The sequence below is a fragment of the Stegodyphus dumicola genome, chromosome 7 (genome assembly GCF_044657685.1).
Source record: "Stegodyphus dumicola isolate Sdum_Otavi_A_Nest chromosome 7, ASM4465768v1".
Classification (NCBI taxonomy): domain Eukaryota; kingdom Metazoa; phylum Arthropoda; class Arachnida; order Araneae; family Eresidae; genus Stegodyphus; species Stegodyphus dumicola.
The window spans coordinates 115898088-116186445 of record NC_140774.1 but is presented as its reverse complement, the minus strand read 5'-3'; the positions used below and the strand labels follow the sequence as shown (position 1 = coordinate 116186445).

The 288358-nt window shown below is 33.9% G+C and overlaps 1 protein-coding gene and 2 long non-coding RNA genes across 4 annotated transcripts; 1 reads left to right on the top strand and 2 right to left on the bottom strand.

The window, feature by feature from the left end:
• Window positions 1-66262: 66262 nt before the first annotated feature.
• Window positions 66263-123927, bottom strand: LOC146996320 (uncharacterized). The gene is made up of 3 exons (XR_015042184.1): window positions 123625-123927; window positions 67172-67234; window positions 66263-66795 (listed from the first exon to the last, which is right to left on the bottom strand). It is a non-coding gene; the product is annotated as an uncharacterized LOC146996320 (long non-coding RNA).
• LOC118186703 (phospholipid-transporting ATPase ABCA3-like) lies at window positions 71103-240770 on the top strand. Of its 2 annotated transcripts, XM_085820732.1 has the most exons (23): window positions 71103-71421; window positions 80250-80661; window positions 88140-88364; window positions 115926-116017; window positions 122307-122474; window positions 139140-139377; window positions 145686-145880; window positions 162172-162350; window positions 162446-162580; window positions 163772-163901; window positions 173729-173883; window positions 176490-176645; window positions 180529-180739; window positions 184275-184524; window positions 191009-191088; window positions 193589-194440; window positions 197387-197512; window positions 204913-205164; window positions 212547-213046; window positions 223075-223259; window positions 223355-223528; window positions 237583-237805; window positions 240347-240770. In XM_085820732.1, exons 2-23 carry the CDS (start codon window positions 80286-80288, stop codon window positions 240512-240514), a joined length of 5070 nt encoding a protein of 1689 aa, XP_085676858.1. In that variant the 5' UTR covers window positions 71103-71421; window positions 80250-80285; the 3' UTR covers window positions 240515-240770. The 2 variants fall into 2 exon arrangements, with proteins under 2 accessions (XP_085676858.1, XP_085676859.1); XM_085820733.1 differs by lacking the exons at window positions 71103-71421; window positions 80250-80661; window positions 115926-116017 and having other exon boundaries at window positions 88153-88364.
• LOC146996321 (uncharacterized) lies at window positions 98395-104636 on the bottom strand. Its single transcript, XR_015042183.1, has 2 exons — window positions 101540-104636; window positions 98395-98532 (listed from the first exon to the last, which is right to left on the bottom strand). It is a non-coding gene; the product is annotated as an uncharacterized LOC146996321 (long non-coding RNA).
• Window positions 240771-288358: the final 47588 nt, after the last annotated feature.

The following is a 288358-nucleotide window of genomic DNA, read 5'->3' as shown; positions in this document are numbered from 1 at the left end:
CATGTTTAAGATTTACTTCGTAATTTTTAATATAGATATTTATAGTTTTTATGTATTTTTGCCTTGGGAAGTGAGAACTGAATTAATTGAATGAGAAATACTGAATCGTCTGTGAAAAACTGTTCCTTTTTTGTTTTATTTGCCTAATTTCTTTTATACATCGTTTTATATTTATTATAGAATTTGAATAGAACATGTGGCAACGATTAGATAATTCTTCAAATGATATAAATTTATATGCATTCTGAGTTATAATATGAACGAAATGTAACGCTGTTAAGTGAACCTAGCACCAGAGTATCGCTATGGTAAACAAATATAGTGAGTTTTAAAGAGTGATTTATTCTATTGTGGTTTATGTGCTATCGACGAAGTAGATTTAATTCCATCTAATAAGTTTAAATGAAATGCAAGAAAAAATGCATATAATCTAATATTCCGTGCAACGAAGTCATGTGGTGTACACATCAGATTTTTTTGGTTGAGTCTATTTCAATGGTCGATTTTTGATAGTTCACAAATCCTCCAATAGGGAAGTCGACTTCTTCCTTGGAATCAAGCATTGTCACTACTAGTTTTACCCAACAGTTACCAGTTTCGCTAAGAGTAGTTGTTGACAATAACATGGCTTTCAAGGATGTAAGGCTAACAACTTCTAACGCTTTGTACAGTATGGCGGAATCAGCTAATTCCATTGGCTGCCTTGTCTGTTGGCTTTTGTGGAATTTGAGAAATTTTCCGAAATAATTTGCAGATTTTCTTTTAGTTCGTATATTGAGGAACAACTGCTTTAGAGAGATTATTTAGCACAGATTCTGTGATGATGAGTTTTGCATGCAGTTCCTGATCATCTCTGCATCAACTGAACTCCGTGAACAATTCCGTGAACATTACGCCACCATAGACTGCCACTTTTCGTATCGGATACGATTTGGCACAATCTGGGATATCAGGAGTTGAGTCATTCTGAGCTGTCTTATCACTCTGAAATAAAATAAATGAAAGCAGGTATTAGCAATTTAACTTTTCGACATCAGGGATCTAAATACTTTATCTTACATACAAATGATGCGGTCTTTAAAAATGCTATTAACCATATTTATTATCGAGTAATTTTGCACATGTTTTCTAACTTATATGTATATATATATATATATACAGAAGGTGTTTGCATATTTTTAGAACAATTTAATTAAATGTTTAAAATGTATAAGGATTATGTTAATTATATTAACAGTTAAATTTTGAGTTAAACTTCCTTTCCTATCGATTCTTAATTTCAACTTACCACTTCCAGCCAGAACGTAGTTTTAGAATCACGTCTGAATGCTAATGAGGAAGAGCGGTATTTAACCGCGAAGTTCTACTATCTTAGTAATAGAGATATCAGATATTCTGGCTGCACGCGTCCGCCTTTTTAGGCTACTCTCTCGTAAGCTATTATTACGCTCGGGTTTACTTTAGGCGCTCGATAGCTTCGAAGTCATTTAGCATTAAGGAGCCAACTCTGTTAGAATTTTGATAGCTTCGGCTATATCTCTTTAGTTAAAATTAGTTTAGTTTGATTCTTAGTCTCTTAAGTTAAAGCCAAAGTGTCGGCTTTATTGTACAACTTCAAGACGGAGTTCTGTTAAAACTTGATTGGAATAATAAAATGTTATTTTACCCTTCTATCTTGTTGTTTCCTGTCACACGAACTCAAGCGATTATTCGCTTATCAGTTCTTAAGATTCTTCACTTTCAACGATAACTTAGAATCACACGCTGGAGAATCATACAAATGTAAAGATTACTTTTTTACATTTTCCAGCTCATACATGATAGACTCTTTTCTGGATTATCTGCATCGTTATTTCCATGACAGAAAGACTTTTGATAAACTCTCAGGTGTATTGATTGCTCTTCCTCTTCCACTACTTTCCAGAATCGACCGATCGCAGTGGGTTTGCACTTAGAAAGAGCTCTTTTCAAGGGACTAAAGGCACAATAGTTTAAAGGCGAAACTTCAAGGAATACAGCGGTACTTTTTGAAATGTGTTTTGTTGCTCTGTCTTGATGAAGTTTCGCTCTTTGAAAGTCATTGGGCTAACAAAATTAAATTTCTTTTTAAAGTATTGCACGTAAAACTTTGTGTTGATAATACGTTGAGTTGGTTTTTAACATTTATTTCCACTCTTCGTATTTTTTAATTCCGATTGTAAGAGTAATCATTCTGCGAAATTCACAAGTCTCTTAACGAAACTCTCTTTGCATTCACGAAACCAGGTTTGTATATTTTTTTTTCGATAATAAATATACCTTCCTTTATTGGATTCATTTAGCTAAATCAATGCTTCATCAAGGTCATTATGCATTTAAATTATCTCCTGCTAAATAGTTCTTATTCAGGTTCTACAAATTTTTCTGTATTAAGCCACATGCTTAGGCAAAAGTTCGTGAATATTATGTCTTTTAGTGTTTTTAAGTTCTAATCTTGGTTTATTATTTTATTAATTGTTACTACAGGTGTATTCAAAGACGCAATTGATTTCTGCGTCGGCGGATTTTTCTCTTGCCAACGATAAAAATTTAGAAAGATTGGAAATAGAACATGTTTCCATGTAAAAGTAATAACTGACGATTTTTCTCTTTTCAATTAATATTTTGTTGCTTATTTTGCACTAAGAAATTTAATACTGTGCATTTCACAACGATTTGAATTATACAAGAGATATATTTCTCTTCAGAAAGGGCAAAAACATATCCTTCAATCCATAGCTTGTTTACATGCGACATTTCGAAAGAAGAATAAATTAAAAAGTAGTAGATGATATTTCTCATTTCAAATAATACGCTGTTGCCATGCATGCATTTCAAATAATACGCTGTAGCCATGCATGTATGTTCCAAAACATATGCTTTTTAAAATGTTTTATAGAAATCGTTGTAAAAATGTGTAAAAGGTTTTTGCACATATGTGTATGTATATGTGTGTATGTATAAAATATAAATTTTTATATATACGTAGGTAATAGAATCTGTAAATATCTCGATGATTAGGAGACAGCTACGTCGATACTTTACTTGTAAGTGTTTATTTACATCCTAAATAATCATCCTTGGATTTCTCCTTTGTTGTCTAGCATCGAATTTCAATCGATGCTCCTTCACTCTCTAATATGGGTAATTCCGTTTCCTTAGACACTTATATCAGTATCCGACCTTTTGGAATAGGTCTAAAAGTCTTTGTTCCGATTCTAGTAGAGCGGAAGCTTTTTAAAATTTGTCTTTTTGTTTTTTCCGAATCTGTATCAGTCAGATAAATGTAACGAACTTTTTTTTTTTATTTTGACGTTTCTCCTTCAGTTTTTATGGGCTTTTTAACTTTTTAAAAATAGGTATCTTATTTTTGCCGTTGAAATATGCAATCATATTTCGCTGTCATTTTTTGTTCAAGATGCTCAGTGTGTATTTGAACGTCTTTTATATTCGTGCCTATTTTGGTGGTAAACGCATTGGCAATAACTATTATCTGGATATTTGCATCCGACCAGGAACCTTAGGATTCTCACTCAACGGATGTAGTAGTGATTAACCACTGAGCTTTTGACCCTCAGACGAAGGAGCCTCGAACCTTGCCAAGACATTTAGATGTAATGGGGAATTAGAGAAATGACAATTATATTTGCAAAAATTACTTCAACACTAATTCTTGTTCTGCTCATTTATCACAATCGCATTTCTCTTTAATCCCCATTCTTCCCTCGGATGTTATTACGTATAACAGAAGATCAGGTGAACTGAATCGCCAACATACATTTAGACCACTACAAGATACGCTGTCGAAATTCTGGATCTCGTTTTGCTACGATTCCTGAATGATATGTAAAGTACATCACATCAGCAAGATAACGCCTTTGTACATAACCTCTGGGGTCTCCAATTAACATACCGCTAGGATATTCAAATAATGAAGTTTGACGACGTTTTGTATTTACTGTGCGCGTTGTTGAGTAGATATCACTATTTGGATACGTTCAGAGAGAATTACGAGCCTGTGAAAGGGGGGGGGGTAATTGCGTGAAACCGGAAAACGCATAGTACAAAAATGCACGAAAGGTTGCATATCGAACATAACCCATTTTTAGATGATATTTCTATGAATAATTTGGTATGCGAAATGCTCTCTCTTATAAGTTGTAATGTTAATTTAATGTATCTGACTCCAAATGGAGCGACTCTTAATAAACAGATGATTTATTTTATTCAGAATGAACAACTTTTATCCTCTACAGTAGCACTGTACACCTGGCGAGGGAAATATAGGCAATAACAGAATTAATAACTGCTGTCACTCAGTAGCTAGTCATCACCTTCAATAGCTCCGTCAGCAGACAGACAGCAAGCACAGGAACTTTAAGCAATTTTAAATTTTTAAGCTGTGCCTAAAGTGTAGGCTCCCGCTCTGCCAACCCAGCAATGATATTTACATAATTATTTTATTACACAAGTTGCTACAAGGGTAATATTAATCCTTCCCAAGCACATTCCGAAATCCCAAAGAATCGTATGAAAATTTCTGAAACTGTTAACATCAGTAGTCAAATGCTATGAATTTATCAATTTATTGGTGATAAAAATATATATTTGCACTATATATGTACACATGCGTCATTGAGAAATTCAAGTTTCCAGAAGTTGCCCAAACTGGTTATCTTCTTTTAGATGGTTTTGAAGTAATGCATAACGTTTTTATTAAACAGATCTCTCGCTTCGTTCATCTCAGCTTGATAGGGGTGGCACACCTTGGTTCTTTTTTTCACCTCTTCCAAAAGGATTTTATGGGTGCATATGGCATAGATCTTTGTCTTCTCATTCTCCTAACTAAAAACAAATTCCATCTGAGTATCTTTACGTTCTTTTGAAAAGGTTCCAGATCACTTTTTAATAATATAATTATCCAGAAACATTCTTATTTACCTATTTCTCCGTTACTTGTCTTTGCTTATGTGTAGATTCATTTTCTGAATTTATTCCTGACTAAATAGAAATTTACTCGAATTCCTCGTTTCCTCGTTGAACGTGTCAGTAATATGTGACGATATTTGTGAATAATTCGTAATGTAAGGTCGTTTCATTATGCGGACAGTTCGTTCTTTTTGCACAGTCGTTATGCAGGAAATTCTTCAAGGGAGATTTCCGTTATGCGTTCTCTATTTTGCTTGCATTTTCAAACGCTGCTGTAATCAATATGCACGTTCAATTATTGGTATAAACCTCAACAATTGCAGGTACCATAAGATGTCTGCAATCGCCACAGCCAGAAGAATCAGTGAATTTTATGAGAAAAGCTCAACCATGCTTAGCAGAAGTTCTTCAAGAATATATGTGTGCATTGTATGACACATTACCGCTACATTTTGCTACCGGTGTTATCGTCTGAAATAATTTAGCATTTAGTGAAATGTTGCATTTCAGTAAGCTAGCTCATTTTATAAATACTATGCATCGTTGAATATAAAAACAAGGTTAAATTCTACATATTCCTACCTTTACTCCTTTTTACTTTAAATTCATCAGTGTTTCTAGGTAAGGCAATTCCCCTCTTTAGCACTGTATATTATTTCCCTCAGGATTCGATATTTTGTCAAAAATCTAAAATTTCTATTTTAACACCTAAACTTCGATTTCGCTTGCTTAACACCGATTCCTTAATTGATGTGAATTTATTTCGAGCGAGTTATTGCTCCAAGTCTTATCAGTTATAATAAACAATTACACAGATATGAAACATGTCTGAAATGTTCTTCATTCCTTATTTGATGTAGGATCATTATAATGTTATTTTAAAACTTTCCAAACTTCGTATTTGCTTATAAACACATAACAGGTCGATTATTTATATAATAGGTCAGTTTCTAAATAGTTATAAATAAAATAACTCACGTTAAAAAAAGTTTCCAATGAATTTCACTTAAGCTGAATATCCATTCTTAAATTCTGACGTATACGTTTCGAGTAATCACCACTAGAGTTAATAATTTTGAAAGAGATTCTAAGCTTAGCTGATCATTAGAGAGAGAAATGAATGAGGCCTAGTAGAAACATCATTATGCATCATTATTGTTAGTGAGGGTAGTAATTTGCAGCAATGCAAGTCAAGTAGGTTTTGTTTATTTTTTATTAAAAGATAACTGCGCATTTTTAGACATAATAAGTGATCTAAAGCTAAAGAACTGATAGGAAGTTGAATAATCTATAAACGTAGTTGTCAGGGAATTATAAATCTGTGCAACTTAAATATTTCTCTTATTTCACATTTTTTAAAGCTCATGAGCAATTTTTATAGTTCAGTTATTTAAAAAAGGTTGCACAATGTGTACTTAATAAACTGTGAGGTCCCACCCTTTTATCTAACATCTAAACGTGTAGGAACCTAATGAACGGCCAAGCGAATAATCGCTTTAGTTCAGAAACAGAGACGTAAACACAAGAAGGGTTAATTACTCTTTATTTCTCAAAATAAGGGTTAAATAGTTGGCCCCTTTCTCAGGGCGTACAGCAAAGCCTCTACTTCGAGCTCGAACTCAAAATAATAACTTTAACTAATGCTTAACTAAAACGATATAGCTGAAGCTATCGAAATTCTAGGGAGTTAGCCCCTAAATATCGAATAAGCTAGCAAGGCATCAAGGCCCTGAAATATAGCCGCGCATAGTAACAGCTTAGAGAGAAACGTCAAGAGGCGAACTCGCCGCTAGGCAGAAACTCTGAGGCTCTCTCTCGAAGTCAATGGAACTTCGACTTAAATACCACTCTTACTCCTTTGCATTAAACTCGATTCTAAAAACACATTCTGGTAGGAAATTGTAAGCTGATATTAGGAATGACAGGAAAGTAGCTTTAACTAAAATTAACTGTTAGAAAAACTTAGGATAAACCTTACAAAACGTTTCGTATTTAATACCTTAATTACTTCATTTAGACCTTTTCGAAGTTCTCGAATATTATAATTATTTAATTTAAAGAAATTTATTGTCGCTTTAACATAAAACAAATTCCACAATTTTTCTCAAGCACATTTCACATTTCTTAAAAAACTTGATTCCTGGTTAAATATACGTTTGTGAGTAAGTATTTGACGGCTGACTGACTTACAGCCGTCTTACAGCCGTGACTTCGAGACTTACAGCCATGACTTCGAGACAGGTGTGTTAAGCATGTTTATACTTTTAGAAACCTTAATTGTCTTTGTCCATTAACATGGAAGAGTTCAGTTATATTATCCACTTACCTACGATAGGCAACGGTGGTTCTTTTCCAGCCCTCTTCCCCACAAAAATGCTACAAAATATCTGAAAAAAAAAACTGAATTAAGAAATTGCGATTAGTTATATGCTTTCGAATTTTTCAAAATAGTCTACTGCTTATAATGAAAAAGAATTTTGGAAAAAAAGGGAGCAATAGTGAAATTTTTAAAAGATTCACCAAAGATATTTGAATTTAAAAAATAACTAATTTTGTCTGGCCCTTTAAGAAATTGTGGATGTTAGAATTAGCTAATTTAGAGATGTGCTGCATAATTATAACCAAAGAATATATTGAAGAAAGTGTTGTTTATCAAAAAGTGGAAGAAAGAAGAAAGTGTTGTTTATCAGTTTTTTAAAACGTTCCTCGAAAATAATTGTTAATAAAGTGACTTCAACAAAAATTAGTCAATACTTTCTTTCAATCATTTCAGAATTACTTACTGCCAAATCTAAAAAGAAATCCCGAAAGTTTAAAAATGTATACTGGTATCTGAATGTAAAAAACAACTAAAAAAAAATTTGGGTACTAACCCCCCCCCCTTTTTTGTGTCAGAATTAATAAAAAAAGATTTTGTAAGCCTTTAATTTGGTTTAATTTTCGCAGTGCACTGTAAATTCTTTATGCACATAACAGCACTCATATTATGTACATTAAAAAATAAAAGGACAGAAAACAGTTGGGATTAATAACTCAGTAACACACAGACTCCTTTGAGTATAGCGATGCTAACAGCATCAGCGGATAAATATTACAATCTGCTCTAGGGAAACAGAAGGAAAATAAGAAACTATAATTGCGAAAATGGAAAACTCGTGTAGTCTTTGCGTGCAAATGGGAAATCCGCTTCCAAAAATAGCATATTCCCTAGAAAAATGTGTATTGTTCGTATGGTCGAGAGGAAAAGCATTTGCCGAAGTTCAAGCCCTGGCAGCAATATAGTATATTATCTTTGGTATATTTTGCTTTTTCGAGTGGAATGGAATATATTAAATTCGCTTTATAAATCATGTATAAGATGTGGAAATATATTTGCTCATTTAATTTTTCTGGTATGTTCACTTCACCAAAATAATTTTTTTAAGACTTCCTTTTTCAATAAAAAGTTAAAGGAACACATGAGTTATTTATTGCTAATAACCATTTTGTCAAAAACAATGAATTTATTTTATATTGGCCAATGTGCATTTCTCACTCACGTAAAATAACCTAATATGTATCTAGTTTCAAATGATATTTATAATTTATTATAACGGCACTTTTGTTAAATCCCAGCTGACCCTTAAATTACCTTCATATTATCTAGAGATGCAGAAAATTCAATTTCTTTAAAATTTAAGTTATCTTTCAGTTTTGCATAGTTTGATACTCTGTTTGGTTGAACTTTTGGGGATAAAAAGCTAACAAAATAGACAACATAAAACATTTATTAATCATTAGTTTTTACACTTATAATTGCTTGTTTTCTATTAATTATTTCTGGTAAATCATAATTTAACCTTCCTTTGAGACAGTGACGGGAGGCGGAGATACCACCATTTACCAAAATGTTAGGCGGTTGTCTAGCATCCTCCTATGTCTAGCATTAGGTTAAGGTATTTTTCCCGTCTGCTTGACATGCCTTCGTGGTAGTCTGCACGCTCAGCACGTAATTGAGAGGTCGGTGGTTCGATTCCCAGCGAGGGCGTTGTATACTTTTCATCTTACCTGGTTCCAAAAAAATACCTAATGCCTCTACAAGGTGATATGTCAAATAACATTGTAAGATATTATTACCGTTGTGGCCCAGCGCATATTTACATTGTTTGCACAATTTCAGATACTCAAAATACTTTATAGCAGATACACCCTTTAGGATTGTACACATTAGTAAATACACTTTAGAAAGACAACACTTTAGAAAATTTACAAAGTTTCACAAATATACCTTGCGAGACATCTAATTGAATTAGTGACAGAGTAGATTGAACTTCTAGAAATAAACTGTGTTAATATAAAATTCTGACTCTAGATACTGTTCCTATTTTTAAAAGAAAATGAGAAAAAACATTATTTAATGAGGCATAGGTCTACATTGAGTTTTGCAAGCTTCTTGGTAATCTGGGTCATCCTTTTTACCGGAACCTGTTCTTTTATCATTAATTTGCGAAAGGCTTGTATATTATTACTGGGGAATTTGAAGGTGAAATTAATTGAAAAAGGAATTACAATTTTGGTGTTCTCTGGTAAAATAATGATCTAGAGTACCAATATCCTCACACAAACAGAGGTGTTCCTGAAGCCGCGTCCATTAAAATACTCGGAACCGTGCATTGAAATAAATCTTACTAATTGTGAAGAAGTGATATTATCATTTGGAGTGCGTGATGCAGTAGTATGTGGGCGGCCTTGCTCATATTCATCCCACCTTAAACTTACCTATTATTATAATTTGGATCTAGTCTTCACCTTTCCGTATACTTCACCAGAATACAAATTAGATAGCCAGTATTTAAACTGAGGATTTTGGAGATAAAACAGAGCGTGTATCTGGCTTCGCGTGCACGCTACGTTTAGTTCCTGCCAGCTGATTATTGTAATTATTCGGCTTTATGTTGGATCGCTGCCGACACTTTGAGTTTGACGCTCATGTAGAATTACTGATCAAATTTTCAGAAATATTTAATTGTGTAGTCTTTGACTACTGTTCCATGTTTAACTTCAATTTGACTGTTCTTTTAGTTGTTTTTGACTGTTCTTTTAGTAGTCATAGAAAAAGATAAAGTAATTAAATCAAAGGCTCGAGTCATCCCTTTATTTAAATGCATGAAGAATTAAATATTTTTACATTGAAATTAAGTCATAGAGATATTTCAGATCAGTTTTCATTCACTTTCTTAGTAGCTGGGAGATTTTCCACTTGATTTCTAATTAGTGTCGGTATTTCTTTCCTAAGGTTCAGTATTCCACTGATGTGACGCCTTATTAAAAGATCATCACTGTCGAAAGGATCCTTAAGAACTTTGCACAGGATTACAATTATTAATGAACTGAACTAAGCCAACAGGGCCGGTTTAAGGCTTTTAAGAGGCTCTAAGCTCTTAAAAGATTTTTGTTCGCTCTGTTTTCTGCCATTTCTTCTTTCTAGGGCCCATTTCTTAGCTGCTGTGATAAAAACGGTAATGGAAATTTTTGGAGATGCTCCCTTCTTTGAATTCCTAACAATCTTTGTGTACTAACCACTTTCCTTAATTCCTAAGCACGTGCTTATTTTGCTTAATGGTTAATCTAGCTCTGAACACAAGGAATTACATAACTCTTAATTTTAAGTTATAATTGCTAAAGGTCCATATATTCTATTAACAATTTGGATAACGAAGGGAAAATTAGCGCAAATAATGAAAAAAAGGATTAACAGAGGATTTTTAAAACGCAAGAATGGTATTCTCTTAAACTAAAAAAATTAAAGACTTTATACATTAAAATTACGACTTACACACATATACTTAAACTAGCGTTCAGAAGTATTTTTGCATACATTACGCCGATTTCTCAACAAAAGTTGAAACCAAGTTGAAGGAATGTATTTCGGGTGATGCATATCCTAAATTGTGAGCGTAAAGTGAGAAATTGACAACAATGAACCTGAAACACTTGCATCTAGACAGCGATACTTTAAAAATACCTTAATATTTGTAATCAGTTAGGAGTTCGGTTTCAGACAGAGAAGGTGGAAAAGGTATTCATTTGTGGCCTCTAGCACATCAAAGACAGTGACGTTACGATAAGGAGATAGTGCAGTATGTAAATGTTCAAGAGCTTCAACCAGTTTGTGAACTGGTGCATTTATCAGCTTGACAGCCTTGAACAGTTGGATGCATCATGATAGTGCATGAATCGATTGTTGAAAAAATTAGTTCACAAAAAAAAATTCCTCATACTGCTGTCCAGACCTTTACCAATCAAACCATGAAGTTTACCATCTTCACTCTGGAGAAGAAAGATTTCGAACCCCGTGACTTTGAAGAAACTGTCTGCACTAAACTCGACCAGAAGAGAAAATACAGTGAAGGTGAATTCATTGCTGAACAATGCGCATTTTGAAATCTATACTATGTTTTGCACTGCTGATACCACTGAAAACAGTGTTTGTTATAAATACTAATTATGACTAGCTTTGCTATACCTGCATGACTGCGAATATTAACCATATCAATTTCAAAACAGCAGGTTTTTGTAGAAAGGGGTGAAGTATACGAGAATATTGAGTTCTGGCATAGTTTGAGTAATTGTTGTTTTATGTTTTTTAGCTTAATTTTTTTAACAGTTTCGTACCCTTTTCAAGTGATTTTCTCTTACATTTGCAACTGCTTTGATTCGACGAGCAGAGCTTCTTTGTTTTTCTAGCTGTACAAACATGAAACTGGATATTGCGCTCTTCAGTACTTAAAAAAGATCTTTTGTCTTGGAAACAGATAGTAACAGATACCACACCCAGATGAGAACTAAAAATTTTTTCTCTTTTGAACTCTGATATATTATTAATTTACATATCATAATTATAACCGTTTAAAGTCAATACTTTCAATGCCTCTGAATATTAAATCTTCACACTGTCTTGCTGTTAATATTTATGCTATATCCGCCAATTGTTTCAGTTTCATTGTCCATTTCCTATATGATTGTTGCTATGCAGAGATTTTAATACAAAACAGATAAAATGAAATAATATTTGCCAGTGAAATTTTAGGAAACAATTAATACCTTAAAAAACGTTTCACGTTACGAAGAATGTGATCTCTCATATCTCATATACATATATGAAAGTAATTTTTCAGTGCTCAGTATGACTATCGATACCACTTTGGCAGGGTTAAATTCTACGTTATAACAACATGGTTATTTAGGAAGAGGTATTGCATTGAAATAAAGCATTGAGATCTCTAGGAAGATAATTTTATAATTCAATAGTTCTTCCTAGGCTTTCATTTCAAATTATGAGATTTGGTGTAATCAGTTTCTCGTGTCAACGCCTCGGTTTTGAGAAATTTACCGACAAGGTTTGCTAGATATGAATAGCTAGATATTAAATAAAATCCATAAAATGACTATTTTCTTTTAGTCCATAAATTTGTGTTTTATTCCTTATTCAATAAACATTAAGATGATATCAGTTATAATTAGCGAAAAACTGAATTCTGTGAAATTGACTTATTGCGTGAGAAACTGATTGTGTGAATTAGTAACATAAGACACTAAATTTATTAATATTTGGATATGTTATAAAGCAGTGGTGCGCAAACAAGGGGTCGCGACCCCTGTGGGGGTCGCCAGAAGTTTTTTGGGGGTCGCCAAATTTTTATGAAATGCATTATGCCTGCATGCTGTATACCATACAGTGTACATATAAAGAGTGAAGCGCCGTCACTCTCTGTTTAATTGCAATCTCATGCTGTCCGCTCTTTCTTTGACCGTAATGCGTAATATATGTAAAGTGTGAAGACGCAAGTTTTTCACTCCGGTAGATCGTGAAGTGTTCGCATGAAGTTGTAGCATGTAGCAGTTTTATCCTCGAGTTTTATCATGTGACGTTGTGTAATTATGATCTTTTATATTTTTATCGGGCTTTGCTACTCTTTGTTATCAGGTATGTACTATCATTAGAGAAAGATCTCTGTTAATTTTATTGAATTTCTCGAAAAAAATGATAAAATTTTATACATTATTTTAGTTTAAATAATTTAACCCATCTTCATAATGGATAAATGGGTAATACGTACACCAGGTAACAAACGAACAAATACTGATGAGGAGTCGCAAAATACTGAACTAAATGCCCGATCTAAAAAAAATAAGAAAATACAATGAGGAATTTATTAAGTATGGTTTTACATTTTGTGTTGTTGATGATGAAGAACGCCTGATATGTCCCATTTGCAACGAAAAATTAGCAAATGAGAGCATGAAACCAGCTAAATTAAAAAGGCACCTGGAAACTAAACATAAAGAACTTCAAAATAAACATGCCGATTTTTTTCAAAGACGAGCTGAAAATCTGAAAATCCAAAGTGCACATTTAAAGAAATTTACAATACCTCAGAAAGCATTACGAGCTTCTTTAGAAGTTTCTTATCTAATAAGAAATACAACAGGAGAATCCCTTATCCTTCCTGCAGCAACTAAGACGACATCAATTATGAATGGCGATAAATATGGAAATGAACTAAAAACAATACCATTATTAAGAGATACCGTGTCTCGGCGGATTTCCGAAATGTCACGAAATATCGAGTCAGAAGTCATAAAACGCATACAAAATTCATCTGTATTTGCTTTACAACTGGACGAGACTACCGATATTACTAAAATGTCACAACTAATTATTTACGTCAGGTTTATTTTTAATGAAGATATAACAGAAACGTTTTTATGTTGCAAAAGTTTGGAAGGAAAAACAACTGGAGAAAAAATATTCGAAATAATAAATGAATATTTTGAAACAAAGTCCCTTACCTAGGCAAACTGTGTTGCGGTTTGTACTGATGGTGCTGCAGCATTAAAAGGTTCGAATAAAGGGCTCAGAGGCTTAATTCAGAAGGTGGCGCCTCATATGGTATTTAATCACTGTGTGATTCATCGGCAAGCTCTTGTTGCAAAAGATATGGATAAAGAGTTGCACAACATATTACAAGACGCTGTGAATTCAATTAACTACATTAAATGCAACAGCCACAACAGCCGTCTCTTTTCAATACTTTGCAATGAGATGGGCTCAACGTATGAGAGATTACTGTTACACAATGAAGTCAGATGGCTTTCATGTGAGAAAATACTACGACGGATATTTGATTTGAGAAATGAAGTGTACATGTTTTTAATCGAAACGAAACATAGATTGGCAAGTTATTATATCAATGAAGTTTGGCTAGGGAAGCTGAGCTATTTAGTTGATATTTTCGAAAAACTTAACGACTTAAATTTGAGCTTGCAGGGTGAGAATTCAACTATCATAACTTCAGCCAGTAAAATTCAAGCTTTTAAGAATAAGCTTAGTCTCTGGCAAACTGAACTGAATAAAAACAACACCGACATGTTCCCTTGCTTTAACGATTTTATCAAGGAAAATAATATAGATATATTTACATTTAAAAACATCATTTCCAATCACATTGAAAAGGAAAATTTTTCTAGAAGATTCGAGGATTTTCCAGTAAACGATCTTGGTTGGATTCGTGATCCATTTTCCTTTGACATATGTAGTTCAACTCTTCAAATTAGTGAGAAAGAGCAATTGATAGATCTAATTAGTGATTATATTCTTCGAAATCAATTAAAGACTCAGCCTTGCCAAAACTTTTGGCTATCCGTGGAAAAACAATATCACGTTTTATGCAAGAATGTCATCAGAGTGTTAATACAATTTGCATCAACGTATTTATGTGAAACTGGATTTAGCAAACTAGTTTCAATAAAAACTAAATACCGCTCGCGTTTAGACCCTGAAGATGATATGCGAATTGCAATTAGCAACATACAATCTAAACATCGATAGATAATTAGAAACTTGCAGCCACATACATCTCATTAAAGGACAAAAGAAATGCGCGAAATATACATAGTATTTGTGAACATTTATCTCTAGGGGTCGCCAAAAATTTTCTCTCTACAAAAGGGGTCGCAGTCGAAAAACGTTTCCGCACCACTGTTCTAGATAATCGAATATTGTCAAACTGCGGATGTAGAAAATTGACTTTAAAATAAATTTTGCATTGAGTCAGACAATTAGAAAGTCTGAATAGACAAAAATCGAGAACCATGTATTTAATGATTTGTATTTCGTCGTAGCTTTCATGAATGAAATTTTTCAGTTTGATAAGGAATTTATTAGTAGAAGAGTGTAACCAGTTGAGAAGTTTTTGGGGGAAGTTTTCCGAGTCAAAAAAACATTTCAATTGTTTCTTCAATGCAAGTGTATCCAAAGTGGGTAAAAATCTCGTATTATTTTTTAATTTGCTTCCTCTTTTTCCTCTTTGCGTTTTGTTGCTGTAAAAAGCTTAAATTGATTGAAAATGGATTTTTTAGAAGTATCTTTGTGACTATAATTATGTATATAAGTGTTAACACCATAGGGATAAAGTGAGCGTTGTTTTAGTATATAGAGTGATTCCTGAAAAATTCGTGCTTTGTGATTGGGTATTATATCTAAGATCTGAAGTTGAATAGAGTTGAAGTCATGGTATTTGAAGTGCTCTAATTTTGCGGTGTTGATTTGTGATGGTGTACTTCAGAGTCGTAGGTAGGGTTTTCAGCACCCAGGGACAACTGAAGAATGCGCGCCCCCTATTGCTTGCCAAGGATGGAAAACATTTAATTCTAAAATGTCGTAACACCAGTTTGGCGCCACTTGGATTCTGCGCCCGGGTACAGATGCCCCCTCTTGCCCCCCTCTTGGCCCCCTCTAGCTACGCCGCTGGTGTACTTATTTTAGTGCTTATTTTTTTTTTTTTTTTTTTTTTTTTTTTTTTTTTTTTGTGCGTTGAATTTTTTTAATGTGAGCTCTATGCTTATTGATTCGAAAGTTAAGATTGTTTTTAGTCTGTCCTATATAATGAATATGTCAGGTGCTGCAGGTAATCATGTAAATACAGTTAAATTTTTTTCATAGAAACTGTTTTTTGGGGTTGCCTGTAGTAGGCATGGCGTTAAATTTGCAAGTTTGTCATCTATTGGAATGATATTTAATGATTTCAATTTATCTTTTACCTAATGCACTCACTATATATATTGTTGCGTGCGTACGGGTTCGTTATGAAGTGAATGCACAAGTCCGATGAAAAATGAACAAAACTTTTTATTATCACAACAAAAATGCTTAAATTTTCTCAAATTATCATGCAGTATTACAATATCTCACAGTAGTTACCTTTTAACTACTCAAATGTACAATAGAACGTAATTCAAAACAGCTAAAGAACGCTAATCCGCGAATTCGCTATAATCAACAACAGCAGTTTTCTAAACAACAACAAACTAAGCAACTACTACAAACTGAGATGTTTTCCTCCTTTTATAAGATTTTAAAATCACGCGCTAGAATTTTCCAGTACTTTCTCTAAATCAAAAAGAGATATTTATTTATTTAATGCACGCGCTCTTGTATTTTCAATTTTCCGGCTTAACTTTCTTTTAATATTCGTCACGCGCTGCACTGCGCGAGAAATAAAACCATTTAATTTATAATTGAACTAACATTAGCTTTTTAAATACCAAATTCGTAACACTGCCCCCTTCCCAAGGACTGCACGTCCCGGGCAGTACAATCCTTGGACAGGAAGCTAAACTTACAACTGTGGCATAAATGCAACTGAGGCATAAACATTACATTACAATATCAAACAACAAGAACAATAAATGCAATAACTAACTTAAACAAATCAAATGCTATCAAATACAAATCAAATACTAAATGCAAATCAAATACTAAATGCAAATCAAATACTAAATACAAATCAGATCAAATACACATTTAAAAACAAAATGGACCATGGTCTTATACTATTTACAATTATTTACATTACGTACTATGGCCATTGTAATGAGCTAACCTGTCGTAATATCAGGTTTAGACTTTAGGTTTAGAGTTCGAAGACTTACGAATCCGAACCACGACGTCATTCGTGTTCAGCACTGTATATGGATCATCCGAAGGTGACTGTAATTCAGGCCTGACTCCTTTTCGTCGAATCGGGTTCCACAACCACACCTTGTCTCCTTTGTTGAATCTATGTCCAGTAGCTCTCGCGTTGTATCTGGTCTTGACTTTCTCCGTCGCCAAGTTCACTCGCTTTCGTGCGAAACGGGGGATCACTTCAAAACGGGCCTGGACATCTTGGATGTGTTCCTCAGGCGATGAAGGCGCATCCCTACGGTGGTCACAAGGCAGACGAAGGTCTCGACCGAAGAGCATCTGGGCTGGAGAAGAGCTGGTAGTCTTGCGTTTCTTTTCGACCCTGGTATGATTTCGGCAGCTTCCCGAGCTCGATCTTTCAGACAAGGCGTCGACATTTCCAGGCGAGGATCCCTTTTGAGGATGGATAGTCATACCATCAGATGCTGAAAGCAGCTTATTGTTTTCGAAATCTAAGGAAAAATTGTATTTTCTTAAAAAGTCCAATCCGAGTATGCATGGATCTGTAATATCCGCCACATATGCCGTGTGATGGTAGGCGGCACTTCCAAACGTGATGTTTACGTTTAACTTCCCAGTTATGTCGATCTTCTCACCAGACGCAGTCTGAAGGGTAACACAGGATGGCGTCCAAATAAGTTTATCTTTAAACTGTTCAGCTAAATCTTTCCTAATGATGGTAACATTAGCTCCTGTGTCAATGATCATATTGCAAGGAACTCCATCGATATTCCCATTGATGGACAGTCCGTTATTGTTGCCACTCACTATAGAGATCTTAAGCGCTTTAAAACAGGGTTTTTCATTATCTGGCAACCTCCGTTCCTTGATATGGTCATTAATTTGTTTCCTGCGTCGTTGCTCAGAAATTGTCTCAATTTTCGTACCCTGGGGTGTTCTGCAATTCTTTCGTACGTGGCCTTCAGCTCCACTTTGGTTTTTTGTCAGTCCTTTTCCTTCCCGTGGCATTTAATTGTCTGTTTAAATCGTATGCCTTATTTTCCGTGCTCTCGGGAGTTCTGCAGTTCCTTCGTAGGTGGCCTTCAACACCGCAATTCCAGCACTTTAGGGTCGGTTTTGTTTCACCACTATTCCGTCTTAAAGCATTCACTGGTCTTGTCAACTCATCCGTTTCATTATCCGTGCCCTGGGGTGTTCTGCAATGCCGTCGTAGGTGACTTCAGAACCACATCTCCAACATCTTACAGCCACTTTGTTCTCACTGCTACTCCGTATCAAAGCATCGACTTGTCTGGATAAATCATCTAAACGAGCCATCAATTGGTCCCCTGGGTCGTGGACTCGCACAGCTCTGACTGGGTAGCGATCCCTAAGAGTTGCTTGCTGGGCTGCCTCCAATTTCACGGCGTACAACAGAGCGCTTTTTACATCCTTTACATCTGCCATTCGCAGTGCTTTCTGTATTTCAGGGTCCCGAATGCCATCGATGAAATATTGCAGCGACAGGATTTCCTTCGTTTCTCTCGGGCACTCCGTAAAGGCTAGGTGGGACAGCCTTTCAACATCCGTGGCTAGCTCCTGAAGTGTTTCGGTGGGCTTCTGCTGACGGGATTTTAGTTGAAGCCTGCTGTAGTCTATTAAATACTTCTCTCCAAAGCGCAGCTCCAATGCGCCGGATAGAGCTTCAAAGTCTAGTCTCTGGTTTTCGGGAAGAGTCTGCAGGATAACCGCTGCGTCTGCTCTCAAAGAAGCGGCAAGATGACAGGCCTTAGCTTGAGCATCCCATCCATTCGCATCCGCCACTATAGAAAATTGTGTTTTATACACTTGCCAGGAGGTCTTCCCATCATAAGTGGATAACTTCAGAGAGGGACGAGCAGGCATGGGTAAAAATTTAAAACCATCACAATTGTTCCCTGCCGTCGCTACGAATTTCTTTAAAATATCCACTTCTTTGGCTACTGCAGAAACCCTATCATCAATTTGTTGTTCGATTTGGTGTTGGACGGCACAAACTCTTCCTTCTATGTGTTCTTTTACAGAAGAAACTCTTTCTTCTATTTCTTCTTTCACCGAAGAAACTCTTTCTTCAATTTGATCTTTTACAGAAGAAACTTTTTCTTCAATTTGTCCAACTTTATTTTCAACTGTGTCAATTCTGCCTTCCATAGCTTCAAATTTATTTTCTATTATGCAGGTAATTTCTCTTTTCATTTCTTCTTGACCAGCTTGAACGGCTTTCATTTCGTCCTTAACGGATTCCTGGCCCAATTTCATTTCTTCCTTAACGGATTCCTGGCCCGATTTCATTTCTTCTTTAAATGAGGCAAAGGCTGATATTAAATGCCTTAATTGCTCTTCCATCGCTCTTGTTATTGGCATTCAAATCCCACTTCTGACACCAAAAATTGTTGCGTGCGTACGGGTTCGTTATGAAGTGAATGCACAAGTCCGATGAAAAATGAACAAAACTTTTTATTATCACAACAAAAATGCTTAAATTTTCTCAAATTATCATGCAGTATTACAATATCTCACAGTAGTTACCTTTTAACTACTCAAATGTACAATAGAACGTAATTCAAAACAGCTAAAGAACGCTAATCCGCGAATTCGCTATAATCAACAACAGCAGTTTTCTAAACAACAACAAACTAAGCAACTACTACAAACTGAGATGTTTTCCTCCTTTTATAAGATTTTAAAATCACGCGCTAGAATTTTCCAGTACTTTCTCGAAATCAAAAAGAGATATTTATTTATTTAATGCACGCGCTCTTGTATTTTCAATTTTCCGGCTTAACTTTCTTTTAATATTCGTCACGCGCTGCACTGCGCGAGAAATAAAACCATTTAATTTGTAATTGAACTAACATTAGCTTTTTGAATACCAAATTAGTAACAATATTATCTCCACCACCTATTTTTTTAATTTTTAAGTTGTAGGGTTTATATTTATTTTACCTAACATTTATTTTAAGTTTAAGCTATCTTTCCTGTCAAGCCTTTACTTTCCCCTAGAATTGCCAATGCCAGAGTATGTAAATTTTAGTAGAACGCGCAGAGTATTCAAATTTTAGCAGAAGTAAGTTGAGTTTAAATAGAAGAGAAACGAGATTGTAAGTGTGCTTCTTGAATCGTGAGCGTGAAAGTTGCTAGGTAGAAATTTTAAGAACCGCGCGTTTCGGCCTGTGTGCCTATTTCGGCATTTCGTTGAATCTTCCAACTTCTTAAACAGTAAGTTTGCTGAATCTCAGCTGTATCTTAGAACGCGGTTAAGTTAGTTACGATTATAGAGCCTCGTAGATAGTGACTTGGTTATTTATTCATCCTGTCATTTATTTTTAGTTGTACTTTTCTATTTGGTTTAACCGCCGGGTCGGCGTAGTTTGTGAGCGTCAAGTGAACGCAACTATGATTTCTAAAGTGAAATAAAAAGGGATTTAAACCCTTCTTACGAGTTTGTATAATTTACAGTTCATAACAGTCACTACTACTGTTGCGTACAAGTTGGGGCCACGCAACATCATATTGGCGCCCGAACATCTTACGAACTGAGATGGCCGAAAACTGGATGGAAGCTCCTGTACAACTCCAACAGCAAGAGTTAGAGGGATTTGGATATTTGGTCCAAACGATGAGAGCATTTTTTAAGCCAAACGTCAACTTCGACGGAAAAAATTCGGTGGCTATATTTTTAGAAGGCCTCGAAAATCCTTTCCAGCTATACCCTGTGCCTGAAAGACAAAAAGTTGCCATTGCCACGTCTGCACTAAGAGGACAGGCCTCACTATGGTGCAAGAGTATAGGGAAATTTTTATTGGGAGAATTCGGAGGCCAAACATATACCTTTGAAAATTTCAAAAGATCATTATTAAAGGCCTTCCCCATAGTGAAAGACCGAGCAAAGCTAGAAGCCGAGCTGTATAGTTTTTATCAACGAAATATAGAAGAGTTGACGGACTTTATTCTGCGAAAAGTTATGCTGACGGATATGCTGTATGGAAAGAAACCTGACACGGAGATAATTGAAATAATCTTACCAAGATTGCTACCTGCTGTCCAAGATTACTTCGAAATCCGAAACCCAAGCACCTTGCAGGAACACTTCGAGTTGGCGGTCAAGTTCCAAAACCGCAGAATAGCGGAAAAATCTAGAGAAGCATCGTATTCTCAAGGTCACCGAAGGCAATTCTCAAATCAACAGACCGGAAACACAAATCGCTCTTATGGGGGAAAGAGCTATCAAGCCAACTCATCGAAGCTCGAAGGACAAGGCCCAAAAAGGAAATTTGAAAACAACCGTCAGCGTACCCAGAAGACTGAAGTTGAAAGGAAAGCTCTAAACGAGTTGAAGGGCCTGTGAAAGCGAGGGTCCAGACCCCGGAAGTTTCGAAAAAAACCCTCAAGAAGATACCTAAATACGGTCGTGGTAAAGAATTCACAATTACCGATGACACAAGTCCTGGTTGGCGATGTACCAGTAGAAGCCCTCATTGATACAGGGGCAGAAGGTAATTTTATGAGTGATACATTTTTCGAGAAGAATTTTAATAGGTTACGATTATTTAAAAATAAAAACACAGAAATTATAGCGGCGCAAGGAAAAACCTGTCACAGCATCGGGAAATTATCATTAAAAATACAGATAAAAGATGAAAGCCTCAAAGTATTAATTTTTGTGGTCAAAATTTGCAGAGTCCAGTCATCTTAGGCATGGAGTTTTTAAAGACCGCGAAGGCCAAACTGAATTTTCAGGAGAATTCGATTATGCTGGAAATGGATCGGAGGGTGGTGGAGCCAGTGAAACAACCGCAGGTGGACCTTAGCCATTTGAATGACCATGAAAGCCAAGCCGTCCAGCAAGTGGTGAGTACTTTTTCAAACTTGTTTTCAGAACGCCCTGGTAATTGTCAAATTGTAACGCATAATATACAATTAGCTGCCGATAAACCCTGTAGGACTAAACCTTACCGGTATGATAAACAGAAAGAACAAATAATTGAAGAACACATTCAGGAAATGTTGCAAAACGAGATAATAACGCCCATAAATAGTGAGTACGCGAGTCCAATCGTACTATGTAGGAAAAAGAATGATTTCTCTCCTTCGGATAAAAGGGCTTGGAGGTTTGCTATCGATTACAGAAAGCTTAATAGTGTTACTAAGTTCCCAGTTTACCCTTTGCCGGTTATAGAGGAAATTATTAGAAAGATTAAGTCTACGAGATACATGACTACGTTGGACTTAACGTCTGGCTACTATCAAATAGAGACCGGAAGATATACATAAAACTGCGTTTATCACAAAATCGGGCAATTATGCATTTTTATTTGTGTGGGGCCCCGTCAACATTCCAGAGACCTGTGGACATTGTTCTAAAGCCTGTCCTAGGAAAATCGACTTTAATCTATCTAGATGATGTAATTATAACGAGTAGTACGTTGGAACAACATATTAAAGATTTGGAAGAGGTTTTTAAATTATTAAAAGAGGCCGGTCTTACAATTATCGCATCAAAATGCAAGTTCGCAACAAAAGAACTTAAATATCTGGGTTATAAAATTTCGCAAAAGGGTATAGAAACTCAGGATTCAAAAATAAAAGCCATCAAGAATTTCCCACCTCCCCATACCGCCAAGAAACTTTCTTCTTTCCTTGGGTTATGTTCTTATTATCGGTCGTTCATAAAAGATTTCGCGAACATTGTTGAACCGTTGTTAGCTATTAAAAGAAAGAAAAGCAAGTTTACGTGGACAGCAGAAGCAAATACAGCATTTGAAAGGTTAAAAGAAGCACTCATCAATGCCCCTGTTTTGAAATTCCCGGAAGGGGACGAAAACCTGGAAATTGCAGCAGATGCGTCGGACTATGCCGTAGGTGCGGTTCTCATGCAGAATGGCCATCCTTTGGCATTTTTTAGTAAAACTTTGATTCATACGCAAAGGAATTATACAGCTACAGAGAGAGAAACATTAGCCGTATTAATGGCTGTACACAAATTTCGAGTTTATTTCGACAAAACGCCAGTAACAGTCTTTTCGGATCATGCGGCCGTTGGTAGACTTTACTGGGGGGAAAAACCTAACGCCCAGGTTAATAAGATGGGCTTTAAAACTTCAAGAATATAATCTAATAATTAAATATAAACCGGGTAACGAAAACAATGTTGCTGACGCACTATCTCGAATAAAACTGGACGATGAAGGCAATGAACTCAAATGCGCTGTGTTGACTTCAAAAATTTTAGATTCTAGAGAAACAATTATTGCTGAATTGAAAGCTGATCCTGAATTTGGAAATATCTGTGCGTAATTGAAAGAGCCCGAAAGCTTTGAACACACAGATATCGATGCAATAAGAAGTAGAGCAGAAAACTGTGAAATAATAAATTGTTTTATACGAAAGCAACAAACGAAAATTTCGAATATAGGCCAGTCATCCCAGCCTCGCTTCGATTAAGCATTATGAAGGAATTACACGACGCGAAAACAGCGGGTCATTTAGGGGTCAGAAAGACAGTAAAAAGGGTACGCGAGGCGGTATATTTCCCGCAATTATACAAAATAGTAACTGCGTATGTCAGGTACTGCAATCAATGTCAATTAATAAATGATATTAATTACAGCCCGGCCGGGTACTTAAATAGCATTCGCGCTACATTTCCGAATGAAATTTTAGGCATAGATCTTCTTGGTCCTTTTCCCCCAGAGCGAGTTAAATAAAAATCGTTTTCTTTTAGTAATAGTAGATCATTTTTCAAAATGGACAGAAATTGTTCCACTTAAACGCGCGTTATCCAAAACAGTCGCAGATGCATTCTTACACATATACATTTTAAAATACGGTGCACCGATAAAAGTCATTAGCGATAACGGTAAACAATTCGTTAGCCAAATATATGAAAACATTTGCACTGGACTTGGCATACGCCATATCAAAATGGTTCCGTATAGACCGCAGGCAAACATCGCAGAAAGAGTTAATAAAAATATTGAAAAATAATGCGAAGTAATGTTAGCACACATCACAAGCGCTGGGATGCCTACATAAATGAGTTAGCTTATGCTTTAAGAACAGCAAATCATGATACTACGGGAAAAACTCCAGCAGAATTATTTTTAGGACGGAAGTTAATTACGCCACTAGATAAATTATTCTTTGTGCAACAAAGAGAAGAAGAATTTTAAAAAAAGATATACAGAAACTTATTGATCAGGCGGTTAAAATTTCGGATACGGCAAGAAATAGAGAGAAACTTTACTATGACAGAAAACGCCGTGAAGCATATTTTAAAGTTGGGGATAAAGTGTTAAAGCGAAAATTTTCTTTATCAAGTGCCCCAGATAATTTCACTGTAAAATTGGCTCCAAAATTTGAAGGCCCCTATGTAATACAGGAAATCAAGGAAGTCGTATTGTACCTTAAGAACGAGAGAGGGGAAATCTGTAAAGCAAGCCCCGACCAGGTGAAAAAATATTATAATCAAAATGATTTTGAAATCCTTAAAAGTTTCTTGCAGGACTCAAGCACAAAAGAAGTGGAAGTTCGAGAATTAACGCCACCCGCTCCACCACCCAAGAAGCAGAGAACAGAAGAGGAACCTAGCCCTTCTACAAGTTATTCTAGAGTCCCGAAAAGAAGGAAGGAAAATGGTCAGACTCGAGCATTCAAGAAGTGCAGTAAATCAACGCCGCCGCGTAAAGAATCTTTGGTAAATAGGAAAAGACCAGATACAACTTTCCACAGTAGAAATTCTGAGTCGAGGAAACCACTTCCAGGGCCATATAGTCAGGAGCAAACAAGGCCGCCGTTCACGAGAAGAAAAAGGCAGAAGGAGGAACGAAAAGATTGGCACCAACAGAAGAAATAAACGGAAAAGATAGGAACCCGAAGACTACAACCCCAAGAGGCCGGCGTATAGAGGGCGAAAAAGAAAAGTCACCATGGAGGAAACTCGAAAAATCCAAAAGCGGAGATTGACTTCTATGAATTCTATAACTTGGGATCAATTTTTTCAGAAGAGGATGTCGGAGTTCCAAGCATCGAAAACTCAAAGATAAGTTAAAATCTTCTATAAACTTTTTCTTTTGTTCTGAAATGTTATGCGTAAATACGAAGTTCTATGTTTTGACGGAAGTCAATTTGTCTCGGTTGAGACTTAGTTTTGTTTTACTTTATTTAGCTAAGGCAAAAGTATTATTTTCTTGTAAGTATTATTATTTCTTGTAAGTGTAAAATCTAAGAGCAAGCAGTTCCCGTTGGTCGAAAGACTAATTGTGTTATGTTAAAGCCAAAATTTGGCCGAAAGTAAAATAACTTCGTATTCTTGTATTAATGAAAAATTTAGTTTCAGTGCCGCGAGCTTGGCGAAGAAAGCGTGAAGTAAAATTTTATTTTTATCTTATTCATTTTATGGTAAATTGTAAAAATCATATGTATTAGAATTTTGTAAATGTACGTAAATACTTCAAAGTTATGTAAAAGTAGAATTTAGTCTAGAAACATAACATTTTAGATGCGAAAAGTAAATGCTCAAAAGAAACGAATTCAAATTTAAGTATTAAACTGTAGATAAAATCATGCTTTAGAGCGAAAGCCTGCATGTCAAAAGATGAATGAGGGGGAATTAGAATGAATGTGTTTTGTAGGGTTCTCCACCTACACTTGAATTTTAAGAATATTAAACATAGCTCATCGAGTTTCAGTATGTCGGATTAAGGTGTGTCATATTTGGTCGTTTGTATGCTAACAAATCATTGTGGTTAGGGGAAGTGTTGTAATACAAAAACACGAAGATTCCCGTTTGACAGCACACAAGGTGGAGAACCAGGGTATAAAGTTAAATTCATGTTTGAATATTTGAATGATTGTGAATTAAGCATTTAAATAAGGAAAAGAAAAGGACTGAAAACGAAAACTTTATCCAGTGTTAAGAAAGTGTAAATCATAATGTATTTAGAATATACTGATACTTATTCCTTCCAGATGCTGGAAGGAAGAGAAAAGATTGATTGCTGAAGACCAGAAAAGATCCTGTAAGAAGATATGGTAATTTATTCATCTACACAAATGATTGTAATTTTATAGGAAACAGTTTGTTTTATGTAAACGGAGCTCTTGAGTTTTAGGTTAGAATATGGAAAGCTTTTCAACAGGTCGTTTCTAGGACTCGCTTCCAAGTTTACCAAATTCTGGCAGCGGCAAATGTAAGGTCTATATTTATTTTAACTAACATTTATTTTAAGTTTAAGCTATCTTTCCTGTCAAGCCTTTACTTTTCCCTAGAATTGCCAATGCCAGAGTATGTAAATTTTAGTAGAACGCGCAGAGTATTCAAAATTTAGCTGAAGAAAGTTGAGTTTAAATAGAAGAGAAACGAAATTGTAAGTGTGCTTCTTGAATCGTGAGCGTGAAAGTTGCTAGGTAGAAATTTTAAGAACCGCGCGTTTCGGCCTGTGTGCCTATTTCGGCAGTTCGTTGAATCTTTCAACTTCTTAAACAGTAAGTTTTCTAAATCTCAGCTGTATCTTAGAACGCGGTTAAGTTAGTTACGATTATAGAGCCTCGTAGATAGTGACTTGGTTATTTATTCATCCTGTCATTTATTTTTAGTTGTACTTTTCTATTTGGTTTAACCGCCGGGTCGGCGTAGTTTGTGAGCGTCAAGTGAACGCAACTATGATTTCTAAAGTGAAATAAAAAGGGATTTAAACCCTTCTTACGAGTTTGTATAATTTACAGTTCATAACAGTCACTACTACTGTTGCGGACAAGTTGGGGCCACGCAACATCATAAAGTTTAAACGTTTTTCTACAAAAACTTTATTGTATTGAAGGTTAGCAGCCTCCTTACTTTTAAATCTTGCACGTTTATCTCAAATTGAAATCACTAAATGTCATTCCATTAGATGACAAACTTGCAAATTTAACGCAATGCCTACTACAGGCAACCCCAAGAAAGAGTTTCTATGAAAAACATTTAACTGTATTTACATGATTACCTGCGGCACCTGACATATTAAATATATAGGACAGACTAAAAACAATCTTAACTTTCGAAGCAATAACCATTGAGTTTACATTAAAAAATTCAACACACAAAAAATAGCACTAAAATAAGTACACCATCATAAATCAATACATCAGAATTAGAGCACTTTAAACACCATGACTTCAACTCTATTCAACTTCAGATCTTAGATATAATACCCAATTCCAAAGCACGAATTTTTCAGAAATCACTCTATATACTAAAACAACGTTCACTTTATCCCTATGGACTTAACACTTATACACATATTCACAGAGATACTTCTAAAAAATCCATTTTCAGCCAATTTTAAGCTTTACAGCAACAAAACGCAAAGAAGAAAAAGGGGAAGCAAATTAAAAAATAATACGAGATTTTTACCCTTTTGGATACACTTGCATTGAAAAAAACAATTGAAATGTTTTTTTGACTCGGAAAACTTCCCCCGAAAACTTCTCAACTGGTTACACTCTTCTACTAATAAATTCCTTATCAAACTGAAAAATTTCATTCATGAAAGCTACGACGAAATACAAATCATTAAATACATGGTTCTCGATTTTTGTCTATTCAGACTTTCTAATTGTCTGACTCAATGCAAAATTTATTTTAAAGTCAAATTTCTGCATCCGCAGTTTGACAATATTCGATTATCTAGAATCATCAACGATTGTAAAGTTTACTTCCCAGCTGTAGATACCATACCAATAGTCGCATTTAAATATCAAAGGACCTTAAGAACTTGCTAACTAATCACCATTAAATAGATGAGACAGCAGATTGACACTGCAAGTCACCAGTTTACAATAATTACGTAGATTCTTATCACCAGCACATAATTACTGGCAACCTGATTATCATTAAAAACCATCAACTAAAAACACTAATGAGTTATGGTGCAAAATTTAGACCAGTCAGAAACATAATAAAAATTACTGTTGCAAGACTTTCGAAAACAACATCAACGAATTTATAGTTAAAGCAAGCTATCAACTGATTTTACTTATAGATACCTTTTTAAAATGGAAAGATAAAATTCTCCAACGCATATCCACCGAAATTAATCACCTCCAGTTTAAAAGTACATTGAATTGGTCGCAACTTACATCAGATATTAAAAAAATAAAAAAACTATTTACTATTACAAAAATAGATAAAGCAAATAATAACTTTAGCATTATATGAAAACACTTCTACGCATAAATTATTCATAAAGACAATTTCAACGCAACTCCTTATCAATTAGCCAACCTTACAGAAACATCTATAATAAACATGTAACTAAAATGTAGACTATTATTTTTCAATTCAATTAAAAAAATCTGTAAATTTATTTTCAACGATTGTAACACTAATCATAACTATTGCTGGATCATCCGTAATCACTCCTGTCATTAATGCCATTCAAACAATGAACATACAGAACATTAACTGCTATGACTTTGAAAACTTATATAGCTCACTTCCTCTAGAAGAAATCTGTATAAGTCTACTAGATCTTCCTACACTCTTCCCTGATATGCTCACGATTATGAATCTTAACAAATGGAAAACCTACCTAAAATGCACACTTTTTCATAACTACACCAAATTTCAAAATCAACTCTTTAAACAAGTCAGAAGTCTACGAATGGGCTCATATTCCAGCACCTCGCTCTGTAATATCTTTTTATTTACCAAAGAATTTAACTTCCAAAAAACTCTAGAAGCACAAGAATTAAATTACTACAAGCACACAGATATATTGATGACCTTATTACAATTAATAATTTTAATAAAATTGAACACTCCGAGATTTATCCAAATTGTCTTACAATTAATAAAACTAATAATTCACAAAATAGCATAGACTATCTAAATTTTCAAACTACAAAAAAAAATTACTTTTTGACAAAACAAATTACTTTTTCAATACTAACAAATTAATAAATTGGAATTCCAACATATCCAAAAAAGTAATTAACAATACAATAATAAATCAAATACAACGAATTAAAAATATCTGCACAGATACGATAGATCTACAACGCGAAATTTTGCTCCTTATTGAAATTCTCAAAAATAATCTAATACACGATCAACTTATTAACTACCGCCTTAAAAGAGCAGGCGTTAAATACTCACTCTAAATCATTTAACTGATAGGGATATGATAATTTGTTCCTAAATCTGAAAAGGGGTATATGTTGGATGACTATCAGTTGCAGGATTTGTACATAGCGTAATTACTAATCTGTATATAATGTAAAAATCTAATTGTGTTCAGACTTATGCTGTTACTATGCTGTTATTAAAAAATGGGCCTATTTTATAATCTATAGTCTGTCAAATAGCTCTTTGACAGTGAAAATTCCTTTTTTCCTTTTCTCAATTTCTTAATCGTTACGACACGACAATTAGCCAGAAATTAATTAATTTCCATTCACTAGTATTTTCAAAACATTTTAACTGACGGTTTCACTCAAATAAGAGCTCCACAACATACGTTCCTTAAGAATTCTTAGTCCCTCCCACTACCATAAATTACTTCACACAAGTCTTACCGGCTGATATAATTCAAAGCCCCCGCTACCGATAAGAATTTCTGAAACACAACCCTTCTGAGTCAGACGCGAAGAGAACACTTTGCCCACTCCCCACTAGATAGAACATTAATTAATACTTTTCCTGGCCTTTATATCTTTAGTACATTCACTTTTCTTATTATATATATTTTTTTAATTTTTATTTTTTTATTTATTTTTTGATTTGTTTTTACAAAGATTGCATTATTTTCTTATATTTTGTAACTTTCTAATGTTTATTTCAACTACTTTGAATTTTATTTCATAATGACAATTTCCAATGTTTAATTTTTACAAATAGTTTTGAACTAAAATGCATAAGCACGAGGGTGTCGGGGGACAGTTACTCGAGCGATATCAATTTTACTGCAGAAATTGCTTTTTACTCAAAATTAAATTAGCTAAAATGCTTAATCGGAATGAGTTCTTTGGTTCTCTGCATTGGTTCTTAATCCCTTCTATTCACGGAAATGTTTGGCCGGTTTAGCATCCCCTTATTTCTCGAGTAAAGGACGAAACACCTTCGTATTTAGTTCTTAATTATTGTTCATTGAACAGGGAGTTGGTTTGTTGCCCTTGAAATGTCAACTAATTTCCGATCAATGACAATGATTACTTGCATTTAATTTAATTACTTACTTTTAATGTTCTTCTTTTTACAATTGAAATTTTGTTATTCATGATTTAACTTAAGTCCCTGTTAAACATTTTTAGTAATTTACATTAAGTTTACTTCAAAACATCTTTCGAAATAGAACTTACTAAAATTAATTTTAGGAGATAATATAATCAATATTATTTAGTAAATAAATTATTATTAACTTACTTTGCAGCAATTGCGCAAGTAGTAGAATAACTCGGCTTCGCACTAAGTTAATTTATATATATATATATATATATATATATATATAATAATTTGTCAGTCGGGCACATGAATGAAACTTGGCAGAAATGATGACACAGAAGAAGTTAATTGTTTTAATTCCACGTCTTTATTCAGTTGAAAGGCATATCATCAATTTTAGTAAATAAAATTAAATTCACTTCGTCATAGTATTCTAACAAAGGGAGGCAGATGCGAGCAGCAGCATAGGTCTTAACAGCAGTAAAGGCAGAAGCGGTCTCCCATGCAAAATGGCGCGAGTTCTCTATTTATAGAAGCAGTTAAGTAATAGGCTCGAATGTTCTCGAAAGTAGTGGTCTAGGAAAGTTAATTAGAGGTTGCTTGTTCGCATAGAGCAAAGCCGTCCTATTTTTATATTTTATATATATATATATAATGATAGTAAGTCAAAACGTAAAAGTCTGAAAGAAACTTAAATAAAGATTCTGTTCCAAAAATATGAAGGTCTAACTATTTCTCGCTCCGGGAAAAGGTTACCAAACTGAATAAACGCAAATTAAGGAAACATTCAAAAACGGAATCGTTAAAAGAAAATGAAAATTAACAAATTTAAAAAATACAGAACAAAACAAATTGCGATTAATCTCTCCAGCCGCTTTAATGCACCTGTACAAATTTTGAGCGACTCGAACTCAAGTCTAGAAGCCATTGGCGATACCAGGCGCAGAAACCCACTTGTTTTTGCAATACAAAGCCAACTGCTTCCAATTTCGCCAGACCTAAGGCCCTAGTTGCGCTGGGTTCCAGCGCACACTGACATCATCGGTAACGAAATTGCAGACAAACTTGCTAATGAAGCAGCAATGAATATTTACCTACTAAAACATCTACTATTGTTCCCAAATTCCTACTTCAAGAAAACTACATATACACAATGGCAAACTAGATGGAATGAATCAACCACCGGAAGATGAACTCTTTGTTTCCTACGCAAATGTAGTATCTTCGTTTTCAATAGTGTTAACTACCTTCTTCACTAGCCACAGCCCATTCCGGACGTATCTGCACCGTTTTGGAATTGCTGAAAGTGATACATGCGAGTGTGAATAGCAAGGCAATTTTGACCACTATGCTTTCTCCTGCTAGTTTACAAAGAGAACCCGTCTGTCCAAGCCTTCAGAATCATACTGGAAAGAGTGGACATTGCTTCTAATGAGGCATAAAGTTGCACTTAATAAATTTATCAATATATTTGAGTACTGCAGTACCCATCTCTGTTAATATACACTTGCATGAGCGTATATTCTGTATAGTTCATTCAGTTTCCATCCTGTAATAGTTGTAAATTACTATTGTAAATTTATTATTGCATTTTTGTAAAGTTTTTCATTATACCGTATCTAGTAGTACCGGTAATGCTTAATACATGCAACATCAGTACTTATATTCTGCTTATGTACTGTTTTTATACTACTTATACCGAATGTGTATATCGTTATACTATATACTGCTCTTATACTATGAAGTTATGTTCAAACATGTCTGCATTTAGATACTTAATTTTTTTTTAAGTTTATACTTTAGTTTAAGTCTTCTATTATTTGTTATAACCTAAAGTATTACTGAGGCTACCCATATTAAGTTATTAATAACTGTGGCATGTATCCTCATGGAAGGGCTATTGATAATGCATACAATTTATGCAGAGTAACCATGTTATGTGATAGGTAGTCAATATTTAGATACTTGGTTTATATGTACTGTTTTATACAATGTATACCGAATGCATGTAGTTATACTATAAACTATTCTTAGCGTATGCAATTATGTTCAAGTCTGTATTTAGATATTCACTGTAAGTCTTCTACTATCTGATATAATCTAAAGTATTACTGAGGCTATCTATATTAATTTGTTAATAACTGTAGCATGTATCCCTATGGAAAGGCCATTGATAATGTATATAATCTATGTGCAGAAACAACGTTATGTGATAGGTATGCATAATAGCATAACGGTTTAGTAACGTCTGATCAGTGTGCATTATTCTTAGGAATCATTCCACGGAAATATCCACAAAGGTACGATGGTATTTTTCACTCTCCACTTTTACTATGACTATGAACTCATTTTGTAATTCAAACACGAAAGCATATTATTGTCAAAAGTAATTACCCCCATGAATAATCGTAGCATACCTATGCAAGGTGACTAAGCAACAATAACCTGCCCTGTCTATGAAACTCTTCAGTGACAATGAATAAAGCTACGTCTGTCGGTCCTACCCTGAGATTCTTCCACCAAAGAGGCATCATTCCGCATGATCTTTTAGGATGGAAGCCTGCTCCGTGGCGTACAGTGCTTGATAGCCCAAGAAGGCGCCTTTATGCAGTTCTTTGTTCGTCTATCTAAACTGAGCTCCTCGTTTAACGAGTTCTAACCTCGGTAATATTTGTCATGTGTATACAAATTTAGTAAAATCGTAAAGGTGTCGATCAGCTGCAAATTTTGATGTTTGATTTGTGTTCCTAGGACTTATAATTCCGAAGTTATTGAAATTTTAAGATTTTTGATCCGTTGTCTACTCATGAGCCTTTATTTTGGAGTCAGCTTAAATGTAACAGTTTCTAACTGGTATTCGTAGTCGCAGAGCCATCTTTTTCAATTAGCACATTGTGTATTGAGTGCTTTATTTTAGTATTTGACATGTTATATGAGTGTATGTACAGAAGCCGGTTAAGTGTGTTGTATAATTTGTTCTAGTAGTGTATGGTACAATAGTTAGTTTACTGTTACATAATGGTAAGTGCGATGCCTAACAGTGGTCTTGAAAGAAGAGGTCCTTGGCTGAAGAGCTGTAAATACATGTACTGAAGTATATTGTTAGAATACTATGTTTTGATTTGACTCAGCATCCTAGTTATGCTGAAAAATATTATCCTATCTTACAATTCTTCACTGTCATTGTTCCAAAAAAGGGTATGTGTTGTTTAGTGTTCTGTTGATTGTTTAGTGTTACATTTAAGCATTATATACAAGATTTGTCTAATTTACTGATAAGCGCATTGTCTGTTTTGTGTTCTATTTGTAGCTTTTGCTATACTATAATAGTGTGTTGTACAGTATTCCATTAAGTGTATTACTTGGCTATAGGGCTTTGTAATTACTGCGATATTCTATCTTTATAATTATCACTGGGAGGTTTTCAAGAGTGGATTTCAGTTTGATATTTCATAATAAAGTCTCTGAAAGTTTTCTAGGTTTCTAATAAAATGGTGAGCGTAATACTTTATAATAGAATTAAACTAAACACATAAGCGCCAAATTTTATGTTAAAAAATGTTTGTATAACTTGAACAGAAAACAAAATTTAAAAATAATATTTGAAAGTAATAGTAAGTTTATTCGTAATAGAAAATATATAGAAAAGTATATTATAGAAAGTTTATTCGAAATGCTCGCAATTGTTCTTTTTCGAATTTCAAGTAAAATAGCATTTATAAAAGTCTAGACTTGATGCTATACAAAAGTCTAGACATTGAAAAAAAAAAGCTTATTAAATAAAATGAGACAAATGCACTCAAATAGATTTTTAGCTTTATTTCAAAAGCATGTTTAATGTAATGTACTAACTGGTTATTTTTAAAAAAGTAAAAAATAAGCAAAGATCATAAAATTGTAGTTTGGAAAACTTTTCGTAATTAATTTTCATATTTCCTGAAGTGCTAAAAAATTCTTTTTGCAAAGAATGACGGGAAGACAGGAAGGAAGGAAACCTTTTAAGTATTATCAAGAATTAGAAATGCAATTTTAATTTCCGAAAGCGGAGCAGAAACTAGGTTACCAAGGAGACCTTTAAAAGGATTTCTAATGCAGCAAAATTCTAACACTTTATTAATAACTAAGTTATGAAGCAGGAAGCATTGCTTTTTAACTTAATTATCAAGAAATAATTTTATAGAAAAATGATAAAAATGTCGTACTATTATTAAATCGATTTCTTTACTATTATTAACTGATACTGTCTTTTTATATAAATTTATTCTCTGACATTTATCTGATATGTACCCTCTGTTTTTGATTTTTACAGATATGTTCAGATATTAAAGTTAGCTTTTTTTAATTCTACTATGTAAAGACATTGAAAAAATTTTCAATTCAAGGAAATTTGAAATTTTAAAATATGTAGCATAATTTTAATCAAATCAGAGCCTCAATAATTCATTTCTTCATGGAAAGGAATTTGAATAGATGCTTTCAATATATTTGGGGAAGTAACATACATTATGAAATAAAATATATGGTTTTTGTTATGCGTAATATTTTAGAAAAATGAAACTAAATAATATAAAAACATTTTGAGAAATACTTAAAAAAATCGTTTCTATCCGTACAAGAGTTTTTTTTTCTTCATCGTAATACTGTTGTAATGACACCTGTGTAACCTCACGTTTCCTTTTATTTCGTCTTTTAAATATCCTTGTTTCCTGAATAATTTTATAAATCATTCTTTCGACTTTAAAAAAGTGGATTTTATGAAGTTTTTCAATCCCCTTACTTTTACTGCTATAGATCTGCATTAATTTTTGAAATTTTCACCATTTCTATTAAAAAATCAATTTTTTCGAAACATATATCTTTACCCTCCTCTCCGGTTTTCAAATATTTGACATCAACAAACTTATTTTTTTAAACTTCGGTCCGTCCACAGATATGCTCAAGTTAATGATACGCCGAACTAAGATTTCTGAAAAGTATTGTTATTGCTAACAGATGTAATTACGAATAGAAAACTTATGCACAAAACTATTGATATAAAAAGAAAACGCTAATTAGAAAAAATGCGAATTTGGAAACTACTTAAAAGATACTTCTTACAGATTATTTTATCACGTCTTATATGCTTAGCAACCATAAACGAACTAAACGTTAACAGACCATGTGAGTTTAAATTGCGACAAAGTCCAGAGAAAGGATGTAAAGAGCCCTTTATTAACTGCATATATTCACAGATGGTCCCGATTTGTACTTACAAAAACCAACACCTTAGCTAAACTCAAAAGCTAACAAGTTACTTTAAATAGAATAGAATTAAGTTAGGATAACGGCTTTTTACAGCACACTTAACGTTCAGGAAGGCAGGTAAAAGTCGGTGTAAACAGGCCTAAGTGTAGAAGCGCTCGACGTCAGAAATCTGATCGCTAGCAAATCAAACGTAACAACGTGGCCTTCAGGCAGACAGACAGCGCTCTTTTACTTTCTCTCTAAATTCACTTTACAAAACCTTTCCCTTAAATACTAACTTCTTTCTACTTCATTTGAATATACGTGAAAAGCGTAAGAAAGCGTGGGTTGAAAGCAAGAATAATAGGAAATTTGCTTTAAAATAAAATTAACTCTTAAGTAACTTGAGTAAATCTCCACAATCTGTTTAAAAAAGGTGCGTGTGTGCCTTAATTTACATTTTTTATCTTAATTTGCTAGCATTTGGTTTTTGATACCTACATAAGTTACTTTTGGAATCAGCAATATTTAGTGTTTTTTTTTTTTTTTTTTTTTTAAATAAATGTTAAAAAGTAGATTTTGGATGGTTAATTTGTCCCTACTCGTTTTAAGAAGTGACGATGCATTGTGCAACATTAAATAATTAAATTTCACATCTTTTGCTTTTATTTCATGTCAAATCAATAAATTATTATGGGAAAGTTTCCTTTAAAAGTACATATGTAGCAAATGATCATCGCTTTCGGTCAATTAAAATTTAGTTATAACGTTTGCATGATTCAGAAATAAAATAATATGGTACAGTATCCTACCTTAATAATGCCATGACCTTATACCTTAATGATGCCATGTATAGCTTAATGATGCTTAATGCGACGAATTAAAGATGACGGGGTTAAGTCATTGAGCTTAATTACGGTTACCGTCAGTTTATCTTAGATATCATTAAATCTTTTCTTCCTATGAGTTTAGCATTTTTTACTGCATTAATTCTACAATTATGATTAATGTTTCGTTTTTTTAAACGGTTGGTATCAGGTATCAAAGCAGCGTCAAAGTACCTGATGTTACTGTGATACCTGATACAAGCCCCAGTGGCTCAGGAAATATCCCCAATTCCCGATAGCTCCATCCATCCCTATTCATCCATCACAGATTATGGTTTGTGCTCTGAACGCAAGAAATTTAATCGTCTCGTGATTTCAATAAGTAAATTAATAAAGTTTTTTTTTTAATGGCGAAGAGAAAATTCCATTGGTATGTTTTAAACATGCCAGCCCGAAACCTAGATAAAGAACGCAAATAAAGTATACATGCTTGCAAGAGATATTTTAGTTACTTATCTGTCCTTGCACAAATGCTCGTTAACAAATATATAGCATAAATATTGAATATTGTTACGTGGGTACAGGTTTGTAATGGATTGAATGCACACAGAACACATGATAGCTCGATAAAATTAATTTTCAAAAACAAAAAAAAAAAAAAAAAAGCTTTACATTTCTGAAATTTTTCTAATAAAAATACTCATATACCTCTTCTCATCTTCTCAGTGTGACAGAGCACAGTCAATTGTTACCACTTCAAACTACTAAGTACGTTGAATACAGTGCAAAGTGAATCTAAAAGGGAAGACCACACGTGATCTCTCAATAGAAGAATCCTCGCTTAGTACCCGTTTATTGGTTATTCTAACTTACCGCACTGAGTCCGCACAAAGTGAAACATTATATCTATAGGAAAATTAGTAATTCGTTCATGTCAAAATTTCTTATAACAATATTTAGTATTTGTTTAAAATTAATGGAAAATAATAAATGGGTAAAAAGTACCTTATATAATATAAGGTATTTTCTCTCTGCTTTCGTGATGTCAGTGGAGGCATACGCGATGCGTGTTCGAGAGATCCAGGATTCTAGTCTCGGCGACGGCATTGCGGATTTTTTCAGTCTCCTGATTCTAAAAATTCGAAAAAAGACTCTACAGCGGCACCTGAACTAAACAGTGGTGGAATATAATTCGTCACCACCGGCAATTGGCGATTTGGTCTCCTAATTTCCAGCTGCCCTTTGAAAAGAGGAGTGTATAAGGTATTTTTTTCTCCTCTCCTCACGGCTTTGTGGTGTAATTGGAAACATATTCGACGTGTATTCGAGATTTCCAAGGTTCGAATCCCGGCGAGGGCAGCGCACATTTTTTATGTCTCCTGCTTCAAATAACGTAATGATTTTACAAAGTCTTCTATTGTTCGTTTACAAAATCAAAAAGAAAAAACTTTATTCTTTAACCCGAAAAACAGTCAAAGTTTTTGCACCAATTTCTTTTTTCCTTCGTTCATCATGCGATAACAAAGAACTGCATATTCTAATTGTCGCCTGTTTTCAAACCTCCTTTTTTAACTCCGATCATTTTCTTCAATCAATTCACATGCTCTTTCCACTGACAATGAATAATTCTTTGAGAATATTCAATCTGATCTTTTTCCTTTTTCACATCTTCGTCAATTTCACTTTCTTCTTCCTATGCCTGTTCTTCTTCTGTATTAATGACAGTTTCGTTATCAAGAGATTGAGATTCCATTTGAATATAATCCATGACATTGGCGGCATATGACTCAAAGCCTAAATCATGTCGACTTACTTCTGCTGAGATTGTTATCTATCTGAAAATCCAAACCGCAAAAATCATTGGCGCAATGAGGCGAAACATATTTCCACGCCCTTCTCATATTATTTTCACTCACTTCATTACATGCAAGTCTGGCACTTTCAACAATATTTTGAATATTGCAGTTTTTCCAAAATGTCATCAAAGATGGTTCGTTTTCACCAGAGGTTGCTTTCACTATGTGTGAAAGCGTCCTTCTCAAATAAAACGCCTTAAATGTTTAAATAACCTCTGGATACAGGGGTAGTATTTGAGAAGAAGAAAATTAATTATGACATTATTATAAATATTAGAAAATCAAGTAGGATGCGGTGGCGTTTTATCTAATAAAAATTAAGCTTTAAAGCCTATGTTTTGTTTTTCAATGTAACTTTGAACGAAGAACAAAAATAATCTTTAAATCAACTTTCAAGCATTGCTTTAGTACCCCCAACCTTTCTTATTAGAGCGCCAAAACGCAGGTACTGAGTTTTGAGCACATCGCTTTAAAAGGCGATACACAAGCATGGGCTTCAATTTAAAATCATTAGATGTATTTCCTCCTAAAAATCAGGTTATTCGATTCTTTGATGCTTTATAGCCTGGGTGAGATAGCTTTTTTCTGAAAAATAAGTTCTAGAAAGCAGATTCTTCCAGTGTAACCTAGTTTTGTGTACGTTAAAATATTTTCCATTAGGGTAGCTTTCTTCGTCAATAATTTGCTTTATTTCTTTTAGCAATTTTTCCGCTACTTCTTTATATGCACTTGCGCTTTCAACCATAATGCAAACATTAAGAATGAGCGTTTCTTAAAACGAAAGAACCACCTACGGCTTGTTTGAAAATTTTTATCAGTTTTGACTCTTTTCTGGTTACAGTCCTCATTGAATTAATCGAGTAGAAGAAGTCTTTCCATATTTAACATCAAAGGACTTCTTTGCCTTTTAAATTTCTTATAAGCAAAAGAGTTTGTAGCCCTTCCATACTCCTTATATTTCTCTTTACTTTTCACAATTTTTCTAACTTTCAAAATATTGGCAAATTATGTACCGTCGTCATGAGTTTTAATAATTTCTAGCTTTTCTTGTAAATTCTCATGTTTGGTTTATCACAACTAGTATCAGAGTTTCGTTTCTCATTCGTTATAAATGGATTTAGGAATGAATAATAAATAAAAATAAGAAAAATAAGAAAAAACGAAATCAGGTGACGTCGATCAGATGGTGAGAATGACAAATGATCATGAGATATGGCTATCGTAGGGACTGAAAGTAAGTTCGCCGTGTAAGTTTGCATCGTCTAATACGCCTGACCAATCAGCACTGTTAGTTTTGGCAGCAAGTATTTTTTAGATAGGTTAGGTTAGGTTATTTAATTACGGCAAAGCCTCAAGGGCTATCTGCCTAAGGGGAGGGATGACTTCGTGGAGGACTTTTTAAGGGAAACTGGCTCGTATATACGTTACACATGGGGAAAACCACGAAAACACCCATGCAGCCAGCTCGTTCGCGGGATTCGAACCTCGGACCGAACTACCAGTGTTCAGCGACTTTACCGCTCGGCCGCTGGTGGGCCAGGTATTTTGTAGAATCTTGTTCGTTTAGGGAGCATAAAATGTAGACACTACTGAAGACGATATAGCAAATTCTCGCTACGTCTTGAAAAACAGATGACTGCTGACGAAAGTTATAACAACCTTTGTTATTTTAACTCAACTGAACAGACATACACATACTCGGTGCTCGCAAACTAACCACCACTTGTAACTAAGTAACTTAAAACACAAAATAGTGTGTATAAGCAAAATGAATCAAATTTCAACTACACGATTAGCTCCTAATTCAATCTAAACCAGATTTATTGGCTGCCGAGTCTAAAATATCAAATAATCTAAAAAGTAAGTGATTAGCACAAATTTTCAACTGCAGAGCTACTTTTAACTTCGCGCCATAAATCTTGCTCTTGGCATAAACTCGTTCTCGGCGTAAACAAACTCGTAACTATCTCTTCTTACAATGAACTCTTCAATTGTCCTACTTAAATCTTTTCGATCTCATTGATATTTTCCATATACTTCATTTAAATTTGCGTTCTGGCAGGAAATTGAAATCAGAAGGGAAAGGAAAATTTCTTAAAATAAAAATGATTGATTAGTACTAAATAAGTCTTTACAATTTTACCGGAAACTTAGATATTTTGACGCAAATTCTTTCCGAACCTCACGATAGTGAATCAGACAGTACTGAGTGTGAAATTCTTTACAAAAAGTACTAACCGTACAATATCTAGGTCGTACTAACCGAAGCCGCATTATACGAGGTATTCCTGCGCTCTGTACTCAGCTAAAAACTGCTACTCTCTCCGGTTCTTATGCAGTTTAATTCTATTCGCCGAGAAATTTCCAGTAGCGTCCATTTTTCGAAATTGCTGAAGGACATAGACAGAAAGAGACAGTGCCTTCTTTTACACCCGCTAAATCTTTCGGCCTGCAGGGTGAACTTAACATTTACAGTTGCTAACCAGCAGCCGAGCGGTAAAAGCCGGTGAAGCTAGTAGTTCGATCCGGGGTTCGAATCCAGGTGAACGAGCTGGCTGCATGGGCGTTTCCGTGGTTTTTCCATGTGTAACGTGGATACGAGACAGTTTCCCTTAAAAAGACCTCCACGGGGCATCCCTCCCTTTCCGTGTCGTGCCTAAGGGCGGAGCACGTAATAAGTAAAAAAAATTACAATTACATAAGGTTTATTTAATTACAGGAAAACCTCGAGGGCTATATGTCTAAGGGGAGGGATGCCTTCGTGGAGGACGCTCTGAAGGAAACTGGCTCGTAGCCACACCAACCCGTTCGAGGGATTCGAACCCCTGACCGAACTACCAGTGTTCAGTGACTTAACCGATCGGTCGCTGGTAGGCCACAGTTACAAAAGGACGGTTATACTGTCTGTCTACGAGAAGAACAGATCCCGCCACAGTGTCTGTCTTGCGGTGGTCGCTATAGCAACAGGGCTAGTATATTTAGAGTAGGGGAGGCAACAAGTGTTGCTTTATTGTTATTTTGCTTCTGGTGAGTGTTGGCTAAGGGAAAAAGAGTTTATCCTTCGTCTTCAAGACACCCCTACGTAAAATGAGTCAAGGCTCGTTTCTATGGCAACAGACAGCTGCAGACTAACTGGCGAGAGCTTTTATTGTGATAGACAGACTGTAGTTACAGTTACACGGGTATCGGATTTAAATATTGCGGAATCGCTTGGTTATTTCTCGCTAAATTGGGCTACAAAAGTTAATTTTAAAGTAGCAATCTAAATATAATGTAAGTGATGTAGAATGTGAAGTTTCAAAGGTATTGGACATTTCAAATCGTTCGGTTACTGACTGCTCAGCACAAAAATTTTCAAAAATAAAAGCAGAACACATTTAAATTTAGTGGCACTAGATGGCAGCACTATATGATCTTAAGAATGATTCATGGGGATTCTATTTTAAAAAGTTAGCGGATACTCAGAATGTATTTTAAGAAGCTTTTGCATATTATCCAAAAATCTTTATTGTTTCCTGAGAATCTGAGAACTGTTTACGTAAGAAATACGCATATTAATTAAATAATCACAACGATATTAAGCACCTTTTCTTCAGACAAATATTATGCAGAATATTAGTTTTTATAAACATAGCAGTAAACTAGCCTTGCTTAAAAAAAGAACCTTTTTCAAAACTTAAATTTCTGTACTAAAAATGTAGTTAATTGGACATTTACATAATTTCTTCAAACGCAAAGAATTATAAACAGTATTTTTGTTAGGTTAATTAGCAATATCGTAATTAAAATAAATGTGACAGCAGAAAATACTCTTTCTGCTTCCGCGAGAATATCTGCCAGTGAATAAAAAGTACTTAAAACATACTGAAAGAATTCTAATTTACCTCGAATAACTACAGGTCCTCTCGCCCTCCCACTAAACTAAAATTTTAACGGTCTACGGCGAATGATTTTTGAGATATACGAGATACATACATCATACATATATACGTCCGCACGTATAGATATCAAGAGAAAAATCCCTTTTGAATCCATTTTAAATCCATTTCACGATCCATTTTGGAAAAACGAGACCTTTATTCTGTTCGTACATAGAGGCGGCACGTAGAAAAATCGCCTAATTGGGTTTGGGAACGATGAAAATGGATATTTCCGTCGAAATATTATATCCAAAGTATTTTGCGATTGCAATAATTCCTTTACTTCAAAAAGTAAGTAATAAGCCAAATTATTATATAATAAGGCTGCTTTAAAATCAACAACAAATTAATACTGTGTTTATGAACGCATAAACTGACAGGAATTAAACGGATGCCCCAGTAAAAGTTATGAAAAAATGACTTTTATTAACTGAGAAAATACTATGTCTACATATAGGAAAAAGAAAAATAAAGTTTTATTATTTTAAACGTGTAATCCAGGTTTCTATTATGGTAATGGAAAATATTTACATAATTTCCTGGAAAATCACAAAAATTCCGAGAAACTAAGAAAAATATAATTTTTTTAAGAATCTATTCTGATTCCAGACCTTTCTTTTAAAAATCTATTTAACATTATGCTTATTCTTTATTCTACTTATATTTATCTTTGGTTATGAGTCTACAGTGGAACCTTGGTTCACGAACACCTCGTGTGACGGAAAAATCGTTTTATTCATTAATTTTCCAAATGAAAAATGTCTTAAATGGCGAACGAAATCTGAGATAAGCACCAGTAAGCTGGCAACAAGTGATACTTGAAAATGCAGTTTATGCAGTGAAGGAAACGTCTTCGGAAGAAAACGAAAGAGAATATATTTCTAGTTATTTGTTCCGTACAAATGTTTCAAAATGGGATAAGAAGCAAAGGCTCATAGAACATCATCACCTGATAAAACAGTAGAAAGCAGCAGCTTAAATATTTGCAGTGATAATGCCATGTCTTGCTTCAGGAACATTTTTCAACTTAGAAAGAAACAAATCACAGATTACAAATTTTAAATGACATGAAGGATAATTTATATTTTTAATGATTATTTGTCATTCGCTTGAATAGTTACAGCAGCATGTCCTACTCTTCCTCTCATAGACTTTAAAAAAAAAAAAAAAAAAAAAAAAAAAAAGAATTAAAATTCTCTTTTGATAAAATCAATCTATGAAAGGAAATTTCATAAATTTTAGTGACATGTAAATCGAAAACGTTATTAGAAAAGCCTGCAAAAGAAATAGCGTCGATTATATTTCATTTCTTTAATGCTTTTAAATAAGAACACGCAATTATCTTGGATAAATATATAATAGAATGGCACACATTGTATAAAAAAAGACCTAAATTTAATCATTTTAATTCATTCATTACTGTAAATTATTTGTATTGTAACATGAAAAACGAAGCAGAATTTGCGTCATTTTTCTCTACTGAGGTTTCTATAACAACAGCATTCAAAGAAGAAAATTATGGTTTTTGAAGATTAAAGCTCAGCTGGATAGCATTCAGTTCGCAATTTAAAACGTAATTGTATTTTCCAATTGAACCTGAGTGCCCCTGAGTACGTACTTTAATACTGTTTAATGATACCACTATCATAAATTTCTTATAGTCAGCTGCATGAAGCATGCGAATGCATTGGAAATTTTCCAAACTTGTTAATTAAATGCCATGAAGTTCTTTTCAAAGGTATCAGGAAAGTATAAAATTGTACAGGCTCTCTCAAAAACTTTAAAAAGACTGTAAAAGAAATTTCTTGCATTGTCATGAACTATCTGCGGTATTTAAATAATCCAATTGCACTGAATTCCACGGATCTGAGGAAAGAAAAAAAAAAAAAAAAACTATTGCAGCTTTGCCGAGCAAATGAATCGTCTATAAAGCATAGAAAAATCTCCATTTCCGAGGAATTATAAAAATGGAGAAATAGACATGAATAAGAACTAAAAATATTTATCTTGCATGTCATTAAGAAATAATGCCTCCCTTACTTAAATTGTTGAGCTACTTGACATGATATTTTTTAAAACTGTGGAGAGTGAAATATGTATATTACACTTGTGTCTTCGCAAAATCAAAGATTAGGAAAAAACATTATTACTAAAAATCCTGATCTACTCTTTATAACTGAACTACTTAAATATATGTGTATAATACGAAAAGGAAAGCTTTGTAAAAAGAAGAAATTTTGCAAACTACTTTTTGGCATTTTTCACCATATAGTTGTTTTACTTTTGATCGCATTTTCATGTATGTTCACTGAATTTTACGACATCCGATTTGCAGCTTCCGTTTTTTTGTCAATGATAATTCCTTTAATTAGCTTGCATATACAGAGATCCAAATTCAATGGACTGAAGGTTTTAGCCAAAGAAATTCAAGGACTTATGAATAGCTTGAGTTATGATGGATCTAAGCATGTTACGTATTTGCGTAAATGTTGTTGCGTTATTATAATTGCCTTAGCATTCATTAATAGTTTTCTGACTGTTCATACCGAGACGCTAACGCATGAAGAAACATCATTTTTACACAAAAAATTAGGTTCTGAAAAAAATAAAGGTATAATTTATATCTTTGTCTTCTTCATGAACGCTTACCATTATTTTGCCTCTTCATCTATAGTCAACATGCAGACATTAATCTTTTATACGTTTTGTAGTTGTTTCGTAAACGTAATAACGCTTTTTAATGCAACGCTACGAAAGAAGAATTTAAGAAACGAACTTACAAAGAAATACCTCCTGTATAAGCGCATTCGAAAATGCCATGAATTCATGCTTGAATGTTTTTCGGCTATTCTGTTTTTATCTCTTACTTTCTATCTCACTACAATGTTTGTTATTCTTGCAAGTATCACCTATTTGTCAGTTGATAAGGAAATCTTGTACGTACGCATTTTAATTATTTTACCAAACTGTATCATTGGAATTTTATTTACAACTTTCGGTGCTTCTTCAATCTATGAAAAGAGTATCGAATTAAAAAAGACGTTAAAGTTATTGTACGAAAAATTATTGTACGAGGAAGAGGTAATTGGAAATCGAGCACCACAAAATACCGCTCTTTTGAAATTATTTATTTACGATGATCCTATGATGTTCACGGGACTTGGCTTCTTTGTTCTGAATCGCAGTTTTATATTGTCTTCCTTTGCTGCATTGCTAACATATGGTTTATTAATTATTGGATTGAATAACGCATCTTAATTAATTTAAAATGGTGCAGCTTAGATAAGTTCGTATCACCTTTTAAGGTTTCCCTCCGTAATTAACTTGATTTGGTAATTCCAACTAAGACAGCCAGGCCATTTATCACTCCAGATATTTAAGTAACAACTGATTCCTAAGAGGTTTAAACAACTTTTAAGTTTGAAAATTTAAATTGAACAAAGACATGATTTGTTCTTTTAATTTAAATCTCCGTAGCTTGCGGGATATCAATTAAGAGAAATGTGAACTGAAATTATTTAGATGCACGCTATAGTGCAACACAGCCTAATAAGAGTTAGCTCAAATTACTAAGTGCGTGTTTGACTTCGCCTAGCATAATGGCTAACAACGGATAATTAAGCTGAGCGAGGTAAGCTCTCTCTCTGTAAATATTCAAGAAATTTGTTATGAGCAAACGTCTTTTTAAAACGCCTTTTATCCCGTTTTCAGCTGATGATCTACTTCTTCCTTCTCCACCATGCATTTTCTGATACGCAGTTTCGGATTTTTGTCCAACTCGTGAGCTATCTATGAGTTGATACAAAACTCTCTTCTAGCACTTAGTGAATTAATGAAAAAAGCTAAAAAATGTAGTTTTATAGCTGACAACCATACTACAAACAGAAGTTCAAGATCTCTTGACTTTCACTTAATTGAGACATTTCCTTTTTTGTTAATTCTTCGTTAATCATGATTCCATGTTTAAGTAAATTGTATAATGTGGTTGGGAAATAAATGTAATTTTTCTTTGGCTGCAGTTAATAAGTACATTAGAATTTTAAAGAATTTTTTGCTTTGTTGTCAGGCTCAAGTCTTTTCGCTTGGCATTTGCGACACATTACAAGTTAAGCACCCAATCAGATTTTAAAAATGCTTATTTCAATGATTTATTTAAATTTCAAAACTTTCATTTCTAGCCAACATAAAGATTACCATTTGTCTGTTCAGTTATCTCCGATTTCATGATTGCAAAATAGCAAATAACAATTGATTGCTTTTTTTTTTCCAACCTACAACCTACAACTCCCTGCCAGCATGATAAGCATACCTTCTAAGACATATAGGAGGAACAAATTTAAAAGCAGTGGAAGATCTTCAAACATGCTGCTATACTTCGAACGTTGTATATCAATTACAGCAGACGGTCTTGGAAGAGGGAGAAAAAATTCGCAGAACCAGATCGGTACGAACTACGGACGAAGTAATAAAAAGATATGCCTTCCTTTCAAACAATGGCTTACGCAGTGATCCAGAGCACACTACCTTGGGACGTTGGTAGCGGTTTGAAAGTATTTCCGCACAAATCGAAAAGCAGGGATACTTCCGCACAAAGAAACATTTATTGCTGGATAGGAAATAGCAGTTTATAAATGCATTTTTCACAAATAACATCTTGGTTATCTTTTGATAACCTCCTACAAGGTACATTACATATTAAAATATCGTAAAAATGTAACATATTTTAAAGCTCGCTTTTTTACAACTGATTGGTATAGGCGTGAAAATTTGCATACTTATTTTAATTTTCTTGATAAAGCATTTGCTGCTTTTATTTGATGTTCCAAATATTAAAATATTTTCAATAATATGTATTTTTGTCATCCACGTAATACTGTAATATGTATCCTTCTATTAACAAATCTTTTTTTTTTTTTTTTTCAAAACACAAAAAATATGTTTAATTAAAATGGAGTACTTTAACAGAATTGTGTTTTCTAAAAGGATAAATTAAAACAAAATTGAGACTCAAAAATCGGCTGACATAAAATTTAAGATAATTTCTTACACTTTTAGGTAAGAGGCATAATAGATTTTTTAAACTTATTTAGGATTTATATATCTTAATTATAAAATGAAATTGACTAGAAATCCCCTAAGCACATTATCTTGTTAAAATTAATAAATATATAAGCGGATATGCTAATAAGTTAACTTTTCCATCATTTATAACCATATATTTCTATAAATTTATTTATGTATATAACAATATATTTATTATATTATCACAGAACTATTAAATTGACTAAATTTTAATAGAGATGTACTGAATGCTCTGCCAAAATATATTTAGTAGAAAAAAATTTCGATTTTATAATAAATTTATACTGAAACGTGTTTTTTTAGTCAGACGTTTGTAACTAGCAGCTAGATATAAATAGCCCACCAGCGGCCGAGCGATAAGTCGCTGAACACTGGTAGTTCGGTCCGAGGTTCGAATCCCGCGAACGAGCTGGCTGCATGGGCGTTTTCGTGTTTTTCCCCATGTGTAACGTGTATACGAGCCAGTTTCCCTTAGAAAGTCCTACACGAAGGCATCCCTCCTCTTAGGCAGATAGCCCTCGAGGCTTTGCCATAATCACACACACACTAGATATAAATATAAAGTTGTGCATGTTAAAATATTTTTTATTTGGCATATAAGTCAGGTTAAGGTTTTTAAGTATAGCAAAACATGCGAGATTTGGCTACTACGAGAAGGGACAACTTCGTGGAAGATTTTAATAGAAAAACTAGCTCAAAGTTAAATCATTGTTTGCATTAAGATTTCTATGACAACGAAGACAAAGAGTGAAAAATTACAGCTAAATAGAGTTGGACACTATTCGTTTCATAAATGAATACGTTATAACCTCTGCCATAAACTGAGTACAGTTAATTATACAATTTAATTCAATCAAATGATTTTACTTTAAGAAATATCAAACAATTAGTTGTACGAAAGAAGCGAAATTTTAGAAATGATAATGAAAAATGAAACAGCATATTTCTATGACGCGAGAGAAATCTAACATTATATACTCTTCAGAAACAGGAAGAATGCTGGGTAATTTTTAAAAGGTATCTGAAACTAGCGAGTGAAAATCCGATGAAATATCTGAAGTATGTAAATTATTAAAATGCATTTCAAATTTAAAACTGGATCTCAAGAAGATATAAAGAAGGACTATTGCAGCTTTAGGGTGCAAATCATTATTTAATACACAGCAAAAATTTAAATTATTTTTGAGAATTGCTAAATATTACTAGTAAATGTTTGTAAGAATTCAGAATTTATATATTTTATTCAGAAAATTTCCTCTTATGTATTTAAATTGCTAAGCAGAAAGCTAAACTTCTTGATCTGATATTTCGAGAATTATGATGTATGCAAGGGCTCTGTCCCCTGAAACTCAAAACGTTAGAAGAGCTATTTCTGGACAAAATACAGCTTTGGGTTTTACTTGTGCATTTACCTAAATTCATGTGCACAGTATCGACAGGAAAACGTATAAAAAGGAGAAGTTATATAAAATATGTTTCTGTGTTTGCCATCACGTAGCCGTTTTGTGTTTGATTGTAATGATGTATGCATTTTCTAAAACTTTTGATTTCCGGCTTACAACGTCTGTTTTTCTAACAATGATAGTTCCATTAATCAGTTTGCATACGCTGAGATCCAAAATGAAAGAATTGAAGATTTTAGCCAATGATGTTCAACAGCTTATGAGTAACTTGAGTTATGGTGGATCGAAATATTTTTATACGCGTACGTGTTGTATGAGTGGTATTATAATTCCTTTAGCTTTCGTAAATGGTTTTCTCATTATTTACACCCAGAGATTTTCTCATTATTTACACAAGAAGAAAAATCATATTTACTCGACGAAGTTGGTTTCGAATTCAATGAAATTTTATTCTTGTATTTATTGTGAGTACTTACAATTATTTGCCAATTATTTTGACTTTAACTTTTTGTATATTTTGCGGATGTTTTGGAGATGTAATCAATCTTTATAACACAACTAATCTTTATAATACAACTTTCACATTTAGAAAATGATCTTATGAAGAAATGCTTAATACATAAACGTATTCGGAAGTGTCATGGTTTCACGGTTCAGTGCTTTTCATCCATTGTGCTTATAACACTTACTTTCTACTTTATTACAATGTTTTATATTCTTGCGAGTAGCATCTATTCAGAAAGTGGTAAAACTTTCTATATGCGCGTTTTAACTGTCTTACCAAACTCTTTCATCGGAATTATATTCACTACTTTCAGTGCTTCTTCGGTTTATGAAAAGCGCAGTGAACTGAAAAAGACCTTGAAATCACTGTATGAGGTAGAAATTCTTAGGAATCAGGCAGCACTAATTGTGAAAGGTCCTGGGAAAAGCATTACTTACCGTGTGTGATGGCAGAAGCAAATATTAATTCCAGACCATTAACTTACGAGTCAGAAGATCCCACCGAATTATGTGCACTCACTGCGTCTATGTTTATTCAAGATGTTCGAACAGAAGGTGTTCCGGATCTAGACAGTCTGGATAAAATCAACTTATCGAAGAGATGACGATACCATCAAACGTTACGTGTGGAATTTCGTAAAAGATTTAGAGATGAATACCTTGGACTCTCAGTACATCGACCGAAGAGTGCACCTCCGCGAACCATCAAAAAAGGTGATTTAGTGTTTTGAGAGGACAATGAAGGAAAAGAACAAACTGGCCCATGTGTCGCGTAGTCGAAACATACCCAGGAAAAGACAACAATATCAGAGTGGCGAAAGTAAAAATATTTAGTGATGTAAAGATCAGTACAAATGATATTTCCAATGGAGATAAAAATAAAGAATCTATCTTCAAGCTTAAAACTACTGAATCATCTACATCTTCAGAAAATACTGGAAAATAAAGATGACTTAGTAACTGATAGAAAAAGACTGTGAACCTGAAGATTCAAATAAAAACACTCAGTTTAGTAGATATGGTAAAAAATTCGTGAAACCAAAAAACTTTAGTAAATTTTAATTTGTTTTCAGTACTACTATTATTTGGTTTTCACTTTTCTTTGAATTAAAGTTTGAGTACAATTTGATTTTATTCGGTTTTAGTGAACTATTTACTAGTATTTTTCAGAAAAGAATGTTTTGCCTGTTGTTGAAAGAATGTAAGTTTGAAGTATATTAAGTGAATTTAAAAATATTCAAGTTATTTGCTACGGCTAGGTAAAGTTGTGAATTTGTGGTAAGATTTAAATTTCTCATCATATATTGCTATTTCAATTTTCATTTCATTCTTGTTTTGATTTTCTCATTCTTTGTCAAAAATCAAAAGGTGGCAGAAATTTACAATTCTAACGCCAAATGAGCAAAAGTTTTGCTTCTGCCAGTCGAAAAAAAAACTTGGAAGAGATCGGACGTTTACTTTGCTTCTCTTAATAGAATTTGCTTCCAATGGGGAATTATTCGCATCTTTTGATTTAAAATTAATCTTGAACCATGTAAATAGTGTAATATAGCAGATTTCGTAAATAAATAGTCATTGAGACTTATTTTGAATTGTGATTCGAGTTTGAATTGGATTTCGAAATCGAAAGCTCTCCGTAAACAAAATCATCGACAGTTGGAATTCGTGAATTAGAGCAGACAGGATGAAGAAGAGATACGACACATGAGCCACAGAATATCAGTTCCAGGAAAACGACAAGGTGTGGCTATGGAATCCGAGTCACCGTAAGGGTAGCTCTCCCAAACTCCAATCGCATTGGGAGAGTCCTTATACAGTTCTCAAGAGACTGAACGAAGTCGTGGTAACGGATCCGTAAAGCTTCGTTCAGACGGAGGCGTAAAGGGCATAAGTGGTTAAAGCCGAGCTTCGTTGCCAAGGCAACCAGTCTGTGCGACATCACAAAATCTGGTTTAGGGCTCGTGGCATAGGGTTCAAAGTTTTCAACTTTACGCCGAGTTTTGGATAAGCGTCGACCAATCAGAGCGAAGCTTAAACGAAGCGGCGTTCTACAGAAGATTTCGTTGTCACAAAACAAGCCGAGCGAACGCGGGAAATCAATCGAGCAGGAGAACAGCGCGGGAAAGTTTGTAGACACATCCACGCATGCGCAAATTCAGCTTCTCTCATTGGCCACGGCTTACACACAGTTCTCGCACGTGTGAACGGAATTCCCGTATTTTATGCCCTAATGACTACGCCTCTATGCCCTTTACGCCGCCGTCTGAACACAGTCTTAGTCCCCCCAATTCAGACTTAAAGTCGTTCATTATGACAGATTGTCCAAATACTATGGCCATAGTACCTAATGCTTCTCATTCTTAGAGATACCCATTATTCTTATAGATTATTTTTCTATATAATTTCTGTATACAACTTATATGTATTAATTGAGAAGTCAAAGAACAAAAATCAGCTTAATAGTTCCAAATTTTCACAGGACTAGTTTCGATGGTTTTACCGAACCAACAGCCTCAGCTGCCCAAATGCAAATGAACGAGATGAGATATAGTGATAAAATAAGAATAGTTGGAGGAGAGTTAAGCTACTAACTGAAAATTATTTGAAAGTTTAAACTTCCCGGTGTAGTTCCGCTACGTAGATGATGCTTTTACCCTGTTCAAGGGTAATAAATAAGATTTAAATAAAGTCCTTTCCATAATGAATTCAGTTCACTTCTGAACTTGACAATTTTTTTCAAATTTTTACAGACATGCAATTTTCTTCTGTCCCTCGATATTTTGGTCACACGTAACACATCCAACTTCAGTACTACGGTTTACCGTAAACCTTCATCGGTTTACCTTCCACCACGCTTCAAATCATGTCAACCGGCTAAACAAAAGTTAGCTTCATTTTATTACTTCTTTTTCCGTGCACTTCAAGTTTGCTCTTCCAAGCTGACTTTTGATGAAGAACTAAATTATCCAAAAGCAGTAGCTATTGACAGGGGGTTTTCATCCAATATTATTAACCAAGCAGTTAAAAAATTCTCGTCTCCAGCACACCAAAAGGCACACTCCTTTTTTTAGGAGATTATAAAAAGTATGTTGTCATTCCTTTCTTTCCATCATTTAGCTATAAAATTGCAAGCATTTTACAGAAATTTAACTTTCGGGTCGTTTATTCTCTTATTAATAAAATTCCGAGTTCCATACTTAAGGACCCCCATTCCGGATATGAATTCCTGGGGTATTTACAGGATTCCTTGTTAGTGTGGTTTAATTTACTTTGGTCAAACTAAGATAGCCTTAACATTTTCGCGTTAAGGAACATGATACTTATGTTAGGAAAAGAGAAACACAGAAGGCCTCTTTTGCCCAGATTTCTCGGTTCGAAAATCACACTTTCTATGTTTTGGCAGCCAAAATTATTAAAAAACATCTTCCATATAAAATCTTATAAAATCATATAAAATCTTTCTGTTCTAGTTAATGACCCTAATTCCAATTCATCTTTACCTTCAGCCTTTAAGAAAATTATGTTTTAGTTTCCTCGTTTCATCAATAGATGGAGCCAGTAGCCTAACTCCTGTCCTCGCATTCTTATCTTATCACTATATCTCGTTTGCACTTTGGCAGCTGAGGCTGATGGTTCGGTAAAACCATCTAAACTAGTCCTGTGAAAATTTGCAAATATAAAACTGATTTTTGTATTTGACTTCTAAATTAATATTTGTTCGGCGTGTTATTTTAGCTTAACTTGTATGTAGTTACTTGTAAAGAATATAAATATTTGTTTCTTTTATTTTTTTACTTTGTTTTGTTTTCTTTTGACTTTTGCTTCTGACCAAGGGTTCTACTGCCCGGGACGTGCAAACCTTGGGAGAAGGCAGTGGTGCGAAATGCCCAGCAGCGGCAAGGTAACTTCTCCTTAAAGAGGGTTTAAGGTTGCCAGAAAGTGGCAAGTTCCTCGAAGGCAGGTTAAAGCTATATATACTGTACCTGTACACGGAGTAGTAGTATCTTGAATAGTGTAGTATACCTTGAGTTCAGAGATTAGCTTGAGAGCGATCGACCGAGTCGGGAGCTGTACTTTGTGTTTTGTCGTGAAGCTATCTTCACCATTACAGCCTGAACGCTATGTTGCTGTTTGTTTATCGTAGCTTTTCGACGACTGTAAACGTGTCTTGGAAACTCTCCTGTGTAATACTGACGAATAAATTGTACTTTGATTCTTCATCGAGTATTATCGTCAATTACTTTAAATTCACGAACCCATAGAATGCAATAGTATTCTACGGGGAATATTTATTCTCCGAAGCGCACAGTAGTGAATCAGTCAATACTGAGTGAAATTCATTACTCATATTACTAATCTTACTATAACAGCACGATAGTGAAGCTGCACTATGCGAGATATCCCTGCGCTCTGAATTCACCTGAAAACTGATGCCCTCTCATATCTTATGCAGCTTTAACCTGTCCGTCGATAAATTTCTAGTAGCTTCGATTTCTCGAAATAATTGGAACCATAGAGAGAACGTCAGACGACAAAGTAGTGAGATGTCTTCTTATGCATCCGTTAAATCTTTCTACTCACAAAGCGAAACAGTAACATGAGGCCTGATACAGTTATAGTTACACAGTTATTGGACCAAAATATCGCAAAATCGCTTAGCGATTTCACGCTAAATTTGGCGACAAAACTTAATTTCGATCTCCAGCTTTACATTAATGTTAATTGGATTTACTAAATTATTTACATACATAAAAAATTTGTAACAATAACTTATTAAAATCTATTTTATGGATGAAAATATCCTAAAATGTTGCTAACGTAAATTGCTAATCAATATCAGTATTCCATATTTATTGGAAGTACAGTAAGACCCCGCTTAACGCTGTTTCGTTTAGCGCTGTTTCGGTTAACGCTCTTTTATTTCAACCCGGGGATTCCCCGAAATATTATGCAGCGATAGGTTTCAAATACATATCCGAAAGAGTGTACTTGTATTTCTTGTTTGGTGCGGTATTGTACAGACATATTTTGAAGGGGTAAATGTGGAAGATGTCGAAGAAATAATTCAAGAAGCAGCGGCTAGTCTTTCTAATGATGAGCTCAAGAAATTAACTGAACAAGAAGAAAACAAAAATGTTGACAGCAGTGATTCAGAAGAAGAGCAAAAAGAACTTTCGATGGCGTTTGTAAAAAGGAGTTTGTCTACCATAACTGAAATAATGGATCAATTCATTGAAAATGATCCGAATTTTGACAGGAGCTCAAAAGTAAAGCGTGGTGTTAGAGATGCTCTATCCGTTTATGAAGAACTTTTAAGAGAACAACGGAAAAGAAAAAGGCAAACAAAATTAAATGCTTTTGTCACAAAAAGGCAGAACACTGAAAACGCGGAAGGCTAACTAAATATGACTGACTTAGAATTTTATTTGTTTTTCTTAAGAATATTCGTTTTGTTATTTATATTTTGTTTTTATTTTTGCAAGAAATAATAATGTGGTATTAATTTGGGCTTTAAGAAATAAATGTTTGGTTTTATTTTTATTAAAAAAAATACTTTTTAAATTTAATACCTAATCAATTTCCTAGCCATCTTCTCCTAACCCCAATATTTACATGTAAAGATAGCCTCGTTTAGCGCTGTTTCGCATTACGCTCTACTTTGATGGAACGTATCCCCGCGTTAAGCGGGGTCTTACTGTATAGTTACACGCGTTCAGCTCATTTTGGAAAGTATCAGCTTTTCCCACAAGTGCTATGCAAAATAATATGTTTGGGCATATCACGTCGTTTGCTCACATGTCCACGGATTGAGAATAAAAAAAAAAAAATAAGATATTACTTAGCCCATTTGAATAATAATAATTTCATCAAAGACAGCACGTGAACAAAACACACACTTTATTTCCACTGCCGGTCGAGCACATGGTTATCAGTACATCAAGTTACAGTTGAATTGCAGTTAAAAAAAACACAAGAGAAAAATTAGGAACTTAGGCAATCAAATAAACAATAACAAAAATTACAAAAAACACTTTAAAAAATCAGTTTGCAATATCTACGATCAACCAGTATTTTTCCTTTCTAATTAATCATTATTTTATAATTTATTATTATTATTTCCCACAATTTCATGCTAGCAGGCAAGCCATATTCAAAACTGTGAATAGACTGCTTCCTGCATAGTGCAGCCATCTGGTGGTGAGATAGTTAAGTGAATGTTGCTCTAACATCACTCCCTCACCAGTAACTAAGTTACGATACTTCATAAGGCATAGAATATAACAATTACAATCATATAAGAAATGATAAGCACACATCACTATTTTATCTATCATATGGTAATTATCTAATATATAATGTGATGAAAACTATTATTTTGATATAATATAGAAACAGATAAATATAGAATTTATCAATTATTTAAAAAAATTGCTCAATTTTCATTTGTAATACATTGAACATATGCCGATAACTTATTAAACCATAAGTTATGAAGGGAAACTAAAGTCTTGCCCTCTTTCACACAATAAGTATTTTATAGAAACTGAAAAAAATGCATTAACTAGAACGACATTTGACATCTTGTTTGCTACCAGTAAAACAACTGTCAAGTGTATTCTAAAGTCAATACTATATGGTTTAACTTTTGCAAACATGACAAATCACTAAAATTAATAAAAATTATCAGAATAACTTTGTTTCTAAAAATCTCCTAGTAAAGAATTCAATATCAATGACATACAATAGAAAATACTTTAACCATTTAGATGTTTACATATTACTAGTATAAAATGCAATATCAATAAGGTACAGTAATAAAAATACTTTAAGCTTTGAGAACATGTTTACGTATTCATGAAAATAATTTTCAAGGCATTATTCTAGATTTAAAAAATAAAGTGATTACTTTTCAATGATATATATACATATCTTAATCTTGGAACCGTACAGGTAGCTTTATTTTTCTACCACAGCGACTAGTCATTGTTTGTTTATTATCATTAGTTATGACCTGAGGGATTTGTGACTTTGAGCTTTCAGTATTTTTGTCGCTTACTGACATTGCAGGTGTATTATCATAGTTGATATTTGTACTCAACAAGTAGGTAGGCTTAAGCCTGTCAATTGAGATGTTGACTTGCTTTCCCTTAATTGACACACCAAAATATTTTTCGTGTCTCTGCACTACAAGAAAAGGTCCATCGTATGGTGGTTCCAGGGGTTTTTTAACTCTGTCTATTCGTACGAACACATGACAGCAGGAGCTGAGGTCTTTATGTACAAAGATAGTCTGCTTTGTTGTATGCTGAACTTTCATTGGTTTCAACCTGTCCATGTATCCCTGAAGCCTGCTCTCAAAGGTATCAGGTTCAATTTTTATAGTAGGTGCATGAAAGAACTCACCAGGAAGTCGAATGTTTCTCCCATAAACCATTTGTGCTATGAAGTGGTTTGTATCCTCCCTTATCGCTGATCTCAATCCCAAAAGCACCGTTGGTATGACATCAGTCCATTTTACACTGTTATGAGCTTTAATAGCTGCTTTTAGTGTTCTGTGGAAACGTTCGACTTTTCCATTGCTCTGGGGGTGGTAAGGAGTTGTATGGCTCCACATATTATGGCCACATATTATGGCCAGATTCTGAAATAATTCGGATTCAAACTGCCTCCCTTGGTCTGTGATTATTTTGCTTGGTACACCAAATCTACAGATCCAGTTTGCATAAAAGGCCTTGCTCACTGTTTCTGCAGTAATGTCTGGCAGAGGGATGGCTTCCGTCCAACAAGTAAACCTATCAATGCAGGTTAAGCAATACATTTGACCATTTGATGGTGGAAGTTGTCCAACGATGTCAGTGTGTATGACGCTAAATCTAACATCTGGTTCCTCAAACTGTGCAAATTTGGATTTAGTGTGTCTAATCACTTTAGCCTTTTGGCAATTTATACATGCTTGAGCCCATTCCTTAACTTGTTTGTTTATTCCTGGCCACATAAATCTGGCAGCTACCTGTTTGACAGTAGATTTTATGCCAGGATGTGACAAGTTGTGGATTTAATTGAAAATCATCCTTCGAAACTTATGCGGGATGTATGGTCGAATTTTATTTTGTGACACATCACACCATAAAGTTTTTCCAGACGAAAGGATATATGGCTTAAATTGCAATGAGGTATTATTGGTACCCAATTCTTTAAATTCATTATCCGTACACTGTTCCTGAGCTATTTGCTCGTAATCAATGGCAGAAACTACTTCGATTCTTGATAAACCATCAGCGACAGTGTTATCCTTCCCACTAACATGCTTGATGTCTGTGGTGAATTGAGATACGTACTGAAGCTGACGTAACTGTCTTGGAGAAGCTTTTTCATTCTTCTGTTTGAATGCAAATGTTATAGGTTTGTGATCTGTCAGGATAACAAATTCTCTGCCTTCCAACATATACTTAAAATGTTTCACGGACAGGTACACACCTAACAGCTCACGATCATATGTGCTGTACGCTATTTGAGTTTCGTTTAATTTTTTGGAATAGAAAGCTATTGGCTTCCAACTTCCAGCTTCATATTGCTGTAATACTGAGCCCACAGCCCAATCTGAAGGATCTGTGTACAAAGGTAATGGAAGTCCAGGTGTTGGGAAACTCAGAAGTGCAGCATCAGCTAGATCTCTTTTGCATTGTTCAAATTGTTTAATGGCATCATCTATCCAAGGTACTGGCCTCCTGTCTTTCTTTTTGGAACCTTTCAGCATTTCATGTAGCAGTGCTTGTGTTTTTGCAGCATCTTTCAAATACCTGCGGTAAAAATTCAACATGCCTAGAAATGTACGTAGGTCATGCAAGGTTTTTGGTAACTTGTAATCCAAGATCACTTGAACTTTCGCAGGGACAGATTGTGATCCTTTGGCTGTGATGAGGTATCCCAAGAATTCTATTTGGTTAACACCCATTATGGATTTTGCTACGTTGATACGAAGACCATAAGTATTCAGCCTCTCAAAAACTAACTTAAGGTCCTCTTTGTGTTCTTCTTTTGATGAGGAAGCCACTAGCACATCATCTAAATACGGAAATAAAAAGTTCAGGCCATGAAAAACCTCATTTATAAAACGTTGAAATGTAGATGGGGCATTTCGTAGGCCAAAACTCATAACATTGAATTCATATAAACCAAATGGCGTAATGATGGCAGTTTTGGGCTTATCTTCTTCCGCAATAGATATTTGATAATAAGCCTTGACAAGATCAATTTTAGGAAAGATAAATTTATTTTGCAAGATCAGGTTGAAATCCTCTATTCGAGGGATGGGATATCGATCAGGAATAGTTTGCTCGTTTAATCCCCGATAATCACCACAGGGACGTAGCGTGCCATCTTTCTTGTTAACTAGGTGCAGTGGACTAGCCCACTGAGATTTTGATGGTCGAATTATATTATTGTCCAACATAAATTGGAATTCCTGCTTGGCTAATGCCAATTTTGCAGGATCTAGTTGTCGTGCACGAGAGTGAACAGGTGGTCCTTTGGTAGTAATGTAATTCTGGACACCATGCTTAACAGAGGTAGTCAAAATATTAGGTTTTGTGATATCTGGATATAATTTAAGTAAATCAGAAAATTCTGAAGACTGATCAAAAGTGCTAATGCAGTGCTCATCAGTTATAGACAAAATATCACTGTTGACATATAACCGGGTAATACCATCAATCAATTTTCTTTTGTGAATATCAATCAGAAGGTGAAATCTATTTAAAAAGTCAGCACCAATAATCCCTTTAGTTACCTTGGCTACCACAAAAGGCCACTGGAACTGCCGTCGTTGTCCTAGATCGAGAGTTAAAGTTTTTAATCCAAAAGTTGGAATTTCAGTTCCATTAGCTGCGTACAATGTGTAGGAGCAAGGTTTTTCAGCTTTTAAATTTACTGGAATGAGAGATACGTCAGCACCGCTATCTACTAAAAACCGTAAACCCGTTTTTCTGTCCTTCACAAATAATCGGAATTTGCGGCAATCGGGACTCATTGCAGCAGGACTTGCCGCCGATTCTACTGCTGGTTCATGTTTTTCGATTGTTTCCAGCTGCAAGGTTCTTGCACTTTTCTGGAAAGCACTTCTCGCCAAACTTGAAGTGGTAATAACAGTATTTACCATTTGAGTTGAACCTTTTCCTAGATCTGTTGCGACTCGTACTGCGATTTCCACTGGGACTCCGATATCGTGATCGAGAGTTACGGGCAGTCATATTCGCTATTTGAAGTTCTAAAGCAGAAATCTTATTTAACAGCTCATCCACCGGAACGGTATTCTTGTTAACACTGGCAAGTTCCGCTCGTGGTTGCATTTCTAATATTTTGTTTGCCATTGTAGCTAATTTTTCCAAGTTCTCATCACTTACAATCAGCACATGTTTCACGGCATCGGGCATTTTTTCAAGCCAAAGAGTTCGTAGCACTTTGTCGGAAATATCATCCGTGTCACCGAGCGATCTCATTCTGCGCAGTAGTTGGCTGGGTTTCGTATCACCCAGCTCTAACCCCGTAAGGAGACGTTTGATTTTGAGATTTTCACTTTCTTTAAACATCTGCATCAAACGCGCTTTAGCAGCAGAATATTTATTGGTTCCGGCATCCTTTATTATGTCCCAAATATTTTCAATAAATCGTGGTTCGAGCTGGGCCACGAGGTAATTGAACTTCGTCTCCTCGCTGGTTATTCCGCTAATGGCGAACTGGGCTTCAACTTGGTAGAACCAGATTTCTGGTTTGTCGACCCAGAAAGGAGGTATCTTTACGCTAACTCTGTTAGCCTCGGCCTTATCCTCGACCATGGAAGTCTGTACGTCAGGCATGATGAACGAAATGTTCCAGAAGAGAGTCCTAAGGCTCACCACATATAGTTACACGCGTTCAGTTCATTCTGGAAAGTATCAGCTTTTCCCACAAGTGCTATGCAAAATAATATGTTTGGGCATATCACGTCGTTTGCTCACATGTCCACGGATTGAGAATAAAAAAAAAAATAAGATATTACTTAGCCCATTTGAATAATAATAATTTCATCAAAGACAGCACGTGAACAAAACACACACTTTATTTCCACTGCCGGTCGAGCACATGGTTATCAGTACATCAAGTTACAGTTGAATTGCAGTTAAAAAAAACACAAGAGAAAAATTAGGAACTTAGGCAATCAAATAAACAATAACAAAAATTACAAAAAACACTTTAAAAAATCAGTTTGCAATATCTACGATCAACCAGTATTTTTCCTTTCTAATTAATCATTATTTTATAATTTATTATTATTATTTCCCACAATTTCATGCTAGCAGGCAAGCCATATTCAAAACTGTGAATAGACTGCTTCCTGCATAGTGCAGCCATCTGGTGGTGAGATAGTTAAGTGAATGTTGCTCTAACAGAAGATTATCAAGAAGGGTGGCTATTGTATACGTGCCATTAAATTATGCAAGCTAATATTACCCATCCATCAATAAAGAGTTCTTTGTGCGAAAATGTCTCTGATTTCGATTTGCACTCAAATTTTGCCCACGTAAGCGTCATTAAATCTTTTTCGAAACTATCTCCTTACTGCTTTTTCTTGTCTTCTTGCAAAACATACATGAGAAGGAGAAGTGGTTAAATTTCCTGACAGTATAGCTCAAATGCAATGCTGTACAATTAAAAACTGAAAGTTACATGAAGTGAAATATCAAAACTGAGAAATTCTGTTTAATCACTGTTAATCCGTAACGATAATTCGATTGGTATACTGTGCATTGGGAATAAAATAAGAGTTAAATTTTAATGAAATGTTGTTAGGAAAAGTGAAAAATATTACAATATTTAATTTTGAAAACTAGATGTCAAACACGTTTTCGTCATTGGTAAAGCTTACAAGAAAAATATCACCGACTTTTCTAGCTTGCAATACTTAAAAGTAAAACCTACAACTGCGGGGAATTCACAGAATAAAATCCGTTTCAGCGAAAGCAAACTTTATTATCACGAAAGAAGCAATAACGCTACTACATCGTTCTAGCACTTCAATATCTATCGCTGTTGCCGTACACAAATTACTAAACTATGCTAGCAAAATCTAAGTGAGGCTTGCTGATGAGCCAGGAAATATAAAATACAAAATTATAAATATTAAAATAAGTAATGTATTCTTAACATCATCCCACCTTTTGATTATATATTATAATCAAAAAAATATAATAAAAGCATAAAATTACCACGTTGTGTCGTTTTAAAGTAGTATTAAAAATAAAATGTATGTACATCCTATACCAAACAAATAAACCACAGAAATACTAATAATAACAACCAATAAAAATAAATTTCACTAAAGCACAAATGTAAATTATAAGTGAAGTTTTTCTGGAATCTTAATTTTTCTACCAGTCCTACTAAATTTTGGCTCGTTGTCTAATGCACCATTATCCTGTTTGACAGTCTGATCTGAGAACTTGCAGTAGGAGATGCTGTCTCAAGAGGATATATTCTCTGAAAAGCATGAAGTTCTTGGTGTAAGGTCTGCACCTTTACGAGCCGTACATTACCGTCTTTACGTAGAACAAGCTCAGTAATAGGGCTTAAAGGCCAGTTAATTCTCTTTTTATTATCAGTTTCCACTAGAGCAATATCACCCACAGAAACTGTGTGTCTTAGTTTTTTACTGTTCCTTCGTTGAATGAGAGCACCTAAGTATTACGATCGAAAACGGTTCTTTGGCAGCTCAGATAAAATTAGAGCCATTGTCACAGTATACAATAGTACATCTTCCCCTGCGAGCTATAAATCTTCTAAATGCCAATAAAAAGGCTTCTGTGGAAGGGGCAGTAATTAGTACAAAATGTATTGCTCTGTACACTGCGAAAGGGAATATTAACACCCAACTCTTTCTACTTTCTTTTACAAACAGAGGACCAGCCATGTCAACCCCTGTAATGTAACGCAGCATCTTTTACACGATTTTCAGGAAGGGGGTTACAGGAGACACTTACCACACGATTTCTCATAACATTCACGATTTCAGGAGACACTTACCACTTCCATGTTCCTTGAACTTCAGGCAATTAGCAACTGTTGAGATATTTGTAATCGCATTCTTACTGGTTAAAAGGAAGTATAGCTTTCTGTCAAGTCCGGTACATTCATTAGCTTTCAGCCAGGTCCGAGTTATTCTGAAACTTAAATCTCATTCTGTATGTTACTTTTGATTAGTTATTTATTGTGTCTTGTTTATGATTTGTTAAACCATGATCTGTTATAAAGTTATATATATGACCTCTGTAACCGCTTATCGCTGCTTGTATTACTCTGCTTGTACTTACTGCTAGTGCTTGTGCTTATCTCTGCTTGCTTGTATGTCTTGGCATGTAACTGTGCGTGTATCTCTGCATATCTCAGTAATAAATACTTGTTTTGCGAACCACGGCATTTTCTATGTTTAGCAGCAGAGTATGGTTCCTTCGAAAGTTAGAATTGGCTGATATTTTTCCTAATTGAACCTTCAGTGTAATAATTTATCGTTCGCGTGATTTTGATTTGGTGTTTCGTGAATGATGGCTTTTTCCGGAAAGAGAAGCTTTTGGTGTAGCGCCATTTGATGGTGTTAATAACTTTACTGTTTGGTGTCGAAGAGTTCGAGCAGTATTTACGGCAAGGGAATTGGATACATTTTTGGAAACAGAAACAATTGCGGACAGAGTTGCAGATGTTTTGAAATCAAAAAAAGGCTTATGCCTTAATACTTGCGCTTTTAAGTGATAATGTTATTGCTTCCTTTCAACGTGAAGACAAGGCATGTAAAATATGGAAGAAACTACAGGCTACGTATAGCGCTAAAGGTGCAGTGAATCAAATTTTAACGCGTAAACGTCTAGCTACCATAAGGAAATCCAAGGATGTGTCAATGAGACAGCATATTGATAGCATAATGAACCTGGTGAGTAGTCTACGCGTCTCTGGCTCGTTACAAGTAGACTTATTGATTGTGAATCTCTTACATTTGATTATAAAAATGAAAATAAGTATTCTAAACCAAATACAGATAACTCTGTTTTTATTAGTGCTCGTAAAGAATTGTTTTGTACTTATTGTAAAAGAAAAGGACATTCTGTTAAATTTTGTAGGAAAAAGAACTGCGTCTGTCATAACTGTGGAAAAACTGGTCGTTTCAAAGTGAATGTTTTGATAATTCTAAAAAGCAGGCAAATTCAAATAGTAATAAGTATGCATCCCCTGCAATATCTTTTATGGCTTGAAATCTTGTGCATGATCAATTTATTATTGATTCTGGTGCAACTTCTCATATGTCTTCTCACAAGGAATGGTTTACCTCAATTAAGCCTCAGACTGGAACTGTTAAGTGCGCGTCTAAGTCGGCGATTTTAGAAGTGGAAGGAATTGATGATATTTGCGGTAAAACTAAGAATAGTGTTGAAATAATGTTAAAAGATGTTCTTTACGTTCTTAAATTAAACGGACAATTAATTTCCGTTAAAAATATTGAAGCAGCAGGTTTGAGCGTAATTTTTAAAAACGAGATAGTTTATATTGAAAAAAAAAAAAAAAAACAAGCGTTTTGAATTTGGATATTTGGAAAAATGCGGACAATATTTTAGTGATTTTTCACCAAATTTATTTACAGCTTTAGCAATAAATAATGATGATTTATGGCACAGAAGATTAGGACATTGCTGTCATCAAAAATTAAAACTAATGAATCTTCTGCAAAAGAATCATTTTGTGAAGTATGTGTTCGTGCCAAACAAAGTGCCTATAGGAAAGGGTCCTCGCATAAAAGAATCCAAACCGCTTATAACTATACACACTGATATATGTGGTCCAATAGAACCTCAAACAGTCCATGGGGAAAAGTATTTCATGACTATGATTGATGACTACTCGCGATTTATGGAAATCAGACTGCTCAAAAGAAAAAGTGACATTTATAATGAACTCAAGCTATTCTTTAAATTGAATCCAACTGTTACAAAACTGCGCTGTGACAATGCCAAAGAATATGTCAGTGGAGAATTGCATGAAGTTGCTAAAAGAGCAGATGTAAAAATAGATCCTGCACCTCCCTATACACCTTTTCTAAATGGTGTTGCTGAACGGGCAAATAGAACTGTACTGGAAAAAGCTAGAGCAATGATACTTGAGGCAAAATTACCAAAATTCCTTTGGGGTGAAGCAGTACTTACGGCTGCTTACATAAATAATCGACTCCCAAATAGTTCGATTGACAATCGTGTCCCTTATTCTCTGAAGTATGGTGTAAATCCTGATTTAACAAACATTCGTATATTTGGCTGTGATGTTTATACTCTTGTGCCACCATCGCAAAGAAAGAAACTAGATGAAAAATCTGTCAGAATGATATTTGTAGGTTATTCCACAATGGGATATCGTTTAATGATTCCAGAAACAAGACGCATCATTGTTTCCAGAAATGTTAAATTTAATGAAGAAAAGAAGAAAGTAGAAAATCAAAAATATATTTCCGATAGTTCTGATTTGAGCGTAATGTTTGCACAACAAGACACTCTGACATTTGAAGATATTGTAAATCTACCACAAGTAGAACAAGAACTATGGAGAAGAGCTATGGACGAGGAAATGAAATCAATGGAAGATAACGATGTCTGGGATCTACAAAGTTTACCCCCTGATAAAAGAGCTATTTCCTGCAAATGGGTTCTACGTAAAAAACGAGATGGAATTTACAAAGCCAGGTTTGTTGCTCGTGGCTTTATGCAAAAAGAAGGCGTAGATTATACAGAAACGTTTTCTCCAGTGATTAGTATGTGCTCTTTACGTTTAATCCTGGTAATTATCAATAATGAAGGTTTGCAAACTTTTACTTTAGATGTCAAGACAGCTTTCTTGAATGGTAAGTTAGATGAAATCATCTACATGGACCAGCCAAAAGGATATGATGATATGAGTGGTAAGAAATGTAAACTTAAAAAGAGTTTATATGGTCTGAAACAGTCTCCTCGACAATGGTATCAGAAATTTCTTAATTTTGTTATTAAATTAGATTTTAAGCAGTTGGACTCTGAACCATGTATTTTCATCAGAAATTTAAATTGTAAGGAAGTAATTATGGCTCTTTATGTAGATGACTTATTAATTGCAGGTTCGGATGTAAAAGAAACAAATATTATAATATCATTGTTGTCTAGTGAATTTCAAATGTCAAAATCTGAAAGGTTCTCAGAAATTTTGGGCATTACACTGAAATTTGAGTCTGGTTGTTTATATTTAGATCAGAAACCATATATTGAAAAATTACTTGATAAATTTAAAATGTCTGATTGTAAAACAGCCCAAACTCCCATTGAACCAAAATCTACAGCAGCTGATTTTCAGAAAGGAAATGCATTTCATGGCACATACAAAGAATTAATTGGATCTTCACTTTACTTAGCATATATCACAAGGCCAGATGTTTTGTTTGCAGTAAATTGCTTAAGCCAACTACAGGAGCATCCTACTGATGTTGCCTGGTGTGCTCTAAAAAGAATTCTTAGGTACTTGAAAAACACCTTAAATTTAAAATTGATGTACAAAAAGGGTGATTTGGAAAGGGCAAATTTATATTTGTATGTAGATGCAGATTGGGGGGGGACATAGTCAAGATAGGAAATCAATTACTGGTTACTTTATAATGTTTTTAAACTGTTCTATTATGTGTTGCTGCAACAAGCAAAAGTGTATTGCACTTCCATCAACAGAAGCTGAAATAATTGCTTTATGTAAAGGTATTCAAGATGTTTTATGGATAAAAAATGTAGTAAATGAAATTTCCAGTGTTAAAATGTTTATATTTTTTAGGATAACCAGTCATGTATTAAAAGTATTGTTAATGAAAACTTTTCAGGTAGGTTGAAACATATAGATATAAAATTAAAATTCACTCGTAAGACTGTTAAGGAAAATAATATTAGAATTGAATATGTACAGTCAGGTTTACAAATTGCAGATATGTTAACTAAGGCTTTGTCCAAAACAAAATTCTATGAACTGTTATCATTGAGCTGTTTAAAAATTTCGTAATTCTTTTATGTTTTGTATAATGTGCGATTAAGGGGGAGTGTTGAGATATTTGTAATCGCATTCTTACTGGTTAAAAGGAAGTATAGCTTTCTGTCAAGTCCGATACATTCATTAGCTTTCAGCCAGGTCCGAGTTATTTTATATATAACTTTATAACAGATCATCGTTTGTAACAGCTCGTAAAGCTAGACTCTACCCCTTAATTGCTCGAAACAGTGTTTTATCTGTCGATAACAAACTGCTCATTTATAAAACCATTATGCGTCCATTACTCTGTTATGCTTGCCCTGTCTGGGCTTATGCTTGCAATCGATATCGTGGAAAACTACAAATTGCTCAAAATATCATGCTTCGGCAGATTGTTAATGCTCCCTGGTACATCAGGAACAACCGTATTCATGAGGAACTTGGTGTATGTATGCTAAGGTCCTTTTATTATAAAATAGCAAAAAAATTCCACATGAAACAAAGTACCCTAACCAACCCTGCCATTAAGATTGCAACATATGATTTTAATGATCTGAATAACAAAGACAAGCCGCTGGCCTTACTAAATATTTGGATTATGTAACTGTGTACTAGTTTATATCTCTCTTATTTATATTATACTGTTTTCTTTATATGGTGTACAGTAGCTTCAATGTTATCTTACTGCTTATCTATTCTTCGGCACCAAAATCTTCACACTTCTCTGTCCATGTATTAACACATTCCTTTCCAGGACAATTCACCAGCTCGACTGCTTTCTGGCCTTGTTTATTCTAAAAGAAAAAATGAGTTCAGGCTCAATTTAAACAAGGGAAAAAAAATTTAAAAATGAATTAAAAAAAATAAAATATTATATAAAAAAAATAAATAAAATAAATAAATAAAACAAAATTTAAAAATAAAAAATTACAAAAGTAATATAAAAAAGAAAAAAAAAACTGTTCGATATTCTTTATTTTGGCTAACTGTATTGTGAATCGAAACGTCTAATATGATCTACAAGGGGTAGTGCCTCTGGCACAGGCACCCTGGTGTCTCAAACACCGCTCCACTGGGAAGACTTATCGTTTGTAACCGCTTAATCGTTTGTAACTCTGTAACCGCTTATCGCGGCTTTCATTGATCCAGACTATTTACTTACTCACTTACCTTGTCATTATGTAGTCAGCTTTCCTGGGCTTCCACCTTAACAGCAATTTACCCTCAAAATACCTAAAATTAAAAAAATAAATAAATAAATAAAAATAAAAAAAAAATTCTTATTTTGGAAATTACTTATATGCTTGTATTGAAAGGTTAATTAAGGACATAATATTAAATGATACCAGATATGTTCTACAAGGGGTAAGGCCTCTGGCCTAGGCACCCTGGTGTTGCAAACACCGCTCTACTGGGAGGTGCTTATCGCTGCTTGTATTACTCTGCTTGTACTTACTGCTAGTGCTTGTGCTTATCTCTGCTTGCTTGTATGTCTTGGCATGTAACTCTGCGTGTATCTCTGCATATCTCAGTAATAAATACTTGTTTTGCGAACCACGGCATTTTCTATGTTTAACAGCAACAATATTTTCCACAGTCTTTCTTCCATTAAGAATCCAATATTTTTCTCTAATTTTTCTCAATCTTCAGTTGTCCCCGGGCGCTAGAAACTCTAGCTACGCCCCTGCTTGGATGTAGGAGCAATGAATATGTCACAGCGAATGGATAAGTATAGGACATTTTCCTTTTACAGCTCTATAAAATCGGTGAAGTTGAGACATTATTAGCAAATCTTAATTTAGTCATTCCTTTAGCCTTATTGTTGCACTTCGAGAAAATCTTCAAATAAGAACTAAAATAACTGTTCTCTCATTAATATTATACATTGAAGAAATAATTTTGTTAAGAAAATTATTTCCTCTAACTGCGCAACTTGGAAGCAATAACTATCTGTATGATAATATCTCTGGATAGGATAGTTAAATAAAATTAAAACTATTACAAATGAAACTAATGTTTCGAGTAAAATTCATAACCGCAGATAATTAATAATTAAGCAAATTTACCACTTACAAAACTTTTCAATTTAGATAAGTACATTTAAATACACAATTGCACATAGTGTATGAATGTTGAATGGCATAAAAAGTTATTTCATTTATTATAATTATATCTATTATTAAAAAAGCTATATAATAGCCAAAATTTCAGGCGGAAGACTGCTGATCTTTTTCCAAAACAGAAAGGCTTCCGATAGAGTTCACTTCGTTAGAAAATGTACAAGGTTTTGGAGAAAAGAAAATCTAAATCTTTTTACTCATTTTTTTTTCATTTTTTTCCAATTCAAGCTTTTATTTTTTTTCAAGGCGTTCCATACTAAGCGATTTATATTAACTCAAACTAACGCATTATTTCTAGTAACACAACACACAGTAAAATTTGTAGGAAATTTGTAGTAACTTTCGGAGACGTTAGATCTAATTTGCTACTTTTAACTTTTTTATGATCAAATTCGTAATTGGCCGGACTCCTCATAGTTTATCCCTAAAAGCTGATTGGACCTCCTATAGTGATTCTCGCGATTTAATAAAATACATTTGTTCTATTCGTCCACACGCCTTTGTTCTTAGACAGAAGACCTCAAAGAGTATGTGCCTACGTTTTGTGTTATTTTTAGATGTTTACTTTTTATTTAAAAAAGAATAGAAACTTAAAATGAGGGGATAAAAGGATTTTTAAGAATTTTTCAGAAATCGGTGCTCTACACCATAGAATTTAAAAATGAAAAACTATCATTTTAAAATTTTAAGCCATGAATCTAAACTATTCTATGATGTAAATGAACCAGAAAAAATGGACAATATTTTCTCATTCCCATCCGAGGTCAACGGTGATACCCTTTAATTACATAATATTGAATTCTTGTATCTCCTTCATATTGAATTCTTTTTCTGTTATTTTTCTGTCTTGCATTATGATCAAAAAGTAAATTTGATTGAAGTTTTTGGTAAGCAAATTAGAAACATAGCGTAGAACATCGATTTTTGCAAAATAAAGTTTATGCCAATAAAATTGTTTCCTTCGGAAAGGGATGTTATTGATTCGTGATTTCGGCTTGATGTCGACGATGCATATGATGTTACAATTACATTAAATTTTTATCATTATAATTAGTATTTCATATATACTTGCTACTGTTTGTTTAATTTAATACTGGAAAGCATACGAAAAGTTATCTGTCTATGGAAAGGGATGCCCTCCCATAGACATGTCCAAGGAAGGGATACCATCCCATTTGTGGAGGACTTTCTAAGAGAAACTGGTTTATACTTACCTTATACATAAGAAAGATCATAAAAGCTTTTTTTCAGCGCGTTCGTTGATATTCTAACCTATGTCGAATTAGCATTGTTCGGCAATCTTATACATTTTGCCCAATAATAGATTATGTACTTTTTTCATTCTATTAAATTATCTTGTTTTATGCTTCCTTTTAATTGGTAAATATCTTGTTATTTGTCCTAAAAGTAAATAAATAAGTAAGTAAAATAAAAATAATAAAATAAAATAAAATGCTTTGCAGTGAATGAACTATCTGTGTATTTAACAACTGCCCTATTAAATCATCTTAAAGAAGACTTTAAATTGCTAGATGACTAAGAAAATAAAATTCATTGCATTGAAAGCATCGACATAGAAATGCTCTCTATATCATTCCGAAAAATATTAATATTTTTGCTACATTTATTGACTTAACTGAAATTCGAAATTAATGTTAAAAAAGAATCACTAAAAATTATTTTTCTGTGTTTCCTTTCCTCTTTTGTGCAATATTTAGATAATAGCTAGCAAATCTTAAAATTAAATACTCCAACTTCTTTTCTTTTTTTTTAATAATTATTTTCTTTTAATCATTATGCCTTTAGATGCTTGGTCCGAATTGAAAGGGCTTTTTTCTTTCTTTAGTAACATTAAGCTTGATAGCTAGAGGGAAAGTGGGACAGGATACGGAGGACTATTCAAAGCTGTAAAAGAACAAAAGCTTTGCGACTTGAAAATGTCATATAACCTTTTTCCCGCCGCTTGTTTGCTGGAGAAGGATGGCTTTTCCTGATCTTACTTCTAAATGGAAAGTTCTAGACTTTCCGTTCAATCTTCGTTAATCACGTGAATTTTTTGGGAAGCTGGAAAGCAATATTTTAAAAACTTAAGGCTTTTCTATTGAAAATTAATTAGCACTTTTTTTAAGCATAGGTAGTGGTGAAGCGGGAGGGTGCCCGGGCTCCCAGGGCACTTCCCCCTGGCTACGCGTCTGTAACATATGATGAAGTCCGAAGATGAGAGTTCTCCATACGAGGTAGAATTGAAGAGGTGATGTAAGATACACATTATAGAATTTTCAAAAAGCAGTTAAAATATAAATAAATAAATCGGTGTATACATTTAAAATATTTGAAAACCTTTAAGAAATTAAATTTTTGAATAGAGGAATTGTGAAAAAAAATGACGCGATTACTTTCTTTCGGGCATTTAAAAAAATAATTAAAAATATCAGGCTTCGTTTAAGAGTTTTAAAACTAAGTGACATAGATTACATTTTAGAGCGTTTTATTTTATTTGTTTATTTATTTTTTTAAAGTTTAATGTAAATGTAATTTCGTAAATGAAACGTAACGTAATGTAATTTAACGTAAATAAAAATTTTAATACGACTATTTCATATCCCATGAATGTACTTTATTTTGATAATTACTTTATTTTGTTTTGATTAATTAGCATTCAAGATTGCGGAATTCATCACTTCCAAGGATTCTAGAAAGTAAACTCTATTACTTGTGTATGTTTTATGAATTTGATAAGCTTTCCCAAGTCGGATCTCTAAATTCTTAGTTTTGGACATTTGTAGAGTGCTGATTTGTCGAATACTTGACAAATAACAGCTCTCTCTTCGCTCCCATTCCGAAGATTCTTCAACGGTACTGAAATTTAGGCCTACTCTGGCCGATAGATGGCGGCATATTATGGACAGATTTAGTTTTCCCTCATTCCGCTTTAGCTGCCACTTCGACAGAGATTCTGTTGGGTATGATGTTATTTTTATCTGATACTTAAGTCTTTAAATATGCCAAATGAAGTATATGGCTTGTTACACCGCCAGGGGATCACCTGGGGTGCCGGAAATTGCGTCATACAGTTCGCGCTGTCGCTGGTATCCAAGTGTCAAACACCCAGAAGGAAGTTTTATCAGTTACTTATCCTTGAGTTTCGGATTCTTTTTATCAAGCGTCCTGCTTCACTGTTGCACACGAAGTTTTCGTAGCTGCTTCATCAGTCATAGTATTACTTCGTAGACAGACATGGAGTTTTAACTTTTCGATATTCGCTTTTGAATATGTTATAGGCTAACATCTGTCTCAATGGTAAGAGATATTTCACTTCTGTTGTTGTACCAAACCGTCTTTTTCGTCATTTATTTCACTTCAAAAACTGTAATCAGAGTTTCAGTTGTTTTATATACGGCAGAATTGTATAATTTATTCCTAGAATCATTTCATAAATGTTAAACATATCGTTGTAAATAATTATTTTAGGGAAAATTGAGGACTGGAATCAGAGATTTCCGTAAATTATATTGGGAAAAATTGTATCATTTACTGTGTGAACCATTTATTTAACTGATAGCAAATAATTATTTTTGGATTTTAAGTGTATTATTATTTTTGAAGTTTTTAAAAATCACAAAATGAACATACAATGCTTAGGCAAAATGCAATTTTATTAATGACAGGAGTAATAAGCGCTTTTAGAGGAAACTGATACTAGTGCGAGAGAAGCAAAAATTTTCTGTCAAAATAAATATTGTAAAAACAAAGACCAGTGTCAATTTTTTTTTAAACTTAGATATTTTTAAAGTATAATTTTGCTAATTTTAAACTGTATTTCTGAGAATATAAATAAACACTGGTACTTGCAATTATGATACGATAAACTCCCAACTAATCGGTCCCATCTTAAAAAAAAAAAAAAAAAAAGTGTGTTATATGTTGCAGAATAATGGGAAAATTAACAAAGACTGCATAAAATAATAACAGTAATAACAGATGAAAGTCAATTGCTTGAAATTTGGAATATATGACCATTATTATTTCTTCCGTTAAAAGTAAACTATTTAATTGGAAATCAAGTGTATAGCCATTAATCCTGGATTTAATGGTGACTCATACTAAAGTACAGAAGTTCGTCCAAATAAAAACAAACAGTAGGTGCACCGCCCACTGGCCCACCCATCCCTGACAATGACTAATTGACAGACGCTTTGCTGCTTCCCCCTTTATCTTAGCCTGACTTGGCTGCTCCTTCATATTTTTATAAAAACCAAGCCCTTAGCTCATTAGCTTTGATAATTTCGCCTGCCAAGTAATTTTTAAGGCGATCAGTGCTATTGTTTCAAGTAATTTTGATTTATTTTTGTCTTCTCGGTTACTTGGACAGGCAGCATGACAGTGTCTCTTGTGTTACAAGATGATGCTCTGCAAACAGAGATGATTGATCTTAAAAAAAGAAAACCCTGACAATATATTCTAAGCATTTTATGTGAATTTGAACGCAGTGATAATGTTCAAGTTCGCTTGTAAATATTTTTTTAAAATCTCTTTAGTAGTTTGGCTTTATTGTTGCCTTCTCGATTAATTTGAAAGGCAAGATGATAGTCTGTTGAGTGACAAAATGACGCTTTGTAAGCAAAGATCATTAGTCTTAAAAAAATCGTTATATTTTTATGTGAGTTTGAATTCAATGTTATTATTCAAGTTCTCTTGTAAATATTATTCTTAATTATCATTTATAACTTAATTTCTTCAATGTTTGTTCTCCCTTATTTATAGTGCTCTTTGCTTTGAATACTAATTTGATATATAGCTCTGTGAACTTATTGTCCACGTTTGACTATTTAAAAATACTTAATATTATTTATATTAATTATTATATTGGTTATACGCCTTTCTTGTGTTTTTTAACTGCCTTTGAAGCATAATTTCATATTAATTTTGCATGCCATTCCCAGCATTAATCCTGTTAATTGGGAGTCTACTGTATTATTTTTTTAACTTTTTCGCCGTCCTCTCCTGTCCGCGAAAGTTTCCCCACAGGGGCCGTCTGTTTTTCGTAGCGTGTAATGTTGTTTTCTCTGTACATCATAACTTTCCATACCTGACTTACGTAGTGGATGAATATCAATGAATATTAAGTAAATCTATAAGGATATAATGCATAATGGAAAAATAAAAATATCTCTGCTTATTTCTAACAGCAGGATAATTTGATAACATCTGATCCAAGCGGTCCGCTCCTCCCATTTTGTTGTTGTAATCTTTTACAATTATTGTTTTTTTCAACATCAATCATCGACTTATTATGGACTGTACTCATCAAACGTATATTCTTCTTGTCTTTCCAATTCACAACCTCATTTTTTCTCTTTTTCTGCTGAGTAGACGTTGAAGCCATCTCTCACTGTCTTGTATCTTATGTAAAATGGCGCGAATATTCATAAAACCCGGGGCAAATTCAATTAGAAATAGAATGCCTGATTAGTACTGCCGCCTAGGAGGTATTAGAACAAACAAAAATAAAAACTCAAACAAGTAAACATTTAGAAAGCGTTTTAAACGTTTAAAATTTTTTAAATGTAGAAAAACGCTTGAGGCGCGTTACGGCCGTTCTGCGGAAGTTTCACTTGAACGCGCTAGACGCGTTACGAACGACGAAGAGGTTAAGGTGACCACTGCCTAACGCGACCGAGATAATTAAACTTGTTATAAAGCAATCTCATAACATCAAAATGCTTAATTTCAATTTATAATGTTTTATGAGTTAAATAGATCTATGAAAAGTTCAATTTCTAATTTTCAGGTGCAAGTCAAAATTATATTTCATCAAAAACAGCAACTAATTCATTTTAATTGCAAATTTTATCATTTTTTCGACATAGCATTATTTACCATTTATACTGATTCTGCATTTAAATGATTCACCCCATAGTAACATTATTTATATTTTTTTCCAAGTTTAACTGTTGGTAACGTATAACAGATCAGAATTCAAGTGCTGCGCTTGCCACCTAAAGATATTATTAAAGTGAGTCCCAAATGAAGATAAAGACATAAAACTAGGTCAATTGTTAGGTATTGACATCAACATCAACTTGAAGTAATGAAAAGATTCAAGTTATAGCTGACTATTCTTATGTGTCTGACTTTAAGAAACGAAAAAACTCTAGCATAATAAGAGAGTAGAGATATTCTCTTTAAATGAAATCCAGAATTGTGTAAACAAACTAAAACCGTTAGCTTGTATTGTAAATGGTGGTTAACTTAGTTTTAGAAGTTCTAAAAAGTGTACTTGAGGAACCAGCGGATGCTTTAAAGTAGGGAAATTTAATTTGATGGTTATAGCTGAAAAGCTTTTAGAGTTACTAAGCTGCCCTGCAGGAAAATGGTTGGATACTTGTAAAGTGTCTTTGCAGCATGGGGTCTCTAATAGTATATGGAGAGCTGAATGACCTCGTGATTAGTTCTTTAGTACGGAAATGGGAACACTATTGTCACCTTCAAAGTGCTCAAGGCTCATGCCAGTAATGAATGCAATACTGCGGTCCCCGCCATAGTAAAAGATTTGATGCTACTGGTCAAGAAGTGAACAAGTTCAACAATAACAAATAATTAGAATTTTTAATATAAAGTTAATGAAGTGTTTCCTTGTTTTACATAAAAGACGTGTTCTTCGAATACAAAAATATTATTCATTTTGCATCAGAAAATTAAGATAAATTCTTTTAACCTCCTGCCATTCTTTATACTCGCGAAGAAAGGTTATGCTTTCGTACAAAAATTCGATAGTGAATTATTAGTGCGTTGTGGAAACCTATCTTTACAATGTTATCTGTGCGTATGTGTGTGACGATTCTTTTCGCCACGATAACTCTTATATGAAACTCCCCAAAATTTCCATTTTCCATATTAAGTTGTCTGTATTCATATTAAGAATTCGTTAGATTTGGTGTGAAATTGAACAACCGGAAGAGATAGTTTACTTGAAGCCTGTTTACAGCAAAATTTAATTTCGGACCTGTTACCTGAATAAAGACCTGTTTACGCTAGCGGAACTTTGAATTTAAGACACGCGCACAGACTTGACTGCTCGCTAAGGGAAAAAACCCTCATTCAGATCCGCCAACATATGCACAAAAGTAAGGAAAATAACGTTTTGAGTCTAAAAATTCGATTGTGACTTTTCAACGAATAAGCACGAATGAATGTTCCAACAACACGTTTTTACTATTTTTAGAATGATGTCTATTAATCTGTGCGTCTGTATGTGTGTGACGGTTTTTCTACCACAATCACAGTTTTGTGAATTTTCCAAAAACGTATATTAGCCATATTTAAGGTTTCTTAAAAGTGGACAACCGGAAATAGTGCTTGACATGAAGTCGCTCACATTAAGTATTTAATGAACAACCGGAAGTAGTACTTCACTTGAAGCCCATAAGAGTTTTTAATAAGGTGTTTGGTGTATTTAATTATGGCAAAGCACACTAGGGCTATCTGCCTAAGGGGAGGAATGCCTCCGTGGAGGACTTTCTAAGGGAAACTGGCTCGTATACACGTTACACATGGGGAAAACCACGAAAACACCCACGCAGCCAGCCCGTTCGCGGGATTCGAACCTCGGACCGAACTACCAGTGTTCAGCGACTTTACCGCTCGGCCGCTGGTGGGCCAGTTTTAATAAGGATTTTTATTAAAATAGAATTCAAAACATTTTTATTTTAAGACTTTATTTAAGATTTAAGTTTATTATATTTAAGACTTTATTTAAGATTTAAGTTTATTTTATTTAAGACTCGTATTTAACAGTTGTATATTAATGGAAACAACATATTAGATTTTGGCTAAAATCGGCAAACCGGAAGTGTTACTTTACTTGAAGCTCTGAACAGAATTTTGTAAAAAAATATGTTATGAGATATTCCAAAACTTTTCAAATTAGGTAGATGATTGAGAACAACGTATTACATGTCTAAGTATTAAATGTATTCTTGGAACTACGCTTTGAGCTGAGGACGAACTCTTGCTATGCAGTAATTAAAAGTTTTAGTCTCAATTCTAAATTTACTAGAAATTGAAGCATTTTATAAGAAAGTATACACTTTAGACTAATTCTAAAAGTATGAGTTTTAATTTTCTATCTAAGCCAGATCTTTAATATAACACTGGTCTAGAAAGATTTTGTTTCTTATTAAGTATGACGTGCTTGCTGTATATTCGTGCAGGATGTATTAGCAGTCAGTCATCGGTTGGTGTGAAATTGAGGAAGATTTCAGTGACTTTGATTGACGCATAGTCGTTGAGTGCAAGATGACTCTTCGAAAAATACTTAATCCTGTAACTGGATTAGCAAGTTCTAAGCTTATGGAGTTTTTACCATGAATAAAGTTATAAGTAGGTCTCATAATGTTTATCGTGTGAAAGTTTTACGTGTGAAAGCTGAAATTCAAGGAAAAAAAGTAAGAGCAACTAAGTAGCGAACTTCGGAATCATGAAAGCAATTAAGAATTATTTGAAATGATTAATTTATACAAAGCACACGATTTCGAATCGAATACTGTTCGCCAGCAAGAGTTTTAGATTGTAGAGTACTTGTGGTTTCAAATTGTAGAATATTGCAGTATTTTTCATTTTTGAAACACTCATAAGGATACAAAGCAGAAATTTTGATCCAGTAATGTATTTCTTTACCGATCCAGTAATGTATTTTATTTTCTTTAAGTGGATGTTTTCACTCTCATCTGTAAAGTTTCAAGTCCCGCCCAAGCTTAAAGTTTCAAATTTGTTTGAAATTCCTTAGTTTTGTGAGGTCCGAGTATGACCGGACGCTCTGCTACTTCCACACTGAAACTGCCAATTCTGCGCCCTGAAATATGTTTTCTAACTAGAAAAACAACCGATTTCGACTTATCCATGCAAATTTTATTTTTGGAAACGGAAATGGAGACAGAAGAAATAAAACATTATCACCGAAACATTAAGAGCTATAAATTTCAGAACAAGATTTTATGATCCTCATTGTCGAATAACTAGGCTTACTATAATATTTTATTGCTTAAACCGGGACCTTTTTACATGCTGAAAATGCTCCACACTGCAAATAAAAAAATGCCATAGTTTTAAATGCAAAAGCCAAAGTGTCTTCTTTTAAGAAGAAATTTAGGTATAATTGAAATGCATAAAAAAATAATAGATATTAGTGAATTCTCTTTTACCCAAAGCTTTTTGAGTAAAAATAAAATCAAGATTAAAGAAAAAATACGGAAAAATATTTAGCCATATCCTGAAGGTGTGAAACAGTAATTTGAAAATTACTTTTCAACAACTCAAGAAAATGAACGCGATGACTTAATATGCTGTGTATTTTTCAGCATGAACCTAACACCATCCAGCTTAAAATCAGCAGACTGCGAGATACTTGACATCTTACAGCGAACTAAAAATCGCGTGTCAAAACCAAAGTCTGCCGGAGTTATGGTTGCATTTAAAAGATGGATTCAGAATCTTGTCTGAGAAAATAAAAATATTATTGCTCCCTCTATCAACTATATATCTTTGTGAAGCTGGATTCTTCGTTTTAACAAATAACAAAACAAAATGAAAAAGCCACTTAAATGAAGAACCAAATGTTTGCCTCCAATTATCATCACTCGAGCCTAAAAAAAATGAAGTCAAAACTTAAACCATACGTGTCTCATTAAAGGTGGACTTGTTATTTTAATGTGATAACTTAAGCCTGTTTTGCTATAATCCAGTCTAGTTAGTAAAATAGTATTGAAGTTGTTTTCTGTAATGAATGATTCAAATTTTGAATGAGAGTTAATACATTTTATTTGAATTGGATATAATGTTTAAACTGAAATAAATGTGTTTATTGTATCGAATATTTTTATCGTTGCTTTCCCAATAAACTGTTGTTAACTAAATGCTTTGATTTATTGAAATCTGAAATAAAATTTTGCGACACCCCACTTGTCCAGAGTTGCTGCAGCGTGGCTCCAGTAGCATTCTTCTGAATTTAGACATATCCACTGGCCGCCTAGATCCCCAGACATGAACATTACTGACCGTATCTGGGATGCTTGACATGAACATTACTGACCGTATCTGGGATGCTTTGCAATGTGCTTTTCAGAAGAGATATCCACCACCTTGCATTCGTATGGATTTGTTGATTACCCTGCAGCTTTCATGAATTACCTCCAGCACACCTTCAGATATTAGTCGAGTTCATACCTCGTTGTGTTGCGGCACTTCAGCGTGCTCATGGGGGCCCTACAGGATACTGCGCAGGTGTACCAGGTTTTTTTTTGGCGGGGGGGGGGGGCTCTTCAGTGTTGCTTAGAATGTTTTTCTTGCCAAATCGAAAATTATATTTCTTAAGACGTTCTCCAGATATATAAGTTAATGAATAATCTTATTCCTACCCTCTAAAATCTTTTTCATTTATTCTTTTACCAATTTATGCTAGTGAAATCAATAAAACATGCCATTCTCGAGTGAATTCTCATTCTACTTAGTCTCATTCTACTTTTGTGTGATCGGGACAATTTAGTAGACCGTTTCGTCTAGCAGATGTGTATACGTAAAAATTATTAGAATTTACAGCTCAAAATTTTCAACAGTTATAATGTTAAGATTACGATACGACCTTTCGTTGGATTAATGCCTAGATACGTAATTCAGTTATCAGATTTTTATAAATACAGATTTATTCAATTCAAATATGGAACAAAGCATTAATTTTATTCATTCTATCTTGCACTAATCTAGAACTATCAATTAAATTATTTGTATTTAGTATATTTAGGAAAATATTCATTCGAGTTGCTAAAATCCTTATATTCTTCAGTTTTGGTTCTTAGCGATTGAAGAGCTTGTGTTGTCATAGTTTGTATATCAGTAACATTAAAGAAACGGAATTTCGTTTAGAAAACTCTTCGACCTTAAGAATACTTTTTAAAATTAGGCAACACGCGCATATATATGTATACGGGTCTTGAATTCATCCAGAGCTCAAAATAAAATGTGTTCCGTTATTTTATTAATTTGTCATAAATTTATTTTAATGTTTTTTTTTTTTTTTTCTATTTACCGTTTTTCATGAAAAAATTAAATGTATAAGAGGAAATTTATTATCTTATATAAACCATAGTGCGGGTTTATGTGAGTATGGACTTTTCTTACTACAGGCGTTTATCTGCGTTGGATATTATTCATTTGCGCTTTCAGTCGTGTATGCATTTGTCGTGTTAGCAATAATCAGAGGGCTATTTTTAGCGGGGGGTCTTCTTTTGTCGTGCTAGCTTTCGCTGGGCTTTTATGTTGTCATCATGATTGACATGATATGCTAAAATTCCGCAAGAATTAAAATCAGCTGTGGAATCTTTCAGAATCGAACAGTGAACCTTACTTATAGCTGAGAAAAATATTTCAAAGTTGAGCTTACCGAAAATCCGACCAATTTTGTGAATTATAGAAAGCTTAAATATTTATCTGATAAATATGGACAAATTTTACTAAAACATTGTCGCATATTTTTGTCTAAATCACCGGTTATGAAACTGTGGTACAGGTACCACTGTCGGTACATTACAATAGTTTAGTGGTAAATTGTTTTACAGAAAAAAAAAGTTAATGTTCAAAATGAATGTAAAATTGCGCCCGTTTTAACATTTAATTTTAATCTTTATTATTCAGAAACACATATAATTTTCAAGCTTTTACGGCTCAAGATTTAATGTTGAAGTGACGACATTTCCAAGAGTTTCGAACAATTTCCCGACGTTACGATTTCCAAGAATCGTAGAGGCACTCGTAGTGTACGTATTTATATTTTATTCTAATGTGAATTCCTATTTACGAATATAATTAATATAAATTTAATAAGTAATATAAATTTAAAGGGTTTTATTCTTTGATTATATACACTCCATTTAGAACGCATTGATTTTTAATGGCGAAATGCTTTTATAGTGTTACATACATTTTAGTTTCATATTTATGTGATACAAAATTTGAAAAGTTTGAGAACCCCTAGTCTAGTTTTATTTTGACTCGCAGCTTAACATTCTAATTTTGTCGTTTAATAAAATTAGTACTTTCTGTTTTATCTTATTTGATATGTTTTAAATTTGCAGAGGATTTCCTGTACGGATGACAAGTGAGCCAATGAAATGCATCAGTTTTGGGCACTACTATATAAAGGACTTCAGCTTAGAAAGCGGCATTACATACTTACTATTCTTGAGATTGTCATACCTACCTTAATCATCATTATTCCTGCTATAGTGAAATTTGCACAAATTAGTGAACAATGCACTCTTCCTTTTTATGGAAAGGTTGGGAGATCTACTTCGGGAACGTGGAAATTTTGGCAATGGGTCGATAAAAGAACTTATCCTTCATTTAAACCTTTTGATTATCTCAGTGACCATGCAGTTGGTGATTTGCTGTTTGCATATACCCCACCGAACAATGTCACCAAGAATCTTGTAATGGACTCAATTGCTCTGTGGAAGAATAATGTAAAGGTGTCTTACAGCAACGCAAGTAAGTATATATCTGTTTTTTTTTTTTTTTTTTTTTTTTTTTTTTTTTTTCCTTTCTGTTTTCTGCATATATGTTACAGGCAAAGTATGAAACGCCGCCTAGGAATTGTACTTAATGCCGGCTGTTTTTAGGCAAATCTTAATATATGAGAATTATTACATACTTTCCCTAGGCATTTTATATATTACCTAGGTATTCTTTAGAATTACAAATGCTATTTAGGCAAAATATGAAAAAATTTCCTGATAAGACTATAAATGACGTGCATTTGCTTAAAAATACAAATCTCATTCTGAAAAATAATGAGAAAAATAATGAGAGTGTCATTAAAAAATTATTCAAAATACGTAAAGAAATATGTACAAAACAAAATTTTCGTTTGTAAAAGTTGTACAAAACAAAATTTATGCCTTTCTTATTTAAGGGTAACAAAATTATTATATAAAAAGTAACAAATTGAAATTAACTTATTTGTTGCAACATGATAGGCTTGAATGACATTGCATTATATTTTTCATGCAAAAACATTTTTATTATGGCAGTTTGTTTTACACATATATTTTACGAATCCTTGACCGCTTCCACCACACTGAGCAATTGCAACTAATTGGAGATGAATTTCATGGTCAGGAATATTTTCAATTCTAAGCAAGTTCTTAGGGCATAAAGTGAATTGTGATCTCGCTTATATAGGGTGCGGCAGCGTTCATAGTAGGATATTAAAAGCACAACATAAGGCAGTATCTGTAATTTATTTATTCCCTCTTATGTCAATTACTAGTTAAAGGTATGCCATTTACTAATGTGTAAGTCATTGTCCATTGCGTGGATTACTTTTTGAATATGATGTCCCCTCTGCACAACACATTCATCGAGGCGGCGGTGGAAGCTTGCTATAACTCGGCGTAACGTATTCTTTGGGACATTGCCAACAGCAATTCGGATGCGATCCTTCAACTCAGGAATGGTGGCACAACGTGTTCGGAAAACTTCTTGCTTCAGGTGCCCCCAAAGTCTGCACATGAAAGATCACGTGAGCGAGGCGGCCAGGAAATGTCACCAAAACGGGAAATTACTCTACCTGGAAATGTCTGTCGCAATGGTCTGTCCATCTGGAACTTTCCCATAACGTTCGAAGTTGAAATGTTGCCGAAATAGACGCTGGGTAGCAATAACAGAGTAGTTATTCTTGAAATAACTTTCAACAGCAAAGGCAGGATGCTGTGCACTTCAACGATCCATATCACTGTCACGCTCGAAATGGCAGCTCATTAGTACACGAATGCGGCCGCGCATTCATGCAGTGCATCATTGTGCTACGCAAAGTCAAATTACTGTATAAACGCTGCCGCACCCTGTACTTGTTTTAAAATTCCTTCAAAAGTTCCAAGTTTGTAGAAACCATCCTCTATTATACCCATTACAACTGCCAATATACTCCGCAAATCACCTCGCCCTCAGGAACGGGAACTCACAGTAGTTCCTAAAGAAGCAGTGGAAATTTTTTTTTCCGGATTCATTTCCATTTTTTTTTTTTTTTTTTTTTTGGTTTGCATTTCCAGAATGATTTTAGAATTTATTTTACCTTCAATATTATTTTCAGTTTTGAAATAAAGGGTGCACATAATATCCATTTCGTCACCTTTACTAGCATGGCCATAGAGGATATGAATCGACAACACGTTTTGCATGCAAGTGCTAAACACACGCAACACGTATCAGACACGGAAATCTCTTCGGGAAGCATGTCTTCATCATATTTGTTTAAGCCACTATCGACTATAATCCCATTCATGTTTTCTGAAACAGGCTCTTTTTCTTGCATAATATGATTAGTTTCACCATTTTCTATTGTTTGGACGCTTTCTATTATTCTAGCTGCTCCTCTGCATTTATATACGAATCGGAGATATATTTCTTACTTTGAAGGTTTCTCATTTCCTAGAAATGTGTGAAATTGTCGTTTCATACATTGTCGGCTAGTTTTAAGGCCCGTTTCCACTACTGCGTACGAACGCGTTGCGTCAATTGAAGACACGCCTACGGCATCCGTACAAGCGTTTCCACTGCCGCGTAGTCGTAGATTATTTTTATTTTCCCCCGTTAGGTGTCACTGTAATATTTTGGCGCCAAGCAACCAATTCGCGAATTACGACGCTGAATATCTGAATTTTTTATCGCTTAAGCGAATATTGTTTGTTTTGGATTTGATATAGATCCTGACGTAAAACGCAGAAAAGTTTTGTTTACTAAATTCCATGTTATTGGAAATTTTTATTTCTGCTTATGAACTGCGAAAGTAAAGTGCGCTAGCAATTTTTATATAAGTGAGGTTATAACGCATATTATGAACATCACTAATGCAAAAAAGTTGAAGAACATTTTAAAAATTTCTTTGTGTTTCTAGAAGCCTTAAATATTAATGAAATAATATATATATATATTATTAAAACTAAAATGTACTGTTACCGAAAAAATAAACAAATAAATAAATAAAATAAAAAAGTTGAAAGAATTAAAAAATAGTTGGTATTTTAAAAATACAGAACAACTGTAAAGAAAGGTTCACAATATTTACACAAAATTTGCTATGCTTGTATACCGCTGACTGCCATATTAGATCGTATATTTTTAAAATATGCCCAAATTTGGGGAGAAAGCAGGATAAAATTTTAGCGTCGATTTCTTCATTTTTAATTTCTTCAGAGTCATAGCTGGATAATTTATTAGAAATCTCGTTTGTTTTAAAATGCACTATGCGCAGTTATATTTTATGCATAATCCATAAAATGTTATATTTAATTTAAAAAATTTTAATTCATATCTCTTTTTACAGAAGTTATAAAAATAAGCCTTTTCTCTTTATATACACACATTAGGTAAAGAAAGTGAAAATATTTAATTAATTAATTGATTAATTCCTGCGCTTCTGCTGGAGAGGACTGAATTTAAAAGCAATTATTATAGTAATTTTTTGTTGTGGTCCAATGCTTGCTAGGTTTTCAAACTGACCCTCTTTCCAATAGTAATTTTTTGTTAAAAAAAATGTTTTGGGCGTAATGAAATTGGTAATGAAAATTTAGAGCTGTAAACATCCAAAAGTCTGAGCACATGTATGTACATTCACATAAAAGCGAAACGAAATATATATTATATATATATATATATATATATATATACAGGGTGTGCTTTAAATTCGTATTATATAATTTTGAAAAATTTTTGCGAGGAAAATTTAAATAAATAAGAGCATAAATAAAACATTATATTTAATGCATATAATAATGGAAATAAATTTTAAAACATGAATGTAGATCAAACTGGAACAAGAAGCTAAGAAAGTTGCAAACAGAGTGGGAAAAGCCTATGGGATTCGAACTTACCACCCCAGAAGTTAAACCTTATTACCGTTCAGCTTTACCCCTAAGCTAGCATCACATGAAATAGCGTGCATATTTTGGCTTATGTACATCATCAAGTAAATCAATTTTTAAAACTAAATATTTTGATCCTATTTCAGTGTGCTGTCGTCTAAAAAATTCACCAGAGTTTGTTCTTCAGCTTCTAGTATATTTCTTACAAAAAACATTATCTTTTAGAGTGGCATTCCGATTGAAGTTAAACGGGCTGCTAAAAATATATTCCATGTGCTTACAAATATATGTTAGTCAAAAAGGTATATTTATAAATAGAGAAATACAAATTTAACATTAAATTATTAGTCCAAAGGGGCTTTGTCCCTGGAGGACTATTGTTTTCGTTTTGCAATTTTGCGTCGAAACATTATAAATGGCTTTATCACTTTTCAAACTGTTGCCATCAAATATTATCGCCATGTATTATATTTGAAGAAATTAAATAATGAAGAATCTGCATAAAAGTATCTATGTTTCTCTTATTGTGATATGCTGACGAGGAAGGAGGAGCCACCCAGTTGGTCACGCCCTTCCCATTGTATTTCAAAGAAATGCTGTAGAATGGCTTAAACTTGATGAACTTTTTCAAACTAACTGTACTGAGGAATATGAATCGAATCTGAAGATGAATAGCATCTATGTTCAAGTTAAAAACACGCATGACTATAAGAAAATGACTGACAGATTGAATGGAAAATGTATGATACTTACCAACTGCCGAGCGAAAAGAATGTTAAAGCTATAATGAAGAATATCCTGGAAACTGTAACCGAAGAGGCAATTTTTGATGATTTGAAACGCAGAAAATTTCCTATTATCAAAGTCAAGCAATTTACTCGCACCAGACGTGGGTTCACTGAAAGACTGCCCATATTCTTCATGGAATTACATAGAAATGAAGCTGGAAATGCTATTTTTAACCTGAACAACATGTTCAGTTTCAACGTTAAAATCGAAAAGTTTACCCCGAGGAAGAGACCGACTCAATGCTACCGATGTCAAGATTATGGACATACTCAACATCTCTCATTAAAAACCTGGAACGCTGCTGTAAATGTGGCGAAAACCATAGCACCAGGAGTTGCTCGAAAAAACCAGAAGATGCTCCTGCTCCTTTTGCGGCCAAGGACATGTCAGTAGTTATCGCGGATGTAAAGCTTACCAAGAGAAGTTCGAAAGAAAAGCTAAAAAATCACCCACCACCACCACCTAGATGGACGAAGGAAGACTTTCCTTATCTGAAAAGTGCAGATAAAAAGCAGAGAAAATAAGGAAACTAACGCCGATGCTATACCTAGGTATAGCGAAAAGGTCAAAGGACGAAAATTTCAATTTCCGAGGGAAGCAAGCGCTGTTATTGACTGGATCCTGGACGATAAAGTGCAAGATTTCCTGAGAAACATCGTTACGCTCATAGAAAAAATTCGCAATGCAAGAACTGTTGTTGATAAACTTTCTGCAGGTTTCCGAGCTGTCAATTACATGATGAAAATTGCGGAAGACGAAAACTGATGTGTTTTGAGAATGTCACCTCTTTCTTAATTTCTTGAACAGCTTTCCCAAAACTTAGACCATCTTCGATGCTTCTTGCCATCACCAAATTTATTCCACTCATCAAAATTTCGAGATCATCACCAGCTTATTTTTTTATCATAATTCGAAACTTTCAACTGTTCTGCAAGGGGTAGGGCCTTCGGACCAGGTACCCTGGTGTACCGAAGCACCGTTCCACTTGGAGGCCCATCGAATTTTGAATGACGTAATCCTACTGCGAATATGGGCATCTGAAAGCCCAAATTTGAAATTCGTTTTATTATCGATTTCATATTTTGAAAAACTTTAACGAATTTTTGATTAAGAAACTCAAGGATTTCAAAGCGAGAAATCGGAACGTTGTGCAGAAAAAGCATTTTTATCTCCAGCGCGTGAGACTGCGTATCGGAAATTCTAAAGATATGCTTAATTTAAAATTATTTTGCGATATTGTTCTTGAACTGAATTTTATGGTTTAAGTGCGAAGAACATGATATTTAATAAATAAAGGTAACACACAAAATGTTAAAAAAACGCCCCTTTAGATGTAATTTAAAATCTGAAACCTTTCAGTTTTTTTTTTTTTAGTCCAAAGGGATTTCAGTCCCGAAGGACTATTGCTTTCGTTTTGGCATTTTGCGTCGGACTCATAAACGTCGGTTCGCTTTTCAAACTGGTGCCACAAAATGTTAAGAGTCCTGCATTATACTTGAAGAAATTAAATAATGAAAAATCTGCATAAATGATTGTCTATTTCTCGCATTGTGATAAAACAATGGTACATAGAGCCATCGAATTTTGAATGACGAAATCCTACTGCGAATATGGGCATCTGAAATCCCAAATTTGGAATTTGTTTTATTATAGATTTTATATTTTGTAAAACTTTAACGAATTTTTGATTTACAAACTCGGTGCTTTAAAAGCGAGAAATGGCAACGTTATATAGAAAAAAAATACTTTTATCTCCAGCTCGCGAGACTGTGTATATCGGAAATTCTAAAGATATGCTTAATTTAACATTATTTTGTGATATTGCTCTTGAACTGAATTTTATGGTTTAAGTGCAAAGAACATGATATTTAATAAATAAAGGTAACACTTAAAACGTTAAAAAAACGCCCCTTTGGACGTAATTTAAAATCTGAAAAATTTCAGTTTTTTTTTTTTTTTTTTTTTTTTTTTGTTATAAAAATTTTTATAGTTTATAAAAAATTCCGATCTGAAAGTTGTTTTAAGTTCTGCATTTCGTCTGCGTGCAATTTAAGTTTGAGACCACTGTGCTGTATCACATATTTTCCCAAATTTACATATCACCGACAGTTTAAACTTATTATGTATTGCTAGACTGGTAATGAATTGCGTAAATACCACAATATTGAATTTCCTGTAATTTAACATGGCATTATGATGACGTGTTGTGCAATTTTTTGTTGTTGCTTAAATTTTAGAAAATTGGGTACTTTTCCGTTTCGCCGGCGCAAATCTCGCCAAGCAGACTTTATTGGCGACAACATACATTATGCACACAAAAAATATTAAAAAAATGTTAGTCCTAAGAATTCTTTTTTTGAAGGCATAAACATTTTAATATCGCTTAAAATTTTATAAAAAGCCAATAAATAAAGACAATAAATTTATAAAAAGACATTAATTTAAGAATTTACTATGCTTTCATGGTTCAACATCCTGTTTCGCCGGTTCATATCAGGCCCACCAGCGGCCGAGCGGTAAAGTCGCTGAACACTGGTAGTTCGGTCCGAGGTTCGAATCCCGCGAACGGGCTGGCTGCATGGGCGTTTTCGTGGTTTTCCCCATGTGTAACGTGTATACGAGCCAGTTTTCCTTAGAAAGTCCTCCACGAAAGGCATCCCTCCCCTTAGGCAGATAGCCCTAGTGTGCTTTGCCATAATTAAATACACCAACACACCACACCGGTTCATATCACGTGACTCCAAGCGATCTCATCTCACGTATACTACTCTACAAAAATATAATGCTCTCAGTAATTATCTACATTAATTTCAAGTTAAATCTTAATTTAGAACACAAGTTTAAATGCAAGAAATACTTCAATTCGTACGAATAGCTTACTCAGAAATTATGTAAAACTGCAGTGCTTTACTTCGGTAATGCATTCTCATTAGAATTGATGAATTTAACCCTTGACTTTAACTTTTCTATATTTTCGGCTTCGGGTAAGCGCTGTGATTGCATCCTAATTGATTTAATTGCCGAAAATGGCCTTAGACATAAAACTGAACTATCTGAATGAGGCGTTAAAGGTTACCAGCGAGAGAATATTCCGTTTGGCATCGGTTGTACCATTATTGGCGATTTTATCGCTTGCGCCGGCAAAACGGAAAAGTACCGAAAATTGTTTATTTTAAAAATGTTTTTCGTATTTTTCTTGTTATACAGTTTTATAATTCATGTTTCTCTTAAGCAGATTTTATTTTTAATCATGAACTATAATTTCATGTTTGATAATTTAATTAATTTTTTTTAATAATTTAATTTTTATTTTAGCTGTAAGAAAATTCGCTAGTGAGGAAGAAATGGAAAAATTCTGTCTTCGTATGCGAAGATCTGTTGATTCCAAAACTGTTATCGGGACAGTTTTCAATAATTTTGATTCGATTACAGAATTGCCCTCATCCTTAGATTATAAAATACGCTATGCACATGATGCCATTTGGTATAATTACCAAGTTGATGCTAAATATCGTGATGGAAAACATGTGGAGGAAAACGGTAAGAATATATTACTGCATAGTTATATATTTTGATGGAAATAGATCTGTTTTTTATTTATTATGCATTAACTTTACATGTTTTTTTTATATTTAGTTTTCATTATTGACTGTCAGTTTTTATTAATTGTTTTATTATACATATGAGAAAATTAGTTTTATGTTTGGATATGCATAATTCTGTGTAGATAACTGGTGAAAAATCGCGTAAATACCTGAAATATCATCTATGTAGGTACCGAGCTTTTTGGAAACATAGTTTGATAAGTTGAAGAATTGGAAATTTTTGAAATTCTAAATTCGTTTTTCTTCCGTCGTCGCCACCGTTTTGGATCACATGATAACCGGAAATGACTTGGACGGGCTGGGATGACGTCATGCGTAGTTCTGTTTTTATTCTGTGGCAACAAAATTTTTTTTTCTAAGTTTTTATTTTTGGGGCAACGAGCTCTTCAACCACGTGTTTGGAATCACATCAACTTTAATTTATTTTCTTTATTATTTTGATTTCTTTACTATGTCATTGTTTTTTATTATTTCATTTTTTAAATGATTGTATTATTTAATTTAATATAATAATTTTTAGTGAATGAATTTTATGTAATTGCACAAGATTTAAAAATGACCCCCACGGATGGGAGTCAAATCTGCAACTTCTGGGATGCGAGACACGCATGTCGGATTGCGCATGCGCGAGACTGTTTCGGCATGCAAAAACCGCGCCACGCCTTTGTGTATCCGCGAAAGAATACAATCTTAACAATCAATCAGTTTCTCGCTAACATTATCCTTCTGGTTCCAACCATTCAATGTGTCTATTTCTTTGTTTCAGTGTAAGATTTTTCCCAAATTTTACGTTTATTTTTACAAGCATATGTTATATTCTTTTGTTTTCTTCCTTATTCTTACAAAATTTAATTTATTAATTTTTTCTTTCCATATGTTTTGCTTTTGCACACATAAACTTTACTTTCTGTTTCCGCTGATTAAAGTGTCCACATTTTTATTTCTACAAAAATAATATTTCTTTCACAAGTTTAATTTTTCCTTTTTTAATTTATATTTATTTTACATTTAACTTTTTTATTTTATAAAAGTACCATTTATATTTTCCGCTTTTTGTTTTTAGAAAAGTGACTATACATTTTTCGCTTTATTTATTTAAAACAATTTATTTATTAAAAACAAGTAACATTTATTTTCATAAGTTTGATTTTTTTTTTTTATTTCTTTGCTTTTACAAACGCAATGCTTATTTTTTCTTTCTATGTTTTACCTCAAAAATAATTTATTTTACTTATTCTTTTTTGCAAATGTAAATTTTTTATATTTTAAAAAATGTTCTTTGTCATAGTTTTACTTTAAACTTAACATTTTTCCTTATTTTAAATACTTATCAATCAATTTCCTCATTTTAAATACTTATCATACTTATCAATGTTACATTTCCTTTTTTCCAAAAGCAAACTTAAATATATTTTTCTGTCTACGAAATTTAAGCTGGAATTTACATGCGTATTACTTACTCCTTCTGGAAGCCTTCATGGATAACATTTTCTGTACCTTGAAATTGACTTAAACCAATGTGTACAATGTTCGTTCTATGTAGTTTAATTGGAATATTAACCGCGGAATTGGAATATTTGTACTAAACTTCTTACTTTTATACTACTAACACTTAAATTGAGATATTCAGAACTTCCTCTTCTAATGTATTGTACTAATTACTGTACTAACTTTATGAAACACCATGAAACATTACGAATTTTCTTTGACACATCTTACTTTTATTTCAGAAATTCACCAAACTATGCGAAACAAATGTGAACTTTGCACTTTCTACTTTATATATACACATTTTACCTTAATTTAACTTTTACCTTGCTTTTAAAACATATTCATGTTACATTTTGGATTCCTTTTTCCAAAAGTGAATACGCACTTATACAAATTCGTTTATTGTCAGATCATCTGACTTTAAATTAAAACTTATAATTGAGGAATAATAAGTTTTCATGATATAAAGTCTGCTTTAACTAATACATGATCATTTCTAGCCGGTCCAGTTCAAATTCATATGAAAAAATACTGAATTTATTCCTATTGTTTTTCCCAGTTTAGTTTAGATATACAGTCAAAAGTCGTTAATCCGGACTCGTCGGGACTTCGGCGATTCCGGATTATCGATTTTTCCGGATTATAGATCATCAGTTTAAATCTGGTAAGATGGCATGCAGAAATTATAAAATTAAAAATATGAAACCGTAATTTATGAAATAAAGAACAATTATGATCTAAAGGGTATCAAAATTTACAAAAAAAAAAAAAAGCTTAATATTCATTTGTTTACTTTATTAAACATTTCTTTCAATGTAAGTTGCTTAAGTTGCTTCGTTTTTTATGTGATAATACATTCTCTTTAATTCTTTAAACAGACATAATTTCTTGCTCAGTTACAAAGTTCCGCTGTTCAAGTCCTATAATTGCTGTGTCGAGAATACCGACTAATTTGTCAATTGAAATTTTTTCGTTTTCAATAACCTCTGTCACTTTCTTCGCTATCGGAAGCGAATTATAATGACGAGGAATTTGATTTAAATCATATCAAAGATGAAATACTACATTTAATAAGGAATTATAAACCAAACAAAATAAAAACATCTGCCCTGAAGATAAGGATAGTTCTGACAGATCAACTTCCAATTCATTACGCAGCGCCGCGGCGTTAAAGATAAACAAAGTTTAGATAAACAAACGTTAAAGTTTATATAAACAAAGGATATGCCTTTATCCATTTTTTGTAGCAATTCCACTTTTTGTTTAATGAACTTCGAAACATACTTTCGCTTTGTAGATCATTTACATATTAATAAATATATATCAGAAATTCTATTTGACATAATCGAAAGTTCAAGCTTACTTTTATAAAATTGCTCTAACAGTTTGCAAAAAATAATAAGCCGGATCCAATTCGAAGATTAAGGAACAACGCGATCTGCAACATTAACTGAAATAGATAATTAAATAATTTTAGCTTAGCTTATACCGTCCGTTATACATTAAACGCGCACTCGTAAACGTATTTTGCGCACGCGCACAAGCGTATTTTCAGCCGTAAAGGCCTTACGCGCATGCGTCAACGCGACGCATGCGCAGAAAGTTTGAAGCTTTGAGGTCCGGATTATAGATCATTCCGGATTATGGGTGTCCGAATTAACGACTTTTGACTGTATACCTAACGTATTTCATTTCTTATTATTTTATTTCATTTCTTATTTTTTCATTTCTTATTATTTATTTCTCAAATCCTTCCTTTTTATTCAGCAGAAGGATTCTAAAAGAGATTAGCTCTTTGAAACACTTGGCACAAATATCCATGATTGTCTGGTGCATATCTTTAGCTTAAATCTTCAAACATACGCTAAACCTTGATTTTCATCATATGAAAACATCATTCGGATTCTTAATATGATTCCACTATGTAATGCAGAGAGCCTCTAACTACTACTATTTTCGAATTTATTAGAGAATTGAATTTCTTAACAAGGTACAGGAAATTGAAATATTTTTAATTGTACAAAAGAATATACACACTGTAAAGAATTATTTTAAATTTGAATTATAAGTAGATTTATGAAGGAAAAGAAAAGAAGTTTATAATATTTATAGAAGTAATATTCAAACATGGAAATGAAACTTTGTAGAACCTCAATTTGGAATATAAAAATTTCTCAGCTTGAAAAAATTTGTCAAATAGTGTGATCATTATTTTTCTGTCTCAAAGCTTTTCAACATCTTCATTTTTAACTAAGTTAAAAGATACACATTTCACATGGGTAGTATTTTATTAAGTACTGAACTCTTACGGCTTTTTGAAAATTTATCATACATTGCAATTAAAATCCTGTGTAGGTATGATACTACATTACACAAAACATTGATTTGAGTTCCAAATAATGATCCAACATAGCAATTAGCTAAAAAAATTTAACACAGTCGTTCCAAGATGTGCATTTCAAACTGACATTAGTTTATTTAACACTGAGCTCTTATGGCTCTTTAAGAACATCTGACATTTAACTTCTCACGGACAGCAAATAAAATTATGCATAAGTGTCATACATAACATGCAATATTGGCATGAATTCCAAATAATCCAGCTTAGCAATTGTCTTAAAAGTTCAACACATTCTTTTTAACTTGATATACGCATTTCAAATTAGCATTACTGAACACTGAATTCTTACAGCCTTTTCTTGAGAACATTTGAAATTTAATTTATTATTGCTTAGCAAATAAAATTATGCATAAACATCATCCTTAACAGATAATATTGGCATGAACTCCATATCTTGATCCAACACAGTAGAAAACTGTAAAAAAATTCAATACATTTTAATACGACTTAATTTGAAAAAGTCCATACTTTCAAAAAAAGCATTATTTTAAACACTGCAGCCAAACAATGCATGGAACATTTAATTTATTCTAACCGTCATACATAATAAATAAAGGAAACGCGTTTCACAATGCACGGAACACATCTTCTCTTAGGATGAAGAAAAGATACATTGCTTGGAATCATTCTGTGTTAGTGATCCTCATTTACCACACATTGATCAAAATACACTTCAAAATCAGCTAAATAAAATTCTAGTAAAGATATTTAAACAAAAATAGTTTACAAATTCGAGAAAAGATAGGAATGCAATGAACTGAACTTAATAAATACGGAAAAGCATGCAAAGGACCAAGGGAAAAAATGCATTTGGGGAGGACATACTAAGGTAAACGTGCTCTACTATTTTGTAGATGCGGGCTGCATCTTTTGTTTCAAATTAAGCAAACATTGAAAATATTTCCTGCGTAACTACGGATTTTATACACACTATTTGGTAATATAAATTACCATAATAGTTCCAGACCTGTAAGAGAAGTATGCAATATCCGCGGAAAAATCTTCTTCTCCTGACGCACAGTAATAGTGAAATGTAAAATGGAATAAGAAAATATCAGATTTGCAGCAAAATGGAAACATCCGAGTTTTCAAACAATGAATGTTTTTCTGGAAATGTACCGAACCAGACAAGACTAGATCTTACCTTAACCAGATTCACGAACTGAGCATGAAAAATTTTTTTATCTCGTTTTTATTTATAACACATTATTTATTCTAAAACCTTCCGTTTGAAGACTGTATTCTACATTTAGGCGCAAGTTGATAAATCAGAGTGATTTTGTTTTCTGAAGCTTCAAATTCAGAAATATTACACCACAAAAACAAAACGTTTTTGAACGATTGTGGAATATACCGCAAGCAAGCGAACGTGATATTTTTTTTTTTTTTTTTTCTGCTTTATGAACTCGTAGATAGGTAGAAAATTACAATATACTAGAACTTTTTAAAAATTTATTGCGATCACTGTTTTCCTGTCGAATTAATTAACTGTTTTTCATAAGATTTATCCATTTATTTATTTAATTTTAACATTTTTTTTTAATTTACAGTTCTGAAAGGGATTAGACCATTTTTTTACTCTATTTTAACTCAAACATTATCCATATTTCTATTCAAAAAGTATTCCTACTCTAACTCAAGCATTATTTCTTTAGTATCTTTGAAGTTTCTGATTGAAAATAATAATTACCTTCTATTCATTTAACAGCCGCTTATCTTGCTCTTAATTTTTATTCCGCACCATGCGACTGAGGGAATGTTTCACTTTTGCTGAGGAATTTAAGTAATATTTTTACTAGTAAACAGAATTTTTTATTGCATTATCAATGCACTTTTGACCACTTTTTTGAATTCAGTGCTTTATTACTAATTAGAGTTTCTATTCGGAACAAACACATTCAAACATTATAGTCCAGGTATTCTATATGGATATTTTTCTACATTTCGCGCATTTCCTAACAATTTCTTTCACAATGAAATATGATTCTTTGCCAGAATCTGAAAAGTTTGTTAATTTTTGCTTTCGAATGCATTTTGTATGTCACATATACCCAATGACTTAACGTAATTATAAACAATTAAGTGAATACTTCCCCTAAATTCTACACGTTTCATTTCGGAAATCTTCCACAAATATCGTAATTTTTAATCCTTTAATTTTTCTTTTCCTGCAGCACAAGTAAATTATATAGCATAAACTTTTAAGTTTCCTCGGATAACTGGGGTGTTACCATGTTTTCATAATCTGTTTTCGGGGAATTTCCTTATCGATAACCTTTTATACACTTTGATTTAGTAATTACACATTTGGAAGATTTAATTTCAACAACACTATCATTTTGAACGAAAGGTTTAGAAAAGAACTGGCATTTTATCTTAGCATACTAATGTGATAGATTAATTTTCCGTGACAAGGATCTACTCCCATGTAGATAACGGAGATTTTTAACTCAGCTCATATGGACTTTGAACTATTTCTCTAAGTTATCATTGTCATTGACTTGCAGTACCATAGACTTTAAGAAATATTTCAAACTAATTTGATAAGAAACGTGTCTAAGAAAATATTAATATCTTCATAAAAAACATCACCTTTTAGAATGTTTTGATTTAAATTACTAGGGAAACAATCACTGTTTTGTCAAAATATTTCTGAAAACTTAACTTTTTTATCACATTCGAAAGGAGCAATTAATAATACATAAATGTTGCATTGCATTGATGAACCAGGGTTATTTTTTAACGTAATGCATTACAAATCAAGCGAGTACTTGAAAAAAAGTTAAGCTTTTTTTATCTGCGTAATTTTCACATTTTACTAACACACAGAAGTATTTACTGAATATTTAGTAAACTCTTAAAGATTGAATTGTTTTATTGCCCTATTTGTTACTTCCTGACTACATTCTACTAAAGAGAAAACATTCTTAACTTATTAACGAAGCATAATTTGTGCTTGTACTTTGTTATACTTTTTGATTGGCGAGTGATGTTTTCTTTTTGACTGATGTTTTCATATGATGAAAATCAATATTCAGCGTTTGTTTGGCGATTTAAGGTAAGGATGTACGCAAGAAAATCCAAGATATTTTTGCAAAGTGTTTTCCCGCCTTCTTAGCATGCCTTCGTGGTGTAGTGCTCAGCACAATCTGAGCATATTCAAGAGGACCGAGGTTCGAGTCTCGGCGAGGGCATTGCTTATTTTTTCTCGTCTCCCGTATCAAAATAACCTACTGTTTCTACAGTGGCACCCGAACTAAAAAAGGCGGTGGATGAAGATTCTTCACCACCAAGATTTGGCGATTGGGTCCCCTAATCCCCAGTCGCCCTTTAAAAGGGGGAGGATTATATAACGTGTTTCTCCCACCTTCCCCACATAGCACAAAAACATCCTTGGGATATCCCAAGGATGTTGCTCGCGGGATATGCGCACATCCTCAGGACATCCCGGAATATCCCGCGAACCTCCTAAACACCTCCTCCCGAGTGCTTAATGTCACATCCCGGGATATCCTCAGGACATCCTAACCAAGTCCCATCGACAGCGTGCGGGATGTTATTAGGATATGAACTCCTTACTACATCCTCAGGACATCCCACAAACCTCCTAAGCACATCCCATTATATCCTAAAAACATCCTATCTATGTCCCATCGACAGCATATGGGATATTAGGATTTAAAGTCCTACTTACTACATCCTCAGGACATCCCGTAATATCCCAATTTCCTCCTAAACTCATCCTCCTGAGCGCTTAATGTCACATCCCAGTATATCCTTAGGACATCCTATCTACGTCCCACCGACAGCGTATGGGATGTTATCAGGATTTGAAACACTAGTTACAAATATCCCTTTAACCTCTTAAATACATATTCTCAACTGCTTAGTGTCACATCCCAGTATATATACAGAGGAAAATTCCAGTGAAAGTAGTATGTGAAGGTGTGATGATCTAAAACCTACTTTTTTTTTACACAGATAGTCTCAAATCGTTCTCCTATGGTTACTATGGAAAAATCAGAAATGTTGAAAATATTTATACAACTTATTTTGTTTTTAAATCTGAATTTGTGAATATATTAAAACTGAGCAAGGAAATTAAAATGAATTATTAATACAAAATATTAAAACTGAAAATTTTGCTTTTATTTTTAAGATATTAAAAATCTTTTGATCATTTTTAAACATCCAATAGCCCCCAAATTGAATTATTCATAATTAAATTATTTTACAAAATCAGTTTCTAATTTCAGTTAATTTGTATTAAAAATTGAATAATAAAATTACCCATTTAATAATCTTTACATAAATGAATCATCTTTCTTTAAAACATGTAAGGAATTTATAGTTTTGATGACACTGTTGGGAAATTGTTAAAAGGAATAAATTGTATTTTTAAAACTAAATCAATTCCTAGCCTCAGAATAAATAAATATGTTTTCGTAACATGAGAATGCTGCAGGCTTTTTTATATATTTAATATTTAGTTGTAAAAATTTGACATTATGTTAACAATTCTTTATATCATTCAAAAGGTAACTCAAGAAGCTCTTCTAAAATTCTATCTTTCTGCTCACACAATTTAAAAAAAAAAAAAAAAAAAAAAAAAAAAAAATCTGAAAGGCCTCAGATTTTAACAGTCACTCAAAGAGGCTAAAAGTTTATGAATGCATAGATTATCAATACAGATGGGGCAGTGGAAATAGCAAAACATTTTATAAGATACTGACACCAGAAAGTTATATATCTTCTATATATTTGAAAAGTGAAGAAATATATCATGTAATTATGCAGAAATATTAAAATGTTTTCAATTAGATATATCATGAATTAAATGCATTTTAAATCAATCAGATTAAAACTTAAAAAAAGCATTGTTAAGAACTGTGTTTAATGCTTTTAATTAGCTTGGCTTGTTAGTCAATAATATATTAGATTTTAAAGGTAAATATGTTAAATTTTGCCAAATGGCAAGACTTGAATGAAAAGCGAAACAAGTTTACGACTGACGATATGAAGTCACATTTCAAAACTAATAGCCCTTTTAGATTAAAAAAAAAAAAAAGTTCTGAAAATAATTTGCAATGGGTCATTAGTATTATTTTACGCAAAATTCAGTAAAATGAAATTTACCCGTTGAAATCAGCACCAAATTAAACTTTGTAAATTCTAGCGCATGTTAAAGGTTGTCTCATCCAGAATTTTATTACATTCATTTCAGAGCAAAATAAAACAGTAATTGCCATTTATATGACAATCAATATCAAAAATTTAAATCTGCATTTTACGCAACATATAAAAACTTCAAAAGATCTACTGTTTACCATGCAATTAAGGCATTTTATTCTGCTATCAACTTTACCAATTATTAATTCCATTAAGTATATTCAGTTTACTCTTTCTGCTCAATATATGCAATGTAAAATTTTCCATAAATTTATTAATTCATTTTATTTTGAGGTGAGCTTTTATTCAACTCTCAATGTCAACGAGAATGTTTAATTCATTTTTTATTCGGTCTCAAAAGAGAAATCAAAATACGTGGATTTATGTACGTGTATTTATGAATCAAAATACATGAGAAATCACAGTGAGAAAAGCACTGCTACCTTAAACTGTGATTATATATAACAAATACAGTAAATTATAGTTAAAAAATAGTGAAAATATTTATATTTCTGAACTATTTCATATATAACATTTTCAGTTTCGCATATGTGGCAATTTAAGAACTTTTTTACGTATACCAATTTTTTGAAATATCTGCAAATTTTTGCATCTTCAAGGAAAGCTTATTCTTTCACCTTTAGTATATAAGTAATGGTAATTTACCAGATAAAATTACTTAATGGGGAATACAGAAAAATATCTAACCACTTACCTTTGTGACTTCATCTGCAAAGAGACTAAAAAAGTAGTTCAGCTAAATCTGCTATAATAAATATTTATAATAATGCTAAATTATGCAATATCTATTAATATGACAAATTTTTGTAAAGCTATTTATTTGGATGAAAAATAAACACATTCAGAAATTTATGGCACTATATTATGATTAACAGAGGAAAAACACTTTTCAAAATAGTTTTTATTAATCCAATTTATCACATTTTATTTGAATTCATGAAAAACAATCTTATATCCATGTATTCTTATGTATATAAGAACTCTTGATAAATTGGATCTCTGTCATTGCCTTTCACAGCACCTAAAATAAGAAAACACTCACAATTACTATATGTGAATATAATTCATAATTAAATTTAAACAAATGATTATTAGAATGCAAATTAAAGGAAGCATTTAAAATATTTTAACATTTAGTACCTATAAACAGAGTAGCAATTATTTGATTTTTCGATTATAGTAAAATAAACATGGGGGATGCCTTTTAAAATTTTTTATGTCAGAAAATAAACTCAAACCACCAGCTGAACATATGAGCAGTTTTATCAATCAGCCACTGGTAGGTAACCTGGATACTGAATCAACATATAAAGTTGCCAAGATAAAGAGAGAAACAAAATTATGATAATCACATCTTACCTATTCATAAAACTATTTTAAATTTAATGTGTAGGCAAGTCCAAAAAGAGTGAGAATGAATTTATTTTGCAACACAAAGTAAAGTCTTGCAGGAGCAAAAAAAAACTTGTCTCATGAGATTGGCAAGTAAAAAATAATTAACTGCATCTGGTAACATTTATCTGACAACACATAAGTAATTGTTAGCTACGTGCAGAAAATAAAATCTGATCAGGGGTGTAGCTAGAGGGGGGGAAGGGGGGCATCTGTCCCCGGGTGCAGAATCCAAGGGGCGCCAAACTGATGTTAGAACATTTTAGAATTAAATGTTTTCCATCCTTGGCTAGCAGTAGGGGGTGTGAAATCTTCAGTTGTCCCTGAGCGCTGAAAACCCTAGCTATGACTCTGAATCTGATCATGTTAATGCAATTTTAAACTTTTGAATTTAACCGCAGAAATTTACCAAAGAAGTACTTGTAACAGTAGTAAATGAAGATGTGGCTAATCTTTACTGTATGGTACACCTTGGTTTCTGTCTGAAAAAAAATCGCAAAGTGGTATTGGTTGTTTGTGAAATGTGGAAGCCCATTGCGTCAAATAAGTTTTTCGGTAACCCTACTGTTGATAATGTTGGCGAAAGTTGCCTTTGGGAAAAAAAAAAACTTTTTTTTGTCAATAAAAAGGAGTTATTTCTGCAAATATTGCCAACGTGCTGTGATAAATTTAGTTTTGGGCTACTTTTTTTATAGTAAACCTTTTGTACGGTCCCAGGTTTTTGGTTCTTCTTTTCAATTTCATTCTTTTCAATTGCTGTGTTTGGTTGCAGGGAAGTGGTATGGTTTTGTATTTTGAACATACTATTTATTATTTTGGTGTGGGTACCATCGTTTGAGTATGTCTGAAGTGACTAAGAGACGAAAAATTTAATTGAATTGCTTACCTGGAAGATGGTGGTGGAAAGCCTAAACATATGCATGTGAAAAAAAAGGTATGTTAAAAAAAATGACGTTTCATTTATTTTTTTGTCTCTGTGTGTTAATTTTTGTTAGAAGATTTGTTGTTTAATGTTTTTATGTTAGGAAATATGTATTTTTGGTAATTTATTCCTCTCTGTTTGTGTATTTTTGGTTGTCTGTGTCTTAAGACAGTGGCAAATTTTTTCTGGTAACTATGATATTTTTAACTTTCTGATTTTCTTAAAGTGAAAATAGATCAATGTGTACATGGACAAAGTTAAGGCAGTGCACAATGCCCAGTTTGTGCAGTTCTCTGTTTTAATAGGTCGATGTGTACATGGACACAGAGTTTGTGTATGTCTTTGACTTCTTATTTTGGTTTTGTGTAGCGGCCACCTTGAAATTGGTGCTGATCCTCTCAGGTGACGATCTTGATATAAAAAAAAAGAAACGATTCACCAAGGGTTACAGTAGAGTAAATTTTTACCAAAGATGTTCTACCATAATCACCATTTCAGTGGTTTAAACACTGGTGGAGCAGTATGCAGAGATGAAGATTTGAGTTTTGTTTACACAGCATGATGGTTTAGGCACTCCAGCCATTACAGTGAACAAAATTATAATAAACATAGCCACAATAATTGTCTATAAATATTGATGTATAACACTGCATTAACTAATATATTTCTTATGCTAGTATATACAGAATCCTTAATCGAAGGGAAAATCAGAAGACTGTGCATGCATTTTCCTTTAACTGAAACATGGATTTGACCATACAAATCTCAGTCTTACGGGACATGCCACACTATGCAGATAGACAGTAAAAAGTGCTTGTGTTGTTTTTATTTGTTAGAGGTATGAAATAAATATACTTCTAGATTTTAATTTTTTCTTTTCTTGTTTTACATTTGGATTACCTATCAAAAAGTAAGGAATTCTGATATTATTACAATATCGGAGTTAAAATAACAATTATTGGACATGTTAAAGTAATGAAAATTTTAAATTAGGTTAAAAAGTAACCCTTAATGTGGCATATTTTTGAATTAAACTCTATCGACATTAAAAACAACAAAACGTCCCTCTTTATTAAGGACTTTAACTAATTTTAAATACAGAGCTATGAATGAATTTTTTCCCTTGCATGTTATAATAACTGAAACAAAATTACTCTGATACAGTCAAAATTCCTAAATGCAAGTACATAAAATTTACTTTAGCAAATTAAAGAGATGAGACACACTGAACAAATGAATAAATTTCTATCAAAGAATAATTTATTAAATTTGGCCCGTTCCATAGTAAACTTTAACCATTAAATTACATTATTACATCATGTTATCAGTTTGAAAAGCAAGTCATATGCCAGATCTTGGATGTAAAAGAAATGCACAAAATAATATACAGATTATTGAAAAATGATGTATACCAATGTTTATAGATATGATTAAATGTAACAGAAAATTTACTGTCACAACCACATTTTTAAGTGAAATGTATTATTTTAACATTTTACAATATTTAAGGTATGGCATTAAATGCAATTATGTGCCTGGATGTAAGTTAGTAAATTTAAAAAAATAATAATAATAATCAAAGAATGAATGTCATGAAAAATTTCAAAAACAAGCAGAATTTAATTTAGAAGACCTTTAGACACTTATGATAAATAAATTTGAGAATTCTTCACCCCAAATTAAATTATAATTAACTAAAACCAGTTTGACTGACCTTCTACAAAATCCTTCAGCTGCAATTTTTTCTAGCTTGAAAACCAAATTCTTCTCCACATGGTAATAACATCTTAACCAGTTGAAATTCCTGCAGAAAATTTGATAACACAGTAATAGAATTAATAGAATAGAAAAATTAACACAAAAGTATAGAACATCATTTAAACTTAACATTATTACAAATTTTGGTGCTTTCTGACTATCTGCAAAGCTGTGAAAATTGGCAAAATGGTTAGTTTATGGTTCATATCTACTGCTCTGTTCACAAGTAGTAATTCAAATAAGCACTTTATAAGAAACAAGAAATTTTAGGATGCACACACACAAAAATATATACATTGGGTCAATATTCACATATTTTTCATCCAATGGAATACTATTCAGAAATAAAGATTAAATATAAAGCATGTAAATACATGTGTGTGGTATGCATATTCATAGTTTGCTATTATCGTGTGCATACTCTTGCTGTTTTAGCATAAGTTGAAACTGTGAGGGCAGATGATAAGAAAGTATCAGAATTTTTCATGTATAAGAAAAGATTGCTTTGACAATAGTATCTCAATTGTTTAGCACTGACATTTACATAGTGCATTAGAAATATATAGTAATATATGTATAATAAAAAGATAATTGCATATTATTAATTCATTTTTTTAAATGCCAAACTTTAACAATTCTTTCACATATACTTAAACAGAATTCTTTCACATGAACATCTAAAATCCATTCTTAACTAAAGAATAAATAATAAAACCATGTAAATTTCTTATCAAGCCCATTATTTCCGAAATGTCTACTTCTGAAAGTTCCCAGCATTTCTCAATATATTATTAAATTACTAAACTAAGCATCAATGATCGTCATGTTCGCTAATGTGGCAATATCTTTCACACTTAAGCTTAAGTAGCACTTAAGCACTTAAGTAGGCTTCAATAAATCTTTAACTGTTACATGCTACTTTTGTCTAAAATTTGTACAAATAATAAAATTAAATGAGCTCTTTATAATATGCTCAAAGAAATAATTTTGTATGAAAATTTGTATGTTATATATTGGCCTGATTAATGATTCAGGGAATAATTCGGGTTTTCAAAGTGCTTCCAATAATTCAAATTTCAGCTTGTGTCAAAATAAAATCTATAACACAAATCTAAGCAAATTTCCTTATGAACAATGCATTTTAACATTATTCAATCACTGGCAATCACACAGTACTGATTGCTTCAATAAACATTACTGTAACTGTGTTATTTAAAAGACTGTAATGTTTTAATTATTTCCTTAATTACAGTCTTTTCCTCCTTCTAACACCAAAAGTAAACCCAGATAAGAAATATAAAAATATCAGTAAAAATAAATTATATTATTGAATGACACTTTACATTAATTACACTTATGCATATATTATTTTATTATAAATTATTTGAAAATCAAAGAAGAGAAGGGGAAGAAACTTTAATATTGACATTTCTAAAATGATATAAACATTAATCATTTAGTACAGTTTGTTATTTCAGGCAAAAAGAATTCACTTTTCTGGATAGCATTTATATTTCCATCTCACTTTCAATGAATTTAAGAGAAATGCATATAATTTAAACACCAGTTTATTTTATTTATCAGACAGATTATGTCAACTCAAAAAAACCTATCGGTAAAATTCGGTAGTAATAATTCTGAATGTTAGGCAACTTGCAAGATTCAACAAAAATTATCAATACTTTTATTATAATGACAATACTACAGTAACATGAACATAAAATTAAACTGCATATAACTATAAAATAAGCCAGCATATAATAATGGTGCATTGGTTTCTAAAACAATGGGCTCGATGAAAAAATACATGTATTATGGTAGCTATTCATATTCTTCAGCTTTACTAATATTCTCATGTTCACTTTACATAACTAAAGTATCTAAAATACAATAAAAATGCAAACAATATTTATGAGAAAATGTTAAAAGCAATCATAAGCATTTGATTGAATGACCATATTTTGCCTTCCTGCAAGTCGAATCTTAAAATGATATGCAGTTTGAAAAATGCTCAATCCTTTTATAAAATATTCAAAAAAGATTAAAAAAAGGTACTGTTCTGTTATCAGGACTGGGTTCAGAATTGTATTTATGTATGCTTGTATATTTGTATGTCTACATATACACATCTATGCACATACTTACGAACACAGGTTCATACATTTCCGATTCTGGTCCCAATAACAGAACAGTACCCCCAAAAAAAACTTGAATTACAAACTAGATTAAGATAATGTTTCAACCATACATATTTTGGACAAAACAATGCAAACTCTTATTTTTATACAATTGTTCAAACTATTTAACATAAATGTATTGCTGCAATAAAATAATAAGCAATCTGATCACACATATTATTTTGAAACTGAATGCATAAACTAGACTAAAAAAAATTCAGTCATAAACATTTGGATAGCAGGGCAAATTAGATATTTGAAAAGACAGCCAGCCATTGAGATACACGTAATTCACGACAGAATGGTAACAATTCATAAAGCTGTGAAACATTTAACTGTCAAAATGACATAAGTAACGGGTTTTCATCCGCAGAGAACCCGTTGGCGCTTCGGGAAAGAACCCTTTGGCGCCGTTGCAGTTTTACTCGCCAAGCTCGCGGCTCATCGAGGACGTTATTTGTATTGTGAATATATTTCACAATACAAATAACCTTCAACAGTAATCAAATTTTTTTCAGTAGCATTTTTAATAAAACTAGAACTTTATACATTTTAAAATTATTATAGGGGTTGGAAACCTCATGGTTCTGCGTGCTTACAGCTGTTAATAATTAAGAACATAACGTGAACAGCCATGTTACAAATTAGCATTCACCCCTCCCGCCATAATTTCATCCTTTGATCCCGAACTGACGACCCGAGAACCGGCATCTTTCGACGAAAACTTCTTTAATTATGCGAAAATATTTCTATCTATTCGTTGTTAAAAAATTCAGAAAAAATAATAAGTAAGAAAGAGAAAAATAATATAAATCTCCAAAAGCGAACAACGACAACCTTCGCATAAGCGAATAGGATGAATTAGCTAGGTTACCAGGTTTGAACTATTATCGCCAAAGTTGGCGATGTTCACAATTACCGGGTTCTCTGCGGAAGTGCTTCCTAAATAACATAAATTCGAAAAGCAAAAAAAGTAAACATACAAGTATTGCAACTGAACTTACCTTTCATGCAACAAAAAATATCCATACAAGTTAACCTCATGGCGCAGCCATTTTGGATTTCGTTTCAAATCAGACAGATGTTTACGGATTTGCGGAAGAATACGAGGAACTAGTATTTTGCCGGATACAATGTGCAATGACGCGAAAGAATATAGTTCTGTAGAACTTCCTACATTATTCCGTAATAAACAGTACTATTTCCTAATTTTTTCTTTCTCTAATTAATTAATTAATACGGAAATAGTTAAGTAATACCGAATTCAATTTTAATGAAATGTAAAATTTTGTATGTATATGACGACCACCTTCCGTCCAATATTTCTGAGAATATAAACAAATTTTGGAATCTGAGAGTATCAGTAAATAAATATATAGAATGTCGCCTCTCAAACGACCACTTCTGAAAGTGACCAATAGTTCTGAGATTATAAATAAATATTGATATTAAGCATTATTTCTATAAGACGACCATCTCTATATAAGACCAAAGTTTCTAGAATCTTGGATAGTCATCAGAGATGTATCTTTACTGCGAAATTATCGCACGACTGTAATTCAATATCAATAACAGATCGCGCGATTGAAAAACATTTTCTGTCCTGTAATTAGAGGAAAAATATTTTCCTTATGAAGTATTTCTCCCGCTTGCCTAGCGTGCCTTCGTGGTGTAATAGTTCTGCACGCTGGGCCGGTATTTCAGAGGTCCGTGGTTCGATTCACGGCGAAGGCGGTTGCTAATTTTTCATCTCTACGGCTTCCCAAAAAAAATCCTAATGTCTCTACAGTGGCGCCCGAACTAAAAAGGTGTTGGATGAGGTATATCCACACCCAGGATTTAGTGATTGGATCCCCTTAAAAAAAGTCGGCCTTTAAAAAGAGAAGTAATATGAGGTATTTCTCCCGCTTTCCTAGCGTGTCTTCGGCCCACCAGCGGCCGAGCGGTAAAGTCGCTGAACCCTGGTAGTGCGATCCGAGGTTCGAATCCCGCGAACGGGCTGGCTGCATGGGTGTTTTCGTGATTTTCCCCACGTGTAACGTGTATACGAGCCAGTTTCCCTTAGAAAGTCCTCCACGAAGACATCTCTCCCCTTAGTAGTGGTTCTGCACACTGGGCCGGTATTCCAGAGGTCCGTCCTTCGATTCCCGGCGAAGGCAATTGCTAATTTTTCATGTTTCCTGCTTCCAAAAAAATACCTAATGTCTCTATACCCAAATTAAAAAAAAAATCGTTTCCGTAATTAAATATATCTATATCTACAAATATTTCACCTATATTTGTAGTAGGGTTTGTAATCTGTAAGTAATTATACATGTAATTTATACATTTTTTATAAAAAAAAATATATGTTATTTAGAATTTTGCAAATATTCTAGAAAATGCTAATCCATTGAAAAAAATCTTTTCTATGACTAAATAAATTTTTAAAAACGTCAGAAAAAATAGCAGTTAAAATTAATAACAAAATAACAAGAATAAATCATCAATCATATCAATATTTTTAATGTACAGCATTTAGAAACAACTTAGTAAAATACATATGAAAAATAAAATAATGTACAAGTTTCAGATGTGCAATGTCAAAAAATTAAAACTGGTAAATTTGAGAACAAATATCCTCAAAATGTTTGACAACGAAAGTCCTCCGGACAATGCAGAATGAATGTCCTCAGGATGTGAAATTGGTGAACTCCTCAGGATATCTGAGAATCAACATCTTCAGGACATCCTGTCATATCCCGGGACATAGCGACTTAAATAAGACATCCTTAGGATGTTAAATTACGATCTCCTCAGGACATCTGAGAATCAACATCCTTAGGACATCCTACGTATATCCAGGGATATTGCGACTTAAATAGGACATCCTGAGGATGTTTTGTGCTATGGGGGTCTTAGCATGCCTTTCTGGTGTAGTGGTCAGCGCACTCGGCACGTATTCCAGAGGTTCGAGTCCCGGCGAGGGCATTGCTCATTTCTTCAGTTTCCTGACACTGAAAACTTCTCTACGAATGATTCAAAGAGTTAATCTGTGTTTAGTAATATAAGTGAATTCTTCTGATGAATAAAAAAAAGGTGTTTTGATAATATTCATGTAAATGTTTCTAGCATGATATTATAAGAAATGAAATACTTCGGGTACTTATCTAAACCAAACTGGGAAAGACAATAGTAAAATTTCAGTATTTTTCCGTATGTATTTGAACTAGCCGGCTAGAAATGTCCATGTACTGGTTTCAATAGACTTTATGTCATGAAAATTTATTATTTCTGAACTATAAGATGTAATTCAAAGGCTGTAGATCTAAAAATAAAGGAACTTGTGTAAGTGTGTATCCTTTTTTGGAGAAAAGGAATCCGTAGTGTAATATGAATATGTTTTAAAAGCAAGTTAAAAGTTAAAATTAAGGTAAAATGTGTAAACCTTAAGTAGAAAGTATAAAATTCACATTTATCTGACATAGTTTGCGAATTCTTTAAAAAAAGTAAGATGTGTCGAAGAAAATTCGTAATGTTTGGGATAGTGTTTTATAAGGTTAGTACAGTCATTAGTATAATACATTAGAAGACAAAGTTCTGAGTATCTCCGATTAAGTGTTTGTAGTATAAAATACGAGAAATGCGATATTCAAATTAAACTAAATAAAAAGAACATTGCACGTATTTGTTTAAGTAGATTTCAAAGCGGAGAAAATATTATCCAAGAAGTTCTCCAAAGGGAATAACAGGCATATAAATTTCAGTTTAAATTTCGTACACAAAGATATATGTAAATATCTAATGTCAATAAGTATTTAAAATAAGAAAAGAAGTGTAATGTAAAATAAAAATGTTATAAGAAAGAATTTTAGAAATATAAAAAACTTATCCTCGTAAAAAGCAAAAGATAAAAGAAATTAAAGTTATTGAAATAAAATATAGAAAGAGAAAAGTAAAAACAGAAATTGCCCTTGTGAAAGCTGAGAAATAAAAAATAATAAACTTATGAAAATAAATATTACTTTTTTTAATTAAAGGGAAAAATGTGAAATCACTTTTTTAAATGAAAAAGGGAAAAATATAAACTTGTGAAAAATAAATATTACTTTTTTAAAATAAAATTGTTAAATGTAGAAAAGGAATTAATTATAAAGGAAAAGTGTATGTGTGTGTATTTAATTATGGCAAAGCACACTAGGGCTATCTGCTTAAGAGGAAGGATGCCTTCGTGGAGGACTTTCTAAGGGAAACTGACTCGTATACACGTTACACATGGGGAAAACGAAGAAAACCCCCATGCAGCCTGCCAGTTCGCGGTATTCGAACCTAGGACCGAACTACCAGTGTTCAACGACTTTACCTCTCGGCCGCTGGTGGGCTATAAAGGAAAAGAATGAGAAAGAAAAATTAAACTTGTGAAAAATATTACATTTTTAGAAATAAAAAATGTGGAAACTTTAATTTGGGAACATTCAAAGTAAAATTTATGTTTGCAAAAGCAAAACACATGGATCTGAAAAAAATAGCAAATTTAATTTTTTAAGAATTAGAAGAAAAGAATAAGAAATGCTTGTAAAATAAAAAAAAGATTAATTTAAAATGTGGGGAAAAATCTTACAGAATAAAGTGATGGTGAATACACCAGAGAATAAATTAAGGGTGTAGAAAGCGAAAATAAGCCTAGGTTAATTTCAAGAAACAAACACGCTGATTGGTTGAAATACTTAGGAAAATGTTAGGAAAAATCTGATTGGTCATTGAAACTGTATTCGTTCGCATTCGCGGATACACAAATGTGTGACGCGGTTTGGGTATGTCAGAAGACTGGCTCGTACGCAGTCCTCCATACGTGGCTCGCATACTAGAATTGTCAGGTTCGAATCCTATCCTTAGGGGTTATTTTTAAAACTTATGCAATTACATTTAGTTAAGGTTTGTCATTAAAAATTACTATACGAAATTAAATATTAGAATCAATTAAAAATAATGACGGATTAAATATTGAAAAATAAAGACAGATTAAAGATATAAAAATAATAATAGAAAATTAATGTCATTATAAACACGCGGTGGAAGAAATCTTTGCCACAAAAAGAAAACTTTGAAAATTATTTGTCATTGCCACAGAATAAAAGCAGAACTGTACATGACGTTATTCCAACCTGTTAGTGTCACATCGGGCTATCACGTGATCTAAGATGACGATGAAGACGCCCTTTTCTGTGACGTCACTTTCCCCGCCGGGTTACCTGCGATTACTACTATTTTGCATTACATTTTTCTTATAGTTGTTCTATTATATGTGTGTCAGAGTAAATTTTTTATCTTTGAAATCTCTGCTTCCGGCAAAAAAATTATTTAAGAATAATGCCATTTTCTTTTACAAGTTTCCCGCCTAGTCTGTTCTTCTGTAAAAGTTTCGTGAATGTACCTTTTATTTATTTCTGAATGATGTCCGATTTATGATTTCAAGGCGCTTAGTTTTGTCTGGTTACAATAATTTTCATTTGTTCGTTTCGAGACAAATTTTCCACTAACAGTCAAACTGATCAAGTGCCATTCTAATGTAAGATTATATTACATGTTGTTTTCTAAACTGATTGATACGTTTTGAAGTGTGGTTTTTGGTAATGCACTTTGAATTTTTTAACTGTGGCTTGGTCCAGGAGCTGTTACGTCGATCTAATTTGAAGAGGAAGAAGATGCATTGCAACTGATATTAGAATTGTATTAGTTAAGTAGAATATACAATTATTTGTCAAAAACAAAGAATTTACATTCTTATGCGTTTGATAGTATTTTGTTAAATGCTTTAATTTACTCAGCAAAAATTAATGACACCCGCTATTTTTTAGTTAATTTTTAAAATCTACTATTTTTTTATTTTTTAAATATCTTTTAGTTTTAGATTTATAGATCATAAGTAACTATCATTAGCTTGGCAAATTCGTATTTGCTAAGCAGATATTTAGTCCAAATGCATTTTTTACGTTCATCGTTAATAATCTGTATGTGTGATGTAATAACTATTAAAACACGTGGCCGAAATGCATCAACTAGAATTATTTGCAATGTATCGACAGAAATGGACATGCTGACCACTAAAGAAATACAACATACGCCGCATCTGAACGTTGTCGAAGAATTAAGTGCGGGTAATTTTCCTGTAAAATTTAATTTTTTATGCAACACCGAACCTCAACCCACCAACACCGAAGAACAAGAATACCGAAAAACAAAATAATCCAACAAGTTAATCATAACGTCCTACTCAACTATATAAAACGAAGATTAAACAGGGTTTGTACGGTCCTGAAAAGTATTTAAAAGTCCTTAGGGTTTTTGGAAACCATTTTGGTCCTTAATTTCGGGCCAGAATCAGCAAAAGGTCCTTAAATTTACTTATATGGCATTTCCGCTTGTTTTCTACGACTTTTATTTAGAGTGTGACTTAACATTTTGGAGAAATATTTTTTGGCGATGCATTGAAAAATATGTATTTCATCGTTTAACGTCTAATTTTGTACTACTACTTAACGGTGGATACTCGAGTTTAGGGATGAGGTGTTGCCTCGATTGAAACTTTAAACATTTGTAAATTATTTCTCTTTTTGCGTATGGAGAGTTCATGATATACTACATCAAGTAAACTTTTTCCATTTTTGGAATACCAGTTTTATTATGGGGGTCCACCAGCGGCCGAGCGGTAAAATTGCTGAACATTGGTAGTTCGGCCCGAGGTTTAAATCCCGCGAACGGGCTGGCTGCATGGGCGTTTTCGTGGTTTTTCCCATGTGTAACGTGTATACGAGCCAGGATCCCTTAGAAAGTCCTCCACGAAGGCATTCCTTCCCTTAGGCAGATAGCCCTCGAGGCTTTGCCATAATTACACACACACTTTTATTATGCGGGTCTAAATTTGGCGAGTTATGTGGCGATTTCAGTATTAGTTTGTTTGGGAATTTTTTTATTCGGAGAATTGCGAATTTTCTGACGATTTTCTTACAAACATAATAACATTAATAAATCATAAAGATAGTGAAAATATATTAAAATTATATTTAAGAAGCAACTTTAAAATGAAACATTTTTATTTTCTCCTGTCCTGTTTTGAAGTGGCATGACTTTCCATTTTTGTGACTTTCGAATATTTGGATTTTGGAAAATAAACGAAATATAAGTGCCATAAATATAAAGCTCAGTTTCGGAATACTTTTCAAAATAAAACAAAAAAAAAGTACTGTAATTTTTTTAAAGTGGTTTCACTTGTCTTCTTTTATATTTTTACATGATGAAGAGTTTTTTTTTCCTGTGTAATTGTGTAAGAATATTTAAATGTATATCAGTTTTTCATTGAGAATTCACTTTACACTTTTCTTTTCAGACCTTTTTATTTCTTCTAGTTCTAGCTTTTTGCTCTTACAGAGTTGTTAGGGATTTAGATCGAGCATCTCGGAAGTTTTAGAACGATTTAAATGCAAGACATAGATATAATTCCAGAAAAATGACTCAAAATGAAAAAAATTTCTTCATCATACGTAATGAACGTATTTCATAGGAAATTTGTGATGAATTTCTCATCTTTTGAAGAATTTTTGAAAGAGCATTGAAAAACAAATATTTGAACTTTCTTCATTTGACCACAAAAATCTCTATCTTAACATGTTTTTCTTCTCTTTATTTTCGTATCTTTCCACTAGACACAAGCTTTGAACCAAGCAAAAAATTGAATTTATTAAAAGATTTATTAAAAGAAAATTTATTAAAAGATTCATCCTATATGTTTTAATGCAGCATGCATACCTCAGTTCCTGACCTAAATTCTAAAAATTTTGCCATCCCTGGATTTTGTCGCTCGGTGCTTCTCTAAATTCTGAAGAAACTGCTACCTAGACTTTGGCCCCGGCCCTGATATTTCATATTTATTCTCAATACCCACGTTATTAAATAAATAAAATTAAGAGAGTCTTCTATACATTCTAAGCACAGTCAGTTCTTTAGACTAAGAGAAATTTTTAATTAAATCCGAAAGTTCTCAAATGAAGAGGCAGCTCATTGAAGAAGAAATTGATTTTCTAAAAGAGAGAAAATTATTCTTCATAGGTGCATTGTTGACTCATTAACAAGTTAGGAGATAAAGCAGAGACTAGTGGAAACATTGATTTATTTATTGAAACAAATAAACTTAGAAAAGATGCTTAAGAGAAAGAAGCTGATGTAAATTACCTAAAATATTTGAAAAATTTTCAAATTAAAAAGATGCTTAAATATTTTTTGTTTTTTTGTTGTTGCTACAAAATATAAATGTTTTGTAGGGTTAAAAAGTGTAATTATACTAATATAACTTTAAAATCAATATCATAAATTATAACTGATGTAAAATTTTCTTAGGGCTTTTTTAATGGATATTTTTTAAAAATTAAAATTAATTTTAGTTGTGACTATGTAAATCTATTATAACTAAGGATATCTAAGTACGTAATTTAACATTTTGTAGCTAACTGCTTAACCTTAAGAGTTATCTCCACATGTTGAGTTATCGTCTTTTCTTACTCCTTATTGTGGATGTAAGATACAGCAGAAAAATATAAAAATTAACACAAAACTTTATTTCTTACGTCTAATGTGGCTTGAAATAACACAAAAAAACTATCACCTCGGTGCTTCAGTGGCTTATTGGAACGCTGTATATTAACAAATTAAAAAAGTGAGTTCGGGTGTCGAGAATTGCTGTAGAGTATTCAGTTCGAACTTGCTGATAGGTTCTTAATTTTATTCATTGATGGTCCTTAAAAGCCTTTAAAAGTACTTAATTTCCACGTGCAGAAATGTGTACGAACCCTGTTAAACAAGTTTGTAAGGGAAATATCTGAATTCATTACGGACTACAGATCTGAGAAATGAGACTTTTCTACTTAAAAATATGCAACTCAACAAGGCGTAGTTTGGAAAGTCAATCTCTTTATGGTCAGATTCAACCAATCATATTGGCCCTCTTATACACGACCGGAACAGTGCCACACTCTGAAAAGTTTTTGCCAAGATTTTAAAAGAAAACCTCACCTCTAACTTGTCTACTTTGTCACAACACGAGGATGTTATAAAAAAGAGAGCGATTACAAACGAGCAATGTTTTCTAAGGAACCATCAAATTCACGAAGATCTGAAGATATAACATGCTCAAGACATTATTCTGATAAGTTCTCATAATTGTTTTTCACGCAATTCAGTAACTCAAATTATACCCATATTGCCAAAGTTGTAAATTGTGATTCACTTGTTGAACATCCGTTCAAATATGCCCGAACCATTCATCACAGCACTGCATATTAAGGAATAACGTGTTACTGTATATAGTATTTACATGAGTGCACTTAATCATTCGAGAATAATTTATTATTCTCAAGTACTGTGTAATTTGCTTTTGGTGTTGTGTTTTAAAAATTCAACTCTTTATATTATTTCAAGCTCCAAGATTGCATTTATTTCAATGTTTGCATCTATATTTGTGTTTATATTTTCTTCAAGCTACTTGTGTTATGTCAAAGTTTCTACTGCTTTATATATCAAGGTCTATATTTCCATCATTTCTTCTTGCCCATTACTATTTAGACCCAAATGTACAGTTTAACACTCATTTCTGCCTGCCAATTTCCATTAACAGCTCGAAAAGCTGTAATTCTCTGGCTATTTGTGGCGCAGTGTGCTTGTTTCATATTTTATCACCAATGGACAAGAACATCACCATCTACAGGTTAAAACTGAAATGGTTATACGTTTGGATCAGCCCATTATAGTCAACGACAACGATCAACGGTAAAGTACGTAAGGTGTTACCCTTCTTACTCACTGTCAGATAAAGCTATAAGACAACTGCATTGGTGCTCGGCCAAGGAACCGCTTTAAAACTGTGCACCTTCATGAAGGTGGTCGGACACAGTGCGAAAGCATAGAAGCATTCGTAAAGGGTGCCCATATCACACATTTTTTTTTTTTGGTAGATCAATTTCTAACGTGAAGAATCAACTTTCATTAGATTACCTTTATGCCAGGACTTTGATTACACATGTTGAGTTTTGGTTTGCTACTCTGATTAGCAAAACAAAAGAAAATTCTATTTGGAAGATTCTGTTTTTCAGTCTTAGAAAAGGGTTCAGGCACATTTATAATGAGTCCCTTTTATGAGTATTTCTGCCTTTTCCCGACCATGCCCGATGCATAAAGGTGGCAATAATTCTTGTTGGGACACCGTGAAGAAGGCATTGTTTTACTCATTCTCCGGCGCACTCTACTAACGGCAGAAAGTGCGTAATTTGCATTATTTTTAAAAAAATTTTCGGCTTCTCTAGGCATCAATTGTGAAACATCATTTTCGGATTTAATTAATTCTCAGAGTCCAAGCTAAACTTCGATTAACAAGCATTATTTAATATTTTTATGCATGATATAATCGAAGTGACATTGACTATCCGTTAATAGTTGATAGGGAATTCTCCTTTCATCGGTTTTGTAAAAATCGTTGATAGTATACTGGGAATTTAAAATTTTAACTAGTTTTCCATTACTTATCTTCTTTTTCAAAACTCGTTCCATAAACAGATCTGAATGCTATTCCATAACGATCTTTAAACCATTGTATCCTTTTATTGTTTGGATTAAAATATTTCTACCCCATAAGTTAAGCAAATCCCGAAACATTTGTCTTTTAGCCAAAGCTCATTGATTGAAATATTCTTCACTATATCTCAATGAAACCAATAAAAAACTGTGGATCCATACAATTCATGATTTCTACCTTGAAACTGAAATCTAGTTTTCGTAATGTTTGAGGAAATACCGATAAATTCTTATTTCGGATTTTCCTTTTTTGGTATTATCTGCAACGAATTTGAAGTACCAAATTATTTATCAACTTCTAATATTTTCATGTTGCCTTTATCTACTAAGTCTATTGCTTCAATAATTCAACTTAAAATTAACATTATGTGTGTAGGTAGCGTTAATGTATTATTATTCACTTTGCTTAAAAGTAAAGCACGAAATTCTAACAAAATCCTTGACTTAAATTGTATAAAAATGAATATAATTTTTTTCAAAGCCATTAACAGTGATAAAGAATACTGAGAAATCAGTTTTCCGAATGGAAACTCATTTTCAAATTAAAAGTTGTCCAAAATTTGCTGTAAGTATGTATCTGAAGTGAAACTACTTTGACATAAAATAACGTCCAGTAACAACAAGTTTGAAGTCTTACACAATGAAAAATAAACGGATATAAGGCAGCGATAGTTTCTGTAAAGCTGCTGTTAAGGTTCGTTTTGGCTAGATGAGCCCTTTTCATTACAGTAGGAAAATATAAAACTTCATTGATCAAATTCGCGCCTGTATCTTATATTAACAGCAAGGACATTTTAAGGTATCATATCCTTTGAGTCTTAGCTCAGTAAGTCAGTTTTGCATTTTATTCCACTTTTAATGTCCAAGATATTCTTCGACAAGTGATCTTGTGTTTTTGAAATTTTCATACTTCCAAGAAAACTTTTACAATATGTGAATACTGTCGAAGCTATATGTTATGCCTTTTATGGTTTTTGTTAATAACCTGCGATGACCTAGCATACGCTTGGATGTGAGAATGGTGTACTGACGGAATAGTATATGCTATTTGCCCTGAAAACCACCTCAGACGCTTTGGGAAACGCACCTCTATCATGTCATAATTGCTTAATAATTAAAAAAACATTGAGAGGAAAATGGGTAGTATTATCGCAAGAACATATTGGCAATCTTATACGAAGAATGGAGATTTGTTGTTAAAAAATACTAGATCAAAATTCGAGGGACCATAGTATTTAACACGCACCTAATTTTTTCTTCATTTCTAAAATGATTCATCTGCACCTAGATAAGCAGCGCATTCCACTACCCGTTTTAATAAAACACTTTTGTGCACTTTGTTTTCTATGCTGTTTTACACATCACATTAGCGTCTATGAAGCCACCTCTTGCCTGGTTTTCCCATATTCAAGAGATTTTAGTATAAAACTATGTATCAAAACGGGACAATTACTTAAGTTTGCACGCCAGTGGTTTAGTTATACTTATTTCTTTAAATGAAAATATTTATGAAAAATTTCGTTGAGTACAGAAATTAAGAAAATAATTCGCCAGATCTTTTTGCAGTTTACACTAGCTCTCTGTTCCTCGGGTGGCAAACGGCTGTAGAAGAGACATTTATATCTCACAAAATGCAAGGAAAAGAAATAAAATACAAGGTAGGTATTATTTTCCGCTCATTGCTATGCTTTTGTTCATCATGATGGAATAATTACAAATACCTTTGTGGATATACTGTGTGTGCTAGTATACACATTACTTTGCGTTGAAAGAACCACGAAAAGCAGATTTTGCTGTAAAACTATGAATTTTGAGCACATTTAAACCATAGAGTTGCATGAAATGCTTTAGTTTTAAATCAATCACATAAAAAAGAACGGAAAAGAAGAACTGTTGACTTTCCTAATCTCCCATGGCCTGAAAAATGAGCTCTTCTTGCATAATACATATTTTTTATAAAGAAATGTGCTAAAGGAGGAAAAATGTGTTTGAGAAATCAACGTAAAAGATTTACAAAGTTTCAAGTTTAGCAGTGAACTAAATTGTAATGAAATTTAAAAATAACAATTTTTTAAAGAAAATTTACACTAATGATAAGTACTAATAACTTCTTAATAATAAAGTATGTTCAGTTTAGTTAAAAAAATCTAAACCGCTGTTGTTTATTTTGTCAAAAACTTCTTTATGTTTTCAATCCTAGTAGGCTTTATTCTCTGTTGTGAGCATTTTCTCAAAATTGCCCTGTTTTGAGCAGAAAGTATAATGGTAAGTATATTATGGTATAAATATAAAGTATAAATGCTAGATATAGGTGGAGATATAAAAGTATAGATACTATTATGGTATAAGTTGCTTAAGATCCATGCCAAAGAGTGATGTAATCCTGCGCTCTCTTTCAATGTAAAATTCGTAGACTTGTTCTGATGTTACTATCAGACAAGTCAGGTAAGTCACAATAGCAACATTCTACATAGTTTCATGGTATGACGCCAGCTTCATAGCATTACATACCATTTGTATAAATGTAACTCGTAAATTTCAAAGGATAATTTTTATGTTTATAGATCTGTAACATTGTAGCGCGTTTATTGTATCATAGTTGCTCATTAGTTAAATTGTAACCTAAATTTTTGTAATGCATACAGTTGGTCTAATCTACTGCATGTAATAACTTGTCTATAATTGTACAATAATAATGCGCTGTGTTTACAGCAGCATAATCGCTCGTCTATGTACAGTATTTAACAACTACATTTCTTCTTAAGTCACAGCTTGTTTGTACAAAATTGACGTTTGTAGCTGGTCACTATGACATATAAATGGTTAAATCATGGAAGCTAATTGACTGTGTGATAGAAGGTACCAAATTGTAATACATAATATTCAATTTCAGATAGTATATATATATGAGCTGCTTCCATAACTCCCTACGAACCTACCGTAAGTTGATACTCATCTATATATTGTAGTTAGCAACTATATATCTTTCTTGGTTTTAACAGTGTACAGAATTTCCTGGTTCAGAGCTCCCAACCTTTTCTGAACCACCGCCCCGTTTACGAAAAAAAATTTCAATCATCCAAAATGCCCTATCTTTCATTATATATAATTTTAGCAAATACTGAAATATTGTTGCATGGTATCTACAGCCATTTGATCTATTTCTATCTATTAAGAATCACAAAGTAGAAATTAATTAAAACGACTGTCAAATGCAGAAAAAAATTATTTATTAAAAATTTGTAATTTAACACAAAATCAATAAAAAATTTTAAAAAAGTAATGAGATGATTGAAACCGGTGGAATATTAACAGTTTGTTAATGCCCGGGTCCAGTTTCGTTAAAACCAGTTCCAATTCAGTGATGTGCAGTCTGTTTCGTTTTTTATACAGTAATGGAACTACTGCATTGAATCCACTCACAACCAAATATGATGAAGGAAAAGCAATTGACATTTTGATCCTGATGTATCTGCATTTTTGAATGATTCTAAAACCAAACTCGGTATATTCATGCTCAAAACATCTCGGAATTCCTCCTTAAAATCGGCATGAGGAACGTCCTAATATTAGCAGTAAGTAAGCAAATTTTTCTGTTTCGCCGCAGAAACTATTAATAATGTGGAAAAGTGACTATACTTACCTTTACTAAAATTTCGTTTGAACAGAAGAAGTTTTCCCTCAAAAACAGTCATAACTTTTTTGTTTTAATTAAATTCAACTTATTGTAAATTGGCTTCGTTAAGTATTTTAAACATGTCTGTCAAATAAGAGATGCCATTTTTGGATGTAATCAATTTTTTTGTCTCCGTTTTCAAGGAAGCCCAGTACGGAATCAAACAGATTGAAAAATCAGTTCAGATAAATACCTGAGAGCCAACGAATTGCTGTGTGTAGCAACAAGTATTTGTAATCTTATTTTACTACAAATTTGGTCTAATAATCTATTATGCAATCATTTGCATCTGATCTTATTGACTGCTTTTATTGAAGTGACTGACGTATGCAGGCGTCTATTCATATTTATTCCAACCAAATGCTGACGATGAAGAATGCGTCTGTATAGTGAGTATATTTGGTACTGCTCTTTTCAAATGTGGTATGAAATCCTTATGACGCCTGTCATTGCTGGAGATCCATTTGTAGCAGTTAACAAATTATTACGTATAGAAATTTCTCTGTCTTGAAAAAAAGAAATTTTTTCTTCTTATATGAATTGATGGTATGATAAGAATAGTGCTTCGTGATTTGATAGTTAATTAGTCGAGTTGAATGGAAAATATTCAAGCTTTTAAGTGATCGCATAAGGCTATTTAAACGTCTGTAGCCATTTCATGTATTTTTCTCCCCAGGAATTATTACTCAGAAAAATTTTTTGGATGATGCCTGGTCGTGTCTTATGATGAAGAATAATTTTTGTTGCCTGTTTGACTGTTAGCAAGATAATTTCCTCGCCGATTGTGTGCAAGTTTCCTGCTTTTTTAAAGCCCACCAGCGGCCGAGTGGTAAAATATTTACTGATAGTCCAGTCCGAGGTTGGAATCCCTGGGAACGAGCTGGCTACATGGGCGGTTTCGTGGGTTTTCCTTGTGTAGCGTGTACAAGAGTCAATTTATCTTAAAGTCCTCCACGGAGGCATCCCTTATCTTAGGCAGATAGCCCTTGAGTGCTTTGCCAAAACTAAATAAATCAAATCAAACTTGGTTTTTCGATTAACAATCAGAGATTATATGAGGCTCGTAGTCCATCATCTGGTGTAGATGACGCCGCAAAATGGTTTAATATAGTTAGCTGTTTTAAATATTTCTCTTCCAGTCCTTGAAAGTTAAATAAATCTTTATCCTTTTCATCAGCATGTATTTTATTCAAATGCTGTTACAGCCTAGAGGGCTTCATTTGAAAAAAAAATAATAAATAAAATGAACATTGCAGTTAATTAAAGACGTAGGTAATGTTTGGTTTGTAGGAAATCCGTATTCCAAATCCTCAGCAGGGTATTGGTGGCATTTCTTCTTAGATTAAAGCGTTTCGAAATTCAAAATTTACTACGGTTTAACAAAATGAACTTGACGAAGTATTTATAGATAGTTATAAACATAATGTCTGTAACGAATTTTTTCACTCACGAATATGGATTATTGGTGAAACACAGAGCCGTGCCTACATATTTTGTCTCCTGAGGCAAACCGGTATATGCTCGCCCGAATGTGCATAGCAAGAAGTTTGGCCAAAAAAAGTAAATATATAAATAAAAATAAATAATAATAATAAATAATAAATAAAAAATAATAAAGAAATAGGAACGAGGGAGAAAGAAATGCATCGTATATATGCAGGGTGTTCATAATTAAAGAACCTATTTCAAAGCTGCCTACTAGCGAAACCAGTGATCAGAAAATTGTGAAATTTCTTTTAGCAACAAAAAAAAAAAAAAAAAAAAGTAGCGTCAGCAGAGAGTGTTTTACTTTGAAAAACCTGGAGTAAAAATGCAAATATTTGTCGACGTCATGCAGCAGCTGTTATAAAACCTAGAAACATTCGTTTTCAATGTGTTGTTGTTCACAATGACAACCTAAAAACGTATCTGTGTGATGTTATCGCCATGCGATGATTTGTGGGTGCTTTATTTTTTTATCACGATGTTTTCGACAACAATGTTCTTAAACTGCTAAGTTTCTGAACCGCTTTATTTTCGACGACGATATTTTGCGCCACAATGTTTTACAACTGCATATTTTCTCTCTGCTTTCTTTTCTCCCACCATGTTTTTTACCACGACATTTCCGCCCTGCTTTGTTTCTTTCCTCCGCGACGTTTTCGTCCGAGATGTTTTTGCCGCGATGTTTTCGGTTGTAACCCAAGAAATAACCGTAAGCGCAAACTATACAGTTTCAGAGCAAATGAAAATATGTTTGCAACAAGACGAAACCTCGAACCATGCGTCTCGTGTAATTCAAGTTTCACTCACACACACACACACAAAAAAAAAAAAAAAAAAAAAAAAAAAAAAAAAACGAAGGAAAGATCTATATTATTCTACATTTTATATTCAAACATTCTTATTTAGTCTTCCGATGCTATTTCAATGCAATTTCGTCAGATCTGCTTCAATGAACTGTGGGAATTTTCATCGTCGTCGCATGAAATGGACTTTGGAAAGTTTGTTATGAGAAGTAAAGAGCTCTACTTTAAATTGAAGGAAAGTAGTAGAGAATTATTAATGTCGTTAGCACAGTGCTTGCTATGCAAGTTTAATTTATGCAGCTCTATATAAATGAACAAACGTAAATTTAATACGTTAGAAAATTTATTGTTGGAATAATTTAATAATTAATTAATACTTCAAATAATAAATTAATTCAGATAAATAATAAATATATATATATATATATATTCAAATAAACAAGAGTGATTAATTAGAGAAAATTTTCACTTATCTTTTAGAAAACTGTACGATAGTACACTAAAACTGCAGCATTTTTAGAGTAAATAAAAGTTATTAATTCTGTCAATTTAACGCGATTGTTTACATCACAGAGTTCGTTCGACTCTTTCTTCTTGATGTAATCTAAATTTGGATGTTAACAATCATAATTTATTTTTCAAAAGGAGTTCCAAATTTTTGTAGCTAATCTTGCGCCTCTTGAGGCAAATGTCTCACTTGTCTCAGCTTTGTACTAGCCGTGGTGAAACGCATAAAAATAATAAGACATCCCATAGGTCTGCCTTTTATAGACTTGATTTCGTGCATGCATCAACTTGTATGTCTTTGCATGTTTGCGATGCCGGTGTACTTGCTCTGTATTCATTCCCTTGTAGGGTTCCTCACTCTTTTTGGCTGCGTTAAAATGTCGAGGAACTTAGTGAACTGTTAAGCGACTTAATCACTCAGTTCAGATAACTAAAGTCTTAGACTCAAGAAGGGCTAACTACCCTTTATTTCATTAAAAATAAGATGAACAGTTGGCCTTTTCCTCGGGCTTTCAGCAAAGCCTCTAATTGGGCTTAAACTCAAAATAAGAACTAAATTGGAACTAATTAAAAGACTTAACCGAAGCTAATACAATTAGTAACATGGTTAGCCCTTAATGTAAACTAGCCGGCGCTGTCGAAAGGCACGTAATAAACGGCCGAGCATAACAGCTTCTAGAGGGATTTTGTCCGAAGCAAAACACGCGCTACTCAGGATTCCTAACGCTATCTCACGAAGTATGTTGAACCTTCCTTAAAATACTATTTCTATCGCCCCCATATATGTCTTCAGGGCTCATTGGGGGAGGTACCTCACAACTGGTAACAATGTTCGGAATTTAAAGTCGGTTATTACGGTGAGTTACAGAAACTAATACACAAAAGCAGAGGCTATTTTGTGCATTCAACTAGACCATAGGTTGCCAACGGGGGCGGTAATAACCTGCTTTTTGTTTTGAACATATTTACCAGTTCTGACGTTGGTTCCTGTAAACCTTAAGCAGAATCTGTTTGCACCGCATGTACATAGTTCTTACAAGTTGAACGCACCTAGTTGTTTTATCCTGCAACAGGAGAAAATAGCTTCAAGCGATTTTAATATGTGAGCGGTGCTACTTGGGGTACTAAACATTAAATATTAATAAAATATTTATCATACTTCTTAACGATTTTAAGAACAATTTTAATTTTTTTAAATGACTCATTTCATAATTTTCATATCATTTTACTGCCGTGTATTCTAAGTGTGAATTTATTCATTTTATGCCAGTAAATGAGTAAACTTTAGCTTTCTATCGTTTGAAAAGAAGTAAGAAACCTAATTTTTTAAACAGTATTTTAATTAAATGTATACAGCTTTTCTAAATGTTTCCTTTTACTTTCATTATCCTAAGTATTTACACGTATTATATCGATTCAATTTTCTTGTTACAGCCTAGAGGGCTTCATTTCCAATTTCTTAAAATTAATTTCTAGGTGAGAATGCAACAATTTCCAATTCCGGCTCACAAAGAAGTCACTCCCTCGGAAAAACAACATGAGCATTATCTCATTTTTCTACCATGGTGCATTGCCTATGGTTTTTTATTTTTCATGATCAGTCTTATCAAGAAAGTAACTGAGGAGAAAGCAAATGGATCTAAAGTAAGGAATTTTAAAATATATATATTTTATAAATTGACGTTCTATTTTACTCTGGTTTGTTAAATAATATATGTGAATTCATTGTTTTTTCAAAGCATGGTATATTTCATAAGTAGGAGCTCTAGGCATTTGTAGAAAATATGGCGCAGATCGTTTTTCTTTAAGCCTGACAATACTTATTGGTTAGCCGGGTAGAGATGATGGTTGATCTTTACATTATGGTAACTTGGCGATTTTTTGGCGAAAATTTGGCAACCAACTCTCCTACAGCAACTCTCTATTTTTTTTTCCCCGCCGCCATTTTGTCTTCACGAAGTAAAGACATGTTTCTTTTCTTTTTATCTACTGAACACTTCTTCCAACAATCTAGTAGCCGAATTACACTTATGCTAGAAATTTTATCAAACAAAACTGCTTAATCATGACAAATATTCACTGCAAAATTGGGAAAAAGTGCACAATACCATACTCCTTACGCGTTTTTCAAAATAACACATACACATAAACCATGTACACGCCGACTTATTTTTACTTAAAAAAACATCCCAGAATTGCACAAAAATGGCATTGCGCACACTCTTCACTATATCCATGTACACTGCTTTTTTCTGATAAATTAGAAAAATTTCACGAAAATACATGACAATTTTCTCAATCTTTAAACCCGGTAAAAAGAACATATATGAAATTACCTGATCGCGAAAAAGTATTTACCCTTTCCAAATATGAACATTTCCACATATAAAATAAATAAAATATCCAAAAACTTTTACCTCTAAATCATCTATTACATTATACACGTCTCCAACGAATTCATACCGCAAGCATTTACAAATACTTAGTATCAAATATTTAAATTATTTCTATGCACGTTTACTTCAACTTAAACGTATACCAAATTCCTACAAACATAAAATTCACAAAATAACTATCATTTAATTAAAATATAATTAAATTCAAAAACACTACTTAAAATATAAATGAGCACATACATTAAATTAATAAAAATTACCTTACAATCCTAATTACTTTAAACTAAATCATTGCTAATAACAATTTTCCCAATAATACCAAATTCCTTTACTTCCACCTTACATTTAGAACAATGCATAAAAATAATATCCACAAATAATTAAAAATACTAACTTACCTAATCTTCTTCAGAATCTTGATTACGTGTCCGATAAACTTTTCTTTAGTTACGGCCATGGGATCCAAAAATTCACGAACACTGTTTCACACAACACAGAATAAACCAAATACAAAATTTCCAGATTTTTTCCCGATTTCCCCCCTTTTCCGATTAAAGAACCGTAATTCGTCCATTAATATCACATGACATATCCCATGATCTCTCATTTCCCTCACACAAAATAATGCGTAATCGGAACTGAGTACTGCTCACATTATTACCAAAGTCCCAGGTAGTAACCTTTATCGCCTCCAAAATGTCGCCAAACTACCAGTTACCATATTGTAAAGATCAACCGAGATGATAAATCGCCAGATGTGGCCATGACATAGCAAATGAAGATAGTCTTCTATTATGAATATCCTGCATATTTTTATTTATGCAGATCCTGTATGCCACGTCTCATTTTGAAAAACGTACAGTAAGGGTACCTTAGGTTAGTATAATAGAAAATCCGAAAGGAATTTTCGTTTTTGTAAAAAGAGCAAAAATATTGAAAATTTAATAATATTCTTTAATTTTAGGTAATTAATAATTAGAAAATCCGAAAATATATTATAATATATATTTATATTAAAAGTCCGAAAATAATTTTTGTTTCTGCCGAAAAATTATCAAAAATATTGTCGCATCCATCATTTCAGGAAATTCAGTAATTTCAGATCTGATTAAAAAAGTGTCCTAATTAGTTACAAAGAACTGTATAACAAAATTACATATGGCTTCGTAATTTAAATACATGAGGTTGGCAATTTAAAACCCTCACCATAATTCCTCACCCGAAGAAACCTCAGTTTCTGACAATATCTTGGCAAACAAAAAAGAAATACGAACATTAATAGTTTTCTTCCCTGATGGTGAAATTGTTAAATCAAATCCCGACCGTTTCTCATATGTTCTCCAGAGGCAGAAAGCCATAGTGTACTTTTCATTTGTTGACTAATTTAATCCAGCATTTCTCAAATGTCGGTTCGTGACCTGGCACTGGATCACGAAAGTAAAATATCGGATCGCAGATAAACTTAATGAAATTATTAGCTTTACATATTATAGTAACATAAAACTATATTGTAGTTTGTCAACAGATGACATCGAAATTTAATAATTAAGTGTATTCATACTAGATTACACATAACATTGAAATTATCGTTAATGAATTTATTTTTCAATTTAGTTCCTATTTCTGTGTTATATGTGGTCCACTTGATTAGGCTTGACTGGAGAACGACAGCAGACGTAGCCAATTTTTTTGTACAAGAGTGCTTAATAAATAAATATCTGGTGGTAGTCGCTGGTATACGAAAAGTGAAACCAGTGTTTATTTAAAAATAAAAGAAATATAGTACTTGTGAGTGTAAGTTTTAATGAATACTGTGCCATTTTGTATGAAAATGTTGCATCTTATTATTGAATTAAACTAATAGAACGATATTCTAAATTTAAACTTTTGGATTAAAGTTTCAAAATATTTAATGTTCTTTTAAAATTTGAGCTCTTTTAATAGAGTGGCAAATTTATTACATTAATATTAGAATATTTATATTATAAAATTTAAGCTCTCTTGTATTAGAATGGCAAATTTATTACGTTGATATTAGAATATTTCTATTATAAAATTTGAGCTCTTGTATTACAGAACCAAATCAAGAATTTTGTTGTATGAATCAAGTTAGAGGATTGAATTTTTTTTTTATTTACTTTAGTATAATTTATTAAGAGCAAGCTTCGCAGGTTTTTGTTTATCGGAAAGCACATAAGTTTTATTGCATTCAGTGTTTTAGAAAAAAAAAGTACGTTGTGTCATGCTTGAATTTCTAATAAAAAAAAGGCTAAATTGAGCACGCTGATTTGAATTTTTGAGTATTAACTAAAAGCCTTTTAAAATTAATTTTGAAAATGCTGTCAAAGAGTTTTCTATTTATAAACATGACATTTCTTGCCAAGGATAGAAAACAAGATTTAATAGAAGTAACCGAAGAATTAGGTGAGGAATTGCCGCTAATTAGTAAGATCCCAGAAATTAAAAAAATAATCCCTGTAAGTCAGTTTTACGATGAGGAAGAAATCAAATTAATTCTATACCGAATAATTGCAGAACGACTGGCTCAGGAAGCGAAAGAAGGACGTCTGGCTCGAAAAGCAAGGGCATAAGAATTGGAAATAAAGCGGCTTGAAATTGAAAATCGAGTAATACGATCTAGAAAATCAACAGCGAATATAGTAGAATCGAGCAACAAAATCCAGCGTTCACAAATTATTCCAAAGTTCGACGAAAAAAGGGTTGAAATAGAACTATATTTGATAAATTTTGAGAGTAAAGCTGAAATGGCTCAGGTTCCTAAGAAAGATTGGCTGGCTTATCTTTTGGGTGTTTTACCCACCGAAATCTCCAATATGTTAGCCAGAGAACCATCTGAAGATGCGACTAAGTACGAATATGTGAAAACTCTAATCGTAAGAAGATATAAACTTAACAGTGAAAGGCTGAAACAGTTCTTTAATCTACATAAAAAAACTCCTGAAAAATCTTAGAGAAATTATGCTCATGAATATTATAGTTATTTTTTGGAGTGGATTGCGGATTTAGAAATTAAGACATTTGAGAAGCTGAAATATTTAATAGTTACCGAACAAGATAAATATTGGGTTCCCATGGAAGTAAAGGATCATTTTCGCGACCAATGGATGAAATTAAAAACTCCATATGAGCTAGCAGAAAAATTATACGAGTATGAGAGTATCAAACAGAGCTTTAAGAGGGAAAATCCTAGAAAACAGGTTTGAAACTTCAAGAAAGTCATCAAAACATGAACAAAATGCAAAGTGGTTATCATAATAGACATTATCCTAAAGAAATCTCGAAAGATTTTAATCCTAAACCTATAATTAGGACATAATGTACTAATAAAATTCATGAAAGGAAATTTGAGAAACGGAGACAACCTCTTTGTTATGAATGCGGATTATACTCGCATATTCGACCTATTTGTGATAAATCCAAGCAGAATTTAGAAAGTGTAGAATCCAATGAAACTGTACCCTCAAATGAATTATAGTTTTAAAGATATTATGGCACCATATACCAGCCTAGATAAAGTAAATGGCTATAAAATGCCCATACATAGAGATACCGGTGCAACTTTGATTTAATTTGCCAAAAGTATGTGCAGCCTTACGGGTGAGACCGTGTGGATAGGAACACCTCTGAAAGAACATCCAGTGTGCTTACCTTTGGCTGAGGTACAGCTTGAATGTGATCTTGGTCATATAATAACAAAGGCTGCAGTCTCAAAAGATTCATTAGATCAAGGAAGGTATCTTCTAGGTAACAAAACTGCTGCATTATTTGAAGAAGCAAAACTGGATGAAGAAATTCAAATTCATATGATAAACGCCGTACAAACTCGTGCTCAACAGCGACGACCAAAAGAAGCGGAAAATCTGGTCTCAACAAATGAGTTAAATTCTGAAATTGAACTTTACGACAAAGACACGTTGACTGGGAATGAAAGTTTGCCACCTGTGAACTATGAACGCTCAGAACTAGATCTGATAAAGGCCTCTCCAGAAATATTTATATAAGAACAGAAGGAGAGCTTCGAATGGAAGCCGATTTATGAAGAAGCTAAAATGAAATCTTCTAAGTGTACCAGGTATATGTTTAAAAAAGCAGTTGATGACTATTTGTCATGAAGAAACTACAGCTCATCTTGGTGCAGCAAAGACGAAAGATTCATTATTCAAAAATTTTATTGGCCAAATTGTTACAAAGATGCTGAGAATTTTGTTAAAACTTTTGACAAATGTCAAAGAATTGGAAAACTGCAAGATAAAAAGAAAGCACCTATGAAAATTGTCCCTGTTATCACAGAAATATTTTCAAAAATAAATGTTGACGCTTGTGGGCCTCTGCCCGTGACACCTTCAGGAAATAAGTATCTTATAACTGCAATCTGCATGTCTTCAAAATATCCGGATGCAGTTCCTGTCGCAAATCTTTGTTCAACCACGATTGTTGATGTGTTCCTTCAAAATTTTAGTCGAATGGGATTTCCAAAGGAGATCCAAACCGATCAAGCTACATCTTTTACGAGTGCGCTGACATCGAATATCCTAGAAAAATTCGGAATTAAAGTTGTAAGAAGTTTTGTTTACCACCCAAAAAGCAATCCTGTAGAGAGGATGCATAGAATTTTAAAAAGAATTCTTCGAGTCCTATATCTAGAATCTGGTCCGGACTGGGATAAAATCTTACCTCATGCTGTATTTGCTTTTCGAACGACTCACTACAGTACCGATTTCTCGCCCGCAGATTTAGTTCATAGCAGAAACATAAGAACTCCAATTATGCTATTGTACGAAAAATTATCTGGTAAAGAAAAGGAAGAAAATACAGTAGTGGACTATATTTTTGAACTTATGAATCGAATGAGGAAATGTCAAGAACTTGCTGTCCAGCATATGGAAGAAGCCAAAGAAAGGCCAAAAGTGTGGTATGCTCGCACAGCCGTAGAACGTAAATTTCAAGAAGTATACTTAGTTCTAATTGTAGCTCCATCGAAACCAAACAAACTATCAGTTAAATGGGTAGGTCCTGGAAAAATAGTTCAATAATGATCAGAGACAAATTATGTAGTCGGGTTTCCCGAGAAAAGTAAAACTCAGGTGTAGCACATTAATATGCTGAAACTGTATTTTCAACGAGCAGAAAATATTAACTTGCTATGTTTAGAAGATAGGATAAACGGCTATGAAGATGAAATACCGAGTCTAAATTATGGCGCAGATACTGAAATGTCTGAAGTTTTGCAACGCATCCAGTTGACTTCATTATTATCTGAAGACCCAACGAAAAGATTTAAAGCAGTTGATATGCAAGTATTTCTGTACTATCTCAAATGAAGCAAGATGTACTGACCTTTAACATAATATAGAATTAGAGGCAGAAAGACCAATATGCGCAAAACCTTATCGGATGTCCGCCAGACAAACCGTGATTTTAAAAATGAAATTAGTAAACCAAAATCGGATATAAGTAATAGCTCTTAACCTGGTTTTTGATCTTTTGAGCTTCAAAAGAGAGTAATTGAAAATTACTTAGCTTTTAATCCTTTATTGACACATTATAACAATCACAAGACACATCTTATACATATAGCTACATTCTAAAGGCGACCCTGTTCAATCTGAACTGCAGAAATAAGGCTAACAAACCTGGTGTTAAATTCGGACCGGGGTTCAGACAGTCGTTAAGGGAAATGGATTTTGCTACACTGGAAGTTGAATTCACTTTTATCTGGAGACCAACGAAAAGATTTAAAGCAGTTGATATACAAGTATTTCTGTATTATCCCTAATGAAGCAAGATGTACTGACCTTACCGAACATAATATAGAATTAGAAGCAGAAAGACCAATATGCGCAAAACTTTATCGGATGTCTGCCACACAAACCGAGATTTTAAAAACGGAAGTAGAAAAGAAGATAAAACTCAAAGTAATAGAAATAAGTGAATCGAATTTTACCTCTCCACTCATACTGGTTGAAGTTCCTGGAAAAGAGGCAAGACCATGCATTGATTACCGTCGCTTGAACAAGGCAACTAAGACACAATATTTTCCCTTGCCAAACATTGAACTTTTAGTGGAAAAAGTGTCATCTGCAAGATGTATAATTGTTCTAGATCTTACTCGAGGTTATTGGCAGATCCCAACGCACCAGCGTTACGATGCTTTTGTAACAAGTTTTGAAACATTTAAACCCTTAAGGTTACCTTTTGGGCTAAAAAATGCACCATATGATTTTAGCCGCTTGATAGCAGGATTATTAAGAAACTGTGAAGAATTTGTTGTAACCTATAATAACGATGTTGCAGTAGTTTCGCAAACCTGGGAAGAACATTTGAAGCACTAAACCTACGATAAAAACACAATTCCGGTCATTTTTAGGACTTGCGGGGTATTATCAGAATTTTCTGTGATTTCTGCGCCACTGACAGATTTGTTAAAAGGAGAATGTTGCAAATCAACCATAAATTGGACTGATGACTGCCAAAACGCTTTTGATGATCTCAAGAAACGGTTAACACAAAATCGAGTCTTATATATTTTGAATCTTTCTCAACCATTTATCGTTTAGTGTGACGCTTCGAATATTGGTATTGGCGTTGTATTATCACAGATAAATGCTAAAGATGAAGAACATCCAATAATATTTCTTAGCAAAATGTTTTCACCTGCTGAACAGAAGTACAATACAATTGAAAGGGAGTGTTCTGTCATTGTCTTTGCAGTAGAAAAGTTAAAATTCTACTTAGATGGACCTTATAAGTTCATTATTCAGACTGATCATAAGTCTCTAGTATGGTTGGATAAAAACACTGGGACTAATCCTAAACTATTATGATGGGCTTTGATCTTACAACCTTTTAACTATGAATTGCGCATAGAAAGGGGAAGCACCATCAAAATGCTAACAGTTTGTCGTTGTATCCAAACATCTCACAACTAAAAATATACATTCTAGGGAGTTTAAAACTTCATTGTTTAAATTTTTGTAATATTAGAGTATTACATTTTATATGTTTATTTAAACTTGACATCTTTTTCTTGTAAAAAAAATTAATGTATTTAAACTGAACATTTTCTTGAAAGTTCTATCAATTTGAAAGAAAAACTTTTCTTCAAAAAGTTCCCCGTGAGGGAACAACAACAAACTCTTATAACTGTTCCTGCTACTGAAAGCAACGGCGGTGTTTTGTAACGATTGCTGCCAGTAAGTGGGTTTGAACCCACGCTTCTAAACACCCCGTCATCTCACTCCGGATTAGGCAGGAGGAGACAGGTGCTAACTACCAAAGTGGCCAAAAGCCAGTAGTCTAAAACAAGGCAGAGCACGTCAGCTGAGCAAAAGGGCCTCAAAAAAAAAAAAAAAAAAAAAAAAAAAAAGAGTCAAGTGGCTAAAAGAGGATGGGGTGCCTTTCGGCTAAAAAGGGAAGAAGCAAAATGCTAAACCTGGTCTAAGAAGGGGAGAGCCATCATGACTAAAAAAGAAGGAAAACAGGCGAAATGAAGCAAAACCTATCGACTTAAAGGAGCTGAAAGGGAAGGCTAAACGGCGAAAGGGAAAGAGAAAGCTTAAAACAAAAAAGGGGGAAAGTCATGACGGCTGAAACAGGAAGTGAAGGGACGGCCAGTGAGGTTACAATGCTAGCGTAATTTAGGCGAAAAAAGACTTTTTACATAAATGAACAATTAATTAAAGCAGAGTAAAATTAAAATAAACATATATACAAACAAAATAATAATCATAACAAATAAATAATAACGAAATAATAAATAATAATAACAATAAACAACAATAATAACAAATTAATAGAAAAATTCAAATAAACATATAAACAGATATACAATTTGCTGCAGGTGTAAGTAAGCACTATAGTGACTAAATAACTGAACATTACATTGAAGTGAATGGAAAGAAAACTAACAATCAGAATGACATAAACATTGTAGGATTAATGATAAACAATAAACAATAAAGTCTGAGTCGTTTACATGTATAAGTGTAATAATTGATTTCATGGCATTAAGAGTAGAATAACATTTTGCCAATGTTCTCAGCGAAGGCAATGGTGATGGAAAAAGAGATGTTCTTTCTTTTACTGTTATTGGACAAGACGTGATGTAATGGAAATCTTCTGCAAGCTCTCCACTTGTCCCACAGCCACATCTTGTGTTCTATGAAATCTTTGAATATATTGCGAAAATTTACCATGATTTGTCAAGACTTGATTTAAAATGTGATCTGATTGTATACGAGAGCGAGAAACTTGTGGGATAAAGGCATAAGTGGAACGTCCTGTAGAGTCCTCACCCATCTTTACTGCCATGTTTTAAGTGATTGTTGCAGGATTTTATGTTTGGCCGAAATTTCTGAAAGTGGCACTTTAACATCTATCTGATCTTGTTGTGTTACTCTTTTTGCTTCGGAATCTGCTCTTTCGTTCCCTGCGATTCCAATGTGAGGTTTAGTCCAATTAAGCTCTAGAGAATGTGAATCTAAAAGTGTTTTTATGATTTCTTTTAGGCAAAGAATACTTATTTTCGTAATTTTATCACTATTTAAACTTTGAAGGGAACTACGGCTATTTGTAAAAATACGATAGGAATGTTGTTAGCTATTGTGAAACCTATCCAGATGAGTGCCTTTTTTAAAGCAAGAATCTCTGCTTGGAACACTTAAGCCGTATCATTTAATCTATAAATTTCTGAATGAACATAAAAAACAATCAGTTCAATTTTTTAAATTCCTCTGTCCTTCTATCCACGACAACACCTAAAACGCTATTTCCGCTGCATAGAAGTCCATGACATGCATCAGCCGTTTCAACACGCGTGCTCTTCTGATATCTCCTTTCATTTTCTGTGATTGATTCTTGTGAAATAAGATGCCAGCATTCTGTCGCCATGGCTGCTCATAGATAGCCATTAATTAAACCTTTGGACAGTTGTTCCTATCAATCAAAATGGCTTCTAAGCGACTGCACGATCCAAATTCCGGGATGACACTAATCACACTTTGATCTTCTTCCATTTTTCTCAATGATTCAGCATCAGGTTAATTGGTCTAGATCAGTGGTGTCTAACCGATTTTGCCTTATTGGCTACTTTTAAAGTCTGCCGTACCTTGCCGGCACGTGGTGTTTTATTGTTTGCAAAAGTAACAATTTAATGAAAATATATCATTTTTGCTGGATGATTTTTGTGTTTCTTAATAATAAAGAAAATTAATATGAACTTAACAAAAAAAAAAAAAAAAAAAAAAACTGAAGAAAATCCATTAGTAAAACGCAAATGTAATGTACGTTCAAACTAATTTTATTTCATTTTAAAAAATAAAGAAAAGCACATATCATTAACAGAAAATGTAACTGTTAAATTGTCAAATATCTCATTAAGTGATTAATTTGCATTAATGAGGTATTTGATTACTAATATTTCTCGACAATTTATTAACATTTGGCGTATATTCTGATACACAGCACGCCAGCTCCATGTTGTTTTTCACATGCTCTAAAGTCAGCATATTATTGCACGTACAGAGGCTGTTCACACATTTTTTAGACGATGTATATTGTATTCACAAAACTAAATTACATAAAATTCTTGTGTTTTAAATCTTCTATTTGACATCCCTTATTCTGAATCCCATTCCTCCCGAACAGTTTTCCAGAGTCCTGTTAGGGTTTTGGGACAACGTTTGGATAATGCAGTTTTTAAAACTCCGAAAGCACAAAAATCCATATGTGACACATCGGGAGATTTAGTAGGGATATCAGTGAAGGGTATGGCCTTGATACCAGTTTTTTGTTCCATTTCTTTTAGGAAATTTACAGTGGATTTTGATGTGTGACTGCTAGCTTTGTCCTAATGGAGTCTCACAAATTGATGGCACTGTGGGGAAAGCGATGGTATTTCATTCAGAAAAATTGGCGATAAAATAAGTTTCTGATAGTATTTGGAGTTAATCTTGACATTTTTTTGCACTCTCTTTATTTTTAACTTGCCATTATAAGAAAAACCAGCAACAATCATGAATCCCTTAGAAAAATTTTCTTACGATTCTTTGAACCATGTACTTAAATTTTTTTCTCCCCTTTTATGATAATAAATGCCTCTTTGTTTGTTACAATCATTTAAATACACCCATGCTTCATCTATTGTGACAATTGTTTTCTATTTTTCTTTGGATAAGTGTTTCTCATATAAAATTCTGCAGCGTGTCCTGCGTTGACCGATATACTTTGGAAGAAGACGATGTACATTGCGTTTTTTCGCTTTCTTAAGATTTAAATCAACGTTTATCATTTTGTTTACAGCTTCAACCGAGCATTTTAATGACTGAAAATGCTTTAACCGAGCATTTTAATTTTATTTTCAACCGAGCAACTGTCCTTTGACTAGGGGGATTTTCTTTTAACATTAAACAACGTACCTTTGCAATAGTCGAAGATGTCCGTTTTTTCCTTGGCTACTTGTTTGGAATTTTTGTCCCACTTGAGGCTCCAATTTGGCGTTTGTTTCCTTTCTTGTTGATGATATTACTTATCGACGCTTTAGATATCACAAAACCATGACTCTCACATCGTTTTTGGATAACGGAGTATGCATATTTCTCTTCGGAAAGAGCGTAAATGTAGCCTTCGAACCACTGCTTTGTTAAATTCGCCATTTTGAATAAAAGCAAAATTTTCAAACCACAGACAGTAATTTTGACTTTTAAAAACATAGTACAATTGCAATTACTTCTTTTGCAGCAAACGAATTTTTATTACCGCTTACCAAAATCGTCTAAAAAATGTGCGAACAGCCTCTGTACGTTGTATTGTTTTAAGTCGTAAAGAAGCCTACTGCTGCCTGCCCACAAAGTTGTATTCACCTAAAATAGTTTTCCCTGTTAGTGAACGCCGTTGTATTTAATAAAGTCCATTAATTAAAAAACTTCATACCTTTATATTTTGTGTGCATTTGAGTGTTATATCAATAAGAAGAGTAGTAATCTATTTAGCTTCCAATTTGTTAAGAAAACAAAATTTTTCCATTGATAAAGACACTTATCTCTAATTCCAAGAAACTATTTTTTGCGAGCAATAAAATGGGCTGCATATAAAACATGTCTTGGAATCTCCTTTTCTATTCTAAGTAATAAAGGGATTCTTAGATTTAAAGGGATTCTTCAACATTCTTAGATGGATCATACTCAAGAATAAAGTCCGGGTCTAGTATGAGGGTAAATGATGAAATATAATGATATTCTTTTTCTAATAGGCTGTTCTTCAACAAATCGATTTTAGCCTGAAAATCGGATATTAAGCTCATCATTTCCGATATCTTTTTTTTTAAGCAGGGTTTTTAGGTTATTGAGTTTTGCAGTGATATCGATTGAAAATGTCAAGTCAGCAAGCCACTCCATGCCATTCCAGATTTCGGTCGTAGTTGTCTTTTGATATGAGAAAATTTTTAATCTTAGCATTCCAACACACCTTGTTAAAACGTTTCTTTGACTCAGTCGCTTGACTTCTGAGACTGAGATATTTACCGGTCAGATTTTCTTGATGCATTGATGCATTCTCTTGAGTGCATGGAATTAAATTTGGAAAATGTGTCATCCTGCTTACAAAGCCAATAAACTTAGCTTTTTTCGTTATTATAGCCGGCGCAAAAGCAGTTATGATCGCGACGAGGTTTTTTTTTATTGGTAAGTTTTCTAAGTTTTAACTGCGTCATACATGTCTTGCCTTTGAGTGTGTTTTTACAATGTCAACATAATCAACAATGTTTCTTTCACGGAAAGATCAGGCAATACCATTGTCGTGAACATCATAAGTTGCGGTGAGTCAGTAACATCAATGGGTTTATCAAACTACAGGTAAAAATACGTAGGGTTTTCGAAATCAGATATTATCTATGCATAGATATCATTCGACATATCGTCCATCCGCCTTGCCACCATGTTTCGTGACAGAGGCAGATTTGTTAGCTGAGATTATTTAATTTTTGTTTTCAAATTCGTGAAATAAAGACTTTTACATTGCTCTTACATTACATTATTAATTAACATAGCTGGCTTTATAAGTGTCCAGTTTGAATATGCCTTTTTATGTGCTGCAAGTTTTATGTAACTTATTTTGTGAAGGATGATTTTGTATGATTCTTTGCTTCATTTTTTAGGGTAAAAAGACTGCTTTTTGAGCTTTTAAGAAAAATTTATTTCATTGATTTAACTTTATATAAATGAAACTTGCGAATATGTGAACACAAATGCAAAACGTGACGTGTAATTGTAACTTTTTATGGTTGCATTTTATATTAAGATTAGAGTAAACGTTTTGTAGGATGGCGATATTGTGATTGTGGCTGGCGGCGCCTAAAGATAGAATTGCAGGATATTAGGCGTCTGCAAGCTACGGGTTGGACACCGCTGGTCTCGATGTTGTCTATGGGACGGTGTGTTGGACAACCAGCTTGTTCGCTGAGATTTTAAACCATATCGAAGTGTTAGTCTCAGTGGCCTTATCCACTCAGTTATTAGTCCTTTTATTAGCAAACGTTTCATTCGCTAATTAATAATAATGACGCATTCTCAGTTGTCTGCTTTTGTGCACTGCTTTCAGAAAGAAATAATGAGTACTTAAAAATTATGTCGCGCATACGACAAAAACTAATTATAATTTTTTGCATCTCGAAATTAGATGTATTGTTCTCGCTATGAGAATTTCGTGGCTTGGAGAATGATTGCGGCAATTTCTTAGCGTAAAATTTGTATTGCGAGTTTCATGTGCAAACGATTTAGTGTAAAAAATATCGAATAATCTAATATTTTATTCTTCTTAAGTAAGGATAGGATGTTATAGCAAACTAGGATAGGGTATTATAACAAATTAATTTTATTTTTTTGCCCCCAGCTCGTTTGGCATTGTTACTTTGAACAACTCATTTGAAATCTATGATTTTATTACTCTGTGCCTTGAATGTTTAGGTACTGATCCTTAAAATCGGATACCTGTCTTAATTTTTTAAATTCAGACTATTACGGGTTTTAAACTGGAATTTTATTACGAAGGTCAGATTGTATTTTTTTTAAATATGAGTGATTTTTTATGTAATTTAATTTTTTGACTACCTAAAAAATGATTTGTAGAGCTTTATAGTAAGTTCTTGAAATACAATCGGAAGTTTTCAAATTTTAGATTTTTAAATACTTTTCTGTTAAATGCCCTTCAACAAACACTACTTGATTTTAAAACTTTTGTATAATAATCCTAGAAAGAAAACCGAGCCACTTAAAATATTTTTAAATTTAAAAAGAATAGAAAAACAAATAAAAGCTTTGGTAATGATAATTAAAAAAAAAATATGGCTTTTTATCATTAGAAATGACTGTCGAAGACTCTTTCTTAAATTTTGTATTGTTACATTACTCTGACTTATCTTCTGTGCAGTTTGATAAACATTGCCAAAGTGCGAATTCAAATTGTTTTCCTCTTATTTACTGTACATTTCAAACAGTTTTCCGCATTTTGCCATTTCTTGAACGCATAAGATGGTTTATTTATCTCAGCCGCCCAACCGGTATTGCGATTAACAGCGCTGACTGCCATATCGAAGGGCCCGGGTTTGAATCCCGGAGAAGGCATGGATGTTTGCAAATGTATAGTGTCTGGGCGGCATGGGGGAACTCTAAATATGCAGTGAGCCGAAATTCCTCTCGAGAGGTTAGTGAGGGATGGGAGACCCTCGGATCCATCAAAATTAGGGGTGGAACCGAGGAAGGTTGTACTGTTACCTGTATGGTTGTCAACCAGCTACTGGCGCAGGTCTTGCACTTCTTGCCACCATGAATTTTATGGACTTGTGCTAATGTTACTGCTAGACAAGTGAGATAAGTCACAACAAAAACAACGGAGCATACATTAAATCATTCCGTCATTGCTTAACTAAATGAGTAATAAAAAGACAATAAATGTACTTTTTAGTGGTTTTTAATTTTTTTATCGCTGAATAATACATCTGATTGACAAAATTTCAGTTACATTTAATACGACATATATTTGATAGTTATGCATATTTGAAACATTATGGGGATGTATGAAAGGTGTTCTATCGCCATAATTAAGGCACACTGCGAAAAAAAAGGGGGAGGGACGGTTTTTATATCTTCTGTTCTACCGCTTCGATTCGCGAAATTCAAATTGCGTTTTGCATGTCTCTAAAGCGCGACTTAGAATATATATTAGATTTATGTATAACATTGCTCTAACATTGGTATTCTGACAAAAAATCGGACTTTTTCTGAAATAACAAACCAATTTTTTTTCCATATTTCGATTCTACGATCAAATTATGCCTAAATATAAATTTTGTAATTTTGATGCGAAATTTACGGAGAAATTGAAAAATTTATCTTGGCACATTTTTTTTCAGTTAGAGCCAAGAAAGTTTCACTTGGCGAACTTCTTAATTTATTGCAACCTATTTTCCTTTCCTTTTCTTCATTTGTCCACGAGCGGGAAAAAAAAAAAAAAATCATCGTTCGTACATTCAGATAATTTTAACAAAGTGCATAAACCACATTTTCGTTATTATCGCTTATAATAAATACGCCAAATTTCAAAATGTAAATTCCCGTATATCTTAGAAGGTTTTGAATAAAAAACTCTTTTTTTTTTTTTTTTTTTTTTTTTTTTTTTTTGTAGGTTTGCTTAGAAATACATCTACCTTAAGATGACAGCAGAAATTTTATAGTTTATAATTCAAAATTGTTTTCAAAATATATAAAAATTATTTAAAAATACAAATTTTAAAACTAAATCATAAAATTAGGCGAATTTTATTTGGTATGATTTTAAATTTCGAAATATGAAAGGAAGAATCAAATAAGTTTAATAAAAAGAAGAGAGATTAAATATATATCAAATTCAATTAACATTGAGGAACTAAAATTTTGAGAGCTGATTTTTTAAAAACTATTCGGGCGATTTCTGCCAAACTTGGCACCTTGGCATAATTTGAATCGTAGAATCGAAACATGGCATAACATTTCAGGAAAAGTCCGATTTTGGGTAAAAATACCTATATTAGAACAATAATATATATGTATATATATAAATGTAATGTATGTCCTAAGTCGCGCTATCGAGACATGAAAAACGCAAGTTGAATTTCGTCAACTGGCCCAGTAGAACGGGAGATATAGAACTGTCTTCCCATTTTTTTCCTCGCAGTGTACCTCGAATCAGACTAGTTCTATCGCCTTATACCTCGAACAAGAATAACTTTTAATTGTGTTGATGTTCCTAAGCACTTTAACAAGTGAATGAAATACGATATTTTACTAATACAGCTGTTTGTCAGCATTTAAAATAGATTCAATTTGTAGTATATTCAGTTGATATTTTTTACGAATATATGCGCCATTATTGCAATTATTAATAAAAGATATATTTTATATCATATCTTACGAGTTTGGGCTCAGAATTGTTCAGTTTCTGGTTTATTTTAAATTTTACCTTACAATGGTTTTAAAATATAATTTGGAGTAAGATAAAATCCATGTTTTGGTAATTATTCGGAAACTATAGAATGCAAATTAAAGCGTAACATTTAAAATACTGGCAGAACAGAAAATTCACTTCTTTTTATTAATTTTATTATTATTATTATTATTATTATTATTATTATCTGTAATAATAATTGTAAAGATCTGTTTTACACCTAATCAGTGTAAAGGAGATGTTAAATCATGCTCATTGCTAATGTGTTTGGAAATATTAGGCCTACCTGACGTTGAAAGTTATGTAGTGAAGCAACAAATAAAGTACCAATACTGATCCTCTTGCTTGTATTTTATACTAATATTGACCCCTTGCTTATATTTTATATCAAATATTCTTTCGTTTCTTTTTTGCGTAGGAACTTTTAAAGATGATGGGCATGACTGATGGTTTCTATTGGTGTAGTACATTTGCAGATTATTTTGGAGTTGGTGCCATAATGATATTAATAATTACCACAGTATACAAGAGTCCACTAAAATGTGATCATGTTTATGTGAGCCATTCTAATTTCTTCTTGCTTCTGGTGTTGTTGCTCCTGTTCTTGGTTAATTTGATATTATTTTCTATGGCATTTACTACATTCTTCAACCGAGGTAAGATTTATATTCTCAGATTTTTCCAGATGCAATATTATGTTCTCAGAAGCTTATTTCTTTACTAAATGTATCGATTATTGCGACATACTTATTAGTAAAAATAATTGCTTTGTATAATGGTACATGAATATTACTTCAAACTGGTGATAGAAATAATTTTACATGGTAGTTACAAATTTGTTGCATATTGTTTAATCATATGGATTATGATTGTTTTCACATGTTTGTTTGATTCAGTATTTTGTGTTTTGAAGTTCTACAGTTTTTTCAGTCAGTTTTGTGATGTTTACATTTCGTGCAAGGAATTCATTTTTCATATAGCATATTATTGCACAGAGTTCGCATTTGCTTCAATGCTATGAATATGCATGTTGTAGTGCAGTTACATTAATTTCAATTTTTTAAAATTTATTTTATGATTGAACAAGTACTTAATTATTACATACACAGTTCTGTTTACGATTTACGCTATCGTATGTTTCGCTAGTTGTAATATAACTGGTTGTGAGAGAAACTGGGAGGGATTGTGTTATATGGAGGCACATAACTCTTTCCCTTTTGCTCCTAAGAACTCTATTATTTTTTGTATTTTTATTGGAAGGTGCCTACTTGCTGTTGCATATCTTAAAAAATGATGCTGGTTCTGAGTTGTTTTTTTTTAAGATGTAGTTTCTCTGTTATGGGACAATCAGAAATGTAGTGTTCTGGATCGCCCGTATCTCCACATACCAATGTGTCACTTTCAGAGGGGTTTCTTTCATAGAAATATGTAAAGAAGGGCCATGTCCAGTAATATACCAATTTATGTAAGGGTTAATGCTATTGTTCTTTTCTTTGACGCTTGGTATAAATCTAACATCTCTTCTGCCTTGTTGTGCGTTTTGCCACCAGTATTCCCATCTTTTAATCATTATCTCATTTAATGATTTCTTAATTTGGGATTTAAGGAATGGGATGGTAGTTGGAATAGAGTTTTGATTGCTTGCTGCTACTTTGGGTGTGCTTTCTGCTACTTTTGTATTGGGGTTTCTTAATCAAGAGTTAATTAATTGTCTGATAGTAGGTGATTAGTGTGCTTGGTTTGCAATTGCGTGTATGCTTGATAAGGAATCTGTTTTGATTTTCACTGCAGGCAAGTTATTACTGATGCTACAGGATTACGTTTTGGATTGCCAGTGCTACTTGCTTGAAAAAACTGTGTTATTGCTATTTAGATGATATTTGAAAATTATCGGCTGTTGGTATATTTGATGTATTATTATGGCACATTCAACTCCTTCTTCATTTTAGAGCCATCTGTAAATATTTCCGTATTGAATATTTCTTCGGTGTTGTCGTTGTGGTTGAATCTAAGTCGAATATTTGGTTCTATAGTGGGATGAATTTCGTAAGGGGTTTTCGGTTACTCATAGTTGTTGGACTTGAAGTGGATATCATCTATTGTGGAATCTTTCTTTAGTCATAGAACTCTATGTGTGGTTACACTTTTTTTCCGCTGTAAGGAAAATGGGAGGGATTTTTGTAAGCGCATACAGGAATGTATTGAAAGTCGTTCTATAGCTCCTTGAAATAGTAAATAGAAATGGCCTTTGAATCGCCTAAAGTTTTGTAATTTTTCTTATATTTAGAGGAAAGTCCAAATTGCGCAACCGTAAAGAGCAATTTTTTTCAATTACTGTATTGAATAAAATTTTATGTAGATGCAGGCTCAATCCACAGTTAAACCCCTGCATTCTTCTGAACTTTTTGCCGCTAGTTGCATTTTTTTCTGGAAAATGTCTTAGATGAGGTATCCAGTTGAATTTGTGGTCGATAATGATTCCAAGAAATTTCGTCTGTTTGAATACTTTGACCTTTTCTCCATTTATGGTGAATTTTGAAGTTTTCGTAATATATTGTCCTGGTTTATTGAAGACTATTGCGTGAAATTTTTCTGTCGACAGTGAACGTTTTTGCTTTTGGCAAAGTTTGTTGAAGACGCCGAGGCTTTCATTAACATTTTTATCATGATTTCCTTTGTTCTTCCACTGATGACAAACGCCGCGTTGTCGGCAAACGCTATGGCTTTGGTATGGTAAGACCATACATGGGATATGATCTTGTTAAAAGTTAAGTCTCCAAGATCAGCACTTAGGCATGATCCTTGCGGTCAGTCGCGTTGTTGTGTTCTTTCCACTAATCTACTATTACGCAGATTATGTTTTTCCTCTTATTGAGGCAATCTTCATGGATACTGTAGATATTTTGGGAGCATTCGATATCCCTCAGTGCCTGTTTGACTGCAGGCTGCAGGCCACCACAGGGAGTCGAATGCTTTCCTTACGTCCAAGCAAAAAGGAAAGAGTGTAAGATATTGACAAATAATGGCCCTTTCAAAAATCTTTCCGACTGCTGGAAGGAGATTTATAAACTGTATGCCTCTGTATTTCCAGAGTCTTTTTCTTTTTACTGAATAGGATAACTTGGCCTACTTTAAGGATGTCTAGAAAACTCTTAATTGTAAACATTGGTTAAATAGGTCCTTTATTATGCTGGGATATTTATTTGCAGGTTGATATCTATGTTACATAAGCCATCGGGTCCTGGCGCTTTCCTTTTCTGTAGTTTCTTTATAATGGAATTGATCTTCTTTCCTGTGAATAGCGGGTCATTTTCCTCGTTTGAAAGCTGGTATCATCCCGTAGTGTCCTCTTTTTCTAATAACATCGTGAGGATTTTCATGACATTTTCGATAAAATTTATGTGGCTACAGCTACATCTATGATTTCATTTGAAGATCAGCATGTATAACCGTATTACGTTAAACTACTGTGCATTTAAGATAATTTTTAATACTTTATTTTGGAAATAATATAAAATTTGTGGATTAGAACTTGCAGGTGCAACCCAGGCAGATACTGAGTATAGTAGCATCGGCCTGATCGTCTGTAGATATAGTATTCTCTTGGTATTGGTGGCGAGGTGTGACTTTCTGTTTATGATAGGGTAAATACTCGTAAGTAATGCTTTATGGGCTTTGTCTTGTATATTGGTGATGTGATTTCAGAAGGAAAGCCTTTCATCCATATAAACACCTAGATACTTGAAAGTATTCGCTTTTGGAACATATGAATATCTCCAGTGTTGTGCCTGAGAGAGTATTTACAAAAGTAAATAACGCGACCCTTTTGTTCATTCATTTTTATTTTCCAAGCTTTATATTATAGAGAGATGTAGTTTACAAATTCTTGTAGTACGTTTCTAGTATGACTTATAGACTTTGTCAGTATAGCTGAGTCATCGGGTTAAATGTATAAAACAATAGTATTCTTTTTAAGAATGTCATTCATGAATAGGCTAAATAACAGAGGAGTAAAAACCTTGGGAAAGCCTGCTTTTAATTTCCCTTCACGTTGCAAGGTTATTGCAGATTTTTACTTGGAGAAGGATCTTTCAGTAAGATAACTGTATATCAGTAGGATATTGTCCACTGGACGGTTAACAGATATGAGTTTGGTAAGCAAGCCATAATGCCAAATCTTATCAATCGGCTTCTCGATGTTCCGAAAAATTCCAACCGCAGTTTCTTTCTTATTTAAGTTGTTACAAATAAATTTAGTAATTCTTAAGATTTGCTGAACAGTGAAGAAAGCTTTTCGGAATCCGAATTGGTACTCTTTGATAGTATTATTTTCAGTAATGTAGACACATACTTATTTCTTCGAATAATTACGCCATTGCTGGTAAGAGACTTGTTGGATTGAGATTTTGACGTAAATTTCTGTTCTTTCCTGGTTTCCTGATTGCATGCTTCTATGGAGTTGGAAAATATTTAAATTTGATGCATGCATTTATGATCTTAATTAAAAAAACTTTTGCGTGTTTAGAAAGTTCTTTCAGTGTTTTATTGTTGATGTTGCCATTCTCGAAGCCTTCTTGGCATTGACATAGTGAATAATATTCATTTACCTGAACGAGGCAAGATTACTTGTCCTTCCGATTCGTAGCAAAACGCAGTATCTGTTGCTCTATTGGTGCTTACTTCTAACTCTACATTATTTTTTGACGTGAGATAGTAGTCTTTAACATGGTTCATTATGTTAATGCCATTCGCATGCTGAAAATCATTTTCTGTGATTTACTGCTTATACGCAGATGGGAAAATATTTGTGATATCGGCTACGTTATGTATTTTGATGTTATGATTAGTGATTGGGCCAATAGTGGACTGATTTCTATTGAGAGATTTTGCTAGCTTCCACGAGGAAAATTTTTTTTGGAGTCGAATTGAATTCGCAGTTTTAGCGTATACAAATGGAGTCTTGCTTAATGCTATTTGGCTATCATTTCTGTGTGGAAATAAACACAAAAATGCCAATTTTTATGCAGTCTGGGGATTAAGAAACCAAATTTTTATGACTTCTGTAAATTTTATATGTTATGGGCGTTTTGTAGCAACAATTATTTTTTTGTAGTAAGTGTTATAATATTATTATTACTAATTAAGTGCAATAATAAATAATACGAAATTAAATTTTGAGAGTACTAGTTGTTCTAGCAATATATACATAAATATATAAATACACAATGTTAAACACGGTGTAATCAAACATTTAATTATAAATAATTATCCCCATACTCAACATATCAGCTTAGATTACTAAAAATAAGTTTCTCGCTGTTTTAAGTCTTTAACACTAGGCAAAATGAATAAAGAAATATTCTTATTATATATCCCTCCATCTTATTTCGTAAATAGAGTAGACGCCGCATAATGTGATCGCGGTTAATGTATATTGTTATCGAATTTCAGAATTCAGTTATCAATTCGTATATTGTTATCGAATTTCAGAAGTCTCACTCTTTTGTATGCGAAAAGATGGAAAATACGTCGCTGTGAACACGAGTTCGTGATTCATATAGTTCTCAACCGGGCTGCGAATTCTCCGTTGGGGAAATTTTTCCATTTTTTTATTTTCTGATGGGAAGGAGTCGTCACTCGTTTATTTACCTGTTAAATTGTTACGTATGGCTTTATTGGAAAGGTCAATCCAAACATATAAAACAGCTCAAGTATCACACAAAAGCGATGGTATACAATAAAAGAAGAACAAACATTTAAAGTAAGAATCGGAATAAATGAACATGGGAATAAAAATAAAAAGTTAAAAATTTAAACAGCAAGGAAAGGGACATAAGAGATGTAGTCTTTATAAGGAGTTCATGAAAGCTCTGGCATTCCAGTGTAGTTCACTTATCTCACTACGTTTCTGAGACTCTTTATCTAGTTCTGGGCATATAAGAAGATGCTCTGCATTCATGATGCCTCAATAGCAAATTTGGCATATACTAGATTAAAGGATGCCAATTTTATCAAGATTATGTGCCATGCAATCGTGGCCTGTTTGCGGGCTGAAGTTTGCCACAGCTTCTTTAAGGGTTTTTTGACAAAACCTTTTCCCATGTGTCTTACAAATTTACCTGCTAAGTGTTTAGTTTTAGTTTGTAGAGCCTCATTAGATTACGTTTTGAAGCAGGAGACGTGAAAAATGAACAATTCCGTCGCCGGACTCGAGACCAGACCTCGCCGAGTGTGCTACCGTTACACCACGAAGGCATGCTGAAAGGAGGGAGAAAATACCTTACATACTTCCCCTTTTAAAGGGCGACTGGGGATTAGGGGACCCATTCGCCAAATCCTGGTGGTGACAAGTTATCGTACAATAAAATTATACATTTAATTTAAAATTTAATAAATTAATATCAAGTTCAGATAACTATAGTTACCTAAAAATTGCTATACATTCATTCAACGTATATTAAACTACATCTAATATGATATATCCGAGTTTTAATACAAATTTTAAGTAATCATTCAAGAAGGTGGGAAAAAGATGCGAAAAATTTAATCTGTCTGTTATAGATAAACAAACTAAGCTATTTGAAAACAACAGTTCGTAGTTAATCTGATTCATTTAAAGAAAAATGCGTTTAATTCATGATATATCTAATTAAGAGCGTTCAATATTTTCATAGAATGACGTTATACATTTTTTTTTCGTTTTTAAAATAGCATACAGAAGATATAAAACATTCCCATGTTTATCTAATACCCTAAAAATGTTTCGCTATTCCACCTGGGCCGTTGCTATTGATAATCTACTAGTAAGCCATAAACATTAAACGTTAAGCTCTAAAAGAGCCTTTTAGAACGACTATTAAAATTAAGGCCTTTAATTTTTTAATTATTTACTTTATATTTTATTTTATTTGTACATTAAATATATTTTGAATATTTTAATAATTTTACTCAATTTCATTTTCAGTTATCTTTGCAGTCATTGGAATAGTTGTTTTGTTCAATGTTGCATTCCTGCCAATTGCGTTATTTTGCTTTCCCGACAATTTTGATATACCTACATATTTACAGTTGCCACTGGATGGTAGGTTAGCAATTTGCTTGTTTCCACCTGGAGCATTACTGACTATATTTCATATGGTGAGGGAATATGAATTAATTGGTGAGTTTTTGCCTTTCGTTTGTAGTATTTTAATATATAATATTATATAATGTTCTCTAATTTTGACGTTAGATGTAGGATCAAACTGAAACTCACATTGTTAAGTCTTAACGCATGAAAGTGAATATTCAACGATACAGTTGTATATTTTGATAAAATAAGGAGATAAATACGAGCTAATATAATGTTTCAAATTATACGACATTTCAGTCCTTAAATTATATGAAAAAAAGCGAGGGAAAATTGAAAAGCACAAAATACAATGTATACAAAAAATTAATTTACAATCATATGGATATGACCGCTCAATGAAGACATTTTGTTATTATTTGGATTATGGTGACACACACAAGTATATCTGTTAAGGGTAAAGATGACTTCTTCGATTATTTTCTAAGCGAAACTGGCTCCTATTCTAGACAAGAAGAGAAACACGCTAATGTGACAATCAAAATCGTAAAAAGCAACCTTGTATTTAGCGTTGGTATAATGAAACACTCAATCGATTTCGAGGGCAGCTAAAGGTCCCTCCTCATCAGGAGAAAGAAGTCCTTATCAGCACTGCACGTGGTTATAACTAGATTTTTAATCAGAGTTGCACTGGCCGCCTACTTTTACTGAGCCAGGCTATCTGATCAAACATAAAGAAATATTAGCGAAGTTAAAATAGGGAGCGAGGGGAAAATGCATCTTACGCTCAAAATCTGAACTTCAAATAATGGAAAGCAACCACTGAACGGATTTTTATACCCTCTGGTAGTACCAAACGCGAGGAGGTAACGCCATCTATCGGCAAAAATAACTGAATTAAAATAGTAGAATTTTAAAGGCATTAGGAAGGACTGGATTGGACTTCAAATCATTAACTGAACTTGCTAAATCTTTGTGAATGTGAAATTCACAAAGATTTAGCAAGTCTCTATAGGGGCGATGAATCAAATCATCGCCCCTATAGAGAAAGCCTTTAAATTCTCCAAAATTTCGGAAACGCAGAAGGATATAATCCGCCACCTAATTACCCATAACGTTAATTTTAACAATAAATCTATGGGTTCGAATCTTAGCAAAAAGGAAAATGAGATCTTACGTGAAATTCATTCTGATACTAATATCATTATCTCTAAAGCTGATAAGGGCGGACAGATCGTTGTTATGGACAAACACACATATATTACTGGAGTCTCTAAATTGATAAATGAAGGCCCATACTGCTCGATCCCTAAAGATCCTTCAACTTCGGACCTCACGAAAGTAAAAAGTGCTATTAAATCTTCCCACATTCTGCCAACTCAGTTGAAGAAATCACTTATTCCACCTATTACTAATTGCGCTAGACTTTATGCTCTTCCAAAAGTCCACAAAACCGGTATTCCTTTTCGACCAATTGTTTCCAACATACGTACTGCTTCATATCCTTTGGCCAAATATTTAGTTTCCAGATTTTCTCCTCTACTTGCTAACAATATTCACACTGCAAAAATTCTGTTGAAGTCATTGATAAACTTAAAAATATTTCTCCACTTCATTCCATTATGGTTTCATTTGATGTTAAATCACTGTTTACTAATGTTCCGGTCGAAGGAGCACTAAATTGTCTTGAAACTAGGCTTCGGGAATTTCACTTCACACATACTGAAATTAATGAGTTGGTTTCGCTTACTAAAGTTTCTCTAAGTCAAACCCACTTTGTTTTCCAAAATGCATATTTTCGTCAAATTGAAGGATTGGCTATGGGTAATCCTCTCAGTCCGGTACTTGCTGACATTTATATGCACTAATTTGAGATGAAATTATTTGATAAATTATCTTTTCGTCTTTGGATTCGGTATGTTGACACTTTCGCACTTTTTGACGGTTATAAAGAGGATTTATCCGAGATTCTATCTATTATGAATTCAATTCATCCAGCCATCCAATTGATAAATGCTCGCGTACTTTCTCGCTTCGCTTGAGCTTCGCACGCGTACTTCTCGCTTCGCACTCGTACTTTCTCGCTTCGCTTGAGCACAGTACGCGTGCGTGCAGAAGTGAGCTCCACATTTTACTCGGTAAAAGTGCTGTATTAAAGTGAAATAGTGCATAATTTTTATATCAACGGAAAGATCTCGTCGAGAACTTCAATTCGGTGTCAACTACCTGTGGCTACGCCGAATAGTTCCAGAGATATGGTTTAATATAATGTTATTTCCATTGTCTGAGTTTACCATTGTTAACGGAGTGATCAGCTCAGTGAAGTGCCGCTCAGACGCGTAATTTTTTTTAAAGGATTTCTTGGCACCTTTTAGCCATCCAACTTTAATCTACATACCAACAGTAAGCTGGTACCTTCCGCTTGCTTCCGGTACAAGTCTCAAGTCTGTAGTGTGATAGTGAGTGCTTTTTATATGTTTTTATAAAGTGTCTCTACAAGCGCCATTTTCATGGTTTATTTTTTAATATCTCTTCTTCTACTGGGAGTGTTGCAGCGTTTTAACATTATAAAGGTAGGCCACTCTATTATCTACATTTTGATGTGCATCTTAAATTTTGGGCTACAATAGTTCTAACGTTATTAACTGATTTCTACGTTTTTACGCGTTTGCATTTAATTTTTCCCCCTGCCATCTCCCTTCTTCGTCCTTGAGGAAGAAACGGCGCAGGGTAAGTCCACGTGATCAACCCACCGCTGCAATAACAACCTAGCCTTCAAAGGTCATCTCAGAGTAAAGTCAGCTTTGGGATTGCGCTAGTACAACTTCCCACGTGCTACTGTTTATTTACAGAACTTAGAACCTTTTTTTTTTTTTTTTTTCTTTTAAATTTAGCGTGGCTATTTTCTGAATACAGTTTTTTGCCTCATCAATAAGCACTTTTCCAGTAGCGCATTTACTGTTAATCTTTGAACTGTTTATTTATTTAGTTATTATTATTATTATTATTATTATTAATATTATTATTATTTCCCTTTTTTTAAAATTCAATTCTTGTTTTTATGATCTATGGGTTTTTTTTTTTTTTTTTTTTTTTTTTTTTTTTTTTTTTTAAAGCATAGTGCATAGGTATTTTGTTGTTGCAACCTAATATTGCACAATTTTCTTTTTCAATTTAACTTGATGATAGCTAGTACCAACATATTAATAGTGTAATCATCATTTATTATTGTGTGTCTATTTACTTTTGTTTCTTGTATAACTTGAGTGTATTCTGTGTACGTACATGTAAAGTAACTTAAATTATGTGTATTATGTGCAATTCGGATAACAGCGCTCTGTTATTTTCGCTGGTCTTGTGATATTTTCGCAGCACAAGCACATTTCAGCACGCATTGTTAAATATTTTGGTACCTAGTGTCATAGCATTTAGTGTATTAATTTATTTTTACCCCTTTATTTGATGTATGTATGTATTTAAGCATTTCATTTACTGTTGTTAGTTTCTCAGTTAGTTTTAACTTACTGTAGTAATAAGCTCTTACAATAGTTGTTTTGTCCTATAATTGCTGATTTCGGCTCTCACTAAAGCTCTCAATATCAGTAGTACCAGTACTTACCTGCAGCCATATTTGGCCAGAGCACCTAATACATTCAGGTTTCTTTGAATAGGGAGTTTCGTTTTAGCTACAACTGTGTCCTGAGCAGTGCACTTTTCCCATTTTTAATGGGGACATTCGATACCTCTTCTACTTCAGGCAAAGATATTACTACCTTGATTACTCCCGACAATCCATCGTCTAAGGCTTCAAGACTGGAGCAAATTAACGCAATTACGGAGGATATTAGGGAGCACCTTACAGTGTGCAGGGTCAGATCGAAGCTTAAGATTGCAGATCACGAGAAATTACAGGATTTTATTCGTGAGATTCTGAATTTAGCCTCACAGCAAGAGATCCTTATAGCTAACCAAGAGGGGCAAATTCTGGAACTAACAAGACATTTAAATTTGCAACAACAGTCCTCAGCATCTGTAGCAGGAACCGTGGAGCAGCAACTTCACCAGCACAGGAAGTAGAGGACAGGCAGCAGCAGAAAGAAGTAGCAGCAAACGAAGGCTTTACCGTTGTGGTTAATAGACGCAGAAGACTAAAACAAGTTTCTCCAGCTACAATGCTTCCTGATCACGTTCTCCTTATTAAGAGTAAAGACACGAGTCGCACTACTGAAAGTGTTCAGAAGCAGCTAGTGAGTAGCATTAAGCCTAATAAAGTGGGGATTAACGTCGTCCAAGTAAGGCCTACGCGCTCGCAGGAACTACTCATCAGGTGTAGAGAGAAGACAGACCTGGACAAACTCAGGACCGCCATCAGTGAAATTCCGGAATTAGATCACTCATTAAGTGTAAGAGTACCCAGACCACCTAGGCGTACCATAATAGTCTTTGGAGTGCCACAGGACAGTACAGCTACAGATATCACAGAGGTCTTCTCGAACTTGTTCCCAAGTAACACGAAAGAGTTTATATTCCCTATTCGTTCCTACCCAAAGGAGGATAACACCTGCCATTGGATAGTGGGTGTTGCAACGGAACAGGCTGAAGAGTTATTAGAAAAGAAAAGAATCTACATTGGACTTTGCGCCTGCAATTTCAAAGAATATCTCCAAGTGATACGGTGTTACAACTGTCAAAAATTTGGGCACTTTAGACGCTACTGCAAGTCGGATACAGCCTGCTCCAAGTGTGGTAAAGGTCACCTGTTAGAAAAGTGTGACTCAGTTACCATCAACTGTGTCAACTGCAGCCTCGCGAACGAGAAGACAGGTAGCACCTTTGACACACAACATCCAGCAAGTGCATCGAAATGTCCATGTTACAGACAAGTATTGGCGAGAATGAGCTCAGCCAGGGAGTCCACTCAATAACAGAGAAAGTTTACAACAGAGATGGGTCTAACATCAAAATTTTACAGTGCAATCTCCAAAGGGCAAGAGCAGCCACAATTTCATGGAGGTGATGTCCTCCAGTACAGCAGACCTGGCACTCCTACAAGAACCTTACTTGAGGGACGGCAAACTTCTTGGGCAACCTTCTACAAGTAAATCCTACGCCTCCAGTACGGGAATGGCAGCCATCTTGTATAACGGCCCTCTAAGTCCATTGCTTCTGGATACGACAGATTACACAGTAACAATCTTGATTGAATCCTCCAACATGAAAATAACAATCACTTGCGTTTACTTCCCCCCAAGCATGCAAATTGAATGCCTGCTACAGGAATTAAACCCAGCCGTACTGCGAACATTCCAGAATACCATAGTGGCTGGTGACTTTAACGCCACCAGCCCCTTATGGGGAGCACATACAGAAAATCGCAGAGCACAGAAATTGTTAGAATATGCAATAGCTCACGGAATGACAGTAATAAATAAAGAAGACTCTCAACCTACAATGGAAGAGCAAAAGGCTGGCCAGATGTCACATTTGTCTCATCATCAATGTCAGCGTACATAAACAACTGGGATATAATGGACATACCCTCTCTGAGTGACCATCGTATAATTCAATATGAGATCAATAGTAGACTCACGTACCTAACAAAAAGACGTTTCAAGACCTGCTACGGAGGGCACACTACTTTAAAGTTTTACTTCAGGCCACGGGTGAGTGAAATCTTGGAACAACTGGATAACTGCGACTCCCCGGAGGAGCTGGATTCTACATATGACTTCATCATAACTAAATTAACTCAGGCAGCAAGAGCTTCCTACAAACTTAAAGCTATTAAGCCGAAAACATTTACATCGTGATGGAGCAACCACCTCAAGCAAAGAAGAAGCAAAATACGAGCCCTAAGAAGGCAGGTGCAAGCGGAGAATGATGAAGAACAGAAAATATTAAAGTTGGTACGCTACAGGAAAGAGCTAGCGCAATACAAGAAGCAAATCAAGGCAGCGAAACAAGAGTCATGGCGTAAGCACTGCAGTAACGTGCAAGCAACCTATGGTACATTACAGAAAATAGCCACAAATAAGGTTTTTCAACCCCTACAACTTACCGCTAAAGTAAAACAAGATGCAAAAAGCAAAACAGAAGCTCTAAACACTATCCTAGAAACAATCTTTGTTAAAGACCAGATGGAATTTGATTTAGTAACTCACAGAGAAATAAGGCAGAAGTTTAATAGGAAAAGCTGGAAAAGCAGCAACAGAGATATTACTCTTCCTACAGACCACGAAGTTCATAATATTATCAAAGCCTTAGCAGACAAAAAAGCACCAGGTCCCGATGGTATAGATAATATCATTGTTAAAGAAATTCACAAAGAATTCCCAGGTTTGTTTCCAAAACTATGCAGAGCCTGCTGGCGACTCGGTCACTTCCCTAGAAGCATGAAACTAGCCGAAATTGCACTCTTCCACAAGCAGGGCAAAGATCCGTCAGACCCGGCATCTTATAGGCCCATAAGCTTACTGCCTTCAATCAGTAAGATTTTAGAAAAAGTAATTTTGCAACGCCTTAATTTCTACATGTGCAGGAACAAGTCTATAAACGAAAAACAATATGGCTTCTGCGCAGGAAAGTCCACAGATAATGCCTTAAAACAACTGCTAGATAACATAGAGCAGAACAAAAACAACAATATGGACACACTGGTTATTTCGTTGGACATCAAAGGGGCATTCGACTCGTTGTGGTGGCCAGACGTAGTCGAATGCCTAGACATCATCAAATGCCCAAAGAAAATCCTGAATCTTATACGCAGCTACTTGCAGGATCGTTGGATACAGGTTACAACGGACAAAGATGTTCTCAAAGTCAAGTTGGAAAGAGGCTGTCCCCAGGGTTCCTGCTTGGGACCTACACTTTGGAATCTTGTAGAGAACACAGCCTTTGCGCTCTATGACCAACAGCAAGGAGTGGGTATCCAGGCGTACGCAGACGACTTTTTATTGGTCATTTCTGGTAGCACGGACATTAGGTTAAAGGCACAAAACGCAATCAATACTTTTGCAAGCTGGGCAAATCAGCACAAATTAAATATCTCAGCAGATAAAACTAAACAACTGTTTATATGTAAGCATGCAGCGCGAAATAGGATTCCCAACATTAAGCTAAATGGAGTCTCTATAAAAAAGGTCACTGACCTTAAATATCTAGGTATTATATTTAACAATAGGCTTTCCTGGGTACCGCATATTAAAGAGCTTAAGCAGAAAATAAATCAAATTAGTAATTCCATGGTTAGAACATCAGGACCTCATTGGGGCACTCCAATCACTATGCTCAAAAGCTGGTACAGAACAATCTCAGAAAAGATCATATTATATGGGGCTGCCATATGGGGAAGGAAGCTTACTGCCCATATGAGAAGACAGCTTCTCACCATACAAAGAATGCAACTTTTGATCATGTGCAAAGGTTATAGAACATCCCCAACTGCGGCACTGCAAGTGCTGGCGGGTATCCCTCCACTGGACCTTCTAGTGGAGAGAGAATCACTATTAGTAAGGACATTGCGCCTAGAAAATAACGTCTCTCTGTGGCAAAAGACATTCTACCATACAGACTATGAGAAGCGCAAGCCGATCATACTTGGACACCCTGCAGATACTGATTTATCGCACACAATATACATGCAATACACGCCGCCAAATGAGAAGGCATTTGCTATTTATACAGATGCCTCAAAGACGGAAAAAGGCACAGGCTGCGCCTACTGTGTACTCCAAGAAGGAGAAGTGGTTAAAACTTGGGAAAGACGACTGGCAGACAAAAATACCGTCTTTCAGGCAGAGCTTCTTGCATTAAAAGCAGCCATCAATTTGGCAAAATATCAATTAGGATTAAAGGTCAGCATATATAGCGACTCTGCCTGAAGTTTGGAGTCCATCCGAGGGCACAAGACAAGGAGTCCTTTCGTGCAAGATATTCAGAAAATTCTTCTAAGTATCCCACCAGATGACAGACCTATCCTGATCTGGGTTCCAGCTCATGTGGGTATTACTGGCAACGAAGCGGCTGACCTGCTTGCGAAATCTGCTGCCAATGACTCCACGCTCAATAGCCTTTTTCAAGAATGGCAGAAAAGATGGGAGAGAGAAAGCACAGGGAGGAGAACCTACAAGTTCTTTCCAAAATTCACGTGCTCAGTTAATACATACAGCGGAGCACAAACTCAATTCTACACTGGCCATGGTCCCTTCCCACATTACCTTAAGAGATTCGGCATACGAGCATCAGATTTGTGTGAATGTGGTGCGGTAGGTGATGCAGATCACTTCCTCTTCAACTGCCCACAAACAGATAAACTGCATTTAAAAATGCCAAGCAGTGAATACTGGCCGCAATGGGTAGAGAATACCCGCGGCAACAAGCAGACGAAAACTAAAATAGAGGAGGTAATCAGGCTTTGCTCAGCAAGATACTAAGAAATTCTCCCCCTCTCTTGAGAATTGTATCTTCGCAGCATAATTTTAATAGCAATTCAAAACACTACAACTGAATATCAACACTAGGAAAATAGCTCACCCCGTAGAATAATAACAGGACTGTAAGAGCAAAACTATTGTAATGTAAGCATATTACTATCCAGTTTATATGTACTTGATAAAAATAATATTGTAAAGCAGTTTAAATGATATTGAAAATCCAGTCAATGTGTAAATGAATTACAAGTTTAATTTTGATTATCTCAGTAAAAGTATTGTAAATATGAATTCATATAATGTCTAAATGTACACATAGCTGTCATGATTTTATGTATCTATCATATGTAACTTGTACAAGACAATGATTGTAATCAACATATCTATGCTTATACACAGGCCTTGTATGCCCATGTAATATTTATATGTATATTTTTACACGGAGGAAATTTTCCCTTCTGCCAGGATGACTACTAACACTGTAAGACTTTTACAACAAAGTCAGGTCAGTGGTTATCTCAGGCGGCGCTCAGCCATCCAATTCACTCTTGAAATTGAATCCAACAATTCCCTCCCCTTCCTCGATATTCTTATAATCCGCAATGAAACCGATTTTAGCACCACTGTGTACCGTAAACCCTTTGCAGTTTGTTTACCACCCCATGCCAAGTCATGCCACCCTGTTAAGCAAAAAATGGCTTCTTTTTACTATTATGTTTTCCGCGCGCTTAAAGTTTGTTCCTCTGAATCTTTGCTTACCAATGAACTTAATTATTTGAGAGCAGTTGCGATTGACCGTGGATTTTCTCCCGTGATTATTGATAAAGCCGTTAAAAAATTTTCAGATTCCCATCAAAGAAGACTTTCCACTGTTAAAAATAATATTAATGACCTTGTCGTGCTTCCATTTTATCCTTCTGTTAGCTATAAAATTGCACGGATTCTCCAGAAATTCAATTTTCAAGTCAGTTTCTCCCCTATTAATAAAATTCACCCTTCGATTCTAAAAGATTGCGTTTCTGTCTTGAATTCTTGGGGAATTTATAGTATATCGTGTCAGTGTGGTTTAAGATATATTGGCCAAACAAAAAGAGCGTTGAAGTTTCGTATCAAGGAACATGAATCTTATGTCAAAAAAGGCGAAATTAACAAGTCTTCAATAGCGTATCATTTTTGGACTTTTAACCATAATTTTGATTTTGGGTCTGCAAAAATCATCCAAAAGGCTTCTTCCATAGGTAAATTGGATTTTCTTGGGGCTTTTCACATTCACAAAGATTTAGCAAGTTTAGTTAATGATTTGAAGTTCAATCCAGTCCTTCCTAATGCCTTTAAAATTCTACTATCTTAATTCAGTTATTTTTGCCGATAGATGACGTTACCTCCTCGCGTTTGGTACTACCAGAGGGTATAAAATCCGTTCAGTGGTTGCTTTCCATTATTTGAAGTTCAGATTTTGAGCGTAAGGTGCATTTGCCCCTCGCTCCCTATTTTAACTTCGCCAATATTTCTTTATGTTTGATCAGATAGCCTGGCTCAGTAAAAGTAGGCGGCCAGTGTAACTCTGATCAAAAATCTAGTTATAACCACGTGCAGTGCTGATAAGGACCACGTGTTTCTGTGATTCCTTCTCCTATTTTCTTCTTTCTATGTATTTCTTTCTCCTGATGAGGAGGGACCTTTAGCTGCTCTCGAAATCGATTGAGTGTTTCATTATACCTACGCTAAATACAAGGTTGTTTTTTACGATTTTGATTGGCTCATATTCTTTTCTCACATGCGAAAACCTCGGAAATTTCTCATGTAGCCAGCTCATTCAGGAAATATTAACCTATGTCCCACTACGAGTATTCAACGATATTACTCCTTGGCTGCTGGTGAGCCGATCGAAAGTTTAGAAACTTCATCCAATTATTTGTCATGTTAATTCGTATTGTGTTTTGTGAAGGTTATGTATTTATCAATGTGTTTGAACCTGCAACTGGAGAACCTTGGTTTTCAATATTCGGTAATATACTGAAATGCCCTTGCATTAGGAACATCTGATTAGCTTCTTTGACCTTGATAACGGCTACCATACAAGTAAAACATGGACTTAGCATGTCTACAGAAGCATTCCAGAGGTATGATGTTTAAATGTCCTCTAGAATTTTCCATTAATCAGTTAAGGACGCTCGTGGTAGACGATATTCTTGCGCGCCTTTTTCCAGAGTATCCGAGAGATATTCAGTGGGATTTAATTCCGGGTTTCTCCGTGGCGATTTGGCCAGTTAGATACCAGTATAATGTTCCTTGAGCCATTCAATAGCCATCCGAGGTCTCTGACATTATCAATTGTCCTGCTGGTACATTCTATTTCTAGCCTGTTGGCAGGAAAGCATAAAGGAATGTTAAGTGATTGAATTCCAAATCTGCGTACTTAGATGTAGTAACTGTACTTTTCAGAAGTACCAAAGTTTCCAAATATTGCAAGAAGCAAACACCCCAGATCATTAGTGAGCTGCCATGACTTTGTACATTTACACACGGGGCCGCTAGATCCGTGATCTCGTATTCTTAGCCCACCAACAGCATGAGACTGTTGGAATCGAGGTTCATCGCTACATGCTACTCGCTTCCAATCACGATCCAGTAATTGCCCGTAATTGGAAGTAAAAAATTCTTTACACATAGTATATCAAGTACATCGTAAGGAATTTTTGAATAGTTCAAAGATATAATAATTGTCTAATGGAAAATGTCTGGATGGTAATAGGGTGCTCCTGTGCATCGAAACTGAGATAATTAATCTTTTCAACTGTCTTGTACTTATGCTTAAACTGTTTTGGCATCCATCTCGCTTTGTTTCTAGGGAAGCTGAGCTCATTTTCAATGATTTTATATGCAGGAAAGTGGCTATTCTACAGAAAACAAGCCATCTTATCGATGATAACTTGCTTCTTTGCTAGCACTACTTCTTGAACTTCCTAAATCTTCTTGCCAGTGATGGAAGTTGAGCCAACCTCCATCACAGACAATATTTCCTGTTCGTGCGTCACACTTATCCTATCGTTTTTAATGTTTGCTGTGTATCTACGCGATAGAACATTGTCCCCTTATTTTTGTATTTTTTATATGCTTCGCCATTTTTATATGCTTCGCCATTTTATATGCTTCGCCATTTTTATATGCTTTGGCATTAACACGGAAAGTGAGAGATGCCTCGTGGAGAACGTTTTAAAGGAACCTAGCTCGTATCCATGTTACACGTGGGGAAACTGCCCCCGTATCGTGTTGAAAGCTTCTGTTGAATTTCAGCCCTTAACGCACGTTTCGAGCTGAGAAATTGGATCTCGGTCTTTGTTCCTCCTTTTTGTATACTGGTAGTGTAGAATACATGTTTATACTACTACAACAGCAACGGAACTGATGTCATGAAGATCAAACTTTCGTTACGCGACTATAGTTGCCAAATACTTGCCAAAACCTTGCGTTATCCACTTAAAGTAGCCGCAACCGCCACAATTAAAAGACCGGGATTGCTGCTGCAAACGAATTAAGCATATCCGAAAAGGAGGCCTTCTCATAAAAACAAATAAAGGAAAAGGTCTTCAAATTTTTGGAGTCTGAAATTAAATAAATTGCAGAATTAAAAGATGTAGTTCAAATTACACATCCTCTGAAACGATTACCAAAAATTTCAACTTACAGCATTTAAAAAGAAATAAAAATTGAAGAACTGAAAGAGACCATAGTGGCACAATTTGAAGGAATAGAAGAGAATTCTATTAACATTGCAAATCAAGCAAACTTCACCAGAAGCATTCAAAAGTTTTAGAAAATCACGAAAGCTTGTATGATTTTAGAACATTTTAGTCTAAAATATATACAGGATGTACATAATTAAACTTGAAATTTGCGAACTGTCTGAAGCAGAAACTATGCAACGTAATTGCCTGAAAATTGGGTAATGGCAGAATGAAATGATGGAAATTTTATCGAGGGGGAGGGGACAATGAGTTTCAAAAACCACCTCTAGGTCGCGTACCATAGCTTTATTGAGAACATATAAGTAATCTACAAAAGTTTACAAAACATCCTTGATAAGATATCCACCATTGTCTGCTACCATCTAGAAGCGTAAAATCGCATATTCGACTTTTGAAAGCAGCATAAATTGGTTAATGTTACGCACATGGTGTTCTATGCTTTCTTTAAGGTCGGATAGAGATGTGGTGGGATCACAATAGATCATGGCCTTGAGGTATCCACACAGCCACAAGTCGCAAGGATTCAAGTCGGGGGATCTAGGAGGCGAAGCTGTAGGAAATTCCTGGCTGATGATTCGGTAGTCACCGAAATGGCGGCAGACCACTTGTTTCACACAACGGGTGATGTGTGGAGAAGCACCACCCTGCATAAACACTGTGGATGTATCAGATCGCCTTGCCTGAAGAGTCGGAATAACGGATTGCTCTAGAGTAAAAATACGGCAATTGTGCGTGTTAATCGCACCTTCCATATGAAAGTGAGCCTCGTCGCTCCACAAAATGTTCCATGGCCGTTCATCCTGGAGCTCAACCGCAGCGCAAAAGTTTGTCGACTATCCAGATCAGCTGGTAAGAGCTGCTGCATTAGCGACAGTTTATAGGGATAGCAGCGTAAGACCCTTTGAAGAATCTTATGAACTGTGGAACGAGGTTGGTCAACAAGTGCTGCAATACGCCGAATACTAGTGCGGCCAATCTTCTGCGATATGTCTTCCTCCACTGCCTAGCTACATCATTCACTACCTGTGCTGCAACAAACTTTCGTCCTCTTCTTGGTTGAATCCCCAATGTTCCTGTTGCTTCAAATTTCCTAATCATGTTTAATTTCCTAATCATAGTCCTGGACTAGTGAGTGGACCTTTTCGTAACCACTTCAAAGCTTCGGTAGCAGAGTCTTCGTTTTGGTAAAACAATTTCACAAGTAAAGCACGTTCCTCAAGAGTCAACGTCATCTTCCTTGACGTGGAATCGAATATGACTGCGGTTCGCCTCTCATCTTTAAAGGGTTACTGTGCGCGCACAGGATTACTATGGTTACGATATTTTCATATGTCAATAGTTTACATTGCACAACGCCGTCTAGTGGTGGTTTTTGAAACTCATTTTTGCATTGCACATGCCGTCTACTAGTGGTTTTTGAAACTCGTTTTTGCTTTCCTCGATAAAATTCCCATCATTTCATTCTGCCATTACTCAATTTTCATGCAATAGTTTTTGATACAGTCTGCTCCCAAATTTCAAGTTTAATTATGGACACTCTGTATATATAAGACCTATTCAAGTCTTTAAATGATTAATATTAAATCTTTAAATTATTATTATTATTATAAATATTAAATCTTTAAATGATTTTTGATACAGACTGCTCCCAAATTTCAAGTTTAATTATGGACACACTTTCTCTCTCTCTATATATATAAGATCTATTCAAGTCTTTAAATGCTGCTAATATGGAAACATTTCAAGAATTTGTCAGAGAGAATAGGCCTGATGCCGATGATGAGAAATTGACGATAACTTTAAGAATTGTGAAAATCAAGATAAAAAGTGCATAAATTGAGCTAAACCAAATGCCAAGAACTTTTCTTAAATTTTAAATATAGAAAGCTTTAAAACGACGCGTACTCAGTGTAGACGACTGTTTACTAAAGCAATATAATGAATTTGATAACAAAGAAAAGAATTTAACAAGAGGAAAAAAAATTCTAAATTAACAAATCACTGTTCCTCGAAACGCCCAACCGGGATGGTACTTAGCGACGTTGACTGCCCAACTGAAGGGCCCGGGTTCGGAGGAGGTATGGATGTTTGTAAATATTGGCCATCTGCTGGAGCATCAACAAGTGCCAATGTGTGAACAAATTTGGAACTTGTGGAAAATTAAAGAACCGCTGTAATGAGAGCTAAATTATAAATGATACAGCACATATTAAAGCTATTTCTATTATATTTAAATATTTATATGATATTTATTTATATCAAAGAGCAGAAGATAATGAATTAAATCACTGCGTTTCATTTGCAGAATTCCAAAATTCTTCTAATGAAAGCATACCACATAAAAATGCGCTCGATATTTTTCTGCGCTATTGATGCTAACAAGGCACAAGACTAAGTAGCAAATTCGAAAACGCCCCTTTGCTTTACTTCTTATTGATTCCGGTAAGCGTGGTAGTTACTCTTGAGTTGTCATTCCAGAAACTAATAAGCATTGTTTCATGATATCTAAACATCGCGGGGATTTACATAGAAGAAAAATAATATATGATATTCGTTTCAAAGTAGTTTTTTAAATACATTATCAAAATTTATTTTTCTTTAATTAAAAACCAATTAAATTATGTGTTGTTGAGTTGCCTAATATAATACAAATTTCATTAAAAAGAAAAAACTACGCAAGCGTTTGTTTATAATTATGTGAATTTAGAAAACAAATTACACGAAGCGATATATAGGAAATAAAATTGTGGAATTTGTGTTTACGTTTTACTAACAAAATATTATTCTAATTTATTTTTTCCTCTCTTCCTGTTTACTCCATGAGGTTCGCTCGTTCCGGAGTTTATGTAGATGTGAATGGCAAGGAATTGTTTTTTTATAAATTGTAGAGATTTACGAATAGAGGGTAAGGTTTTTCGTCTGCATCTCGCTGCTCTGCCAATTGAAGAAAACAGACTATTGGCGACGGTAATGCTGGTCTTTCTGGGCCTTTGTACTGAGATTAGATCCCGGTTGGTAATTGTGTGTTCGAAATTCTGTCGCGGTATAGGCAGTCTTGTTGTTTTTGGTCGAATTAGATTTAATTTTTTGAACGTATATCCACTTTGAAAGGAAGTTTTGCGTTAAAACCAGGTCCAACTGGCTGGGAAATTTATACTTATATATTTTAATTTAATCACCGCTCAGTAATGAGGAGAATAAACTTAAAGTCTTTTATTTCTGTTTCTGCTTGTTTGATGATTAGCTTTTAGTAGGGAAAATTTACTATACAAACAAAACGTAACACTACTTGAACCCACACAGGACAATAGAATCAAAAACCTGTATTGCAGACTGTTTTATTTATTGAAGTAACAATGTAGATTTTGTTTACAAACAATCAACTGAAAGTAATACTATCTTAAAGCTCGTTGCTAATTAAAACATGGAACTGGTCGGAAATCATGTGCTTAGGATGTAAAATATTGGCCCAAACGTTACATATCTAGTGGAAGTAGCGGCACCCGTCACCAATAAAGGACCGAGATTGCAGCTGTAATATGGCAGTACATATTCGACCCGACCCAAGCCAAGCAGAGTAGGTAGGCTGTCAGTATTGGTCGAGATTCTGTGCCCTTCCGAGGAGCCGGGTTTGGTCAAGTCCATGTAGCTAGGTGGATTCCGCAAAGGTTCAGGTTAAATCTATAGCCGAGTGGATCCTACAAGACTCTAGCCTTATCCCAGAGAGAAAGAACGGACTTTAAGAGGATTCCGCATGCCAGTTGCCCTGTGTCATAGCTTGATTAATAAATTCTTCTTTTAGAATAATAAGTCCTTCTCTTGGGTGTATTTCAAACAGAATACATCTAAGAGAAGCCTTGCGGTAACACTGAAAATCTGAGTATGGGAGAGATTATATCATGAGATGTCCAACTCCACCTAAGATGTTGTTCTTGTTAACATTCATACGTTGTGTTAAGCTTCTTCATTTCAAGATGGTTTCGGTAATAAATCTTTTTTTTTTACTGAAGATCTTGTGTTTTCTACAAAATTATGCATCGAAATCATATCAACGCAGGTTTTCAAGATTTAAACTAACAGATTCAATTAATCATTCCCAGAAATTTAACAGCAGTAGTACTAAAATTATTAATACAAATACATCAAAATGAATTTTATTGCATGAGCTTAAAATAAGTATCCAAATAATATATTTATTTATAGAGGAAGGAATACAGTGGAGTAACATCATCCTTTACGGTGTAGTTCATGATATGACTATGATGACGGTCATGGGAATGATGGTTTTATCATGCTTCATATGCATTGTTATTATCTGGTACGTTGATGCAGTGTGGCCATGGCAGTATGGAATACCAAAACCATTTTATTTTCCATTTACAGTTAAGCAACTTTACTTTTCAATTCAATGTATATAATTTTCTTTTCTATGCCCATTATAAAAGTTAGTAATAAATAATTTAAATTTACTTCGTAGAAAAGCTATTGGTGTGGTTATCAACCCAAAAGCATTGAGGAATTTCGATTGGTTGATCATGAATTGAATTCTGATTTTTTTGAAGACGAACGAAGAGATTTAACTCCTGGAATAGTCATAAACAATTTATCTAAGGTATTTTTATTTGTGCAATTTTTTGGTTACCAGTTTTCTCTTAGGGCAATTTTTAATTTTTTTTGTGTCTTTACATAAATGATGAAAATGTGTTAAATACCTACTTCAGTGCAGCACATTCGAAAAGGTTTTCTGAAAGCTTTTTTTTATACATGAATTTTAGACTTATGTAAAATTTTTAAAACAATGTCAGGAACTTTATAGAACCTGTATGAATATTGTGATTGAAAGAATTCTAGAAAAATCTACATTTTTATTTGATCCGGTGAAGAGAGTGTTTCAATTAGTCAGAGATTCATCACGCTTTGATGAATAGATTCAAGATTCATTGGGAACACAATCTTGGATCAATATTTGGGTAATAAAACCGCAGCCATTTTTTTGGACACCCAGATATACAAAAGTAAAATTAATTTTATTTATTTAAATTAGAAATCAACATTGTATGACTTGCTGTATGTGTGTCAGGTGTAAAAATACTAAATAATTAGTGCTTTTGGGCAGTGTAAGGTTAAATAAGGAGTTTTCTGTAATTCATGGAATTTTTACTGTAAATATATTGTAAAGATTTTTATAGATTTTATGACGTCTTAAAAATTGCTTACAAACTTTATATTCCAGAAACTTTAAAAAAAATAACAATTTAGATATGTTCTAAATATATGAAATGTATGCATTTGCTATATAATATTTTAGTATAAAATGTGCATCATATAGCAAAAATAAAAATCTGATGAGTACACCGCATGACTGTTGTAGGAATTGAGTAAACAATTCGAGATATTTCTTGCCTTAGTTTTAAATTAAGAGCTTGCGTAATTTTTCAGGAGTGGGAGAAACTATGTCAAAATTTTTGCAGGAATAAATAAATTTACTGAAAATTTTCAAAAATGAAACTTGACGAGAAAGTCAACTAAAAAATGCTTTTCCTAGATGCCGAGGAATGCACGAGACCGAGTCTCCGCAATTCTGTGATTTTTTAAGCGAAAGCGAATCGCTGTGTACTTCAGGAGAAGAAAAGCGCAAAACAAATACAGAAAGATTTGAAAAAAAAATGTGTTTCATTTTTTCAATTTATCATGTAAACCTTATTTAATAATTCAAATCGCCCAATTGCTCCAAGGTGGTTGCATTAATACGTAAGTACCTTACTTTTACAGCTTTAAAATGTTTTGCATTTATTAATTTTAGGTTTTCAGAACGGGAAGACATAAGAAGTTGGCGGTTAATCAAATTTCCTTGAACATATACACTGGACAGATTACTGTGCTCTTAGGGCATAATGGAGCAGGAAAATCTACGACGCTTAATATTCTTACTGGTATGTATGTAGAATTTGACTTGATTCACAGCATGAGAGCACGAAGTAATATTTAAATGGTTTATTTAATATAAAGAAATAAAAGTAATTAAGAAAAGTATATAAAGATGAAGTTAACGGTATGCAGGATTAACATAATGATGCACCAACAGTCCTTTTATAAACTCTTGAAGACGTGTGAGCCGTCTGCTCACGTCTGCCCTCCACTCTCGACCAGGTCTCAGCGCTGTCTGAGATGATTCTTACTGCGCTGGGCTGTGATAGTATACTGATGACGTCATAATCCTGGTATTCTAATTCAGCATTGGACGTTGATGTTTTACCACAGCTTCGGCCAGCCTGAAGAGGCATCGTCCTCGATGTCTGTTGAATGGACATCACTATCATGGTCCTGAAAAGAGAAATAAATAAAAAAGAAAAAGAAAAAAGAGTATCAGGTCCTTAGGTTTTGAGCTGATACTAGCATTAAATCAATTTGACCATGGCTTCATATGGTCAGCCGCAGTAGATGTCAAATTTGGTCCTTCATGGCATCCTACTTTCTCGACTTCATATCTGTCATTTGGTCGAACAGCTATGATTTTATACGGTCCATGAAATTTAGGTCGTAGTTTCAAACCAGTCCCATATTGAGTTCTCTGAATGGCTACCAAGTCGCCAATCTTGTATAGTTTCGGTTTCGTACGTTTCTTGTTAAATTGTTTTCGATTCTCTTCTTGAATCCTCAAAATGTTGTTTTTCGCATCTTCTCTCATTTCATCACGTTCTTGCATCAATTGCTTTAAATATTCTTCATTCAATATCTCACTAATTCTCAAATCTTCTTTATTCTTCATTTTCGTACCTATGAGAAGCTCAAACGGTGAATATTTTGTACTTCTCGTAGTTGTACTGTTGATTATCCTCTGGACATCTGAAACATACTTAAACCATTTCGTTGAATCTTCATGTGATAATTTTGACAAAACAGGAATCAAAATTCTATGAATTCGCTCAATTTGTCCGTTACCTCTTGAAATACCGGTAGTAATTTTGACATGTTCTATTCCTTCTTCAGTACAATAAGCTAAAAATTCTTTCGATGTAAAGGCACTACCTCGATCTGAAATGATTCTGGCTGGATTTCCAAATACAGTCTGTTGTTGCTTCAATTTTGAAATAACTTCTTGTGTAGTTGGTGATTTCACTGGATAGAACCAAGTAAATTTCGTAAAAGCGTCGACAACAGTTAGAATGTGTTGGTATCTCTTGTTCGTTGATGGAAGAGGTCCAATAAAGTCGATATGATACGTACTCAAGGGAACGTTTTCTTTCGGTACAGGATGAAGAAATCCTTCTGCTTTTTCTTGCTTCTTGTTGTACAGTATACATTCTATACAGTTAGCAATTACTTTTTCAACTTTGCATTTCAGTCTGGGAATATAGAATTCTTGCTCTACAGCATTCACAGTTTTATCTACAGCAAAGTGACCTTTTTTATGTACCTTCTGTATGATTTCGTTCTGTAAGGATTCTGGCACTACTAGAAGATCTTTACCATTTTCAAATTTGAACAAAATATCATTTCTCACGAAGAATCCATTTTTTTCTCCCTTCTCAACTAAATTCTTTATCAATTTCACATGTTCATCTTCATTCTGTTGTTGTGCTAACCGAATTTTCTCAATTACATCGGATGTGTATGATGTTAAAATTAAAGCATTTCTACTTAAAGCATCAGCATGTTTCATTTGGCTTCCTGAACGATGTACAATTTCGTAATCGAATTCTTCAATAAACATTGCCCATCTCGCAATTTTAGGAGTTAAATCTTTCTTATCTAAAGTTTTCTGAAAAGCGCTACAATCAGTTACAATTTTGAATTTAGTCCCTAACAAATAGTTTCGAAATTTCTTCAGAGCTTCTATTACTGCAAGGGCTTCTAATTCGTAACTACAGAGTTTCTCTTGCTGCGGTGAAGTCTTCTTACTCATATACTGGATTGGGTGATAATTACCATCATCAGACAATTGGAGTAATACCGCACCAAAGCCTTGACTACTAGCATCAGTATGAAGTTCTAATGGATATCCTTGCCTAAATATGTGTAGAACAGGTGCCTGAGAGAGAATTTCTTTTAATCTGCAAAAAGCTTCCTGTTGTTCGGAATCGAACTTAAAACCAGTACCTTTTCTAAGTAAGTCACTAAGAGGTTTAGCTATTTTAGCATACTGAGGAATGAATTTACGAAAATATCCCGTTAGTCCTAAAAAGCTTTGTAGTTGTTTACAGTTACGCGGTTGTGGAAAGTTTCGAACAGCAACAGTTTTGGAAGGCGATGGTCGAATAGTTCCGTTTTCAATTACATGTCCCAAAAATTCAATTTTACGTTTTAAGAATTGGCACTTTTTGAAATTTATTTGTAATCCGTATTCCGAAGCAGTTTTGAGTACTCTTTCTAATTTGTCTAAACATTCAACTTCATCATTAGCCGGTATGACTATATCATCCATATAAATAATTAGTACACCTTCATTTAACAAGTCACGAAATACTGAATAAATGTACCTTTGAAAAACATTTGGACTAATACATAAACCAAAAGGAGCTTTAAGAAATTCGTAAATACCATTATGTGTTACAAATGCGGTATATTTGGTGCAATTTTCGTCTATGTCTACATGGAAAAAGCCATTTTTCAAATCTAGTGTCGTGAAGACTTTTGACTGTTCTAAGCGATCAAGTACTTCCGGAATTAAAGGCAGTGGAAATTTGTCTTTAATAATCTTCTTATTCAATTTCCGATAATCTATACATAAACGTTTCGAATTATTACGCTTGTTACACAAAACAATAGGCGCCGAATAATTAGAATTGCTAGGCTTTATTATGCCCTCTTTCAACCATTCCTTAATTTGATCGTCAACAATTTTTTGTTCCGCGAAAGACATGTATCTTCTATTTTGACAGACAGGAATATCATCGCATAAATTTATTTGCATCTTGAAGTCAGATTGTCTATTTTTCCGTGGTTGGTACGAATTAATTAAATTACACAGTTTTTCTTTATGTTCTACATTCGAAATATGCAATAAATCAAATCTCGTTGACAGAAATAGCATTCACCAGATGTGAAAGGTAATTAAACGTCGAGCTACTTTCGCTTTCGGGACTTTTGTTTACATTAACAGAGACGCCAGACGATTGCGAAGGATCATAAGCATTCTTCAATGAGATAGCAATATTCAAATTTCCCATAACGCAACGAACGTTAGAATTTCGATATGACTCAGCAGTTATCAAGTTTACATTACTTTTATTCCGATGAGAAATTATTTGAAGGCCATTCTCGGTGAAAGAGAAGTTAAACTGACTCAATATATCCAAACCTAATACAATTTGATTACATAATGACTTAACAACATAAATTTTCGTACGCAGTGAAAAACTATCAATTGAAATATCAGAAATGAAAAAGCCGATGGGGTACGTTTGCTTTGATTCAATTCCGTTTAATGTGATATCGCTACAATTTAAATTAGGAGAACCAATCTGCTTGTGTAACTATACGCTGCATATCGTTACATCTGAACCAGTGTCAACTAAACTATCAACTAAATGATTATTTATTTCTACAGTCTTCATAATTCTATCTTTGTCGGAAATTCGTTGTAATAAAGCTGCTTGTTATGTCTCGGGGGTCTGCTCTGGACAGTTCGTTGAATAATGCCCGAACTTCTTACATTTTATACATTTTACACCCTTTGATTTGTTTACACAATGCTTAGAATAATGCCCAAATTCCTGGCAATTAAAACATTTGACCTTATTAACGTTAGTTCACTCACTTCACAGTTCAAAGGACAGTTCTACTACTCGCACATTTTGGAATTCGAGGCCGCACGATTGGTCGCCATATTTTTTTGTAGAATTTGACTTGATTCACAGCATGAGAGCACGAAGTAATATTTAAATGGTTTATTTAATATAAAGAAATAAAAGTAATTAAGAAAAGTATATAAAGATGAAGTTAACGGTATGCAGGATTAACATAATGATGCACCAACAGTCCTTTTATAAACTCTTGAAGACGTGTGAGCCGTCTGCTCACGTCTGCCCTCCACTCTCGACCAGGTCTCAGCGCTGTCTGCGATGATTCTTACTGCGCTGGGCTGTGATAGTATACTGATGACGTCATAATCCTGGTATTCTAATTCAGCATTGGACGTTGATGATTTCCCACATGTATTCTTACGTTTTTGCAAAAAATCAACACAGATATACTTCGGAATTTACAGGTTCAGTTCCTATATCACAATTAAGTGAAAATCGCAACAACTTTTCTTAATTTACCTGTCAAACATCCGCATCCTTGATTTCAATGTTCGGTAGAATTTCTGAATTTTTGGAATATTTTTGAGTATACAGGCAACAACAGTCAATTGACGCATGCGCGTAATACACACGCGTTTCAGTAATCGTAGAATAAAGCTTTGAATTTGATCAAAGAGTGGCCATCGGCTTTAAAGTGTAAATATCAGCCATATGGAATTCCCCCCTTATAATGTTTCTTATTTCTTATATAATAATGGTTTACATGTTCCGAATTCTTAGTTACTATACGTCCCGCGACCCAGTTGAACAACCACGATGCCAGGCACTTGGTGGGTAATCCAGTCAAAAGGGCCATCTTGGAGATGGTAATTAGTCTCTTCCCGGACCTCCCAATACCCGGATCAGCGGACTTCTTAAAGCTCTTCCAAATCCCACCTTTAAATTGTTCAACCGGGTTTACCACTCCCAGCAACAGAGACCATGGCGGAGTGAAACTTTATGCTTGAAGATCTATCTGACTGGTCATCGAATTGCTTCCTTTCAGACCCATACGCCTAATCCAGCCCCCTTCTCAGAGTATAGAAGTTATTACCTTTCTCCTCACCAGAGTCTTCTCACTTTTTCTTGTGGACTAACTGCCTGATGGGTACCTGTAGAAGTTTTTGTCAGTCCACCTTGGTCCAACCGTGTGAAATGATCTTCTTTTAGATTCTGCAACCGCCAAGCTCATGTTTTTTGTGGTCCCAGAGTCGCTACTGTCATAGTAAAATACTAAGGCTGTATATGCAACCTCAGGGAGTTTATTTCATATAAGATGTTTTTATGATTTATACATATATTTTTTTAGTTCTTCCATATCGTACAAAATTATGTGTACACTGTACATTGCAGTCTTTATTGCAATAATGTGCTTTTACCTCCTTATTTGTATGCTTTCGTATACTACCAGCATTTCCATTTTACTGTAAATCTGTTCTGTTGACTTAAAAGACTCGGCTAACCATTTGGCAAAACAGGCCTTTTTGTTATTAATCATTTCTTAAAAAACCTAATTTCATTATAATATTCTAAATAAAGCTTAAAATATTATCAGAAAGAAAAATTCAATAAATTATTGATCATTATACGTTGCATCGCCTTACAGGTAAATTTGAATATACTTACGTTTGAGGAAAGCCAAAAATTAAATTAACAGTTCCAAAAGTATTACTCATTATCGTATTTCTATTATTCACAATGTGGTCAGATGTCTGTTAGGCATTCAAACTGACCCTCTTTCTGTTATTCACATCATCGTGGAAATCACAATAATCATTGAAGATGCGTAATATTTCATTCTAGTGTATGTTGAATGGTTTGTTTATTTTAAGCTATATCCTCTCGATCTTTGCTAATTTTCACTTTCTTTAAGCGTCCTTTCAGCACAATATTTTTCAGTTTTGATTCTATACCTATAAATATTACTGAAAGGAACAGATCATCTGCAGTTTCATGCATTCCAGCCAAAGCACACAGAAACTCTAAATAAGAAACGTTGTGGTACTTTCGTGTATTGTAATAATTAACAAAATACTATTACAAATATTATCGCAAGTTGTAATTGCAACATTTTATTTGACAGCTAGTAGAACTGATATTGATGCTAAATACTGAATGCATGCCCCATTTTCTCTGGGAAGAGTAAGTGAGAAAAACCCTTATTTCTACTAGACCAGTTCTTCATTAAAATGAACTGGCTTGTGTTCCATTCCATGAGATGTAAATATAAATAATTAAAATTTTTACTTTATTTAATAATATATGTAATTGATCAATTTTTAATTCGTCTAGTTGATAATATTCACCAACTTCTTCCACATCAGCGCATCAAACGCCATATATTATGCACCTTTGCAAATAATTGTTTAGTTTCTTTATTTTTTTAATTTGCCTTTTTAAACGTGACTGTACCTAACTGGTATAATTTACGTATATATAAATAGTGTGATTTATATTAAAACAAAGAAGAGTAACAAGAAAATCAAGAGCGCTACTTATCAGTGAGTTTTGGCATAAATATTAATTATATATGATTTGACAGTAAAGTAATATATTTAGATACCGTACACAGTTTAAAAGAATATAAACTCAAATATTAGATCTGACGATTGGAAGTGATGCTCAAAGTAACCACCATTCATCTTTTGGCAGTTTTACGTCCCGTTAGCAAATTAATGAAGGCAGATCTATTTTAGCTGGGGGGATAGCCTCAGTCATAGAACGAATGTTCTTTAATTTCTGAGGCTGTGAAGTTAGATGTGTCATAGATAGTCATAGAGCGTTTGATTTCAGTGTTTCAAAAAATAATAATAACAGCTAGTTCTGTGATGATTTGAGTAACATTTGACCAAATTTGTCCAAATGATCCAAGCTTGTTCTTGGATAAAGTGTCTTCTTACTAGTAGCTTTGATGATACTGAACACTTCCTGAATTGCAAGCGGTGAACTGCAAGCCGTATGAGAATTGGTTTACGTTGTTAAAAATAACCTCAAAATTGTTCTTTCTCATTCACATATAGGTAAACGGGAACAATAAACCGATTCTCTTTTTGAATGATTTCTTTCTTTCTGGACTACCCTACTTTTACTTATTTCTGGAAAGGTTTCAGTTCAATATTTTATGTAGGAGCTACAAGACTTCAAAATTCCGTGAAGTCATTTTCAACCAGATGAATGAAAGGGTACCGTACTATAGCAACGTGACTCCATTATAAAGTAACGCCTGAGAACTCGACATTGCCGGATGCGTGAGGGAAACCGCACAGGTAAATGGAAGGTATGTTGTTAAAAATAAGGGATATCGGTCTGTTTTAATGCCTGTTGATATACAAAAGCAGTACCAGGTGATGAGAATAACTGAAGAACTGCCAGTACAAGGTTGATGAAATATGCTGAGATATCTGACAACAGGTGGTCGTAAGTCTTTAGTATTCAGTGGAAGGTGCAATAAGTATAGCGTTATTACTATAGCGGCATATTAATTGGATGCTGAACGATACAAGCAGCAGTACATATTTGCGAATGTCGCATGCTGTATCCAGCGCAATTTACAGTGGTGGCCAAAATTGTAAACACTTTTGGAAATTTTTATGTTTTTGAACTTTGTATACATATAGAAAATGTTACGTTTCGCAAAACGCAAACTTGTATATATCATTTTAAAGAGAATTTATTACTGAATTCAATACAAGACACAAAATTCAGTTATTTGCAATACAAAAAAAGTTATATGTACTTTAATATAAATAAAAAACACAGTTATGAAGCGGTTTGTAATGTCTAGCTTTCCTGGCCAATCACTATTCTTGTTCTGAGAAACCAATCAAACGTTAGTAACTGCCAGTAGAAGCTGACATCATGTTTACACTTGAAACAATTCATTATTTCGCTTTGTTCTGTAGAAGGAGGACCTGTTTCTTATACACTGCAATTACAAGTAGGAATTTTTGTAAAAATTTTTAATATTTAGTCAAGAAGCAATGACATCAAATAAAAGAGTAGATTGGACACCTAGAAAGAGATGTAATATTATTGTGTTACGAGAAAGTGGTCTTTCCTATGCTGAAATTACAAGACAGGTGGGTGGTTCAGTTACTACATCTGGAGTCTGAAAGTATTGTTTATGATATCAGGAGACAAATTCAATAAAAAACAAAGAAGGAAAAGGCCGAAAAGGGTGCACCACATCTATTGATGACAGAAGAATGAAAAGACTATGTCTCCAAGATAGAAAAATGTCATCAGCGGCAATCAGAAGTGATCTGAATGATGCTGGTGTTTCTTTCAGTTCAAGAACAATCAGAAGAAGATTAACAGATGTTGGACTGAGAGGTAGAATTCCACGAAAAAAGCCTTATCTTAATTTTCAGCAACGAAAAAAAAAGGCTACAGTGGGCAAAGGAACACATTAATTGGACAGATGATTCAGTGGCCACAAGTTATATGGAGTGATGAGTGTGTTGTATGTGTGTATTTAATTATGCCAAAGCACACTAGGGCTATCTGCCTAAGGGAAAGGATGCCTTCGGGGAGGACTTTCTAAGGGAAACTGGCTCGCATACACGTTACACATAAGGAAAACCACGAAAACACTCATGCAGCCAGCCCGTTCGCGGGATTCGAACCTCGGACCGAACTACCAGTGTTCAGCGACTTTACCGCTCGGCCGCTTGTGGGATATATGGAGTGATGAAACTAAGATATCGTTATTCGGTAGTGATGGGCGAAAATATGTAAAACGTAGAATAAGAGAAGAGCTACATCCTGACTGCATTCAAGCAACTGTGAAGAACCCAGTTAGTGTTATGATTTGGTCATGCGTGTCAGCAGATGGTATTGGTCGCCTTCATGTCATCGATGGGACACTGAATACCAGAAAATACATTGACACTATTCTAGAACCAAAATTTCTACCTTCCATCAGAGATCTCTTTCCCAACAATGCTTCGTTTATTTTTCAGCAGGATTCTGCTCCTTGCCACGCGGCCAAAATATCGAAAGAGTGGTTTCGTACATTGGTAAGAGCATTAAATTGTTGTCATGGCCAGGAAACAGTCCTGACCTCATTCCTGTCGAAAATTTGTGGAACCGTTTGAAAACTCTTGTCCGAATGAGGCGCAACGAAAAAAGAGCTTAAAACTCTTTTCAGTCCAATGAAATGTCGATGTGAAGCTTTAATCAAAAATAAAGCGTACCCTACTAAGTACTGATAACTCACCGCAATCATCACTATCTAATGTATATCGATAACTATTATCGTTTAACTTTTTTTGTATTGCAAATATTTGAATTTTGTGTTTTGTATTGAATTCAGTAATAAATTCTCTTTAAAATGATATATACAAGTTTGCATTTTGTGAAACGTAAAGTTTTCTATAATCATACAAAGTTCAAAAACATAAAAATTTCCAAAAGTGTCCACAATTTTGGCCATCACTGTATATCTTATAGTATATACTAAATTTGTCGACTATTCATGTCAATGAGAGCTGCGCAGCATCTTCACTTATGGATCTCTTGACACTTTAAGAATTGTTCCATTTCGAAGGCTAAATGAATACAGTGCATCCCTCTATAATAGTAAGTACTCCTGTAGGCAGCCAATGTCACACAATCCCGTTAGAAGAAATTAAAGGTTTCATGTCTGGCGGTCTACAGACAGAGAAAGTATATCTTAGAATAAGTCATGTTATTCTATTTGTCTAACCGGATTTGAGAACAAAGGTAGCGATAAACCATTCCAGTAGCTTTTCATTTCTTTTAATGTTCCTATTTACCGGTTATAGCATCATCGCACGTTTTCTTAGACACCTTGTTTGTATTCGTTATTGTAATGGATACAAGGAGAAAGGAAATCTGCGGTGATTATGAACAAAAAAAAATACAATTGGCTTCAATGAAGTATGTCAGTATATTTCTATTGTTTTAGTTCTTTTATCATGCTTTCTAATTGAAAAAATTTTCAATTTTTCTAGGACTCTTTCCTCCTTCAAGTGGAACAGTTCACATTCATGGATGGAATATTTTGACGCAATCTGCAGATTCACGTAAAAGTTTAGGTGTTTGCCCGCAACATGACGCACTATACGATTCTCTTACTGTTGAGGAGCATTTAAAGATATATGCTGCAGTAAGATTATAAATATTTCAGAATACACTTATATTTCAAAATGTACTGATTGTCCAAAGAAACGTTTAGAGTAGTAGTTGGACACGGTAAATGTAATAAGAATATTTGTTGTCAAACTGGCATTATCTTGTCCGATAAAGTACTGAATACATTGCTTAGTAATATTTTGTTTATAATGACATGTTTTTGTGACATTAATTCTTGCTGCGGAAGTATTTGTATGATTTTCAACGCGATTTTTAGGATGGTAAATGTTTTTTGGCTTGCGATAACACAATGCTGATAGAAAATGTTATATTTTCTTAAATGTGGACAAACGTATTCGAATATACTTAGTTAAAAATTTGTATTATGTTAAAGCAATGCAGGTACGTCGAGGTAAGTAGCAATGCGAACTACATATCTAATACTTCTTCATCACAGTCCCTGTTCAAGGCTGCTAGTGAAAAATGAAATGGCAATGGATGCAATGAACAAACATGCAATGAACTTTTCAGTTTTTAATGTGTTCATACGTAGACATTTTATTCTTTATTATCGAGAGATATATTTTACAATTATTTTTTTTTACTTTTTCTTGCTTTGCTAGTTACTGACTCTTTTCCTTTATAACCGCAGACAGATCTTTTGTACTTGTAATTTAGTCGTTGCACTACCCATTTTCTTTACACATCAATACAGAAAAGACTGCAAATATGGAAATAACTCATGAATGTACTATTTCCTGTGTTTTATATTTGGCATTTTATTAGGTAAACAAAACATTTGAACTTAAAATTGAATCATTGTTTCATCATTTGCTTTATACGAGCATTTGCTTATTGCTCGTACTTTCGAACTGAGAAGACACATTGCCCTTCGCTTGCATCGGGAATCATCTTTTATCTCATATTCTATAACAGCTACTGCAGTTTCAGTTGTTCTTAAAATGAGAACTGATATGAAAATAGTGCTTGTAGTTCAACTTAACATAGTTACATTTGTGCTGGGTTACCTTATAAGGTATTTCTCCTTGCTTCTTAGCATGCCTTCGTAGTGTAGTGTCTGAAATTGAATCTTCATCTTGAAGTTTTTCATCAGTATCCATCCAAATGTTATTCTTCTTCATAATTCATGTTAGTTGGAAACGTTTTTAATTCGTCATCTTCTTTTATTTTATTATTGTTAAAAGTTTGGCATGCTTAAAACAGTACTTTATTATTTTTTTTCTCAGACGCAGTTAGAAGACTTTAATGTTGGTGACTTCATCTTATCTTCATCTTTTTTATTTTATTCTTGGTGACTTCATCTTATCTTCATCTTTTTTATTACGTCATGGCTGTGCCAGTTGGCGTTTTAATTCCTGTATTTCGACCTCACTGGGCGATTTAATCCTTTAGTTGACGACATTACTCCAGTATAAAAAATTTCTTTCATAGTCTTTTGATAGCATTAACTGACTTATTGATCACAATAAGCAATCTATTTTCGATGTTTTCGTATACAAATGGGCGAAGCTATGGCAATCGTAACAATATCCGAACAGCGACATTAACCACAATCACATTAAATGACATCTACTGTATTTTCTTGATTTTTCTTTTAAGATATTCTTTTCAAATGGTAACATTTAACACGTTAGCCGCCAAGCCTGTTTGGTCTTCCTTTTTGTTTAGCCCGCGATATCATACTTGAACGCAATGCTGGCGGCCGGAGATATGTGTAGAAATTAAAAGTATACTGTCAGTCACAGATGACTGATGTGGTACGAACGGAAAGTATGCTTTTAGTCACCAATCATTGGTGTGGTTCGAACGGAAAGTTGTCAGTCACCGGTGACTAAAATGGCGCTTGACAAAGCTAAATATGACATTTCTATGAAGGGTACTTAAGTATTAAAGCAACCACCTTAGTAGAACTCTGTAGATTTGTAGAATTTTTAGATGCTAAACTCTGTCAAACGTACGCATAACCATTCTTCTGGTAGTCATGCTCAAAACAATCATTTCAGTCAAGCAACGCCACCATTTTCGTATGCTTTCCTCTTTGTTGCATTTCAAGTTCAAACAGTTTTCCTGAAAAAGATTGTGATAGTTTTTGCTTTAAATTTAAGATTATGAGCTCGTGGAATTTACGAACAATCGAAGAAACTGCAATAAAATTTCTGCAGAAATACAGAATTTTTCTGGGACCGGGAAACAATTAAAGAAAAATATGTTTTTATGTATTACGTAATTCTTACTTAGTAATTCAAATTTGTATTTTAAATGGTTAAAGTATGTTTTCTTTTCATATATTTATGTTTACCGACTTACGATAAATATCGATAGTTTCGGATCTTTCTAAAACAAAAGGCGTTATAACCACCAGCTTGCACCTTATAAGTAGCTTTAACCTTTTATTTTGTAAAAAATCGCCATATTGAGCGAAGTTGGGTGCATTAATACGTAAGTACCCTATGAAGGTACAAATATGCAAAATATGCAAATTTCAAAGGATGTCCACTTTTTTAGGCCGTATATTATTCCTGAAAAATTTTTTGAAACAATATATTGAATTGTATTTGATATTTATATATATTTATTTTAAATGAATTTTGTTTCTGACTTAAGGATATCCTTTTTTAGTTGAAAGGTGTAAGATGGAGTAATATCAATAATGAATCATCCAATGTTGTGAACATGTTGAAGCTTCAAGATAAACGGAATGAGCTAGCAAAAAATCTGTCTGTTGGAATGAAGAGGAAGCTTTCCCTTGGCATTGCTGTTATTGGAGATTCTAAAGTATGTTTTTCTCATTTCATTTAATGAATTCTTATCAATTAAAAAATGACAAGTTTAAAAATATTTTCTGTAGGTTTGGCACTAAATATATAGGATGTTTTAAAAGTATTTATCCATTTTATGCCAAAAATTATTTGTCGCCGAAAATCAGATCAAAGCATCAGAATAGAATACCTAGAATTTGAGTACCTTTCAGTATCATATTGGAAGAAAAACACACGAATGGGAAATTTAAAATTAGGCAAAAAAAAAAAAAAAAAAAAAAAAGCATCTTTAGTTTGGCGCAGGACATTTCAATACATTTCTTCTTCCAGTTCTGTTCAAATGTACGTCATTTTTCATAAACTGATACTAAAGCTCTTCCAGCATAGGAGGTTAAATTTTATTCAGAATATTTGAAAACAGAAATTTCCATTGTTCAGTGCTGTAATTGTCTCTTTATACATGTACAATTTCTAAAAATCCCAGATAAAGAAATGGAGAGGTATCAAATTACGTGAACGAATTACACTTTATACTTTTTTAGAGGCTCTGATTAGAGAAGGCTGTATAAGATAATTATGCACGAGAAATTAGCAAAATATGTTTCATCTTTCCGAAGCTCAGCTCTATCACAAATGACATCTAAAATCACTGGTATTAAATACGATTTTTAACAAATCGAAAAAATTGTTGTCTGTTATCCACGATTTTCGTTAGGCAATCCAAAGAATTTCTCTGGGAAGCTCAGAAATATCGACACATTGCAGTAGTCTTGTTGCATAATAACCACGCCCATAAAAGCCATTGGTAAACTGTAATTACTCGAATACTATTAGCTGCTGAGAGGTCCTAAGCTAGATGTCTAAGAGTTGCCAAACGGTTCTTTTGCAAGAAGTGACGAGTATTTTTTCTGGATACTGATGTTTTCCTCGGATGATTTTGACCAGCAAGATGTTCGAGTTTACTGACTCGCTTCAAGCCTACTGACTGCACCAGAGCTGGGATATAGGTGACGGAAAGGAGGCATTAGCCTTAAGTGAATAAATAAACGGGGCGCCAAATTAGCTATGAAAATTTACGAATTCCGTTTAAAAATATCTGATGTGTACACCACGTGACTTCCTTGTACGGAATATTAAATTATACGCACTTTTTCTTGCATTTCTATTTAAAGTTATTGGAATTAATTAAATTTATTTCGTCGATAGCGTAAAAACTACAATAGAATGATTTGACTCTTTAAAATTCACTATATTTGTTTACCGTAACGACACTCTGGCCATAGGTTCACTTAACAGCGTTACATTTCATTAATTTTTTAACTCAGAATGCACAAAGTTTATATCATCTTAAGAATTATCTAATCGTTGCCACATGTTCTATTCAAATACTATAATAAATCTAAAACGATGTATAAAAGAAATTAAGCAAACAACAAATACAAAAAAGAAAGAAAGAAAAAAACTGTTTTTCACAGACGATTCAGTATTTCTCATTCAATTAATTCAGTTTTCACTTCGCGACAAGGCAAAAATCCATAAAAATTCAAAATATCTGTATTGAAAATTATGATGTAAATCTTAACACTTATTTCTTCGAATAAATTCCAGAATGGATTAAGCATGATTTAATTCACAATAATAAAAGAAGGCGTTATCTTTGTTTTTGCTGAGCTTACTTTCTCTAGATTGGCAACAAATCTACTATTCTGCTGTTTCAAATGTGAACAAACGTTACCGCCATTGCAAAAATAATTAGGCTTAGCAGCATTTAAGCAACTTTTAAATTTTTAATAATTCTAAAAATATTACATGCAGGTTAACTAAAGGCATAAAAACTTTAACCGTAAGATAAGAACAACAGTAATTCAATCAGGTGCACATCTACATGCTATAGCAATCCTATATACTAAATTTCAGCGTTCTGAGGCTACTCGTTTTTGAGTTATGCGAAATACGTACATACGTACGTACGCACAGACGCCACGAAAATTTTTCTTCAGAATTCCTTTTAAATCAGTTTCATAATTTTTTTGTGGGAAAAAGAGTCCTTTATTGTGTTCTTACGTACGGGTGTCACACAAAAATATCGTTAAATTGCATTCGATAGCGGTCAAAATGTATATTTTCGTTGAAATATGATGCCTGAAGTTTTTCCGATTACAATACTTCCTTTTTAGTTCGCTCAAGGAAGCAAAAGGAACTTAGAATTATTAAGATTCAACTTCGGAACACTTGAAGACTCATATAGATAATTGTGTATTATAAGCAATCCAACTGAATTAAGAAAAAATTAATAATACTAATTTATTCTCGTAATTGCTCAGGTTTCACAGTTCTGTATAGTATATTGTTTTCTAACATTAAAATTAGGATCCAACATATGAAACTAACGCGTATAATTTAAGTTTCTTTTAATAAGTTGCATAGATTAAAATTTGCCTTAAAGGTACCATGCTGCCGACATTAATATTTCTGTAGTGTCTGCTTTGACTGTTATAGCTTTTAGTGCTCTTATTGCGACATAATAAACTTTGAAAAGACCACTAACTTAGTATGGACTGCAACACAGTCGCAAACAGTTTTTCTGTGGCAGACCTGAAATGTAAAGTAGGTTTCGAATAACATAGGCAGACTAAATCAGAATGTTTGAAGATGAAACGTATGATATTATCAATCTTTTTCTTCATTTCTTGAGATAAAATTTGCCATTGAACGAGATGCATGATTAGAGGTTTGTTTTATGACCACACTTTTAGTATTATTTTTGGAGCAGTTACACATGTTGTTGAACGTTTTAAACAAACCAGCATGTTAGTCTGCCCCATTCTTTGTGAAGACTGGAAAGTAAACATATGAGTAAAATGTGTCTTCTCTCTCTCTTTCATCCCTTTTTTGTATTTTATCGAAATCTAAAAGAAATAGAAAAAGTAATTGAAGGTTTGCAATCAGAAACTGTAACTGTCTATAATGCTGCACGCTTAACAGAGGTATTTGTGTCCTCCGGAAACATGGTGGATGAAAGCATTGTCGTACAAAACATCGTGGTAGAAAAAAATGCAAGAAGAAAACATCGCCGTGCTAAAACATCGTGGTATAAATGTCGCCTTCGAATAGAAAGCGATTCAAAAACATCGCAGTTTTAAAATATCTTCGTAAAAAAATGTCGTTAAAATATAAATCCCCTACAAATCATAGCATGGCGATAACATTGCAGATAAGTGTTTCTCACGTTTGAAAATTTTGTGAATGTATATTTACATAATGGACTGTGAGAGCAAGAAGGAATGAGGAATAATTTTAGCTCTCTTTTTCATATTTTTGGATTAATTAATTTTTTTTTTTTTTGCGAAACGCAAGCAAAACATTTCAGCATTCAAAAACTGAAAAGGCGGAAAATTAGTCCTACGCCCATTTTCTATCGCCCATTTTCTCTACTGAACATGAATAAATAATCGAGAAGATTTTGAAAAAAAAAAAAAGCTATTGACATTTGTTATTAACTAAGAAAGTATTTCTTAAAACTTTCGTACTTTTTCATTTAATTGTAAATCATGATGTGTGTCCTTTTTTAAATATGTAGAGCTATGATTAAAGAGATATGTTACTATGATTTGAAATAATTATAATTTGATAATTTATAACAATAATATAAAATTGTATAGATACAGTTAACTTTTATTGTATAGTAATTTTTGCTTTCGTTTTATCTGCGAGCAAATACATGCGTTTGTTTTTGCAATGAGTTTGTTTTTGAAATTACAACACAATTACAATTAATTACGCTTAATATAATTTTGATGTTATTCCTAGACAAAGTTTAACTTTTGCAATTGGTTTTTAGTTTTGAACACCTCTACTCATCGCATATTTGAATAATTGTTTCTCTCTCATTTTTGCAGGTTTTGATTTTAGATGAACCAACTTCAGGAATGGATGTGGAAGCTCGGCAGAATGTTTGGAATGCTCTTCTTGATTCAAGATCCGGTCGTACTGTTATCTTGACAACACATTATATGGAAGAAGCAGAGATTTTAGGAGATCGAGTGGCTATAATGACCGAGGGAGAAATTCAATGTTGTGGCTCACCGTTATTTTTAAAGAGAAAGTTTGGTAATGAAATTTCAGATTTAAAGTCTTTAACTATCTCTTATTTTAAAGATGTCTTTCATTAATCTCTGTCATTGTTTTAGAATTTCGAATATTAAGTTTGTAAATTCAGGAATATGAAGTTTTCAGTAATAATAACTTGAATGATATTATTAAGTGATACGAAAACAAATGGCCCGATTTCAAATGGCTTGGATTTTTAAAGTTTTCAAATGCAAAGTAAAAAATGGCACTTAAAGGGGAAGGATAATTGTCCAAGTTTTACTTTTTAAGAAAGGTGTGCAGCGTACTTCAGCTATATGAAAAGCATCGAGACGGTAATTAAATTATCGCTGTGCCTGCTTCAGCATATCCATGGATAATAAGTTTTAGTTTTTGAGACCTTTTAAATTTTCAGGCAAAGACAAATTTTTTACATACGCTCAAAGCTTTCTATTCACAATTTCTATCTCTCCTTTTTCTCTTTAAATTTTTTAAAATGTAAATTGGAAGTCTGCTGTGCTTATCGGGTATGATGCTTTTAAGATGCTATTAAAAGACATGCTCAAGGTGGTTTTAAGGGTGTCTTGCAATCTGAAATTTTAAGCTCTGATTGTAGTTTTAGTATATGTAATATAATGAAATAATTTCAGTAATTGTTTCTTAGCCAACACGTTTTATAAGTGGTTTGAGGTGTATATATACCAAGCAAGGGAGATTTTACCAGAAGATGATTACAGGCGAGTTTTCTTTCCCTTTAAAAAGTAGAACCCACGTACGAATTCTTAAAATGATAATGTTTAAATACTCACCAGGCTATTATACCTTTTTTGGGGGGGAGGTAAGACCTAAGACTGTTAGCCCATTTATAATACAAAGTTTCCGAAGATTTTTTCACTAGCATTAGCTGAAGTTTCAGACCATTGGGTTTGTAAGAAAAGGTATATACATCTCTGCAAAGAAGTATATGATTTAACGGTTTAATTATCTGTTGTTGGTCATAAATATGTGCTTTAATTTTTTTTTTTTTTTTTTTTAATCTTTTCTACTTCAAGAAGCTAATGCTTGATCTTTAAAAATCATTAACCAGTGTTGACGTCTGATATGACAATAAATGGAATTCAGCCATCTGTTTCGCACCATAACAAATTAATTTGATGTATAATTTGCAGAAGAATCCTAATTTATGGTACATTAGATGCTTAAGAAATATTTTTATAACTATGCGTAGCTTTTCATTTGAAGAGATACTGTATGTACGATGAATGCTCTTCTTTTGTTTCATTTTCTTTTTTAAGAAGGTTGGCGGAGTCATTTGGACATCTGAAACTAGGATGGCATTTCTCAGATTCAGTTTGAGCAATTTTTGTTTTTATCAGATGATACTTTGTGTTTTGAATGTGTTTAAGTTTAATCGTATTACTGAATACATGGGTCGTCAAGTAGATAACTGTATTAATATACTTATAAGGTATATCTCCCGCCTTGTTGGCATGCCTTCGTGGTGGGGTGGGCTGCACACTCAGCGCGTAATTGAGAGGTCCGTGGTTCGATTCCCGGCGAAGGCGTTGCATATTTTTCATCTTTCCTGCTTCCAAAAAAATACCTAATGTCTCTACATGTTGATTATGTTGAATTACAGCAGCGTTTAAAAACATGTGAGGTTCCTTTGCCTCAGAATTTTGCATGATTTATATTTGCTTCAGACTTAATCACTTTCCATTTCTAATAAACTTAAATTTGTTTATATCATATTTGGAAAATGGATTTTGCTTTCAATTTCACATTCCAGTTCTCCTCCATCAAAGTAAAAATAAACTTTGTTGTGAGTTGATAGCAACTGGTAGTTGTGGACTGTATATTAATTCATAAGTTGAGAAACTTAACAACATTTATTTTCTTTCAAGCAAAATAATGCCGCTTAAACGGACAAGGAGTGAGTAAGGAACAATTAACAATTGACTGCCGCTTTGTTCGGGCAGAGGAACGGATACTCGGTGTGGACCGAGTGCATTCCTATCGCTTACTGATTAGTACTGGGCTCTCGCCACTAACATTGCGTGGCGCTGCAAACGTTAAGACAGTACAAATAGACAGAAATATTCTAACCGAGACGGAACAATGTGTACAATTTAAATGCAAATACTACAGTTTAAGTAATTTCAGTATTTCTCGCAATTACTAGTAAAAGAAGTTAGTCATTTTTATTTCAGATTTCATTTTGTTGCTTTATATATTTAAATTTTTAGTAAATACTAGTAAGCTTCCCATTCTCTAAGGAATCGTATAAAGCCTTAAATGGCCAACAAACATAGCTGTATCTTGTCCAACGTCCAACCCTTGCTTTCAGTCTCCAATGATCTGTCTCGAATAATGTTTTTGATGTGTTAATATTGTTGTTAACTCGTCCAGTGCACAAAGAGAATTAAATATTTTTGACTGCTTAGTGTTGGTATTAACTCGTCGAGCATACGGCAGAACTAAAATTTATTGACTGCTCAATGATCTTTTAAAAATTGTCTTTGATTTTCGATCATGTCATCGTAATGTCAGTTGCATAAATTGTGAACGTAAACACAGCAGAGGTTTAAAATAGAAATGCCAATTTATTTTTATTCTTTTTGCGTGAAATATGCATATTTTAAACATAATCTTTATATTTTATACTTGACATATTTAATTATATATTATATTTGTCATATTATTTGTAATCTCAACTGGTCTTGAGGTTGCAATCATTTTATTAGTAGCTCCGAATGGGGGCTGACAAAAGAACTAAATGTAAGTTTATTTAAGTTCTTTTTTCGAGTGTTCCTTTTTTTGCTAAATAAGAAAATAAGTAATTATTATTTTTAGAATGACACTAGCTGCCGCAATATTTTTACGCCACACAAATGTTGCCTTCCCTTCTTTTTTCTTCGCCATTTTTTTCTCTTTGCTATTTTTTTCCTTCACCCTTCTGATGTATATTATCCAATATGCTGATGTCACTGTTGATACTAGGAATAATATCTATAAAGTAACAATAATTAATAATTAAGTGAACTTAAGTGAACTCTTTGGTGAACATATTTTCTAACTAATGGTCATTTCCTTGTTCAAATTATAATTCTTTTTATATTTTTTTTTCTCGCAAACTTTACTTTCGTTAGTCAGAGTTGCAATCTTAAAATTCATATGCATAGCAGTTTTTGATATCTATCTGTTTTAAAATTTAAAACAAAACTTCACTTCATTCTAGTTTCTTACATTTTTATACACTGCATGAAAGTTTGTTCCAAATAGTTTGTTACGTGCCTGAATGTTTCTAACTCTAATGTCAAATTTTTAAATTAACTAATTGATTGCAAATTTTTTTTAACTGCATCATATTTATTAACTTAAGAATTACGTGTTTTGTGCTGCTGTATTATATACAAAATTCTTAATTTTTACTTCTTAACAATGGAAATAGACATTAAGAATTTTGCAGTTAACATAATATTTCTATTGTAACTTTTTTGAACATTTATTTCACTCACAGAAAGGTAAAATTATTTGCATTAAAAAATTATTCTAGGAGCTGGATACCATTTGTATATCACGAAAGCTGAAAATTTCGATCTGGATACGTTAACTGGATTATTACGAGAATATGCACCTGGATCTAATATGGAATTAGACACAGAAAATGAAATGATTTTTTATTTGCCATTTGATGGTGGTGTATCTTACAGAGACTTATTTGGCAATTTAGAAAGTCATAAAGACGATTTTGGCTTTACCAGCTGCAAAATAACAGCTACAACACTAGAAGATGTTTATCTAAAGTGAGTATACTGATATTATCTGGTAAAAAAAGTTGCAATAAACATATATGTTCATACTAATTCAGAAGTCAAACAACAAAAATCAGCGTTATACCTACAAAATTTTCACAGGACTAGTTTCGATGGTTTTACCGAACCATCATCTTCAGCTGCAAAACCGCAAATGAACAAGACAAGAAATAATGATAGGTAAGATAAGAAAGCCTGGACAAGAATAAGCAAGTGGCGCCATCTGTTGGCGAAACCAGAACTAAAACATAATTTCTCTAAAAGCCGAAGGCAAATTTGGATTGGAATTAGGATCGTTAACTAGAACAGAAAGATTTTTATGAATGTGAAATGCCTCTAGAAAATCCAGTTCTCCAATGGAAGATGTTTTTTGAATAATTTTGGCAGCAGAAAAATTGAAAGTGTGAGTTTCGGACCAACAATGTTGAGCAACAGAAGACTTCTGTGTTTCCTTTTTTCTAACATATGCCTCATGTTCTTTGACGCGAAATTTTAAGGTCTCTTAGTTTGGCCAATGTAAATTAAACCACACTGGCAAGGAATCCTATAAATACCCCAGGAATTCATATCCGGAATGGGGTCCTTGAGTATAGAAGTAGGAATTTTATTGATGGGAGAATAAACAACCCGAAAGTTAAATTTCTGCAAAATATGTGCAACTTTATAGCTAATTGATGGAAAGAAGGGAATGACAACAGAACTTTTATAATCTCCTAAAATAAGAGTCAAGGAACATGAGGCATATGTTAGAATGTCAAAGAACATGAGGCATATGTTAGAAAAAAGGAAACACAGAAGTCTTCTGTTGCTCAACATTGTTGGTCCGAAACTCACACTTTCAATTTTTCTGCTGCCAAAATTATTCAAAAAACATCTTCCATTGGAGAACTGGATTTTCTAGAGGCATTTCACATTCATAAAAATCTTTCTGTTCTAGTTAACGATCCTAATTCCAATCCAAATTTGCCTTCGGCTTTTAGAGAAATTATGTTTTAGTTCTGGTTTCGCCAACAGATGGCGCCACTTGCTTATTCTTGTCCAGGCTTTCTTATCTTACCTATCATTATTTCTTGTCTTGTTCATTTGCGGTTTTGCAGCTGAAGATGATGGTTCGGTAAAACCATCGAAACTAGTCCTGTGAAAATTTTGTAGGTATAACGCTGATTTTTGTTGTTTGACTTCTGAATTAGTATTTATTCAGCGTGTTATTGTGTCTTAATATATGTTCATTTTTAGGAGAGCATTTTCTTCCCAATGATTCCTCTTTTACTGACTTCAGCGGAAGGTGTTTAAATGTTTGTAGATGTTTGCAAAATTGATTGTTTTATTGCGTCTATCACTTGTATTAAATGGCAATGATTATTTGATCTCTTAAAATGTTTTTATATTTTTAGCATTCACACGAGGTTGAAGTAATTAGCCAAAGGAATTCTTTTGCGAAATTGATATTATATTAAAGCAAAATTAATTCAGAAGAATATTTGATAGTGATATACTTAACAAGAAATGCAGTTGACGCTCTTTATAATAAGCCTTCTTGCTCTTCAGGAAAATGTCTTTAACGAGTGGTCGCTATAAAAAAAAACTGATTTAATATACATTCATTAGTTACACTAATTATACTAATCGTTGAAATAGAATGGTCGCTATCACGGGCGGTTGTCATAGCGAGCTCCAACTGTAATCGATTGTCATGACATTGTGATTAAGAGATTAAAAAACTGGTAACATTGAGATAAAATATAATATGTTGTCAATAAATACAAACAATTAAAACAATTACTTTTCTAATCTTACATATACCCTCAACATAAATATGTCTTGACTTGACTTCATGTCTTGACATTTGGAAAACTTGTTCTCCAGAAGTTTAGCTGATATTACAAATTTATTTGTTGGGTGTCCTTAAATAACTGATTAAAGAATCATAATCCGCTTATACCGTTTCAACAAAATGTTTTAACTAGTGGGTTCAGTTATGCTCTAAAAATAACTTTCTATTATACTTATACTATGTAGCATTAGTACTATAGTTCAGAAGCCTGAGCATAAACAATATTGACAATAACTTACTCCTGCATTCTTCCTTTAGATTTTACATGCGGTTCAAAAGTCTGAGCATAAAGAATACTGACATCAGACAATAACTTAATCTACATTTTTCCTTTGGATTTTACATGCCTAATTAAACATTTACTACGAAAAGAAATAAACTTTATATTTAAGGTAATACTTTTATCAAGGCTGAACATTACAAAGGGAAGTAATTATACAATAGGCCTCTCAAAACTTTATCTGATCCTAACGTATCCAGACTTCCATAATTAATCAATATACTAAGGGACGAAAACTTCACTTAGATATTCATGAATTTCTCTGTATGATGTTATTGATTGAATAAATTCCTGTAAAATGCAAAACTGTAAAATAAAATAAAATTGAAATTTCATGATGTGTTTCTTAAAAAATGAAGCTATTTCAAGATAAAAAAATGTATTTTAGATTTATGTTAAAATTCGAAAGATGTGTCATGTAATGAATTATTAAAATATATAATTCAACCATTCACGGTAGGAGGTATACCGATGCTTCTGCGAAGAATTGATGTAATTTTTACGGTTGTATATTGATAGGAATATAGGTACTTGGACAAAAAAAAAAAAAGATGGGGCAGCTTTAAAATCTTCTATTCTGCTGGAGAATTGACAAAGTTTAACATGTGTTTTTTATGTCTCGAAAGCTCGACTTAGAATAAACAGCATTGTTCTAACCTAGGTATTCTAAAACAAAATCGGACTTTTCTCCGAATGACATACTGATTTTTTTTCCATATTTCGGTAGTACTACTCTAATGATGCCAAAGTGCCAAGTTTTGTAAGTTAGCTTCTGTATGTTAATTGAATTTGTTATATATTTATTAATACCTCTCTTTTTATTAAACGTACTTGATTCTTTCTTTCAGAATTCGAAATTAAAGCTCAATCCAAAGAAAATGCACAGCTATTTCCTGATTTGTTTTTAAAATTGGTATTTTTTAGTAATTTATATAAATTTCTCGAAAAGTATTTTTGCATTATAACTTGTAAAAATGTTTGCCATCTTCTTAAAGTAGATATCTGAAAAGAATTAAGAGTTTATCAAAATTTCGGAAGATATACATGAATTTATAAATTGGCGAGTTTTGAAGTTTGGCATATTTCTTATAAACTATAATAACGCCAAATATATTTTATGCACTTTTTAAGTTATTTGAAAGAATAAACGATGTACATTTTTTCCGCCCGTGCCCGATGAAAATAGGGAAAGGAAAGTATATTGCTACAAATTAAGAATCTCACTAAGTGAATTATTCTTGGCACAAATTTAAAAAAGTCCTCCAAGATAAATTTTTAAATTTCTGCGTATGTTTCTCGCCGAATTTTACAAAACTTAATATTCGGGCATAATTTGAATGTTAGAATTGAAAAATGAAGAGAAATCGGTATGCCATATGAGAACAAATACGATATTGTGTAAAAATACCTATGTTAGAGCAGTGCTATAGTACGAGTATATAACTCTAATATATACTAAAAATCACGTTTTTGATACATAAAAAACACAAATTAAATATTGTCAGTCGGCTCAGAAGAACGGAAGATATACAATTATACCCCTTTTTTGTGGGTATATGTTTGTCCAAGGTGTACATTTTATAAGACACGTCAGAACCAGGGTTAATGAAAGTAAAAGCCACTTACGTCAGTTCGGAAGCTGGGAACAAATACACAATTTCAACCTGAAGGTTCTTCGTATTTTAATCCCAAAAAATTATACATTTTTAAAAAACAGAGGTTGGGTTAATATACAACAGCTCTTTAAAGCATAAATCGTAGGTTCTGAAAGCAAATGAGATACACCTTAAAGCGATCGTGCGATCTTGAATCGATTTTTATACGACAAAACTATACTTGCTACGAATGAAAACCACGATAAATGTCATAGTTTAACATGTTATATATTTTAAAGTTATTAAATAATCATTACTTTGCCAGATTTATATTTTAACATATTTAGCTCTAAAATTATGTTGTAATTTCTTGAATGTGTTACTTTTCGTAGAGAATTTACGGTAATTTTCGTAAATTTACCGTAAAGAACAACACTCAGGTATTGAAAAATGTATGAAATGTAACAATTATAAGCGTCAACCAGCCGCCTAGAGGGTATAGTGGTTAGGGGAGCCTGACTGCGATACCAAAGGGCCCGGGTTCGAATCCCGGAGAAGGCATGGATGTAAAATTGTCTGCTCCTTCATAGTAGGTAACGGTGGCCGCCTATTAGGTGCCACCGCAATAAAATGACCTTCACGGCTTTAGTAGGGGCCAATGCCGTTATAGGCAAGTGCCCGCCATTGGAAAAAAGAAATGTGTCCACCATTTACCGAGTGAATAAGAACACTGAACACAAGTAGTTGTGAGTAAGCTTACTTGTCTGATCTAGTCAGAACAAACCTACGAATTTTATTCGTAGCAAGGAGTACAATATTGTGTCTGTCATAAAGAGCCTTAGTCACCGTACAGGTGACAGTACGATTTACGAAAACAGTCGAACCCGGATTCAAATACGAGGAAATAGTTCAGTTCATGGCCAGATTTTAGTGTCGGTAACATGAATACGAGTAGCTTCTTATAGAAGGTTCTCCTCGAAGGTATTCCTTCTCTTAGGCAGATTGTTATCACGTATTTTAACGTTATTAAAATTAAACAAAGCAATTATTTTGTAATTTACATTGCGGTTATCAATGATTATTAACTCTTAAAGCGCTTTTAAAAAACTTCTATTGGATAATGCAGCGCTTGGCACATCTTTGTTGAACCATGCGCGTTCAAAGTTCGAAACGGTTAGACAGATTGGCTTACAGCTGGCTACAAGTATTGTAGAATAATTCAAGAAGCAAAGATCTGAGTGTAAAATTTGTATAATAGTTATCATATATTAGACGAATGTGAAATTTGCCTAATAGATAGCTTATATGAGATATGAAAATGATTTATAATACATTACATAAGCAAACAATGGCGCTTGCAGCGTAACCTAGATTCAGTAGAGAAAAGAAATGAGACTGGGTTTTCCTACGTGATTGCTACTTGTATGTTTGAATATGAATGTAGAGCTTTAATCGGACGGTATATACAGCAGCATGTGTATGAATTTGATGGCAAGAGTATAATAGAATATTATGATTACCAGTTATCATGCTGGCAAACTGCTGCTTGTGTTGTTCAAAATCAGATATTGTCGTGTGATTATGGAATTTATGGGCCTAGGAATAGTAGATAGATAGGCAAGCTCATAATTACTTCGACGCAAAAAAAGACGCAAATTACTTCGACGCCTTAGAAAAAAGCAGCCATCTTGAACAACTGCGCCATGGCGCATATCAGAAAAACTACGATGTGTGTTGTATGTACAGCGAAATATTAGCTTGAAGATCACGGACTATTTTCACGGCGACTATTGCTTCTTTCTGCTTTTACAGCTACAGTACAGGTACAGTACAGCTTTCTGTGGCTATAGTGGTGCACTCAACAATGAACATGGACGCGTGAATGGTATAACATCGTCTTAGCAAACAAATACTCCTCCTGCGTGCAACGTCATCATGGAAGTTTGCGCATATGGTGCTTCTGTGGAGAGCGTTTGATGGAATCTTATACGTCGTCATATCGATCCAGCACTAAGAAGTATAACGAGCGATTTGATACGAGTTCCGTTCTTACTTGGTACGCATATGTGGCCATCCTTCAAATTGCAAAGCGTTAATTGCATTAAATTAAGCATCAGCACTAAATAGAGACATCTTGAACCCTATATTTTCAGCAGCACCCTAGAGGGGCGGCCACACGTTACGCTCAATGTCTGTTACTTCTGGCTATATGACAGGTTTTGATTCTACTTTGTTTTATATGTTCAGTAAACTGCTCAGTGATTGAACAGGTGTGGTCCATGATTTAGACTCATTTGCACGATAGAGATCACCAGCGGCTATTGTCGCTTGAATTTCGGCAACGAATTACAGTTGCTTTGACTACAGCAACCGAATATGCCATCCCAAGGTCTGCTCTATACTTTATATAGTAGTGATATTTTTTTTTTCATGGTAGCCGATGCTGATCACCGCATGTTCGATATGTCCCATGCATTTGAAATTTTAATGATTTCATTTTTATATTAGAATGAATCTGTAAAATTAATTTAGTTGTCTTATATTTTGTCTTTGTTAGTGCTTCTATTCTTATGTCCTTTTTATAATGTATGATCTTTATGTATAATCTTTAAATTAATTTTATAGGTTGGGACAAATAAAAGTGACTTGGAAAACAAATGAGTAACTCTATTCTCCGGTCCACTTTTATTTGCCCCACACTCTTTAAGTATAGTTTCATATTAGAAGTTCGGTTTAATACTTTGCAGTTATTATTTTTTATTTTAGTATAGCGAATCTTTCTGATAAAGAGCTCAAAATACAAGAAAATAAGGATTTAAAAGATACAGCTGTACTGAATTCTGAAGGTAATTTTATATTTGCATTATTGTAGATGTCTTTCATGTATTAGATAAACTTTATTGATTATAAAACAGTATGTGAAATTAATATTGATACTTTAATATTTAAAACTAGCAGTAAGACATCTTGTGCCCAAAAAAATGCAATGGGCTCTAAAATAATGTATCTTTTTAGTATTTATCAATGCTATTTTCGTCTTTCCGCTATTTTGAAAATTGTGCATACAAAGCATTCATGTAATTTTTCATGGCTGATGTAATTTGAAAGACATTTAATTTTTAATACATCTAGTTGTTAATTATAAATAACTACAGGATTTTAATAATTAATAAGAACATTTCTATATTTTAGAGATACGAATCTCGGGATTTTTAATTTCCTGGTGATCCGTTTCTTTTTAAACCCACATTATATATTTGTTTTCATTGCATATATTGTTCTAATTTATGATACGAGGTCATGTGATGTGTAATATATCTTATTTATAATTCTTATAAATTTTCAGCAGTATTATACCTAACACGATGAAAGTAGATTTTAATGGTTTAGATTATATTTCGTTGTTTATTGATATTTAATTCCTTGTAAGAAGTAAAGAAAGTATTGTAATCATGAAAAATTCCTGGTATCATATTTCAAAGAAAATATCTATTTTAACCGCTATCGAATGTAATTTAACAACCTGACATCTGACGTGACAATGCGTGATATCTGTACGTAAGGACAGAATAAAGGACTCTTTTCCCCAAATGAATTATAAAACTGTTTTAAAATGGATTAAGAAGAGATTTTTTTTCGTGGCGTCTGCACGTACGTACGTACGTATGTATCTGTATATCACGCATAATTCAAAAATTCGAAAACGAGTAGCTTTAGAACGTTGAAATTTTGTAAATAGGACTGCTATAACATGTAGCTGTGCACCTCTCCTTTTTTGGTTGCAATCGGCCGCACTAAATATATATATATATACCCACTCTGTAACTCGTCTCACTGAGCTCAGTTTTTATACTTATATGTTGGTAAATTGCGCATTTTTTTATTTAAAAATGATTGAATTATGTTGTTCTTATCTTGCAAGTAAGGGTTTTACGCCTTTAGCGAATCTGCATAGAATAGTTGTAGAATTATCAAGAATTTAAAAGTTGTTAAAGTGCGGCTAAGCCTAATTTTTCTTACCATAGCAGCCATACTCGTTTACATTTGAAACTTAGCAGAATAGTAAATTAAGTCTTTCTGCACCTTCCGTGTCTTTTTGCAGAGTGGGATCAAAAGGAAATTTTTATTTTTGTGTACTCAAAAATCTGTTAGCCGAATTGCTTGTTTTTCCGTAGAATCTCTAATTTTAATTGTAATTTTTTAATTGTTTTAACTGGATTTAGTGTTTTATGTCTTTCTATATCTTTCAATTTTTAATAAAGATATTTTGAGTTTTTGTGCATTTTTGCTTTGCCGCGAAGTCAGAACTAATTGAATTAATTGAAAGAGAAATATAAAATTTCTAAAGTAATTCTAGAAACTTAATGTATTTGTAAAATTAAAAATTATATATGGTGTAAAAAATAATAAAATAGAAAACAAATAAACCATTTTTTTCCAAAACTTTCGTTCATATTCTTAATCAAATTGTTATATTTAAGTTATTTATAAGCTATTATATGTATTATGAATGCTCTATATTTTGGAGAAAACTTAAGGGGATCGATGAAGAAAACTTTCCTTTGGAACATTCTTTTGAAAGAGGTCGATGCAAGAAAGAGTCTATTTTTAACAAAAAGAAAATCTTTTATCAACAAAATAATATATATTTCAACAAAATTTTATATTTTGTCAAAAGATTCATAAACAATAATAAGGAAAAAAAGAAAATTAAAAAAAAATTATTTATATTTATTTTCAATCTGAAATCTTATATTTGGTATTTGTAAGACATTTTTGTTGGTTATATTTCGTAACTCGAAGATATTATTAAAAGACAACATGAATATTTTAGACTGATATTTATTTCAGATAATTTTGATGTGTTTCATTAATCATTAAATAACTTACTTTAACTTAAAAATAACAAATTTTAAAAACTTTCTACGTTTTCAGAGAAAACTTTCCAAGCCGACAAAAGAATTAATAATGGCAATTTGTCTCTTTCTCTTTTGAAACCACTACTGTATCTGCTATAGAGCATATATACATTTAATGTTGCCATCTTATAATATAATTGTAATATTTCTGTTTGTTGTTCTACATTAAATCTATAGTATTTCCGCTTAAAAAAACAATAGTTCAAAAGGTTTATACCTACTTATGTACTTAGTTGAAAAATTTAGGCATTCTGTTACTTTCTCCTGGTCTGTCTTGCTTTTTTTGTTCGTATTAAAACGTTAAATTTAATAATATTATAATGTTATATCAATGAAAAGTTAATAAATGTCATATTTAATTAATATATATGTAATTACTAATTATTATTTAAGCAATTTTGTTTAGAATATTTTTATTTATTTTCAGGTGTATATGACTTTAATCAAGCTCCACACTCCCGAAAATTTACCATGCAATTGCGTGGTCTCTTAATTAAACGCTTTCATCATGCGAGAAGAAATTGGAGCATTTTAGTTGCTCAGTTTATTCTGCCAATTATATTTATGGTGGTTTGCCTTTCCACCATGCCGAATGAGACCAGCCTCAGTGCATATTTTTATTCACCTCTGAAACTAAATATAAAAAACGTGTATGGCAGAACAGATGGTTTTTACGCTACAAATGAAGATAAAATTGCAGCACATTTGAAAAATGTCTTTGAAGAAAACTATATTTCTGCTAGAAATACTAATAATCCCAATAAATATATTATGGAATATGGCACTAAATCATTTACCAGGTACGAAAGAAAATTTTTAATAGGGACTAGTAGTGAAAACATCAATGATTCTCTGATTTTAACAGCCTGGTTCAACGATAAAGCATGCCATAGTGCACCTATGTCTCTTCTACTCTCCCACACTTTTATGTTAAGATATATTTCTGGTACAGGCTCTATACATCTAACTAATGCGCCTCTACCTGGTGGCAGTATTTACTTGAGACATAATCCTGAACATATTCATGAGCGTATTATGACAGGTATTTTAGTTCCTTTAGCATTCGCCTTTCTGTCCGCCAGTTTTGTGTTGCTTCCTAATCAAGAAAGGACATCAAAGGCGAAATTGTTGCAATTTATGACAGGAGTTACAGCTCCAGTATATTGGCTATCTATGTTCATATGGGATTGGTTTATGCAGTTCATTGTTTGCCTACTCCTACTTATACCGTTAGCCATATTTAATTTTCCTGTATTTTTTACTCATTTTGAGCCAGTAGGTAAGTACGTATTTCTTATATATTTTTTCTGTACTGAATAATTGCACATTAAGAGATTAATGTGTAATAGAATTTCAGTTATATAAACTAGGGGTGGACAAAAGCCGGTCTGCAGCCCGAATGCGGCTCTTTTGATTGCTTAATACGGCCCATTATAAGCTCTTGTATAAAACATTTTCAACTCTTTCCTAGCCAGATTTGTAGGAAAGCTCCTGAATCAGCAGTTATGAGTGCGCATCTATTGTTGCAGTGTATATGCGCATATATACGCTTGACTATACTAGCGACCAACTTAATTTGACAACCCTAGACATGCTAGAAATCATGTCAACCTCCGAAGAATATAGACCCATCATATCTAGCAGCTTTAATTTAGAAATTAAGCAATTAAGTATGGATATTATTTAGGTAAAAAGACTGATGAGGAAAAGGAGCTTAGGGAAAGAATATTTCACGTCTAAATTTTTAAACACGTCATTTATTTACACTGTACACACGTCATTTATTTAATGGTCAACGGGAAAAGATCTTTTTTTGACGTGCTTGTAATATTTTTAGCTGTTATTCTAATTTTTTTTTTAAGTTTCTTAGGTGTTCACTCTTATAGGGTCCTCGCAAACAATAACTGCGCAGCAAAAGATCGTCACGGCCTTGTTCGCATGATGCATTAAAAAAGACCATTCTAGCCTGTGGCTAAAAATATTTGCCCATCCTTGATCTGTATTAACAGTTACAATTCGTGAAGATAAAGAAAATGCGGAAAAAATCTAAAGTAACCAGTATCACAACTTATCAGATATTAATAAAATACGGATAAATGAGCTGCTTATTTTTCATTGCTTTCGTATATTATTTCAACAAAGATTATACAAATAAAAATTATTTTCATTTCCTTAAATCATATTCTTGTTTGAATAAAATTATCAAAAATGAATAAAATAATACTTTATTTTTCTCATCCTATTTCTATGTCAACAAAAATTAAAGGAAGAATTTTTTTTAATTAAGTAAGCTTTCTAAAACAAATCGATACTATCCTACTTTTGTGCTAATAAAACCACTCGCACTTTCGGTTGAGCTGGTTTTAGTGTGATCGCAAGAAACTGTATCATTATAATTTAAAAAATCTCTATAGTTACAGGTTGATCTAGAAGTGAAAAAAAAAACTTTTAAATATTTGCGTTTTCAGTGTATAGTAACATTAGTGTTTCCTTCTGAGAATGAATTTTGATACATTTCTTGGAAAAAAGTAAAATTTCTCCTTTCTTTAGAAACAACACACTAACTTCTTACAAAATGAGAAATTTTGAAAAATTATCTTGAAAAAAATTTTTTTAATTGATTGAAGTGTTTTTCGTAAAAAATAAATTCATGAGAAATAATATGAAATAATACAAATGCTTTCGCAGAAATTCTGTGCTCTTCACTGCGAAAGAAGCAATGACATTTTTTTGAAAATCTAATCAAAATTAATACTAAAGTGAGTAAACGTCTTTTATTGAAATCAAGCATATCGCAAATAGAAGAGCAATAGCTGTATATATAACTTTGTAATTTTTTTTTTTTTACAAAAGAAAAGCAAAACCAAAATTTAAACACACAAAATTAACAGAAAAAGTGCTAAATAGATCTAAAAATGCGGTGCTCGAGTTCTAAAATATGTCATTTGGCGGCAATGTTGAGTCAACATGTGCAAAACCTTACTATGATGTAGTGGAATGTGTAAGAACTAAGAATCTGACAGTAAAAATAATTCCGAAGTTACTAAATGACACGGCATAATCAAAATTAGTAACATCCAGAATTTTGCTTTTTATGCCTAAATATATTCGAATGTAGAAAAGCGCATCAAATTGTAAGAAAAACTTTTAAATTGAGAGGTGCCAATTAAAATATTTACCAGCAGTTGTACAAAAGTGAGTATACAATTGAAAAACTGTTGATAAATAATACAAAACAAACACGGATAGAAAAACTTTTAAATCTTGTTAGTTAAACGTTTCCTTGAATATATAATTATAAACATATTATTTATAAAAAAAATTTGCATTTCAGCATTACTTTTAGTTATTATTTTAGAATTAATAATTAAATATTAATTTACGAGATAAATTAAAAACTGATGTTGCATTTTATTGCACTCTTCATGCTCAAGCGATTGAGGGATAATCCAGCTCAGCTACGTCTTGAATAATTAAATCTTTTTTTTTTTATTGAACAGATACACAAATCTCCATGGGACATTAAATTAAGATGAAACAGTATGATAGTAAAATGTTTTTCTACCATTTGTCTTTCTAAATGACTCATTTTGAAAATAAGATTTTATCAAAATGTGAGAGAAACACGCCAATGTAAAATTTTAAATTAAACAAAACAGCAACCATATTTTGATGTAGATTTTAAATAAATCTCTGTCGATTTCGAGGGAAGGAGGTATGCCAGATTCATCTCGAATTCAATTAGAGTTTTAAAGTATATGCCAAAAAGGTTGCTGTTTTGCCTAGTTTTAAATAGGATTTTATGTTCTATGCGTTTAATTTCTGGGAGTAAATTTTTAAATTAAAAAGGTTCTCGTAACTGAGTAGTTTAAAATCACTTTAGACGTTAAACCGAAATCTACATACTGAGACCAGATTGCAGTTTCTTCTAAAGCTTATTTTTATATTTTTTTAGCATTTTTCATGTTATTTTAAACTTTAAAGATAAATTTCTGGAGGTATTAATACTTTAATATGAAGATTTTATACTGTAATTTAATATTTCCTTGTTAATACGGCTACCGCGTTTAATCGCCAAAATTAGCAAATTTAATCGCCCAGTGTGAAATATAAAAATTTCAAATGTAAGCAAGAACCTACGCGGGGGCCGTTTTAACAAGAAATACGTTCAGTTTTACTCCTACTGTTTTCAAGAAATTCATTGTATCTTTTAATTATTCCGCAGGCATTCTAATTCTTCTGACAATGATGTATGGATGGGCATCTATACCATTCAGCTATTTGTTTACTTTCCGTTTTAAGAAAAGTACTTCTGGCTTTTCAATTCTCGTGATGATTTCTGTTATAACTGGTAAGTTGTTTCTCCAGGATATATATCGATATATACGCATATATATATACGCATGTATACCGTGTCTGCAAAAGTGATTTTTGCAGCCTTTATTTTCGCAACTGTGGTTGTACTTCAAATTATAGAATTTATTGCTACTTTTTATTAACGGGGAGCCACTTGGTGCTAAGCATAAACGTTGGCGCGAAATCTAACCAGATGGCGGCAAACCTAATACGTAAAGCTACGTGGGGAGAAAATTAACTTTTGATATTAGTTTGTGTTGTATGTATGTGGTATGCTTCGTATTCCCATCAAAGGATGGCGTTATCATCACCTTATTGTTGGGAACATGACAGTTGGGAACACAGTCATTTTTCGCCGAGGAGAGAGAGAGTGGCATAGCGAAAAGACATTCGTGAAGGAGCAAGATGGCAGGCTATGCATACTAGAAAGCCTCCGATAATTCAGTCTCGCTTGCAATTCGATTAGTTAATGATAATCTATGTACCATGAGAATGTGTTAAATATTACTGACTCTGTGCTTGCAGGCATCAGTTATGATCGCATCTACTTTTTCTTCTATACTTTAATGTCTCAAACATTTATTCTACATAAGCTTTAATAAATATGTTTGACTACAAGCTGAATTTCTTCCTTAATAATCTTAAAAGACATTCGCATGTAACCTATGATTTAGAAATAAACATATAATTTATAATTAAACATCTAATTTAGAACTATAAGACAGTATCATATGTAAGAATAATACCAATTAATAAATTAGAATTATAAAAGTCCTCAATTTTCTTCAAAATGTCCATTGAAAATTGAAATTTTCACAAAAATAGTGAAGTCGAATGAAATGATTTTCATTCGTCTCTCGATGCCAATAAGTCCACAAAATAAAAATAAGTCTACAAATATCATGCACTTTTCCCATGAAGATGATTCCATAGTAAGTATCGAATAGAAGATTTTGAAATTTTGGGGGGAACATCTTTTTATATAAAAATTCAGATGCAATTTATGAATAATGTACTAATTGCATTCATTCTTCTCATCGTAGGTAATTAAGAACACATTGACATATTTTAAAGCAATATAAAAATTCAATACGGAACATTATGATATAATACCTTAAGAAAACAATTCAATATAAATCTCTAATAATATGATGCAATATTTCATAAGACAATAACACCTTGTGTGATATATGCTCTTTTAAAATGGGGAGCAATTTTGAAGGAGCATATATCACATTTTTTTGGAACCACCAATGAGGATTAAACTCACGACCCCAAGTCTGGTAAGCCAGGGGTCGTGAGTTCAACCCTCACTGGTGGCTCAAAAAAATTTGATATAGACTCCTTCAAAATTGCTCCACATCTTAAATAAACACATTTAATTACATTATATTACATAATACAGTTAACGCCCTCTACGGGAGATCCCAACAACTTGAATTAAATTTTTGTCATGTTCTCTCCAACAAATCAGTGTGACTAATTTGCTGATGGTTGGGGGTGCTTAAGTACAAATTATCAAAAAACCTCCATTGCCAAATAAAAGGTAACTGGTTTTGGGCATTGTACATTTTATCAAAGTGTTTTGAAAAAAAAATTCTTTTTAAATAAATCAAATAAAAATTTTAAAAAAATACAAATTCCTACAAAATTAAAATTAAATTTTAAGACAAATAACTTGTGTGATGAAGTTAAAGTCTTTTTTAAAATTCTAGAAACAAGAAATGAATAAAGAAAAGAAAAAATTTTGTTACAGAATTGTATAGGAAAGAAAAATAAAGAAATTTTTTGTTTTCTTAAATTATGTGAAGTATGTGTGTTATGTGTGTGTGGTAGCACTTTTGTGCTAAACTATGGTAAGAGGATCGTGGGTGGTGTGGAAAGTATGCAAAAACCCAAGCCAGTTTCTTGGCCATAGTTGAATCTCCTAACAATAAAATAAAAAATAAAATTTTGAAGGAGTGTTAGGAATGTTCCCTAGCAGGACAGCGGGCGTGTGCTATCACTTCTTGCTTTCTGAAAATGTGGATTATTTCATAAATAATTAATTCAAATTTCATGATTTTGTAAAAGAAAATTTTGGTCTTACATTGACAACTACAATTCTTATGAAAGATTTTCAAGCTAAACAAAATATTACGATTATGGTATTCAAGCAAGGATTTTACAGAACTGTGAACTTTTCCAGTATTTCTTGAAAACAATTAGGGCATTCCTTCAGTGATTTTATAGAACTGTGAACTTTTCCAGTATTTGTTGAAAAAATTAGAACATTCCTTCAGTGATTTTACAGAAAAATAAACTTGCAGACTTTCATTAAAAATTTCATTTTTTGCATTTATCATTAAAAATGATATCTACAAGATTGTAGTTTAACAAAGGATTTAGGACAAAATTCTGTGATTTTTTTTTTCACAATTGTATTTTACTTTGTTTCGCTACTGGTGTAATGCTTTCTTCTAAAGAAGACTCTTTTCTGTCGCCAAGCTTTTTTCTCTTTCAAAGGGGGGGAATATGTGAATCAAAATTATAATTTAAACTAACGGTAACCCTTTAAATTCTCCCTCTCTGTTTTAAAAATCGAAATAACTTCTCTGGATTCCTGAATTTCTAGATCACTCCGTATTGCATGGCCTGCGCAGCGCTGATGACGTAATAATTGGGAACTGAAACTTTTAACTCAAACCAGAACCTTCCTCTTCTTGTGTTTCCATAGTTTATAACTTTTCACTTCAGCTTCTGTCTGTAGGGTGCTTGGACGTAAGTTAGCTTTCTATCGCAATCATATCAAAAATGTAAATGTCCTTGAATAGGCACGACTAGAGTGCCAAGTGAACTGTGGCCACAAACATCAATTGCAAATAAAAGTGGAATTAAAACTGCCTCGACTGACAAGTTTTTTAGATATTCCGGAGTCAACATATTTGCATACTACGCAATCAGAATTCTTCTTCTTCAATATGGATCTGCGATCTATCCTATATAACTATTCGCAACGAAGCTGCTCCGTCTTAACCTTGCTGTTATTACACACACACACACACATATATATATATATATATGTTATAGCCCGAATTGAGTGAAGATTTTTATCTTTTTCTAATTTTCGTTACCTTTGGTCAGTATTTAATTAAGGTTTTGATTAACTTATTGTAGATTTTCAGTTTTAATGAATTCAGTTTATTATAAAAAATTTCTGACAAATACATAATTTTAAAACAATTTCAAACATTAAATTAAATTAAATTAAATTAATTTAAACGTTTATTCGGACTTTTAATTCATTAAAATTTACGAACGTGGCAGTTTGCAATATATATTTTCACGATCCGTAACAGTTTGCAATATTTTTGCAATCCTTTACAGTTAGCAACATTTTTTCACACAGAACAAGCATTTTACAGTGGATGGACAAAAATATGGAAACACCTTGTGAAATGCATGTTTGAAAAGAAAGATTGATTTTAATGAAATATGTAGGTGGTGCTGGCGTTTTTGACTACTGACGCCACCTATACAACTTCGTAAATGTGCTAAACAGTTCAGTTGTTGTCGAAGTACTGTTATGTGAGGTTTTCATTGCATTATGTCAGAGTTAACAGACTTCGAACGTGGGCAAATTGTTGGAGCATGTATGGTAGGTGCTTCCGTAAGCAAGGTAGCCGAGGTGTTTAGTGTTTCAAGAGGTACTGTATCGAAGATTTATTCCGCATATTTGAAAAGTGGAAAAACATCATCTGCTAAATCACAGCGTGGACGAAAGTGTGTCCTGAGTGATCGTGACAGACGATCATTAAGGTCAATTGTGACGAAAAATAAGAAGACCACAGTTGCAAAAGTTACTGCTGAAATGAATGTTGTGTTACCGAACCCTGTGAGTACCAAACCAATTAGAAGGGAGCTTCATAAACAGGGAATTGCTGGCGGTGCTGCAATTGAGAAGCCACTCATCAGTGATGCTAATGCCCGTAACAGGGAAAGGTGGTGTTTAAGTCATAAAGCCTGGACTATAGAGCAGTGGAAGCGAGTAATATGGTCTGACGGGTCTTCTTTCACATTGTTTTCCACTTTCTGGCTGAGTTTACGTCTGGAGAACGCCATCTCAAGCCTATAATACAGACTGCTTGTTGTCAAGAGTGAAACATGGCGGGGGTTCTGTTATGGTTTGGCCAGCCATATCGTGGTTCTCTGCTAGCCCCATGTTAACTGTGTCAGGGTACATGACTGCCAAGACTTATGAGAACATTTTGGCCGATCAAGTTCATCCCATGGTACAAACTTTGTTCCCCGATGGTGATGGTGTCTTCCAAGACGACAAAGCCCCTGTTCACACAGCTCACATTGCCCAGGACTGGTTTTCTGAGCACGAGGATGAGTTGTCCCATCTCCCCTGGCCACCACAGTCACCAGACCTGAATATTATCGAACCTTTGTGGTCTACATTGGAACGGAAAGTGCGTTCTCGTTATCCACCGCCAGCATCGTTATCTGAACTTGCCACCGTTTTGCAGGAAGAATGGTATAATATTCCCTTGGTAAACATACAGAAACTGTATTTATCCATTCCGAGAAGACTGCAAGCTGTTTTGGATGCCAACGGGTTTCCTACACCATATTAAGCAAAGAAACATGTTTTTTTAAAGGTGTTTCCATATTTTTGTCCAACCCTTGTACATTTTACATTACTTAAGAGTTTACAGCATGGGTTTTTTACAATAGCTCACACAGATAATAGCTTAACACTCAATTTTGAATAGTACTAGCGCCGTCTATTTATACAGTTAGCAGAAACGAACTACTGAACCTCACTTTGTTTAGCAAATGCTACTCCACTCTCCAGCATACAAAATATGCAGTTGCAAGGTAAGTTCACTTAAAACTTATTATTTACTTGCCTTTTAGGTATTATTTTTGTATCTTTGTATTTTTATAGATTGTATTTAATTTATTTTGGTTTACATGCATAATTCGTATCTGGCAAACGTTTCTAAATTACGTTGGATTTCTATTAATTACATTCGCAATATACTTTTAATTAATAATTTTGTTTCCTAGTCGATTTGCTTACTAAATTTCTCGAAATTCTTTAATAGTTAAAATTTCTTTTAAGCAATTCACTTCATTTGGTTTTACTTTTGGTTCTATATATTACTATACCCATACTTATATGGATGACGAAACACGAATTGAGTAATTGAAGAGTTAGGTTTGGAGGCAACTTCCCCTTGAAAAGATCTGTCTCCTGCCTGCTCAACAATTATTCTTTTTATGCAAATTAATTTAGTCTTAGAAATTTTTAGGATTAATTTTGGATAACTAAATATTTTTTCATGGTTTTAGATACTTGCGATTAAGTTACATATGCTCTCTGAATTTAAATGATATTGTAATTAGTTCGCAGCAATGATAATCTTTTAACTTGTATACAATTCAATTTTCATAATTTAAAAATTAAAATTATCTTTAAATTAGCTTTATTACGAATAGAGAAAATTTGTTAAATTCAAATATATAATGTTTAATTTCAGCAATGTGGAAGCTGTGGGCAATTTAACAGCTTCCACACATTAACATTCCTTTAAAGTCTGTCCCACCAGCAGCCGAGCGGTAAAGTCGCTGAACACTGGTAGTTCGGTCCGAGGTTCGAATCCCGCGAACGGGCTGGCTGCATGGCTGTTTTCGTGGTTTTCCCCATGTGTAACGTGTATACGAGCCATTTTCCCTTAGAAAGTCCTCCACAAAGGCATCCCTCCTCCTAGGCAGATAGCCCTAGTGTGCTTTGCCGTAATCTCAATAAACCAAACCTTTAAACTCTGTCATGACATAATATAAACAGGCTACCACATTTGGCGCTTTGGAGTTCATTTGGCGAATGGCTTCTTGTTAACAGAAAACTACCGAACTATAATACGAAAATATTCATGTTTTGGTAATTTAAATTACAATAATATGTAGAATTGTCCAAATTATGAGATCTATTTTTTATATGGTCACCTTGTCTCGATAGTTATATTTAGGAAAATTTTATATTTACTATTTAAAATGTGACATAAAGTGTGCGACTCTGTTTAAAACAATTTTGACGAAGATATTTAATTTTAAAGTTTGAAACCGTATTTAGGGGCCATAGACAAACTGAAGGGGACAAAGTGTGTGCATTTGTACGCAAATCAAATTAAAATATCAGAGTAAAATGTTTCTAATGTTAGTAAATTAAATGACGAACTTTTCTATGCAGGTTGTCGGGAAAAGTACTGATCAATATTATTTGTTCTTTCAAAAAAGATATCTTATTCACGGAGTCTGATAGAATTACTGTTTTAGAAAACAGTATTCGCTCGTAACCAACTTTAACATGATTTGAATAAATTAAATTAAATTAAGGGGAAAATATTTCTGGTTCAATGAATTTTTTCATGATTATTAGATTATGATTCTGAAGTAACAAAATTTCTCGAGAATATTAATAACTTGTTTTTAGCGTTTGAAAACTTATAAATTACTGGTGTAAAAATTCTTTCGCCCTACGATTTTAAAAAAAACTATTCTAAAAGTATATTTAGTATTATCATATATTTAGTAAACCTCAAAAGAATATCGTTGAATTAAAGAGAAAAATAGATGTATTCTAGTTTATTTATTTACCGACCTCTTAAGGCAACTAGAAAATGATGTCAAAAGCTCAAAGTTTGATATTAAATATGTCTGGTAGTAACGGTGTTAGGTACCAGGGTGCCTGCGCATAGTGCACTACCCCTTCTGTAGCTGAGTTAAAAGTTTGGAAATAGATTAGAACCATAACTTAAAGAAACTAAGAAATCGAATTCTTCCTAATGTAACTTTTTTTCCTCTAAAATAAGAATTTAGAAGGATTTACGTCAGGGCAAGCTAGAAAATCGTCGAAGTGTGAATATTATGAGCTAGTAGTGACGTAACATAACTATATATACAGGTTTAACAAGATGCAAAAATACAATATACAAAAACAACTTATTCGCAAAAAACTTGTTTTCAAAGTATTTTTATCGTCAAATGTTTCGTGTTTTCTTTGCTTTTGTATTTTTAATAGAAAGTTTTACTTTAGGGAGCGAAAGACTTCATAAAGTGTTGAGATCCCATCGTTTCTGAAAAACGGAGCTTTTAAATTAAAAAGAATCAAAATATGAATATTTGAGTTAATCATATCAAAACAGTTTTTTGAGTGGATGTCTCTGTCCAACAGCTGTGAAACTAAAGGCAATGCAAGGACTTTTGTGAGCATGGTGTTTACTGAAATTATTTAAATTTCTGAAATATTTTTTTAAAAAAATTCTCTTACATTTTAAATGTAAATTGTTATAATATGCTTCGTACAATTATAATTCACTAATTGATTTCATGTTATCATACTTTTAGGAGTAATCATCGCTACAACGTTGAATGCCTTGAAAATACTCGCCGACAGCTATCACTATGAAGTTTTTCCTCTTGAAGTGGGACTTTGGCTCCTTCGAATTTTTCCAAGCTTTTGCATATCTTCTGGTTTTTCTAAACTATTTGCTATAGCCTACAACATTGGAATATGCTATGATGTACCAAAAAAGGATCTGGACTTCTTGTGTTCGGTTAAGGCTAACTCTGAAGATTTCGCTAACACCTGTTGTAAAGGTATGCTTTCGTAATGATTTTGTTGAAATGTTGCTTGTCTTTTGTGACGGCTTTTACGAGAAAATGAATAGCGTTAGCGCATTTAGATGGTAAGAAAGTGCGATTTGTTGCCAGATGTTGTAAACATCCACAAAACGATAAATGGTACTATAAATAGTAATTCATTCATTATCTATATACACAGGGTTGCCTTTAGTTCGTGTCAGTACGAGTCGTATGTTGGAATTCAGGAATATTCAAGAACTGCAACTAGATTTTCCTCAAGTCTTACGTCCATATTTCATCAATTTAAAAGTAGTGCAACAGGTTTCAAATGGAAAGAAACGTCTGACTCTAAACAGTAATTCAGTGATAGTTTGTCTTCAGCATGTCATGATGCGTCGAATGCAAAGATACTATCGATGTCTTGTGATTTATGGTATGTAGCACTACCTGTGCTACATACCATAAATCATAAGCGATAATGCGTCGAAGACAAAATATGGTGTCTTGTTTCTCGATTTACAGATCGGTCAAATGGTTTCTTTTTTAGTTTTTAAATGTGTTAATGTTTTCTGCCTCGATATATTCATGTAAATGTTTATCTATTCCAGCTTTGTAATGCTCATAAAACTTTGGCTTCTTCTTAAGTTGCACAGATTGTTTAGTAAGTTGTTCCACAATTGCACAGATTGTTTTTTGGTACCTCAGGATTAACCCCGATCATTAAATGTTGGCATGTTAACGTCTTCGTTCCATGGCAAGCAAGCCATATATCAGTTGCCCGCAAAGTTTAGGGATTCTAGAAATCTAATCATCGTCTTCTAAGCTGTTACTGTCAACAAATTTATTAAAAATTTGGAAAGAAATGAATTTGAATTGCCATAAATTTCAAATGAATTTTCGCGTTGAATCAACCTCTAAATTATTTTTTAACTTGTATCAAATTGTGTGGGATAGTAAACGTTTCTGATGCATTTCATGTGTTTTCTATTCCGCTCACAGCCCACCCAAGTTTAGTTTCTACCGCTGCTAAGGCTTCAGAAATTCAGCAGACCGTTCTTGTAAAGCATTCACAATCATCCATCAATCCATTCTTAAAGCATGCACAAGAAAATGTAACTTATAAAAATTTTTTTTAAAGAATTATTTCATAGAATCAGTACAAAATTTTTATTTATTTATTTATTTTGTATGTGTTTGTATAACATTATTAAGTTTCTTAATTAAGTAAAATAATTACATTTTGATGTTGATCAGCTTAAGTTTACTGAAAACTTGAAATGAAATAAGTTACTTTCTTTTGCACATTGAGTAGTTTACCATATTTTATACATATATTTCATTTGCATAAAAACCGCTTGCGGTTCGCGAGCTATGGCTACCTGTGCTACATACCATAAATCATAAGTTATTTAATATAAACATATAGAAAGAATTATATATAAATTTATATTTCATTAGCGTATTTAATACATAATACATTTGTTCGCAATTTATTTAAAATAATAACATAATTCAATAAAACGTACTTAATACATACTACATTAATTCCGGTATTTAACTCCTTGAGTGGTACTGGTGTTTGAATCTGCTGAAGACCTTGAATCTGCATTTAATACCTAAATTTGTATAACTACTTATTAGCTGAAAAGGCCTTAGCCCAGAAGGGCTATTAATTTCGTTTGACATGTTGTGTTGAAACCTTTAAAAGTTTGAATCTTTTTTCAAATTGTTGCCACTAAGCATTAGAGCCCTGTATTATATTTAAAGAAATTAAATGAGGAAAAATCTGCATAAATGTATGTATGTTTCTCGCATTGTGATGAAACAAAGGTACCTAGAACTATCAAGTTTTGAATAACATACGTCTCCACCCGAATATGGGCATCTGGAAGCTCTGATTTGGAATTAGGAATTTGTTTTCTTACTTTTTTCATATTCTGTAAAGCATTTATGAGTTTTTGATTAAGAAAGTCAACGATTTCAAAGCGAGCAATGGCAACACTGTACGTACAAAAAAAAAAATTTTTTTTTTACCTCCAGCGCACTAGACTGTGTATAGGAAATTTTAAAGATATGCAGTTTTAAATATTTTGTGATATTGCTGTTGAATTTAATTTTATGGTTTAAGTGCGAAGAACATGATATTTAATAAATAATGTTAACACACAAAACGTTAAATAAAGCCCGTTTGGGAGTAATATAAAATCTAAAAGCCTTCAGATTTTTTAAAAAAAAATTTTGTCTCTTTTTATAAACTTCTATTCATTAAGATGATACTCACATCATTAAAAAAAGTAAGAAAACGAAATATTTAAAATTATATACTAAGGTATATCAAGAGACCAAAAAATTTCATGATCGGATAAAAGTGGTAAAAGTGATAAATTCACTTTCTCGCCGAGGTCGTGACAGAAGACAACGTCACCTTTTCCTTTTTGCGGGGTCTGACATAGAAAATGCAACACCTTGAATGACAGTGTGGAATGTGATGCTAATTGATACACAGATAGAGCATGCATATGTAAATTTGCATTATTTATAGAAAGATAAACAGGAGTTTATTTGTAGAAAGATAAATTTATATAGTGCTGAAATATACAGGGAACCAGTAAGATGTATGGCTACGTCTCATGGCTATGCAATTTGCAGCCCTACGAGGTACAGATTCATTAATGAGCGGATAGTGTCCTGAGGGATGGAAGCTGATATGCTCTGAACCCTTCTCCAAAGTTCGTCCTCCTGCAATAGCTAGAGTAGAGAAGGCGAACGACGACCAATGACATCTCAGATATGCTGGATTGTTACATTGGCAGGAATTAGGAATACTGAGATCATGGCATATATGTGCATGGGATTCCATTATCAATCCAATGTCTATGTCCTGATTATAGAAAAAGTTTTGCAACTTCTGAAGTCTGTTAGGGAGCTCACAAGCGTTCCATATTGCGAAACATACGGGGTTCTAATTTCTGGTGTTATTATCCATGGTTTGAAAAAGAAATTGATTTTTCTTGTGACATGATTCACAAATTACTCAACCAGGGTTTGCCAGGGGATATCACGAAAGTCATTAAATCTATTTTCTTAATGAGGAACGTTTCCTTGCGAATGTCGCCGTGATCATAATTTAGCTGATATTCGTAATTTGACTTCAAAAGTTTCGACGGAGTAAAAAAGGTCTGAGGTCAATTAATGCGTTTGTTCTTAATCATTAGAGAAAATCAGATGGGATCTCTGCCAACTTTCGGGGTTCAGTGTAAGTTCTCATCTGCACTGAATTGGTCGATTAAAAGTAAAGAATTAAAAGTGGAAGATTAAAGAATCCGTAAATTGTTTAGTTTGGGGAGCAGTTTTTTGTTTCAGAAACTTTTCACAGCGACGAAAATTTGCAGTGTTGCCCACTTTGCAAATAGTTGGCACATTTAGATGGGATTTAGATTAGATTTCTTTGCTACGCATCCTAATTTTATGGTGTTCACCACAACGAACACTTCATGGCTCGTAACAACGACACGCCTGTGCGTGGTGGAACCCTAAGCAACGACAGCACTGCGAGAGCACACCATGTCCTCGATATTGCTCAACATTTCCCTCCATGAACTGAATAAAGCGTTCATTGTAGATTTCTTTACTGTGCACAGTTTTAGGCAGGGTGACAAAGAATGGAAGAAAGTTCATAAGATCACCATTATATCGTCTTTTGAACCGGTACACGCTGATGTCATCATATCCTTTTTCCTGTAAATTCACTTGAATGCCTTCATTTACGAAGTAGGAGGGCAGATTCCTAATGAATACCTTTAATTTATTTTCTCTTTTACTACCTTATAGCAGTGATAGCGAATTCCTTCATCAGTAAAGACTTTCGTCAGTCCTTTGTATAAGAGTGGTTATCTGATTTGAATTTTGATTCCGTTTCAGATATTTTCACCTGTGTTATCTTCTTGTGTAATGTTGTGTTTAGCCATTAAAGTGTGAAGATTCTACCACTGATGTATGCTTTCAATAATAATTTCTAGTACCTTTGGTCTTCTGTCGGGAATATTTGTCGTCTTGGAAGTGGAGAGTTGGCTCGTTTTATACGAATGTTAACTTACGGCATCTTTCATTGCTTCAGAATTGGCTTTTTTTGCTCTGTTCTCCTTTAAATCCAGATAAATCATCATCGGAATCCTGTGTTAATGGTGTTCCTTCAGTGGATGAAAAATTTCTTATACGTTTGCTGCTAGATCTTTGATCATAAACTTGCATGTCAGAATGAATCATCAGAGTTAGGCAATTGTGAGATTCCTCATTATGCTGAACAGGTTTTGCAGATGTTCGGACGTTACGGTAGAGCGCAGTTTAAAATTGTTGTAACATGTGGATAGCAGACTGCAGATCTTGAGAATTTCCATCATCTTCGTTCTGGCATTTAAGCGCAGTATTTTGATCTAGTATAACTTTACAGAAATTTTCCAAATTCTCGTCCATTATGGTACCAGGCAAAAGACACAATATGCAAAATCTATTTTACGGGGCGCTGAATATATATTCTGTTTACCAATTTGTTGTGAGATTGTAAAACATAATCAGACGACAGTGAAAGCAGCAAAATCTCTGATGAAGCAAAAACACGTCAATCTCGCTTGAACTGGCACTTCTGTTTTGTCGATTTGAATCAGATCGATTCGATTCGAACCAGGTTATGCCGCGAATATCTCCTCGAAAAGGGTGGTTGTGGTAGGCAGTGTACGGAATGACCAATTGTCACCACGAAGTGTAGGTGTCACCATGAAGGTCTAGAGGAGGCGATCAAATGTACATCTGGCAAGAGCGAATCGGCAGCACTAAGATCATCAAAATGAGAAGCCTTACAAAACAGTTTTAGCTGCACAAGTAATTTTTGCTGGCTCGCGATTTGAATTTTGTAATAAAAACTAAAAGCTTTGATTCCTTAATTAAAGACAGAAAATTCTCTTAAAAGTTCTGAGGCATTTTCACATTGCTCTCAACAGCGGTATCAGTTTTGAGGATTTGAATCTTGGAAGGAATTTCCAAGGAACGTTTTTCTTCTTTTTGTGAAAATTCTTTTCAGAATCCATCTGTTTGCGGTAAAACTGGCATTTCGTAGAATTACGTGGGTTGTCATCTTGGCATCTAAGGCATGTGACTTTTCTCCCATTAGAAAACGTAAATGTGTTAAGCGCGGTTAATAACATTTCAAGCATCTGGGTTCGTTGAAGCAGCCGATTTGGTTGTGTGCAAATCTTTGTCATCGGAAACAAATCCGAGATATTGTAGAGAGTGATCCGAGATTTTGTAGAGGGTGTTTTCCTGGCATGAATTTTCGAACTCTGACCTAGAAGAGAGGGTTCTGATCTTAAATATTTGAGTCCATCACCAGTGTTTGGAACTTCTAAAGAAAGGCGGGAACTTGACAGTAGATCTATCATTTTCCCTCTCAAACTGTTTCACCTTTGAGGCAGGAATATTTTGGCCAAGTAGCTTTTCGTTAATATCCGTAACAACGAGTCCTGTAATGATAACTTTGATAGGCGGATGATCCTTAGTTTTATAATAAACACAAAACTGTACTTCAGTTTTCCTTAGTAAGGCCATAACTTTATCACATGAGGATGATGAGTCGAAGAAAGGTTTTCTTAATAAGAGTTCCTAAAGTATCTTCTGTTCTATTATTTTTGAAAATTTCCCGGATGAATTTTCAAGATACATCTTGCCTAGTGTATAGGATCGGCGAAGGTTTTTCATGTTTTTCTGTAACTGATCTGTCAGTTTGTATTTTTCATCTGTATCTACATGATTAGGAATTATGGGAAAACTATTAATAGTTTCAATCATGGAGAGCTTATCATGGTCATTGGGTAGGAAAGCAACTTTTTTTACTGTTTCCAGTTGTTTACGTTAGCTGGTTCTCATCCTAATTTAGGGGTTTCTTTATTCAGTCTCGGACGAATAGCAGAACAAACAATAACTATGATTTAGTAAGGAAGTCCGAAATATTAAGGCTATATTTCTTGCATCGGTTTAAGTTCGAAATCGAAACTTACATTTTCTACCAAAAAAGCTGTCAAAGCATTCTAAATAATGTAAAACGTTCCATGTGATCACACCATGAAACATAATACCTTAAAAGCTTTTCTCAATTTGCAACCAGGAAGGCGAACAGCCATGAACGAATCTGAACTTTTTTCAATGATAAGACTAAGATTACGAATATTAGATTCGTAAACTGAGCATAATGTCCTCCAATGGGAAGTAGAGATCATGAAATAAACTAATCACGTAGCAAGCACGAGGCAGGAACGTAATAATTAGCTTCATATGTGAAGTTTCCCTTTCAAACTGCAGACGATTTTAATCGAAACGGAGAAGCAGACGAGTGTACCTTCATCGCCAATGGCAATTTGATGTTTCGTCCGTGGATCTTTGTTCTGTACAAGCATTTAGCCGCTGTGGGCTTTAACCTATCGTTGGATTTGCTCCTAGGCAAGTGGTGCTGTATGGAGAATAAGCGCTAAGATGCGCTACCGTTAAACTTTGGTGGAATGGGGCTTGTTAGAGGTATTGAGTAACTTATATGGTGCAGGCAGAAAATAGGAAAAGTCAAATTTCTGTGGAGCCAACTGGAGCGATTCAGAGAAAATGAAACTATTGACATGGAAATTACAGCTTATAGACGTTGTAGGATGATTATGCAAATACAAACAAATTGAGTGATAAAATTTCCAGACGACAGACACAGACAATACAATAGTCATAAAAATAAAAGTATTTACAGGATATGTAGAAAGTGGCAATACATGCAAAGTACTTTTCCTGTTTATTAGGATTTATGAAGTCTTTGAGTTTATCGTTGAAAAACTTGGAACAGTAGATTCATTGCGTAGATTATTAAGCTGGATTATGAAAATTCGTGCGAGGTGTGCTGAACGGCAGTTCACGGATGGGATTATAATTTGCCGGTTTGCCAATATATAAGTAATTTGCGTTGGTGCAAAAGTTGTAAGAACTTGTTAGAATGTAGTCTTCAGCATACGAAGGTCAAGCTCAATATGAATGCGTAAATTTCTCACGAACAAAGGCCAGTTGGTGATGGAAGTGTCCATCACCAACTGGCCTTTTTTAATTTTTTATCGAATTTTATTTTGGAAGGTCCATCTTTTTCCCTGTAAGTTTTAAGTGATGCATCCCAAAGTTACCTTTCATTTTATCTCGCAGTATAATCACGTAACCAACTTGCATCTTACTTCATCTGCATGACTTGTTCCGATACGTATTACCCTCAATTTGCATGTTTTTATGGTGGAATCTTCATGGTGTTGCATTTTCTATGTTGGGCAGTTTATTAATCATTGGCAGTATTTAAAAACTACTCTTTCTTTCTTTTGAAACAGATTCTTGCAAAAGTAACTGCTTCAAACAATACTTAGAATGGGATTACAGTACATGCGCTCATGACATCATGATGCTATTCTTAGACGGTATCATATATTTCTGCTGTCTCCTTGCTCTAGAAGCTCGTACAATGGAGAAATGGTTATCAAAGCATAAAAAGCAGCAATCAGGATACGGGACACCAGTGGAACGCGAAGTTCCTCTTACCCGTACAGAAGAAGATTCTGATGTTATTTCTGAAGAGGAACGAGTACTCAGCACTCATTCCAATGACTCTGCGCATGAAGCTCTAACGGTGTATAATTTAAGTAAAATGTTTAAGAATTTGTGTGCTGTTGATCGTCTGACGTTCGGAATTCATGAAGGAGAATGTTTTGGACTTCTTGGCGTAAATGGATCTGGCAAGACAACCACGTTCAGAATGCTTACAGGGGACTGTATTCCCAGTGAGGGTAATGCTGTCATTAAGAACTTTGCTTTGATGGCAGATTTAAAAAAGGTAAGGTATAATATGTAATATGCATTTGGATTAACTGAAAGAAATTAAATTTGCTGTCTCAAAAAACATTCCAGATGAGAAAAAGTATTCTATTCTTAATTCAAATTTCTTTTTATTTTAAACTGAAGCAAGATAGCATAAGCAGGGACACAGCTACTGTTTGTACAATTAACTAAATATGGGACAATTAACTCCTATGGGTTTTGCCTGCTACATTAATGATTAACGAAATGCTGTTTGTTGTAGAACTATGAAGTGTACTTAAAATACTGCAGTTCGGTTGCTTATCTATTTTAAATACAGAATGACACGGCCTTTCATGTATGCAACTGTTTTCGACAGTGTAGCACATTATAACGATACTATATAGAGTATAAAGTTTGCAACCGTCATATATTGATCCGTCATATGTTGATGGTTTTGCGTATATTATCCACAGCATTTTTTGGAAGTTTATATCCTGTCTTCCATTTCTAGGTACCTGATCTGGAAAAGCGGATGGCTACATTCAAAATTCATCTTATTTTCTCTTAACAAAGAGCGTTAAAATGTGGTTAGAAGTTTCGGAAAAGTAACAAGTTTTTCAATCGTCTAAAAATAAGCCAAAAACGTCCTTAGTCATCTAATATGCTGGCAGACACATCCAGGTGTTTCATAGGTGCATCGCTGTTCACTTTAAAAGAAATTTTCTCCCTCCTTCGTGGTGTAACTGGAAGGACGTCCGACGCGTATTTTGGAGGCCGAACTTCAAATCCCGGCGAGTGTATTGCATATTTTAAAAGCCTCCTACATTGAGATTAGAGTCCGGGCATATCCTGGGCCAGCCTAGTGAGCGATCCCCTCTTGCACTAATGTAACCTAATAGCCCTATAAGTGGTGCCTAAACAGAAAAAGAATGGTGGACGTCATTTCAAAGGATCCATCTTCAGTGCCAAAAAAAATTAAATAAATTTTAAAAAAAAAGTATTTTTAATAGATCTTTAAAAATACAGAATATTTAAGTTACTTTTTTAAAATAATATAAATAAATGTTATCATAATACAGTAATTGAAAAGGTAGTAAAATCGTATTCGGTGGTACGCGCTGTACCAACGTATAGTATGCATCAGCTATGTATTACGTAAATCTAAACATGCGTAACTTACATGTACATTCACTGTTTATACGCCTGTAACCATGGTTGCTATAGTCAAAAGTAAAGTAAAAGCTCTTTAATTTTTCGACGAGTTAGGCTTAACAATTTCTAAACATAAAATAATGATTCTGTTACTGAAATGTATTCTATTAATGAAAAGATGAACATGTCTTAGGGATATTGTTTTTCATAATAACTGTAACTAAAATAAATTAGTGGAATGGCATTTTAGGGTGGGCGGGCGACTTAGAACCCAATTGTGATTGACGTTTGGTGGGGGGACGAAGAAGTAGAAAATTAAAAATTTTTTAAATTAGGAAAAATAGAAAAATAAACGGCGAAGGAAATAAATTAAAAGAAGAAACGAAATTTAAATAGTGTTATATTAATAAAGACAAGACGTTCATACGTTAATCTTGAAACAAGATTTTGCTTTCATTTTTAATGTTGTCCTTTGTAAATGCGTTGTTTCACTTTCCATTCGAATTTGTTGCCATTCGTTAAAATGTTAGATATTTATCTTTCATATTTAATCTATATGTTATGAATGAACAAACTAAATTATTTAAAAGCAATAGATGCAGTTCTCAAGAGTATTTTTTTTTTTTTTAATTTTTAATCTGACTGATTTTAATGAAAACGCATTTAATTCAAGATATATCTAACTAAAACAATCAATATTATTATAGAATAACCTTATATATTTATTATATATTTTTTTCACTTTTCAAATGTATAGAAGCTGTATAACGTTCCCATGTTAGTCGAAATATATCGTTACGTTTTTCTTCTTACGTACGTACGGTTCGTGGTTTTGGAGTCAATAACGACGACACTTGATGAAAGTATCGAAATAAAATTTATTAACCAGTCTTACGCAGGACAGCTCTAAAATCACGTTTACAATCGTCGAGCAACTTTTATGAACACGCTTAAACAATCAGCGGCAATTCAGACTACATCGGTGAAGACAGCTTCAGAGCAAAGCACCCAGCTCTGCTCGGTCGTTCTCGGAACTCTACGTGCTCTCGAGACTCTCCACGCTGCAACTCGCGATGCACTTGACGATACACTAGAGTACAGCTCCCGACTCGTTTCGGTCGTTCTCGGAGCTCGCACTCTAAGATAAAACTCGGCGATGCACTCACTCGACGATTAACTCGGCACTAGACTACGAGACACTCTCTCTTAACTGACTCGACTAGGCACTCACTGACTGACTATCAACTGACTCTTCGCGTACCAGCAGGGTTTATGTAGCTTTTGGCTTGCCTTCGAGAACATTCTGGGCTAAACCAGTAAGAATTCGTTCCAGAAGGTTCTCCATTCGTTTATGGCATATCGCCAATTTTGACGCCAAATGTGGCAACCCTAAATCTGTTTTGTGGGGAAGCTATCTTATCGCGCCTGGATATTTCGTATCAATATATTCATCTAGTGCAAGGATGGCAAACCGATGGCACGCGACAAAAAAAAATTTGGGCACGGCATTATTTTAGGCAGCGATCGTAACTAGCCCTCTCCTTCTATCCGACCGGGAGTGTGTCCGCGCACTTGTTTGGCGGCGGTGAGGGACCTGAAGCTATTTACTTATTTGTTTTGTTTGGTGCGTGCCTACATAGGCTGTAAATAAGAATAGTTTTTAAACTAATTATATTAATACTACTGCTTGCTTAAGTTTGAGTGAGTTATATTTACAACTTTAAGCATTATTCAACATGGCTAGTTTGGCAAAGAAATACATATATAAATGAATAAATAATTGCAAGATAAGGGTAACAGAGAATTTCAGACTTGGTGGACCGAGGAATATGGCATGATTAATAAAGCGATAAAGCAGTGTATGTTCTGTGATCTGAAGCAGTGGTATGTAGAATATTCCACACAAAACGACATTATGAAGCAAATCATAAATCTATTTGTCCAAAAAGCAAATTTGAAGAAAAGTAATTCATTGCATGTGCAGTTAAAAAGAGAAATAAACAGTCGACGTCTATGATTGAATATATTAGCGTAGATTAGCTAATATATTCAGTCATAACAGTTAGATATAATATGATTAGCAAGGACTATCATGCTAGTGCCCGCAAGTTTTTTGGCTGCAATTGTCATTGCCAGCATGGTAAGTCATTTGACGAGCGAGAAGTTAGAAGAAATTTTGGTTAACAGTGCGCTCCAATCGCTTTTTGAAGATTTTGAAAATAAAGCTAAAATAATTCAGAGCATTGAATAAATAATTTTAGTAGAATTAGAATTAGAAACACAGTAAAAAATAGAATTCTGAAACTGGCGAAAAATGTAAAAGAACAACAAAAATGACATCAAGTTCTCTCCCTTTATTATCTCTTGACGAAAGTAAGGATGTAACTATTGTGCTCGTGTAGCTGTTTTTGCTCGGTATCGTGTAGTAAAAAGAATGTCAAGGCAGAATTAATTGCGATAACATTGGTTCCAAACAACTACTGAGGGCACACACACACACATATATATAATAGATGTTATAAATTCATTTGCTGAGAAAGAAATAGTTTATAAAATTATTTCGGTAACAATTGATGCTGCTGCCGGTATGGGTGAGCACAAATAATGGTTTTATCAGTTTATTTCAAACAGGCATTAGACATTCGGTTCTCTAATTCCACTGTAAACAAGCCTAGTGGGTAAAGGACAGTTTCGCCTCTGTTGCTGATATAATGGCCGTAGTCACAAGAATAGTGAACCTCACAAATGTCGCAGGCTGTAAATAAACGAAAGTTTAACGCTGTGTTGGATAAAAAGTCAATTCGGTGGATAGTGGTTTACTGATGTGTAACAGTGTTCGCTGGTTGAGGCGTGGGCATGTACTTCAATTGCTTGTTGATTGTTTGGATGAAATCAGACTGCTTTTACAAAATGGGGGAGGAGGAGCACAGTTGATGGATATTACGTGACCTTGCAAACTAATGTTTTTTACGAAGATGTGCCAATATTTCGATGATTTGAATATAAAGCTTCAAGGCGCAAGCAAGGCAGTTTTCGTTATAATAAATCGCATTCGCGTTTTTGAGACTGAACTGCTAGTTTTCACTAAAGATATTATTTCCAAATGTACAAGTATTTTCCAAACTTAAGGAAAACATTTACCAGTGATTTAGATTCATAGGAAAATTCCAGAACAAGTCACTGCAGAGTTTTCTTTGGTAATAAATTCTTGGATCAAAGAATTTTCATCTAGAGTTTTTCAGTTGACATAGTTATTGGAAACACTCAAATTTATTATAACCCCGATGTGACTCCTCTTGACAAATTTGTCTAAGTTTCATTGGTTGGAAATTGAAAAAACAGAAATGCAGAAAATTGTTTTCCAATATATTTCAATATAAGGTCAAACATTTATCAAAATAAAGGAACGGTTAAAATTAATCAAATTAGGAAGATTATCAAAAAATGTGAGCAAAATGCCAATACTAAAATTATAGAAAGGTAAAATTCAATTCCAGGCACATCTGAAGAAATAGCGTTTGCTGTCTGGAATATTTGCTGCTAGGGTCTGTTTGCTGTCTAAGGAAGTCTGCGTTTACTAATTCGACAATATTTTCAACTACGCCTGTGCTTGTGAGTCATTATTTTTTGGAAATGAATAACATTGAAGATTGACTTAGAAACCTTTTGTCAGATGACCCCAGTTCAGCTTGCGTTTTGCTAAACAAATCATAGACCTAATATAATTTATTTGGCCACTAACTTGCAACAGCAGAAGTCGCACTAATTTTTTTAAACATAAAAACTGTTAACGTTATGACTGCTGTAGAAATATCTCTTTCTGATTGCAAATAAAGAATCTTAATGTAGAAGTATTAAGTTTTATTTTTTTTTCACTAAGTTAACATTGTCTGCTGGCACGTCACGGCTATATAAAATATTTCTTTAAAAAAACTGGCACGTAGATATATATAAATGTTTATTATCTAAGATCCAGTATTTTATAAAATGTTTCGCTGTGCAGCTGGACCTTCTCTATTGATAATCTCTTCTGAAAAAAAATTAACTTTAAAAGAGTCGTTTTAATTGACCGTTTAAATCTGCATCCTTTCAAATTTCTGTCTTCCTCTCTCTCTCTCTCTATATATATATATATGTAATAATAAAAGCAAAGGAAATGACGGAACACTGTAGATGCGTGATTAGACCCATATTAAAGAAGATTTTGATTGCGTAGTATGCTAGTAATGCTAACTTGGTAACATCTAAAGAACTTGGCAGTCGAGGCAGTTTTAATTCCATTTTTATTTCCAATTGATATTTGTGGCCACAATCACTTGGTACTCTAGTCGTGCCTTTCCACAGAAGATTTACATTTTTGATATTGTTGAGATAGAAAGCAAGCCAGCGAAATTACATCTTAGCAGAGTAGAGGGCAAAAGCTGAAGTGCGTAGTTATGAAAGATGGAAGCACGCGAAGAGAAAAGTTTTGGTTTACAAGGTCAGTTTCAGTTCTTAATTATTACGTCATCAGAGTTGCGCGGGCCATAGAGTGATCTAGAAATGACGCAATGCAGAGAAGTTATTACGATTTTAGAATAAAGAGGAAGAATTAATGTTTTTAGTTATTCTGATTCATATAATTTTATCTTACATATTCCCCCCTTCAAAAAGAAAAAGGTGTAGCGACAGAGAAGCCTTTTGAAAGAGAAAGAGTTAAAGCACTAGCAAATGTAAAAAAAAAACATAAATCATAAAATTTTTGTCCTATAAAGTATAATTTATAAATATCAATTTTTTTTAATAAATTTTTAATTTTTAGAGTCCTATTGAATTTTTCAGCATTTCAGTCCAAAAGTCTTTTTGTTTGAGAATTCACATAATCATAATTCTTCAGGGAAGGTTCTTGTTATTACAGAATCTCACAAAATAAACTTTTACACAATCATTGCTTATAATAAAATGTAATGCACATAAATATTTATGATACTTATTTCCATACTGATAAATTATAATTTAACATCATAAATAATAGGATTAAGATCTTCAGAATTTATGGTTTCACCGTTATCATCTTTCATTTACAATTCCTGATTTTACCAAACTGGAAGCCTCGCAATACTTCTAAACAAACATATCCATCAATAGGGCTGTCCTCTTGAGCTAACCAGCGTGTTCTCTGCACTGGTGGCCCAGGGTGCCTAGGCAGTTACTTGAAAAGGCCACCGTTCCTTGCATTAAGGTAACTGGCCTTTCAGAACTGCACTAATACATTCCATAATAAAAAAATATAATAATATAAAAAATTTACATGCATTCATAAAATGAGAGCCTCCAACATTATCTTGCATGAAGAGGGTAAAAGGAACAACTGTACAGAGGTAATTACAGGCCTCTGTTGAAGGAACCAGTACACCCTCATCATACTATACTTAACACACAATAACCCATAAATTTTAACATGCATTTACCATAATTTCATATTACTTATCTGTAATAATTTCACTCATTTTTTTACACCTACTTCATTTTTAGAATAATTATAAAATTTGTATTCAAAATTCTCAACAAAATTTCAAAAACATAAAAACTTATCTTAATATCCTTCCCTATGAATAATTTAAATAGCTTAAAATTAATTACTTAATTTGCTCACACATAATTATGAAAAATTAGAAAAATTAATGAACAAGAATTTCAGATTTTCTCAAAACAAATTGCAGAAATTTTAACCAAAGTTGAAATGAAAACTATAGAATTCGCAACATATTAAATGATTTAGTTCCTGAGTTAGAGTCACACGAATGTAACAATTTTTGAGCTGTTGAAAAAGCGGAAGTGCAAATAATTTTCTGTCACACATACTTGCAAACACTAACTCGGATCGACCTTGAACCCGCTGTAATGCTGAATTCCTAAACGGTAATTCACTGATGATTTAAAGCACTTTTTTTTCTAAATATTGTAGAGATCGGCGAAGCAAATTCAATATTCCTTTTCACTAGGCATTCGAACTTCTCAATTTATCGAGAGATTACATTCAATCTGTAAACACTACACGAGATTATTTTTTTGAAGCACTTGCAAAACACCACAGCAGAAGAATGATCTGTTATTTTTTAAACACTGAAAAAACAAATCTGATGATTCACTTCTTTCACATTATCTTGGATTTATCACAAAACGATGATTTGAAGAGCTGAACTAAATTTTCCATTGAGGTTTCAGGCTGCAGGAAACTATCCTTACCGGCTTAATTGTAATAATAAGAGCAAAGGAAAAAAGACGGAGCAGTGTAGATGCGTAGTTATCCTATATTGAAGAGGAAGTAATCTGATTGCGTCGTAAGCTAATGTGTTGACTTCGTAAATAAAACTTGGCAGTAGAAGCGATATTAATCCAGTATTTTATAAAATGTTTCGCTGTGCAGCTGGACCTTCTCTATTGATAATCTCTTCTGAAAAAAAAAATTAACTTTAAAAGAGTCGTTTTAATTGACCGTTTAAATCTGCATCCTTTCAAATTTCTGTCTTCCTCTCTCTCTCTCTCTCTCTGTATATATATATATATATATCATAATAAAAGCAAAGGGAAAGACGGAACACTGTAGATGCGTGATTAGACCCATATTGAAGAAGATTTTGATTGCATAGTATGCTAGTAATGCTAACTTGGTGATATCTAAAGAACTTGACAGTCGAGGCAGTTTTAATTTTTATTTGCAACTGATATTTATGGCCACAATTACTTGGCACTCTAGTCGCGCCTTTCCACAGAAGATTTACATTTTTGACATTGTTGAGATAGAAAGCAAGCCAGCGAAATTACATCTTAGCACAGTAGAGAGCAAAAGCTGAAGTGCGTAGTTATGAAGGATGGAAGCTCGGCGAAGAGAAAAGTTTTGGTTTACAATGGCAGTTTCAGTTTCCAATTATTACGTCATCAGAGTTGCGCGGGCCATAGAGTGATCTACAATGACGCAATGCAGAGAAGTTATTACGATTTTAGAATAAAGAGGAAGAATTAATGTTTATAGTTTAAACTATAATTTTGATTCATATATTTTTATCTTACACACACATATATATATGTGTGTGTATAAATGTAATGATTGTGTTTAATTTCGTACATTCGTATAATAACGTGCATTAAATTAGTAACATCTGTATAACGTATATTTATAACGTACGTATAAATTTACATATGTTCATTGATTCTCTTTTTTTCATAGATACTGTTTTTACTGCTACGAAATAAAATATTGATTTTGAGATATATTTAATTACTTAAGCTCAATCAGTTATCCCATATTCAAGTAAAGTTTTATAAATTAAAAAAAATAAAATATTATTATTGATTTTTTTTCGTTTTATATTAAGTTAAATATACTTATAAAATTTTTAAACAGTTCTCTCATTCGGATAATCACAAATGGATCCTCCACGAAGTGGCTTCTTCTTTATAATTAATATTATCAAAAAATGAATAAAAAACCTAATCAGTCACAAATACTAAATTGTATAACGAATATCCTCTTACACATGCTCTAAGACAAATATTTTTTATTTCATATTTTATCAGAATTGCACAAAATCCCAAATATGAAGTAACAACATAAGTCAGAATTTCAAACAAAATAAGTTTGGGCTAGGGTAGGTTATTTGATAAACTATAGCAAAGCAAACGAGCGCTATCAATTTGAGGGGACGAATGCCTTCGTGGAGGTTGTTTTTAAAGGAAACTGATTTGTCTTCACATTGCACATGGAGAAATCACAAAAACTAAACACGTAGCTTTGTCCATTCGCCTGATATTCAACTCACATCAAACTCCTAGTATTCAACAGTCTTAACAAATTGGCCGTCAGTGGGGCCAAAAAAGAAAGGAAGAGCAGAAAAGTTAAACAGCAAAATGCATTGTTTAAATATTCTATAGAAAAGTATGTTGACATATCAACATCAGTAAACAAAGAAAGAAAATCTTGATGATCTGGATAGGTCAAATAATTAAGGCAGTTTGAGAGCTATCTGATTGCTTTCGTGGAGGACGTTTTAAGACGTTTCGCTGCGTGCTAATGACGCCTTCGTGGAGGACGTTTTAAGATAACTGACTCATGTCCATGTGACATATGGGAAAAACTGTGAAATCTCCTGTGCAACCAGCCCGTTCTGAAAAATTCAAACCGGAATCAAACTACCAGTATTCAACAACGTTGCCGTTTGGCCGCTGGCGGACACTATACTGGTGTATAGCAGAAGACAAAGTATAAAAAAAAATTAAATTAAGGGACATAAAATTTTACATACAAATAATTATTGCATTAGTATGTGTTATTATATTATTTGTGTATTTTCTTTTATTAAAAAAGATTAAGTGACATTATTTAATATTTTACTAGAAATCATTTATATTTATGGGCCCGCTAAAAGCTTAGTCAGACACTGAATTTCTGCATTTATGACTTATCGTGATAAATAATAATGAAGATATTTTGAACCGAACGGGGTAATAATGACTTGCTTCTAATTTGATTTGGAATAATTAAATAGTTTATTAGTTAAGACACAATAACACGCCGAATAAATACTAATTCAGAAGTCAAAGAACAAAAATCAGCGTTAATTTACAAAATTTTCACAGGACTAGTTTCGATGGTTAACTAGTCCTGTGAAAACTTAACTAGTCCATCGAAACTAGTCCTGTGAAAATTTTGTAAATTAACGGTGATTTTTGTTGTTTGACTTCTGAATTAGTTTATTAGTTGTTGAAAATCTAAGATGCATAAAAAAGTGAATTAATTAATTTATATATTTTCATTCTTTGCAATTATTTATGGCAATTAACAATTTTCTTTTTTTATTACTTGCAATAACACTTTTGACCATTTTTTACTCACTCCATTTGTTATAAATTTTTTAAATTATTTCACAGTTCCAGTCTTGCATTGGATATTGTCCTCAGTTGGACATCAATACGGATTATTTGACTGGTCGAGAAGTGCTTATTCTGTTTGCTCGATTGAATGGCTTTGACGGTAAAAGTATGGAGAACAGGGTAGATGCGTTAATAAAAATGTTAAACTTTAATGAAGCTGACAAACAATCTCAGTTCTACAGGTACGTGTTTCCTTTGTCTTATCCTTCATCAGAATTTTTGCTCAGTTATAAATCTATTGTAAATGTAATGTTTTTTACCTCTCTTTCTATATTAGTGGAGGTAGTAAAAGAAAACTCTCCATTGGCATTGCTTTGATAGGATCTCCACCTTTAATTTTTCTGGATGAACCAACTGCTGGCGTTGATGTTGTTTCCAAGAAGAAAATATGGGGTATTATATCTCAAGCAAGGATTAAAACGGGATCTGCTGTCATAATTGCTACTCACAGGCTAGTGCATGTTTATTTTTATAAGGCTGTTTTTTATACTAGGTTCATAAGAAAGAGAAAGAGAAATAGTGCAACAGATTAATCTGTCTTGTCTTCGAAAACTTTGTAACGTTACTAATTATTGATGCCCAAAAGGTGTTATCCTCGAGAATTTTTTTAAATTAAAGGTAAGCAATAACGTGCGGCATATACACGGGAGAATACTATATATTATGATTCTAATGAGTCTAGCTACTGTAATTTCATAAACTTATTTAATATTTCTAACTAGATATCTCATAATTTGAATGCATTTTTATTTAAACAAATCATATTAAGAGGTAGAAAAACTATTTTTAATAACTGTGTTTATTGCTTTTAAATGACTTAATTTGTTACTCAATAATATCGGCATTAAATCTGAAAGTTAATAATCTTCGGCTTTACTGAAGGGCAACATGCTGGGGCGTGGAAAATATAAATATTTTATTTTCATACATTGGTTTCACATAGAGGAGTTTCTTGATTAAAAAAACTGAAAAATTTATTGGTTGTGATGCTCCCTTTTATCGCTTATATTTACTCTCAAAGTTTAATTTGAAATTTGTAATTGTTTCGGACTTACCATGATGGACATTCTTTAAATTCAAAGATTCGTAGGAAACTTTTTTTTTTTTTTTTTTTTTTTTTTTTTTTTTTGTCGAAAGAGAGAGTGCTTTGGGGACAGGCGTCCTGATGATTGCACTATTCCAATCCGAAGTCGACAAATATCTTACATTTTGCCAAATGACAAAAATGAGGCTCCCCGAAAATAAAAATGTTTTATTCCAAACAGTGTTGCCTCTTCTCGATTTCAAATCATTGAGTTTGTAAATCAAAAATTCATTAAATGCACTCTGAAAAAAAATCTGATGTGTACACCATATGACTTCCTTGTACGGAATATTAAATTATACGCATTTTTTCTTGCATTTCATTTAAACTTATTGGATTGAATTAAATCTACTTTGCCGACAGCGCATAAACCACAATAGAATAAATTCACTCTAGTATTTGTTTACCATAGCGGCACTCTGGTGCTAGATTCACTTAACAGTATTATATTTCGTTCATATTTTAACTCATAATGCGCAAAATTTATATCATTTAAAGAATAGAATTATCTAATCGTTGCCACATGTTCTATTCAAATACTATAATAAAACTAGAACGATGTATAAAAGAAATTAAGCAAGGAAAACAAAAAAGAAACAGTTTTCACAGACGATTGAGTATTTCTCGTTCAATTAATTCAGTTCTCACTTCGCGAGAAGGCAAAAATACATAAAAACTCAAAATATCTATATTAAAAATTACGAAGTAAATCTGAAACATTTATTTCCTCGAAAAAATTCCAGAAATGATTAAGCATGATTTAATTGGCAATAATAAATGAAGCGTTATCTTTGTTGTTGCGAAGCTACGTTTCTCTAGATTGGCGACAAATCCACTAGTCTGCTGTTTCAAATGTAAACAAACAATAGTCGCCATCAAGAAAAGGGTTAGGCTTAGCGGCACTTAAACAACTTTAAAATTGTTGATAATTCTAAAAATATTGCATACAGATTTACTAAAGGCATAAAAACCTTAACCGGAAGTTAAAAACAACATAATTCAATCATTTTTAAAGCAAAAAATGTACAATTTACAAACATATAAGAGTAATGAAACTGAGATCACTAGTCCAGGTAACATAGTAGATATATATATATAAATATATTAATATACGTTTGGTGCGGGCGATTGCAACCAAAATACGAGGTGCACATCTACATGTTATAGCAGTCCTATATACAAAATTTCGACGTTCTGAGGCTACTCGTTTTCGAGTTATGCGAGATACGTACGTACATACGTTCGTACAGACGTCACGAAAAATTCTCTTCAGAATTAATTTTAAAGCAGTTTTATAATTTTTTTGGAGGAAACGAGTCTTTTATTCTGTCCTTACGTGCAGATATCACGCAAAAACATCGTTAAATTGCATTCGATAGCGGTCAAAATGGATATTTTCGTTGAAATATGCTGCCTGAAGCTTTTCGCGATTGCAATACTTCCTTTTTACTTCGTACAAGGAAGTAAAAAAAAAATCGAAGCACCAGGAAGGACTTTTGCGATCGTGACGAAATTTGGTATGCAAAAACATCTTGATCCAACATCCAAATGAACAAAGTTTCAAAGCAAATGAACAAGAATTGCGATCATAGTGCGCAATTCGCAAAGTATAACACCAGTAACAGCGGCGAAAAATTTAAATTTTTTGGCTGCCATTGCAATTCCGTAAAGAAGCAACTCAAGATGCTACTGCGACGATATCAAAGACCTTACCGACAACTAAACGACTTCGAACGTGGTTGCATTCTAGGGTTGCGTGAAGCATTGTGGTCATACCGAGCAATAAGCCGCCACCTGCAGCGTACAGACACTGCTGTGCAAAGATATTGGCAGCAATAGCTGTTACAAGGAAATTTCCGACGAAGTGGAGGTTCTGGAAGGCCAAGGACTACAAATGCGAGGCAAGATAGAGTCATTGTTCGCCAGGCCCGAACCACCCCAATGGTATCATTGTTGATTATCAAAGCACTACAGCCACGTCAATACCTCCCATGGTACCGTCCACCATCACACGGCGCTTGTCTGAGGCGAGGTTACGCTCACAGAGGCCTTTAAGACGTTTGCCTTTGACCTCACAATATCAGCGAAGTCGTCTGGAGTGGTCTGATGGCAGCCGATCATCATGGCTGCCATCAGACTGGTATCGTATAGTGTTCAGCGATGAATCCTGCTTCACTCTCGAAGCAGATGACCACCGTGTTCGTGGCTGGAGAGGACGGGGGCCAGTGGTCCCAATCAGCTTTTGTTTTAGAAAGGCATACTGCCATAATCCCTGGTGTGGTGCGCTATTTCTTATGACAGTAGGTCATCTTTAATCATTCTCCGTACATCTTTAGCAGCTCAACGATATGTGGATACCACCCTGCGGCCGGTTGGTTGCATTATCCTTCATGGCACGTCATCCTGGGGCCATTTTCCAACAAGATAGTGCCAGGCCATATACCGCTCGATTATCTCTGGATTGTCACAGTGCGGTTGATACTCTCCCTTGGCCAGGAAGTTCACCAGACCTTTCACCAATCGAGCATGTTTGCTATATGGTGGGCCACCAGATTCGGGCACCACAAAATATCGCAGATCTGGAGCGACAACTGATGAATGCCTGGCAGAATGTGTCGCAGGATAACATGAGGAACTTCTACCATTCCTTGCCTCGACGAATTCAAGCATGCATTGCCGCCAGAGGCGATTCTACCAACTACTAATTTGAACACTCAATGGGTGATTGTTAGCCGTGAACAGGTATTATGACCTTGATTTTTTAATCATTTTATTATCTGTGTATGAGCTATACACATATTCATTTCCATCAAAAACAACCACTTCCTTCACTGGTAGTTCGGTTCGAGGTTTGAATCCCGCGAACGGGCTGGCTGCATGGGTGTTTTCGTGGTTTTCCCCATGTGTAACGTGTATACGAGCCAGTTTCCCTTAAAAAGTCCTCCACGAAGGCATCGCTCCCAAGGTATCCGAACCTCGTACAAAATACGATTTTCGGTCAAAATTTCGATTTTTACTTTATTACATTATTTTAAAGAATACATCTTTGGCTATCAAATACAAGTTTCTGCTTGTTGATAGGTTAATTAGAACTGAAGTTATAACAATTTTTCTGTAACGGAATGTGGTGTTACTGGCGTGATCGCCAAAAGTGACGATACAAAGAATATCAAATACAAATTAATTTTGCGTAAATACTTAAACTAAAATTTAGTGTTTAGTACATTGCATAATCATTACTAAATAGATTAACAAGACTTACCCAATGATGAATGCATGAGCCAAATATTTTCTTTTTTCAATCTCATATTTATTTTGTCGAACATATTTTCTGGATTAAATAAGGCACATTTATCACATACATATAAAATACTAAAATATCATAACTTAGACACACACACAATGCGATAACTCAAATGGAATGTTCGTGGAGTGCCGAAGCTTGACTATTCGCGCAATCCTGCCCCATCGAATAATTTTGCGGTTGAAAAGTTGTCATATTCATTTTCGTATTATCGCGCTGTCTGGTTACACACTTGTAAGCTCTTCTTTTTTTTTACATTCACGTTATTTTTACACACTTATCATCACGTGGTGACACATCGCTGGTCAAGCACATCTTGAAGTCGAACACCTATTGATATTCTGCTTGAGCGTTTATTTTATGTTATTCACATCAGCAGGACTTAGTGAGTCTCAAATCAAACACTCTACTTTAGGTACTGGATCTCTTCATTCTGCTTCTTTCTCTGCAAAAATACGACGACATTCCACGTGCAAAACTAGACAGGAACAATGGCGACTGCTGAGTGTGTCGGGCCACACACACTCGTTAACACGAGGGGAAAGCAAGAGGGGAAAGAGGAAAAAAGAGACAATCCTTGATCCTTGATCCTCATACTTTTAAGTAGTATCAGCCCTACTGGTCTTTGACTAATATAAATCTCTTCGATGACATCATGGAGTATTCGTAAAAGCTTTAATAAAAGCTATTTTTGGCAATAATCAAAGTTGAATTTCAGATGTTGGAGTCTTCCTTTGAAAAATCTGTACATTTTAAAAATTCTTGAAAAATATAATATTAACACAAATAATAATAATTCACACAAAATACAAGTAGTAAAAATTTTTCTAGGTTAAATACGGAGAAGATAAATATAATACAAGTCCTGTTTGTGTTTAGCGTTCGGTAGGACCGAACCGTCGATCTCGTTGGGTAAAAATTTTCCTTGGTCTGTGCCACTCGGCTACGTCATCATCTGTGTTCTAAGCGCTAATAAGGGCTTATTCGAAGAGTTCCAGTGCTTGTAGGGCGAAATCTAACTTTTCATTTTCATTTGAGACTTTTGTGAACTTGTGGTAAAGATCTTTTAACTTGAATATCAGTGATTTAAATTCATCTAAGTTTTTGACGTCAGATAGTTTAGTTTTTTCTATTTCTTTAAGTGCCGTAACGTTAGCGTATGTCTTCTTATTGCTGTTTTCTGTGATCGGTTCTGGATTTTGTGTATTTAATTTGGGGAAGTCATCTTTTTGCGGAATTTTTTGTTGAATTTTTTGCTTTTGTAAGTATTTTTTGCTTGGATGTTCAGGACAATCTATGCTTGTAGCGGCGTGAAAACCGCTACAAAGCACGCATCTTGCTGGTATTTCTTTTTTCTCTTTTATTGGGCATTGATATGAAAGATGATTTTCTAGGCATCGTACGCATCGTGGTAAGTTGTGGCACGCTCTCTGCGTATGTCCATAGCGTTGACATCTAAAACATTGGACTGGACCCGGTCTTGAGTTATAACCTACGATACGCACTTTCATGTCACAGATATGTGTGATGTTAAAAATTTCTTTTTCTTCTTGAGTTCTTGGCGTTTCGACATAAAAAATAGGCAGTAATGTTGGAATACCATCGCGCATCCTTTGTAATTGATGGATTTTAAGCACATTAATGTTATGTAGTTTTAATTCTTCTTTAATTTCGTCAATGGGGGTTTGTACGGTTAATCCTTTGATGACAGTTTTCAGGTTCTTTTCTTTATTTAATAAATAGGTATGGAAAGGGATGGGCGCTTTTTCTAAATAGTCTTGGGCTTTTCGGAAATCGTCTTCGTTGAAAAACTGTACTCTTATGGTATCACCTTCAGTTTTGGTTTCAAGTTTGCAAATCTTTAAATTTTCTTTTATGTGTTTTCGGATTTCTGGCCAATTGTTACTATTGAGATCAGTAATTATTATTGGAGGAATTTTAGTATTTTTAGGATATGGGCTGCTGGGTTTCTTAGGCTTTTCTGGTTGGGTCATATTAATATCTTCATTATTAGCGCCGTCATTATTCGCGTCAAGCATTTCCTCGTTGTTGAGGGAGTCAAATCGGGATGAGGTGCTTATCGTCTGTGAACTGTAGGAAGATCCGCTATCGCGGCGCGATCTTTTAGCTGGTTTAACTACTGACCAATCATTAGCGCTATCGCTAGTGGAAGGCGGGAATTGCGATATGATAGTATCTACATCTCTTTTTGGTATAAATGAATAGAGTTTTTGCTCTTGGGTTTTGAGTTCGGCTTGCATTGAGCGACGTAGCTGGACGCTTTCTTTTGTGATAGGAAGTTGTTGAACTTTAACTATGGCATCTTTGAGCTCTTGAATGTGATGAACAATTTGTTGGACTTCATTGTCAAAATCAGTCGTCGTCCTCGGTTTATTGAGGCATTTGCCTTTGTTATCAATTGACATTGTTCTGGCTATCAGGTGGTTTGTAGAAGCAAAATCATACTTACAAAAAATCAAGATGAAGAGAGAGCAAAAAACAATAAGACTTCACTCGATGAGTGAAGCAAATACGCTGTGTGAGAGACAAACCAGTCCTTCCAGTTTTTATACCTTTCGACGCACGTGCTCGCGCGTGATAACGATACAAGAATCGATGCAGCCACAATGTACACTGTGAGACTTCTGTGTTCTCACACGGAATAAACCGGAAATTCCAATATTCTGGGCCGGAAGTGAGCGTTTAAATAGATACACCTATTAAGAAACCTTATTTATTATCAAGATTTTGTAAATTATAAACCTTCGTACTAAGTTTAGATATTTTGTAATACATTTTAAGAATCTGGCGATAGTTTTTTTCCCTTAATTTTGTATTTAGTTTGGCGCGGAGGGTACTGGACGTTGAATGGTTGTGTTGCTGCTTTGTCGATTAGCGTTGACAAAGTGCTTGATTTGAAAGCTATGTCAAATTTTTGCATCATTTGCAACAAAATAAATAGAATTGAATGCAATCTTCAGCACGACATATGTAAAGCGTAACATAATTGTTCTGCAAATTATAAATAAGCAGCCTCGGGTATGGAAGCAGTTGGTGCTTATGCGCTTTTTGAATGACTTATTACATTACGAAAGCTGAATTACACGGAGTGTTATGAGGATGGGGATTCTAAGAGGTTTTTAACTGTGAAAGATATATATGGGAAAGATTCGGTCAAGAAACTGGAATGCATCATGTATAGAAAAGGGTTGGTAGTAGACTACGAAAAATAAAAAACTCCGCTCCTGAATTGAAAGGAAAAGCTAAACTGGCTGATTCTTTTATTGATAAACTGCAGAATTAGGAATCTCAATTAGAAGTAATGTAGAAACTTAATTGAGATGCAGCAGATTGTACTAGCTGCTTGCTCCATTGTAGTTCTTCTTTGAAGCCAATGCTCTCCTCAATCATTGAGTTGGAATGTGCGATTGCAGAAATCTGGAAAAATCAGGAAGAAAAAAAAATCAGGCAAAAACCTCTGGTATATCAACACATATTTTGATTAAACCTACATATATGGAGTTGATTACATAAACAAGAGTTATTAGAAAAGTGCATACATGGCAAAACTCAAAACATCAGGGAACGTTTTAATGGCATTTTATTGCAAATTGTTCCGAAAGAAACATTTATAAAGTTGCGAACATTAATGTTTGGAGCATATATAAGGCCCACCAGCGGCCAAGCGGTAAAGTCGCTGAACACTGGTAGTTCGGTCCGAGGTTCGAATCCCACGAACGGGCTGGCTGCATGGGTGTTTTCGTGGTTTTCCCCATGTGTAACGTGTATACGAGCCAGTTTCCCTTAGAAAGTCCTCCACGAAAGGCATCCCTCTCCTTAGGCAGATAGCCCTCGAGGCTTTGCCGTAATTAAATAACCTAAAAAAAAGGGGGAGCATATATAAGTGTTGTGTTATTTAATGATGGATTTATAAGTTTGCTTGAAGCATTTTCAAGGTTAGGTATGTATCCTGAATTTTACACTGAGCAGGGAATTCGAAAACTTGATAAAGTGCAAAATCATGACTCTTGGCGGCATTCCACAAGTTTTACAAAAACCCAAAGAAAAATTTACGCTTTGTTCGAAAGAAAAAGTGCAAAGTATGTGAAGAAAAAATAAGGTGTCAGTTACAAATCAGGCGAATTTTAATTATCAGAGATACTTCTTTCACTAAGAAATTGTTTTATGAAAACTTTAAACTTGTTTTCTGAAAAATGATTTTTCTGTAAATATTGCCAATATTAACAGCCATAACTCAAAATTTTATCAATAAAATTAAATGATGCTTTCTATACATGTTTCATATAATCTGATGCATGCTCTGAAGCGGAAGATTTTAAAAATATTAATTAGAAGTTGAATTGTTATTTTCAGTCTCGAACTCTGTATTGTTACAATCACTACTACAGCCTTCGTCGTCATTTTCACTTTCAAAATCAGTATCATCTTCCGTGCCGTCTAGTTCGTTGCTAATACAACATTTTTAAATGATTTTATAATCATTCAGAGGGTATTTCGCAGGCATTCGCATTTTTCAGGGGCAAAAACATAAAAATTTCCAAAAGTGTCCACAATTTTGGCCACCACTGTAGTTCGTCACATAATTTAAGTCATGAAATTACTTCAAGTAAGTGACTTATTTGATAAGTCGTCCAATTCGAGTGCGGGAAGAAAGCAACTGCATAATACAAAGAAATTTTTGAACTTCCGATTCTTTTAATTTTTTATGGCCCCGCGTATAAGTCGACCCCCCCCCCACCACTTTGAAGTCTTTTGTTTGTCCCAAATATCTCGACTTATACGCGGGTATATACGGTATATATTCCGAATGAAAATTTAGCAATTTGAATATAGCACCTCTCTCATAGTCTACGACTCTAAAATAGGAACTATCAGGTTATGTTCTGCCTCCCGCTTTGATTCGTAACCACGGGAACAATTAACTACGGAAAAAAGGGCGACTCGCTTAGCTGTTTCGTATCCTATTTCGCTTCATAAAAAGCACGAGACTGAAGGCTGATTTGAATTCCAGTCTCATAATGGCGTGGAGAAAATAAATGCTATGCGATGATGACGACATGAGTTACGATCGCGAATCTGAGGAATGGCAATGACCATGATGTGGGTGTTTTAGAGTAATAACCTATAGCAGATGACGCTTGGTCGATAATTATAATAGCGCGAGATAGAGCGGCCTGTCTGGCTGTCACGCGCGTTTTGTAGCGTGTCGTGTTTTAATGGCCTTAATTAGATCTGAATGAATGAGCGATTTTTCAGAACGGCATATTTGTGAAGCCTTCTCTGAACCTTGTCGTTGGCAAGAGCCTTGAGCACCATACAGGTACGACTTTGCTCAGTTCCGCTCTCAATTATGATGGGGAGCAACCGAGGGTCTCCCACCCCTCTTGCTCTACCAAGTTCTCGAGAGGACTTTCGGATCGCCATTTATTTAGAGTGCCCCTATGCCGCACAGACTCTATACATTTACAAAAATTCATGCCTTATCCGGGATTCCACCCCGGGCCCTTCGGCAAGGCAGTCAGCATCGCTAACCACTATCCCGCTTAGGCGGCTAACTTGGATGTTTTTTATTTATTTAATTTCATTGCTTTACCTTGTATGTCAGATCAGCTTTTCGAAAAAAAAACTGAGTCTGCAGTGTTCCTTCAATCATTTTCAAATCGCGATAGAGATATGATAGCAAGGAAAATGTCTTTCAATAAAACGCGAAATTATTGATAAATTTGATATTGTATGGTATTTACAGAAACAAATGATTCTTAGACTGTAATGTAAATTTATTTTTGACCAAAAATTTCATGGTTTCTACTAAAGTGCGATGCAATTCGAGAGGAATCATCTCGAATTGAAAGCTAAACCATCTTCTGTTGGAGAGTCATTAGGTTTTTCTGAAGCAGGAGACATGAAAATGAGCATTGAATTAGCTGGAATTCGAACCTGTACCTCTAGATTATGCACCGATTGTGCTACAGTTACACCACGAAGACATGCTAGAAGGAGGGAGAAAATACCATATATACTTCCCCTTTTAAATGGCAACTGGGGGATTAGGAGACTTATTCGCCAAAGTCTTGGTGGTGTCGAATTAAAAGGTGTCCATCACCTTTTAATTCGGGCGCCACTGTAGAGTCATAAGGTTTCTTTTGAAGCAAGAGACATGAAAAATGAGCAATTTCCTCGCCTGGATTCGAACCTGGGCCTCTCGATTATGCGTCGAATGTGCTCCTGTTACACCACAAAGGCATGCTGGAAGGAAGGAGGAAAGGCCTTATAATGTTTTCAAGAGGAAGTACAGCAATTAAAAAAGTAAGGAAGATTCCTGCATCATCCGTTAATGTGCATCTCGAATCGGTGCAGCCATTTCACGCTTATTAAGCTTTTTATAATCTATAATATCAAATGTTTGCTTGATGAAAAAGCTCTATGTTATCCTTTAACTCCCTTCTGTTAGATAACAGCCTTTCTAGACAAATTAGATATGGCTAACGACGCGAAAAAGACATTTATCAGTCGCATTAGGTATACAAAATTCGGATTATAAATACGCTAATGTCACTGTGTTGGTGGTTTCATTTGTATTGTAAGGTAATTAGTTTACACTTACAAAGCAGAGCTTTTTTGGAGGCCACTATCAACCAACACATCAAGAGATGAAATACCTAATCTGAAGTAAATTATTTGATCAAATGAAAACCTTCGGAAAACTGCAGATATATGTAATGATGGGTGGCTGTGCTCTAGATGTTCTAAAAACTAAATATAAGACAAAGAAATGTAGCGTCCTTCATAGGCAGACGCTAGATTTCAGAAAATTGCTTCCTGAGCCTATACCTTAAATTTCATCATTAAAAATCACATAAAATTCCGTCTAGAATATGTTCTTCAAACTAATGTGTGAAGATATGGGAAACCACTATTAGTTCCTTCTGCTACACATTGAAGTAAGGTGGTGGTCTCGAGTATTTTTGATAGGCCATCATGCTCTCCTAGTGACGGTTATAAATGGTGAAAACTGTAGTAGAGTATTTTAGCTGATATTTTTAGCAAAATGTATGTTTGAGTTTCACTAACAAAGTTATTTTTAAATTTACATTTTTCCTACTGCCTGATTTCGTCGCGAAAGTGGCTCATTCTAGAGTTTATGCAGATTTGAGTATCAAGTAACTTAGTTGTTGTACCTCTCACATACAGCTAGGATAAGTCTGGCAACAGCTGCAGGAAGAAAAACTTGGCAGTGCTGGAATATCAACAGCGGATGATTTCTATAGATTTTAATATTTTGATTTTAGTCGATGTTTCCTTTACGATACTATTGCGTTAAAACATTTGAGTTTTGGGTGAATGAAATGAATCCGCTGTCCCGCTGCGCATATTAGTAAAATATATTTAGAAAATTAGCTGCATTGGAAAAAATGAAACCTTGTGTTTGAATTTGCGGTATTTTTTCCTCCTAAAGTTGCGTCGAGTTCAGAATAATATGCCAGGCTTATTCACGCTGGTGCAGATAAGTTCAAATTTTGTTTATTGTATTTATAGTGTATAACTTGCAAAAATATGAATATAATTCTATTAAATAAACATTTAAATTTCTGAAATGTTGTTTTAAAATTTTAGATGTAGAGTATTCACATTGCTATGTCGGAGCCAGTGGCAGTCAGGTGTAAAGTAAAATAGTTTTTGCTCCATGACATAACATTAGTACAAAGTTGTATATATATAGCTTGTAACCATATACGAAAGTTTGCAGCAACGTTGACTGCCTACTGTTTGCCATTTGGTGAATAGCCATTGCCTTCGTAAAACTAAAATCTCAGTTTTGACTTGGTTGGTAAGTTCAGCTGTTAGTAGTTGCTCTTGAACTTGTATCCTGTATTAGAAGTTAATTAAATGTTGCGCTTACAAAACGTTTTAAGCAAGTTTTGTATTCATAGCTAGGTATATTCTGTTCACAGGTCTATGTTACTGGTAATTTTGTATTGCACTATTTTTAATTTAACCCTCATAAGTGGTCATTTAGAATGAATTTAAACTCAAAGTTATATCTGTATCTGTTTGCTTGCAGAGCTTAATTAAGTTAGTGCTGAAAATTCACCCAAGAACTTCAAGTAACACCTACGGAAATTGTACTTTATTTAGTAGTTAAGATTAGATTAAGCCGCAGACAGATGGACATGTGAAAGAAATGAATCGATCATTGCATAGAGAAGAGTGAAACACATTTTGGTGCAAAACTGAAGTGTTTTTTCCCCTAAAGAACGCAGGTGTATTTATTGAATTCCTTAAAACGAAAAAAACAAAAAGAAGACATAGATTGCTGCTCTCTTACAAAAGGAGTCTTGGATGAAGCCAGGCATTCAAGACAAAACACAAAAAAATATTAACGTATATCTCGAAGCTTTGGAAGAATCGTCTATGAACAATACATTATTTCCCCTTAAGTGGGTGATGACTTAAAATGGGCACTGAATGCGTTCAGCTTGGAGAGGAAACCCACCATCTCATACTTTTCAGAATATGAGATTCTCATACTTTAGATACGTTTCAACGAACTAAAAATAAAAACCCAAGTTCTTGGCTACCTTTACAAGAGGAATTCAAAATCTTGTCAAAGAAAGCAAAATCAGTATTTCTGACTTTCTCAACTGTATAATTTTGGGAAGCAGCTTCTTCTGCCTGTACAGGTCGCAAAATAAAATACCCGAATAAAACAGACGCCGCTGAAATGCAGAACCGAACACCAACTTTCAGTTTGCATAAACTAAACCTAAAATTACAGGAACAGTTAAAAGAATGTAATCATTGGTTTCTTATTAAATATTTATTTATTAATTCATGCTGTGGCTTATTTAGGCCTACTGTTGTACTAGATTGGATTTTAATCAGTAAAATTAAATTAGAATAGGTCTTTAGAGAGAATGAATTCTATAATAAATTTCGAATTATTAAAATTTCGAATGAATTATATAATAAATATATCTGTAGAATTACATTATATATATATATTTCTATTTTTTATAATACACAGAAGGTATGTAACTTTTCCATGTTAGTCTAAATGCATATACATGTAGCAGTCTATAAAATGTTTCGCTATTGCATCTATATTAATGGTCGAATTAATTTACTTAAATTGTGGATAAGTTGAAAATACAAAATATATTGATCAGGAATTCCTAGCCCCATATTGGTATGGGCCCCTTTTAAAGGAATGATTTTCTTCATCGACCCTTTTGTATTTTTGCTATAAAAACTACAACATACAAAATAATCATAATACAAATAATTGCAGGTAAATAACTAAGATAATAATTAGACTAAGCATATGAACAAAAGTTATGCATATGAACAAACTAAATAACAAAATCTATTAATTTAATAGCATTGTCAAATGTATAACTTTTAAATTTGTCACGAACGAGCACTGTTTTATTATTCGCGATTTAAAATTGTAGATTAATTTTGAAAATAGTATTATTGAATATATTAGTCCCATTAAAATATATGATAAATTATTTTTATCCTTTTAGCGCATTACCTATTTTAAATAAAAGCTTTTTTTAATGTGGAAAACTTTTCTTTGTGTTTTGTTTTATATTTTAATCTTATTGATTTAAATAAAAATGAATTTAATTCATGATATATACAATTAATAACCATAAATATCTTTGTAGAATTACATTATATATATATATATTCATTTTGTATATACAGAAGATATGTAGCTTTTCCATGCTAGTTCTACATGCATATTCATGTAGCAGTCTATAAAATGTTCCGCTATTGCACCTAGGTTATATCTACTGATTAATCATATTAAACTTTCAAAGAGTCGCTTTGATTCGCCATTAAAATCGGAACATTTTCGTATTTCTTATATTTATTAAACTTGCTTTTAAATATTTTCAGGCTATGCGGTTCGTTTGTTAGTTTTTCATATTGTCGCAAATTCTCAAAATTTTCGAATAAGGTCTTGGGAGAAATAAGTCCATGTATAATGAATGCACAAGTGATGTGCGGCAGCTCAAACTTATTTTGTTAATTGTATTAAGTTGCACTATTTGTTTATTTTATTTTAATTCATATAATTTCCTTGTAGCATGAAAGAATGCGAAACCTTATGTGATAGGCTTGGAATAATGGTGAATGGTCGCTTTCGATGCTTTGGTTCTGTTGAGCAATTAAAATCAAAGTATGGTAAAGGATATACTCTTACAATCAAGACAAAAAGGGAAGCCCGTGAAGATTTCCAAACTATGGGGCGAATAAAAGCATTTGTAATTTGCAACTTGCCAGGAGCACAACTAAAAACGGAGCATCAAGTAAGATTAATCAAGTAATTTATTCGTTGAACGTTTTTTGTAACTTTTTATATATTATATCGACATTATTGACTTACATTAATAATTCTTTTTATAACATTTTTATGTTTTAAAAGTAATTTTAACCGAATGTTATTAATTATTACTTCACAGGGAACAGCTGACACCAGCTTTTAAACTGAGAAATAAATTATCATCTGCTGAAATAAATTTTTATAAGCTGAAAATAAACAGATCCTGTAAATAAGTTTAAGATAGCAGGCTTAGTTTTTGCACTTTCAAATTAAATACTGTTATTTTTTACCACAAAAACCATGTGGGAATCTTGGAATCAAAATATGTTAAGACACAATAAATAATGTCATCCGAAACAAAGGAAACCGTCGCCAGATGTGTAACTAAAATACATTCATGGAGAGACCATTTCACTGATTAAATGTGCTCTAAAAAAGGAACGGGCAACTTTATGGATGTTATCATGCGCTTTAAAATATCAATAATGTAATAAACAAAAATATTAAATATAAAAAAGGCAAAAATACAATATTTATCGTCATTTTAGAGTTGTTAACGTTAAAATACTTAATCAAAATATATACCGGTATAAAGTGCGTAAGAATAATCAACATAAAATGAACAAAAATATTTCAAACAGTAACTTTAAAATATTTACTTACCGATCAGGAAAGTGACGAAGAATCATACAGCCATTTTTTGTTGCTATTTTATTAAAACAGTTGTCTTCTAATTAGTTGAGATATTCTCCCCCCCCCTCTCCAATCAGTCACGTGATTCATGCGAGCGAAACTGAAACCCTTGTCTTTGCTCGTAAGTGTACTCGTAAATCGTTTGCCTCGGACGCAGTTTCCTTTAAGTCTGTTTACGTTATAGGAAATTCCCATATAACATTTTAATTTCTGTAACTTTACAAAACTTTTGCCTGTAAAGAAGGACTTTTTTTGGGGTTTTCATCCGCAGAGAACCCGTTGGCGCTTCGGGAAAGAACCCGTTGGCGCCGTTGCATTTTTACTCGCCAAGCTCGCGGTTCATCGGCGATGAGCCGAGCCGCAAACGTGATATTTTGTAAACGTGATTTTTAGTGCATGTAAATTCAAGTTAGCAGACAAAACAATATATTAAGCATATGGTAGTAAAAATTCACAGATAATAAGCATGTAGATGTAAAACTAACTTGTTAAGCGTGATATACGAAAATTGTATTAAATTCAAGTTAGCACAGAAAAGAATATATTAAGTATAAGACAATATATAAGCGTTTATAACGGAAATAAAAATTCATTTGAAAAATATAAATTAGTATTAATGTACTGAAATTAACCTGTTAAACGTGATAAAAAAAAAAAAATTGTCTTAAATTCCAGTTAACACAGAAAACAATATATTTCTTACACCAGCAGTGGTTTGCTAATTTTGATGACCATGGTGATGCATCAAACTATTCTTTCATCTTAGATAATCAATAATCTTTTTTATTTCAACTTAATGATCTATTTATGTCACACTTGCCATCCTTTGAAAGGTTATTGTTAGAAAAGAATTAACAATATATTATCTTGTTAAAATTTTACGCCAGAAAATTGGTTTATTCTCATAATTTTAGATGACAATAACCAATAATAAAAATAAAAGCATTACTTAGTTATTTAAATTGCTGGTTCTTAGAGCTGTTAATAATTAGGAACACAACGTGAACAGCCGTGTTACAAATTAGCATTCACGCCGTATTTTCTTCCTTTCATCCCGAACCGAGAACCGGCATCTATCTACGAAAATATTTTATCTATTCGTTGTTAAAAAATTCAGAAAAAATAATAATAAATAAGAGAAGAATAATATAAATATGGAAATGCGAACAACGACAGTGATAATTCAACAAAATGAACCCAAGAGGAATGGTTGCAAACTTCGAACAAGCGAATAGGAAAATGCGCTGGGTTACCAGGTTTGAACTTTTATCGCCAGAGTTGGCGATGTTTACATTTACCGGGTCTCTGCGGAAGTGCTTCCTTTTTTTTTTACAGTGAGATCTTCATCAAAAAATAAATGTGTGAATTAATTTCGTTGAATTGAGGTTTATGTGATCACATTCACCTAGATGTGGTGTACCTCATGGTTACACATAAAAATCACTGACTCACAAATGTATTATTTTTTGCTTGCTTTGTAAATTACCAGCTTTTGCATGTTTTGTAAAAATAGGTAATTTATATACTTCATTCGGATTTCCATGTCTTCTAGGTTTTAAATTTTTCATCTTGAAAATGCATTTGTTTTGTTAACTTAGGAAGTATAATAATATTCGTGATCTATTGCAATGCCTTTAAATAATAAAACATTTTCTTTTATGTTCTAATGTTTTCTAATTTATGAAAACCATATGGTATATTATCTTTGCTTAATGTTTTGATAAGCATAGTTTATTGATGACAGTTTCTAAAGCATTAAAGGAGTTGAATACTTATTAAAAATAAATTAATATCATATCTGATGTAAAATAATACTCATCTTTTTATATTTTAGGACATGCTTCAGTATCATATCGTTGATCCTACCATCAGTTTAAGTAATCTGTTCAGGTTAATGGATGAAATGAAGACTCAGTTCGATTTAAAAGACTGTTTAATAAGTGACACATCTCTTGAGCAAATATTTTTGTCGTTAGCCAGAGCTCAAAACCATTCTGCGTAATTACCTTTTCCTCATCGTTACAATATTAGTAATACTTTTTTCTCTTGCAACGCTGTTTGTGTGCCCTTTTGCCACAGCATTTGGAATGTTTTAAATATTGTTTAAGAGCTTTGTACATACTCATTGGAATATTTTTCGAGGGAAAAAAATGTATCATTTATATGCATCTTACAAGTAAAAATTATGTATTTTAAAATTAATGCTTTATGAAAACATTTTTACTGTGCTTGTATTATAAAATTCCAAAATTGCTAAATTTGAAACTTTATATTCAACCTATAAAATATGTTTGAGATTTCATAAAATTTAGCTCATTAACTAACTTAAGTATCGCTTGTGATTTTCACCAACACTTATCGTTGTGCCACGAAGAATCAACGTGTTCTTCAACATTTATATGCATAGTAGTAAGCGTTTAACGAATCAAATAATGCTTCAAAAATGTTCGCACTGGCGTTCATCACCGGTGGGTCATGCTCGAGTCTCCCGTCAGCCGTCGTGTATCAACTGTGGGTCACACTTGAATCTCGCATCAGATGGCCTGTATCGCTGGTGTCGATGCGTAAATCAAACACGCTGCGTGATTAACAAAATCCTGTTTGAAAAAGTTGAGAGTATTCTTGATTGTTGATGTATTTTTCTTGCTTCTATTTACAGAATCATCACGAATCACTTATTTTCATATCCATGTTATCTATTATTTATATGGGCAAAAATTAAAAAGGAAAAAAATTCTGACCACCTTTATAGTTTCTCTAACTGGAAAAAAATGTCTAGTCAGGATGACAAAAACGGCACGATTTACACAACTTGCAAACCAAGCGTACGAACAGTGGCATATACAGTGTCTGAATAAGGGATAGTACCATGCCGCCAGGTGAAGCAAAGCGTGAATTCGAGCACTGCCTCGCAACGAAAAATATGAATACCGACGCCGACGTGTAAGTGTTAAATTAAAATGACCAACCATTATACCTGTGATATAACGCTCAACTCTTTCAATCCCCAATGGTTCAAATAAATTTTTTGATGCATTAATATTGATGTTAATTCTCTAAAAGTTTTTGATTTATCAATGATCTTCCTCAGATTATTTATGTTTACTTTCATTTTCAAAAACACTGCTTGTAAACGTAAGCATTGATCAGCTCAGTGCGTCTGTAATGATTTAAAATCGAAATATCAATTAATTTCATTTTCTTACGTACATATACGAGATATTCTTAAATATTAATTTGTTTTGTTAAGCTTGAAATATATTTTGTAATTTCAACTGGAATCGAGGTTATAGTCATTTGTTTATTACCCTGAATAGCAAAAAAATTAGTATAGTCATACATATGCAAATAAAACAAGTATGGAAACAATACCAGTAACGTCCGGCGGCTGGCAGCTCCTATATAAGACATTAAGTGTTTGGAAAAAGTTGTAGATCGGTTACTGCTGCTACAATTGTAGGTTATCAAGATTTAAGTGCATTTGATCTGGTCGGCGCACGAGAGATGTAACATAGCATCTCCGAGTATGGCGATAAAATTCGGATTTTCGCGTACTATTTCACGAGTGCACCGTGAATATCGGGAATCCGGTAAAACATCAAATCGTCAACATCGCTGTGGCCGCGAGGAGCTCGTAAAAGAACGGAACCAACAACGATTGACGAGAATCATTGAACGTGGCAGACGCGCAACTCTTCCTCAAATTGCTACAGATTTCAGTGTTGGAGCATAAACAAATGCCAGCATGCGAAATGTTCATCGGATCATCATTGACGTGGGCTTTCGGAAAGGAAGGCCCACTCGTGTACTGTTGTTGACTGCACGACACAAAGTTATACAACTCGCAGGAGCCTCCAACTCCGCCATTGAACTGTTGATGACTGGAAACACGTTGCCTGGTCTGACGAGTTTCGTTTCCAATTGTATCGGGAGAATGGACGAGTACGTTCGAGACAACCTTATGAATCCATGGACCTTACATATAAACAGCGGACTGTTGCAGCTGGAGCAGTTTCTGTTATGGCATGAGAAGTGTGCAGTTGGCGCGATATGGGACCCCTGTTACGTTTAGATACGACTCTGTCAGGTGACAAATACCTAAACAACCTGTTCGATCACTTGTACCCATTCATGTCTATTGTGCATTCGGACGGACTTAAACATTTCCAGCAGGCCAGTGCGACACCGCACACGTCGAGAATTGCTACCGAGTGACTCCATGAGCACTCTTCGGACACACGTCTATTGACTACCAACATTCCCAGACATTAACACTGAGCATTTCTGTGATGTCTTACAACGTGCTGCTCAGACGAGATAGCCACCACCTCGCACTCCTATGGATTTGTGTATTTCCCTCAGGATTCATGGTGGGAATTACCTCCAGCACACGTTTAGACATTAGTTAAGTTCATGCCACATCGTTTTCGACATTTTTGCATGCTCCCAGGAGCCCTGCAGTGTATTAGGCAGGTGTCACATTTGTTTGAGGCCCGTTGGCGCAATGGCTAGCGCGTCGCGTAGCAGCATCACAGGTCGGGGTTCGATCCCCGGGTTGGGCAAGTTTGACTCAGGTGACAGGAGACGGAGGACGGGGACGCCTGGTGTTTAACATAGGTAAACAGGCGTGTGTCCCACGCCCTCCCCTATCTAGGAATAACAACTCCCTGGGGCCCCGTGAGGCTGCCTAGGGAGTTTATAATATAGATCTGAAGATCAATACATGGCCAAACAGGGACTGTGATGTATGGGTGACGCCAACCAACAAGATGTATAGAGGGCGCTAACTCTCAGTCTGGAGAGGCGCCAAAAGTTTAGTTTCCAAGAGGGAGACCGACAAAGAGGTCATACGGAAGGCTCGTGGGAGCCATTAATGAAACCGAAATTCACTTTTATTACTTTATATATTTCAGTTATTAGTAGTGTAGTTTAGTATTAGTTTGTGTTTGTAAAATAAATGTTTAAAATACAAGAAGGTGCACTTATTTCTCTATGAGGCGGTGAATGAAGAAGGGATGATATCACACGCTCTCTTTCGAGAACCAGAGCTTTAGATGACGGTAGAGAAACTTCAAGAGAAGCAGGTAGGAAGCTTTTGATTTTATTTACTCAAAGTATAGATGTATTGAAGATATATATATACATGTGTAAGATATATATAAATTAAAATGTATAAGAATCCTAAGAAAGAAGACTTAGTAAACCTTCTTGGTGAAATTGAAGATACACAAACTGTTGGTTTAACAGTGGTTCAACTAAAAGGTAAAATTGAGGACAGTAAAATATTTAAAGATGATCCAGAATTTGTAATTGGATTATTAAACTCAATAGTTGAGGAAAGAAAACTTAGAGAAGAAAATGAAATAAAAGCTAGGGATACACAGTTAGACTTAGAAGCTCAAAAGGTTGAACTTGAAAAATTTAAATTAGCACAGCTAGAGAAAGAATTAGAATTAGAAAAAGTTAGAAGTCAGAATACAGTTAAAGATGGATCTCGCGCAGATAAAGACATGATTACAGGTTCGGGAAATTATTTAGAAAATTTGATAAAGAGTGTTAAAACGTTAACTATTCCTGTTCCGAGAAGATCGGAAAATTTCAATTTGTTTTTTCAAACATTAGAGAGAGCATTCATAACTAAAAATGTACCACAGGAGCTCAAATCCGAAATTTTGATTAACATTTTAGGGGATAAGGTACCTAATATATTATTTTACACTAATGATGAAGAACTAAAATGTTATGAAACCATTAAAAAACTAGTATTAAAAGAATATCAGCCAACTGCTTATGAATGTTTAATGAATTTCCGAAGAGCACGACGCGATCCTAAAGAGTCACATGTTCAGTTCGCTTCTAGACTGTCTGCAAATTTCCAGTATTACTGTCTGTACGTATCCAAATGATCAGAAGGTTGTTGATGCTTGTTCCTTGATCTATTGCACTAAGATATTTTACTGTACATTTATTTACAATTTATTTACAAGTCGTATGCCACCTGGCATGTTTACAAGCGTTATGCCTCCTGGCATGTACATGATAGACATATTCTGCCACCTGGCATGTGAATTGATACATCATATTAGTTTTCTGCCACCTGACAGATACGATGCAATTACCTCAATTAGCGGTAATACGCCCGACATTTTGGCGTGTCCGCTTCCCTTACGTTCTGTAACGCAACTGACTTTTTGTGCGGTGCGCCCTCTGGGCACAAATCACCGCAATCACCGAGGAGGCCAAAACATCCTCCCCCCCCCCCCGATGAATTACATTCATCTTAATACAATCTTCAATATATGCAAACAAGTAAATGAAAAATATAGAAACTGAAAACATACAAAAATCTTCAAAAAGTATAAAATTACATGTTACACTTACCAATCTTCTAGCAAAACATCTTATATCTTACTATATTGAAACGTTAACTATGAGGGTTAAACTAGAACAAACAAATAAAATTATTAGTACAATAAGAAATAAAAAAAATAATAAAACATATTCAATATAAACCAAACACTTAAGTTAATGTTCTTCAACTGGTAAAAGACACAGTTTGGTAATAGGACGTTTAATGTCCCCGTGCACAGTTTTTAGTCTAACCACTCGGACATTATTGTCTCTTCCAGGAAACACATCTATTACTCGCCCGAGTTTCCAACGTAATGAAGGCATATTATCTTCTTTAATGAGAACCAAGTCATTTAGGCGAATATTTCTGCTAGGCTGTCTCCATTTGCTACGCTGCTGTAGTTGGCACAGGTACTCTTTAGACCACCGCTTCCAAAACCCTTGGAACATCTGCTGTGTTAGTTGCCATCTTTGCAATGGAGACACTCGTACTTCGGTTAAATCTTGTTCCGGAACAGCTGTTAAAGAAGTCCCTATAATAAAGTGTCCAGGAGTCAAAGCTGTCAAATCATTGGGATCACTGGAGACCGGTGTTATTGGCCTCGAATTTAAGCATGCTTCAATTTGTGCAATTAGAGTTAAAAACTCTTCATAAGTATAAATTTGAGTTCCAACACATTTCTTTAGATGCAGCTTCATAGATCTAACAGCTGCCTCCCATATACCGCCATGATGTGGAGCAGCTGGCGGGTTGAGTATCCACCTTATGTTTTCATTTGCTAACCACCTTTGAAATTCTGAAGCCTTCCGTAACTCATAGGCGGTAAGCATACCAGATTGCTTTTCACGAGCGGATTTACAGTTGTTCACGAAGCGCAGAACATAAGCCATTATTCCCAGTACTTTGGTTAAATTTCCGTACAGTTTAAGATTTAGTAACGGTTCTGTAGACTCCACAAGTGTTTTCAAAGTAACACATTTACGTTCTTCACTAACGTTTTGCAAGTCAGCTTCGGTATTCATTTCGTTTATGTGATGTCGAATATCTACTTCTGAAAGGCAGGGTGGCCCAGAAAACCAATCACTATCATTAATTAGAGCTTCAGCATCCATCACCCTCGTAAGTTTATCAGCAGGGTTTGTCTTCCCACTGCAAAAGTACCAGTTGTTTAAAATTGTTTTCTCTGATTTCTACAACACGATTTCTAACAAATTGTTTCCACTCGTTGGCAGATTCCTTGATCCAGTGAATGCAAATTTGGGAATCAGTCCAGTAAAATATATTTCCGTTATCCAACTGCGGAAATATCGATTGCAAATACGAACCTAATCTTGCAGAAATTAATGTTCCCAAAAGTTCAAGCCTAGGGAGTGTTACCCTTTTTAATGGAGCCAAACGGGATTTCGACATTATGAAACTTGTTTTACATTTATTTTTCTTCTTAAATCTAAAATATGCTACGGCACCATAACACTTGGGACTGGCATCAGAAAATATGTGAACTTCTATAAACTTCCAACACATATCACTGAAGTACTGTCTGGGAATTTCGAAAAACTTTATTTTTTCAACTTCTTTTAACCATTCCTGAACTATGAATTCTGTATCGAGGGGAACACTTTCGTCCCATTGAATACCCTTTTCCCACATAGTTTGCATTAAGAGTTTAATTCGAACAGTAAATGGATTCATAATTCCTATGGGATCAAAGAGCATACCACATGCTGCTAAAATGATGCGTTTAGTTACTTTGAGATTTTGTAACTTCTCAAACTGAGATACATCTATTTTCAAATTATCATTGACATTGTCCCAGATAAGACCTAAAACTTTCAACGGTACCAAAGAGTCTTCAGATGTTTCACGAGAGTCAATTCCATTAAGTTTCCATAGTTCATTCAGCTCAGGTGAGTTTGAAACCCATCTACGCAAATTCATACTGGCCTCGCTAAGAATGAAAATCATGTCCTTGCTTAAATGTAAGGCATTTGCTACATTAACTGTCCCAGAAATTAAATCATCTACGTAAAGCTCTTTTAACATACTGCATGCCTCTTCGTAGGCATCTTCATACTTTTTTAAATGCAGTCTTACTGTAGCTGTTAATAAATAAGGTGAGCACTTGACCCCGAAAGGAACTCGATTGTGTTGAAGAACTTGTAAGTTGGAATTACTGTGATCGAGATTTGACCCTTCTTCATTTATCCACAAAAACTTTAAAAAATCCCTATCTTCTTTAGCTAAGCCTACCTCTAAAAATGCACGCTGAATGTCGGCACAAAACGCAATTGAATGTACCCTGAATTTAATGATAATCTTTAGCAAATCAGGATTTAAATTAGGTCCGCTTTCCAAACAATCATTAAATGATAAATTTCCCTTACTTTTAGAAGAAGCGTCAAAAACTATTCGAACCTTTGTAGAATCCTTCTGCTCGCGCACTACCGCGTGATGAGGCATGTAATACCCTGTTTTAAACTACTATTTAAATACGTATCTACCCGTTCCACTATACCATCTCTCAAGTGTTCATTAATTATCTCATTATAATTTAAATATAGCTCGCTATTTTTCTGAAACTTATTATTTAAAAATTGTAAACGCTGTTTCGCGATTTCATAATTGTTATTTAAACCTTCAACACCCTCTTTCCACAATAATCGAGTTTCATACCTTTTATTCTTGTAAGTTGTATTTCGTTCAAATGACTCTAAAATTTCTTTATCTGATAGAGATATTTCTTTATCCGAACTTATCCCAATTGCTTCTAATTCCCATAATTTTTTAACTCTTTCATAATCTAAGTCCTCATTTACAACGGTTATATGATTAACTCTTGCGTCCTTACACTTTGATCCTTCGTCCTTGCCTTGAATCACAAAACCGAAAGTGCTTTCTGTTGCGACTAATTTTTTACAAATCTTCACGTTTCGTTCTCCTAAAATTTCCCAAATATAATCCGAACCTATTAATACTTGAATTTCGTCACTCGTACCAGCATCTGCTAATTCTATTCTCTTCTCAAACGCCATCTTTCGTATCCACCGAGAAGGAACTTTTACTTGCCCTAGTGTTATAGAATCAATGACTATTGCGTTAATTTTTATCTTTTTACTGGGATGGCTTACATTTTGCAATACGATTTCTACGATATCATACAAGCGCTCTTTTGCATCTTTGCATCCAAATGTGAAAATAATAAGCGCTTCTTTATTAATAATTTTCAACCCCAGTGAATCAACCACTTCTCGTAAGATGAATGACTTTGTTGACCCTGAATCTAGCATACAACGTAATACCTTTTCGTTCCCCCTTTTACACCTAACTGTTGCCGAAAACGTCTGTAAAAGAACGGAAGTCGGTGATTTAATTTTGTTATTATTTTCATTACATAAGAGCGAAAGAGAAGCTTCAGAGATTGGCGTTTGTTTTGTCTGATTGGAAGTATCAGTCTCTAAATCTTTCGATGCGGCGTCACATATTAACGAATTATGTAAACCTTGGACATTGCACAGTCTGCATTTTTCATCTTTATGAGCACAGAAACGCCTTGGATGCCCTTTCGAAAAGCAAATAAAACATAAACCTCGATCCATTAATGCCTTTCGGCGAGCCTTTAAATCAAGTGCGCAATCATGATTCATATGACAAGCAGATAAACAAAATATGCAGACATTTTGATTCTCTTTCTTAGGCGGGGTAGAGAACTTTCGATTTGGATTAAAATGTGATTTTTGAAAGTATTTAGAGGGAGTTTCGCTTTGACTAGTTAATACTGAAGCACCTTGCTTATTCGTACTGTAATTATTTCTTTTAGAATGCATGTAAGATTTATTTTGATAACCTTGATGGGAACCTTTGTTTCGTATTGATGTTTCATTTACATCAAAATTCTTAGAACGCGCTAACATCATTGATGTTTCCCTACATTCCACTTCCGTTTTCAAGAACGTTAGTAGTTCATTAACATCGAAATTTTGTTTATCACTTCTTTTCCTAGTGAATTCTAGAGTTAAATTCTCGGGTATTAACTTTAACAAAATAGGGGATAATAAATGTCCATAAGAACCACTAGTAACATTTAAAGAATTTAAATTCCTTATTTGTATTTCTATATCGTCATAACGCTTCCTCAAAGAAGCCGTATTTCCGGAATATTTTACAGGTTCTAAACTCAATAATTTATTCATATGCGCATTAATTAGCAGGTCATCTCTGCCGAAACGGTTTTTTAGTATATCAACAGCCACCGTATAGTTTTCACTAGTAAATGTTAATCCACTAATAGCATTTAAAGCTAAACCTCCCAAAAGCGATTTTAAATAACAAAACTTGTCAACCGAACTGAGACTTTCGTTTTGGTGAATGGAATTACTAAACTGATTCCAGAATTCAAGCCAAGAACAAGGATCACCGTAATATTTTGTAATCGTTAATTTTGGCAATTTTAAAGTATTAACTTCACAAGTTTTCAACTTCGGAGATATAGTAATTTTTCCTGAATTTTACATTTAAAACTTATAATTCTTTCCTGATATTCCTGCGCGGAAATTACTTCTGTTTCCAACTCCTGTTCCGTAATTATAAGTTTTTCAATCTCAGAATCGTATTGTTTCAACAACTGCGATTTTTCAAGTAACATTTCGAGTAATTCTTTTAATTTCTCATTCGCGGTTTCACCCTCTTCTAACAATGCAGAATCTATTTTACTCATCAACTTAGTAGTTAAGCTACGCGTCACCGTACGCAACTTCTTTGCCTTATTCATAGCCTCCATTTTACCATTAGATTCTATCAACTATAATAATCCCCAAGATTTTTATTCAACAATTCTATTCAAAACTGGAAAAATGAAAAAGGGCCTACTTCGAATTTCTTCGCGTTAAATCCTGGCTTTTCAGTCATGAACTCACTAATTTTCTTCGTCCATTCTTCATCTCCACAAATCACGTCCGGGTCACCAGAAAAAATTGTACGTATCCAAATGATCAGAAGGTTGTTGATGCTTGTTCCTTGATCTATTGCACTAAGATATTTTACTGTACATTTATTTACAATTTATTTACAAGTCGTATGCCACCTGGCATGTTTACAAGCGTTATGCCTCCTGGCATGTACATGATAGACATATTCTGCCACCTGGCATGTGAATTGATACATCATATTAGTTTTCTGCCACCTGACAGATACGATGCAATTACCTCAATTAGCGGTAATACGCCCGACATTTTGGCGTGTCCGCTTCCCTTACGTTCTGTAACGCAACTAACTTTTTGTGCGGTGCGCCCTCTGGGCACAAATCACCGCAATCACCGAGGAGGCCAAAACACTGTCAGTTACGTGAAGTTAATGACTTTGATGCACTTTGTCAACTAATGATTTCCGACAAATTTTTCCAAACGTTAGACAAAGAAACGGCAACTTACATTAATATTAAAACCGGAGAAAATTGATTAAAACCTAAGGATTTAGCTAAAGAATATGACTTGTATTTTGTAAACAAAGGCAAATCGTTAAACGAAACTACTTTTAACACTAATGAAAACATAGCTAAATCGTCCCACTCTTCAAGAGAATCGAAATATATTCCGCCTCATATGAGAAGCAACATAAATAAAAATAAATATCCACCCAAAGACTGTTACATATGTGGAAAATCAACGCATTTCGCTAAATCTTGTCCACAAAGAAACAAATCGGTAACACAAAACCATCCTCTAAAAAAAGAAACACCAGAGAAAAATACTATTGATAAAGTAATAGCAAAAATCGGATCTTCATGCATGTCAAATGAAAGTTTTACGCAACCATTGCAAAAAGTAAATATTTGTGTTGCAGGTAACGAAATCCAAGCCATAATTGATTCAGGTGCTGAAATTTCTGTTATAAATCCGAAACACATATCAAATTTCTCTATTGAGAACAACTGTAATATTGACTTAATTTCTGCATTCGGAGAAACCATATCAGCTAAAGTGGCTAGAATTCCTCTATCCATAAAAATACTGATAATCCTAATTTATTGAAACCTGTCGAAGTAGTAGTAGCTTTAACAGAAAAACTTCATATTCCCTGCGTAATTACTCCAAATGTTTATGATTTATTGACCTCTGAATCTCATCTGCTTAGCGCGAATCGTGATTGCGACACAGTGTCTCCATCGCAGATACCGGAAACGAGGAGTCATGAGTCAAAACAATTCGAAGGCGAAAGCCGCGCTGATTTATTTATGACAGGAGGAGAGCAAGATTTAGTCATAAGTTGCATTCAGGGCGAAAACGAAAGTGGCGTGGGTCAACATTCAGATGCCAGTATTTTTAAACAACAGCAAAGGGAATGTGAGACATTACGCAGTATCTATAAAAACGCGCAAAGAAATAAAAATAAATATTTTTTAATGGATGACTTGATTTATCATACTGAAAGAATTTCCGGAGAACAAGTTAGTCAATTGGTATTACCTAAAGTTAGAAGGGAACAAATTTTAAAATTGGCTCACGAATCTATTTTTGCAAATCATTTAGGGATGAGAAAAACAAAAGAAAGGATTCGTTATTCATTTTATTGGCCAAACATGTCACGAGATATTGAAGAATATTGTAAAACTTGTAAGGAATGTCAATTACAAAGTAGAGAAAGAACTAACGATCGTATACCCATAGTTCCAGTTCAGAGGCCTGAATTTCCATTTGACACAGTGAATGTAGATATAATCGGTCCAATTGAACCTCCATCAGCACGTAAACACAAATATGTACTATGTTTAGTCGACCAACATTCTAGGTGGCCAGAAGCTGTCCCTTTGAAAACTATTACAGCAAAATCAACATGCGACGCATTATTAGAAATCTTTATGAGAACGGGCATACCTCGGGTAATAGCTAGCGATCAAGGTACCAATTTTGTTGCAGAATTAACACAAGAATTCCATGCCAGATTAGAAGCAAGTCCTAGATTTGCAACACGAGGACATCCACAAAGTTCGGGATTAGTTGAACGGTATAACCAAGTTCTAAAACGTATGCTTCATCATATCATTAGAAACGACTCTAAAAATTGGGACAAACATATACCATACCTGTTATTCGCTTACCGCGAAATTCCAAATTGTACTACGGGAGTATCCCCATTTAAATTAATGTATGGAAGAGAGGCCAGAGGTCCGTTGTCAGTATTAAAATCGTCATGGTCAGGAGAAATTCCATTACCAATAAAATTGGGTAAAAGTGCTGTTGATTATCTACAGGAGCTAAAGATAAATTTAGAAATAGCAGCAGAGCAAGCATCTATAACTGCAGAATTGAAACAAGGTGCATATGCAAGATATGCTAATCGAAGGGCTATATATAAAGAATTCAACCCTGGAGATCAAGTGTACCTGCCGATTCCAGATTCCAGTAATAAATTATATGCCAGATGGATAGGACCTGCAGAAATAGTATCTCGTTGTAATCCAGATTCTTACAGAGTCAGACTGACAGATGGTACAATAAGAAGAGTACATGTAAATAAAATTCGAAAATTTAATCCAAAAGTACAGGCAGTAGGTGTAATATTTGAGAACGAAGAAGAACTAGGAGAAGTCCATCCCACACCCAGTGTGAGTGACAAGTCCGATCATTTTCATCTTAGCGAAGTAGATTTAAGCCATTTAGATGATGATAAAAGGAATGAAATGATGAACTTGTTAAGAAAATATGAAAACTTATTTATAAATAAGGTACAAATTGCCAAAGTAGAAGAACATAAAATAAGATTAAGTGACAATGAAAGGAAGAAGCCATATGTTTATCGAATTCCAGAAGCATTGAAGCCTCAAGTAGATAAACAAATCGAAGAAATGTTATCAATGGGATTGATTGAAGAAACCAACGCTGAAATTTCGTACCCTATTGTATGCGTTATGAAGAAAGACGGTAATATTCGCCTTTGCGTTGACTTTAGATCCCTTAATGCAGTAACGAAACCAGATGACTTCCCTATGGAAAATCCTAAAGAGCTCTTATTCTACATTGGAAAAGCCAAAGTGATATCCAGCATTGATTTACTCAAAGGCTATGGGCCATACCATTAGAAAGAGAGAGTCAAGAATTAGCATGTTTCAAGACACATCGAGCTCAGTATCAATTTAAAGTCATGCCTTTCGGGCTACGCAACGCCGCTGCAACATTTCAGAGAGTCATGAACCAGGCCCTTGCTAAATACAAAGATTTTGCTCGAGCCTACGTCGATGACATAGCTGTTTATTCAAATAATTGGAATGAACATTTAGTACATCTTGACACCATTTTTTCAAAACTGTTAGAACTACAGTTTTCCGTAAATCTCAAGAAATGTTCCTTCGCTAAAACTCATATTAAGTATCTAGGACATATCATCGGTTCCGGCAGTCATCGTACAGATCCAGAGAAAGTGGAGGCTATCCAGAAATTAGCTAGACCTCAAACAAAAAAACAATTGAAAAGCATTCTTGGCCTATATAATTATTACAGAGACTACATTCCACATTACGCCGAAACAGCTTATCCATTAACCGAGCTCACCAAAAGAAGAAGTCCTGAAGAGCAGTGCCGGACAGAAAAACACGACGAAGCATTCATTAAATTAAAGAAATGCCTAATGGAAGCATCTAGTCTTTATACCCCTGTTTCAGGGTTACCTTTTATAATTCAATGTGATGCATCTTCAACAGGTGTTGGAGCTTGCTTATCTCAAAGGAAAAACGGAAAGTTGTATCCGATTAGTTACGCCAGCCAGAAACTTACCAAAACACAACAAGCATGGCCAACTATCGAGAGGGAAGCTTATGCTGTTATTTGGAGCTTGAAAAAGTTTGAAACTTGGATTTTTGGATCACCTGTGGAACTGATAACTGATCACAATCCGTTAACTTTCACCACAAAGAACGCACCACAATCTTCTAAGTTACAGAGATGGGCTTTAGCATTACAAAAGTATGATACTACAATTTCACATTGCCCAGGTGCTAAGTTAAGCAATGCTGATGCGTTGTCCAGACTAGAGACTATTGAGTGACTTGTGTGAAAGAAAGAACTTTTCATAGACATTTATGAACTCTTAATATTATTATTTTTTATGTGTGTGTTTCTTTTTCAGCTACTCTCCTAGAGACTTTTAAGTATATCATAGACGCTTTAAGTATTCTATTGCATTAGAATTGTTTGAATACTAATTTTTAATCATTTATATATTACAGTTTTAGAAGAAGTCTTGTAGTAGGTGTAGAACTAACCTGTATAAGTATTGTGTTATATATCTTTCAACTTCGGTATCGATTGATTTGTAGACTTTAGTAGGTAAGTAACTCTTTCGTTTGACGTCACCATAATTTGTCATATTTCAATAGACTTTCACCCTATTTCAATCTTGGATGGGGGGTGTGATGTATGGGTGACGCCAACCAACAAGATGTATAGAGGGCGCTAACTCTCAGTCTGGAGAGGCGCCAAAAGTTTAGTTTCCAAGAGGGAGACCGACAAAGAGGTCATACGGAAGGCTCGTGGGAGCCATTAATGAAACCGAAATTCACTTTTATTACTTTATATATTTCAGTTATTATTAGTATAGTTTAGTATTAGTTTGTGTTTGTAAAATAAATGTTTAAAATACAAGAAGGTGGAGTTATTTCTCTGTGAGGCGGTGGATGAAGAAGGGATGATATCACAGGGGCTGAGGATTATTGTTTGACAATGGTTGCGTGACAATAACTTTGTGGGTGTGCATGGCTGTTGGAATAACACAGATACATAAAAATATACAAAACAAATACAAGAATAGATACATATACAGGCAAAAACAAACAAATACTAACAGATACGAACATAAGGGTGCATTGATATTAAGATAAATATGAAGAGAGACACATATGTAAAATACAAGAGTAAAAACAAGAGTAATAAATACTTAAAGAGTCATATGTGTATTGCTGGTATCCTTGGGGTTGCAAATGGGTTGTCGGTAACATTCCTCGTATGCCGTTGTGTGTTATCCGCTCTGGCGGTAATTTCAAGATTAGTATTATGCAAGTTTGACTCAGCCCTTCATCCCTTGATTTCAATTCCTTGGGTCGATAAGAGTACCAAATTCGCTTGGGGACTAAACACGGGGCGTTCTGCGACAAGCCGACCTCTTGTATATGCTTACTCACCCCGGGGCCCACGGTCAAGAAAGCAGATTTCGGGGCGCTGCTGGCCGTGGCCCACTAGAGCTGCTTACACTAGGGCTGTTGTGCCACTGAGTTTAGTAACATTTGTTTGAGCTCTTCAGTATTTTTCATAATGTAAACAAGAACTTGGATGAAACAAAGCATTTAAAGTAAAAGGTGTTATTGAAAATATTTTTGCTAGTGTTTCGTTTTAATAAATAAGAATATACGGAATCATTTATGTTTCTTAAAATAAAGTGTCCATATAAGTAAGAAGAAATTAAGAATTTACTAGAAAATAATAAATAGTACAATACAGATAGACGTGAATTGACAATAGGTGCGTACAGATATAATCCCACTGCATAAAGCTGTAACTCCATCCCAGTTTAGACAGATAGCATCCCGAGGAACAGATCCGAGAATTTTCTACCCCATCTTTCCTCTACCAGTAAACCACTTGAAAGAACTTTTCACTCACTAGTATTTTAAGTGCCCCTATGCCGTACAGACACTACACATTTACAAACATTCGTGCCTTCTTCGGTATTCGAGCTCCATGATACGGCAGCCAACTTCGCTAACTGGACTGGGAGGCTAGTAGAGACTGACAACTGGCGTATCCTATTCCTAATCAAGAGGCTGTCACGATAACAGAAGTAATGATATAGCATTGGATTTCCAGGTTCGGAGTACCTCTTCAGTTACATTTCGATCGAGGAAGAAATTTTGCATCGGCTTTAATTAAAGAACTGTGCACGTTACTCGGCATTGACAAAACTCAAACCTCATCCTTACATCCCCAGTCAGACGGCATGGTAAAGAGGTTTAATCGAATCATCCTTAATAACCTCTTGTTGGTGGTTTTCAGAAAACAACAGGACTGTGACAAGATGTTACTCTGTTTTTATTGGTTTATCGCAGTGCTGTCGACGAGAATTCCGGCTATTCCCCATCCCAGATGCTCTTTGGTCGTGACCTTTTTCTGCCTTGCGATCTTTTGTTTGTTCGCCCTTCGGATGCGACTTCATCGCCTGAGGAGTACATCCAATATCTCCAGGCCCGGTTTGAAGTTATGCACAATTCCGCATGACAGCGAGTCAACGTGGAGATGGAGAAGATGAAGACGCAATATGACACGAGAGCTACATGACATCGATTCAACAAAGGAGACAATATGAGGTTGTGGAATCCGATTCGACGGAGAGGACTCTGTCCTACACTACAGTCACCTTGGGATGGCCCCTACACAGTCCTAAACAGGCTAAACGACATCGTAGTTCGGATCCGTAAGTCGTCCGTTACGACAAGCTAACTCGTTACTATGCCATAATACGTAATATATATAATGTAAATAGTATAAGACCATGGACCTGTTTGTTTCTAAATTTGTAAATTTGTGCCCTCAATTATTGATCTAATATTTGATTTGTTTTAAGCTACTTATTGTAATTATTCGTGTATGTTGTTTGTTATTGTATTGTAATTTTTATTATTGCATTGATGCTTTATTTGTAGGTCTCACTTCCAGGGATTGATTGTACCTTGTACCGCCCGGGACGTGTAGCCCTTGGGAAGGGGGCAATGTTACGAATTTTGTATTTAAATAGGTAGTTTTAGTAGAATTATAATTAAAATTGTTGTGTTTCCTCGTGCAATGCAGCGCGAGACAAATTTTAAGAGAAAGCTATGCCGGAAAAGTAAAAATACAGGAGCACGTGCATTTAACATTGGCTAAATGGATATCTTGGTAATTTGTATCTAAATTTAATAAATATCATTGAACAGTGTGTTAGCTGTAACCGTACTTCCGCACTCTTTTTTTTTTTTTTTTTTTTTTTTTGCAGAAATCGTGAAAAACGGAAATTACTAGAAATATCTCGCGACCGGTTTGAAGACTATAAAAAGCCGGTAAAAGAGCGTTTCAGTTTGTTGCTTAGTTACTGTTGTTGCGAGTTGTTATTTGCAAGTGAATTGAGAAATCTGAGTTAGCTTTCTCTTTACACGTGCTTCCATAGTGTTGTATTTAACGTTTTTAGTAGTTTGACGTATAAAGACTAATTATATTGCGTGATATTGTGAACACTTGTACGAATATCTCGGAGGAAAAATCCCTAGTCCTCATATAGTATTTCTTTTGATAAGAATAAATTTTATTAACCTATTATCGGACATGTGCATTCAATCTGTTACGAACCCATACGCACCCAATAGTATACGAAAGGCATCCAGCAATTAATACCAATATCAATGTCAAATCATCCTTCGACGGGAATTCAGATAACACCCGCCCAATAATTTTCACGTACGGGTCAAAAATGGAAAGCGAAGTCGGAACAAGACTAGTCTTAAAACAAAACAACAAAGAAGATGTTACATTGCAATTTCGACTGGAGGCAGACAATAGTGTATTTCATAGCAGGATTAGTAGCTATCCACCAAGCAATTCTTACTCCAATCAAGATAATTTAAAATAAATTTTTATCGAATCGGATAGTAAATCAGCCCTATAAGCGTTAAAAAAATCATAACAGCAGAACCACAATAATCCAAGACATCCTCAATACCGCAAGCTCAAATCCAGATTAGAATGGATGAAAGCCTACTGTTGAATTCTGGGGAACGAGCAAGCAGATTCCTTGGCGAAGGAGGCCGAAATCTGCACTAAAATATAAAATAGAAAATCACGTGAGATGACTAACCAGAAACCTTCTGCCTTTTAAAATGTTTTTAATTAAAACAAAACGGCCAAGAGAAAACTTAAGATAATGAAACAATTGCAAAATATCTGTAGAGATCTTTGCCAAATAGAATAACTGTGCCGAATGGTTATAATAGAGCACGATCAGAAATTGACAAGAGGTGATGTGAATAGCATGTTGCAAAGTGAACTCAGTCAGCATCGCGGTTGATGACATTGACTGCCGTACCGATGGGCACGGGTTCGAATCCCGGAGTAGGCATGGATGTTTGTATTTAGTGTTAAGCGTTTAGTGTCCGTGCGCCATGGAGGCATTCAGAATACACGGCGAGCCAAAAGTTCCCTCGAGAGGTTGGAGGTAGGAGAAGAGAGGTGAGAGACCTTCGGATCGCCCCCGCGGGTTGTTCTTCCTTGGGACAGAAGCTTGATAATTAGCTAGGTTCAGAAATACCAATTACTTATGAAGTAATCGGTGTATTTCTGAAGAAGTGGTGACCTAGATTCTACCTGTACCTGTACCTGGTTAGCTTTAATAAGCATAATGGAGATTCAAACGTTGAATTTAAGGTCACGAGGCTTTGCGGTTTAATGAGCATAATAAGTTGAACTTTGTTGCTAGGCAATCAGACTTTGCTACGTCACAGAAATAGCTTTGTTGTAATTGTTTAACTTTATGCCAACTGCTTTATAAACCGACTAGTCACACAAAGGAAACATGAACTAACATTCAGTCTACGATTTCGCTGAGTCATTTGGACATTCACAACTTTAACTTCCCCGATTGCTGCTACTTAAACCCTGTTACACAGATGTGAACGAAGTTAATGGTTTTTATGCCTTAGAGCTATGACAATAATGATAACAAGGCCATCCTGTGAATGCTATCCAAAAAATCGCATTAACGCTCTGAGCAGCACAGGACAGAATAAGAATCTGTTGTTGGTATATTTCGTGTTGCTATATTAATCTCTTGTTGTTTATTTATTTTTATGTATTCGAGTATGAAAGGCACCGTATATCACAATTATATTGTAACCGTACGTAAAAATTGTAAGTATGTCAAAATTCTTCAAAAAAATAATAATGTTCAAATAAAAATAGATAGCGCAGTTGGACAATACCCACATTAAAAATATTTAAACAATGGGTGTCCTCTGCACTACAACCTGAACATGTGCCTGTTGTTATATTTCTCTTGTTATATCCAATAACTCGATAAAATTATAACCTCACAGATTAACTACGAATACTTCTATTACGAATTACAAATATATTTTACTATTACGAATCATGAATATACTAAACATGATGAACTATGAAAACTATGGTCTATTATAAGCCTGATCCTAAATATCTAATATGATTAATTATATAATATGATAATATTCTGGAAACTGAAAAAAAATATAGTAACAAAGTTTGTACTACCAAAATTCTCGAAAAGACTCTAAAGTTTATACGTGCAAAGACACCGACTGTAAGCTATTATTTATTTAATTACTTTCAAAGTTAATAAAAATGGAAGTGTAATAGAGCTATACCAATTTACTTTATATGAAACTTGCATTTACTTACATTTCAACCTGTATCTGTTGTTGTATTCCACCCCTTTTGCTTAATCGCAGTCTGAAATGCACGAACATCTTCTGAAGGATTAGATTGAGTCCTTTTGAGTATATTTTTGAACAAAGGGGTTGTTGGTTACACCTACCTCACAATGAAAATGTAGCTACTTGTGTAGGTCTTAAGGGCGCATTATCGAATTATGAATACTTTTGAACAGCATTAACAAATTTTCCTATTTAGAAGTAAAAACAAATAGTAAAACAAAAACAAAAAAAAAAAAAAAAAAAAAAAAAAAAAAAAAAATTGATAAATCAAAACTACGAAAGAAAATTTTAATGTTTTTAGTGGCATATAAATCGAAACCTGTATTGGAAAAGCATACAAAAATACTGCCGACTAATTTTCATTTCTTTAATGGTTTTAAAATGAAAACACGCAAATATTTTGGGTAAGCGATCAGAAAACGTCAAACATTGTATAACAAAAAACCTGAATTTAATCATTTTAGTTCAGTCTTTGGCGTAAAATATTTGTATTATAACTTGAAAAATGAAGACGAATTTACGTCATTTGTTTCTCCTGAGGTTTCTATAACAACGGAATCCAAAGAAGAAAATTGTGGCTTTTGAAGGTAAGAGATCAGCTGGATAGAACTCATTTCGTTTTTTAAAAAGTAACTGTATCCTATGTCTGAATCGAAGTGCCCTTGAGTATGTACTTTAATGTAATTCAATGATACCCCTAGAGGAAATTTCAAGTAGTCAACTTCATGAAGCACGCGAATGAATTTTTCAGACCAGCTAAGTCAAAAGCTATGCAGCTCATTTCAGTGGTATCAGGAAAGCATAACATTGAACAGGCTTTGTCAAAAATTTAACGAAATTGTAAGAGGAGTTTTCTTCATCGCAATGATATATCTGCGGCATTTAAATAATCCAATCGCAGTGAATTCTACCAATTAAACGAAGGTGATGGAATACTATTGCAGCTTCTCCGAGCAAATGAATCTTCAATAAAGTACAGTAAAGTCTACATTTCTATGTAATTATGAAAATTTAAAGTAGACATGAGCAAGAATTCAAAATTGTTACTTTGTATGTTATTAAGAAATAAAACCTTTCTTAACTATTTAAACTGTTGAGCTGCTTGGCAGGATATTTTGAGAATTGTGAAGAACGAAATATGTATATTACACTTTTGTCTTCGGAAAATCAACGAGTAGGAAAGACTACTTTTACTAAAAATACTGATCTAGTTTTTATAATTGAACTACTTAAATATATGTATATAATACCAAAAGGGAAGCTTTGTAAAAAGAAGAAATTTTGCAAACTATTTTTTGGCATTTTTCACCATATAGTTGTTTTACTTTTGCTGGCATTTTCATATATGTTCACCGAATTTTACGACATCCGCTTTGCAGTTTCAGTGTTCCTCTCACTGATAATACCTTTAATTAGCTTGCACGTACAGAGATCCAAATTTAAAGCATTAAAGATTTTAGCCAAAAATATTCAAGGACTTATGAATAGCTTGAGTTATGAAGGATCTAAGCATATTACGTATTTGCGTAAATGTTTTTGCGTTATTATAATTGCCTTAGCGTTTATTAATAGTTTCCTGAATGTTCGTACCGAGACGATAACGCAAGAAGAAACATCATTTTTACACAACATAAGTTCTGAAAAAAATAAAGTTATAATTTATATCTATTTCTTCATAAATGTTTACCATTATTTTGCCTCTTCATCTCTAGTCAACATACAGACATTAATATTTTATACGTTTTGTAGCTGTTTCAGAAATATAATAACTGTATTTAACGCAACGTTAAGAAAGAAGAATTTAAGAAATGAACTTGCAAAGAAATGCTTCCTGTATAAGCGCATTCGAAAATGTCATGATTTCATGCTTGAATGTTTTTCTGCTATTCTGTTTTTATCTCTTACTTTTTATCTCACTACAATGTTTGTTATTCTTGCAAGTGTCACCTATTTGTCAACTGATAAGAAAATATTCTGCATGCGTGTTTTAATTATTTTGCCAAACTGTATCATTGGAATTTTATTTACAACCTTTGGTGCTTCTTCAGTTTGTGAAAAAAGCATCGAATTGAAAAAGACCTTGAAATTATTATACGAGGAAGAGGTAACTAAAAATCCAGCACCGAAAACTACGGCTCTTTTGAAGTCATTTATTTGCGATGATCCTATGATGTTCACAGGACTTGGATTCTTCACTCTGAATCGCAGTTTTATATTATCTTCATTTGCTGCATTATTAACATATGGTTTATTAATTCTTGGACTAAATAACACATCTTAATTAATTGAAACGTGTGCCACTTAGATATGTTCATATCTCCTTTTACGATTTCTCTGTGTAATTAACTTTATTTCTTAATCCCAACTAAGACAGCCAGTCATTCCAACTGTTTAAATAACAACTGAGTCCTAAGAAGTTTAAACAACCTTTTAATTTAAAACTTTAAATTGAACAAAGACATGATTTGTTCTTTTAATTTAAATCTTCTTAACTAGGAAACATCAGTTAAGAGAAATGTGAACTTTAAACTGAAATTATTTTGATGCACACTACAGTGCAACATAGCTTAATAAACTTTGGCTCAAATTACTATATTACTGTTCGAACTTCTTGTACCGCTATTAGAGGCTTAAAAGGGCTTAGTAGAGCTATTAAATTAAAGAAACATTGAGATCCAAAACAAGGCCTAAATCAGCCCATTAGTAAACTACCACCATACTACATGAAATAACTTTAAATAGTATAAACAACTAAAATTATGAACTTGAAGTCTAGGAGCTGGTGAGATTTACCAGCTACACCAACAACTTACATATTTTGTAAAATATAACACATGTTACTTACATGCATAAAAATATGTTACTTTCATATACAAAGAAATAAAATAACAGAATATCAAACATCCTAGTTTTCCTTCAAACAGACAAAGAAATTTTAAACACAATCAATATATAAATTCATTTCATTTACAAATACATATTTTATGAAATTTGACAATTTCAATTTAGCCTCTGTATTTTTACTTAGATCCTTTAGAGTATTAAATTTAGCAATATCTGGAATAAATCTTGGAACAATATTTTTCATAGAAGAGAATCTAAACTACAGGTGCTCAATACCGACATTATTCATGCCACATGGACAGGCACAATTTTTTATCGAAAACCTATTATAATAAAAGGGAAAGTGTCCATGATTAGTTAAGGCTTGGTTTAGATACTTGTGTACTTAGGCATCTTCTCTCCCTTATAATTGAGATTAAATTATATGAGAATCTTCCTTTAGAATCTGGGTCGTTCCACTTTGCATGCCATAAAGTCAAACATTTTCTTTTTAATAAAGATTTCAAACTATCAAAAGAAGTCTTTACTTCAAAATCAATAATTTGATTTTCAGTTGCAGCCTTTGCCAATCTATCTACTAACTCGTTACCAATAGTACCAATATGACTCTTTGTCGAAAAGAGTTTAATATCTCTGAAAGAACTAAGAAAAATGAGCATATCTTTTATCTGTTTAATTAGATCGTTATTTGGACAAACATCTGTAATTCAAACAATTGCGCTTTCGCAGTCATTATAAATTTCTACGGGATCTATCGCAGAATTAGAAATAAGCCAATATAAGGCTTCTCGCAGAGCCACTAACTCTGCCTGATAGACAGAGGCATTGTCAGAAAGTCTATATTTCCTTTGTAAGCTTAGTTTCTCATCTGAGAACACACAAAAGGCTGCCCCACATGACCATTTAATTTAGACGCATCTGTAAAAACCGTGTAGTCTGTCATATTGGGGATGCCTTTATGCCAATTCAACCGTTTCAACAAAGCTGATGAATGTCTAAACCTTTCTGGAAGTCAAAATCACTAGCTGAGAAGATCTCACTGAAACAATAGACAGTTTTATTACCAGCTTTTGATTTAAAGATAGCATATTCTTTTTCCGCTAAAATATCGATCGAAGGACATCCAGCCAAAATCTGAAGAGCTAGTGTATAAACAGTTCTAAAACACTTAGTAATCGCCAATAAAGCGATTCTTTGAATTTGCAAAATGTTTTTGCGCATTCGGACCGTTCCGGTCCACCATGCGCCACATGCATACAAGATCTTTCTCTCAATAGCTCCCCCTTTTGTTTAAACTCTTAAGAACTTTACGCTGGAGATTCATTTTACTAATTCTATTAAGAATATGGGTGCATTCGATCTTTATTTGATCTAGGTGAAATATAAAAGTGAACTTTTCAGCGATCGTAATGCCCAAATATTTGTCTTAGAAACTAATTGGTTGTCCATACAGTTTGCACCTAGGATGTATTGATCTAGCATTAGTTTTGGCAATACCCAAAGGAAAGCTCTTCTTTGGATCAAATTTGAGTTTAATATAGAAAGACCACTTCTCCAATTCTTGAGTGGCGAAACTTAAAGTTTTATGAATAGTACGGCGACCACTTCCCGTGGTCAATAAAACAAAATCATCAGCATAAGCTTGTATACTAACATTTTGTGGTAAGGTTATGTTAAGGAGGATGAACAACATTCTAATAAAAGACTTAAGATGAAAATGGTTTAGATATTAGTAATTTACGCGGCCAAGAAAGCGACAATGGTTCAAACATGAGAGGTAAACAGTTTTCAAGTAATGCTCAAATGCTTTTCCGAATTAAAAAGTTAAACGTAACATAATATATAACTACACTTACCTTTTATCATGTAGAAAAACAATAACAAAAAGCAATCACAAAATAGGTAAATGTTGCTCAAATTACTACGATTGCAGCAGTAGAGAAAAAATAAAAATTAAGCAATTTGTCGAATGCGTCTATACTTAACATACGCTACGGCATCAAGTATTTTCCCATTCAAATAAGGCAAAAGAGAACACCAGAGACGAATTCCTGTCCTGGTTATAATTTTCGGTCAAATTAGACAGTGTGCTAGGAGGGAGGGGCACTCAGACATGGCAAGTTCGAGCTGCCTTAACACAGTTAAACGCCTGCAACCCCTATAGGCGATCCACGAAGCCGTTAACCTATCAGTCGAGCCGACGAGATAAGAATAAGCTGAGTCGACAGAAATACTCACATTCCACGTTCCCGTTCCGGAGGGGATGGTGAAAACATCTGCCATCAACAGGGGCCCCAATCCCGGACAGCAGAACGAAGTCACTTAAAACTGTCAGACAGACCGGGCCACCAATCCGGCCTGTCAACACTACCTCATGGTATGCAGATGCTAGGTTTAGGCGCCCCCTGGAGAAATCAAGGAAGGATATGAATATGCAGTTTTGAGGCTCCAGGGGCTCACTGGAAACTTCAAGTAGATTAAAGGCTTGCTGAATTCGCCAACTCCATGGACGGGGATGTTTCGCCCCGGACAACCATGAATATTTGACTATGTATCTCCACCACAACCAACGAAACAGAAAGACAGTACCATACGGTCCCTGTCGAGCTTGAAACAGCCATCGCCAGCGATGATTCCAGTCCTATGGAGACTGATTTTAATTAACTTAAATGAAGAAATATATATGGAACAACCAGAAGGATTCGTGGTTCCGGAAGAAAGACAAAGTTTGTAAATTAGACATAAAGTCGATTTATGGTCTCAAACAAGCAACTAGGTGCTGGAATGCAGAAATTGAAAATACATTGAAGAATCTTGGGTTCAGTCAAAGCAAAGCAGATCCGTGTCTTTTCACAAAAGTGGTTCGTGATAAAAGAATTAATTTATTAGTGTATGTTGATGACATCCTAATAAGTTCTACAGAAGAAGGACTAATTCTTCAAACAATTAATGATTTAAAGAAACGTTACCAAATAACGCATCTTGGTGAAGCTAAATATTTCTTAGGCATGGAAATAAATCGCAAGGAAGATGGAAGTTATCTCTTATCACAGAAAAATAAAATAAATCAACTTGTCAAGCAATTTCAACTTGAAGAAGCGAAACCCGCTAGCACACCAATGGAAACAAACTATTATAACCTAAACAAGGAAGAAAATCTCAAATGATAAATTTCGAATGATAATTCTAACTTCAAATGATAAATTTCGCCAAGCTGTTGGAAGTCTTTTGTATATATCGTCTATCACAAGACCAGATATCACAGCTTCAACTCACATACTCAGCAGAAGGTGTAATAATCCACGTCAAAAGGACTGTAATGCTGTTAAAAGAACCATTAGATACTTAAACACGACAAAGAATCTATCCTTACAAATTTCGTCGAGTGAAGAACCTAATATTACAGTTTATTCAGATGCTGATTGGGAACAAGATATTGAAGATAGAAAATCTACATCAGGAAGTGTTATTTTATTAGGAAAAAACTGTATTTCGTGGGTTTCAAGAAAACAAACTTGTGTTTCTTTATCCTCAGCAGAAGCTGAATATGTTGCACTATCGCAAGCTACGCAAGAACTTTTATGGCTATTAAAATTAACAGAAGATTTCAATCTACCCCAAACTCTACCGATATAGGTATTTGAAGATAATCAGTCTACTATAAGACTTGTAGAATCTGAAAGATTCAGTTCGCGCACAAAACATATTGATACAAAAGTTCATCATATACGCGACTTGAATAACAAAGGAATAGTAAAACTTGCTTATCTTTCAACAGAGCAAATGGTTGCTGATATTATGACTAAACCAATTCCTAAAGCTAAATTTCAGTTTTGCAGGAAGGAATTGCAATTGGTATGAGTTTCATTAGCAAAACAGGGGCAATGTTAGCATAAATTTAGGTATTTTGCATAATGAAACTCGAAAGGCATACGAAACGAACGTGCGCCAAGATATATATTGGCGAGAGAAAGTAAAGTTCGGGAGCAATGCAGTATATTTGACTTTCACCTTACCTACGTGTAGTGTACTTTCTCTTTCAGGTACTATGTCGAAGTATGTTCCTGTTTCTCTTCTTTTATTGCCTAAAATAGGTAAGCCTGATATTTAAGACTGATGATGATTCTATGCAAGTTCTCCTTTTCGATAATTCATTGTTTTAATGTCTGTGAAGATTATTACTTTTTGTTATGCTTAAGTTAAGCAAAATTATCCTATTTTATTAAATAAAGATTTCGTAGTTAATTTTTTGACTTATGATTCTTTAATGAAAACTGTGCTTGAGGAAACGTACTCATTACGCCTTCAGTGCTAATGCACAACCAACAAGAACGCTCCTGCTATTTTGGTTAGAAAGCAAGATTAGAATTATCGTTTGGTAACATATTTTAGGAAATTGAATGAAAAGACAGTTAAAGATAGTTTTCCGTTATCAAACACGATAAAATTGGTTGAGAGATTAGGGAATGGTACTTACTTTGGATTTAACTTCATGTTTCTTTCCAGTGAAAATACACCCTGAAGATGCATACAAAAGTGGCTTCACTACACCTTCAGGACATTATTCTAATGGAAATGGGAAATGCTGCCAGTACGTTTCAAAGACTTATGCCAATTGTTTTGGCCAATCTTGTTCTTTTACAGATAGACATTTGCATAGATGATATAGTGATTGCTTCTAGAACATTTGAAGAACATTTAGACAAATTAAAAACTGTATTTGATAGGCTTGCTGCTCATAATCTTAAACTAAACCCATCTAAATGTAATTTTCTAAGGAATCAAATCACATGTCTAGATCTTAAATTTTCTCGAGGTAAAATTCCACCTCATTGGATGAGAATCTTAGACTAATAAATAGCTTTCAAGTACCTAACAATACCAAAAAAGTTAGAAAACTTTTGGGTTTTGTAGGATTTTATCGCAGATTTATTCAAAATTTTGCTCACAAAGCCTTACGTTTAACGGATTTGACTTAAGACAAAGCATCTTTTAAGTGTTCTAATGAGGTTCAGCAGTCTTTTGATGCTTTAAAAACTTAACCTTTGACTCAGCCAATTTCGGCTGAACGTGATTTCAAAAAACCTTTTTCTTTGTATACAGACGCCTCGAATTTTGCTCTAGGAGCCATCCAAATGGATATTTACAACTACTTGTTTTGCCAGTAGAAATTAAAAGGTCCAAAAATTAATTATAGCGCAGTTGATAAAGAACCTTCTGCTATAGTTTGGGCTGGTGCCCATTTTAGACAATATTTCTTAGGCAAAAGTGAGGTTCGAATCCCGCGAACGGGCTGGCTGCATGGGCGTTTTCGTGGTTTTCCCCATGTGTAAGGTGTATACGAGCCAGTTTCGCTTAAAAAGTCCTCCACGAAGGCATCCCTCCCTTAAGGCAGATAGCCCTCGAGTGCTTTGTCGTAATCTAATAAACCAAAACCAAAAACCAAACATAGGCAAAAGTTTTCCTGTTTATTGTGGTCAGGCTTCACTTCCCCATGTACTAAAACTAAAGGACTCAACATCTGGGATTCCTCGTTGGGTAACGGGATATTCACAGTATAACTATAAATTTGTTCATAAACCTGGTAAACTAAATTTGGCTGCTGATTATTTATCCAGACCTATAAAAGTGGCTGAACTAATTCAAACTTTTATTACTCCTGATTTTATTCACACAATTAAATAAGACTCTAGATCCTTACTGTGTACAAATGAAAGAAGATTTACAGAATAAATAAAATTCCAAAACCTACTTCATAAATTTTTCAATTGAAAATATCTAGCGTTTTGTAAATTTAAAGAACCTAAAGCACGTTGGCAAACACCAAATCGAATAGTATTACCAAAAACATTAGTTCCAAAAATTTCGCAACAAAATAATGATTCACCTGCTGCTGCTCATTCGGTTTTCATAGAATACTTCATAGAATTCAGAAAGCTTTCTTTTTGAAAGATATGCATAAGCAAATTCTTAATTGCTTAAAATCTTGTCATTCATGTATCCAAACACGGGGATTTAGAGCGTCACACAGAGCATCCTTAATGAGTGTTCCAATAGCTAATGGACCTATTGAACGTATAGCCATGGATATTGTAGTTCCTCTGCCTTTGACACTTTCTGGAAATATATTTTGGTTATTACCGATTATTTAACTTAATGGTCAAAAGCTTATGCTTTAAAAAAGTTACGTCTTAAACCACAATTGAAAAAAATTTAATTGTTCATTTCTTCTCACGGAGTACCACAGGGTATAATCACAGACAAAGGTACTAATTTCATTTCTATAAATAAAGTTTATAACAAATTAGAAATTTGTAAACACATTTAATTAAAGTTATCCTCCACAAAGATAGTGTGTCGTGGAAAGATTAAATGCGACACTTAACTAACTTCTTAAGTCATTTGATATCTGAAACACAAGAAGATTGGGATAGGCATTTACCATTTGCTTCGTTAGCCCGTAGAACTGGGAAGCATCAGTAATTAGATGATTGTCCAGCTTCTGTTTTCGTGTATTCCCGAGATTTAATGTTACCAGTTGATATTTTGACTCACTGTTAATTCAAGATTTATGTTTAAAACTTATTCTGAAGTATTTAGTCATATGACTGTAAAACATCTTTCCAAGTAGTAAAGACAAATTTAACTAGGGCAGCTGAGAAGCAGGAAACTACTATAGAGATGAACGCTTACCACAAAAATATACAATTAGGTGATATGGTGTATTTATATACTCCTGTGGTGAGCCAGGAACAAATAAGAAGTTATGTAAACTTAACAAGGGACCTTACCAAGTTGTGGTAAAATTATTCAGGATTCGGGATTATTCAACATCAAATATTCAAGATATTTCAATATTGAATTGTTGCCAAAACCACATACACGACAGTGCATGTTGATCGTTTTATCCAAGATGCCAGAAAGAATTATGTTTCCTATTTTTAGCGTGTAACTTGCAAATGCGTTCTATTGTAAAGTCAGAGATTATTAATTCTTTTCCGAAACATTTTAGTAAATTATTGTTAAGTATATATATATATATATATATATATAACTTCTGTATAGGTGCCAATTGAAGGTATCAAATTCATGTTCAATAAAAACTCTATACAATTTGTAATAAAGTAAGCAAGCAATCACTTAGAAATGCATATCATACATTCACCACAAATTGTAACAATATAGTGAAACACTAGACTGAAATGAAACCTTATACAAATAAATATAAATATATACCAAAAAACAAACACATTGCGTTATAAGTTAACAAGTTAGAGATAAGTTAATTTATCCCAGTGTGTTCTAGTAAATAAAGCAAAACAAATTAAGTTGCAAGAGCCTCACTAGTGTATTTCTCAGTTACTGTACAAAGTGACGAATCTTAAGAACTAGTTAGCGAACAATTGCTTAAGTTCGTGTAACAAGAAACAGCAAGATGGAACCCTAACCCTTTATTATTCCAATAAGATTTAACAAAACTCCATCTTGGAGCGTACAATCAAAGCGGACACTAGAGCTTGAAATTAAAAGACTAAAAATTAAACTAAAACTAAGATTAACTAAAGTATTAGCCGAAGCTATCAAGATTCTAATCGAGTTGGCCCCTTAACTCTATTTGACTACGAAGCTTATCAATGGCCTGAGTACGGCCGAGCGTAATAGCAGCTTTGAGAGAGAGAGCAGCCAAACGGCAGACGCGCGCAAATCAGAAACTCTGATTCTCTCTAACTCTGCAAGTAGACTCTGCGGTTTAAATACCGCTCCTCCTCATTAAGTATCAGAATGATTCCAAAACTACGTTCTAGCCGGAAGTAGTAAGTTGAAGTTAAGAATTTGACAGGAAAGGAACTTTAACTTAAAATTTAACTGTTGATAAAATTAACATAATCCTTGCAAAGTAATTAAGTATCTGAAGTTTACTAAAAAGTTCAATCATTGATTTAAGTTACATGATGGAATTACAAAGTATGGTGGCAGGACTATATTTTAGTAATGAAGAAATTGTACAAAAGGACCACGTACCTGGCCTTTTCATTAATAGTTCACCGAATCAGTGGGCCTACTACATTTATCATCAACTCTCATATACTAATAATAGACACTAAACTTGCTGCAATGGTTAAACTGAAATGAATATAATAAAAATAATAAAATATGCCGGTAAACACCGGGGAATTTTTATCCAATTAACCTTTTAACAAATCCTTATTTAAATAAGGCAAGTATAAATCTTTAGTAAAACCGGCCCAGCTAAGGTGAATTAAGCATGAACAATAGCATATTTAAGCAACGTCACTCGATTAGAAAGGTTTTCATTATAAGCATCTTTTTCTTCGATATAGCAGTTATATTTCGCAATTATTAGTCTAGCTATAGACGTTCAACATAAGCATTTTCTTTAAACATGTGGAGTAATGGTAAATAACAATTTTTACCGCCTCTGGAGAAGGGTAAAAGGGAGGGTGGTGAAGTCTTCCATATATTCCACTGATGTAGATAAAGGTACTACTAGCAAATAGAATCTAAAAAGATACAGGAAAAATATTAGATTAACCGTGAAGAGTTTCGTAGGTGATGGTCTTCCTCGGATCATCTTGAGGGGACGTCACTGCCGCCATTGACGGCCATTCCATCATCATCTCACCCAAGCAAATATTCTTCTCCTCGGGATTCGCTTCCAAGGAACACTTACCTATGTTAGACACCAGGCGCCCCCGTCCTCCGTCACCTGTCACCAGGTCTCCCGTTCTAATCTTCGGTGTGTCTCTGCAACTCTGTAAAACGTAAACATTGATCAGCTCAACGCGTCTGTAGTGGTTTAAAATCGAAGTATCAAAAAGTTTCATTTTCTTACGTGCATATAGATATATTTACACATTAATCTTTTTTCTTATGTTTAAAATATCTTTTGTAATCTCAACTGGAATCGTGGTTACAGTATTTTTTTTTATTACACTGGAGCCAAAATAACTCATGTAGGCGTACGTATGCAAATAACAGAGGTATGTAACCAGTAGCAGTGAAGCGCGGCCCTCGGCAGCGCCTATATAAGACAACAGGTGTCTGGAAAAGTTGTTAGATCGGTTGACCTGCTGCAATTGCAGGTCATCAAAATTTAAGTCAGTTTGAACTTGATGTTATAATTGGTGCATGAGAGGTGGAACTTAGGTTTTCGCGTACGACCATTTCACGAGTGCACCGTGAATATCGGGAATCCGGTAGATTATCAAATCCCCTAGATTGCTGAGGCCGGGAAATGCTCACTAAAGAAGGGGACCAACAACGATTGTCGAGAATCATTAAACGTGACAGACGTGCAACCTTTCCTCAAACTGGTACAGATTTCATTCAATGCTGGGGTATCAGAAAGTGCCAGCGTGCGAACTGTTCAATGAACATCTCTGATATGGGTTTTCGGAGCCGAAGGCCCACTCGTATACCTTGTTGACTGCACGACACAAAGCTTTACGCCTCTTGGGCCTGCCAACACCATCATTGGACTGTTGGTGGCTGGAAACAAGTTGCGTTGTCTGACGAGTTTCGTTTCAAATTGTATCGGTCAGATGAATGTGTATGGGTATGGAGACAATATCATGAATACATGCACCCTATATATCAGCAGGGGAGTGTTGCTGCTGGTGGAGGCTCTGTCATAGTATGGGACGCTTGCAGTTGATGTGATGTGGACTCTGATATATTTAGATACAACACTGTCAAGTGACAAATACGAAAGCATCCTGTCCGATCACCTCTACTCATTCATATTTATTCTGCTTTCGGACGGAATTGGACATTTCCAGCAGGATAGTACGACATCTCATACGTCAAGAATTGCTACCACGTGGTTCCAGGTACACTCTTCTGACTTGAGACACTTCCACTGGCTTCCTAGATTCCCTAGGCATGAACATTATTAAGCATATCGGCAATGCCTTGCGAAGTACTGTTCAGAAGAGATCGCCACCACCTCGCACTCCTATGGATTTGTGGATTGATTAGCAGGATTCATGGTGTTAATTACCTCTTGCACACGTCAGACATTACTCGAGTCTATACCACGTTGTGTTGCGGCATTTTTGAATGCTTGCGGGAGGCCTAAACGATATTAGGCAAGTGTACCAATTTTGTTTGCTCTTCAGTTTTGTTCACAATGTAAAAAAACAACTTGGAAAAACCAAAATATTTAAAGTATATGTGTTATTGAAGATCTTTTTCATAGTGTTTCATTTTACTAAATAAGAATGTACGTAATTATTATTTTTGAAATTCCACCACTTATTTTTTTCTCTTCTCCATTTTGTTTTCTCTTCTCCATTTTGTTTTCTCTTTGCGTTTCTGAATTATATTAATTAAGATGCTAATGTAACTGCCTAAGCTAGGAGTAGTACCTAAATTGACAATAAATGATAACTACAGTAAGCTATAATTAAAAAAAGTAACTGATATCTTATAATTCATTCATTTCACAATTTTTTGCAACTAACATCAAAACAGTTCAGATTTCAGATCATAATGAAAAGGCTTATAACATCTTATAGATTGTATTATTGAATGTGAAAATTCAGAATTTTAGATATATGTAAGTATATTATCTTGCTTTAGTAAAAAAAATAAAAGTTTTAACACTTAAGATTTCTTTTAAATTGTTTTATAAATCACTTACATCCCTGGCGTCAAAACAAAGACAGTTTGTACAAACTTTGTGAATAGTTAAGAAAGAAGAGCAAAATAATTAAACAGAAATTTGGAACCTTTTTTACAGTTCCAAGCAGTAAAAATTTTTACTGGTTTAGATATCCAGAGGAAATCTGCTTTTATCATTTTACATCCCTAATATAGTTAACATAGCGAATGTAAAGCAAACTGTATGTCAATACTTAACCCTCTGTAAACGTGAATATGATCACGTGATTGCTCCCACGGCACATGCATTCACCCTTTCTAATAAATTTTATATTGGTATTTTCTATTAATATGGTTTATAAAACCTGGGAATCACCGAGCATTTCATTTCAGTTAGATTAAAACTATGTTATGTTATGTACACAGATAATAAGACTTAAAAATCAAGCATATTTCCGGGCAAGATTAAGCACCCTTTTCTAGAGGATTACATAGCATTGAAAGGATTTTTGCACAGAAAAGTTGCAAGAAAAAATATAAAATTTTCTTTATATTGTTTCTTGTGTTCACTTTTAGATTAATGGTGGTACGCGAAACATATTGTTGTTTGCGTACGGGTTCGTAATAGATTGAATGCACACAGGCCCAATGATAGGATAATAAAATTTATTTTACCAAAAGAAACACTTGTAAGTTCTGGAAATTTCCACAGAAGTATTCGTACAGATGTTCACAGTATTACAGAGTACAACTAGTAGTGACACTTCAAACTACTAAGAACGTTAAACACAACGCAGTGCAAGGCTCATCTAAAGATAAAGCTAACCTAGAGATATTTCAGTACTCCGCTTTCGAAGCGGACTAACAATAACTGAGAGCAAATATTCTTATCCAGGACTTTAAAAAGAAGGGCTAGTTCATAGAGCTTTACCCCATGAAAAACGAAGTGAGGAGTAATGCCGTAGTCATGTTGATACTGACTACAAAGACGCAGCTTTCAGTAAAGAAATAAACGATTTAAATTTGAAAATAAAAACAGCATTAAAAAATATGCGCGAAAAAATAGCTTTAATTTAGAAAAGAAGATGTCATTACCGTAAACGTTAAGTTTAAAAAGTAAATAATACTTATGCATAAATAAAAATATAATACATAAAACTCGCTACGTGTTCTTAAAAGTTATAGGTTTTTTTTCCCTGTGCATGTATTATTAAATAATGAAGAAAATAACTGTGGCAATCATTAGCTTTTCTTCATCTGCATAGTAATTAAGAGAATTCTATTACTCTTTCTGAGATTAAAAACAGCTTTTTAAAGTTAGGCAAAAATACATAAATAGATATGAAAGCTTTCAGATTTTACATTACGCACAAAGGAACGTCTTTCTAACGTTTTGTGTCTTAAGTTTATTTATTAAATATCATGTTTTTCGCATTTAAATCATAAAATTCAATTCAACAGCAATACTGCAAAATAATTTTAAAATGAGCATATCTTTCGAATTTCCGATACACAGTCTTACGCGCTGGAAATAAATTTTTCCCCCGTATAGTGTTGCCATTCCTCGCTTTGAAATCGTTGAGTTTGTTAATCAATAATTCTTTAATGTCTGACAAAATATGAAATAGATAATAAAACAAATTTCAAATTAAGGCTTTCAGATGCCCATATTTGGTTCAGGATTACGTTATTCAAAATTTGATGTCACGAGGTACCGTTGTTTTGTCACAATGCAAGAAACATACATACATTTATGCAGATTCTTCATTATTTAATTTCTTTAAATATAATGCAGTAATATGTAGTGGCAATAGTTTGAAAAGTGAATCAACGCAACATGCCAAAACGAAATTAATAGCCCTTCTGGGCTAACGCCGTTTGGACTAAAAATGATACTTTAGTTTGGCGTAGTTTGGAATTCATATGTCCTTTTCTGCAGCTAAAGAGGAACCTATGTTTAATTGCCCTTGAAATCGATAATTTTATTCACAATTTATTCTAATCTAAGATTGATTTTTTGACCTCATTGTAAATTTAACATTGGCGTATTTCTCATCCGCTTTGATAAAATAACATATATTGTAAAAATAATTGTAATAAAAGTAATTGTAACTGACATTTATACACATACGTTACATTATACTAAAAATGCAAGAACGTTGTCTTAAGTTTGACAAAATAATCTTCCTTACAACATCTAAAGAGAATTACTTAATCTTTCAAAAGACAGGCAAAGAGGAAAGATCTTTCTTTATGCCAAATTACTTTGACGTATTATACAATTATAAATTAGCTAAAATACTGAGCTAGTTTTGTTTTTTACAAATTATCAATGCGTTCTTCTATATTTTTACGGTTAGGGTATTCAGCAATATTTAGATCGCCATTTGTGAGTTCTGTTTTAAAATCATTCATATTTGATTCATTATTCCTATCATCATTTTCGTAATCAGCCGCAAAATGAATATTCTTCAAATTTAATTCGTGGAGTCTTTCTTTTCTTGGAACATTATTGGTTTTTAACGTAATGTTTTTTAAAATTTCTCTTGCGACAATTCAAGCAAGTGATTTTCCATGTCAGCTTCGCAATCACTGCAATGAAAATGTTCGCTGAAAATTCTTGCGTTCTCCACATTAATAGAATCCTGTCTTCGACATACAGGGTTTTCGTCAAAAGCACATTATCCTTGGGAAAAATATGGAAAAAATATCACTATCTTTCACATTTCCCTGAATGTTATGGCACTTTGCTAAAACGCAAGATGACATATTACATAAACGATACCTTACAGCAGTGGTCTTAAACTTGCATTACATACGGCCCAGTACACAATCTGAAAGTAGCTGATGGGCCGGAATAACAGGCGGAGAAAAATCTGATGCGAACACTACATGACTTCCTTTTAGCGCCTATTAAATTATACGCATTTTTGCTGCATTTCATTTAAATTTATTTCCTCGAATTTCATTACAGGTATATTTCACATTCAATTAATTCAGTTCAAGGCAAAAATACATAAAACCTCAAAATATCTTTATTAAAAATTTCAAATTATAGAAAAATATAAAGCACCAAATACAATTAAAACAACTCAAGAAACAATTTCTACAACAAAAATTAAAGTTTCTACGCAAAAACAAGCAATTCGGCCAGCGGGCAAGAATGATGCACAAAACTGAAAGTTTACTTTTGATCCGAATCTCTGTAGAAACTGACGTAATTCACTATTCTGCTAAGTTTCAAATGTAAATAAATATGGCCGCTAATTTAGGCTTAGCCACACTTAAAAAGCTTCGAAATTATTGATAATTATACAACTGTGCATGCAGAATAATTAAAGGCATAAAAACCTTAACCGGAGCATAAGAACAATGTAATCTTAAGCAAAAAATGCGCAATTTACCAACACATACGAATAAGAAAAACTGAGCTCACCCAGTCGAGTAATAGAATGGCTATATAGTATATTTATATACTTTTGGTGCAGCCGATTGCATCCAAAAAGGATTGGATTGGATTATTCAATTATGGCAAAGCACACGAGGGCTATCTGCCTAAAGGGAGGGATGCCTTCGTGGAGGACTTTCTAAGGGAAACTGGCTCGTATACACGTTACACATGGGGAAAACCACGAAAACGCCCATGCAGCGAGCCCGTTCGCGGGATTCGAACCTCGGACCGAACTACCAGTGTTCAGCGTCTTTACCGCTCGGCCGCTGGTGGGCCCCATCCAAAAAGGGATGTGCATATATTATAGCATTCCTATATACTAAATATCAACGTTCTGAGGCTACTTGTTTTTTAATTATGTGAGATATACGTGCATACATACGTACGTACAGACGTCACGGAGAAATCTATTCTGAATTCATTTGTTAGGTTCATTTCTGGTAATGAATATAACGTAAAACCAAACTCCAGACCATTAAAATCTTAAACTTTTTCTTCTAATTTTTTTCAGAATAATGCTAATTAATTTACGGGAAATGTATTTCCAGGCAGGATAAAATTACTTTGGGGGGCCGCATGCGGCACGTGAGCCGCCAGTTGGACTTTGACACTGCTTGCTAGAAAACAATATATGTGATTAAAATTCATTTGGGATATCCACGTTGTTAATTTTAAAAAGGTGAAGTCAGAGCAGTTGCAACGTAGGGACATCAGACTACTTCCTGTTAACTCCTTCTTCGAGAGCCCACCAGCGTCCGAGCGGTAAAATCGCTGAACACTGGTAGTTCGGTCTGAGGTTCGAATCCCGCGAATGGGCTAGCTGCATGGGCGTTTTTGTAGTTTTCAACGTGCATACGAGACAGTCCCCTTAGAAAGTCCTCCACGAAGGCATCCCTTTCCTTAGGCAGATAGCCCTAGTGTGCTTTGCCATAGTCTCAATACACCAACACCATCTACGAGGATAACGTCGGCGAGGAGTCGCACAAAGAATCAGCTAGCCCTTCAGTTTAGCCCTGGTTCTCTCCGTCCTTATATAGTTTTCACCCGGCAACTGAGACATTTCTAGTAATTTCTGATTCTCAAAATTACTGGAAGGCAATATGAGGGTCGAATTACGGTTACAGCTAATATAGTGATCAATTACATTTATTCAGTACCTAATACAGTGATATAGGACCCGGGCCAAAATGTCGCCAAGTTTGAAGGCTTTTAGCGATTTCTTGCCAAATTTGGCGACAAAATTATTAGCCAACACCGTTGCCAGCTTGGTAATATCTCGCCAAATTACCAAAATACCCATTGATACAATGTTAAATAAACTTACCCCTGTATTCTAACGTTTCTGACATAGCTTCTCTCTTCAGATTTTTCAATTTACATTACACAGAAAAATACAATAATTTCACACAAAATGGCATTAAAATCACCTATGCATGCAGAAAATTCGTAACAATATCTTAGTTTAAAAAACACTATCCAGCTTTGCAATAAAAAGAATATTTCTGCTTGGATAGAGGAAATGATAAGAAAGTTTGATAAGAGCTTGAAATATAATTATTCTGCTTGAAAGACTCACGGTGTGTGACAGTGCGTATCAGAGAAAACTGAGTAAGCGATTTATCCAAATATGTACAAAACACAGTTAATTTTATGCGTAAGGGAATTAAAAATTTATTGACAGGATTTTAATCTGATGAAGCGCGAAGCACAGTGCTCTCGCTTTTAGACAGCGTTGCATCATATGAGTTTAAAGTTCAAAGAAAGGCATCTTCGACCCTTCCTAATGAAACGTACAACATTATCAGCAACGGAAGTAATACTTATCATTTGAATTTTATGTTCCATTTACGTTAGTCTGATTTACGCACTGTATAAGAAACGGTACTGCAAAGCGCTAAAAGTTTCATAATTATTGGAATAGCCTGGGAACTATAAGAGTACATTTTTCGGCAAGATAATGCAATGCTGCAGTTATCCTAGAATATGAGCAATAAACTTGTATTATAATGGTATATCTGAGCAGCATTTACTCTAAAGAGAGGCATTTAATCTAAAGCATTTACTCAATTATCCCGTTACTGTAGGTTTGGTTCTATTATAAGGTATTTCCCCCACCTTCTTGGCGAGCCTTCATGGTGTAGTGGTTTGCACACTCAGCGCGTAATTGAGAGGTCCGTGGTTTGATTCTCGGCGAAGGCGTTGCATATTTTTCATCTTGCCTGCTTCCAAAATGTCTTAATGTCTCTACAGTGGCGCACGAACTAAAAAGGGTGTTGGATGATAATTCTCCTCACCCAGGATTTGGCGATTGGGTCCCCTAAAAACCCCAGTCGCCCTTTAAAAGGGGGAGTATATAAGGTATTTCTCCCACCTTCTTGGCGAGCCTTCGTGGTGTAGTGGTCTGCACGCTCAGCGCGTAATTGAGAGGTCCGTGGCTCGATTCCCTGCGAAGGCGTTGCATATTTTTCATCTTTTTGCAAGCGAAGATGAAAATCAAAAATGTATACACAAAGTACGCACAAAGTTCGTATACTTCCTTGATAATGTTGCGAGTAAAGGGATCATTGATATTTATTTAAATAATGAGTCCAAGTAAGCAGAAAGAGAGGAACAATTTATTACGAAACAATAAATAGCACAATACAGATAGAAATGGGTTGGCAACTGGGCATACAGATATAATCCCACTGCATAAACTATGTAACTCGATTCCAATGTTGATAGAGAGCATCCCGAGGGTCGCATCCGAGCAACTTCTACCCAATCTTCCTCTCAGTAAACCACTCGAGAGGCCTTGTGACTCGCTAATATTTTAAGTGCCCCTATGCCGGACAGACAATATACACTTACAAACATCGATGCCTTCTTTGGTATTTCAGCACCATGATACTGCAGCCAGCTTCGCTAACTGAACAAGGATGCTAGTAAGAGATAGACAACTGGAGAATCTCAACTAACCATCATGCTGTTTGTGAGAGTCAAAGCTGTCCACATCGAAATCGATGGCATAGTTTAGACCCTCGCATAAAGCTTATTCGTGGCAAGAAAACAGCTATATCCTGGGCAGGATTCGAACCAGGATCTTCTAATTCCTAACTGAATGAGGTCTCACTAATGACAAGAGAGCATACATAAGGGAAAAGTGTTAATTATTTACACATGTAATTTTTAGATTTAAAATTGCTCACAGAAGATAGCTTAAGTTTAACCTGCCGTTTCAACTTGTGATTTTAAAAATCTGATTGGACACCGCATAACTACCTTGTACAGCTAATTAAATTATACATATTTTTTGCTGAAGTTTATTTAAACTTACTTCCTCGAATTATTTTAACTTAATTAACCGGTCCTTCAGGGCAAGTTGAAGATGACATGAAAAATTAAAAATTTTGAAATTAAATATCCTGGTCTATTTTTGTCGAACGGGAGTCAAATTTCTCATAATTTTTTTTTTTTTTCAGAGTATAAAACTTTCCCAGATATAAGTATAGGTATATACTTGGTATACCCAGATATAACCTTGGTTCACGAATGCCTTGTGTAACGGAAAAGTCGCTTCATTGATTAATTTTCCAAATGAAAAATGTGTTAAATGGTGAACGAAGTCTAAGATACGAACAAGTAAGCTCGCAACAAATCAAATGATACCTGAAAATGCAGTTTATACAGTGGACGAAATATCTTCCGAAAAAGAAGACGAAAGAGAATAGTTCCCCCCTCCTAATGGCGGGAGCTTCCTTATGCTGGCATCGGCCATTCCTAATGCCATATCTGTGGTCTCTTTGTTATGGGGCCCACCAGCGGCCGAGCGGTAACGTCGCTGAACACTGGTAGTTCGGTCCGAGGTTCGAATCCCGCGAACGGGCTGGCTGCATGGGTGTTTTCGTGGTTTTCCCCATGTGTAACGTGTATACGAGCCAGTTTCCCTTAAAACGTCCTCCACGAAGGCATCCCTCCCTTAAGGCAGATAGCCCTCGAGTGCTTTGCCGTAATTTAATAAACCAAACTAAACCAAGCTTTGTTATGGAAGCATCTAATAGATGGGCCACCATTGCCTCCTATAAAGGGGACAGACAATTTTACATCCATGCCTTCTCCGGGATTCGAACCCGGTCCCTTTGGTATCGCAGTCATGCTTCCCTAACCACTATACCGTCTGGGCGGCTATTTTAAAACATAGGAAAGAAACAAATTATAGTAGACGAATTTTTAATAATATAAAGTATGATTTATATTTTTAATGATAATATAGTGCGCTTGAGTAGTTACAGCGGTAAGTCCAAATCTAAAAATTGAAGAAGAGAAATAGATTATGTTTCCGAAGTCTCCAGAGCGGAGTAAGCAGTTATTCAGAGTGGGGACGCTTGATGTGTCTTGCATCACCAATGCATGACTGAATATATTTATTTATTAAAAAAGGAGACATCTTTTGCATTTCACCAAAATGTTAAATATAAAAAAATTCAAAAATTAAATTTAAAAAAACTTACTTATGAGAATATTTACTTTATTTAACTTAAATCAAAACTACAAATAAATAATGCAGAAGGAACTCTAATGCAAAGATATACAGAAGGAACAAATGAATACAAGAAAAAAAGAAACGTAAAATTCCCATTATGTACAAAAGCGATTTGACTGTGAAAGCTTAATCCATTAGTTTCTGATGTCTTAAATTATTCGGACCATATGGTAGCAGAATTAAGAATCTTTTCTTTCACTTTAGTTAAATTTTTAAAAAAATCGAATTTATTATTTGGTGTTCAGTGCCACCGATGGCATCTCATTATAACATGTAAGAGAAGAAGGGCCACTAAAAGGAATAGAGTTCCAGTTGTGTTCTGACTCAGGCAACTATTTCTCGCTTCGTTTTAGTTAGGAGGAGACGATATCGCTCCATGGTTAGCTTTAACAGGCATAATGGGGCATATGGCATCTGGGCTTTGAGGTCAAGAGGCTTTGCGGTTTAATGCGCACAATAAGTCGAACTTTATTGTTAGGCTATCAGACATTGCTACGTTACAGAAACTGCTTTGTTCTAATTGTTCAACATATGCCAACTGCTTTAAGAACCGACCGCCCACCAGCGGCCGAGCGGTAAATTCGCTGAACACTGGTAGTTCGGTCCGAGGTTCGAATTCCGCGAACGAGCTGGCTGCATGGGCGTTTTCGTGGTTTTCCCCATGTGTAACGTGGATATGAGCCAGTTTCCCTTAGAAAGTCCACGAAAGCATCCCTCCTCTTAGGCAGATAGCCCTCGAGGCTTTGCCATAATCACACACAATTAAGAACCGACCGGTCACAGCAAAGGAAGCACCAAATAGCATTCCGGTCACGATTTCGCTCAGTTCACGATTTCGCTTTAACTTCTCCAACTGGCTACGACTTAAACCCTGTTATACACTGACTACCAATAAGTATTTGGACACCTGTGATAGAAAAGAAAAACTAACTTTATTCAAAATCAATAGTTTGTAGAGCCTCCACGAGAGGTAATTACAGCGTGGACCTTCCAGGGCATACTATCCACAAGCCTTTGTATGGCAGCTAGTGGTATTTTTTCCACTCGGCTTGAAGAAGACATAGAAGTTCCTTCACCGATTTTGCACGGGTAGTGCACCCCTGGATTCGGCGATGCAACTCGTCCCAGAGGTTCATGATAGGGTTCAGGTCTGGACTCTGGGCAGACCAGTCCATTCGATGTCATTGCCACCATACCAAGCCTTGGTGAACGTCGAAACATGACAACTGGCATTGTCGTCCTGAAAGTAACAGGGGTCGAACCCGTAAAACTGCCACAACGTAGGAAGCACATTGTCCTCTAAAATAGTGCAGTAGGCATTGGAGTTGAGGTTACCATGAATGGCGACCAAGGGTCCCAGCCCATACCAGGAGAAACACCCCCAGACCATAATTCCACCTCCTCCGAACTTGACTGTTGGCACAATGCATTCTGGCAGGAGACGTTCTCCAGGTAGACGCCAGACCCAGACCCTGTCATCCGAACAGTAAAGGGTGAACCTTGATTCGTCACTCCAAAGAACCCGTTTCCACTGATCTACGGTCCAATTTCGATGTGCTTTGCACCACATTAACCGAGCAGCGCGGTTGGACTTTGTGATCAAAGGCTTATGGGCAGCAGCACGACCATGAAAACCAAGCAGATGTGCTTTTTTACGGATGGTATTCATTGAAACAATACTCCCGGATGCCTGTTGAAACTCCTCGCGGATGAGGGCCATCGGTTTGGGTGCGGTTCTTCCGAATTTCTCTGTACAGCACTCGTCGATCTCTATCTCCCAGTTTCTTTGGTCTGCCGACTCGGGGAACATTCCGACAATCACCGCTCACCTTCCACTTCTTAATCACATAGGTCTCTGTCGATTTTGGGTACTTCAGATCGCTTCGGCTTCAGATCAGCTTCGGCTTCAGATCAGGATCGGCCACATTTGTGATACCCGATAATTATATCTTTCTTGAAATCAGAGAACTCCGAACTGCGAGGCATCTTTCATGCGACTAAAGCCGATGTTGTTTCCTACACGATATGTACCAACGGAGTCCGTGACGTACCTTAGGGACCGCAGATATCGTTATTTGCATAGGTGTCCAAATACTTATTGGTAGTCAGTGTAGAGGTCTGAACGAAATTAAATAATCGTATAGGAAAAAATTACAGCAGGCACAAAATTGTGTCCTAAGACAGATCACCAACTCGCCCTGGTACGTTCCATATCAAAAACGTCATGAGGAATTAGGCATTGAAGAACTGAAATATTTTTATTGCCGGCTTGTCCGGAATTTTTATGCTAACCTCGCAAGTATCAACAACCCTGTTATAAGGGTCTACGATTATGATGTAAATGGTCCAAATAATTGTAAACGGCCTATGGCCATACTTAGTACTCATATTGTTTAATTTGACTTACTTTACCTGTATTGTACTTTATGACTTATGATATGATTTAAGTGCACAAGTTGACTCACACTATCTATATTGTATGTATGTATTATATGTATCTCTAGACTCAGATTAAAGCCAGCTCTTTTTCCCTTTCTCAGCTCTCCCAGATGGCATTTTCAGGTCTTTATTGGAACTCGGCGCACACTTTATTTCTGCTAGAATATCTTATTACTCCCATTACTCAAAACCATGATCATAATTTATAAAAAATTATATCTTATGTTAGTTACTTATGACAGCATTCGAAACAACTTACATGTTCGACAAGGGTAGGGCCCTTGACCAAGGCACCCTGGTGTTATACCGCTTCTAAGTGCGACCCAAATTAATGATTTTTATGCCCTAGGGCTATGACAATAATGATAACAAGACCATCCGTGAATGCTATCAATGAAATGGCCTTAAAGCCCTAAGCATTTTTAACAGGAAAATAATCTTCTTTTATTATATTTCACCGCTTTGGCCCAGTCGCATTGTGGATTGCACCAACCTCCTCTGAATGATTTAACTGCGCCGTTTTGAATATACTTCAACGGTTATTGGTTACGCCTGCCCCACCGTGAAGATACATACATAAAAGCGAATTATCTAATTGTGTTTACTATTGGAATAGATTTTTCTTCTTAGACTTAAAATCTAACCTGCGAAAGGAAATTTCATTAAGATTTAATGGTATGTAAATTATTGGAATATCTTGCAAAAGAAATAATGTCGATAATTTTTCATTTCTTTAATGCTTTTAAATCAAAACACGCAATTTTCTTGGGTAAACGTCAGAGAATGGCAAATATTTTTCAATTAAAAAATTAGTCATTACTATAAATATTTTGTATTGAAACATGAAAAATGAAGCAGAATTAGCGTCATTTGTTTCTACTGATGTTTCTATAACAACGAAATTTAAAGAAAAAACCATGGTTTTTCAATATCAAAGCTCAACTGGATAGCATTTCATTTCCAAATGTTATTTTATCTTCTGCCTGAACCTGAGTATGTGCTTTAATACTGTTAAATGATAGCACTATCAGAAATCTAGGAGTGAGTAGCATGAAGCATGCAAAGGAATTAAAAGATTTCCAAACCTGCTAGTCAAAAACGATGCACTATATTTCAATGGTATTAGGAAAGTATAACATTGTACAGGCTTTGTTAAAAACTTAAAGGAAACTCAAATGAAGTTTGCTGCATTGTGTTGAAGTACTCGCGGTATTTAAATAATTCAGTCGCAGTCAATTCCACGGATCTCAAGAAGCTAATACAATTCCATTGAAGCTTTGCCGAGCAAATGAATCTTCAGTAAAGACAGTAAAATCTACATATCCAAGGAATTATAATAATTTATAAATAGACATGAATAAGAATTCACAATTGTTAGGAGGGATGCCATTAAGAAATAAAGCCTTTATTACTTACTTGAATTAACGAGCTGCATATTTTGAGAACTGTGAAGAGCGAAAGATGTATTCGCGAGGGAAGTATTCATTTGTGTCTTCGCAAAATCAAAGAGTAGGAAAGAATACTTTTACTAAAAATCCTGATCTACTCTTTATAACTCAACTACTTAAATATATGTGTATAATACCTAAAGGGAAGCTGTGTAAAAAGAAGAAATTCTGCAAACTATCTCTTGGCATTTTTCACCATGTAATTGTTTTACTTTTGATCGCATTTTCATGTATGTTCACTGAAATTTACGACATCAGGTTTGTAGTTTCGATTTTCTTGTCACTGATAATTCCTTTGATTAGCCTGCATGTGCAGAGATCCAAATTCAAAGGATTGAAGTTTTTAGCCAAGGATATGCAAGGATTTATGAATAGCTTGAGCTATGATAGATCTAAACATATTACGTATTTGCGTAAATGTAGTTGCGTTTTTATAATTGCCTTAGCGTTTATTAATAGTTTCCTGACTGTTCATATTGAGACGCTAACGCAAGAAGAAACATCATTTTTACACCAAAAAATAGGTTCTGAAAAAAATAAAGATATAATTTACATCTTTGTCTTTTTCGTGAACACTTACCATTATTTTGCCTCTGCATGTATAATCAACATGCAGACATTGATCTTTTATACATTTTGTAGCTGTTTCAGAAATATAATAACTCTTTTCAGTGCAGCGCTAAGAAAAACGAATTTAAGAAATGAACTTGCAAAGAAATGCTCACTGTATAAGCGCATTCGAAAATGTCATGATTTCATGCTTGAATGTTTTTCTGCTATTCTGTTTTCATCTCTTACTTTCTATCTCATTACAATGTTTCTTATTCTTGCAAGTATTACCTATTTGCCAGCTGATAAGAAAATATTCTACACACGCATTTCAATTATTTTACCAAACTGTATCATTGGAATTTTATTTACAACCTTCGCTGCTTCTTCAGTCTGTGAAAAGAGTATCGAATTGAAAAAGACGTTGAAGTTATTGTACGAGAAAGAGGTAATTAAAAATCGAGCAGCACAAACTACTGCTCTTTTGAAATCATTTATTTGCGATGATCCCATGATGTTCACAGGACTTGGCTTCTTCGTTCTGAATCGCGGTTTTATATTGTCGTCCTTTGCTGCACTGTTAACATATGGTTTATTAATTCTTGGACTCAATAATGCATCTTAATTGATTTAAACATATGCCGCTTAGATATATTCGTATCATGTTTTACGGTTTCCCTCTGTAATTAACTTGATTTATTAATCCCAACTAAGATAGGTAGGTGACTTACCATAACATCTCTTTAACCCTTAAGACGTGTTTAAACGTTTTTGGAATTTCTTTAAAAATGCTTAAGACGTCTTTACACGAATTTCAAATCCCACGAAAAATGCTTAAGACGTGTATACACGAAGCCCGAATTTCGCGAAGATTGCTTAAGACGTGTTTAGACGACGCGATCTGGTCTTCCTTCCCCTACCTTTCTGCAGGCGGCTGTCAGTTGACACAAAGGTCTTAATAGGGTGTGAAGTCTCTTTGAAAAGAGCACTTTAGGAAAAAGTCCTTAGAGTGAAGTATCTTTGTCAGACAGCAGGTATGTATTATCTGTGTGCTGACTAAAAGTTTGCGAAAGAAGATAAATCGTTTTACAACTGTTTGCCTTGTGGTACTTTATACAAATGAAAGTCAAACAGGATCCGACGTTGTTATAGTACATTGCCGAATTTTAGTAGAAACAAGAAAAAATAAGAATTGTAACGGAGGACGCCTTTATGTCTATATGTTATAGAATCGAATATTTTATTTTTGTATTGAAAAATGATTACAATTTCTGATTCGTCAGGAAAAAATATAAAATGTTGCAACCAGCTTTCTTGTTTGCCTTCGTATTTCAAATGCGCGTTATTATAATGGTATATTCTTCTTTTTACATTCTTAAATGTTAAAACTGTGCTTTCAGCATGCCTGAGTTTTGTACTCGTGTGGCTCTATGCTCCGTAGAAATGGCGAAATGACATATAAAATTTATATGAATGTTGAAAGGAAGATATTCTACTCGAAACTTCAACTAAATGGAATAAATGAATACGCCGAAGGAATTTCTAGAAATATTTGTTTTAAAAATTTTATTATTAAGATTTTAAATCCAAAATGTTTTGAAATCTAAAGAAAAAAATATGTAATCCTTGAAACATTTTTGGAAAGAAATCTATCGATATAAAATCTCTTAAAATTAATGGAGTGTAAATTAATTAAAACAGTTAGTGTACGGAAGGGTTAGATATACTCCGCACAAAAAATTACAGTCAGAAGATCAATTATTTAAAGATATAAATTAATTAATTATATTAAAAGAATTTAAAATAAATTAACATCTGTCCAAATGTCAATGCTAACAGCAATAGCACGAATGAAAGTTATTCTTTAAATTCCGAACTTAATTGATCCGTCGGTACGCAATGATTGGGTCTTTGCGATTACTTTTCTTATAGATACTACAAAAGGCCGCCAACGAAGTAGCGGTAAAATCGTTGAATACTAATAGTTTGAAGCGGGTTCAAATCCTGACGAATGGATTGCCTGCATACCAGTTTTAGCGAATTTTTGCTGCCCATGTTTAATGTGAATATGAGCCAATTTTAGTTAGATTTTCATGATGACGTGCCTTGACTACGAGTCCTCGCTCGGGTTGTGTTTGGTTTGGCTTGTTAGATTATTAAGCACGTGAAGGCGATCTGTCTAAGGGGAGGTATGATTTCGTGACAGATTTTCTAAGGGAAACAATCTCGCACTACAAAAAGTTAAAACCATAAAAGCGCCCATGCAATCAGCTTGTTCACGGGGGGGTTGAATGCAAGTCAAACTACCAGTATGTTAAGAGAAGCGATTTCAAGAATTATTTTATTTAGTTTGTCATAAGCTAAATAAAATAATTAAACATTCTTGAAATCTCTTCACATTACTGAAATGGCAATAACTTCAAATTATACTATGCTAGCACTTTTCCTCTAATATGAAATTTTGAACTTTTCCGTTATCGGACAGCCCGCCAGCGACTGAGCGGAGTCTAACGGAACAACTGGTGGTTCTGTCCGGGGTTCGAATCCCGGCAAACGGGCTGGTTGCCAGGATGATATTCTTAGTTTTCCATATGTGTAACATGTATGCAAGCCAATTTCCGTTAGGCAGTCCTCGAACGAAGGCATCCTTCACCTTAGGCAAATAACCATCGAGTACTTTGCCATAATCAAATAAACCTTTATCCATAACATGCTTCAAATATTTTTATGTTGAAAAGTTCATGCGCCAAAGTTGGCCCCCGTTGAATGTAATATGTTGCTTATTTTTTCTTTGTTTTTTATAACAACAATGTTCTTGTTTTCAGAATCTGAATTATCAATAAAATTCTGTTATGTTAATAATATGCGATTCTATTTTTTTTTTTTTTTTTTTTTTTTTTTTTGTTTAATGAAAAATTAATTTAAGCGACAAATCTCTTACATTTAGAAAAATTTTCGATTTTCGAAACGAGTTGCTGTCAAAAGCGCATCTTCTTGTTGCTGCATATATTTATTTAAAGCAAACTGCTTGGCGCGTGTGCTTTTATATTTGAAAAGATTCAGAGAATTTTCAACAGGGAAATAAAGTTATTAATTTTACTGAATTTTGTGGATTCTTTGTGTTTTGAGGTAAAAGTCAAAC

What these genes read in the sequence shown, in the direction of transcription:
- LOC118186703 (XM_085820732.1), top strand. Translation starts at nt 80,286, where the DNA reads ATGCATCAGTTTTGGGCACTACTATATAAAGGACTTCAGCTTAGAAAG. An exon ending in AAAACATGTGGAGGAAAACG is followed by an intron (nt 88,365 to 115,925) that starts GTAAGAATATAT and finishes ATCTTTTTGCAG; the next exon opens with TTTACACTAGCTCTCTGTTC. An exon ending in GACGCTTAATATTCTTACTG is followed by an intron (nt 163,902 to 173,728) that starts GTATGTATGTAG and finishes CAATTTTTCTAG; the next exon opens with GACTCTTTCCTCCTTCAAGT.